Below are 277,877 nucleotides of genomic sequence, written 5' to 3' on the forward strand. Positions count from 1 at the left end.
CGATGACCTGGAGTCATGGACAGAGACCAAGTGCAGGCCTTCTTGCTGGGATATTTGTCAGGCCAGTTGGGGCTGCTGATTATGCCGGATACACTGTTTATGACATTATCACAGCCAGCTGAAAATAACAAAACAATGCTGAGAGATCACATAATTTCCTCTTCTACAATACAGGCCCATGTTGGGCCAACATTGTCTGGAGCAGGTTTCCAGAGAAAGACATGAAAAGAGCATCAAAATGAAAGTGAAAGTAAAGCTGTAAGTAACTTTAAGCAGTTCCTGTGAAGCCCTTGCACTTATTGTGGAATTACTTTATATACAATCTGTATATAAAAAAATAGATCTTGTGTGATAGGTGGCTACATGGGAGGGCTATACCAGCCCCAAATGGTTCCAAGAGGAGCTGATTCTCACAAGGTAACAAAGAACAATGTGAACTGCTTGAAGAGCCAGATTGCACATTTTATTCAGGTTTTTTTTTTTTTTTTTGTAACTTGGGTAAAGCCAAATGACATACTGGACATACTCTACCTTCCTTGCAGTCGTGCTTATTATCATGCAGCATGAAGCCGCTGCGACACTGACAACTGTAGCTTCCAAAGGTGTTCACACACTCATGCTGGCAGCCTCCGTTTTCTTTGGAGCATTCATTGATATCTGATGAGACAACTTTGATTCAAAATTTCTTTGCACAACACGTGAATGCGTCACAATAGGCTGCAGTAAAGCTGCAGAACATACTGAGGTAACATTTTAGGTGCAGATCTGCTGCAGACACAAAGGCTTTTGTATTCATCAGGAAGGAAGAATGTGCTGCATGATGCAACACCGGGTTATTTTTCAGCAGAACATCTGCTGAGGGGATACTTGCATTTATTCTTGGAGTTTGGTGATGGTTTTCCTTTTATATTGTGCTGGATATCGATTACATTACATGACACTCCCTTAATACATCCTAAATAGTTAAATATCTTACCAGAGAAGAAGTGAGCCTTGAAGCCTCTCTTGGAAACAGTGTTGTCCGACTTGAACTCAATCCTCATGTTGTTGTGTTGGGAGGTGATGACTTCAGGTTTCTCTGCACCACAGAACTTCCCATGAAGCTTTGAGTCTGAGCTGAACCCACTGCGCACCTCCACATAATCATATTTACACACCTGATAACAAACACTAGACAATTTTAGACAATTTTACTTAATGTCAAGGACAAAGAAGAACTGGCCTGTGAATCTGTCAACAACAGATTATATGATAGAACCTGTGCAGAAAGGCTACATTAACCATAACCTACATCATTGCCTTCGGTCTCGAAAACATCAAACACCAGAGTGATGCGGTACTGAATGGGTGCCACCAGCTGCCACACACAGTTCTTGTTGGGTGGGTATTCTTTGGGCCAGCCGGGGGTGGTGAGGGAACCATTCAACTTGGTGATGAATCCGCCACAGGCAGCTGCTAGGGGGACAAAACACTCATTTTAGTGGTATAGGTAGAAAAGAAAAACATATGCATTACATAAATTACATTTTTTTATTTGGGATTTTTAACATTTTCTTTAACCTTTTAACAGCAGAATAAAATGGCTCCTTAAGTAAAATTAATATAATACTAAATTGTAGTATTGGAATTAAATAAATCAGTGCTGTAATGAACTGTCAAGGCTCCAAAGTTGCAGCTAGGACATGCTGCCCTCTTGTGGTAGAAGCACAAACTAGCAGGGAATCAAGCTTCAGCAGGCCAAAAGCGATAAAAGCTCATTCTTAAAATACTTCATTCAAGACATTGTAGGATACAGGGTGAGTTTTTGCTGATGCCAAAAACATCATTCAGCAGATTCCTGGGACTAGTTTTTTTGTTAAACGGGCCTGAGGATAAATGAAGTCAACTGGGAACAAAGGTCAACTCCAAGTTGTGGCCCTTTCTGGCCTTGTCTTGGATTCAGTTTGCTGTTGGGGTTTCATTTATTTTACTGTATTTTTTTCCTTTGCGCATTTTTGCAAGTCATAAAGTGTCATGAGTGAGTGAGCAGAACAGATGACCATCATGCAAATGTTGTGAGGGATATTTTCTATGTTGCAGTGAGACAAGGATGCCATGTGAGGGTAGCAGCGGACTCCAGTTGATGCTTCACTTCACATCTTAAAGTAACAGAGCTCAAATGTTGGATATGAGCAGTTCAGTATGTCACTGTGTGGAGTTGTGCTCTACACTCACCATCACATTGGTGTTTATCAGCTGCTAGCTCATATCCTGGGTCACAGGCACATCTGTAGCTGCCCAGTGTGTTAAGACAGCGCTGATCGCAGTGACCGTTGTCAGGTCTGGAGCACTCGTCCACCTCTAGAATAAGAACATGTATTGGAATTTGTTTTCTAATGTTAAATAAATGCATTATCAGACAAATGGTAATAAAAAGTCATACTCATTGCTGGCCACTGAAATGATCTACTGACCTTTAAAAAAACTGGCCGCAAATCCAGCTTTGTTGACTGATCCGTCAGATCCAAACTTCAGCCAGAGCTGGTTGGAGCTGCTTTTGATGTCGTCTGGTTTGTCGTAGCCACAGAAGCGGCCGAGCAGCGGACTGCTCTCTGAACTGCCATCCCTCACTTCCACAAAGTCGTATGCACAGCTATCGTGTCTTTCAATCTGCAGTCAAAGCAAAGACAATAACGTTTATCAAGTTGACATTACAACAGATGATAGTAAGGCTCTTCTGGCCTTCCCAGGACAGAGCAGTGAAAACACAAATTAGAGTTGACAAAAATTCAAAACCCTCACAGGTTGTCTTCATGCAAAGTCTCAAACCATTTCATTTAATACAGGTGTAAATTAACACTAAAAGTGATTTTACCTCAAATGATTGAAATGATAGGCCAACATCGAAACCCTCTGCTACTGTGATTTTCCACACACACACTTTGTTGGACTGGTAGTCATCAGGATAATTAGGAGACTGGATCTGGCCACTGTCCCGCTGCACCTCTCCCCCACAGATGGCTGCTCAGGAGGTGAGAAATCAGATTTACTATCTAGCTTGTTTGTTTCATAGTGGTACCGTAGTGAAACCAAATGTGAAACCTGGAAATCCAACAGCAGTGGCTGATAATTCTCAAGAGGATGTGCGTGGCATACTATGAAAATCATTGTATTGTCAATGTTGTACCTTCATAAACAGCTGAAAAACCTTTGCCCACCCAGCTGCTGCTGCTTCTGAATTCCACCCACAGTCGACTGTCAGTGGAAATGATCGGATCAGGGAGGGCGTCCCCACAAAACCGGCCTAACAAAGTGCATGAATAAATAATGACAATGCCTGTCAGTAAGTACTTTATGGTGTTTATTACTAAACACAAGAAATCAAGTTAATGACATGTTTCTGGATGGTACGCAGTGGAGCAGAGGGGAGGTTTTATTTCAAATCAAACACCTTTGAGAGGAGCTTTTCTCCAGAGCCCATCTCGGACCTCCACGTGGTCGTACCAACACAAGTGACTCCTGAAGAGGTCCATGGAAGTAAAATTTAGAACAATCTGTGAAAAACACAGTGAGATGATGTGGCAGATGAAGCGACAACAGATTCATAAAATGTGTGAGATGTCCGGCACTAACAGAGTTAGGCCTTTAACTTTTTAACTTCTTTTTTTTTTTTTTTTTTTTTTTTTTTATTGCTAACCTTCTCTCCTGGAGTGACAGAAATCCTCCAGACACAGTGGGCGTATGCTGAGTACCCATTGGGGAAGCCGGGGGAGGAGAAGTTTCCAGCACTGTCCTGCAGGCTGTCCCCACACCCTGTTACAACCACACACCATAACATCAACATGCTTATACTGTGACAGACCAGAAATAAGATTATACTCTATACAATACTCAGAATAAAAAATATAAAAAATAAATGTTTTAAAATATCTTTCTTCCCATGTACTGAAGGTTTAGCTATATTAGGTGTACATTCAGAGAAAACCCTAAGCTTAAAATCAAGTATGGATTCATCTTATGGATGAAGCCATTAGGTGATTAGACTCTGTACACACCAAGTGAGTCTTACTTGCACATTTGTAGAGTTTGCGGGCTTGTGCGATGTCCCCTTTGCTAAGTCTAGTCCTCTGTCCAATCGGTGGCCTGACTCCATTGACATCATAACGGGGCAAGATTGTGTCTAAGAAGATTCCTCTGTTTCAGACAAACCACACATGTAAGCACTTCATCCTGAGAGAAGAGAAAGGCATCTACAAAAAGCCTGATAAGGGTGACATCTTCAAACTACACTGAAAACAACCAGAAAAACTGATTAGAGTGATTTTCTTTTCAGAGCTCACTCCTGTTCAAACCCTTGATACTTTATTGATTCTGATAATCTCTCACTGGGTTTGGAGCCTACGCTCGCTCAGTTCCCATGGCGATTCACACATGAATGACAGGCATGTGCAAACATGGCGGTTTGAATGGGAACTTTTGCTGGTGCCAGCCGGCTCAGTGGAGCCCGCTCCTGAATGCCAGAGAAAAAGGCCACTCCAGCTCAAATTGTTCAACAAAGCCTGAACTGGCAGGCCTTTATTTAGCTTGGCTTGCCTCCATGACCCAGACCAGCAAAGCAGCGATGGAGGTAAAAAAAAAAAAAAAAAAAAAAAAAACCACAGAGAAAAGCAACAGGGTAACAACATGCACGAGACAGAAAGAAAATGGTGTGAAGCTATTTCTGTGACAATAAAGGATCAAATCCCCTGAGGTTTCCTATGGCGCTTGTTTAGCAGAGCTGAATAAAGGGACAAACACTAGGTCAGTGTACCAGCATAGCTCATAATATAGTGCAATATTATTGGCCAGTAGGGAGGGTTTTTTTTCATTAAGTTTTTGCTGAACTGGATTCTGACTTGTAACTAACTGTAAACACTGCATTAAATATTGTACAACTAACAACATAACTCTTTTCAGTGAAATATATAGTAATTTCAAAACATCTACATATTTAAAAGAGTTTACTGATTGGTTGAGTATGTCAGGAGCAGTGCTGATGGAGAGGGAAGCACAGCCAGAAAACCCACATGTGAGAAACAAAAGTGATGTATTTTCTTAAAGTGATTTTAAAACAAAACTAACTTTAAGATAAAAAAAGCATCACACACCAACCTGGAAAAAGTATTTCTTGCATAATGCATGATGCTGCCAAAGTCGTATACCTCCCCGAGTGAGTCAACCTCATCTGGTTCCATCTTCAGGAAGTTATACTCCTGTCCTGTTCATATACACAGTCAGTGGGATAAATGCAAGGAGGAAGACCACACATCCATTAACGCTTATCAGTGTCAGTGCATGTACAGTACCTGCCTGGATGTTGTCCCTGATGATGCTTACGTGCTCGTCACGGTCTGGACGTGTGTGTTCATGCCAGAAGCCGATCACGTGACCGAGTTCATGTACCACGATGCCAAACTTGTCGCAGTTCTTCCCAATAGAGATGGCCTGAGGGCCACCGCCTCTCCTCCCCACATAGGAGCAACACCTGCAGGCAGTGACACTGTTCATTTTCGCATCCTGCATCCCTACAGAACAAATACTGACTGTGTGAAGGACCATACCAGGGTGTGCCAAAGTGTATTTGCAAGTTCTACAAAACATGTAACTCTTACATTTCTGCTGATCATCTTACTTTTTCCTTGGAGGTAATGTTCATGCAGCCTACAGTGCTTTCTATTCATTTCCCTATGTTTTGATAGTCATTTATCTGGCTCTTGAAACTTGCTTGTGTGCTTTTTCTATTGGCACCTTGTCAAAGCACAGAGAAATTGCTGAGTGGACTGATGTGTAAAACTGCATTAGGTATGGTTTTGGCCATTTCAGTGCAGCAGAAACAAGCTATAAACACAAACCTACATATTATTACCTAATGATGCTGTTAGCAAACAGTTGCCTGTTTACAGATCCAGCACACATGGAGTAACATTAGCATTCATTTGAAGTTGAATGTCGGTACGAAAAGCTCTGTTTTGGTCTCTACCAACCTGTAAAGGGAATAACTGGCTCTTTAGTTGCTAAATCAGCATATTCACCAGCTGGTTTCCAGCTGTCCCTCTGTATGCAACTGAAATTTTAAAGGTTTTTCACTAAGACAGCTGCCTACTGGCCTGAAGATTATGATGATCAGAGCAGCCAGAGATAACAAAACCTCTGGATCACATCTGTGTGGAGATGGGTAATAATTCTCCATTTGCTACCCAAAAAATACATACATGTATTCAAATGATTCACTGGTAATTCAAAACAGCAATGTAACTTGATGTGACATACTGAACCGATGTAACTTGAACTTTACTGTGATGCAACATAAAGTCTGTGCCAGCACATACTCCCTGCTAATCCAGTGTTACACCATAGAAAATTTAAAAACAATGGGGAGTGGAATAAATAGGAAAAAAAATGGAAATGTAAATTAAAAAATCTAAAACAAAGCAGCATAAATTGCAAAAAAGGTGGATGTTTTTCAAGAATATTTCATTGATATTACAACTAAAACTTGGAAAAGCACTTTATGTGTAGTCATTTTGAAAACCTGTAGGCTGAGACATTATCTGTGTGTACATCTGCTAAATTACTAAACTTTTTAAATTCAAAAATGGTTAATAAGCTCCCAACTGACCCACAAGGTCTGTAGGTGAAAACAATGTAGCTCTCTTCATTCGTCCTCTCAGTGAATGTTACACAAGTGTGTTTCTCCCAGTGCCGCATCGCCTGACGGAAAGTGGCTCGCTGACTGCCTGAAAGGAAACTGTGAGTTAGACTTTGACAGCTTCAGGATGTCAACCTCCACACAGCAATGAGCACATGCTGGCTGTACAGTACTGGCAAACTCCCCTGTAAGAAAAAAAAAAAAAACATTTATTGATTTCCTTCAGAACTCACCACTAAAATTCCCACTGATCACATATGGGATTATGCCATCTGGCCAAACTCGCTCAGGCCTGGAGGTGGCTGCTCTCCTCAGACGATGGAGACTCTGTCTGACTGCACCTCTCTTTCTCCTGACACTCTCACTAGAAGTGGAACTGTTGACTGTGACATTAATACACATCAGCACTGACCGTCATTCTTTTATTTGCTGTAACAAAAGTCAAAATTATATTTGAAAACCAAGATTCAGAACATTCACAAATTAAAAAAAATTCATTCCTGCTTTGATACCTGAGTCTGTCTGGTTGGTCTGGACAAACTCCTGGGCACCCACAGTCCTGTGGGCCTGTTTGAATATTTGGAGGTCATCTTCATCCAGTGCAATATCTCCCAAAAAGGCAGCTGAGACAGACAGATGAACACACAGATGTTAAATAGTCTGTTTCAGAGGAACTGGGGCAAGCAGCTTCCCCATTTCTAGTGTATATGCTAAGCTAAGCTACCCTGGCTCTAGTTTCATGTTTAATAGAAGTGTGGTAACGATCTTTTTCACTAACTCTTGGCAAAAAAATCATATAAGTTAAATAAACAGAAAAGTGTATTTTCAAATACAGACTGAGATCCAAGTGATTTTGAAGCTACAGTATTTTATATTTGTATTCCAGTGCCCTTTTCCTCTCCACTGTCTGTTTGATCAGCAAACACACCCCTTGAACAGTTTGTGCAGCACACAAAATGAAGCATGCTGGAGGACTGTCCAGCTACTGTGCCACTTTAAACAACAAAGGTGTGAACCGAATACTTTACATCGGACTGTGCAGGATTTGAAATGATGGATTATTGAATGTCTATTCAAACAACAACTTAATGAAAACTTTGTTAAGTCAGCATTTTCTTCCTGTTGAAGCTTCATATAATCAGACTTACAGATTGTGTCTGCATGAACCTTTTATTCCCCACATTTGCAAAACTCTATTGTAGTAGACTGCATTGGTCAACATGTAGGGATATGATTTCATAAAACACAAACATTTGTGCTAATAGTTAGGAGCAACATCAATTTTAGTCTAATTGTGTACAAACTGTATCAAAACTTAATTTTCCTAAAGTCCAGTAATGTCCTTAGTGCATTTTCTTCAGCGTTCAGCTTTTAAATCAGCAACTGATTAACACAGGAACGAAGTTATGTACATGGGAGCAAAGACCTTTACATACTGGATGAGGTGATGTAATAGCTCAGACATGAGACCCAAAGTTGTTCCTGACCATGTTTATCAAAGTGATTATGTCATACTTTTTCTGCAGGACCATGAAATGTCACGGTGTGGCTATCAATGTACAGAAAATCAACAAAATCTGATTTAAACTGAAGAACTGATTTAAAATATATATATTTTCAGCTCGTATTAAAGTGTAGAAATGCTTGTCAGATAATGGAATGATGTTTTTGTGACACGAGTTTTCAAATAAAAGTGGAATCAAAAATCACTTTAGGGTTTCCTGCTTCTTGGCTCGGGTTGCATTTAGTTTGGAAGCCTGATTCTCTCTCTGAGCCTTTCAACCATTTATCATTTCTGTTTTATCCTGCATGAGCTGCAAAATCTTCTGTGACTTCTATGCATTTATATCTAAAGTACAACTAAAGAGTGAATCAGCTCGTGTAATAAACAACTGAGTGCCTCGCAGTTATGGAAAGAGATGCTGTGCCTGCTGATTGACACTGACCGAGGGTAACATATGCACATTAAAAACTAAAGGTCCTGAAACAGGTAACCTCACAGTGTTTGGGTCATGTACCGATATGAACATTTTCTTCTTTCCACTTGGATATAAAGTGAACCGATTTTAAACACTCGCTCACTTTATTTAAAACAAACTAGTGATCTGTAAGGCAGCACCAGAAATGAAGGGTAGTGTGGTGTCTTTACTCTAATTCAACACTTTTTGCAGGGACAGAAACAATTTGCTTCAGTTTACTATTTCGACAGCTTCAACCAGGCTAAAACATTCCAGTCTGACATTACTCTGTGCTGGAGATACAGATAAAAGTGCTTTGTGCTTGTTCTGTTGGTCTATTGATTATTTTCTGCCTGGATATCCAGCAAACTCTGCACATTTAGAGCCAGGTAACTGTTTGTTGTGGGATTAACTACAAATGATTTTTTTTTTTTTTAAAAAGAGAAAACTTCATGTTGATTTTTGTCAAGTTGCAGGAATATGTCTTTATTTTTTGGCCACTCTACTAGATGTGAATGTTTTGAACTACAAAGTCAATACATTTTCCCACAACACATTAGATTCTTAATAGTTAACCTCTTTTGCCAGCAGAGACATCATGTAAGAAAGTATATTTTTATCACAAATGCTAAATCCTTCTTTCTATGCTATGAAAATGTTTTTTTCCATTATATGAAGCATACATCCTTCATAAATCAGGATTCTCACGTTGTACTAGCCAACCAAAACAGCTTCCTTGAGTCCTTCACATTAAATACCTCATTTAGCCATGTGATGTAACAACTTTTGAAAGTCCAAATGAAAAGACATAGTAGGCCCTGTGTCGGCCTTTGAAGTGAATTCAGTCATGCAAAGGGTGACTGTAAATGACTGTCACCCCTGCAGTGTGCACCACATGCCCTGAAGCCAGAGGGATTTCACCGGCATCCAGCCGAGGACGGCGCTGGCACGGCCCCAGTGACCTCTAGTCTCCAGGCAACTGCCTCAGAAGAAGAGTGGTGTGTTTTGGAGGTTTCTCAAGTGAAAAAAAGAACCCCAACCAGTCAGAGGCCCCCATAATAATCAAAGTAATTGTTTTACATGTTAGATGATGGGGAAAAAAATGTATTTATCACTGGAAGAAGCTCATTGCAAATGCATCAGTAAGATATACTCTGGAAACATCATGTCCACAATTTTTAAATAGAATTTTAATTTGTAATGCTTGTAATATTATTTAAAATGATCTTCCTCTCAAACAACTCAGCCATTAGAGTAGTAGAAGTCACCTGTATTAGTAATAATAATCTAATATTATAGTCTGATAAAAGGGGACATTCACAGAAATGTGGACAGAAAAGAGGCAGAGTGGTCCAAACATACACTAACATGTGATTACAAAGTTAAAGTCCAACTATGCAAACATTAGTGATTTTGCAGTAATATCTCATGCAGGGTCTCACTGCAGCTCATCATGTCTGTTAAAAGACAATCTGCTCTCTGGTCACTGATAACTGGACTGTTTGTCCTCAGGTTAGTGCTGATAATTTGCTGCAAGATGCCATTAAAAACATTAGTACCTTGCTTCAGTTTATCTGTTTTACCCTTAGAGAAAAACACTTTTCCATTTCCATAAACTACTTTTCATGTTTCAAGTTTTTTCCTTAAAACTATAAATACATGCCTTGTACTCATAATGAAAGGTTTTTATACTTTGACAATACTATTGTTACTTAAGGTAAACATCTCAGTGGTATACTATAAATTATTATTGCACATAACCTTTAATCTGAAATTCCCTGTTCATTTAGCTGGTCAAAGCCACATTTAACTTTTAAGGGTTTTCTCTGCCTTGCTCACTGTGAAATTAGGGCCTGAATATGGCTATTGGCCCCTGAAAAAAACATCATATATAGATATACACCACAGGAAAAGCAAAAAAAAAAAAAAAATCAATAAATTCACAGAGGAGGTAAAATACACTGTACCAGCTTTGCAGGGATCCTTGTAGTCGATTGCATCACCGAGGTAGGTAAAATTAAGGTCCACAAACTCCCAATCAGCCGCTAGAGAAACGCGCAGACCGCACAACAGGAGCAAAAACGCAGGACAGACAGCCATTACATATGATCAGATATCTGGCAGATGCAAAGGGAAAGGGGGGGGAGGGGGATGGAGGAAACAAAAAAAACAAAACAAAACAAAAAAAAGCACAGAAGTTCCTCGACTGCAGCGGTGTGATTTCAGAAACACAGCGCTGTTTTCTCAGGTCTCCATGCTGCAGCAGAAATTCACTGACATACAGGAGCGAGAGCAGAGCGCACAGAGTTCACAGCAAAGCACCAAGCCATGCACCAGAGAGCTACTTCACCTGCAGCCTATGCGGCGTAGGCATTAAACGACATTACATTACATCTGTTTTAATAAAGCGACTCAGCACTATTTCAGTTAGACCCTAAATAACGATGGTGCAGTATCGTCAGTAGAATCAGGAAAAGCTGCTGCCATGTTATCTTTACACCGTGCACCACGGAGCTGTTTCATTTTCAACAGTCACTTTAAATAAGTTTGGATGATTTTTTACAGCCTGATGCTCCAAAGACACATAGGTGAACTTATTCTTGACATGTGATGCCACATTCAAACCAAAACGTAACTTTTGTTTTCAGCTTGTCAGCTGAGCTAGTTTGCTGCTAAACGATGATGATAGAAAGAGGAAGCACATCTTCTATGAGCTGCGTTTTTTAAGTTTAGCACAGTCAGAGGACAGAGGGGAAATGTCCAACTACTGTCACTTCTGATTGGCTTGATCTCCCTATGGCAGCAGCCCTGTTGCTTAACAAACCCTGATGTGTCACAGTAAATGTGATAAAGGTCCTTAATGCCATGATCACTGGAACACTAAATAAATAGTCCAGCATTTTAGGGAAATATGTTTGTTTGTTTGTTTTCTTGGTGCGAAATAGACGAGGGGATCATTCTCATATCTGCATAGCATTTAGGCTGGAAGCAGAGGTAAACAGCAAGCCTGGTAAAGTCCACTTATCACCCCTAAAACTGTTTGACATATTTGATTTGCTCAGCTGTCCTCTAAAGCTCAACAAAAAAGTGTATTTTCTAAAATGTCAGACTATAGACTGATATGGAGGCTGAGCATCTTAGGTTTGTATTTTGGGGCTTGTTCTTGCTTGTACTTGTTCCCACAGATCATGTGCTTCTGCTCTGGTTTCCTCACATACACTTTGCAATTCATCTGCAAGTCTATTCATCTTCCCTTGTTGCATGAGTTTCTGAACAACATAAATCCCACATGCTGCAGACTTTGTGGTCTAATGAAGAACAAGAAACTAGTTAAGTCCACAGGCTGTTTTGTAAACAGGAAATAGAGAATGGCTTACAAACTATAGCAGCTAGTCAACATAAAATCTGGCAAACCCAACCTGAAAACTGTCCTTTTAATATACACATGATACTAACTGAACATGAGCGGTAGCCAGGAGGGCAGGCAGCACAGCGGAGCCACCTGGTGGGCAGGTGAGGAAAGACATACGCACAGAAAAACCAGAGCAAGCAGAGAGCAAGGAGAAACATCTGTATCCTCTATGCTTCCTTTCAAGTGTAGCGAATTGCATGGCAGCACATGTTTACCACTAAGTGGCAGTGAAGGGTAAGCTGTCGAACTGAGTAAACCTGCAGGAAAAGTGGAAAAAAAAAAAAAAAAAAAAAGTATGAGAAAGAGCAAATGTGTAATAAAAGCTGCAGGGTCATTCAGACAGACAGATCAAAGAAACAGTAAATCACATACTTAGACATATGTTTTGTTTTGTTGTGTGAACTTGTGGCCCCCGTGTGCTAAAATGATTAAGTGTGAGAGAGTGGGAGCAGACGACTGAGTCCCACCAGTTCACTCCTCCTCTGCCAGCACACATCTGCTGCTGAGGAAATGGGACACTGATCCAGAGAGGAGTGCTTCATGCCTTGGAGATCAGTCGTCACAGCATGGCTCACCGCATCACAGCGTTGTGAGGGAGGAGGTGAAAAGAAAAGTCCAACAGGAGAGTATTTATCTTTACCTTTTCCAAGCTTGAGATGATGCTTTCTTTTAATTTTGGAGTGATGTCCCATTGCCGGTGCAGGCAGGTCTTGCTCGGCGTGGAGCTGGGTGTGCTGGTGGCGGTCCTGGTAGCCGGCAGCTCAGGGCAGATCCATGACAGGAGGGAGGCAGGCTCTTCTTGCTATGGAGGATTTGACCTCTACTTTGTTTTGGACAAGTGAGTGCTTCCACGTTTACGCAATTACAGAAGAGGGCTTTTGATCCTTGATGCATGACTGACTGGGGAATGAAATTGTTTCTAAGTGAAGACACAGGTGCATCATTCATGGCATCATGGACTACTACTGTCTAGAAAAAAAAGTGCTACTGTTCCGCTTTAGCAATTTTATAATAAATGTTTATCCTGTTGTGCAAAATTAAAATAGAGCAGGTTTGGCAGGCACTGTAGAGAATCACATATTAGATGAATCTGTAACAAACCTATACAGCCCTAATGTGGATCTAAGTTTATTTGGAAATGCCACCTGTCTAACTCTTGTGTTGTGTAATGGTTAAATTCAGATAAGTAAACGCAGTAAGTTTAAAACAGAAGGATATTGAGTTTGTAGTGATATAAAACAGAAAAGCAGAAACTCGTCACACTGGAGAAAATGGAACTGGCATTTTTCTACTTTTGTTTGAAAATGGTGATAAGTGAGTGATTCATTGTTTACTTTAACAACTACAGAAGATTTATGGAAACTCAAATGCCATATGTGGACTGACACAAGGGTTAAATTACACTGTCCATTAATCTGTCATGAAGCTAATGTGAAACCTGTGAATGGGTCAAGTCACATGTCGATGTGTTGCTGATTTTTCTGCCAGGAATGTGTTTTTTCTGAATTTAAACTGCAGTTTCGTAATGTTTTTTTATTTTTTTTAATCCACTGAAACCTACAGCCACCACTAGCAAATTATGTAACACTGGTCAATGGCAGACTCCAAAGGGTTAATAGAGGAATTCAGTGGTTCTGAAAAATACACTGCAGATGTGTTTTTGTAGTTGCTTTTTGCAATCCACATAGTCAATATGAATGAGTCAGTGAGTCAAATCGACACCACCGTGTTTACACAATGACGTCTACATTTGCAGTGTGTTTATGCAGTCACTCGGATGATAAAGTACACTGCAGGGATTCCTGTTGTCAAACACACTTCACCGGCAGGAGCAGCACACATCTAGTCCCAACTTCAGGTCTCTGCTTCAGTCTGCAGAACCCTTTCTCCATCAGAGCCAGATGTTCCAGAGATCCCAAGCGTTGGCTGTGTCTGCACTGAGACTCACATCACAGGATAAATGAAAACATAAGGGAGGGAGAAGTAGAGGGGCAGTGCAGTCAGTGTGAGAAGAGGCTGTAAAAGTTGTGCGTATTTGCCTCACAATTTGCTCCAGTTACTTACTTTTGCTCCTCTGCTGCTTGTTTTGTTGAGTTAACACCTGTTTCAAAATAATAATAATTCAACATAAAGCTCATTCAGCAGAATGATGTGACACTTCAGCTTTTGTTTGTAACTCTCACTGGCCCTCTGTGTGTGTGAGCTCTCATCTCAGTTAATATACAGATGGACTCATACGTTATACTGTACACTAATATTTATCCATGAGTCAATCATCAGTAGATTATTATGCCTATAATAATAGGCAACAGTTCTGAAAATCAGTGACTCATTTGTCAAAGCAGAAATGTAAATAAAATGACCAGTTCCACCGTCTCATATGTGAAGAGTTGCTGCTGTTCTTTGACTAATATAATTGCAAGTCCCTTCACTATATGGAAATCAGTACTAAATGCATTGAAAACCTCCCTAGATGCAAAGATTTAGTAACAAATTGTGTAAAAATTTTAATTCATTGCTTGTATTCAACCATCTCCATTGGAAATCCTACTGTATGAAAGTATTTGCATGATGAACTGCATAAACTGGAGGAAAATTTTGGATTGTTACAGAATCAACATAGTGAATTACTGAATTGTCCTCTCAGATCTGGCAGTGTGCAACATTACTGGAATGAGATATACTACTTTGTCGACCACCTGGCTCACAAGTTTATCAGGTATGTCCTCACACAAAAAGTTGGGATTAAAAGATTAACGAGAAAGAAAAAAAAAAAGACTGTAAACCATGACAGGTGTCTCTTCCCCTCCTTCCCCCAGTCCTCAGCTGCGGATGTCTTTTATTGTATTTTCAACAGAAGGAAGGACTCTTATGGCACTAACAGAAGACAGGTGACTGACACAAAGACCCACTCAAGTGTCTTGACTTTGCCTGTCTTTTTGTATCTTATTGTATTTGCTGTGTCATTTTCTACTCATGTTTTTTTCCCCCGGGAAAACATCTATGATCAGGGAGCAGATTCGGGCTGGACTGGAGGAGCTACGCATGGTGCAGCCAGGTGGAGACACCTTCATGCACAGAGGTTTTCAAAGAGTAAGTCACCTGAGTCATCCAAACATTATGGCATCTAACCCCTTCAATTAGGCCTATTTAAATTTATAGCCACTGACACCTCCTAATGTTTCTCTCAGGCCAGTGAACAAATATACTATGGCACTGGAGACGGTGAGTTGAACATTTTTCTTTTTAGCACTTAATCATAGTCAGATATTTTTTTCCCCATCATCAAAGCACAATTCAAGCATATGGAAGAATCATTAAATAAAGAGACAAACAGAAACACTGTTGCTCTTCCCTCACATGAGAGTTTTGTCCAAAATTATTTGGAGCAGTCGGTTCACCTTTAGCCGTATTTGAAAAACATTATTCAATAAAAAAAAAAAAAAATCATCTGAGTGCACAGGAATTTCGTCGCTACTATTTATACCGTTTTTCTCCCACCTGACTGACTTTCAGGTTACCGAACAGCCAGTGTCATCATTGCTCTGACAGATGGTGAACTGAGAGAAAATCAGTTTGACCTGGCACAAAGAGAGGTGAGAGAGGATGTTTCTCCCCTTTATGATTTAGTGACCCTTCATCATTTTCCAGCAGCTAATTTGTTTTTTTAATGTCTTAAATCAGGCCAGCAGAGCTCGCCAACTGGGTGCAACCGTGTACTGTGTGGGAGTAAAGGACTTCAATGAAACACAGGTAAACCAACCAGTCAATCAATACGCTGGTAAACTGGTGACTGAATTAAGGAATCAATCAGTGAACCAATGCATCAGACAGATAATTAACCATTCAGTGCAATGCCTTTATAGCTTTCAACAATAGCTGACAGTAAGGAGCATGTCTTCCCCGTGAATGATGGATTTCAGGCACTACAAGGCGTCATTGACTCGGTACAAAAGACAAGCATGACTCATCACTTCATGGCTGATTAAATCCTGCATAGTAAAATTTTAAATCGACTGTACCTTCAGCTGAGTGTATTTTGTTTTCCCTCTCAGATCCTGAAAAGGTCATGCATTGAGATCCTGGCTGTAGAGCCCTCCAGCATCTGTGAAGGAGGTATACAACACAGAATAAAACAACCAACAAACACAGACATAATATACAAAAGTAACATACAGGCATATTTTTTCAGTCACTTTACATTTTTCTCAAGTTTCTTTAAATCCATACTAACTTTATTACATAATCGACTGCAAGGGAAAATGATCTAAATTGTCAATGTCAGAATCCTTCCAGGTTGTCGTCAAAGGAAATGGTTTCCTTCATGCTCGGGATGTACAGAAAGTTCTCTGCAGCTTCCGCATCAATGACACAGTGACTTTGAGTAAGTACCTGCAACAACGGTTTTGGCTGGGTGGTAGTTATATTTACATAAATCCAATATCTTTTTTTTAGTTTTTTGACTTTTAAGCTGCAATAATCCAGCATAAAGACTGGAAATGAGGAAACAGCTACACTGACTCTCACCATGGGTAATATTGTATATGGTTTATTGAAAGGAAGCAGGGTGCTTACCATAATGTGTTTACAGTAATAAATATATATACAGTATTATATCATTCATTAAGGAGGACATTTTAGACACTGTGTGTACAGGGCTAAAATTAGTGTTAAAAATGTTAATACTGAATGTGTGTGATTTTGAAATAAGATCCATGTATCGCTCATCGTCTGTCATCCATACTACACTGTGGAGTGATGGATGGAAGATATCAACACACTGCAGAGCTGAGCGTGAATCCAAAAGTTGCATAAAATTCATCCAACTATTAATAGACAGAATAGAAAAACAGCATTTTTTTTTTTTTTTTTTTATTCCATCCAGCAGCCATTTGCATGAAGTTTTTTTTGGCCATACAGATAAGACTTGGACAGGGAGAGCAGCTCACAATTGTGGCTCACAATGATTTAAATCCCTGTCCTCCTCAAAAACCATCAGCAACATCTCCCCCAGCTTTAAATCAGCTGGTATAACACTCAACACTTCTAAGATGTCTAAAGGAGAATGGAGATCTCATCAGGGACGAGCACTGTCTTTGGACACACTAGACACTCACTCCGCCAGGGTAAATAAACCACAGTCCTCCCTCATTTGCTTCGTTTTCCATAAGGAGAGGAAGTCCAGGAATTTAATAACAAAAAAGAGTATTTCGAGGCTTGAGGCTTGCTGGCATTTCAAAACTGGTAGAGAAACTTAAAAAGAAGCTTTCTCTTGTATCTTATGTCTATTTCATTGACTTATTTAGTTGTTTATTTCTCCACAGTGAAAAGACCTTTGGTAGTGAGAGACACCTACCTTTTGTGCCCAGCTCCCATTCTAGAAAAAGATGGAACGTAAGTGATTGCTTTTTACACAAATAAATTCATTTTTGAATTCATTCATTTTTAATTGAGTCATTAAAATTTCCTGATCCTGTGATGATACAAGTTTTGCTCTTTGTAAAGACACAGCAAATATTGTTTTTAGTGCTCACATTTACTCTTTTATTTCTACAGGTCTGCCACTCTCCATGTGAGCATGAATAATGGCCTGAGCTTCATATCGAGCTCTGTCACAATCACTGCAGTCACTTGTGTAAGTACAGTGTGAAACATCATATGAAATATATGATCATATGAAAAAGCTGAATTTACATGTCCTGTAATTGTAGTCAGTCAACTGTAGTTTTCTACTTGTCCATATACCCACAAAAAAAATGTTCTTAATTTCCAATAACAACTCAAATGATCCATTAGTGTACTGTTGGTCATAGACACATGATATTACAAAAACAGCTAAGAATTCTTCTTTCACTCATGGCATCGGCTGCTCGTTAAAGTGACAAACGTCTTCTCTGTGACTCTTTGCCTCAGTTTTCCACATTACAGCATTTTAGTGGATTTGACGCTGACAAAATGTCATAAAACCTAATCCAAAATGTTCTCAGCACATCCACCCAAGGTCTATTAATGTTTATAGGTGAGCTCTACTGACTGTTAAATGCAGTTGGTCCATTTCTGGTATAGCTCATGGTCATTTTCAAACAGTGTTCTTCACAATATCGCCAATAAAGTGGCTGACTGTAACTCACCCTGGCTGTGTCTGTTTTCTGTTTCTCCTTCTAGTCTGATGGGACCTTCGTGGCCATAGCCCTGCTCATCCTGTTGCTCCTGCTCATCATCGCTCTGCTCTGGTGGTTCTGGCCTCTCTGCTGCACCGTGGTACTGCATACCAGCCATCTTGGATTCTCTTAGAGTGAAGAACATACAGACAGAAAATATGTTCACTTATATATATATATATATTTCTCACACTACTGATCGCTTGAGACGTAAAGTACATCATCTTCTTGTTTGCAGGTCATTCATGAGCCTCCTCCTCCAGTAATAGAAGACATCTCTGCAAGTGGTTTTCTTTTCTTTTCTTTAACATACTCAGACTCTTTTGATTGAGTCCTTCTGCTTTTCTGTAGGAGTCATGAGTCTTTGTTTACACCTGCAAACATGAAGACACCTTTCTTTCTTCTTTAGGATGATGAGGATGGTTTTCCAAAGAAAAGGTGGCCCACAGTGGATGCCTCGTACTATGGAGGACGTGGTGTTGGAGGCATCAAGAGGATGGAGGTAACATGAACATAAAACATAACATAAAATCTTCATATGACGTAATTGTATTTATTTTGGTTTTGCGATTTACAATCTGCCCTGTATTTGCACTCGACTCGACTCCTGTGATATGTGTTATACCAGTAATCAATAATCTTTGCATTTTATTTGACAAACGGGTTATTTTGGTAGTTAAAACTGTTTTTTTGCTGCTTCTGACTAAGCTTAAATCTGCTGTTTCTGTTTCTGTCAGCTGGCTTTGGGTTCATGGATAAAACACATGGTGATCTTGAACTGACCACTCAGCTTGTTTAGATTTGATAGAAAATGGGAGAAGCAGGAAGCGACTCATTCCTTAGATGAGATGAGTGTGCAAATTCAGTCTGGAAGAGACTGAGTCACTTCATTGTTGTGACTTGTTCTAAGAGCCAGTGAGATTTAGGTTGAAGCCATCTGGCCAGCAAACTGTACAGACGACAGATGAGCCAAATGCATGGAGGAAGCAAACAGTTGGACTGTTTCACATCCCGAAAACCACGATGTGCATTTTTTAAGTAACAAATCATACAAGCTTGCATGATTTGTTATGCAACACAGATGAGTGTGTTCAATTTCCTGCATCATGCTTAGGAGGTAAAGGCTATTTTACTTCATTTGAATTTCAGTCTCAGAGGAGGAAAACGTAAAGTAAGCAGCAATACCTCAGAGCTGTGATTAGAATAAGAAGAGGCCGTCCGACATCTGGACGCTGTGAGACCTAAGATCAGTGAACAACCGAAATGCGAGTGACACGTCCTCAGGTTAAGAGGGACCAGATGTGTCTGTTGTTGAAGTGAATGAAGGCCAAGGAGACAGAAGTCACCCTCTCAGTGTGAAGTGCTTCAGTGCCTGGTTGTACAGTCTGAGCCATTTGTGCTGTGAACTTGCGTTAAAGTGGCAGCTCGTCCAAACAGAGCTATGGAAAACCACTTCATTTATGTAATTTCTCTGCCAAGTCAGAGTTTTTATAAGTTGTCCATGGCAGCTGCAAGGGAGAAAATTTGAATAGTGAACTTCCAAGGTTGGTTTGATGGTGCTCGTTTGACTATTAAAGTGCTGGATTGTTCCTGACATTTGCGTGAGCTTTTTTTGTGACAATGTAGATTATCTGTGTCACTGGGTCTCAGTGAATTTTTCAGCTTTCTTAGTTTTAAAAGGGTAAAGAGTAAACGTTTGCATTTGCAGATGTTTAGGAAACATCCGAAATCTGAAACTTTGAAACATAAATTGACACAATTAAATTTTGTGACCAGGGAACCAACTTCTTGTTCCCTTTGTTGATAATTTAGAACAGTAAGGGATCACCAATGGTATACTTACTATAGGAAATCATCCTCTCAGCACTGTACAAACAAGATTGCACAAAGCAATGAAGTAGCTTGAAGCAGATAGTGGAGCCAAGTGCAGGAGATGTGACTGGTGTATAATCAGATTAAAAAACCATGAGTAACAAGGATCACAGGTGACTGAATACTCGGCCTACATACAAACTGAATGATTACACAGATCATGAGCAGGTGAGTGTGGGTGGAACAGAAACAAGAGCAGGAAACTAAAACAAAGACCTGGGTGGAGACACAGAACAGAGCACCTGAACACAGGTGATGATGATGATGATGATGATAACAGTCAGGAACAAGGTGAAGCTGTAAACGTAAATCAATGACAGGAAATGGTAACAAACTAAAAGTCCAACAACATGAAACTCTGACACCAGAGAAATTTCTCTAAAATACAAAAATATCAAACAAAGGGAACTAAAATAAAACATCACCAAAATCAGTCCAATTTATCATTTGGGAACAGTGAATATTTGTACAAATTCCTTAACTATCCATCCAACAGCTGATACAGCAGATTCGTCAATCTGGCCCAAAACGGTGTATCAGCCAATCAACAAGTCAACATTTCCATTACTAGAGCCACACTGTACTGTACACATGGCTAAAAATAACCATTCACTGTCAATGGCGGCTTCTGGATCAGATGTAACCAAAGAAGCATTTGTACTCAGAATTATTTGTGACTGCAATGGTAAAAGTTTCTGTTTCTGCTCAGGTCCGCTGGGGCGATAAAGGGTCCACTGAAGAAGGAGCCAAACTGGAAAAAGCTAAAAATGCTCGAGTTGTGATGCCTGCACAGGAGTTTGATCCCCCTCCATCAAGGCCTTACTACATGAACAAACCTATCCGCCCCCAGAAGTGGTATTCTCCCATTAAGGTCATTCAGCTTTTACTTTCACTTCTGTCATTCACATGAACAACTTGTGTGCATGTTGATTTTTTTTTTCTTTTCTTAGCTCATGTTTGGTTCTGTCATTTGTGACAAGATCTGTACATAGAGTATTACGCGCAATTCACACAGAGATATTTTTCTTTCATTGAATGGATTTAAAGACATGGGTTACATAATGTCAGCACATGTAATATACAGCATGAACCCTTTTCCAGATGTTTTAAAACGAGTTTGACACTACAGGCTTATTCTTCATAATAGCTTCTATCTGCCACAACCTAAAAATACTTCAGTGAGTGCTTCTGGGAATGATATGTTACCAGGAAATAGTTAATAAAAATGTGTTTTCTCATATATTAGTCAGCTGGATGGATGATAATAAGAACCAGACATGAACTGAACTAAACCCTGAATAAGGAATCTGTTGAGCGGGTGTTATTTCTAACAAGACACATTCTGTATTTATCTGTCTCTCTACCATATAAATCTTTGAATGCAAAAATCAAAGAATGACATCTGGAATAAAAAGTTTAACAAATACAGTCATTCAGAGTAAAAAATGAATCTTTTCTTTAAGCAATCATTGTTGCTGCAGTGAATTTATTGGTTTAACATACTATGGTTTAACTGTATGGTCATCTATGACCATCTGTCTGCAGGGTAAACTGGACGCTCTGTGTGTATTCCTAAGAAAAGGCTATGACAGAGTGTCTGTGATGCGACCTCATCCAGGAGACAAGGTAAAATAATGCAAACTCAAGTTAAAAAATCTATTTAAAAAACAGCACCAGTGCTTTAAAACTGTCAGGTAAGCACACATGCATTCAAAACAGTGCAAATACTGACTGTCAACCAGCGGAGTCAACTTTTGGCAGGCAGATGTTCAAGAATTTTTCTGAGCTCTGGAAATGAGGAATAGGAAAAATGTGGAACTAAGGTCTCAGGCTCAGCATCAAAGAAGACAATCAGAAATCAAGCTGGAATCTTATCTGCATGACATTAACGTCAGTTATCTCGCAGACTAAAAATTTTAAGTCATAGTAACTTCCAATCATAGGAATAGTGGCTTCAAGGACCCCCTTAAATGGCATAGTGAGTAGACAAAGGTAAAAACAACTGCAGTATTGTCTGGCTGAAGGTTCTTGTCTGCAGGAGTCATTAAGTGTAGATGTAGCCTGCCTCCATCAGCTCTCAGCGTCAGCACGGCTGGGCTTGCAGGAGCGCTGCTTTTTTCCATGACATTCACTAACAGAAGAATTTCCTCTTTCCATCTGCTGAAAGCCGTACCTCTCTGAACCTGCCAAGTGCTGTGCCACAGTAGATTTGAAATTTTTACTGAATGCATTGCAGTTTCCTATGTTCCTAGATAAGCGTTACACAGTTACATTCATGAAAAACATCTGCAATGTGCAAGTTTCTCTTTCTTTATTACAGGGCAGATGCATAACATTCACCCGAAGCGAATCCTACCCTGCTCCTCGCTATCCTATCTACAACCATCCCTCCACACCCGTCTACACTTTGCCACACAGATACCAGCGTCGTCCATCAGAGGGCAGCCACCTCTTCAATTTGCCTCCGTCACCAACATCAACGCTCCCCCCTCTGCCATCCACTCCTCCCCCAGCCTGCACCAACCCTCCCATGTACACACCACCTCCAAACAGAGCCCTGCCTCCAGCCAACCCAAGCCACACCTCTGCACCCCCATCTCCAACTGGCTCACTGCCTCCGCCACCCCAGAGCCCACCACCTTGTAGAGCGCCTCCTCCGTCACGCCCTCCTCCACGCCCCAGTCACGACAACCTCTGATGATAATGAAGAATGAAGTTGAGGGGTAGGATCGGGAGGAAAACCTGAAAAAGACTCTTTCATGTGCGTCTGTAAATATTTTTAAACAGAGTAAGAAATACAGTGACTTTTGCCTTTTGAGGCAGCAGCTGGTGAAAACTTTCAAAAAATTAAGTTTGTTTTGTTCAACAAGTGGCTCATGCATGATGCTTCATGAACTATGACTTTTTCTAAGTCTGGAAAGTGATGAGTTAGTGTAGCAAGCAGAGCTTTGGCTATTACATGCTACTGGAGCTAAGCAATTTCTTCAATGTTTAAGAACATTTTTTCCTAATATCAAATCAGACAAATCAGTCAAATGTGCTTTGGAGTGGTATACACTTGCATTTCACCCTTTGCCTGGTGTGAATTAGGCAAACAATAATCTGCACAAATCCCACTGACTCAGCAACTGCATCATGTGTTTTAAACATGCAAGTCTCTGGCAAGTGCTGTCTTCAAACATGTGTATTTTTGTGAATAAATATTCATTAAATCACAAAAATGTATATATGCATGTTGCATTTGATGTCTGCTTCCCATGGACGATTAAAGTTTTAATGTTATAAATTGCTTTCAAATCACACGCTGATTATGTTGAAAACTGCCTGGCTGGTGGCTGGTTTCATGTCTTTGGCACAAGGACTAGAGGAGCGGAGCTGCAGTTGCAGTGGTTGTTAATCTGGCAAAGATGTCTCCATATGAAAAAGAGGCACAATTACATACTAATGGAAAAGCTGTAAGATGCAAATCTGGGTTGCCCTGCTTTCATAGGTGACTCTGCTAGAATGTGGACAGATGATCAGAGGGAGGGATAATGCCAAATCGTTCACTTCGTTTATTTTTTAACTTTATAACTATGCTTTGAAAACTTTAGGAGAAAATCGTTTCCATTTTGGGTAAGAATTTAAAAAATGTGTTTTGAGATTATGCAACAAGCCACAGAGCAGCCAGTCAGCTGAGTTTTATTCCACTCAGATCTACTAAAATAATTCGAAAAATATATTATCCGTGTGTTTCCTTAGTTTCAGTTGTTTCTTCATTTGAAAATGCTTTTGCAGACACACGCAGACGGACTTGCAGTCCTGTGGGCAGTGAGCTCATGGAGGTGTGTCTAAAAAAACTGCCAGAAGCAGCTGAATTAAAAGCAGACAATAAGTTTAATATCCAACTATGGTGCCTTGGAGATCTGGAAGAAGTATTTAGCTTAACACTTTCCACCAGAAAGCAGTGAACTTAATATTGAGTTAAGCATTATGGACACCTATACTTTTAATGGTCGTTTTCTAGGCTGTTTTCGTGTTTGTATTGGCAGAGTTTGGCTTTTTTCTTTCTCTCATGCTGAAATACAGCACCACATCAAATCCTACCATTCCCAACCATGGAAAAGATGGCTGAGCACAATATCCAGGCATATTTTTGCAGGATTTCTCCATATACTGTATAAATGTGTTTAAAATGTGTGTTCGAAACCTCTGAGCATAGTGCCATCTGCAAGAGCAGAAAATAACACTTAAGCACATATAAATGTTTTTTTCTTTTTAAATATGCTTTAAGGGTACATTAATGTGAATTCCTGTGGCCCAGGTTTGGCCAGTGGCACAGTGTGTGTCTTGGCTGCAAAAACAATGACGATTGCTGACATCATACAGCTAATCAGCTCCACAGTTATGCAAGTGGATGAACCAGTGTCGCTTCCACACAGCCTTGAACTAATTTATAGCACAGCCTCAGACTTATTTCCATTTATGTATACACATCGTGGTATGTTTACTGTGATGAAATCAGATCACAACCTGGCTCACTCTACTTTTTTTTCATGTGCTCTTTCTGCACCAAGATCAGGTAAATGAATCTCTAACCAAATCTAAGCTCACATGACATTTTGCACATTGCTGGTTAAAAACAAGCAGCTCATCTTTCTCAAGACAAAGCTTGAGCTGTAAATCACGTGTTTTTGTGCTGGTTTATTGGGCGACCTTGAAAAGTACTCGTGAAATAGCAGACAGTTTATGGTGTTTTTGGAGAAACACGTTTTTAGCTATTTTTCCATTCTACTTTTTTATGCTGTTTAATCCGGTGCCGATACAAACAAATAAAATAAAAAGACAACAGCCGTCAAAGACAATACCTCTGCTTTCTGCAGAAGCTGTATATCCTTAACATTCTGACGAAGTTAAAACAGAGAGAAAAAGGGCAAATGACTTATTACCCAGGATGCCATAATGTTCAGAAGCCTTTAATAAAAGTTTCCAAATGTCTAATATCATTATCCCACTAATATAAATGAAAATCCTATGCACGTACAAAACACTTTTAGCAGAGGCAGCATGGTTTACAAAAAGTCCTTCTCTCTGACGAAGTATAAAGGAAAATTATAATAAGCGGGTACAGATAATGGATGAATGAATGAATGAATAACATACTTAATGTTTGTTATTCATTTACAGTAGGTGTCTGCAAAAACACATCTGAGCTTTTTGATACGCTAAACTTTGTTTTAAGACCAGTCCACTGTAATTCAGCTTGAGGACGTCTCAGTGCACGTCCAGACCGTTTGTAAAATGCTGAAATGATGCACTGAAAGCAAACCAGATGACTGAGGTAGACTATTATCGTTAAACAAATATATAAATGGAATAAGGGTAATTTAGTTGTTTTAATACTGCAGTAATATGACTATAGTAAAGCTACGTTAGAAAAAAAACTACTGTGATTGACTTTGGTTTCTTCAATAGTTGCAAAAAAAAAAAGTTCTGACTTGGCATTTTTAAGAGATTACCTAGTCAAGGTTTGCCCTGAGAACATTTTGGCTGAAAAGGTGCAGCTGTGAATGGGTCCCTCAGAGCTCTTCCCCCTATAGTCCAGGAATACAAAGGCCCCACAGCCACAGAACCCACTGCGGCCTGTTGACCAATCCTGGACACAACCCGGTGCACCGCCAGCGGCTGCTGGAGCAGCGGCGTCTCCACGTGCCGAGACGGGGCCCGAATACTAAGAGGCTGAGGAGCAGGAGGAGATGAAGCCGGGACCAAGTGACACTGTTTTCTGGCTTGGATCTGCTGTGTACCAAAAGTAAATATGTTAGTGTATGCAGGAACAGCTTTTGTGGTTTCCTGCCTCTTTCCAAACGGTGCCAGAAGGAAAACATCAGATGTCTCATGAGGTTCATGAGATGCAGTGAAGGAGGAGCTACTGAATGCCATCTTGCTTTCTTGGCCTGGTGTTTTAAAAGGGGTCAGCTGGAAGACATCAGAGGTGAACTGGCTGACTGGGGGCTGGAATTGGGGTACTTGGCTGACAGGTATGAAATGAGATGGTATCATATGGTGCTCTACGCTCCTTTTAGCTGCTGGCAACATGTGTTTATTGTAGACAGATGCAGAAGTCCTCTGCTGGGTCCTTGACCATTGACTCTGCACAGAAGTGACAGTCCCAGGGACTTGCTGTACATTACTGATGAGCTCCCTCTGCAGGTCTGTATGTGGAAGAAATGGGAAGAGGGATTCCTTATTTAATACCATAAAACTGAGCATTTTTTATTTTTCAATAACAGAAAAAATGTTTATCTGGACAGAAACTTTACGTGCATTAACACCAAGTGACAGACACGGGTCAATGGACAATCATGTTGGCTTCTAGTGAGAAAATCATACTCAAGTGACATTTTCACACACTCTTTTTGTAAAGTGCCACGTCCTGCACATGATGTTCATCAGTGAGCTCAGATCAACAGTGTGAAATATAATATGATCAGTAATGGATCTTTGAGGCCATTAGCAAGAAAAGCACATTAAAGACAGCTCTATTCTCTTCAAGCGTCTTTTGTGAGTCATGACAGTGAGACAGTCAGCATGCTCAAATCCAGAACCCTGACACCAAATGACACCTGTGCTTTTCCTACAGTGAAATATCAAGATGTCTTCTCTGATAAAGGCCTTGAGGTGAGTTTATATTTGAAAGTTTAGACAAATCTGATAAGTTACTGGCTAATATTTCTTGCCCCACACATTAAGCAAGTTCTTTGATAAAGAACTCTTACATTAGATTATTAAAGACTTGTGACCAGGATGTGTACTGAGTGGGACAAATAATAAAATAAAAACTGGCAGTTTATTTTGTGGCTGTGTCAGGCTCCAGCGTAAAGAAATGTTCTTTTAGAAGGCGTAGACACAAAAATGTAAAACCCAAAAACAGGCGGACACTTTAATGGGGCGTGAAGGCTGGTGTTTGGTCTTACCTGGGTAGACTTAACCTGCTATTCAAGTAGAATAAGACATTGATTAGTGCATTCAACAAATTAAACTAACCTACTATCTTATAGTATGCTACAAATCAACAAATCATTTACTAGACTGCAGGCCTGATGAGAAATAATTTGAAGAATATGTCGTCGAACACGTTCTCCTTCCCTCTTAAAACCTAACGTCTGTATTACTGCCAGTGCAACCATAGGATCACCCTTTAGCAAAACAATTTAAAGACTGGACTCCTAAAACAAAGGAGTTTGATATATTGAATATATTTATTGATGCTAAATAAATCCTAAATAATAATCAAAACAAATATATATATAAGAAAACCTTCCAATCAATACTCCACACACTGACATTCACATTTGTATTTTATTTGCCATCCCTTTATAATTCTTTAATTATCTCACAAAAATAGAAGGAGCACACGATACCACAGCTCTGACGCAGGTTTGGGCCATAAAGACAAGAGGCGTCTCAAAAACACTCAATAGTATCAGATAACTGACAGTTTTCATTTTTGGCAAAACAACAGAGAGAACGAGGGGCTTCTGTTTCACATCAAGGATGAAGCTCACTGCCTGCTTGGCTTTACTGATTACAACAGCACACAGGCAGCTACAGGGGGAAAGCTCAGGAGTTGCATAGGTTCAAACAGTTCAGTGAAAGGACCAAATAGGATGATTAAAAAAAAAAAAAAATTATAATGAAAGTGCTCATATACATTTATATATAAGCCTTGAGTTGCACATGCAGTGCAGTAAATATACATAAAAGAGGCTCTTGATTTAGAATCAGCCACTCTAACTTACTTTTTTTTAGAGAATAAAATGATTAAATTTAGGTGAGTTCTACTCAAAATACTCTAAGTTGCAGGGTCATGGTGACTTTGAAATAGTGCAGGAACCATTTGAGCCATTATTAAACAAATGTATTTTTTTTCCAATCAAAGAGCATGTGAGTAGACCACTGTGCTCCACAGTTTTAGCACTATTTCCAAATTCTGGATTTTATGATTTAAAATGAATTCTTTTAAGATTTATTTTGTACTGCTGCAGTAAGTTCAGTCATTCAAAAGGCAAACTACATTTTATTCCATAATATATATACAGTTGAGATCCTGAATTTACATACATCATATGAGAAATATTGGCTATTACTTGGGAAATATAATTGAACATGCAGAACTGTCTGCCTTTTTTAAATCATAACGACAATTACTAACGATATTATCTGACCACTTTGTTTATAAAGAATGGTTTTCTGCATGATCATTTATATCTTTAAAAAACAGCTGGTATTTCTCAAACTGTTTCTGGGGTATGTAGATCTATGAGCACAACTGTATGTAAGTGTAATAATTAAAGTGTGAAAAGCTTAGATTTGTGCACTTTATCAGCATTGAAACACAGTATGACCGATGTGTCATTCATTCATAATCCTTGTTGAGCTTAAATCACATCCAACTATTGACCTTGATTATTATTTTATAGTATTATTTTTATAGTATTATCAGTAGATCTCACGAACCATACTGTAACATACAGTGAATGCTATTTATAAACATTTTCTAACATGACAACATGGAGAAAAAAAGAGGTGGAGGTAGTCTGCTTGTTATCATGCATGGGAAGCAAAATGATTTTGTTTGATCCTACAGAAACATTGATATTGCTGATTGGAGCTTATTTTGCAAACCCTGGGCAGCTGATTTAATGCTGTCTGATAATCCAACCACGTCTACAGCAACACTGTTGTATATCCACTGTAAGACCGGCACATTAACCTTCCTCACACTTCACAGAGCCCCTCACACATGACATATCAGACAAATTCTCTTAGCTGCAATAAGGAGTCGGGACTTTTTTTTTTGAGAGTGCAATGAGACTGGGGAGTTATAAGCCAATATATATTCACCTCTCAGATAGACCGGTGTAGCTCTGACAACCTGAGAGACTTTAGGAGGGTCTGTGCTTTCAGAAGAGTTTCTAATGACGACGGGGCCGTCGCCATATTTGCAGCAAACAACAACACAAGTAGGCTACTGGAAAACACATCCAACAATTCTGACTTCATACACACATACATACTTATCATAACACTGTCTATCAACACACATGAACATAACATTCAACAACACTGCCATGCGTTTTTTGATATGAATTCTGTGATCACTAAAACCAGTAAAGCAAAACCAAGCTTTACAAAGCACAATTTCAGAAAAAGTTCTAGTTTGGCAATGAAATGAAATAGGACTAAGATTAAAAGAGGTTAAGCTCCCACTCACCAGTTTGGAATAAAAATATAATCCTTCATCAATCCATGTAAACAAACATAACTCACGTTTTTTTCACAAAGATGGAATAAAACACGGCATTTAACCTAATCTTCCAGGGTAAACAAAGACTAGGGTTATCATTTATACATTTCAATGTACTGACAATTACTGAGTTGATATAACCAAGAAAAAACATTCTCAACACACAGTTCCACAAAGAGGAATGAATTTATATATATTTATATGTATATATATATAGAGTATTCTTCAATATTATTCAGTAATTATGGTGTTAAGAATTCTAGATATTTTTATTATAGACTAATATTTATTTCTTACATTCATTTTCTAACACTCTAATCATATTAACATTTATTAACAGGAAAACAAGGTCATATATCACAGGTAAAGCAACATGTTTTCCACAAGTAAAGCTTTATGACAATGACTCCTTATATACACGGGAAGAGTAACCAATTCTGTGACTTGGATGAAAAGCCTGCAGAGGTCGCAGTTATCTATTTACATAAATTAGGAGTAAACAAATGACAGGAATGTAGGATTGCAAGATGCAATGTTTGCGTTGATATTTTTAAAAAAAAGTGAGTGAATGCCACATTAGCTCATTTGTTAGTGCCAAAAAATGACCTGAATAATCTACTACTGTATTTCTATGTCCTATTATTGTTATTATTCAAAAATATTTTTATAATTTCATGCATTTTCTATTAGTATGGCACACTGCTGTAAAGTTAAATGACCCTGATTTGTCATTTAATTCCAAAGCAACCTGTTGCTGGCCTATAGGGCAAAAATAAGAGCATAAAGCAGATCAAAATAAAGAGTAAATGAAAACACATCTGCATTTCGGAAATACACTTTGTCCCGTTCACCTTCTACTGGATAAAGCTTGCAAGATGTTTTGTATTATAGTCATATTTAGAGTTTATCGGATACTGTACACTTCCAGGACTCCACCGGACAGTGGTTTGCATTACAGATTATTTTATGGCACTTCACTGTTTAGTCCGATCAGGGAAACGCTCCGTGTCCTGCTTTTCTCTTAATCACAATAATATTAGTGGTTTGTGCTACCAGAGGATCAGCAGACAGAGCAGCAGCAGAACATGCGGTTAGAGCTGTTTTGTTTCCTGACTGAAACTTGATTTGATGGTCATTTTTCTGTCTAATCTATAGAACTTTAAATTCTTTAAGATATTCTATCCAACAGCCCTGGGCTGACAGAGGTAACATTTATGCTACTGTACAAATCAGGCTACATGGTTTCAAATACGCTTCCCTTTCAGAGAGGAAACAAATGGGCCTTATTTAAACAAATGGTCACTAAACTTTTTCATGGTTTCACTTTAAAATGTGCAAATAATTCTGGGGAGGCAAACAACAACAAATTCACTTGTGCACGATAATAACTACAACCACTTATAACTATGCCTATTGTACATTACAACAATGATCTTCTATTGTTTGCTATTAGACATAATGCAATATTGTTCAAACAAACTGGATAGCAATATTATAACCTGACTGACAAAAAGAGAATGTCATGTTTATTGTTCAGAAAGGATGATGTTAGTGAACTGGCCACTCTTGAACCAATGGGCAATGCATGATGCATAGAGACCACAACAAACAGAAAATGTGAGCGAGAGGGTGAGAGGGTGAGAGGTGAAGAAAAGCCAGATAATGCAGTCTACACGGTGGACAGGGCAGCAGTGAAGAAGCACTGAAGGGCGAAGGATGTTTCTACTGTAAAGCTACGATGAAGATGACAGCCAGGGGGTGCAAGAAGCTAGCTATGACAACAGTGTTGATTGCTGTTATGCTATGCCAGTCTATAATCCAGTGTTACAGCTTCTACAGGGGAGAGGGGCCGCCTACAAGTCGATGAGCTGGTCCACCAGCAGCAGGGAGCGGGCCAAGCTGGGCAGGCTGGATTCAGAGCCGCCACTGTTACTGCGCGAGTGGCCTCCTGAAACTGGCCGGAGAGACAAGAGGAAGGCAGGGGGATAAAACAAATATAGGCAAAGAGAGGGAAGGAGAAGCAGAGGAGCAGGAGTCACAACAAGCAAAAGGAGCAGTTAAAGAGGAAGGGGAGAGAGGTCGAGAACCAGAGAGAGAAGAAGAAGAGAGAGAAACAGAGGGCAGAATTTACCCATTTACCTCTACTGGTTTGCAAAACAACTCTGAGGGTTTAAAAATTGTGCAGGTACCTAACTCTGTTATTATGTTTGACTGCCATTAAAATTTACCAAATTTGCATGCAACCAGGGACAACTCAAAAAAATCCTGGGGGTGTCTATAATCCTAAAAACACAATCTTAACCAACCTGTGTTTCCTTATGGAGACTACAGACTTACCTTGGGAATTCTTTCGACCAGTGACAGGAATAGGATCAAACTCATCCTCTGTGCCTGCATCTGCACTGGCTTGTTGGGGCTCAAAGTCTGAGATCAGGAGAGATGAGTCTGTTGAGGATAGAAGAAGGTGAGTTATTGATGTAGAAAAACCAAACTGTGCCAGAAAAAAAAACTGTCCAAAGTTTTAAGCAAAGAGGTAAGAAAAAAGGGGCATTGTGACCAAAAATGCTAATACTACCAACTGATTGCTTCGCCATAATAAAACTGTTCAGCAGCTACTGCAAAAACACATCTGCTGCTGTCCAGTGGTACAAATGCTATTTGATAAGACATTGTGAGGAGAAATCAGTAGTAATTAGGATCATTCAGCTGGTGCACAGAGTCAGGCTGTGATCCAGAGTTGGCACTGTCAACAACAGCCAAATGCCTGCATTCACCAGCCAAGAACGAACAAATAAACCACAGCTGTGGATCTTAAAATCTGGGACATTCAGTGCAGATTTACAGGTGATCCTATTCAGAAGGAACATTTTCATTTAATGCGAAATGTCCATGACATTATGATGACAAGTGTAACATAGGATGTAAATATGAATTTGGATTACATAGATTTGTTAGGTTTAAAGTTTAAATGCTTCTCCTGCCATCCAGCGGTTGAAATTTTCTGCTTGTTGGATGGAACGATACAATTGGTGTAGTTCATCAAGCATAAAGCAGTACATACAATGAATAAAAAATACCAGTGAAAAAACAAAACAAAAACAAAGTATGAGTATTGTTGCAAAATTTTAGTAACCACCAAAAACACTGGGGTCCTAAGAACTCCTGCATATGGTCAGCACAAAATGAATTAAGAAAGTATTGTTTATGTTATAGACCACCATAAGGTCTAGATGGTCATAGATCTTTGCAATATTGCTTTAAGTCTTTGTGCTTACTGCCTTCTTCTGCAATGTGGCTTACCTGCTGCAGGTTGTGCAGAATCACCAGACAACAGGCTGAAATCATCCAAAGCAGAGGCAGCGGAGGTTGGGGCAGAGGAGATGGAGGAGGTGGCGCTGCACGCTGCCGAAGGGGCAGGCGGTCCAGAGATCAGAGAGCAGCCCAAGAGAGAGTCGTCTGCAGTGAGGGGGTCTGTGACAGGTCAGCCGAGTCCAGAGGTCAAGAGGACAAGAACACAGATACATGCACTGATCTTTGGGTTAAAGTTCAATTATAGTTCCTTTGGGGTTCAGTTTGTAAGAATAACAAATCTACAAATGTCTACAACATCGAGTAGCTTTTGCTTTTGGTTTTAACCTTTACTGTGAAAAGGCAACTACAAAAATGAATAAAGTGAATTTTCCCAAGTTCTTCCTATGCATTTTGAAACCCACAAGCCAGCTTGTAAAGCAGCATGTACACACCTTTTGCAGACTCTTCCACAGAGCCACCGAAGGGATCAGACAATGACAGAAGGTCGGGAAGCATGAGTGCAGATGTGTCTGGAGATTTGAGTCCTTCAATCAGCTTCTCTAAAGCCCAGTGAAGAATCAGAGCAACACAAAGGAGAGAGGTGAGCGAAGTACAAAACAAAATCAGCTGTGTACAGAGAAAAAAAAATTAAAAGTTAAGAACAAAAGTGACATTAAACACACAGACAGAGAAATAAAGGATAAAAAAGAAACAAAACTACAAGTTATTTTTTCTGAAGAGTTTTTTTTTTTTTTTGCAATTTAAGAAAAAATGCAAGACAAAGGAAATTTTAATTTTAATCAGCAACACTAGAAGAGAAAGTTGGATGATGCACTTGTCCCCACATAGTTACAGTTTGCAGCCAGACTGAAGATTATATGGCTTATGTTCAGATCATCTTGGTATGTATCAGTATGACTTATTCATTTTATTAAGGATATATTACAAAAATCAACCCATTGTTTAAGTATTTAAGATAGAAAGTTTTGTGTTTGTGGATTTATCTGACTTCAATGGTTCTGTGTTTGTGGTTTAATCCAATGGTCAGTATGGATAGCATGGATCCATAGACAGAAATATCATCGGTACCTGGTGCATCTGACAGCTCGAGGGTACGGAAAGGATCTGGGACAGCCAACAGCGAGGCTCCTGAATCCACATCAAGAAGGGCCAATGGTCTTTCAACTGGGAAAAAAACAATGTCATACAGCAAAGATGTTTACATGAAAATGCATTAATTGAAGAATCTTGTTATTCCATTTGGTGTGCTTTAAAACAATTCAAACGTATGGGTGTCTTAAATCCACTGATTATAACAATATATCCAATTTATTCAAATCTACATAAATAGAGCAATTTTTTATGTGCATTTTTTAATCCACACAACAAACGAGTCTCTATATGGCATGTTTTTGGATCACATGACACAATATTACCCGACTGAGTTTATTAGCAAATCAATTCCCAAACCTTTCTAGCTTGTCAATGCAGCCCATGCACTCCTGTCAGAGCTGTTTACAACACAAATCATTTAAATGTCACCATTTCCTTGATTCTGACCAAGCACCTCATTTTATTTATGTGATCCACATAGGCAGCCATGGTTTTAAAAAGCCACTTAAAGCTATTCGATTAATGGATCAGGTGCATTAAAAGGCTTACTACCTGGTTTCAAATTCCATGACACTCCTTCAGACTCATAAAGTACAATGCATTATATGGCATCAGAGCAGTGACGTATTAAAGTTGGGAACAACTTGAGACATTTTACTGTAAACCCTCTTGTTGCCAAATAGAGAAATCAATCTTCTTATTAGCTTGGTTTTGATCTAGCATTTTCATTGTACCAGCCCTTCACAACCATTATCCCATGTATTGTGCAATGCATTAATGGATTACTGAATGCATAGAAAGTAAAGAAGAACACATTTCGATACTTACCAGTTTCTGGGGGTGTATTATCAACAGATGAGGCCTGCAGACCTGGTATCAACTCTTCAGGAGATGTCTCAGTTTCTGAAAGTAGGTCTGGTATAAACACGAAACACAGTCATTTATTGCATATATTACACATTGAAAATAATATCCACACACAAACATACACACACACACACACACACACTTTACCATTAGACTTTTTGTCATCACTTTTGATTTCCTCCACAGTGAGGCTGGAAAAGTTGTCATCATCAAAGGGGTTCCATGCAGGCTGTGTGGGGGTGCTGCTGGCACCGCTGGAGGCGGGAGCAGTGGCTCCAGATGTGTTTTGGTCCTGGACTGCATCACCAACACTGAGCTGAACAGGCTGACTGGTGCTTGTCTGAGATGATCTACAGGTTAACAAAACAATATAAATCAAACAGACTTGAATTTGAGCTGTTTTTCAGGTTTATTCCAGTATATGTGCTTACTCGCTGGGAGCAGCCTCTCTGTTTGCTCCTTGTGGCTGCTGTGAGTCACTAGCTGGAGCTGCAGCAACAGCGCTCACTGTGCCGTCACTCGGGATGCGTTGGTGGCCACCTACTTCAGTCGTCTTTGGTGAGGCAGGTGGAGTCTGATCAAAAGAGGCAAAATGCACAAATAAAAAAAAAAAAAAAAAAAAAATTTTAAAAACCAAAAAAAAAAGAAATATGACAAGTCTATTGTATTATAATGATAATCTGGATGGTGAGTAGCAGCCCCCTGACCGTCTCAGCAGATTTTTGGCAGATCTCAGAGGAGGTGGGCTGAACCTGGGCAGCTGATGGCTGCTGAGATGCAGACGGCTGACCAGAGGCCGGTTTGCTGGGCGAAGGCTGAGCTGCTGGCTGCTGAGCCTGGCTAGCCTGCTTGCGTCGAGCTGGGCGTTGGGGTGGCGCCGGGCTGGATGGAGTCGTTGCTGCCTGACCCGAGGTGGAGCTGACCGCAGAAGGAGGTGTGGTCTGTTGCTGGATTGCTGGCTGTGCTTGTGGCTGGACATCAGCCTTTGTCACTGGTGACACCAGTACTGCTGCTGTGGTCTCTGCTCCTGCAGCAGCGACTGGCTGCACAGCCTGAAACACAAAGGCAGATAACTGCATCTGTTGACATTTGAAAGATTACATCACACACAAACCATTGTTCTATGACAAGAATATTGGCAACAATATGCTTTCAAATTAATAGACTACAATATATCAGAATAAAGTGAAAATGCAAATAACTGTTTCCAAGGTTATGACTTTAAATTGTTTTATTATTTGTTATGTATGTGCTAATACAGAAAGCTATTTTGTGTGCTCAGTGGAAGCAGTCAGTATATACCTGTTTCTGCTGAGCCGCAGCCTGACTGGAGTTGTTCTGTGACTGGATGAGTGGCAGAGGTGAAGTCTGTGCCTTCTGTGACTGCAGAGCTGCAGCTGGCTGAGAGAGGTCTAAACTGACTCCTGTGGGATGTTAAAAAGAACACAGACTGCACACTACTCTTGGGAGAGCACAAAAATATTTCACTCTTGATGCAGATGCAAAACAATGTGAAAATCAAGCAACGTAAAAATGTTTAGAGGAGCATCTGAGATAATGTTCGTGACAAACTTATTACATTAAAAAGCATTATATAACCTCTTAAATGCTGATAAAAACACCACAGTGATTTGTAACAGGTACCAATCTGACATTAACTGAAGCATCATTTCAAAGAGCAGAGTTAAGACAATCATTTCATAATCACTCTGGGCCTGTGGTTACATTGCATGAGTCTTAATCTGCATACTTGATCTATTCCTGTTGAGAATTGCAGGATTGAGTGTGTTCACAAAGGATTAAAGCTTTTTTACCTACAGCTAAATTCAAAAGCTTGGTTTCTTTTCACTGTGACAAACAAGAGAATAAGCATGGAGATGAAACACTGTACGTACCCACAGGCTGAGCCGCACCACCAGGGAGATTAGCCCGCTTACGAGGGGTGAGAGCAGCAGGCTGGATGGGTAAGATGCCAGCAGGGGGCTGGGTATGGGCAGCTTTGGGCCTCTGGCGTGGGGTGATGGAGGTTTCAGTGGTGGGAATTGGATCTGTCAGTCTGGCAACAAAGGGGAGGATGTCGTTGTTCTTGTTAATGACACAGTGTTCACGTAATGAGTATCAGAATACTGACTGCACCCAAATTCACAAAACGTAGTGCCACTACAGCTTTAATTGTAATACAGTGTAAGCAGGTCATGCTTGCCTGGGTTTATTCTGGCTCTTCTTTGCTGCGGCAGCCTCACTCGCTTTGATCGGCTCAGGAAGTTTAGAAGGAATTGGAGAATTCTGTTTTATGGAAGAACATGCAAAAACTTAAAAGATATTCCACAAATCAAGCATCAGTGACATAAACACAGACACACAATTTTCTAATGAAAATTTCCCTGATCCTTAAAGTTGGCAGTTCTATTACTCATAAATACTATCATAATGGGAAATAAGTATTTTCTTGCAGATGACATAGTGCATGTTTTCGTCCAAAAGTGTGAATGCTGACATGTCTGTCCACTGAATACAAGAAAATCAATCCCTGCAGAAAAAAGCTAAGCCAATCAAAACCCACAGCTGACCCTAGTGCTGAGGGAGACCGACCTTCACATTCTGAACCGGGCAGGTCCGCTGAGCTAGTTTAAAAGCAAAGTAGGACACCTGGTAGATATCTGGTCTTTTGTCTGGATCTGGCTCCAGCATGTACCCTGAAAAGACACCGTACAGAATCAGGAATGACACCCAAAAAAACACCCAAAAAAAACAGAGAGTCAATGAGTAGACAGATTTACACCTGAATCACAAGTGCATGCCTTCGTGAAAACTGAATTTGATGTTGAATTAACATTTAAGAGGGACTAACGAATGAGGCAGTGAAGATCGTAAGAGTAGCGCGAGTTATCTGGAATGGTGAAACTGCCATCACAGATTGCCACCTGGCTTTCACCAAAGGGCAGAGTGAAGAAGCACAACTTGTACAGCAAACAACCCAGTGCCTGGAGAAGACAATCATATGCATGCCCCACCACACCAAACACAAACAGAGACAGAAGAGGAGAGGAGAGGAGATAAATCACACAAACATCATTATTTTTCCCTCTGAACACCAGCAGGAAAAGGCTTATAGAAGTATTCAGTCACATCACAAATACAAATTTTTCTGCCTTTTAAATTGTACAAATACATATTTACCAATTTTAGCTTCATTTTAAAGCACAAACAATCCCTAAAACTTATATATGTACTGCTTAATAAGCCTAAATGTTTCATATGCTAATTAATACTACTGTAAAACATCCAGTAACTGCACAATAGATATTAGTTTCTCAAAATATACTATAATACTGTATGTTTTGCTTGAAGTACTGTGGGACTGTTCCCTGTACACTTAAGTACCACTGTCATGATTATCACAGAAGTCTTCCCTCACCCAGATATCTGCTTTTGTCGTGATAAGTTTGTTGTTGTAAAGGTTCACCATCTCAGGGGCGCGATATGATAAAGTGGTGTACCTGAAAGAAGACAGGAATGAATCAGAACAGAACAAAAGACAGAAATACAGTACATTAGTGAGGAAAATTCAGTTAGTCCATATAAACCAACAAAACGTTACCTAAACTAAGTACTGATGAATGAAAACTACAATTATCATCAAAGCAGATGTAAAGAGGCACAAACTTTTTGATCTCTTCCTCCACAGCAGCCACTCCTTCAGTCTGTGGACTCTGGAACTTGTTAGTGGCGCTGCCAAAGTCACACAGCACATAATGACCCTTGTCATGCAGGAGGATGTTCTCTACCTGCAGATATACAAGAGATGAGATGACCACAGACACATAGAGCTGCTTTAGTTGAGGACAACATGGGGTTACACATGATAAGACCCAGTTAGGACTTTATGTCTAATTGAAACAATGGAAGTACTCTGACTAACCAATCCATGATGAAACACAGCTTCAACTTAAGCAACCATGTATCTCATGAGTCTGCAAAAACTGTCACATTTGTGGGAATATGTGTCACCTTAAGGTCTCTGTGGATGATAGGTGTCTTTCGCTGGTGCAGGCGAGAAACAGCGTCACAGGTGTCACAGAAGATCTGCAACACCTCAGCTTCAGTGAAGCCAGTCTGTAGCCTCTGATTCATCAAATTAACTACCTGCCCTCCTGCAATGCAGTATCCAGTTATACAACAGGACAAACAACATAGGAAACTGACTTATTGTATGACTGTATGTTAACTTCTGTATAGTTATTCTAGCACTGACATGGTTTGGACGTATTGTGCAATAACCAAATAATTCAACAGCCCAGCATGTTATGAGACAAATTCCTTCTGAAACAGTGCTGTCCAAACTAACACTTTCAATAAACAAAGCATGTGGTTACAGCCACACCCTGTCTCCCTTTCAGCACTCACCCTTGCAGTAGTCCATCAGTATGAGAACCTCCCAAACATCCCTTGATCCCATAGCTGTGATACTGGAATCCAGATAACCAACAATATTCTTATGACCGACAAGGTCTTTCTGCAAAAGCACAAACACACAATCAAGAGCATTACCACACATAGTGTACTTCTACTATGTGACAAGTGAACTAAACGGCTGAACTTTTGAGTCTTCTGCTTTGAATGAATAAGAAAAGACGCCATAGAAATGATAAAATGGTTGGCAACACAAAGAAAATATTTCTATAGTAGAGGCGTTAAGTGTTAATTCCATTAATTTTATTTAGTCAGTCTGAGATTAGGTGTAGTTTGAGGCCATCACCTACAGAGGGAGCTGCAATGGAGAACTCAAATCTGGAAACTATTAGATAATGAAAAGGTGTCCAGTACTGCAGCTGGTGTGAAGCACTGTCTATCTCTGTGTGTGAGAGTGAGTTTATACATCCTGGGCTGTAAAATGAATTTCAAGACTGCAGACAAAGATTACGTGGTAGGATTCCATGGCATACATTTCTATTTATAGACTAGCTCAATTCCAGTTGTGCTCTTGTATTTTACCAGGTCAAGAGGTGTGACAGTACCTGAACAGTGTATCCTTTCACCAACATGTGATCCTTATGTACAATGAATGTTTACCATTAGCAATCAGCAAATATTTATTATACATTCTTCTAAGGCCTATGGGGGAACATCTACAAACTCAGGACTAAAACAACGTAAAATGTTGAAAAAATAAAAGTCCAGAACTAGACAGAATTGACATCCATACGAATAACCTCCACCACACATCTCAGGGGAGGAGAGCAGAACATGCAAGACAATACTATAAAAACAAAAACACACCCCGCCAAGAACCAGATGAATAAATACAAAACAACGCTGCTGCAGGCTGAGCGCGTACTGAAGTCAGTATTTGTTCTTACTTATTCTGGACAGAAGAAGACATCTGTGGATTTCTTGGAAATGTGTACATACAACTATTGTTTCGCAAGACATTTGCTTTTCTTTTGCCTTCTGGGTTTACCAGCTCAGAGTGAGAGCAAGCAGAGAAATGTTTAATGTCAACTACTCACCATTATTTGAATTTCACATTTGCACACCTGTAGATCATGTTCATTATTGACATACATCCTCTTCAGGGCACAACGAACCCCTTGATTTGTTCGCACAAGGAACACTATTGCAAAACCACCTGCAGGATTGAAAAACAAACCAAACAAAACTGTTATTTCTCAAAGAGATGACAGACAGAAGGAATCTTACAGTGAACAGTTGGGCAAAAACATAAAAACAGACCATGCATCTCGATGTGCACTTCAATACAAAATGTAACACCCTACCAATTGCTATTTTCTTACTCTATCTTTTTTTTTAAAATTTACCTCACGTTTCACATTTATTTATTTCCACAACTGTTGGATTTTGCACCCATGTAGCCTCACGTCAATACAAACAACCAGGACCAAATGGTACAGCCTTATAGCATTATGTATTAGTCATGATATTGCTGCAGGGTTTACACAGAGAGGCCTACATTGAGGCCTAACCATCTGGTACAGCTCAGACCACAAAACTGACGAGTTCAGTTATGACAGAGTCATCAGTTCCAAGCAGACGTTGCGGCTTATATCGTATGTGACGTGGTAATGCGTGGCACTGTGACAATATGAATATGTATGAGCGAGATACATGGGTGCAGGGTGCAGGGTGAGGGTACGTGTTTGCATCCATTTCTGGACACTGGCTTTGAAAATCGAGCTGACACACAGTCCAATACTGCAAGACAGATAAAATTACAAACAATCTGCAGGTAAGAGAAAAGGAAGAGAATTCAAAGGACAGCAGCTTATGTTCAATCAATAGTTGAGTTAGGGAATGTCTGAGTCCGACAGCAGCTATTAAGCATACATTACAGACAGGTATACAGTCTGTTAAAAGGGCTCCAGGTTATGATCGCTCACATGACGTTCTCTATACTGTTAAAACAAACAGAAATAGAAGTGTAACAAAGACTTTATTCCCCTGTTTTAAAAAGTTGGATAAAAGGACTTTGTTTGGTCCAGTACAGGCCTCTACGTCAGCAGCTGTAATTTTATCCTGATGTATGTAACAGTCTTAGTAAGCATCTACCACTGGTATCTACAAAGACAGCTTGTAATGTGCACTGGCCCTTCATTAATTCATTTCAAAGGATCAAATAACTGCTCTGGCCAGCGCCAGGAAACTGTAGGTCTTCACCTCCTTGAATCCCATTTCTGAATCCTAAAGCAACAGGAAACTGCTGTGTTACTCAAGAGTACAGCTGAGACAAACAGTGGGCCTCTGTTTTGGATTTGTGCATCCAAGATACACACTGTGAAGCTCCATCATTCCTGTGGGGATGGCGTGAGGTTACATCCCTGTGCTGCCGTGACACTCGTGCATCTGGCTTGAGCAGGCAGGACGCACGTCGCAGCCTCACTACAACAACATGCATCAAAATAAAAGGAGGAAAAATAAAAATAAAAACAACAGCAAGTTGCATCATCTGGCCCGTGCAGCCTCCTCTCACCTTCAGCGATAATCTCCTCCACGGTGACTTGGTGTCGCCCGACGGTGAAGGCTCGTCCAATGAAATTTCCTCCTGCGTGACTGGACCCCGAGCTGCCTCCTCCTCCTCCAGAACCAGGCCCAGAGCTGACCAACTCTCGACGAGAATCAAAGAACTTCCTCATGCTGTCGAAATGACAGGAAGAGTATCTGCGGCTTCAAATCACTGACACGCAGATGATGTGCTTGTTTCCCGTGCGCTGAATTCACTGCGCCGATAAATAACGCAGGTCAGACTGTAGCCCTGACAAATCTGACGCTTTAAGCGAGTCTATTTACAGCCTCGGACATGCACTGATGCTTTTGTCACTTGTGATGATGTTGAGTCAACCCAGATTTTTGGTGGCAATTTTCCCATCTGTCGGAGGCAGCTAGAGCGGCTGCGAGTAGCTGTTATGTAAGTGAATTACACCACCCAGGAGGCTAAAGCATCTCGGAGAAAGTATTTATTTAGCTATCTGTCCAGCTGTTCTGCTGCTGATGATAACATGAGGTCCTTCTCCATCTCGTCCAGCCATTACGAAGCTAGCTAAGTGCTAGCTACTTACGCGCTATGACATTTCGTGTAAGGTTATCCAGGTTATCCTCTGAAGATAACGTCTCCAAACGCGCTGGGTCCGACGTGTAACTTGCGTGATAGCGTTGCCCGAAAAAATCTTTCCATCCTCATTCAAGTGACGCGCCCGTTCGGTGCCTCATAGCTGCCCGTCAGGCTATTTAATTGCTTCCATCTTCAGTAAAACTGTAATTTCAGTGGGCTAACGCCTTAGCACGATGCAGCCTTTCATCGGCACAAACAAACGCCGAGCCGACAGGAAACGTCCCGCTGTTGCAGCTGCAGATGCGACTGAGCAACCACAGGATCTGACATCTACCAGAACATTAGACAGGGGGTTCTACCTCGCAGACTAATCTCTGCAACCACAGCAATCTTTGGCTGCCAGCGATATCGCAACATCCTAGCTGTCGCTGTTGACGCGCGGACGAATACTGGGTATTGTAGTTCAGAGCGCAGCTGCAGCCTCATCTCTCCTCCCCTCATGTGGTCATATGTCGCGTTCACGCCCTTTTCTCTCGTGTACGAGCAATGACGAAAATCGTAGTTTCAGTTCCGATTTACACGTGTCAGGGTTTCCCCGAGGCTTAAAATGTCTCACTTGGTTTAAGGACTACAAAATATAAGCAAAGCAGTGGCAACATGGCTGCAAAGCCACCATCGCTGTCTTCTACATCAAAATAATGTATAATTAAAAGGAAACTATACACGGCTTAATTATATATGGCTGCATTTATCTTTCCACACATTTGCAACACAATACAAATAATTCTTAATATTTATTTATCAGGTAAACAATAATCCGTTACATACGGGTTTCCTTATTCCCCATTATGCCGAGATTCCCTGAATGCAGCAGTAGCTCGTGTGCGTGCTCCAGCGTGCACGAGATTTGAGACATGTAAAAAAAAATTGCATCTCTGTAGGAGGGACGTGGAACAGCTGTGAGTTAGATATAAGCTTCAGTTTTCTGTTACCGCGACGCTTTTCTCCTCCTGTCGGACTCCAGACCGAGGAAATCGTCTTCAGGGCAGGTACAGTGCGGGTCGGTGTGCGGATCGCGATGTTTTTGAGGTGTTTCATTTGGATCAGTGCTCAGACAGAGGCGGTTTGTTCTGCAGGGTGTGCCCAACAACTTTATGTCACGTTAAGTGTTAAGGAGCTCAGTGCTCTGCTTCCTTATGAGCTTTACAAACTTTATTATTGCATCTCCAGATGTTTATGGGTTTGGGGACTAAAGCTCAGTTTTGATAAGGTCAATAACTTTGGAGCTGTAATCGCAGTGGAAAGTTTTAAAGTGTTTGCTTTCAGCGCACAGCAGAGGGTACTGCTCACTTCACAGACACATCAGCTTGGAAAAAAATAAAGCAGTAGAAATAAATATTATGTAATGCAATCTTTAACATCTGTTTCCAGGAAATATATGTTTTGCAAGTTTGATAAGTTCATGTGAATGGCAGCTGTAATCAATGAAAGGTAACATTTACACCACTGTGAGTTTGTTGCTTCTCCATTGTTTAGTATTTGAAGTTTTCAACCTGAGGAGTTACAAGCTGCTTTGTTTGTTCAGAAGAGGATTACAAAGTAATTGCACCATTTAGGCTTCATAAGTCCTCTGCATGAGAGCCACCTGCCCCATATTTACATTACAGCCCACTAAGGTGTGGCTGTGTCCTTACACAGACCACTGGGTTTTCACTAGCTAGTGTCTCCACTGTGAAATTCCCAAACACTAGTCTGTTTTTGTCTTAGTAGTACAAGATTTCATTGTGCTTGAGTGTAAAAGGTCCTGTTGACTAACACCTGGCCTTTGGACTTTGATAATATGGCTTGTAATCATAGTGTAGTAGAATAATTGACTGTGGATTTGACAGCTATATGATGACTGTGTCAATGGGTAAGTTGATCCCTAGAGGCAGGAAAACAGGCCGGAGTGAAACCTCCACTACCTTTTTGCCCTCGGTGGAGTAGTTACAGGTGTGTCCAAGCAAACACTACCTTAATGAGATTAGCTCCTGGGATACCAGAGCAGACGTGGGAGAAAAGAGAGCCCATATCCAAATGTGTGTGACGGAACCCCTCTGTCAGATGTTAAACTGCATGCAATATTGATCAGAGGTTAATGAGGGTCACACTCAGAACTGTGCAAGAAAAAGGGCATTGTGCAGTTGAAATACTATCATTATTTCTTTGTTCTTTCATAGCTGTTTCTCTGCACCCCGTGTTTAGAAACCTACACTCCTCCAACGATGGCAGCGGTAAGTCTCGCCAATAGTTGCTGTTCTACCTGTGCACAGTGACAATAAGTGACAGGCATGTAATCAGCAAATTTACATTAATTTGCCTGACCAGACTCCGCTGGGCAGTGGCATTGTACCTGGTTTTGAATATCACCAGGTAATTATATATCATTTCACTTTTAATTTGCATTTTGTCTTAGTAGTGCTCATAATTCTACTTTGCAGTTCAGTGCAATAACCAGCAGTTTATCCGATATAACGTGAGCACTCACCATTCAGTATTTTGATAGTGTGACAAATCTCTAGTTGTGGAAGTGATTCTCCTAATGCATGTATAAAGGTTCAGTGAATTGCTCACAGTTCTCAGTGATTTAACTTTGTCCTACAGTTTGACATGATGAGATGCATTTCTATCTGTCACATGGTAGATGATTCACTGCACTGGTCAGCAAACTTGTTTCACCCTAATTGTTATTTAACCTTTAACCGTCGCTTATAAATATGTTTTAAAAAATGTTAAAATTTTAATAGTAGTTTATCTGATAATGATTTTGTGATTATCAATCTTGTTATTCATTGAAAAATTCAGAATCTGTGAAGATGCAAATGTTTTTGGTGTCTTATAAGTTTAACTGCTGGATAAATCATCTCTTTTACTTACTGAACAGTCCATAATGCAGATGAATGTAAGAAGAGCTTTCTACTGTCTGCACATAGTTTATAATGCACAGTGAAGCTGAAGCATCCAAAACACCTTCACTCTACTCAAATACCTCGTGTCTATTTATTTCTGCTTACTGTTAAATGGTTGTAATAATGTTGTTTTAAATAATTGATGACCAGCTCGGAAACCGTGGAGCAGTGACTGAGGCGGCTGGTTTCAACCCAGACGCAGATGCCCAGAGGCTTCGAGAGGCCATGAAAGGAACTGGTGAGTGATCCAGCCACTGTCAAGCAGAAACCATCAGTAGCTAAATATATATTTGACTGTGCCATTAAAACTAGACCTCCATGGAAAAAAATATTTATTTTCTTCTTTCAGTCTCTCTCCTCCTCTCTGAAAAGTTTAAAAATAAAATTCTCGAGTTGGTCAGTGTTTGTGTTGTTTCATGAAGTTGCAATCTTGACAATCTTCTAGTTCCTCTGAGTGCAACCTTGTGTAGTATCAACACATTTTGATATAAAGCTTCCTCTTCACTCCCAGTATGGATGGGAAATTAATATTGATTTAGCTGATCATGCAGTCGTAGTCAGCTAATATCATTATGGGTCATAATGTACCCTTACAAACATTTAGGAGTGTTAACAATCACATTTTTCTCAGCAAATCTCATGCAGCGTTGAGGTGGTTAAGGTTTTCTAGCATAACCATCTTCCCCTGACTCTAGTTTGAGCTCTGTTGCAAACAGATGGTTTCTATGCTGATGACAGTCAACACATGACTGAACAAACAGTCGTGTGTTAGTTCATCTGTAGTGGTAGTTAGTTGTAGTGGTGAGTCCCGAATCTTCTGTCCTACACATTGTTCTTAAGCTCCAAAAACAGAAACATGTGATCATTACAATTTTAGAAATTAATGATTCATAACAGTCGAGGTCATGAGATACAATATTATGACTTTTTTTTTTTTTTTTTTTTTTTTGCAGGCACTAATGAGGCAACTATCATCGAGATCCTAGCGCACCGTACTATTGCCCAGAGGCAGCGCATCAAACAGGCCTTCAAGCAAACAATTGGGAAGGTGAGAGATTTAAATGAGCTGTTCTCAAAGTAGAATTTGACAATTATTCTCAATGGAAGCTTTTGGCACCAACTCTGATGTGTCTTCACTTAGTCTCTTATCCCATTGTATACTCTCATCTTTTTTTTTTTAAATTTAGGTGTGCTTTTTTAGGTGAGCCCTAACATAGTGCTGATAATGTAAGTTAACCATTAACTAAAAAGCAGAAATGAGTAACAAAGGAGAGGACAGAGAGAGTACTATAAAGTGTAGGAAAGAGGAATGTTTTCTTTTATTAAAAACATACACTGAACCCACAGAGGTATGTTGCACACTGACCGTTTCTTTGTTCCATGGTTATGTGGATCAATATATTAACTAAAAGGGAAGTCTGGGATGTTTATTGTATTGACATAAAGAGATAATGACCAGCTCATGATGCGCAGTAAGAGTTCGTTAAAGTTATCTAAAAGTTGCACTGAGGGAAGTGCAGAAAAAAGGAAAGATTGTGTGTCTGCACAGGCAGAAAGAGTGAGTCATGTTAGACATGGCGACGCCCACATGTGGTCACCCAGGCGAGTTGTATGAGGGAAGAGCTCCTCTGCAAACAAAAACTGCGTTCAGAAACCAAACCCTCTAGCGGAGACACAAGTCCTGCTACTGGAATGTGTGATGTCATGGTTCATGTCCACGCTGGCTGCACATAACCTGAATAAAAATCCAATATCATAGATGTCTTTCCTGATTCATTTATGGAAGTACTGCAAATGACATTCAGTGTTTTCCTATGAATCCATCTGTGCCCTTCCTCCCTCCCTGCAGGAGCTGGCTGATGAGCTGTCCTCTGAGCTGAGTGGGAACTTCAGGTGTGTCGTTCTAGGTTTGCTGATGCTGGCACCTGTGTATGATGCCTACGAGCTGAGAAATGCAATAAAGGTAAAACTGGATTGAAGGATGGTCAAGTCTGGTAATATTTTAAATCACTAACATCAAACCCCATGGAAACACCAAAATCAGACATGAACGGATTAGTATTATGAGGTATTATCTGTGATATGTCTTTAGTACATGTAAGAAGGAATGTGCTTAAAGCCACAGAAATTCTGAGGCATTGGGAAGTATTGAGAGCTAGACTACCACATTGGTTTGAGGGGATTTGTTCGCAAACACACAAAAATGAAGGGTGTGGACAGCCGTGTTTAAGCTACATGTATTATGTGTATTCACTAAAAAGCATCACATTGTCTTTGTGTCTTCATACGTTGTTTTAACTGATGTCCTTATTCATTGATCACAGGGGGCTGGAACAGAGGAGGCTTGTCTCGTCGATATTCTCGCCTCAAGGTCAAACGCTGAAATTAGAGCCATCAGTGCCATCTACAAGCAAGGTAGGTGTGTCACTTCTGCACAGAATTTCTGACGTCGGGCCACAGTACTTCTCAGTGTCTGTCTGTACCTATGGCTCGTGTTTGATATTCAATATTGTGTACCAGTCAATAAGTTCTTTATTGGGAGATGCAATGACACCAGTATTAGTGGGTGGCATAAATAATTCATCAAAGCTGTGGTTATTCTCTATGTGGCAGTTTATTGTTTGCTTATAACTTATTCTGTGGTTGCAATGACAGTAGTTGGCAATAAGCTTATGATGAATTATGTTTTGTACAAAGGAAACCATAGTTGGAGAATGTGCTGAATGTGACTGTATATCACAGTCCAGTCAATATTAATGAGACAGTGTTTGAACATATGCTTTATAAGTGTTATTATTTTAACAGTATAATAGAAAGTGTGGCTTATAACATCTCAGTGCTGCAACAGAAACTATTTTTGGCATTAATTGTAAAATACATGATGTGAAAGTAGTTGCTCATAGTGAAGAAATTGAGAATTTTGTCATGGAGTGAGCTGAAACAACTTCCTGCAGAGTGTGTGAGAAACAAAACAGCTAAAAGGACTGACTGGTAGTGTGTAGGAAATTTGTTTACATGCTTTATTTTAATCGTGTAGTTTTTTTGAAATTTCAGAATATGGAAAAGACCTGGAGGACGATGTGTGTGGAGACACATCTGGAATGTTTCAAAGAGTTTTGGTTTCTTTACTCACGGTGAGCACAACACTGAAGCTTGGCCCAATATAAATATCTTAATGACACATTATTACAGATAATTTAAAAATGGATGGTACAAAATGTAAACAGTAACCCTTCAAAAAGTTAAGTGTTCATTTTCATTGTGTGTTTCTGTGTTGCAGGCTGGACGGGATGAAGGCGACACCATGGACGAAGCCCAGGCTGTTCAAGATGCTAAGGTAAAGGGTTAGCTCTGTTAATGAAAGGGTGTGTTTAAATTATGACTCTCAGTATCATTTTTTTTTTTAAATCTCTGTGATTGTAGGAAATATATGAGGCTGGTGAGGCTCGATGGGGCACAGACGAGGTTAAATTTCTCACCGTGCTTTGTGTGAGGAATCGAAACCACCTGTTGCGAGGTATACCTGCTGTATGTTCACAAACATCATGCTAAAAACTGCAGACCTCATATCCTGGTGTTTGTTAGTGTAACATGTCATGTGATTAAATTTCCTTTTACTTAAACTGGTTGCAGATGTTATGTAGACGACTCCAGGGGTTTTACTGACCCCTTTTGGCAGTTTTAGTACTAAACACTCAACCTTTGTTAAATCACTATCGTCTTTATACATTGTTGTGTATCTCTGCATCCATGTGTGGTGTCATGACTGTGTTGGATGGATTTATTTTTCACTTTCACATTGCTTTTATTTTTTTCTTACTTCAGTGTTCCAGGAGTATCAGAAGATTTCTGGAAGAGACATTGAGGAGAGCATTAAGAGGGAGATGTCTGGTTGTCTGGAGAGTGTCTTCCTGGCCATAGGTTTGTCTTGTCTGTGACTTCTATCTAATTGCATATCTGTGTCCAGTTCATAGAGATATATCTCTGCAATTGAAAAGAAAAAGCAAAAAAGCTAGAACCTATAGTTCATAACCCATAACTTGATCTAAATCTAGTTTGAGGAACACTTAACAATTCAGCCACAGGAGGAAACAAATATTTTTGGCCTTGTGCACATTAAACATATCACATCTGAATTTATTGTGTTCATAATGTAAAAACATTGCATCTTGTGCTGGGATTTGTTTTTGCTTTGCAGTAAAATGCATGAGGAACAAGCCAGCTTTCTTCGCTGAGCGTTTGTACAAATCAATGAAGGTAAATGTTTTATGATTGCAATGGAGCTACTTTACTGTAATGTGTAGCCACTATGCACCAAATCGTTAATGCACACAAAATGGTACATATATTATGTACCATTTTCTTAGTTTGTTTGTTTTCTTGTAAAATGTTATTGTGTGCTATGGGCATAAGAAAACCAGTCTGACATTGCCAAACACAGTCTCTCTATCTTGTCAGGGGCTGGGCACCACAGACAGTGTCCTCATCAGAATAATGGTTGCCAGGGCTGAGATTGATATGTTGGACATTAAGGCTGAGTTCCTGAAGATGTATGGCAAGACTCTCTACTCCTTCATCAAGGTGAGGCATTAAAAAGGGTGGGGAAATACTCCAGTCAGCAAAAGCTATGCAATACATCAGCTGTGATATATTGATAATTGCAATTCTAACTTTACATGCTGAATTAATGTGACTTTGAACTGTGATGAGACTTTTTTCATTTTATTTGATGTGCCACAGTTTTACCCTTAGATAACAATGTTTAGTAATATAACTGTTTTTTTAAGTTGAGTAATCTGAATCCAAATCAGTTTTCTTGGCACTGTCACTTAATTAGACTGATTGCAGTAATTTCCAACACCAGTCCTTTGAAGTCTTACAGCTCTTTCTCTCACTGCATAGGGAGACACATCTGGCGACTATCGCAAAATCCTGCTGGAGCTGTGTGGAGGAGAGTAAAAAAAACACCACATGCTTTTGTCTTCATTCTGCAGACTATATTACTAGCTACGTTCTTTTGATTACTATACTGCATCTTACCTTTCTTCTTTCCCCCATGTTTCTCCAGTGCCTTGTTTTACTGTTTGTAATACCAATAAAACCAAAGACGAGTGACCTTTTACACATCTGTGTTTTTGTGATTAAACCAAGGTTTCAAATTAATTAATTTTATTAGTTAGAAAGAAAGATACAAAAAGGTAAATGCCATTGGCCTTCACCTAACAGTCTTGTTGCAGCTGAACCTTTTTCGAGTCCATTTCTTTAATTGGTAGCGGTTCCTCGTTTGCTGAGTCAGCAATACATCATTTGACTCAATTACATTAATGGGAAGCCACCGTTCTCGTTAAGAGAAGTATTCTTTGATGACATAGCCTATTTTACACCTCGAACACAAGGTAATAACAAAATCTAAAATAACATTTGAAGACGACAAGTCTGACAAATTATTTTCCATGTTAATGGAAAAATGATCATGTGAAAAATGGAGTGTCTTAATGCAAAGTACCTTAAGTCTGAAACTGTAGCTCCGGTTCAGCCACCGAAAATCTCTTCTTCAGAAGTTAATGAAACTGACCTGTTGCGCTAAAAATTAAATGAGGCTTCTTACTGTAAATGTCATCTAAGAAAACATCAAACTAGTAAAATGTAGGAACGCAGCACTGTTTCTGATATCTAGTGCTGTGGATTATAACATAATTTGGATAGATTATAATGTTTTCAGAAGCAATTCCTAAATTCCATATGGGCAGTCAACCATCTTTTTCTAGATGTTTGCTATATGTAGCTTCTCATGAGAAATCTGTGGACAGGATTTCAGTCAAATTGTGAGTAATTGTGGCTTCTGACTCATTCCTGCTCTGCACAGCAAAGTCACAACACCTGTAACCATGGTAACCGTACACAACAAAGATGACGAAAATCGCAGCCTTGAAATGCTTACATATTAAAAACACATCACAAATGTGACAGTGCCACAAACTAAAGCAAGGCTAAAGGATTTAATTTTTTATTAAAACTAGACTAAAAAATCAAATGACCAACATTTTACTGAAATAAATGCATTTTTTAAAAATAAAGATTCACACTAGTTTCGTAGTTAATACAAATTACAGCTGTGGTCGTACTCAAGATGACCACATGGTGGAACCAAAATAACTATAATGTTTGTTGCTGTCAGCTGGGAGCCCAGCACTGCAGGAGAATCTAGCAGCACTCTTCATGAATAGTCATGTCATGTTTTTTTTGTTTTTTTTTACTGAGGTCCAGGTGTGACTCTTGCACTTGGTTCTTAGTAAAAATCCCTATCACAAGTTCTACTGTCCTTGGACAATATAATATACTCTAATAATATACTCTAATATAAAACTTATTAGTTCTTTTCAGACTTTTTGTGGTGTAAACAAGAAATAAAACAAAATCACTGAAGCTTCATTATACTGATTGTCCTCCAGTTTCCATATTAGACAAAGAACTCCAACCATTTATGTATCTCTGTGAGGGGCTGCCACCCTCTGTGACCATCTGTTGAAACCCTCATTTAGACTCAAGGCAACGAAGGAGTTTAAGGCTCAGAAAGGCTGAGGTGTTGTATCAGGGGTATGTATGTTTTCTGCAAGATTATTGTGTCTCTCTTAATTTGCAATAACTGTAGTAAATAGTATACATTATACACTATATTGGAAATATAGTATTTGTATACTATATTTCGAATTCTGACATTATAACAGGATGATACAATATATATGATATGATATGATATATATATATATATATGAAAAAACATTATATATATATATATATACATATATATACACAGTATATATCATATATATCATATGTTTTTTCATTGTGTACAATAAAACACAATGTAAGCAAAGTAAACACCATTTAAGAAGACTGTTTGAATAGGACTAATATGAATCATGTTGATGAACCAAGCCTTCTCACTCCCTGAGAAAGCACTTTCACTTTTAACCAATTTTGACTAGTGTCACAGCCAAGATTGGAAATGCCAAGCTTACAGCCTGGTCATATCCATTTTCACTGCTTTATGACTATAGGGTCACATTTGTTTCTTGAAGAAAAAATCCTTTTAGATTCACTGATGCTTTAAAAATATATGGTCGCTATCACAAAATAAAGCAGAGAATGCAAAGACTGTCCCACTTTTTAATATTTCTTACAAAGCAGCAACACAAGTAGTGTTATTTATTCTCTCTTATTTAACCCCCTGTTTAACTGCTGAGGGAAGATATGTCACAATATAGTAACAGGTTGGATGACAACCATCGATCAAGGCAGGGGGCAGAGTATGTGCAAAGTAGCCATTGATGTAATCACCAGGGACAGAGGAGAACAAGGTGGTGAGAGTCATTTGAAGCCTGTGGTGATGTCATAGAGAGTTGAGACTATTTTAAGACATAAAAAAAAAATCATCATTCATTTGCATTGTCACATTTGATTGTTTCAATCAAGTCCAAAATCATTACTCAGGCAAACCATCACTTGTTCTAATATAACAGTGACTGCTGCTAGATGCAGAGAATTCAAACACAAGCTCAGTGCCACTGAAAATGAAGTCTTATTCTTAACCAATCAAAGCAGAATCGCTGGTAACAGTGAATGTGAAAACCAAGAGCAACAAATAGTAGACAGTGATTATGAAGACCATGCAGAGGATGATAAGCAGCACCAAAACATGCAGAGCTGAATGAATATGTCATCATTTCTCAGTAAGAGGTGAGCCTGGCTGTTTCTGTTGTGCTAGGTTCAAGATGTAACTCTAAGACAAACTAAAGGAAATGTGTGACGGATGCCCAAGTGGTGTAAAAAAAAAAAAAAAAAAATCATATTGTGACTATACAGTGTTTTCACTATGGATGCAATGTTCAGTAGAGATAGTTTAGCTTTTTTGCTCAACCAAGTTGTACTGGAGAGGGTTCACCAAATACGTTGCAAACAGCAGCACAAATTACATCCATTATCCATTAAACTGAAACCCTTGTCTCAGCTTCACTTCAAAGAACATCTTAATCGCTTAAAGTATTTAGTTAGTTTGGGATTTTGGTGTTGACAAACAAACTTGTTTATGTTGTTTTAAATATTATGCAGAAATTTGCATATTGCAATAACAAGGTTTCTACACACAGAAAACTGAAATGACAGATGGGATTTGAAAATTAAGATTTAAAATACAGAATCTTTTGACAACCATTACTGGTTAACAACAACTGTCTGTAATTTAAAATTTCAGCTCTGTCTATACAAATGAAGTCGCATCAGCAGCTCAGATCTGGTTATCCTCTAAAATAATAATTTCCTATTATCCTTCACTTTTCCACAGACACCGATTGCAATGTAGACACTTTAATTGAATTCTGTTATTCAGTTCCCTTAACTTCACGTGCAATACATGTAATGTTTTAGAGGACATTTGATAATTAATTCAAGCTGCCAGTTCTTTTGTGGATATCAACTGGAGGCTATTGGCACAGGTGTCATGTAAATCAGAAAATAAATAAGAAAATGAAAATTCTCACAGAGGAGTATAAAGTTGAAGAGATTAAGTTGATTGGAGATTCTAAGCGTGAAAGAGACATGCCAAGGTGAGAGCAAAGCCTTACCCCCCAGATGGACGCTCAGTTCCTGGCTGACTGTCTGACAGGCAGAGAGCTACTGATAAAACATTCATTAAAATGGAACAGGCTCTGGAAACGTTAAGACCAAAGCTGTTGCTGCAAAGTTGAATACAATAAAGTAACTTGATCCGTTTGCACATGCAGCTGCAACTATAATGAACTGGAATACAAATATTGTACTATTTGGAGACATGACATTCAAAGCAACATCTGACACACATGCTGACCGGACGTCAGTACACACACTATGTACATCACTATGTACAAAGGGCGTAAACATACATACAAAAATACTATCAAAGAAATAGGCCCAGTGAAAACAGTCCATAGTAAACTCCATAGGGTAATGGGACTGTTGAAATTTTAAAATATTTTTCTCCAGCATACACCAATGTTGGATTGTGGCAGAAATCTCTGACATGTATGTCTCAAAACCCACTAAATAAAACCTGTCTATATGGGTGGATATTCTGCAGACTCAAAGTTTGTATTCTGAAATATATCATCACTGCGCTGTACATGATTGGCAGCTGTTTCAGTCTGAATGGTTGAACACGGAGCCTTGAAATGAAAAAAGCCATTATACAATATGACAATTATTGAGAAAAACTGCATTGTGAAACAAATCAATAAAAACTGACACAGGAAAAGAATAAAAGAACAAAAAAGGACAAAAGAATAAATGAAAAGAGGGAAAACTGAAGGCACTAAACAAAATATCCTCCAGTAACCTCTGTTACTGTAAAGAGAAGCAGGGGCTTTCAGGGTAATACCTGTGTATCATCAATTGGCACATAAGTCAAAATAGCACTGATTTGTTCACCTAAAGAGTGCCTCAGTATTTGTCATTGTGCCGGAATAGGTGACGATGACCTCAAGCGTTATATCAGACTCTTCTCATATCCGACCCTGTGTGAGTGTAAGTGTTGTGTGCTCTTATAGAATAGACGTCATTATATAATGCTTTTATAGTTTTCCTCCAAGGCTTTCATGCAGAATCATGAGTCACTGAAACTGCTTTGGATTTTGGATTTTTTTAAACATCAACACACCAAAAAATATAGTCTGATAGTATATATAGTAATGACTTTATTTTGTAAACATTACTATAATGAATTACAGGTTTTGTGTTTTAATATTTATTTTTCCAAGACATAATTATCAGCTTGTTTACTTGAGAAGTACTCCTGCATTTTACTCTGAGGTTTATGTAATTAATGATTCTCATTTGTGAAAACTCTTTGAGACAGACTTGCATGAAATGAGTTTTTAAAATACACTTTAATATTGATAGTAAACCCTCGTGAGGACCCGATAACAGGTGGTCCAGCGCTCTGACTAATGATCGCTCGACTTTGGACATATTTGCATCAAGAACACATCAACATATTTTTCACCTTTTTTTCTTTTTTTTTTTTTTTTTTTTTTAAATACTCCTACTTATGCAAATAAGTTCTTCTGGTTTGTGCATTTTGTGATCTCTGCAGCCATAGACATACTTTTCTGAATTAAAGCACTCTCAGTTAAACACATTACTTCCTACATCATTGCTAAGGCTGTGAAAATGATGTTGCTGTGGTGCCTTTGGGAATTAATTGATTTTCCATCTTTTTCTCTTTCTGGTGTCTTACTGATAGACAACCTTGGCAATACTGCAATTACAACATATCGTGAATCTAATGTACACATACAGTGTAACATAAACAAAGTGTGGATGTGTCTTTCTTGCTGGTTTTATTTGTGGTCTTCACACAGTTACAGCGTGGCTGTGGCTCAGGAGGTTGTGGTTGAGGAGGCAGTGGCTCATGTCAGTGTCCTTGAGCAAAACGCTAAAGCCCAAATTGGTCACAGTGGGCCTTGCATGGCCGCTCAAAATGTGTGTGTGTGAATGTTTGAAGCACCTTTTCTGTTAAGGAAGAAAAGTGTTATATAAATGTCTATTTGTCAGTTCTAGTTATGTTTCCTGCTTCCAGAAAGCCTTTTTAATATCCTTTATCCCTTAAAGGGACCATAATGGGTCCCACTGTGCCTAAAAAGGTTTACCTTTTTCATCTGTGGCTTTTTCTGAACGAATTTCCAACTTGTGCTCATTGCTATAAAACAAAAAACGATAGCCTTTTTTTGTATTTACCTTAAGTCCATGTCAATTAATCAGAAGAAGGAAAAACCACGGAGGCACAACTTCAGCCTGACTTCCATCATTTATCATCTAGTTAGAAAAGGTCATTTTGCTATTAATTTCAGCAAATAAATAAATTACTTAACCGTACTTTGCCATTTGGAACCGAAGAACACGTAACTGCACTTTAAAAGCTTAAAGGTTTGTAGATAAAGTGAATTAGTGTAAGCACTCACTTGTCTAAGTTTGGGTTAAAGGCATGATGTTCTAAATGGAGACATTTTTTAAAAATCTATTTTTTAAAGCAAGAAACTGCACTGTCTTTGTCACTTGTCATTAGTATAGGTACTGTTGGACAGACACGTCTACAAATTCTGCAAATTCTACTGAAAACTGGAATTTAAGAGAAGCTTGTTTTCATGTTGTGAATGTTTTAGGGTGCACAGGGTTTTAGGGAATGTTCTTTTAAATCATGAAATGTTCTTAAATCATCAAATAGCAAGTATAAACATCAAAAGACATATTGAAAAAATGGACAATTATGAAATAATTTCTATAATTACCTGTAGTCCATTTCACTCTGTCCCTACAAGATCAACAGTTCTGCCAAATGACAAATTTTTATGTGGCAAAGTTGTTTTTTTTTAACAATTAAAATTCCCACTATCAACAGATCCATCCATAATTAATGATTAATGCACAAATTCTGAAAACAGTGTACCTAGAGTATTTTCACAGTGTTAAAGCAGAAGGCTACTGGCACTGAATGCATCAACTATCAACCAAGTAAAAAAAAAAAGAGAGACAGACAGACAGACAGGGTGCTGCAACCTGCCTGTGATCAGATCAGTAATTACAGTTTCTGATCTGTCAGTTCTGATCAGACCAGGACTGGATCAGATCAAGCTCAGACGTCATCGTCAAGTCCAACATAATGGTTTTTTTAGGGTCTCTGCTGTCTTATTGGTTTACTGTCATTTCAAGACATCTCGTTCTCTATCTCCTCTCCCCCCTCGCTCGCTCTCTTTCTCAAACAGCAGCAGTTTCAGCTCACTCACTGTAGAGAAGCTCATAAGGGAGGACCACACATCATACTCTTGACACACTCAACGTGTTTTTGCCCTGGGAAACACCAACACAGGTAAGTTACTTGAATTGAATCTTTTATCTGTATTTGTTTTTTAGTTCATTCATTTATTATTTACATTCCTCTTGTCATAGTAGTAGCAGCATCTCTTCTTGTGGAATAAAGAACAAAAAATGATTAATTGGTTAGTCTAAATTTTCTCTTAAAAGCCCTAAAAATATTCTTAACACAAAATTTTTATCTTGCCCTCTTCTTCATGTGTAGTGAGTTGAATTTTCACACCAGAAAGAGTGCAATGGTTATGGATTTTGTGATTTTCCATTGGCATGTAATGTAATATAAAAATTATTGTTTGTGCTCATATTATGTAATATGAGAATTTATATTCACACCCATCATATGTATATCGATTTTAAAAAATAGCTTTATAAATAAATGTGTGTAAAGGCATGAATAGGTCGGTTATCTGTCAAGAGATTTATAATCCACAGGCTTAGATTGGGACGTTTATAATAAAGCTGAGCTATGCAGATAATAGCGCAGGGGGATAAATGTGTGGAAAAAAAGCTTCAAATATGGACTTGAAGACAGGGCAGAATCTGTGGATGTGAAAAGATCTATTCAATATGTTATTTCTAATATGTCATATTTATTACTCCATTTTTATTATTATTATTGCTTTTGTTGTTCTGCTCTGCTCTGAATTATGATACTGCTCTGCTTGTTTAAGCTCACAAGTGTGGTCATGGTCAAGGAACACCACTGACCATTAAATTACAGTTTTAAAATGAAATCACTTATTTTGCTTATAAAATTGAATATCTGAACATTTCTGCAAATATAATGTTTTGAACCACATTTAAAAAACTGTTTAATATCAATGCAATAAAATTTATATTTTACATATAAGTACAAGACTTTTAATGAATTGGAGGTAATACATCATTACTTTCCTTTGACATTATAGTCTTATACAGTTAATACATCTGAGTGTGCTGCAGATGGATTTTGCACTGCATATTGGGTATATTAATTTGAAGAAAAAACTGAATACTTTTCAAGTCAATCCTCTTTTCCACAACTATTTTCATGATTACTATGATTAGCTGTCAGAGATCTTGTCTTTGCATCAGCTATTTATTAAAATGTAGGAAAATGGTCTCTTTTTACATTTGCACTGTAGATGTAAATGACATTAAGTCACACTAATTTGCAGTGTTTATGTCACTGACAAAATTGGCAGCAACACTACTGACTTAACTAATCTTACAGGACATTTAAAACTGTATGTAATCAACAGTAAAAAAGATGGTCTTTATTGATCAATCCTAAAAGACATCACTTATTCAACAGTCACTCAACATACAGTTAATAGAAATGTGCTGATAGCCTGGATTCATAAAAATGGAGAATCCTAAGCTCAATAACCAGCAAATCCTTTGTTTCACATAAAGAATCATGGGAAAGCGTCCTTATGCCTTCAACTCACCGACGAGACTCATTTTAGTTTAACAGCTTTCCATATTGTGTGATATAGTCAAATTCCAGACATTGCATCAGCAAGCTGGTTTGAAAAACAACCCAATGCTTGATGAAGTGATTTTGCACAAGAGATTTAATATGTAGAAATCCCATTCCAAAGGAAATGCTCTGTTGCGGTTTGATGTTAATTTTCTCTTACTTCCAACCAAATAACAAAACAGTTTTACCATTTTTACCATTAAATGGTAAAAAATCAAACACCTCAGTCATGCTGAATTATTGCAGTCAGCTGTTCTGTAATCACACTAAGACAGTAAAGTGCTGCATGTCCTCTAAATGCCAACACATTGGTGATTTGACATTTTCCATAAGCCTTCACTGGAGGGTTTATGATGTTGTGTTGTTCATCTTAGCTATTTACATTCAAATGCCTTAATAGAGCCATTAATAATGTGCTCTTTGCCTTTACTGTGGGATTGTGTTGGTGTTGATAAAAGCATGGTTTGCTCAATAATGATCATCCATTTTGTAAATGTCATGACCTGTTTTCATTAGAACGTTGTTTAAGTTTTGCATGCATGCATGGACTGAATACATTAACGTGATAGAGGTTTGACTTTTTGAAAAGTTGTTAATGTTAGGTTGTAAAAGCTGCTGTATTGTATTTTGAACAATGTAGGCATGGAGGGTAACCACAGTGGCTTGGCTGGAAGCACCCAGACGTCTGAGTCAGGAGAACAGACAGATGGACACATTTATGAGGTTGCAGTACAGAGCAACTCCACCAACCGCAGCTCCCAGTTTGCAGATGTGGTCCTGCTGCAGACATTTAAGCCTCTCATCATCCCCTGTTATGTTCTTGTGGTGGTTGTGGGGGTCTTTGGGAATTATCTGCTCCTGTATGTCATCTGCAGAACCCGCAAGATGCAAAATGTCACCAACTTCTTCATTGGAAACCTGGCCTTTTCAGACATGCTAATGTGTGTGACTTGCATCCCTTTTACTCTTGCCTACGCCTTCAACCCACATGGTTGGATTTTTGGCCGCTCTATGTGCTATCTCGTGTTCCTCATCCAGCCTGTCACAGTCTATGTTTCAGTCTTCACGCTCACCGCTATTGCTGTGGACAGGTGGGTGGATCTCCCAGCTCTTAAGAGATTAAGCCATTAACATTACAAATGTTGTTTTGAACTCTTTTTCAAATTCTTTTACCTCTTTGTCTTACTTCCCTTTAATGCTTTTCACAGTTTAACATCTGAGCTGCTTTGTGTATAATAACTGTGCTTCCATTTAGCCAAGAATGGTCTGAAAAACAGAGTTAGATCTCAAGAGACCATGCTTAATTAGATAAAGGTCAAAAAACACAAAGTAAATTTCCTCTCTATATAATTTACTTCACATTCTACACTCAATTCTAAGTATGAAAGACATGTAATTTTACAGCCAGAAATTATACGACTACCAACCATTACCTGTCATCATTTGTACTTGCTTAGAAATTATGAAGATGAATTGATGAGATGAATGCTTTAACAATAAGGAATCATTAGCCGTGCCGAATAAGTGCATAACTATAACGTGATTCAGCAGAAACATCCTGTGGCTTAATATTAATAGATAACACAGTCTTTTATTAGCTCATGTGATGAATCAATATACAGTTCAATCATAAATGAATCACTAATTGTTTGCAAGTTAGTGATGGATTCACATTTAGTGATTCCCTTTCTGTTTTCTGTGTTTGCAAGCTTGTAAGTGTATCTGTAAAGGGTCCAAATGCTACCTGATGGGACCAGACCAAAATCCAATTATTTAGCTCTATAATTTGTCCACAAAAAGAAGAGTGAAAGACATGTCCCCTGGTAGACCTCTGAGATGGAGACAGTCTCTATGCTGCTCATTGCATTAAAATTCAAGCATCTACAGTAAAGTTTCCTTCTGCAGTGTCGCATGTGTACTGTTTATTTCTCTCCCTCTGGAGCTGAGGACAGCAACATCAACTGAGGCTCCGAGGCACTGCCTGAAACTCACCTTGACTTTACTTTCACTGACACCTATTACTATTGCTCTGCTGACATGTCATGATGCATCACTCTGCTTAAAGCAATTTAAATGACTTCTCTCCTTTTTTTTTCTTGGCTTGTTTGAGTCTGCACCGTTGTTCTCTTGTTTTTTTGGTTTGCTTATTGTTAAACTATGTTAATAATTATGTAACTATTTTAAGCATTTATACATGAAGTAACTACAAGAGCTAGCAGTGACTTGAACTTTTATTAAATTTGTACTGTAGCCCGTGATAAATAGTGCATTAACCTAATTCATACATTCGATGATGATTAGTGATGTATTAGTCATGTGTTAATTAAGCAGTGCTTTTGTAACTTAAATCAAAAGTGCTACTTTCTCTTTTATTTTTATTGCAGATATTATGCAACGGTTCATCCCCTAAAGAAGCGGACCACTGTGCCTACCTGTGCTTCTGTCCTCACTGGAATCTGGCTGCTGTCCTGTGGGCTGGTAGCTCCGGCAGTGACCCACACCTACCATGTTGAGTTCAAGGAGGAAGGTTTCACCATCTGTGAGGAGTTCTGGTTGGGCCAAGAGAAAGAAAGACGTGCTTATGCGTACAGCACCCTGCTGATCACGTATGTCCTGCCACTGTCAGCTGTCTTTGTCTCTTATCTCTGCATTACTGTCAAACTGAAGAAGTGTGTTGCACCAGGCCACAGGACACAAGACCAGGCAGGTGCTCAACAAGCTCGTAAAAGAAAGGTCTTTCGCTTGGTTGCACTTTTGGTGTCTGCCTTTGCAGTGTGCTGGCTACCTATTCATGTATTCAATGTGCTGCGAGACATAGACATTCACCTCATTAACAAGCGCTACTTTTTACTTATCCAACTGCTGTGCCACCTGTGTGCCATGAGCTCATCTTGCTGCAACCCTTTCCTCTATGCATGGCTACATGACCGCTTCCGCAGTGAGTTAAGGAAGATGTTCAAGTGCCATCATCGCATTGGGGTGCCTGCTAATCACTGTGCTGCCAGTGTGGTCTTGTGATTACCTGCAGAAGAGGATCCTTTTTTTTTGTTATTGTATTTTAAGTTGCTGATTCATGGTGAGAACAAGTGTTAACATGCACATTAACATAGCAATTCAGCCATTAAAGTAGATGTACTGTGTACAAAGGTGATCTAGTGTCAATAGGTGGCCCTTTGTAAGAGGTCAATCTATGCACCATGAACACAGTGTTATTATTGTTATTGCAAACTACACAGTAAATTAGTTATGTATAAAGTTGACAATTTGACCTGATGTCAGTGCTAGGCAGCACTCATACAATCATGGGTGCACAGGTAATTGTCATGACAATCTATCACATAGATTTTGATATTTCTTTGGGCTTCTAGTTAAAACTCATCATCACCAGAATCCCAAGAGGAGTCATCCAAAAAAGGAGTCTAGAAATGTAGAGGACATTGTGTCTTTGGTTTCGTCCTCTGAAAACCATGACTATCCATACCAGTCTTCAAGGCAATCAGGGTAGCAGCAGAATTATTTCTCTGCAACATAGTGTTGGATGAACAGATTGACCAATATTGCCTTTTTTGGGGCCATCACTGCTACTACAGCAAGAAGCAGCAGACTAAAACAAATTTCACTCTCGTTGCTTATTGATAAAAATATCAATATAATGGGAGCTGCAAGATAAACTGTGGTTATGTTAGAAAGTAAATGTTAGATCTAAAACAGCGTTTTACTGTTTCATGTAACAGATTGTATATATTGTAATCTGACATATATGGGACCTTAAAAATGTATACTTGACTGATAAGGGCTGTGCATGGTGAACAATGCGTAACCATGCTGAATATGAAGAGAAGGTAAAACAATCACTTCAGATTGTGTTTGGAAATAATGACTGCAGATGTTTCCAACAAGGCACTGATGTCAGACCTAATCCTGGTGTTCTCTCTTTTCAGCCCTGTGGAACAAATTAAATTTATTAACTTGCTCCCCTTGGGCTTTAATTTTCTTAAGCCTGCTGTCAGTGAATACGCACCTTACCATATAATTTATCAAATTATTTCTGCTAGCATTCTATACTGAAACCATTATTGTGTGGTGGTTGGTTTTCTGCTTTCTCTTGTTTCTATTGTCTTACAATGTTGTACAAAATGTGTTAGCCTGACACCAGCAGACTGTTGAGTCGTGCTGAAACTGCCAATATGCTGTGCAGTATTGATAGCAGCTGCTTAATTGTTCCACTGTCTTAATTTTAGTTTCATTGTTTAGTTTGCATGTTGCCATGTTAACTGTTCTGTATTCTCTCTATGCATATCAGCATCTTTCCTACAGGTGGAAAGGAGAGATTTATCTTTGGAGCAGTTCATTTTAAAATGCTATTGTCACTAAAACGTTTACATCGTTGTTTAACTAGGGCTGCACCTATCGATCATTTTTTGAGTCGAGTATTCTACCGAATGTTTCAGCGATTACTCGAGTAATCGGATAAAATAGACTTTTGCATTTTTAAACAATAATATTGTGTAAACGAGGTTACCTTGTGTCGGTGGGTGAGCCGGTGTCCAACCGGATGCTTTGTGTTCAGATGTTGCAGCATTGACGAAGTGCTGTTGTGGTTCTCCAGTTGTACTTTACAGTACACACATTGTACATCTGTGTTGTCATCTTTTTGAAGCTTGAAATGATCCCAAACTTCAGACATTTTCTGCCTTTTACAGACGGTTTCCCTCTCTGCCACAGCAACAACTTTTGATACGGAAATGCGTTGTGCAACAGTGATTACGGTCCGTGTGAAACAACGATACAATCCGATAACGCAAGTGATAGTAAATAAACAAATACTATACATGAATGTAGTGCTTAACAATAAGCAAACAAAAAAGAGAACACTGCAGACTCAAACAAGCCAAAAAAAGGGGGGGGGGGGATCATTTAAAAACTCTTTGCCTCAACGATTTTTTGTAATCGAATTAATTGATTTAGTGGAGTATTTGGTGCAGCCCTATTGTTATTGCTCTTTTGTCATCACAGTTTCCTTGTATGAAAAGACTTGGTGACTGAAAAGCTTCAGGTGTATATGTAGTGCACTCACGATAACCATGAAATTGTTAGTAAATTATGTATATGGTTTGTGGTGTTACATGCAAAAAAAAAAGTATGCTTTGATGTGCAGTCTGTGCTTTTACACTGTTCAAAATTGTGAATAAAAATGGAGAAAACAACCTCTGTGCTTCAGATCAGTGCAACTGCATGATGGCATGATGGCATGATGGAATGAAATTACAAGCCACATGGTCAGAGTGCAGCTTCCACCATACAATTTACTAATTAAATAATGCAGAGGATAGAAGTGTTTTCTGCATATCAAGCAGGTATATTAACGTGAACATTTATTGATCTTCTTTATCATGTCAGGATATCCAATGCTCCTACAGTTTCACAAACCACACCAATTTAGCACAGCGCTATTTCTGTCAATTACCTCTGCTTTCCTAGATCACAGTGAAAAAACCCACAGTGAAAAAAATAATTTATTAAATGTGACTATTAAATGTGGAGTTGATGTGACTAGTACAGGTTGTTCTTTTCTCTGAAGAAATTATGTCATGTTGCCAATGTGACACTGCAACGCTAACTGAGTTTTAATACTATAATTAAACATAGCATGCTGACATGGCCTAATAATGGAGAAGCACTATCCTGTGAACTTTTTTGGGGTGTCGTGAAAGCACCCCTTTACTAAGCAGGTGCTCAATCAGTACAATGATGGTTTATACCAGAGACATGTAATAATAGGCCTTTTTTTGCAGCAGAACTTTTTGACTTATTGTAGAAAAGGCACCGCTGTTAGTAATAGCATTATTATTCATTTTTCCCACTAAGCCGTGACAATTTGACAGTATGATTGTACTTTTCCTGCTGTTACAAGTCAGAATGTCTCCTGTGAAAAGAGACTCTAGGCTGTTTTAAAAGAAATAGTTGGTCTACATGTGCAAACATAAAATGGACATCACACTTAGTAAACGTAAACTTAACGTAAACTTGGACAATGTAACGTAAACTTCATACTTTTATCTCCATTGAAAGTTAAAGTTACTTAACTGCTTCAACTCACCTTTATTTCAATGTAAGCCAGTTATAAGAAGCCAACCAATAAACAACCTGTTACTTAGACTGGATTCAACTACATACAAAAAAGGATGTCGCATCTCATCGTCAACCAAGTCTTAATTGGGTTGTCGGCAGGATATGGAACCTGTGCGATGAGTCGTAGGACTCTCAGATGCAGACAACATCTTCTGCATCAAGGCAAAGTCTCTAGCTTCCTGCGGAGTGCGGATGTATGAGTCAATTTCACTGTCAGAGATTTCCTCCTTACCAGTTACATCTTGGAGCTCTGGCTGCTCCACTCTCCTTTTCTTAGCATGAATCACACACGGGGGAGCAAACAAGACACTCTTCCCCCAGTTGGGTGCTGTATTTTGGCGCTCCAGAGTGTCACTGTGTGCCTCAGACACTGTGCATGGATCATGATCTCCATCTCCTGGTTGTGCAGCCTCTCCAGCCTCTCCAGCATTTGGTTCACGTTGTTGTACAGAGGATGAATTTGGAGTCTGTTCCACGGGTTCAGATGTTTGTGCTTTATCAGTCTGCTTAGTCAGAGAGTCATCACAGCTGGCCTTACACTCCTCCAACAGAGCATCCTCATGGGTTCTAAGAGCCCTCCTTAGCAGAGCGTACCTGTATTGCAGAATATCCTCCACCTGCCGAAAAACATTATCTGTTGTCACTGCTTCCCTCAGCCATGGAATCTCTTTGCCCAGCTTGCAAAGCACCTTCTTTATCTCAGCTATTCTCTTCAGAGCAGCCTTACTCTTATTCACTTGGGCAAGCTGACAGAATTTGTCCAGGGAAAATTTGAGCCGTTGTTTGGTGGGTTTCAAGGACTGCCAAGCCAAATAGATCGCTGCCATCATGATGGGGATGGGCTTACGGCCAGTCACAATCCAGGAATCCGCTGCCAGCTCCACCAGAGCTATAGCACGTTTGGTTAAGTCTTTGGAGTCCTCAGCGAATTCTTCAGGAACATGAAGAGAGCTAATTTTGTACCTGACAGAAAGAAAAACATTCAGTGTTAGTTTTATCTAAAGGCTCACCAGGGCGTTATATCAAGCACATAAAATTAAAGCACTTCGCCACTCTGCTTGGAACCTCTCCAGACACATGATCTCCAGAGAGACATTTAAGTTTAAACTACTCCAGTGAGGCCAATTGGCATTTGAAATTTTGATTCGTTCAGCTCAGGTACACGCAGCTCCACCAAAACCAGGCCAAGCTAGAGAGATTTCTACCTTTTAGATTAATTACAAAAAAAAAAAAAAAAAAGAAAAAAGACTATACCAAAGCGACCAACAACTGAGAATGATTGCCATCCAATAATGAGCATTTCTAATACCCCTAAGAGCTAAAGAGCTGTTAAAATAATTAAGGAGAATTTATTATTGAATGACTGAGCCATTTAAAAAAAAAAAAAAAAAAAAAAGCTACAACCAGCTGTAAAGTAAAAAAACTTCTGACCGGTAGTTAAAAGTGTAACAAGAGAAAAATAAGAATTGATGATGACGGAAGATTTATCTGATGCTACGCAGGTTTTTAACAGTTTTATATTGTTGATAACTCCAAACATTCAGACCAATGTCCTTCACTTACTCCTGAGCATGGGTCTCTATTACATCAGTGATGTTGACGATTGGAGCCTCAATGTTGAGGATCTTGACCATTTCTTTATAAATTGATCCCAGCAACATTGGGTCGACGTCCAGCAGATAGCTGATGGTTCCCATGGTAATGGGCCAGTTGAGCTGTCTGCAGCTTACAAGCACACAGCAGCCAGTGAGAATTTCTTTCTTCTGGAGGCTCACTTTGATGAAGCTCACATGCTGATAGGCCTGATTGTAATAAGTCTCTGAGAGATTCTCGATTTCATTTCGAACCCTGAGGATCCGACATATAGCTTTCACACGCTGCAGGCCTATAGGGATTGAACAAAATCTGTCAACTACATATAGCTGATACTATACAAAATTACATATAGGTATATAATGTCTCTAACAAGCAAAAGCTGCCCTTAGAGAAACATCTCACCTTTTTTCAGGTTCATACACTCCGTTTTTGCAGCTGTGGTTCTGCTGTAGCTGACATCTGTAAAAAGCACACAGTCAAGGAAAAGATAAAATGTGATAACATGGAAGTGTCTCAGCGTTAAGTTAATAGAACACCAACATTAAGGAAATATGCCCTATTATCGTGCCATAGACTAATACACTGTTTTCCTATTTTTCTATAGAAAAGAATACAAGGAGTATTATCATTGTCATTTTAATGCTGCAAAATTCTAATAATTGAAATGCAACATAAAGTAGAAAAATTGAATAATTTAATTCACTGAAAATAAATTTCTGTTATTTTGACATTGTTTTCATGTAAAAATACCAATCTTTTGTTTCCAGGTTCTCAGAGGTAAGAACATGCTGCTGGTTACATTTGAGTAGACTGAATAATTCTGGATTTGTGGTTGGACAAAACAAAACACAGAAATGTCAGCTCAGTTTGTAGGATATTTGACTGTTTTCACAAGTAGACTCTTAACCCCAAAACACACCACATTACATATAATACATAAACCTGGGCTGTGACACTACAATCACTGAAAATACACAAAACTGCAGTGTGACTATACTGCAGCCTAAACTTTGTACTGCACAGCTGTTAATTTCAACTACAAGCATCAACACTCACCCCATTCATTATCATGCATCCCAAAACAGAACAGAGTTTCTATTTGAGCCAGGGTTAGATTACAAATTACCTTTAGAACTTCCTTGAATGCCTCATATTTATGGTGAGTCAGTTCCCTCATTGCTTTTTTCCCCCTTATTCATGGTGATCCTGATGCAGGGACGGAGTACATATGTTTCTAAAATGTCTACCTTCACCCCAACAAAATAGAGGTGAATGCTACATTGTCAATGTAACATTGTCACTGTTACTTAGCACAACGAACAAGCTTTTAACCATTTACACAATATTCCCAGAAACAGTGAGATCTGTGGGCCATGCTGTAGACACTCCTTCTGCTAAGACATTCCTAATTTGTCCATCTAATTTTATTGTGGTGTTATGTATTTCTATTAAAGATCTGTTACTATTCCTAAGGGACCATATGCATCAGTTTCATCGAAAATAAGACCAATGCGACAGAACACAGAACATGATAAACCCATAAATACATAGTGAACACAATGAAGAGTTTTCAACCAATATAAGACACATAAACTCATGGGATGAAACCCAGTAGCCACTCTAGACCAAACCTCTAACAGATTACTGATGAAAAGTGAGGGTTACCTTTAAATGAACTTATTGAAAAGCAGTGAAGGTGGGTCAGTGTCCTAAAATCCTGGAGTTTAAAATGAATTGTATCAAGTACAAATTGCATGATTTAAAATGCTAACAGTCACCACTTACATTTATTATTGATAGATGTTATAACACGCGTGAATTATGAGTTATGAAGTCAGTCTAAGTTATTAGTTAACTGTTTCAGTGACTTTAAATAAAACTAAAATACAGACCAGAGCTGGATATATCTAACTGTTCAGAAGACTGTGGTGGACCAGGAGCTTATTCATCTCTTCGGGACTTTTAACCAAGCAGCAGACAGACAGACGACTCTGAGGCCTCCGTGTCATCACTATACCTGAACCTCCGACTGGGTCATCGGCCAAAGCCCCCTCGGACACGACGGTCCCGCAGTCCACGCACACAAGCTGCGGTTGAGAGTACAGGTCATCGTCCACAATGTTTGACGACCCGCAGCCCGGGCAGCTCAACCCCGAACGAGACATCTTCCACACAGCGGAGACACGACTGGTTAAAGAAAAATGATGAAAAGACTAAAGAATAAAACTTTTCTTAAATTTAGTCTGGACCAAAAACGCCAGTCAACTCCTGACTAAAACTGTAAAACGACCAATGAACGTCAAATGAATGGGGCAAGTAAAATATGTCCGGGCAGACACAAAGCTCGGAATTGCAATGGTTCCACAAGGCGCTAGCCGGAAGTGTTCCGAAAAGACGTTATACTGCAGTGTTATTAACGTAATGTTGTTAAAAGGAAAAATAGACTTGCATTTCTAACATTTTTCATTCTACGATTGTACATTGAACAGAAATTGTTAAAATGACATTAACAAAGGAAAAAAAGAACGAAATAATGCTCTGAGCATGTGCAATGAATACGTCACCAAACGTGGGGGCATTTAAAATTTTTAATCTCTAGATTGGATTTCAACCCGAGTGAGAAGTCATAATTAAAGGTAACAAGCAAAGTGATCGTAATGATCACAGTATATTTAAAAATATATATCTGATGTAGATAAATTCATATGATAGTTATTTATTAACTTCTAAGATATATTCGTTAAATCTGTGCTGCAGTTACAACCGAAACTCCCCCACATTATCTTACAACAGACTCTACACTGGCCCCAGTAGACAGTATCTACGTCAGAGGAGGAGAAAAGATCAGTTCTAATGAAGTGCCACAATAACCCTGGTACTGGGAATCATAATGGAAAGAGGGTCATCACAGACATTGAAGCGTCAAATACGCATATTACACAATACAACTGCTGATTAAAACAAATGACAACATGAGGCACTTGTTACTTTAGATACTTTAATTTTATTGGTTTTATTGTTTGCATCCAATCCTGCCCGCTAGACGTTTAGTTCCAGTCCACTGGTGATGTTGAAGAACCAGAGGACCAGGGGCAGTCTTGTACAGTCATCTTGCAGGCATTCAGAGGCCGGATAATGACCACTGGACGTCCCGGTCCTCTGGTGGTAGTGAAGAACCAGGGCCACTGTGGTAGTGCTCAGACCTCGGCTAATGGCCGCCAGACATCCCGGTCACCTGGTGGTGGTAGTAGAAGGAAGAGCGAGAGAATCAAGGTGCATTGTGGTACAGCTGATTCCCAGCGAAGGTGCTCAGAGGTGGTGTAATGGCCACAGGATACCCCCGTCCACTGGTGATGCTGAAGAACCAGAGAACCGAGGTCAGTCTGGTACAGTCCATGCCCAACGAAGGCGTTCAGAGGCCGGCTAATGGCCGCTGGAGGTCCCGGTCCTCTGGTGGCAGTGAAGAACCAGCGCCACTGTGGTATAGTCCCTACACGATAAAAGTGCTCAGACCTCGGCTAATGGCCGCTGTACGTCCCGGTTCCCTGGTGGTGGTGGTGGTGGTGGTAGTAGTAAGAAGAGCCAGAGAACCAAGGCGCACTGCGTCACAGCTGATTCCCGGTGAAGGTGCTCAGAGGTGGGTTAATGGCCACAGGACGTCCCGGTCCACTGGTGATACTGAAGAACCAGAGAACCGGGGCAATCTGGTACAGTCCATGCCCAACGAAGGCGTTCAGAGGCTGGCTAATGGCCGCTGGACGTCCCGGTCCTCTGGTGGTAGTGAAAATCCAGGGCCACTGTGGTATAGTGCCTACTGGATGAAAGTGTTCAGTCCTCGTCTAATGGCCGCCAGACATCCCGGTCACCTGGTGGTGGTGGTGGTGGTGGTGGTAGAAAGAACCAGAGAACCAAGGCGCACTGCGGCACAGCTGATTCCCGGTGAAGGTGCTCAGAGGTGGGTTAATGGCCACTGGACGTCCCGGTCCACTGGTGATGTTGAAGAACCAGAGAACCAAGGGCAGTCTGGTACAGTCCATGCCCAACGAAGGCGTTCAGAGGCCGGCTAATGGCCGTTGGACGTCCCGGTCCTCTGGTGGTAGTGAAGAATCAGGGCCACTGTGGTATAGGGCCTACTGGATGAAAGTGCTCAGACCTCGGCTAATGGCCGCTGTACGTCCCGGTTCCCTGGTGGTGGTGGTAGGAAGAGCCAGAGAACCAAGGCGCTCTGCGGCACAGCTGATGCCCAACGAAGGCATTCAGAGCCCGGCTAATGGCCGCTGGACGTCTCGGTCCAGTCCCCTGGTGGTACGAAGAACCAGAAAACCAAAAACCAAAGGGTACTGTAGCACAGCGTATGACCAGAGAAGTGTGGTTATTTTACACAGCATGGAACAGGGGGGTCAAAGGGTCACTTAAATGTATTGGGCTAAAGAATGCATGGTATTTGGTTTTTGGGGGTTTAGTGTTTATTGGTGTAGTGTTCTAGAGGTTTTTAGAGGCCTGTAAATAACTGCCAGCAATTGCTTTAGTGCTGGTAAAGGCCTGAATATAGAGGACACCTGAACAAACATGTGGGGTCTGTTCAAGATTTGTCCACACCTTTTGACAAGCTATATAAACTGAAATTAAGGGGAAGACAGAACGCTGTTAGAAGTCTTCTCTCCATGCTGCATGAAATTAAACCTGAGATGATTCATCACACTTGTGTTTGTTTCTGAGAATTAGCAGCTGTCAAACATAAAGAAATTTCCACAACAGAAGGTGCTCACAGAGCGGCTAATGACCACTGGATGACCCGGTCCCCTGGTGGTGTGGAAGTACGAGAGGGATATGTGAATTTGATTTTGAAGGTAAACTGTTCATAAGCAAAAAAAAAGGGAACAACTCTTTAGTTTAATATGTTTTATTCGGCATATTTTAATACTATTTAGCAGTAACCTTAGTATAATGCAGTGATTCAGTGTATATCATGTTAGTAGTGCAAGCAAATTAAAGTGCTCTTTGGGGTTAGTAGAATCATGTAAACTTTTGACATTCAGGAGAGAAGATATCTTTATCTATGCAACTAGTGCATAACAGTGGAATAAGGCTCTTCTTTAAACTAGAGACATCACCAGTGAACAGCAAATAACAGTCTGCTGAAAAAAGAACAGTATGAAGTTTGTTTTGCCATGAAACATTAATATAGTAATATGACTGGCATTGTGGCAATGTTAGACCTTTGTCAAGTAATTTCTACATTATAATGTGTAGTAAAGTTATTACTACACATTATAATGTAGAAATTCATCATTACAAAGACAAGAGTGTTTCAACATGTACATATTGCAGCAAAGTGTCAGCAAATGTTACACATGTTGTAGAACAATCATATTTTTGTACTCCAACATATTTGATTGCAACTTGAAATTATCAATTTAGAAGAAGTTTTTTTTTTTTTTTACAAATATATATAGAATTATTCATTTGCTGAACTCTTTGCTGATTTTTTTTTTAACCTTGTAACCTTTCACTCCAGTTATCGCCCATTATATAATCCAAAAGTATGTGAAGATCAGGTTTCTGTGGTGGAGCTGTCCCATTCTAATTGGGTTTGAATTGATCAGCTAGTGTACAGTCAGCTGAGCAGCCACCTAGAGAGTTTTCTTTGCAGAGCTCATACACATGAGAATACTTGGTTTCTCTTCCATGATGCGCACCAGTAAGTTGTCAATGTACTTCTCCAGTTCTGATATCTTTTTATCTCTCTCTGAAAGCTGATTCTCCTGTTTCAGCACCAGAGAGATGAGTTCTTCCTGACTCAGCTGGGAGTATGGCCCTGTCAGCCCAGTGTCATTTACCTGGTAGAGGACATAAAACATGGTGTGTGTATGTATTAAATAGAAATATTTAAATATTTAGATGTTGACAGCATCTACTAAACCAACATAGAAACGTTTATATAAAATCACAGGTATTTGTATTTATCAGGTTAATTTCTATTTTTAACTGTGGCGGAAAATCTTTAAACCATGACAGAAGTTTAGATAAATAAATAGAGATACCTTTGCTTTACTCTGAACTTTACTAAGGATTCCTTGAGGCTTGTTATCTCGTTCACCTTGAATGACTGAGACAGACTGCTGTTCCAGAGGATTAAGGGGCTTTACAGGTTGAAGCCTAAAAAGAGAAGAAAGAAAGATGAAGGCAGTGGCATAACAGGGTGGAAGAAAATTAATTATTGATGTGTATAAGTATGACTGTGTAAGTATACTTTGTTATATGTAGATCTGTTAGTGACAAAGTATCATTTGTCTGCAAAATCGAAGAGTATCTCATTTAGTGATCACAAGTCAAACAGGATATGGTTTGTGTTAACGCTGCAAGGTACTTCATCCACCCTGACCTTTTCCGATACAACGCTATTAATAATACAATGAAAAATGAATGAAAGATAAATGGTAAAAAAAAAAAAAATCCATGATAAAAGATAAATGAGGATGAATCATGAAAAATGTGAAAGATGAATCATTCTGAAAGACATAAGGGCATGATATTGGCAGCTAGTGGTGTGTGATCTATAATTTAGGAAGTAATGAAAGAGCTGCATAACAGGTTTTTTTTTTTTGCCTTTTTCCTCACCTGCGTGAAGTTACAGGAGGCACTTCTTTCACTGTCACAGGCAGAGACTCCAGTGGACTTTCCTGGATGTGCACAGAAATCACAGCCTTTGACTCGGGGTCACATGCTTGGGTTACACAGTTATCAGGTAGAGTTACACCTGTGTAATCTGTAAGGGGGTCCCCACTGGTGTTTGGGTGGATTAAAGTGCTCGAAGTTGCAGCTTTACTTGCAGGAGCTGGAGGAGCATGAGCCATCTTTGAGGATTTGATTTTTGTTTGAGGGTTGACATTTTCAGCAGCGGTTTGTGACGCAGCTGGAGGCCAGTGTATTGAACCAGGATTACCAGTAGTTGTTTTATCATTTTGGTCTGTGAACTCATCTTCATCTTCATCATCAAATGGATTTAAGCCATAAACAACCTGAATTTGGGTTCCTGAGCCACCTCCAGAAGATAGGGTAGTTTTGGGTTCTGATGACGACCCATCATCCACAGAAGGTCTAGATGGTGCAGGACGTTTGCTTTGTTTTGTTACATTTTCTCCTATGGAGGTGCTATTTTGCATCTTTGTATCTGTGGGAGCCCGATTCAGAGGAGCTATCATTTGCACGGAGCGCTGATGGAGAACACTGACAGTTCTGACGTCTTTGTCATTGCTCTGCATGTTAATTTGTGCCAGATGTCGTGCAGCTACATCTTTCTCGCTTTGAGTCCGTCTCTCAGCTTGACTCCATCCTGGAGGCTCAGGAGCTGGTCGCTTCTCCCGTTGAGCGCTAATCAGGTTCTTTACATCAGTCTTGCTTCCCTCCAATGACGCAGTGGTTTGACATCTGGAAGTGAGACATAGACTCCATGATGTTTCAGCATTGTTAAAGTGTGATATTAAAAAGTCTTTCAGGGAAGCCAAATTACACTAAAAGGTCTGAGATAATTATCTAAAACATGAAGGATATTCAAAAGAAGATTACAGATATTAAAACTCTGAGTTGCAAATAATAGAACACACCATAAAAGAAGCAAAGTCGAGCTTTCTCGTATGAAAAAGCAGTATAAAGGCAATGTGATGTGGTAAGATGTATCGATTTAATAAAAGAAAATATTTGTTAAGCAAATCTCATCCTGAGATCTCTGTGGAATTGCAATTCACCTCCACTGGCAAACTGTTCATATGATACAGGATCTAATGAGGGAAGGCAATGAACCCTCAAGCTGAGCTGACAAAAGAAAGACACGCACGCACACACACGTCTTAACACAGACACACAAGCACAGGGCTAATTCAATTTTCATGATCATGTCGGCTTTAGGTTGCTTTTAAACAACAAGTGCCTGTTGCTGTAGCATCAGTGACTGGAGAACAGAAGATAACTTGGACATTCAGATTACACCTGTCACCTGCATAACATTTTGTTATTGCCTCTTAAGGCATTCTGCTCCTTAACCTTCTATGAAGGCAACCAAACCAGAAACTACTACCTTCGTCATAAACAGCCAAAAAGTGGGGAAATGAATAATTTAATACTTATAATAGATTTTTATGTAGTTTCTTATATGGGTCCACAGTGCTCGTGATCTGTGAAGGGTGTGATGGCCTGAACTAACCTTTGTTGGGCATTGGACACTTTGGTTGTGCTGCTGTCTGGTGCAGCAGGTGAGTTGGGATCCTCCTCAAACAGATTATACGAATAGTTTTCATCAAATGGATTATTAGAGGTGATTTCTCTAGGCCTCGCCACGGCCACTTCAGATTTCTTCCATGTAACTTTGTGTCCATCTTTTCTTTCATTTTCTCTTTTCTTCTGTTCTTCTGCATCTCTTAACTTCTTTTTCTCCTGCTTTCTAGCCTCCTCTTCCTTCCTCTCTCTTTCAGCTTTCTCCTCCCTCCTAATCCTCTCCTCTTCCTCCCTTCCAATTCTTTCTTCTTCTTCAAGCCTCTTCTTTTCTTCTTCCTCTTGTCTCCTCTGTTTCTCTGCCACTCTCTTCATTTCTTCCTTTTCTTTCCTCACCCTCTCTTCTTCCTCCATCCTAATCCTTTCCTTTCTAATTTTCTCCTCTTCCTCAATTTGTCTTTCTTCTTCCTCTCGTCTCTTCTCCTCCTCTTTCCTTATCCTTTCCTCTTCTGCCCTTTGCCTTTCTTTGTCTTCCTCAGTTTTTTTCCTTTCTTGTTCCTCTAGTCTTCTCTTTTGCTCACGCTCTTCCTCCCTCCTAACCCTCTCTGCTTCCTCTTTGTTCCTCCTTCTCCTCTCTTCCTCCACCCTAAGCCTCTGCTCTTCCTCCCTTCTAATTTTTTCTTCTGCTTCAATCCTTCTCTGTTCTTCTTCTAGTTTCCTCTTATCCTCTACAACTCTTTCATATTCCTCCTTTTCCTTCCTAGCTCTCTCTTCTTCCTGTCTTCTCTCCTCTTCTTTCCTAATCCTTTCCTCTTCTTCCCTTTGCCTCTCTTGTTCCTCTAGTCTCCTTTTTGTCTCACGCTCCTCTTCCTGTCGCCTAACCTTCTCCTCTTCTCTCTTTCTCTCTTCCTCAACCCTCGCCTCCTCCTTCCTTATCTTCTCCTCTTCCTCCTTTCTAGCATTCTCTTCTTCAAGCCTTCTTTTTTCTTCCATCAGCCTCTTTTCCTCTGCTATTTTACACTCTTCTTCTTGTCTCCTAAGCTTCTCTGCTTGCTCTTGTCTCCTCCTCTCTTCCTGAGCCCTTTCCTCCTCCATCCTAATCCTCTCCTCTTCCTCCCTTTGCATTTTTTCTTCCTCCTCAATTCTTTTTCTTTCTTGTTGCTCTAGTCTCCTCTTTTCCTCTGCTAATCTTTGATATTCTTCTTCTCTCCTAACCCTCTCCTCTTCCTCTCGTCTCTTATGCTCTTTCTCCTTCCGGATCCTTTCCTCTTCCTCCCATTTAACTTTCTCCTCTTCAATCCTTTTTCTTTCTTCTTGCTCCTGTCTCCTTCTCTCCTCCTGAGCCCTTTCCTCCTCCATCCTGATCCTTTCCTCTTCCTCCCTTTGCCTTTTTTCTTTCTCCACAATTCTTCTTCTTTCTGCTTGCTCTAGTTTCCTCTTTTCCTCTGCTAATCTTTGACGTTCTTCTTCTTCTCTCCTAACCCTCTCCTCTTCCTCCCTTTGAACTTTCTCTTCTTCTATCTTTTTTCTTTCTTCTTGCTCTTGTCTCCTCTTCTTCTCTGCTAGTCTCTCAAGCTCTTCTTCTTGCCTCCTCACCCTCTCCTGTTCCACTCTACTCCTCTCCTCCTCCATCTTAATCCTTTCCTCTTCCTCCCCTCTCAGATCATCTGTGTCCTCCTTTACATTCTCTTCTTCAGCCAACCCTTCCTCCTCCTCTGTCCAGGGTGAATATTGCCTCATCGTACTCAGTGAATCAAGAGATGGGAGAGAGCTTGCGGGGACATCTTCCATGGAGCCAAGGCCTGAACTGGCCAGACTGAAGTTTGAGCCAATGCGAGAGGTCCGAGGCTGTGGCTCCTCACAGTATACATGACTGCCATTGATGCACAAGTTGCTCTGTTCTGTAGCGCCATGTTTTTGGTGGCCAGAGGTGGAATCTTTGCTGTCTGAGTGTTTATGCATCGTAAACTTGAATTTCTTTTTACCTGGAGGGACATTTGACATTCAATTAATCACAAACAAGACAAGAATAACTGTGACAGAGAAAATTAGAAACTGTTGTTAACGTTCTGCACCCGACCTTCAGAGGACTCCACGTTCAGACCAGACGACTGGCTGCCACTCAGTGAGGAGTTCTTTTCAGGCAGAACAGACATGGACTGAGACATGTTCTTCTGCAGGTTAGACTTAGGAGAAAATAAAGACTTCATTTTATTTTTCTTCTTTTTCTTCTCATCTTTCCCTGCAGCTACCTCCTCATCCCCATTTGCCTCCCCCTCGCTGTCTGTCAGAACCTGAGTGAAGGATGGCACCACACTAGACACAGTGTCTGATTCCTTTTTCTTGCCCCGAACTTTGTCTTTGAATTTGCTCAATCGAGAGCGGGATTTGCCGGCAGCTGAGAGGTCGAACATGCTGGCGGTCATGTTGTTTCTCATGAACTGGATGTCCAGAAGCACCTCTCCTCTGTCTTTGTCTGCCTTGCCAGTCTTGTCCAGCAACTTAAACCATCTGTTAAAGAGAGGCAAACTATTAGAAGGCAAATTTTCTGGATGTTAAAATAAAAGATAATCCCCAAAGGTGTAATAAGTTCTATAAATATTATTTCAAGAGAAACAATAAAGATACATGGTGGCTCTATTAATGGTGAGGGGAGCTGCAGATCCAGCCTTTAAAATGTCTAAAAGTAGATTTACAGTTTAATAAGACCTTTGAGAAACGAAGAGACAAGCAGACATTACTTATTCAGTATCTCTGGGGCTGAGCTATATTCTTTCATTATAATAGAAAGAAAGCAATATGAAAGATATGACAATAACACATGACACTATAGTATCAACTTATCTTATTGAAATTGTTAATAAAATAGATGACAGAATACTTGGGGAAAATTAATGGGGGGTAGATGACAAGAAAGTTAATTTATTCTGTGATTGAGTTTTTATTTTTCAGTACAGTTTTGTGCTTACTTTTATGTTTGAACAAGTCACTCCATCAGCTGTAAATCCCACTGCTTCTACTATTAAAAAAAAGTATATTAATTGTATCCCCCCCCTCCAATAAATGAATAATAATCATAATGTAATGTACTAAACTGTTTAAAGGAATCATAGTCACTGGCACTTATATTCATATACACTGTGTTGATGTTTGGTCTATTTCAGCTTTTTTTGTGGAAACTATGATCCATCCCAAAGCAAACGGAAAGTGACTCAGCCATGACTTGAATGTTTTTGGAAAGTCTGCAGCGATCTAAGCACCAACCTAACCATGAAGGAAAGTTTTGTTTTTTTTTTTTTCTTAAATGAATACTACTGTACTGTCTGATGCAGCCTGAATGCTCGCACTGTGTAAAGCCCACACGTCAGGATTCTGTTATATACTGCAGAAAACTAAATCTTTTCCATCCTAACCTTTAGTGTAGATTTATAATTAGCAGGCTTGTTGATCGCTGTCACCCATGGCACTGACCATGTGTCACTTGTATGTCTCTAAGCAGCTAAACCTGCAGACAGTGAGTTGCCCCCTGGAGGAGTTTCTATCTAAGAAGATTAGTGTTCCTCATATAACTTGATTTAACCCTGCTATTATCCTCGTAATCACAGCAGGTAACACATAAAGAATCATTTCCAACAAACTTCCTTGCATGACCGTGTGTCTGCTGTTCTGTTATCATGCTTGAACCATATGTAGATTTAGGTTAACAGTAAAATACCAAGATGGCCATGATGATAAACACCGGTTTCAACCCCAAATTCTAAACTTAAAATCAAAGTGTCAAAGTGAAATATAAGAAAATGGGTTTGGTAGCACATCCAACAAGATTAGACTGTCAATGTTGTTTTGGCACAGTACTGACAGAAGGGTCTCAGAATGAGCAGAATAATTTAACACAACAATGAAAAGGAGCAGTCAGCATAAAAAGTGCCTATCGGGCAGAAATCTGAGGCCAGCTCACCACTGAGCAAACAACTTCAACTGAAATTTGGATTCCTGAGGAAATGAGGAAGGGGCCGGGTGTGTGTAGTTCTGCGTTTTGTACGTGCAAAAAAAAAAACAAAAAAAAAAAACATATTCCTGTGTTGTGACTACTGTTTGTCATCCTTCCTATAATGTGAAACACAAATTAACTCAAAAAATAAAAAAAGTTGACAGGCAAATGTGGTTTTAAAAATAAAACATGGAAGTGTTACACATTGCATGTATCTGAAATAATAATGTCTTCTGTATGTTTGTGTGCCATGAATAGTATTTTTACCTTCAGTTTACATAGTGCTACCTCTCCTCACAAAATTATATAAAGCGTTACAAAAACCTGTATACAGTGCCTTCCCCTCAGTGAAGCCAGATCAGATATGTTGTTCAGATTCACCCTGCTCCTCCTTCTCCCTCAAGAATGCTTCAGATGTGTAGAACAAACTAATTAAGGAGGGAAACGCCTCTTCCCCTGTAAATTTCCAAATGGATAAGTCTGTCACAGTGCTCCTGCCTCCTACTGCTGATGAGTAATGGAGTTTGCAAATTTAATATTACACTGTGAAGCTTCATTATGATTTGCCTGATGAATGTCCTTCAACAAAACAGCTAGATAGAAAAACAATGTATCATGGAAATGTAGACAGTTTTCTGTAGCTCCACAGTGGCATATTATGGTATGGTATCATAGCAGTAGTATAGCAGTTTGTTTTATATGAGAATGTGCCTAGATTTGCTAGGATGTATATCAATAGCAGAAAAAAAAATTAAGATATTTAATTATTTTGTTATTGTTTTAGCCATACCACCCAGCGTCTGATTATATTACAGTATAGCAATACAATTCATAGAGTAAATAGTATAGAAAAGTATACCATTAGTATAGCACAACATGATATAGAAGGTATTGACATTAGTATAGTATAGCATTAATATTGTGTTAGTATTGAATGGAAATGGCACTCGCATGGCTCTAGTTGGTACAGGTTTAATCTCCACCCTAATCTTTGACATTTCACTGATTCCTACACAATACATCCAAATGTTAAAAAAAAAAAAAAAAAAAAAAAAAGAAGTAAGCTACTTCAGTTAAGTCATAAGGGAAGTTGCAAAAGTGTTTGGGTGTTAGCTGGCTGGGCTGGTAAGCAGAATGCAGGAGGAATTTGGCATTGACTGAACAGACTGGTTAATAATGATGCTGCTGTCCTTAAACACAAGTAATCTCAACCATCGGTGAATAGACTGAAGTGTGCTACTCTACTGTACAGACAGACCCAGAAGAGGATAATGCATGACTTCACATTTTGTACATTTATTTTAGTTTCTGCACACACACACACACACACACACACATCCTTCCTGGTGAAGCCTATTGATAAGACAAGGTCCTCAGTGGTTCAAGCTTTTCTTATCACAGAGCACAGCTGTGTAAGTGTGAGAAAAGCTGAGAGAGTAAAACAGCTCAATGGTGATAATATCCAAAGACCAAAACTGTTCGGGGCTTATCGCATCAGTCCACATTCATGAGTCAAAGAAGCCAAAATAAAGGCCTGTACAAAACAACCAGAGAGAAACTGAAATGAAATGACTGTTCCCATGTGTGTGACAAACCGTGTTGAACATTGTGTTACTAAATAAAAAAATAATAATCACACTGCATGCTAGAGCAAACACTGTGCCAAGAAAAGAAGAACTTAAAGTGAATTCAGTTACTGCAGGTCCCTTAATTCCCTCACACTACAAGCCCTCTGAACGGTACTATATACTGTTGTATTTTTCTATTTTGTAACAAACACATGCAAAAAAAAAAAAAAAAAAAAAAGTATAACTTATTTCAATAATTACTTAGTATTTTGAAAAAACATTATACACTTTAAACAGTAGTACTTTTGTCCTGGCAGATCATGGCACATATAAAGCTGTTTGTCCAGAGCCAGTACAGCTACAGTGATCCACTGCAGTAAAACCATTTATTCATTGACAAATCACTCAGGAACCTGAGGCTACTGTAAGATATAAACCTCAGAGGGAAGGTGGGTTCATCGAGCTCAGAGAAAGATCACCAGAGAGCACCGAGCAGAACATTCACTCACACCAGCTCCAATTTAATTCCCCGAAGGTTATGACAAACTCTGCATGTGTCAACATGTGGCAGTACTCAAAGCAAACCGATATCTGATTTTAGTGTGAGTTCCCAGAAGGACAGAGATGCACACGCTGTGAAATCAACAACCAGGTGACGTTCAGCTTAACATTCTTCTCCAGATCAGAAGTAGAGAGCTGAGCACTAGCCAAAAGAAAGAAGCAGGCTGAATGCCATCAAATATTACTTGTGACCAAATACATTTGAATCACAATACACTTCACACCCTCAAATCTAATTTTACTAAAGAGTTTTGACCGTGACATTCAGAAAATTCTTTCACCAAGGTTCATGGTTTGCCATTAAATGAACAGACACTGTAGCAAATCCATATAGTTTTATGATGAACAAAAAATAATAATAATAAAACGAGCTGAAAGAAACCATGACAACACATTTAGCCTCGATATGAATGCTATTACAATTCATGCAATTACCCAAGACATCAAGCAGAGCAGGCAGATCCAAACAACAACAAACAAACCTTGAGAATGTGGGAGAAAAAGCTTGTGTGTGTACACATTTAGATTAACAGGCTGGTATGCAATCTGTTGTGTATAATACTAGTCACATGGCAGTGGACTAAAGTATTTAACAGCACATTTTCCATTGTGACTGAACTACAGATGTCTGTCTGTGATGGGGTGATGAATTAATCCTGCATTTCAAATTCTAACCAGGAAATATTTGATTGAAGTATTAAACCTGTTAGTGCCAAGCGAAGAACATATTTTCTTCTCAAAGGCACAGGTATAATAATAATAATAGTAGGCCATTACTGAAATTATACATCTCTACCAGCAATGCCTGTAAAACCTGAAAACCTGTCCACTGCCACAGTTAGCACATACACAGGACAGATAAGTGGGTGTTTTTTTCCACAACAAAAGTAATCATTACATCAGTCAATTACTGAATGAAAAAGTGGATCTCTTCCTTCCCCTGAGTGACCCTTGAAGGCAGCAACCAAGGGAACAAATCCCCTCAGTTGCACTGAGAGAGTGGCCAACATTTATAAGTCAAACCCACTGGTGCAGATCTTGGTAGTGATGGATGGATGGATGGATGGATGGATGGGTGGATGGGTGGATGTGCATGCATGCTCCAACTCACATCGTCAAAAAACTGAAATGCAGTGATGATGAAGCAGTGCATGGAGTTTTTCCTTTTTTTTTTTGGACAGGGCAAACGGTCACAGGGTGTTATCTGCAGTGTGATCGATTTATCAGATTTCTCAAAGAAAAGATTAATCAAGTAACAAGTTAATCTGGAACTAATGCAGATGAAACTGGAATTGGTCCAATTTAAACAAACAAATTCCAGTTTCTTCCTGCACATGTGATGAACTCAACTTGTTTGGGTTTTTTAATGCTGGTTGGACAAATCTCACATTTCTGGGATCTGCGAATTCAACCAAAATCAGGCGGGTGCGTCAGACCAGTAACAAAACACAGCTCCATTATTATGAATGCATGACTTTTTTACTTTTGATAAAATATTTCACAATATGAAAGATTTCAATACTCTTCACTTCCTGCTGCTTGCACTTACTCGGTCTTGTTGCGGGTTTTGTCCTCACTGAGCTGCAGCAGGTTGATGACGGCCTGTCCCAGCAGTTTGTCTGGACCCACCAGGGCCCGGTGCATGACGTGCACATGCAGCGTGCCTCGCTCCCCTCCTCCCCCACCGCCCTCAGGCAGCGGCGGCAGGTCGAAAGCGGCCTCCTCCTTCCACACCGGAGCCACGCTCTTCTCCGCCACCGAGGTCTGGTACTTCTCCTTACCCACTTGCATGACCGCGTACGCATCGTTGGTGCCATGTTTTCCCTTTATTCTGAGGCCCCTGGCTTGGAGTACCGTTACCTGGGCGCTTGAGGGACACCACTGCTGCTCCTCCAGGGACATGCTGACAGTACTTTCTGCTGAACAATCGCAGTTAAGAAATTAAAGTCAACACTTCAACGCGGTGGTGTGACCCATCGGTTCACCGTCAAACTGGACAGAAGCGACGCAAAGTTTTCCAGTGAGGCGAAGTTGAGGAAACAGCTGATTGGGCGTGGTTACACCGAGATCCTCCCACAGATTAACGGACTACTTGACTTCTGTGTTCATCCACAACACAATAATTTATTGCAGCCTATTAACCACACCTGAATTTTCATTGACACCTGCCAGAGTGCATCAGCATCATCCCTCATCAGCTACACTCAAACAAACGCATGATTGACGCTGATAATACAAATACTGATAAGGCTTATTTTGTGCTCACTTCTAGTCTCGGTGCCACCTGCACCTTATTCAGTGCAACTCTACTGCTAATTTGCCTGTTTTGTACATTGTCTGCATTGTTTGCACATGTGCACGTGCCCACTTGTATGTAGTTTAGGGCTCTTTGTCTAAATTGTTAAGATATGTGTAGTCTTTACAATATGTGTAGTCTTTATAATATGGGTAGTCTTTATTATATGGGTAGTCTTTATCATATGGGTAGGTTTTATTATATAGGTAGTCTTTATCATATGGGTAGTCTTTATCATATGGGTAGGCTTTATCATATGGGTAGTCTTTATCATATGGGTAGACTTTATTATATGGGTAGTCTTTATCATATGGGTAGACTTTGTTATATGGGTAGTCTTTATAATTTGGGTAGTCTTTATTATATGGGTAGACTTTATTATATGGGTAGTCTTTATCATATGGGTAGACTTTGTTATATGGGTAGTCTTTATAATTTGGGTAGTCTTTATTATATGGGTAGACATTATATGGGTAGTCTTTATAATTTGGGTAGTCTTTATTATATGGGTAGACTTTATTATATGGGTAGTCTATAATTTGGGTAGTCTTTATTTTATGGGTAGACTATTATATGGGTAGTCTTTATAATTTGGGTAGTCTTTATTATATGGGTAAACTTGATTATATGGGTAGTCTTTATTATATGGGTAGACTTTATTATATGGGTAGTCTTTATTTTATGGGTAGTCTTGTGTTGTATTGATTTTTGTTCCTTGGAAGAACATTGTTTTGTTTCCTTATGAATTGTATTGATTGTACATGGCTGAACAATAAAAAGCTACTCGACTTCAACATTTACGTCATCCAAGTCTGAAAACATGAGACCTTTGCTTTAATAATTAACTGTAATTGTCACTAGTAAAAAAAAAAAAAAAACAGGGCACCTGAGAAGGTTTAAGGCTTTGGCATATTTAGAAGATATATTATCTGTTTTAGCTAATTAACAGACTGACAGATGCTACTGTGTAAATCAGTCTGAATATTGATTTGTATTGTCTGCTGTTCACTAAAATGTTACCATGCCTCAGTAGAGAGGATGGTTCATGTTTGAACACTGACTCCTACTGTTTAAAAGGGGAACATAAACAATACAAACATATGGTCGAGTTATTTCATTGCTGTAAACCTCAGATATTTCTAAGACCTTCCTATGCAACATTATTTGTGTTCACGATGTCCAGTAGAGATTTAAGTTGCCAACAGGTTTGAGCCAATTAGGATGGTGACGCACAAGTGCTGGCACTGCCAAAGCACCTGAGTGTGATGTAACAGCTAAAACCGTAGACACTTGAAACAGTTGCACCTGCTACAGTTAAATTATTCCCCAAAAGAAAAGCATCTTTCACCTTTGTTCATATCAGCCCTTCATCCCTCAGAGCAGACGGGTACCAAAGGGTCAAAAAAAAAGTCACACACAGACACAACAGTGTCATCAGTTATTTTTTCATCAGTTATTTTTGTGGTGACATGGTCTCACCTCTCTGCATTGGTGACATACCAACATTGCAGACAGTGGCCCAGCTGAACTTACCACTGCTCCAGAAAGCACACCCAAACAAGCACGCTGGAAATAAAGTCAAATCAAGCGTAGATAAGAACAAAATAAGCAGAGGAAGACGGGGAAAAAAAGGCAAAGGCAAAATGCAAAAATAGCAGCTGGGTAGGCAGTGCAGCCAATTTCAAAGCAGCCAATATGCATTACAATACACACCATCAGGAAAGAAGTCTGGTTCTATCAACCACATGATCACTAAGCATGAAATGACATGAGTGTTAATTACATGAAAAGTGGTATATACTGTATTTGAAATGCTTTTAAATGCAAGTCTGCCACAGTGAGACTTAGTTCTGCAAACTAACTAACATAAGCTGCTTTATGTTGGACTATGCCCACTATCAAGTTAATTGTTTACTAGTGGAACATTGCTGGGATATTTGTTAGTGCACTGTTGACAGAAGCACGTCATTTTCATCTTTAAGTGATAGACGTGAGAAAACATTATAGAGAAACATAAGAGAAAACAACTAAAAAAGACACACCTTCCTAAAGCCAGTACACAGACACCTGTGACAGTTTCAGGTCCTTTACTCACAGTGTTGCTGTCACAGTGAGTAGAATATTATTTAGGCGAGACTTTATGTAGACAAACCAAGAAACTATTGTGCACTATGTACTGTATGACCTGCATGGTATAAGTTAGCAGTAACTATAAGATATGTCAAAATAAAAACATTAAATTCAATTCTGTTAACCAATTTTTAATAATACTTCACTCTTAACCATGTGAACCTAATTAAATAGAACTAATATCACAATAAAATGGGGTAAATTAGTCTATGAAATGTCCACACAATGAAGGAATCCTTTAATTATAAGTACCTGACCATCCCCTTTGCAACACCCATCATATTACTTATCCTTAATGACTATTGGCTGATCAGCAGTGGTACTGATCATAATGTAACACTGAGATGGTGCAGTGTTACCTTCTGGCCACCAGGTGTCTGTCTTTGACTTCTGATCATTCAAACCCATATCTGAGGTGAGAATTTCACTATGGTTCTTTGGATCATTTCCATCAGCCCTCCATGCACCTTGTCAACCAGGAAGAGTTCAACTCAAGTTTAGCTCAACAACATGTCAACATCTATAAACTTATCAATGTGTCATAACCATCCACATAATCCACTTTTATGAAAACTAAACAGACATTCATGGAACAACATGTACAGACGCAAACACAAAGCTTTTATATCATAGAAGAGCAGCCATCGTTGGCAGAGATGATGACAGATCAGTAGGTGTTGGAGATACCACCATTCTGTGGCTTGTTTTCTCTGCATTTAAACAGCTTTAAATTTCACAAACAATTTGCTTTTAATCAACTTGAAGACATGCAGCAATATGTCACAACATTTTTTTTAAAGTAGCAGAATCACTACTCATAAAAAGCATTTTTTTAAAACCTTGCTAAAATATTTGTGGCATAGTCTAAATGTGATTACATTAGTCAGCTGTGCAGCCTAATTTCACATACATGCTTGAGCTGTTATTAGCTCAGGAGTTTATTCTGCTGATGGTTGGAGAAACTTACTCCCTATTTGGCAAAAAATCAAGGTAGTCAGGATCAAACTAATGGCAGTAATTACTAGAGTCACCCGCAGGACAACATAACATGTAGTCGACTAAAGAGTGAGGCAGTTTTTCACCCATTCGGAGCTGTTGCTCTGTGAGATGAAGCTGTCTGTATCCTGCTCTGACCTGAGAGGCAGTAAGAGGCAGATGAAGACTCTCAAACTCACACTTATGTGGTGGAAGTTGTAGTTCAATCTCACACTTATGTGGTGGAAGTTGTAGTTGCTTCAGGTCAGCAGGTTCCAGCTCTCCACCTCTTGGATTGAAAAGTGCGTGGTTAGCTCATTACTCATCATCATCTACTGCTCTCCACACCTCTCCAGCAGAAGCAGAAGATGTTAGACATATCAAACTCTGAGTGCAGACAGTTAAAGAACCTTCTCTGGTTATCATAGTGAAATAAAAGAGAAATAAAATATTGTTTACCATTCCTACTATATATGGGCTATAAAGTTCCATTTTCTTTTCATTTGTTCCCATGTCCATTCATAACATTGCCCACTAAGTTAACAGAAAAAAATAAGATAAATAGAAAACAACATTTTCTCTTTGACATACAGCAACATAAGAGTCAGAACACATAGAGAATACAGAAAGAACACACTGAAACACTGACAAGCAAATGTGAACTTGAATCATGCACTTGAACACATGGCAGGTGTCCAAATGACATTCTGATGGTAGGTGGATACAGGAAACACAGTGTGATATGATCAAAGTGATAACATTAGGCAGCATTACCCTGGAGAATACAGCTCTGCAGCTCAGAACATTGCAACTGAGAAAACAATGAACATAAATTACAATCACTTTTGGAGCACAATTCTGGCTCAGCTTCAGTTTCAAGTCCTGTTTGATTTACTCAAACATAAGTAGGGCACAATCTTGAAGGTTCAGGCCTTGAAAAGAGGATGTAATCCAAATAAAACACCACACTTTCACTACTGGGAGTCTAACAATACGTATATTCTCATAATCTTCACTACTATTAGCCTTAGTGTAGAAGATAAGGTCAGAAATGTGCAACTCTTACAGAAACTGTGAGACCACAGGGACTCACCCTGTGAGGAGAATTGCTTTATGTTCTCTGGACCACATTTAAAAACATTTTATTGAGTTGTCCATTGGCCAAGTGGTTAAGAGGCATACGGTGTAACTGCAGCATCTGAGGAAAGATGTTTGCCCATGTTTCCCTGTCTCTCTCTCTCTGTCAAAATATCTAGTGGACTTACTCCCAGGAGTCTAAGATCCGTACCACCTCAGATAGAAGTCCCATGGCTACGAGCTTGTTCATCCCTGAGGAAAAGGATGCTGCAACACGCTCTGTGCTTCTAACAGTTCCTTTGAGCTTGGAGATCCCAGGGGTCCCATCCAGCAAGGGATGGATTTTTTTTTTCCAAAAAAAAAAAGTAAGAATAACACTGTAGAAAAACAAATTTGTCCCAGATTTACCAATAACTAAGGATATATTAGTATAAATATTGTAGCAATTTAGAACATTACTGTATGATATTTATTCCAAAATGTTTTCCATAATGTATAATGACTAAATAAAATAATGTTTTCTGTTGAAACTGATAAGTTTCAACAATACAAGTGTACGTCCCCATGAGGGAGCTGAGTCTCCATAATGTGTCTGTCTGTGCATATTCATGTATCAGTACATTGTAAATAAAAGAAGAAATACACACATGCACATGCTATTCTCAAGTTACTGTAAAAACCTTTATTTTTTTATATATATATCCTGCTACAAATTGCATGCATAGTTTTACACAGTTAAGACACATAAAAACACAAAGTAATATTCCCCTTTATAAGAATATCTTAACTTCATAGCATGCATATATCCCCATGTCCACTCAAAAACAGTCAGTCAGTAAATTAGCTGCCCCATGCATGAACCAAAGTGCATTTCAATCAGCCATTTTGAAAATATAATCCAATGGATCACATTTTTAAAAACATACTGGATACACCTACTACACTGAATGAGACTCAGATAATATTTTGTGCATTTTCTTTGGCTTTTTTCATAAAGAAGCTAGAACTGCTTCTTTATAGATATTGATAATGACGGTAAAGGGTAAAGAAATTGCAATTAAGGGGCAGTTTATGGATGAGGCTGACTGTTTGATTGAGATTGAGGTATTAAAGTTAAAAGCTAAATTGTTGGACCAAAGTGAAAACCACTTGAGGACTTTAGATTCAGAAACCTCAAAAAACAAGTCAATTATCAAAGCTCTCTAGTAAAAACCAAAGCATTAACAGACGCCATCTTTCATTTATAGCTGTGCTCGTTCTTGACTGCTCACCACTGTGAGTTAGCTGTAGACGACCTTGTTAAATTAAAAATGTTTTTATGTATTCTGAGTATTCACACAGAGTAATATAATTATCCAAAATTCAAAAGGCCTATCACAGTAGAAAAATTAGCGACTCCCTGTGCCTAGAGAGATATGTTGAAGATGAGGGAGTTTGTTACGCACACTGATAATGACAATATATATCACAGTAAGATAGGCATAATGATATTAAAGCCAGAACAACAATGAGTGTTACATTACACATAATTACATAACAAACAATGCCTTGCTTCAGCCAGACAGTAGTCTTAAGGTAAATAATAATGCTACAGTATAGGGTGAAGAGAAACAACCGTATGCACAAAACACAAACAAACAGCTTTGACAAGATCACATGAAATATTTCCATATTGCCATTGTTGTATTTGTGCTCTATGTCCTCGCCATTAGAAATGAATATGCTGTATTTGTGTGGTGTTTGTTGACATACTGCTTTAGTTGACAATATGTCTTCTTAATTGCTACAGTTGTTAAGAACAATAGTATAAATAACATACCCAATACCCATTGGGCCAACATCCATCCATCCAAATCTGCATTACAAATGTCGTCGTCACTAAAGGAAAACATGCTTTTTAAAATATACTGTGTAAAAGTCACAAAATGCAGCTGTTGGTTCTGTTTATGTGCTAAAAAAACAGCAGCAGCATATAATCAACAGTGTTGCTCCTGGCTGTAGTCATCAGCCTCTGTGCTTCAGTGTGGCAGTTTCAGGGCAGGATTGATATGTTTTTCTTCTCTGATTCAGTGACATTTCAATGAACCACTCTGTGCTGGTCTTTCCCTTCTTCCTTCCATACCAACAGAGAATCCATGTTCTGGTTTAACATTTTTCCAACAAATTCATCGAGACATCATCCGAACAAATTCTGTGAGTTTAAGAAAAGGACAGATTGGTTTTCAGAGCTCAGTGACCTGCTTTAGTAAAGAAAAAATATGATAGTGAACTGGTGAGAATTAGACTATTCCTTTATATTTGTACTATACATCATCATGTTTGTGGCTTTGTCCCTCTGCCCATAAGTTATTGCTGGATGAGTGGAGATTACTGCTGTACACTGCTCTTACCTGCAATTAATTGTTGCACAGAATTTTACCAGTGTTCAGATCACTGTTTTAGTTTTTCAGCCTGTTTACTGCCTTGATTTATTCTTAATATTCTCATAATTGATTTGAACTATTAGTACAGACAAGTTAGCAACTAGCTGGTGAACATAGTGGAACACTTAGCAGCCACATATTTCCCTCAGGGGTTAATGGGGAGCAATCCAGAGCTGGAAGGAGAGTAAATACTGTATACATTAATGTTGGTACATTTAAGTACATGTGTTCTCCATTGGATTACATTATTCAGCTACAAACTGCGTGTATTTGAGAACTCCACAAGTATAGTTCTTTTTTGATCAGAGGTTTTTGGAGTTGCAGTGCTGAGAAAACAGGAATTTTCTGATGTTTTCATCCCCGACAGCCCATATGCATCTTTTCCTCCATGAGGTGACATAATCCCTCGGTCTGAAAATAATCTGACAGACAGACCTACTGCCTTCATCCCCTCAATTCACTATCAGCCAGACACATGTTGGGATTTGAAATGTGTATGAGTGTGTGCATATTTTATGCTTAAGAGAGAGCAAGAATGATGAGAAAGGATGAGAATGACATTAACAGTAAAATGTTGCAAATTATGTTGTGACATGCTGCAACAGAACCTTTACCTTCGAAGTCTACATGTCCATCTCCGTTGAGGTCGATGTCTCGCAGGATGTCTTCCAAATCTCTATGTCCAACCTGAAAAAGTCAGATTGTGTCAAGTCAAGCTCTGAACTTCTGGGACACAAACCAAGAAACTTAGATTTAGACAGACACTGTGACTGACAGAGAGCACAGTGAGGAGAACAGACTCTCCAGTAGCTATGTACCTGTTGCCCTAAAAGTTTTTTCATTGCTTCTCGAAGTTCTGCTGTGCTAATCTGGCCATCACCGTTGGTATCAAACTGAAAATGAGATAAAAGAAGGACATTACTAAAACATTAATGAGCACTGAACCAGAGTCTACAATTACCTAAAGTCTGTTTTTCATCCATTTGTCCCTAAACTTACTTCAGCCCCTGCCAGCATCACTAAATTACCAAAAATACCAGGGAAACATTTTATAAAAGACTTTTAACTAACCTACAGTCTTTTGTCTTGTTTTCAAGGTGGTCCAGTTGCTATTCTCATAATTTCTTCTGAAGATATTATATATAGAGCTAAAACTCTAGATAAGTATAGAAGATAAAATCAGTCATATATATTCATCAGATTTAATCTCGATTGCAGCTGAATCTGAAATAGTTTTACCATAATGCTGTCATCTCACTCGGTTATTTTATGACTTTCCTCACCTCCTTGAACGCATCCCTCAGCTCTTTCACCCCAATCATGTCTGCCGTTTCAGCCAGAAGCTTGGGCCCCATAAGTTCAACAAAGTCCTCAAAGTCAACATGTCCTCCCACTGTTGGACAGTGAGAAAAGAGAAAGCTGGGTCAACCTTTAACTATGCCTAAGAAGCACAATAGCTCATTTATTTGTACTCTATCTGATAAATGCTGTAGCATAAATACTGTCAAAGGGAATACAAAGCTGGACACGTAGATTCACAGTTTTACTCACAGTTCATGTTGATCTGTTGGCTCAGTTCTATTAGCTCCATTTCTGTGGGCATGTAGCCCATAGTTCTCATGCAGTTCCCCAGGTCTTTACAGCTGATAAACCCATCTTTGTCTTTGTCAAACTCCTTGAATGCCTCACGCAACTCTAAGAGCAGAGGACACATGAATTGAATGTAAGAGAGATGTGACAAATTCATTGAAAAATGCTTGAACAGTCTTTGCTTTTCTGGAATGTAACTTACCATCCATTTCCTCTGGTCTTAACTCTCGGTCCTGTGAAGAACCAAAGTGCAAGGTTAGCATCCAGACACAGCTGATACTTAAAAAAAATCATGCCAATACGCAGCCTTACTCATATGACAAGGCACTGTGGAAAAAAAACAGGTAATTATATAAAGTACCACAGAGGTGCCAAGGGCCTGCAGGTTTCCTTTGAGCCAGAGAGGAAGAGCTTATCAGTGTGATCACCTGCCGAAGTGTTTAGATGGAAGGAATACATGCAGACTTTTGGCACTCTGTGGTGTTCTGTCAAAAATAATATATATCTAGGATTCAGGATGAAAGTAAAATTGTCAAAATGAGATCAAACGTAAAATCTTAAAGCTTTTGTTATAATAGAAAAGTATCAGAATGGTTTATTGTGCTTATAGTGTAGGTCTGTGTTGAATTACTTTCTTTTTTTAATGATCAGTTGAAAGTCCTGGAAGTGTGGCAATACAATGGAAAAACAAAAAGTATGCAATAGTTCCTTTGCCAGTCCATTAAGAACAACCTCCTGGGAGCTTGTCATCAGAGCAGTCAGTAAAACAGCGGTCGGCTATACTGAGGATTTCAACGTCACTGCTTTCATTAGTAACAAGACTTTGACTCATTTTGTTGCTGCTGGAAAAAGGCGAAGAGAAATAATCACCATGCGAAGAGCATCTCTGCTATCATGCTGATTTAATAATCCTCCGTTGTGCTATAAATGTCCACCATGTTTATGGGTATTGCAGCCTTGTTGCATAAATATGCACACAGACACACAGACACACACACACACACACACACATAGCGTTGTATTTGGTATTTTACCAACAAGGCACCACGCTATAACAATTTTATGTTGTCGTACTGTTAAAATACCATCTCCCCAGTTCCACCTTGCTTTTTTCCAAGCTGTAAGTACTGACATTACAGTAAGAGGTGATTACTACACATATCCATGATGAGTTTTGCGTATTTTACATGTACTGTGTTGTTGAGCTAATCTCTTAGCATGCACATGATATTTTCTGGACTTACGTACAGCCTGCCGGCTCTCAGCGAAGCCCTTGCGAAGAAAGATGCATGCAGGCCCCAGTACGTTGTGCATGTTGGCTCCGTTCTGGGCCAGAGCCACTAGCGGCTCAAGATAGGCCCCCCCAGAACCCCCCTCCTCACAGGACTTCACTGCTTTGTACCTCTTCTTTTGGTCCTGGAGCACCATCCATTGTGGGGGGCCAGGAATAGGAGTAGGGGCAAAGATAAGGGTAGAGACTGTGACTCAGACTGTGGCAGTACTGAATAAACAAGGAGCCAAGGTGGAAGTGACAGGCACATGCCTGTCGGTCATAGAGATGTGTGAAGTCAGGTCAGTCATGGAGGAAAGCACTTCAGTCAGACAGAAGAGGGTGTAATTTATCATGACTCAAGCAAATGATGCCATCTGTTAAATCTGTCACCATCATGTACAACATAATACTACAAAACACTGTGTATTACCAGACTGTATTGTAAAAAAATGCAATCCCCTTTTCAACACATGTGATCTCATCAGGTAACTGCTCTTTAATCAGTTACGGTGTTTGCCTGTGCATGTCTAAAGTTTATTACAGCATTAGATCATATATTTGTATTTTTTCCCACCCTTGCCAGCTGCCATAACACTTACTCACCCAAATTACTAAGCTAAACATATTATGACAAAAACTATATGGTGTGAACATTTTTTAGTGCATCCCAGTTCAAACATGCAGCAATGATTTTGGTGAGTACAATGATATCGTAATAATAATAATTATGGTGAGATCTCACAATACAAACAATAAAGTTATAATAAAGATATAATAAATCATACAATAAAGTTATAATAAACCAAAATAATCCTTTGATAGTTTATCAGTGGTGAGAAACTACAGAATCCACATGAAAATATGTGCTAAAGCTGTGGTGGCATGTTATGAAATCATTGTGTTTTCCAGAAGGCTAAAATTCAGCCAGCCATTACATTATAATCACCTAATGAGCCAATCAACCAGGGGGCAACAGTCATCCCAATTAGACAGAGAGCTACAGGTTAATTAAAAAAGAGAGTGGACAAAAACACTTGCTCTAAATAAAGTCAGATGAGGTTAACCATGTGCTAATATATGAATTAGAGAGAGTAGTAGCCTAATCTGAGGCTAAGTGCGAAAGACATGCACATATTTAGACAAAGGACCACTTTTTTGTGCTGTGTGATTGCTATATGTTTTTTAGTCAAGCAGAGATAAATGCATTTAAAACAGTAATATAATAATAATTTTGTTCGTGTCTTAAATTACCACATTCTAACACCCAACTCAGTGGAGAAAAATCCTTCTAAAAGCAAAAGGAGCAGTCTCACTGTCACAGCGAATTACCACTGCTGCTGCTGCTGCTGCTGCTGCCTTAAATCTCCCCTGAGCTAGTATCTGACTTCAGATGCTTTTTACAGTAAACATCCACATGCATACACGATGAAACATGAATATGCATATATATACTACCTGCAGATAAACACAGTACCATGTGCTCTACAAATGACCTTCACACTCCATCTGTTACCATGCCAGTGCTAATGCCAGTTTGTGCTCTTCTACAGTCCCCACCACAGGAGCGGATGCCTGCTGGGTAATGTGACCAAGTGATGCATGGAACAGGGCTGTCTGCGGGTATATCGTGCCAGAAAAAGTACTATGAAGCTGTGCGTTATATAACAAAACAAAAAACTGTGTCAGAGAAAGGCTAAAGTCAAGAAAGAACTTCTGTAGCACTCTAACTCCATTTTGCACAGATGGCATCAACAGTTGCTTGTCATATTGTGCTTTCTCAGGGATGTGCAGATGCTGATTTGAATGAGGCTGCCTGCCTGCTACACTGACTTCTGTTCAAGCATAAAAAGAGGACAGCAGACTTAAGAGGTGTATTGTACAACTGAATGTTTTTGTTTTGATCTTGAACTAAAAATGATTGTTCCTCAACCCTGTATTTATGTTGTCATCTAAAATGTGTGATGCCAGTCATACATCTGGACTAACAAATCTGATGTCGTTGAAACAGTACATGTGTTTGTAGCATTTCCCCTGACTGGTCCCCTGCTGCATGTGTAGATTCAACAGGGCAGCATCTTCCACTAGCCGGTTAGGTGGCATCACTCTGTGATCTGACTGATTATAAGTTTGGTGACTTATTTCCAAGGAACGAAGCCATGGACTTATAAGCACAGTAGGAAATTATATCACAAAAAGCCATTGTGATAGATGCAAATGTCACATTAATAATGCTCAGTGAAATACGGGAGGTGCATGCAGAATGAGCTTTGAAGGAAGACAATTAAGTCCTAGATAAAAATCAGGACTGTAATTTCCCATGCTGACAAAGACTTCAAAGTACACAACCTTTACCTTGAAATATCCTACAATTATCATGCTGTGTGTTTGAACTCCAGCAACACAAAATACAGGCAAACAGTAGAACAGAGTGAAAACTCACTCAGATAGTACATAGTGGTCAGTCAGTATAGGTCAAGTCAAACAGCCTCGGGTCAGGTTGGGGACACACCATGAGACAAACATGCAGGGGATTCAAGGAGACCACAACCAAACGAAAAACCTCAGAGCGGACCTTACCTTCTTGGTGAAAATTTTAAGCGACTTTACAGAGTTGCCCATTGCAAGAAAATAATCCTTCTTGTTTTATGTTTTCTCTTTAACTGTGTCTGTGCTAATGTGCTTGTATGTAAGTGCGCGTGTATGCATGTGTGTTTGCATATGTTTCCAGGCATGCATAGGAAGAGTGTCTAAGAGTGATTAGAAAGGCAAAGAGGGTTCAGTGGGTCATTGACTAATATAAAAGGACATTTGGGAAAAGGTAGGAGCAGACACATCAGAGGAGGTAGACAGAAAAAAGAAAGGAGAAGACAAAGGAGTGTATCAAGAAGACCTAGAGGCAAGGACACTGGGAGGTACAAGGAAAGGGACAGTGAGACAAAAGAGAAAATATGTAAACAAAAACAAAGGACAGGTCAGAGCAACACAAAGATAAGAAAGGAAAAGGAAGCATGCATGTGCGAGATGCAAGCGCCATGAGTAGAAAAACAAGATTGCTTATTCATTCCATCCTCTCTCCAACAGTGTCTTTCCTCCCTCCCTCCCCTATACCCTCTCTCTCTCGTCCCCTATCTCTCTGTCCGTCTCTTGCTCTTTCTCCCTCACACTCTCCCCCACTCTCACTCACCGCACAGTTTTAAATCATCTATGCGAATGTGACAGAAGAACCTCATTCGGACAAGCATATTACCTTCCCCTGAGCAAGATGCTGGAGACACTAATCCAAAGACGCACGCACGCGCACACGCAACCACTCGATTAACCGCAAACACACACACACACATGGATGTGGGGCTGTGGAGCTAAAAATATAACAGGCGCTCTCTCTTCCCCCACATCTTTCCCCACTCTATCCCCAGCATCCATCCCTCGGTCTCTCTCATACACACACACAAACGTGAGAGCATCACAAAGTCACGTTAAGCTTGAAGAGCTTGGATTCAGATCAAAGAAAGAAGGTGCAAGAAATGATACACGGGCTTTAAACCGCTGAGGTTGCAAACCAACACACAGACAGGCAAATAAATGCTCTTCTCAGCCCGTCTCACACACACACACACACACACACACACAGCTTTATTGTCAAGTGAGATACAGATAAAATTACCTTTTTTCAAATTACCACAGGTTTTTTCATGCTACATCTCAGAAAGAACCACTGTAGCTTTTACTTCACTACCATCCACATCCATCCATCATCTATACCTGCTTATTCCTAACCAGGGCTACAGGGATCTGCTGGAGCCTATCCCAGCTCTCTTTGGGTGAAAGGCAGGTCACCAGTCCATCACGGGGCCACATAGAGACAAAGAACCTCACACTCTCTCTTTAGAGTCAATTTAGAGTCATCAATCAACCTGACATACATGTTTTTGGACTGTAGGAAGAAACCAGAGTACCTGGAGAAAACCCACACAAACACAGGGAGAACGTGCAAACACCACACAGTGCCAACCACCGAGCCACCTTTCTTCACTAGAGTTATATTACACTTAATATTGTCTAGTTAGTAATAACAAATCCTTAACACCCCAGTTACTCAGTTTCTGTGTTGTTGAAAGAAGTGACACCTTCACTGTATCATCAGGTCTTTAGCCCTGGGCACAAAAGGTGTGAAAACAAATCAGACATGTCTGGTCTCATACAGGCAATTTAACTTATGCTTAAATGTTTAACATTTAGTTGCTTCAGTTTGTTTAAACATACATTTTTACCTCATGCTTTAAAGACTCATAACATTCTCACTACCGCTGGCTACTAATCAGTAAAACTTTTATTTCAATCCACAAGCAGAATAGAGCCCACCTACTAAGCATGTTAACTCTGTAATAATATAACTCTACATACAAGTTGTTCTACATGATCAGCATTTTCCCTGTAAAACTAGTTTTCTCATGATACTGGTGAACTTTTCAAAATTTTGAATGCAGAACTTCTACTTATAATGCAACATTTTTACTTGTTAGAGATCACATTGAGTCATATTTTAGACATGCAAGAAGTCCATCCTTTAATTAATAATTTGTATCTAATGTGGTTTTTATGTTTTTACACTTAAATTTCTTCTGCAAATCTAAAATTACAGACACATTCATTGTTGTTCATTGAAAACTCTAGAATGGATGATAGAGCAGATATTAAAAAAAAGTTGGGATGTCATCAATCATCCTCACACTTTCACATCTTGAGATTTAAGATGAAGATTTCTTTCTCCAGCAGATAGATGTAAAACAGCTCTCTGCCCAGTAACAATAGGCAGAACCCAGTTAAAATAGACAGAGATTTTTAGAATCTCAATGCTTCATTCGCCTCTGTCTAAAATGACAAAACACAACACCCACTAAAAACCCTCATTTTATTTTTTTACCTCTCCTGAGGTAGCTTTAATGACACCCATTGCACCTCCAATCTGTACATCCTCCTTTCCCTCACCTCGACCTTGTCTATCTATTCTCTGTTATTTTAACAAACACATTCTCGCCAAAGTCGTTTCAGCTCTGGCTCCCATTCAGCATCTCTGTGGCTGCTCTGTGTTGTTCTGCGGATGATTCATCCAGCCTCACACCGGAGGCTCATTGTGAACTTCAGAACACATCAGACGTCAGACACGAGAGCCGTCAGCTCTCATAATGTCAGATCGTAGTGTGTACGGACATGAGATCCATCTCTCCTCGCTCTCGCTGTATCTTCGTCTTTCTCCCTCATTCTCTCTCATCACTCAGATGCCCACAACTTCCACATTTACATAACTGGTTCCATGCTATACTGACAACACCTCAGCATCATCTCAGGACTGTTTGAATGTTGTGGTATCATTTCATAGAGTCATAAGCTGAGGCCACTTATGATTTGCAATGATACATTTGGGTTTTTGCATCATTTGGGTTTGTGGAAGCAAAATAAAATATTCAACATGTATGCTGTAGGTTTAAAGTGCATTTAAAGAGAAAATATTAATATTTACTTTTGCTTTTTAATGAAGATTTTGAGGTCACATATAATCCTGTTTCATCCACTGCCATCGAGTGTGTTATATGAGCTGGGATGACGTAGGAGGGGGAAGGCAAGGATTGATGTAATAACAAGCTCTCATGCATTCATCAGCAACCTTTTTATTTTTGGCCTGGGAGCTGTTTAAGACAGAGAAAGAACAGTATGTTTTTGTGTATTTCCAAAGTGAAATGAAAAGTAAGTATTTAATGGTCATTTTTCCATAGTGGAGTTCAAATCTCAGTGTACCCGGATGTGGAGACAAAGGGATAAATACAGCGGCCACTGTTTTCACCAGAGCACATGAGAGAACATACAATGCACACTTGCGTCATCATCTTGTGTTTGGGCTGAGACGTCACAGTTTAATCCTCCAGCTGATTAATTCATTCAAATCACTGTAGCAAAACCCTTCAATTTTCATGCAGGTTATTCTTCTATGTCATAATTATTTTAGTTTTTAACCACATATACAAACAGATTTTGGTCTAGGTACATTTCTAGTGCATGAGCAGGACAAAAATACTGATGTCTTCTTTCAGTCAATTAAACCTCTTCTCTTTTTCTTTTCTCTCTGACTCATTTCTCTCACAGTGCCTCTTGCAGATTTTCCCTTTCAGCCCCAGGTGTCCATAAATATTTAGTATTATAACACACATGCATGTACTGTACCTAACACTGCAGCGTGTGCACGAGAGCGCTGCCTAATCCCCGTCTCAAAAAGGGATTTAACTAAAGAGTGAATTTTCTACCTCCTCCTTTTTCAGCACTGATGTAAAAATATCCATGTGTCTAAAAATAGCCTGTTACACTCTAGATATACTGGAGGCATATGCTGTGGTGATTACAGTGAAGCTGCTCTCTTTTCTCTCAGTTCCACCCAGATTTTTGTCCCTATTTTGCGCGTCTTTTTCCTGTCTTTTTGTCTTTCCCTCTCAGAGATCATCTAGTACAGTGTGACCCCAGGAGAGGAAAGGGGGAGAAGAGGATGACAGGTTTAATAAAATCTGTCATCAAATAAAAAAGGATAAAAGAAGGGGAGAATGGAAATGTTATTGGCAGCGAGTGCGCGATGGTAACAGGAAAACCAGTCAAGGAAGTCCCAAGCTAAGCTGTGTTGTGAGACCCTTTCCTCACATTGTCTCCAGAGCTGACAGGCGAGTGCATGAAAATGAGAGTTGATGATTCTTTGCCTTATACAGGAATCAACAAAGTCTTACTCTTTCTTTTTTTAGTCTGTGTCCTTTTCCTGATATGTCTGATTCCCTCACTTCCTTCATTTTGTTCCCCTGAATTTTCACTTTTCCTGGATCACTGATGTGACAAGAAGACAGTTAATCTCTCCCTCCCTCTCATTCATTCGCACACACACACACACACACACACACACACACACACACACACACACACACATACACACACACTCTAAGTTCAAACCCTGTGCAAACGGTGCTTGCTCCCTCTACTGGTTGACACAAATATCCTTTCATCAACATTTTGTTTGGAAAGAAAATTGTCTTCTCCTCAATAACAACTCCTCAGCAGTAGATAACACACATCCTACATGGATCTCAGGTTTCCTGTGGGTTTGTGACACAAGGTCATTAAAGGTTACAAAATCGGAGGGATGTGGTGACTGTTCAGAATCTCTTAAAATATAAACGAAATTTCTAAAGGACCTAAAAACTGCTCTTGCTGATGGTGTCTGATGTAACCTGCCTGAACATGCAGAAATGATGTGAGATCTGGTGCATGCCTGCTTATATGTTTTGGTGCTCGTGATTCATCTTATGAATGTAAAATTCTGGATTATAAACTGGTGCCTTGGAGAAACATGCCTGCTCATGCTGGAAACCAATTCTGTTGTTCGTCCATTTCTTAAATTTGCTCTGTCAGATAGCACGTTTGCCAGAACATCTAAATAGACAAAAACAACAACAAAGAAAAAATAAAACCGCCTTCCTCCAGCGTCTCCTAATCAGGTCTTGATGAGCTATATTTAGCTTCTTCCACTAGCAGTGAATGAGTTCTGTTGGGATGCATATCTTGGTGTTACATAAGAAACTGAAATGAAAGAATTTGTGGTGAGTAATATCTGACCTTGCACTCTGCGTTGTTCTGTCACATCTATTTAAGTAGCGTTAAAGGCAGAGTAGTACAACTGTGTGGTCACTAAAACGAAAGAGATGGTAAGATGCTGAGCAGGTGTGAAAACGTGCATTCATAAACTGTCTCAGCTTCATTCACTTCTCTGTCATTTTCATTCTTCTCATTTTCACACACACGTCATTCACTCACTCACTCCTTCTTGCTCCCTGGTGTACACAGATGCACAATTAAGTCACGTCCACTCATAAATTCATTTTGACTATTGACATGACTTCACAGCCACAGCACCTAAGAAAACAAACTTGCCTGCACTTTGAAAATGATTATGACTCAATTACAAAATGCAGATTCATAATAACTAAGTGTGTAAACTCACGTCGTGTTTTTGATGTGAGTGGAAAACTGAGTGATCTTGTACTTTGTTTCAGATGAGTATTATATATTCACATATAGGAATTTTTCTCTTATCACTTATAGATGCGATGAAAATCGCAAACCATCTGCTATTTCCAGACACGTCAGCAGCTCTGGAGACTTTATATAGCACACCGCTGCACGGAGCTTGCCTCGCTGGAACCCCTCAGACTGATTGAAGCGCTGGCCTGGATTGAAGGGAGTTATTTCTGGAACTCGCGAAGGGAGGTAATTGTCTCCTCTTGAGCTTTTTATCATCAACACAGAGAGAGGGATTTCAATGAAGCAAGAAAAAGGGGATACTATACAGCTGCATGATCTGTCTGAGAAGAAATGTGGCATCTTTTAGAAAACTGATTTGTTAGTACTTGTAGGTGAACAGGTGAACAGGTCTCACTCATCACAGTATCAGTACACATTTTTGAGGAGAATATTACTTATATTTTATCAGAAGGTCAGTGTGTGTCAGTATAACTATTCACTTACCTGTGTGTCCATGTTTGTGTGTTTGCATGAATGACAAGCTGTCATCGTTAAAAAGTTTTCCACACACTGGGAAACTTGATCCCCACCCGATGTTCAGGTGACACAATGAAAGTGGTTGTATTCATATTGGGATGCATGACAGACTGCAGCCCCCACCCGCTCATGAAAGTGACCAGATACCAGATACATGCAGGAGTCAGATTTGGACTGAAAACATCCATTCATTTTTAATCTCCTCAACTCCAGTGCCTGGAGGTCTGGTCACACATGGCTAATAGTCTCCAGCTTCATTTGCATGTCACCTGTAAACCTATTATTCAGCTCTGCACCTGTCATACAGTTTTAATCAGCAGTGAATGTGGCAAACTGCAATAAAGGAGCAGAATAAATAGAAACTAACTTGGTTCAAAATACAAAATGGACGTAGTGTAAACTGAGAATAAGCCACCAAATCTAATAATGCCCATACTAACACCACTATACTCTGCCTCTCTTATACTGGGATTAGTGTGAAGATCAAATACTGGACTGGATTGTTTTTTAAATCTTATTAAATTGATACTGGGCTTACATGGTCATTTAGCTCATATTTTTGTTGTATTTTTCCTTTGAATCCCTTATGTGTTTTCCACCTGTGTTCATGTTTCCTCGTCTTCTTACAGAAAAACTGGGTGTGGAATCATTGTTCAGATGTTTTATATGAAATAAATGTGAATGAACTATAAAAAATACTGAAACACTGCATTAAATCAAAAGTCTCTGCATTGGCATAACGTCATTTCTTATTCTTGAAGCCAGTTGAACCTAAAATATTTGTTACAGTGTTCCCACCAAAGGCTCTGAGACTGGGTTTTCATACTTCATACTTCTGCTGCTGATTATTTTAGTTTACAGCCTGAAATCTTGCCCTTTGCACAGTGTAACACGACACAACACCCACACATTTATCTGAGCATTGGTGAGGTTTCAGCAGTACCATGCTGAAACAGTTTAAATCGACTTTTTCCTGCATTTAATGAAGAAGCCAAAAAGAGAGAATATCTAAAATGTTAAGTTGATGAGTTAAAAAATAAAAGAAGTGATGTTCAACTGTGTAACAGCGTTTTTGTTGACTTGTGCTTTAAATCTACTTTTGAAACCGTTTCAAAGTTTCATCTTCTTCTGTGCCTCCTTACCTGCCCAAAAACTGACTTCACGATGGGATGAAGACTAGAGTCAGAATCACACGAGGTCGCGCTCTGTCTTTTGGAAGTCCTGGTGGATGCGGGCTGGACAGGTGCGCTGGTCGCAGGTGGGTCAGAGCTGAGACTGGAAGATGAGCCTGTGGTGACTCTCTCCCTGGGTTCGAAAAAGAAAGCCGCGTCGTCCGGATGTTTTGGATAAGATGGAACTGGGGAGGTCCCTCTGTCCTGCCGGGACCCGGCTTGGTGATGCGCTGCAGGAGGCAGCTCCCTTCGCGAGGACTCGTGGTGGTGATGGGAGTGTTTGGACCTGGAGGACTTGCTGCGCTCTTTCTGGTGCCGACTCGTCCTGTGTCTCACATCGTCCTGTGCATAACCATCATCCATCAAGCCGGGATGCCTCTGAGAGCGGCTTTTGTGCACCTGGTGATGCTCACCTACGTTTCGAGAGTCGGCGTGCCTCGGTTGGCAGAGAGGTCTCCGGGCACTCGGCTCGCAGTCCTCAGTCCAGCCTGCATCACCGCTTCCTCCAGCTCCTGTGGGGTGATGGTGAGTGCGGTGACTCCGGTGACCGTGTGGACCATGATCCGTGTGCGCAGACCTGCGGTTGAGCCCCGATGGTCTCAGCAGAGAAGTGGTCGAGTCGCTTTTGGGGATAGAAGAGCTCATTGTTCCCCTTCTCTCGTTTGACAGGCGAAGTGAAGACGCTGGAGGCTGGAGGTCGAGCACAGGAAAAGAAGGCAGTCCTCCGCCACGTGCAGGTGTTCAGCATCAGCCAGTGTGATCCCCCCTCTAAACCTCACCCACACACTCTGCCATCACTGCACAGTCCGCGGTGATGAAGTTGGAGGTCAGTCTGACGCTTCACAGGCGGCTCTGTTTTAACTTTGCTCTGCTGCTGCTGCATGTCACACGCAGTCCACGTCACTACAAATCATTTCCTGCATGTGCAGCTTGGTGAAGTGATGTGATGATGGTACAAATGTCTTATTGATACGTATCACAAGCACCAGTGGACAAATGTCAAACAGTCAAAACTCAACAAGTGGCTGCTGAGACATTAACACCAGTGGACAACGTCAGACAGTAGAGATCTGCAGGGTAACTTTTTCACATCATTTAAAATTGAAATACTTTTAATATTCTGAAGCACTGTCAGATAGAAACAAATGAACAAAAAGCTGAAAATAAAAGAGCACATCATTAAAATGGATAGATTGGGAATTAATACTTAGGCACCATTTATTCATTTGTCAACAAACTAGTCAAGTCAGATATAATAGAAAATCAAATCAACAATAATTCACAGATTCGCCCTCAATCAAATACTAATTTATCTCCTTTATCTCAAACAGCTTAATTGTTTGTAAAATATAAGGGTCCTTATTTCTCATTTGGATAAAATTAGATCTTTCTTGAGAATATTAAAAAAAAAACCACCAGCCTCTGGTTTATTTTTGTACTACAGGCTTTTTAAATGTGGGTATTAGCTGTAATGAATGTGTCCTTTTCTCTTCTCCTGCACATTGATTTTCATTTTTATTTCAAGTTTTTCATTGATTTTCGCTTGTGTGAGTAAATTAAGTTCCCACTCAAACAAACAAACAGTTACAAACCAGTAACTTAATTGGCTAATTTGGGAATACTTATGGTGCCAAGGTGTGAACATAATGGAACAATTAACTGTGTTCAAAATAATAACAACAAAAAGTTTAATAGGAAAATCACTGAAAATAAAAGCATGACAATCCTTCAGTCTCCTCCCATCTGCACACTGAGGGTCACGATTGAGGGTCTGCTCACTGCAGATGCCCATGGATGCAGGAGGACGTACATAATGATGTTAATATATGGAGCCAATGAGATAGTGAGGCTCTCAGAAACTGTTTCACAGTGCAAAGCTGAGAAATGAGCAGATTTTGCTCTCCTCTCTCTGGGGAATATTTGTTCTCTGACATCTGTGTCTCTGTCTCCTCTGCTCCAGGGAGAAGCAAAGTATCTTCACTCCATTGCTCCCATCGCCCTCATTCAACATCAGCCTGTTTTAACTCCTCTGTTACCTTATCATCAAGTGCAGGCAAGTGTCACCAATGCTGACTCTTTGTTACTCTGCAGTCATCGTCAGGTGTGATCAGTTACACTACTGGTCTCATTGTCCATATCAACAACCTCTCCTTTTTTATTTTAATCTGAAAGTCTGATGTTTTCATCTTAGGAACAAGTCATTCAAATAGGGGATGTGAATATAGTTTGTTAATCAAATTTGAATATCTGTCACTTTCTTTATATGAATCTCTTCATGGCCCTCCCTCTTTTTTTGGCTCTTTCCTGGCGTAGACTTTGAGCTGCAGCAGAGGCTTTATAAGCCTCAGGGTGCAATATGGCCCATTTAATGTCCGCAGAGACAGAGTGAAAAAAACAAACAAACACAAAAATATGGTGTGCAGTAATAAACAAACACAAACTTAAAAAATTATCACAGCACAGATTAAATCAGGAAAAGACAGAACAAAAAGAGGTGAAACTGAAATTTAATTGCTTAAAAAACTAAACAAAAACATTACTTTTTTAAAAACTCTATTATATTTTATTTTTGCATTTATCCCACAGTTCCTCCGACTCAGCAGGATCAGATGGCCAAGCTAACTTTCAAGGCAAGTGCTGCAAAATTGACAGCTGCTGTTCTGCATACACAAACTATTGGGGACCCCCTTCTGCATATTTTTCAATGTATGCTTTATATCCTGGATGAAAAATAAAGGTCATTTGACAAAACAATTACAATGATTCTGCAGCTTCATGGTGAGGATGGAAGTGGACCATGAGTCAAGCTTGTTCCATCAGGTGCTGTTTCAGGTCAAGAAGCTCAAGGGCAATAAAAATATTTATGTTATAATAAATTATTCAAATCTAATTTTGGGAGTGACATTCAATCTGTCATGGACAGAATGGTGCCAAATATTTGGGCCCAGCTGAGGGAGGGACCGTTAACTATCTGAACTGATAGACAGGATATAGATAGAGATTGAATATGTTCCTTGACTCATATCATAATTGTATTGGTTAATGCAATTTGAGCACATTTAAAGTAGGAATGCAGATGAAGCTGATTTATATACGCCGCATTGTACTTTTTCCAGTGACATGGGGCAGTTTTTGTCATCCTGAATCTGACTCTCACTGTATCTCTGATCACATCTTGCATCCCCATTACCTTATTCTCTGGCACAATTTGATATTACTGAAAGATTAATCAGTTGGGTAAATAATTAACCACATAGCAGCTTGGGGACTACACGGTGGAGGAGGAGTTCAGTCATCTGAATCATCAAAACATTTTGCCTATTCATCCGGTGAGCAGCTTCTGTGATACTAACATAATAAAACAAGGATCACATGGAGCTGAGCAGAAATTGATACTTTGGCACAAGTTTCAAGTTCAGATGAAAGACTGATATGGTAATAAAGTGAACCACATCACTGATACAATAATCAATCATTAATTTCTTCTCTCCCTTTTAATCATAACTTTCAATAAAATTTCATCCTAAGACCTAAAGAATTTTTAATCACGCTCACATGCATCTTGCAGTTTTGCAAGGTACTGTACTGGTGCAGATTGTCACATGATAGATAGTTAAACTATCCAAAGTAATAGATCACTGCTGTCAGCAGAAGAAACAGAACTGCCCCCGAGCTTCCTGTTTGTTTTATTTTGTTTGGCCAGCACAAAGGAAAGAGGATGTAAGTGTACTGAGAGAGAGGAAGAGAGAGTGAGATCTCATCATCATCATCTTAACATGAACTCAATAAAGGTCATGGCCATAGGTCATTGGCTAAAATGGCACTAACAATTAAGATGTGATGGCTTCTGCAGGCACAAAGGTCCCACGAATATCCACAGGCTCAGGTTTTGTCAGTCATGTTGTTGAGCAGCAGTGCATTCAACCTCCTCCCATGTTTCCTGATAACATCCTTTCCAACATTTCACTTTTCCATTCCATGTAATTATAATAAGAAAAGGAGCACAAAGTCACAAATGCCTTGTTTATACAGACATTGGCTCATCGTAAAAGGTTCTGTCGCCTTTAAACAACAAAATATCAGCAATGACTGAATTTCCATTTTGTGATCTTATCTATCTTATCTAAGACAAAAATGATTAATACCACCACTGTATTTCATCAATTCAGGTTTTTAATGGTAGTCTAAATACTGTAGTTCTTTTTCACAGCAGACATTTTGGAACATCATTGCAGAAAAAGCACTGGTGTCATTAATAACATATGGGAACAATAAGAACAAGAGCAAACCAAAAACATACAGAGGTAGAATATGGTAGCTCAATTGGCAGAAATAGGCCTGACAGCTGTCCAGATGCCTGTAAAAGTAGAGCACACTGTAAGTGATGAAACAACACAACAAAGTCAAGTTGTGTCTATATATATTTGTTGCATTTGCTGTATATTTGTCGCATAGATAAAAAAAAAAAATCATTTTTTAAAAACTCTTATTAATTGAAAGTTTTGTAAGAGCTACTTAGAACAGAGCAGATGTACCCAAGATTCAGAGGCAAGAACTGGATGCAAATTGTGCAATACCAGTCTCTCATGCAAAGCAGGGCCAGCATATGATGTGGGAAAAAGACGAAAAGAAGAAACCTAGCCTGAAATGAGAAGTGTGGGACAGGCAGGATTAGTCAAGTTGTCAAGTTGTGTCTCTATATTTGTTGCATTTGCTGTATATTTGTTGCATAGATAAAAAAAAAATCATTTTGTTAAAAACTCTTATTAATTGAAAGTTTTGTAAGAGCTACTTAGAACAGAGCAGCTGTACCCAAGATTCAGAGGCAAGAACTGGATGCAAATTGTGCAATACCAGTCTCTCATGCAAAGCAGGGCCAGCATATGATGTGGGAAAAAGACGAAAAGAAGAAACCTAGCCTGAAATGAGAAGTGTGGGACAGGCAGGATTAGTCAAGTTGTCAAGTTGTGTCTCTATATTTGTTGCATTTGCTGTATATTTGTTGCATAGATAAAAAAAAAAATCATTTTTTAAAAACTCTTATTAATTGAAAGTTTTGTAAGAGCTACTTAGAACAGAGCAGCTGTACCCAAGATTCAGAGGCAAGAACTGGATGCAAATTGTGCAATACCAGTCTCTCAGGCAAAGCAGGGCCAGCATATGATGTGGGAAAAAGATGAAAAGAAGAAACCTAGCCTGAAATGAGAAGTGTGGGACAGGCAGGATTAGATTTATGCCTGGAGCAATTTATGATAAGCTTCCAACTTCTCAGAATCTTAGCAAATGGATAGGAGGGGATCCAACATCTTCTTTGTGTTCAAGTGTAGCTTCACGTCAGCACATTCAGTTGTTCTAAATGTGTATGAATGCCACTGGCTGCAAATGAATCCAAACAGCACTTGTGACTTTGTTTGTCCTAATCTCCTAAATGATGCAAGTCTAAACTTTGTATACTTTATACTGAGAATAGGTTTAAGTGTGTACACACCTATCTGGATATGTGTGTTTTTTCAGTTCTATACACAAACTGACATCTGCTTTAATAGTAACTGTAACCCCAACAATAAATAATAAAATATTACACAACAGTGTTCTCGCCTGACAGTCCAAAAAACAAAGCGTCCACTTTTTTAAAATGACTCTTTCGAAGGCTGGGTATAAAGATATGGTGATGTGTTTATGTGCTTATTTCCCATCAGCAAAAGCTGTTTGAGCGAGGTGTTAATTCCTTTTGAGCTTAAACTACTTAATTTCCGCCCACTCCAATAATGGTTTCATCACAGTAAATGGGAGGTTGGTGCAGTCCAATCAGTGTTACTGTTACCGGGCACAGCAGGAGCATTTCACTTTGAATGTGCTGGATACAAGGAGGAAAATAAAGGCTTTTCCAGCTTACAATTGTTTTTAAAGACCAGATTTTGATATTTGTGATAAGAAATCATACATAGCTTTTTTCAGTATTTTCACTTCCTTTCTTGTTTTATGGAATAACTGCAATAAATTGCATGAAAATATTATCCATAATATTGTTTATATATGTAAACAGTACTTACAGCAAAAACAAAGGTGCATAAATGTACTACATGGACTTGGTAGGAAGATATGTTTTTGGTGCATTATCTATGAAATCAGTGTGAAATGCAAATTATCCTGAACACACTTTTCCATCAGTCAGTCCTCTGCTTCCCTGTTCCCTGTTCTGTTGTTTCTCTTAAGGGGTGACTCAGTCGGATGAAAATTGTTTTGGAACTATTTACGCCTGAGAGGAGAAAAAAATCGGTCACTCATCTGTCCATCAGCTACCGAGTGAAAGTAATGTGTGTTATAAATTATATAATAAAAACTGATAAAGAAAAGACAAGTGACAGCTCGGGTTCATGAGTCATTCTCCTAAAGAAAAGGTTACATGCTGCAAAAACAAGTAATAAATGGCTGTGACCGAAAGATCCCATGGACTGAGAGCTGTAAAGGTGGAGTGCTGTCACAGGATAGTGGATTTGAGTGTATAGTGGCTGGCATGGGTGGGTTGGGGGTTGGTATGACGCAGTGAGTGTAGAATAATAACTATGCACTATTTATAGGAACTCGGTGACCTACTGCATGGTATACTTGCAGAATATGTTCCAGCACTATATCTGTTTACTTGTCAAAAATAAATGCATTACAACATACTAACTATTTTATTGAGATAAACTGTCTGCATGTTTGAAAATACCTGCTGTAAGCATTTCTTATAATACCTTATATATACTTTTGTATAAATGCTTTTTATGTTATCTAATAACAATTAATCTGTTTAATTGACTCTCTCTTTCACTAAACTAATGTCTGAAGAATCTTTTTTCATTGCGGTCCACAGCAGAGACATTTATCACTGAAAATGTAACCACCATCTCCCCCTTGTGTTGAAATTTCAACTGGCTATAGGCAGCACTGTTTATGTCTTATCAGTGTTATTCATTCAGCATTCAAATTAAATCTCTGTATCCTTGATTTATATTATATCCTGGGGGATTATATCCTCCGCTAAACTATAGTCTCCACCAAATCAAGAAAAGTTTTATATGTATACCCCAAAATAACCAATTTTGCTTCCAAGGGCTATAAAAGCTGTATCCATAAACACTTGATTCAGGATGATTTCCCAAAATAAAACCATTTAACAAGGAACACCTACAAAAAACTAAGGTTAACTAAGGTGAACTAGAACAGCCTCCTATAACTACGGTTTGATTAAAGATTGCGTTTGAGATTGTTATAAATAGCAGCAGCAGGGACAGGGCAGTTTGACACTGGACTCCAATGGCTCTACAGAGTGATGTCACAGCAAAGGGTCAGGACCCTGGACAGCAACAGCCAGTGGCAACTTTGCCAGCGCACATTCATGCGCTGTCTCTTGCCCCTGTGGTACTTAATATAAATAAATATGATGGGATTTTACAGTACAACAGCATGCATTTCTCTGACTTTGTCATTGCTTTAAAGCTGATGGAGACACAGCAGGGTTAGTCAGTCACGGCTGACCACAAGCAGTGGGTTTAAGAGTGACATAGTCATGATTGTAAGTTGCATGGAGAGACTTTGAGCACAAACACACATTGTTGGTCAAAATATTTCAGATACGCTCAACCACCGTGCAAACACAGGCTAATTCTGTGTGATCATGTGCAATTAGCTGAAGGATTATCAGATTGGCTTTCCTCTTTCTTGGCAGGCAAACCTGGTAATCTAACAGCCCACATGCTCGGGTCTTGTTTCTTACTGCCAGGTGTTTGGGTGGAGCTTTTTAGGGTTTTTTTATTAACTTCCTGCACAGTTTGGGTAATCTTCTATCTGAGGTAAAATGAGATTTAAAGTTTTAAGATGTAGGCAACAGCATTGTCCAAATGTACATTTCCAGTCTGGGCTTGTGCCATGTTGTTGGAATTACGAGAAACTTCAATATTCTGAAATGAAACTGAGACCCAAGTCTATAATTTTTTGTTCTGCAAATGAATGTTCTTTTACTTTCAGTGTGTACTGCATCCATGTAGACACAGGTGTCTACTGCTTTGCACACTTCATATGCCCCAATCTCATGAAAACACCTTTCTCTAAGTGGTATTATCCTTCACTTGTAGCCAAAATGATGTTGCCCTGTGGTTTTGTTGTGGTTCGACAGGTTCATACTTAATATTTTATGCTGACATAAATTACACATAATAGAAATTAACTGAATAATAATATGTAGATTTGCTTTATTTAATGGTATTTATGTGGACCCTGTGATGGACTGGTGACCTGTCCAGGGTGTACCCCTGCCTTTCACCCAAAGAGAGCTGGGATAGACTCCAGCAGATCCCTGTGACCCTCAGTGTGAATAAGTGTGTATACAGTGGGTACGGAAAGTATTCAGACCCCTTTAAATTTTTCACTCTTTGTGTCATTGCAGCCATTTGCCAAAATCAAAAAAGTTCATTTTATTTCTCATTAATGTACACTCAGCACCCCATCTTGACAGGAAAAAACAGAAATGTAGAAATTTTTGCAAATTTATTAAAAAAGAAAAACTGAAATATCACATGGTCATAAATATTCAGACCCTTTGCAGTGACACTCATATTTAACTCACATGCTGTCCATTTCTTCTGATCCTCCTTGAGATGGTTCTGCTCCTTCATTGGAGTCCAGCTGTGTTTAATTAAACTGATTGGACTTGATTAGGAAAGGCACACACCTGTCTATATAAGACCTTACAGCTCACAGTGCATGTCAGAGCAAATGAGAATCATGAGGTCGAAGGAACTGCCCAAGGAGCTCAGAGACAGAATTGTGGCAAGGCACAGATCTGGCCAAGGTTACAAAAGAATTTCTGCAGCACTCAAGGTTCCTAAGAGCACAGTGGCCTCCATAATCCTCAAATGGAAAAAGTTTGGGACGACCGGAACTCTTCCTAGACCTGGCCGTCCAGCCAAACTGAGCAATCGTGGGAGAAGAGCCTTGGTGAGAGAGGTAAAGAAGAACCCAAAGATCACTGTGGCTGAGCTCCAGAGATGCAGTAGGGAGATGGGAGAAAGTTCCACAAAGTCAACTATCACTGCAGCCCTCCACCAGTCGGGGCTTTATGGCAGAGTGGCCCGACGGAAGCCTCTCCTCAGTGAAAGACACATGAAAGCCCACCTTTCAACAGGACAATGACCCTAAGCACACAGCTAAAATAATAAAGCAGAGGCTTCGGAACAACTCTGTGACCGTTCTTGACTGGCCCAGCCAGAGCCCTGACCTAAAGCCAATTGAGCATCTCTGGAGAGACCTGAAAATGGCTGTCCACCAACGTTCACCATCCACCCTGACAGAACTGGAGAGGATCTACAAGGAAGAATGGCAGAGGATCCCCAAATCCAGGTGTGAAAAACTTGTTGCATCATTCCCAAGAAGACTCATGGCTGTACTAGCTCAAAAGGGTGCTTCTACTCAATACTGAGCACAGGGTCTGAATACTTATGACCATGTGATATTTCAGTTTTTCTTTTTTAATAAATTTGCAAAAATTTCTACATTTGTTTTTTTCTGTCAAGATGGGGTGCTGAGTGTACATTAATGAGAAATAAAATGAACTTTTTTGATTTTGGCAAATGGCTGCAATGACACAAAGAGTGAAAAATTTAAAGGGGTCTGAATACTTTCCGTACCCACTGTAGATAATGGATGTTATTTATGTAATGTGATCGATAGTGTAGTTTACTGCTTTGCATGATCCAATTTTAATCCAATTGATTCAATCAGTGTCGAATGACTGTGACGTGTGGAGGGAAAATGGGGGGCAGACTAAGAATTGGACTATTCAAATTGTCTGCTGCTGATTGATAAACGTGAGGTCTGCAAGGTTGTTTGGTTAGTTTCTATCAAAATCCATCTTGTAACAACCAGAGGCCCCAGTAGAGTTAAAGCTTTAAGATTTTTGTGAAGATACTTAAGATTTATAGCAGGTCCCTGTTTGGAGGTTTCCCATGAGGCCTCAGTTTAAGGGCTGTTGTTTCCAGTGTCACTGACACAGAGGACACACACAGAGAGGCTGGTTGATGCAGTCGGATGGAGTGAAAGTAAAAGCTTTCTCAAAGCTGTAAGTGATAAATTGTGAATTCCCGTTCATATCTGAGAAAGATTAACACGTTTCCTCGAAGTCATAAACAGATGAACCATTTAACGCACAGCTGATAAATTCAGATGCTCATAGCGATGACTATTGATGGCGTAATGGTTATTTCCCAGTGCGGGTCCTGTGTCTGGCCTGTAGTCTTCATCCTGTTTACTTTCACTCTGTCGTATCCAGTAAGGGCAGGGAGGAGGGATAAACCCGCAGCCAGGATTAGACAGTGGGTTCATTGAGCGTGTGCGGACTCTGAGCGGCAGCAACAGTTTCTTCATCCCGAAGTTGCCAGAACAAAAAGTTAATGGCTAAATATAAGCCCCGGGTAGTGTGCTGCTGTATCCTGGCAGGTGTGATTTGCGCTGTTGCGATCGTCTGTTTGTGCATCGCTTCTCTGTTGGACAGACGCTGTTCCCACGGCAGCTTCAAACATGCGGCTGTTTCTGCAGATTCCCAGCTCTGTTCAGAGGTTGGCAGGTAAGTCTCTTTCTGTTTCATGGGGGGAAATCTGTGATACATTTGGCTTCAGTTCGACTTAACCCACTGGTTCTAAAACCCTACAAATAAAAAAGCTTATTTTTGAACTTAAGTTAAAGTCAATTGAGATTCTGTATATGACAATTAGAGGTTTTATATAGTATATACAGTAGTTTCATAACATGCGCCTTTATTCACATTACTCTGTAGGCTCTCAGTCTATACTGTCTCTGTATGTGAGATGACAAGCTGAACTGAGCAATGGGATTAGAGTTGATGAGATTTAATATGTGATAATACCTCAGGAACTGTGCAGACATGCTGCTCATCCCGCTGGATGTGACAAGCGGGAAAAAACCCAGTTCCCAAAACTGATGTCAGTCTTTCTAATGGGGGGTGAAGAGACTTGGCTTGGTCTCTGATGTACTTTTTAATGCAGTTCTTTATTTAGTTGTGAACCACAATGGAAACTCGACCAATATGTCATAACTCTGTATGTTTAATAAGTATGTTTAATGCCCCCCCCACACACACACGCTAAAACAGAAAAGTGCTCTATTGGCTTTTGCTTCCAGTTTTCTTTCCTCCTGCCAAAATTCACAGAGGAGTTCATTCCCCAGCTCTTAGCAGAGGCAGTGACCATAGCTCCACCAGATTTCACATTGACTGAGATGCACTGAGGCAATGAGCAACATGCCCATGCAATGAAGGAGCCTTTTAAAAACATGCACAAAATAAAAGACTCCTATGTCTTTTCTTAGGTAAGAATAAAAGCTACTCTAACCAGAAATCAGAACTGAGCTCCACTATTATTTTAAAGTCTATTGTTGACACCAGCATAAATTAGTGTTTTCTCTGGAACGACTGTATTTCATTTGAATAACTGCTGCAGATGTTTGGAGTATTCAAGCTCACTTGTTACTTTATTTCAAAGTTTTGGCAGCTACGATCATGTCTGCAGATAATTTCTCTGGTCTGTATAAACATATGCTATGTGCAGATTGTTGGTTCAGTGTATTTCAACCTATAATTGATCCTGTTCCTGAGTAAGCATTATTCTGCTCAAAACATAATGAACTCATGACATCCATAGTGTAAGGACATAAACCAGCTGTCAATCACTGAATTTGCTGCACTGATTATAGGTGACTCCTTTAATTAGAGGCTGTATCCTGAGACTTTTTTCCTTTGTTAAATCACTCAGACAAAAAGGCTAAGTCGAGCTCTCTTCAAAGTGCCAAAACACTGCCTTCTATTGTGACTTAGTGAAGACATCTGATCCCATGCCAATCTTTCATTGAAAAGACCCATTCTTGGGTGTCTGAGAGTGTTGGACTTCTATTTTTTAGCCCTGTTGTGCACTATTATTAAGCCTACTTAAAACAAGTGAGTTGTAACTTTAAGAAAAAGTTTACCTCCCTGAGTCAAGATTAAGAAAGAAAAAGTACCGCTCGCATCTTTCTGGTATTTCTCCTGAAGTCAAACTCATGCATCAGCACATGGTTTGAACTTGTCTCTTGGCAGCATTTACATAGTTTAATAGCCCGAAACAGTGAACTCTAGGGGTCTATGATGATGTCATGCAACTATTAAAAAATGTTCATGTGTGTGTCTGTGCTTGGCCAAAGAGGTGGCAAACACTCAGAGCTAGTGACTCAGATTATTCAGACATTTACCCTAAATCGGGTGAACATGTTTTACAGGGAAATGCTGCAGCAGGGGGGCTCGGCAGTAGATGGCGCCATTGCTGCTCTTCTGTGCACTTCTGTGGTCAACCCTCAGAGTATGGGGATTGGAGGAGGGTCGATAATCACCATAAGGAATAAAAGTGGTAGATGTTCTCATTATTTTTTTGGTAACTTGAATTTTACTTTATTCTCAAATGATAATTGATTAATTGCTGTTTTTGTCCCAGGCAATGTTAAAGTCTACAACTGCAGAGAGACTGTCCCACGGTCGTTCAAGGTCAACCTGTTAAATGACTGTCCCACCAAATTCCAGTTTTCCACAGGTACATATTGGTTGTATACCTGCTGATATTACATATAGATATTTTAAGCATTTATTAAATTACAGTTAATTACAGACATTAATAATATTATTGTTTGCCTCCTATGGATGCACAGGTGTCAGTAAATTCATAGAGTTTTATTCCCATTTATGTAGAGCTTATTTAGCCTGGAGCTGCTAATTGGATTGGATGGATCAGCAATCTGACTTAAAATAAGTTTTTACTTTAATTACTATTGGACATGCAATCAGTCCACCTTAGGTTTTCATCATTGGTTTCCAACATGTGTACTATTTTTCATGTTTATACCATAGGCAGCCAGTGGATTGGTGTTCCTGGAGAGCTGCGGGGCTATGAGAAGATTCACAATCAGTACGGGAAGCTGCCCTGGAGAAATCTGTTTCAGCCAGCAATCAGACTGGCCAGGGAAGGCATCCCTGTGCCACCGTATTTGGGAAAGCTCCTGAACTTCAATATAGTGAAAGTCCATGTGGAAAAGTCATCTCTCTGGTATATCTTCTCACTTAAAAACATTTATCATTATTACTTAATATAATACTTAAAAGCTTTCTGCTTTGTAGGCACATCAATATGAAATGTTTGAGAGTACTGAAAAACTCTGCTGAAATGTTTTTTAATCAGTATGTTACTGCACAAAACCTCCCAAAAACACCTGGTTTCAGTCTTTTCAATGACACTGTTCAGGAGCAGGTTTTACTGACACAGAGATGAAAGTAGTACTTTCTTTCAGAAATGTTTGTGTGAGGGGGTTAGCTGGTAAGCTAGACATTAAGCATGTGGAAAGAAGAAGCTGCAAGAAGTACATTTGCCTTTTCAATCTGCTTTTGCAAAAGTGCACATAAAGGTGCAGAAAGGTAATAGGAGACAGTTGTATTATATATTGTGAATTGCATGATATAAATAACACTATTTGTTAACATGGTGGCCCAGAGAATTCACTATTTACCCAGCCGGTACTGTAGGGAAGCCAACTTCTCACAATGAAGGGTTTTCAACAAGTATCTCTTTGCAATGCATTTTTTAATAACAGGTTCTAAAGTGATAACACTGATATGTTTTTCCAGTGAAATCTTATGCAACAAGAACAAAACTGTTCTGAGGCATGGAGACACCCTCAAGTTTCCTAGACTTGCTGATACCTTGGATATCATTGCAAATAAAGGAGCAGATGCCTTCTACACTGGCGAGATCGGACATGAATTAATCCAAGACATAAAAGCTGCAGGTTGGTGCAGTGAGAGAAACTGAGAAAGCTGGGGGTGTATACATGAACAGACAGAAAAAGGAAAACATACTTGTGTCTGATGTGGACTAGAGACAGTAAAAAGTCAGTGCAGTCAGTATAACTGAAGTCAAATAAACTGTCTGTAAATTTGACATGTTTTCGTTTAGGTGGGACGCTGCAAATGGACGATCTAAAGTCCTTCCAGGTGCGGGTGGAAGACGCATGGACAGTCCCTCTAGGAAATGCTAAAATACACATCCCTCCACCACCTGCCGGGGGCGCCCTGCTTGCCTTCATCCTCAGTCTAATGAAAGGTTTCATGTACTGACTAGTATAACTATTTCATGATCCCCTGAACTGATCTACCACAGCAACTCTGTGAAATATGTTCATCTTATGATCTGAATTATAAGAAAGAAAAAAACTCACAAAAACGCAAATACCTACAGAGCAAAAAGGTTTAAATTTGTGTTGTTGCTTTCTTTTTCTGCAGGTTTCTCCTTGACACCAGCCTGTATGAATGGTGACCAAAATATACAGATGTACCATCACTTCATAGAGGCAGTTAAATTTGCCAATGGACAAAAAAGGAGCATTAGGGACCCTCTCTTTAACAAGAGGAAGGTTAGGATCTGCTTTTTATTATTATTAGGATAAAAAGATTTGAAGAAGATGATACATAATTAGATTTCAGGCTCCGAAATATATACTGTATATATCATGATGAGCTCACTCATCATGATCTTCTTCTTTCAGGGTGCAGATCATTTGATTGATCCAGAGTTCATCAGTCATATCAGGAAGAAGATCTCTTCAAACCGCACCCATGAGAACTCCTACTACTCCAATGTCGAGCCTTCCCCTGATCACTTTGGGACGACGCATGTGTCTGTCCTGGATGCAGATGGACTGGCTGTCGCTGCCACCAGCACTATAAATGAATTGTGAGCAGGAAGCTTCTTCAGTCAAATGATTTGTACATCCACTGTTCTATAATAATGATGATATAATGACATAGCGTCCATCCCCTTAGCCTGCTGTGTTGTGTTCTGTCTGTAGATTTGGAGGAGCAGTTTATTCTCCACGAACAGGCATCATCCTCAACAATGAGTTGTCTGATTTTTGCCATAGAGCCGACACAGTGATGGCAGGTAAAGTCACGGAGCCTTTTAACTCAAACCCAATAACTTAAAGACATTAGTGTAATCATTTAGTCTTATCTGGAGTGTAATTGTTGTCGCAGGTGAACAGCCTCCCTCCTCAATGACTCCACTAATACTGGAGTCAGAGTCTGGGGGAATCCTTGTGATTGGTGGATCTGGGGGAAGCATGATCACCACAGCAGTGGCCTTGGTAACTCAGATAAAATGTGGTCCTATATGTTTGTCTGGTGTCTTATTTGTTTCCTTACATGATCTTTTCTTTTTCTTATAGTCTATAATAAATCACCTGTGGCTGGGGATGAATCTTAAAGATGCCGTTGGTGCCCCTGTAATTTTCATTGACTCCATAAACAATTTGAATTTTGAGCCTGGTTTTAACAAGGTGAGGTGCTCACATTTTTATCATCACTGCTTGTTAATGGCATTTAAATTCACTAGACTGTGACCATCTTTCTAATGAGTAATATTTCTATTTATGTTAATGGTTTCTGATGGAGATTACCAGTGTGTGTGTGTGTGTGTGTGTGTGTGTGTGTGCGTGTCTTGTGTGCCCCAGTCTGTGATAGATGGCCTGAAATTACTTGGACACAAAGTTGGTAAGTGGGAATACTTCTTAAATGTAGTCAATGCTGTGGAGAAGCAGAGTGGCTGCATCGTGGCCGTATCAGACAGACGAAAGATGGGTGTGTCAGCTGGATACTGACCACACAGAACACAAGGGCTCAACAGTATCGAGCTAAAAGACTGACTGAACCTTTGGACTTACAAACAATGAATGTGCCACATCCCTGACAACAAAATGTGACCTGATAGATGATGTTTTTAAATGTAGTGCCACTCAAATTATGCAGAACATGTGATGGAAGCAATGGCATTTATGTTTGTCTCGAGTCACAGCCTCCTCACCACTGCACTTAAATCTTATGTTTTCGTCTTCTTCATGACTTATGTCCTAAATCAGTTTCTGTCATACTTTGTCACATTTTGATATTAATGATACATCAACTTTTTTACCTCTGCCAAGCATAAAAACTTTTCCACTCGTTTTGTACACACGGTATAAAAATGCACAAATAAAACGCATTTGTTTTATTTTATTATTTGTTTTTTACTATACCTCCTGGATCCACTGAAAATATTGGTGAAAATGACTCACACAACTGTGAACAAGTTGTAAGAAACTTCGAGCTAGCTGGACCAATCCATATTATACCCAGCCAGTCGCCATGCACACACATACAGATGATGCAGAATAGTGTACAATTAGCACAAAGCCAGGCTGCTTCTCTTATAGCTGTGTTTATGTAGTGGAAGGTCAGACATTCCTGAACCAAGTTTAATGTGTGCTGACATAAAAGCAAATTAGCTGTTATCCAATATAGTTTTTACTGTCTATTACTATGCATGCTAATATCGATGAGTGTTTTGTTTTCTCACTGTAACTATGTAATTCAATGCAAAAACGCCTGTAGATGAGCCATGTAACCCTTTGACAGGGACATCCTGACTTATGGCAGAGTTACAGTTGTAGGTTGTTGACTGCCACAAAGGGAACTTTTACTGTGACCTTAAAAAATCAGTATGTGAACCAGCATTATTAGGTCTACTGTGATCTTTTTTTTTTGAAAGACTAAAAATGTAGATTTACAATGAACAAAACTTTCTTAAAACGTGTATGTGGAGATTATTTTTTAAAAACTAAAATGTATTTTTTAACTTTTAATATGTTAAAATGTTTTGTAAAACATTTAGACCCTTTTACAATAGTTTACTTGTCAATATAAGTGTTACCAGAATAAAACCAAGTTCAAAACAAAACCATTTTCTCATCTTCTCAGCCAAAGAGTCTGACCGTTGGCTGTGGTTCTTCACACGTGTTCCTTGTTAGTACAGTTTGATCAGCAATAATCTACTCCATGCTTTCCCGTTTGCCTTATTTCAGAGCAGTGAGACAAAGAACGCAGTAATGAGATACATTTCAGCAGAGCGACTTCTGAATTAGTAATGATTTTTTAAGTGGATTCTGCTCCGTTTTCCTTTGAGGCATTAGCTCTGAGTTATGAGAACATGCAAATTTTAGTCTGTGTGAAGCACCACTGTCTTTGTTGTATGACAAATGAGTTAATGAGGATAAGTTGTGAGTTCGTGGCCTTAGTGACATGGTATTACCCTCTGTGTGTAAATAACTATTAAAAGTACATATCAATTTAAAGTATGTCAAAAAAGTCTTTCACTCAAAGCAGAAGCAGATGAATAATCCTGTAATGAGCAGTAGCTGTTTGACATACATGAATTTGGAAGTTTGATTCATTATTTAAAATTCATGTCATTAAAGGCAGTGGTTTAAATTATAATTATGTCGACTCTGATACAGAGAGAATTATGAGATTTTTCATGCTGAATGGAAAATAAATGGGCCTGTATGAGTTGCCAACTCTGAAGGTCATTATTACCATGTAGAAGTGAGACTGTGCTTAATTGAGCCTAAAAGGAAAATTTCAGGGTGACTACTCATTTCTGGACTCTTCATCTACTGACCAATAAATGTAACCACACCAGGTAACAAAACCAAAGATATTTGCATGTTATCTTGTCTCTCGCCACACATTTCCTCTTCTAGATGCTGTCAACCAATGTTCTAATTGTTTACATGTTCCTTCAGAAACACAACAAAAGCAGAGGCCTCATATCTGTTTCCAAATATTGTTTATCTCCTCAAGAATATCTTAGCCATGCTAGTAGCTTTAGAGATTACAATGTCCGAATGTTACTATGATAGACTAAGTGTATGTCATAAATATTACATTCACATTACCTGCTTAGCTTCACATTTTGAGCATGTCAGCATGCTGATGTTAGCATTTAGCACAGAGCATAGCATGGCTGTGGGCTCTTGATAACCATTATCTTCAGTGTGGATGATAAATAAATAATCCGTTCACACTGGGAAAATTCATTTAATTTGAAATACGCATATGTTCACTAATGCAAATGTCTGATTATAACACTGTTTCTGTCACATATGTACAAGCCATTTGTAGGAAAAGACAGTAAAGACATTTTAATTTTACACTTACTTTACACATTTCGGTAATTATGTGAAACACTGAGAGTCCAGCTAAGAGAAGAGGGTTCCCTGTGAATCCCAGTGGTGACAAAGACCAGCAACAGCCACAACATTTTTATGAGGCCGTTGAAAGCCTTTGCACTCTGTAAGTCGTAAGTGTTAGTTTTAATTGAGTTTTTTATGTGTATATTTTATAGGATTGTAACACTTTACTTTAAAATAACATGGAACGTCATGGGCACTTCCTAAATAAATAAACAGATGAGGTGACAACTAGAGACAGTAGCCATCAAACCAATATTTAAAATGAACGTCAAACTACTACTGTTTTGTAGCTCATAATAAGCAGTAAGTCCACATTCTGTTATCTGAGTTAAGTGTCATTAAGTACGTGAAGGACATTTAACTTACAGAACAATTGACGATGGTTCCTGGTTCTTTATTGAGTCACTAATCTCTCATCTCACACTACCAGAGCTCAAGGTTCACACAGTGACAGCCTCTCTGCACAATCAGAGGTGTGTGTGTGACCTCAGTACCCTGCGGCATACGCCCACTTACGAGGATCTGACTGAGCCTCGAGTCCATCATCATGATGTAGTATGGCCTGCACCACAGCTCCTGTTGATTTGAGGACCTCCATCTCATGGTTTTTTAACACTAAACCATCCATGACATTCTGTGAAGAGGAGCATATATGTATATATATATATATATATATATATATATATGTGTGTGTGTGTGTGTGAAGGCACACAGACCTAATGTAAAACAACAAATCTCAAAATATACTTATTCTGAAAAAAAAAGTACTTTCTGTCTTTGAGCAAGAAGTTGTGACGTGCTGCTCGACCTGATGCATGGCTGGAAGTTTAAACTTGCTAAAAGGTATAAACAAGGATTCTGTATTTAATCCTTTGTTTCGTGGAAACAATGCTTAGATTGTATTCATTATCTTTGGAGGAGCAATTGACTTCTTCATCCCAGTGCAATGACAAAATTAGATTTATTTCTCCATTTTCTCAATTTAACCTTTAGCTTCATGCATATTTAAAAGTATATACTGATCTGTCGGTGTAGGTGGAGTTTGATCTTTGCAGTATCTTTTATCTCTATTAGTCACATATATCAGCATTGTTTGCTGTTTGTGACACTTACTTTGTCAAAGCCAGGCTCCACTACTGTTCTGTTAGGGCTCAGCTGGTTGTGGAACCTGGGCTCTAACACCGCATTTTTCAGATCGTAGTTGAAGAACAGTGCCTTCAGAATAACCTAAAAAACAGCAAAGATTTCAAACCATGTTAAACAGTAAAGAAGTTGCTAACTACATACTCTATGTAATAAGAGTATACCTCATTAATTTATACAACATTAATTTAACATCATTTAACTTATTAAATCAGTTGCGTCACTTTATGATGGTGGTTTATGTCTTACCAGAGTAACAGAGGTAGTAATTTGTGTTCCTCCTGAGCCCCCGACCACCATCTTAACTTTGTTGTTTTTATCAAGTAGGATGGTTGGACACATAGATGACATTGGCCTTTTTCCTTTTAAGAGAATTTAATGGTAATAAAAGTTAACAAGGACAAGGACAAGCAAAAAAAAAAGAAAATATCACCTGTACTGCCTTCTAAAAGATAATCGCCCCCTCTTGGAACGTCTCATGTATCATTGTCCCACAGCATTGAATCAAATCAATGACTATTTAATATGAGAAGCCAAAAAAGCCGATTGTTCACTTTGTCACACTAACAATGAATACTGAAAGCCTTAAAGTATCAGATGGCTCAGATAAAGAACTTCTCACAGAAAAGATGGTGCTTTTCTGGCACTCTGAGCCAGAGCAATGATGTTTTAAAAGCCTTTAATCGTTCAGGGATACTAACACACAGACAGGTTTGACCTCACCAAGTTATTGTCGGGGTGATAAAATATTAGAACCATATAGTTTGTACCTTTGATTTTTACTACAGCAAAGTAACAATATTGTAAAAATAATGAAATATTATACGTTATAAATGTGTTTGGTCTAACCTGGTCTGATGAAGTTGCTTGGGGAAGGAGGCACCCCAAAGCTGTTTGTGATGAGTGGGGAGCTGAAATCATCCATCTCATTGTTGAGAAGTATCCCTGTTGAGCCTGACATGACTTTGGAGCCCAAACTGCAGGAAAGAAATAACCTTTAAGATACCACAGGAGTTACAAGCAAATATCAACTAATATTGGTAATTATATTTATTCGGAACAACCAGGGGGTCTTACTATTGGTTGATGGTGCTGGTGGCTGCCACGGCACTTCCATCCTCTGCTACTACAGAGATGTGTGAGGTCCCGTGGTTTTCGGGCAGGTAAAACTCTGGTTCGTAATAGTTCATGTGATGTGTGGTTTCATCAGTAATCTTTTCACGGAGGATGTTCGCATAGTAAGTTGAAGTCATATTGTGGATGAGCTTTGGGCAAGAACGTTGGACATAAAAATAATCAACATCATAAATGTTTACGGGGAAGGTATTGTTTATTGCTGTTTTTACTGATATGAGGTTTTGTGTGCTTTTACATTACTTTTGCACTAAAATGTGTAAAAATGTCAAGCAACTACACTGCTACTATATTGTTGCTATGCAGTTTCACCAGAGACTGAAACCATGCCTTTAATTGTTTAATGAGTATAAAGCCATGACCCTACATCTGTGATGTTGAGAAACCTTGGATCTCCAAGTAAAGTCCTCTTTGCATAAGCGAAACGAAAGGCCTCTGTGATACGATGGTAGGTCAGGATCTTTTTCTCAGTGCTTGCCATACTATCTGAGGTAAAGTTGTACCCTGTAAAAATGTAACAGTCATTACTAACCCAATCTAAACAACAGTCTCATTCATTCAGCTAACTGGCGAGAGCTACAACGGACTTGACCCAGCGTGTTCCTGTGTTTGTATTTAGTCTAAAAGCTTCTGTGACTAGACTAAGGGTATTAGGCTGAGATGACAGCCTCAGAGGAAAACTGGAGGAAAGGCTGCAGAAAACAGAAGGTTTTGGTTTGATGGGTTTCAGCTGTCAGGCAGAGGCAGGAGTCACGCTAAATCAGCAGGAGAAAAGTTTTTTGCCTGTCACTGAAATGTTTGTGTGAGGTTTCCATCCCTCAGCTGTGTCCAATTAGAAGAAAATTTGGAAGATTAGGGTTAGTGTATGAGGCACGGGCCACGCTGGTCAGTTACAGGAAAGAAAAGGTTCAGGGAGATGAATTACTTTAAAAGGAGGTTTTTCAATTAGTCCTTAAGAGCAGCTGCTGTCACTGTACTGAGAAGTAGCAGAAGAGCATAGAGACAGTCGCCAAAATGAGAGTTTGTTATGGAATGGAAGAAAGTCCAGTCAGACACAAAATAGTGTGCAAAGATGAGATATGTAATTACGATGACAATGACCATACACCAAGGCAGCACTGATTTCATTAGCAACGTGTTCATGAGCTCTGCCGATCAGAATGTGAGACTCTCGGGCAGCAATTATCTTTGAATCTTAATTATTTCAATCAAACAAAAGCCCTTCTGCCAAGGTTACAGTGTGCTTTCCTCAGGGGTTTTAAGTTCATCCTCTAAAATGGAAGAAATTACTTTTAAATTTAATATTGGTTGTGTATCTTATTACATAACCAGTGTTGCCATGAGCAATCCAAAACATTATCCTACCTCAATAACAAAACAGTTTGTCAGTGTTTTCCCAATTACCCCATACAACAGCGACAAAAGCACTAAAATATTCACTTTTTGGTGTGAGTTTATAGTCACGCCAGAGGTTCTGTGCAGCCATATTTCAGTTGAAGGCTAACATCAGCAACCTAACATGCTCACAATGACAAAATTAATATGTTGACATAAAGAAGTTAATGTTTACTATCGTCACCTAATCCCTAACCCCATCCTAACCCTGACCCTACCCCCAGCTCCCAACCCCTAACCCTTAATTATTCACACATTCATTATTCATCAACCCAGAAGAGGTCACTGAGTAATAAAAAAAACAACCAATATTGTTTTTTTTTCCATTTAACATACTAAATCATATATGTTGAACATCAGATATACATGAATCAAGGCCATTGTTTCTCAGTGTAGGTAAAGTTACTCTGAGCTAACGTCCCGTCACCAAACCTTTTTTTAATTTTAAAAGAAGATTTATTGTTCAGTGGATCAGCCAATAACAATGTAGTCCTTTTCTGTGAGAGTGACGGCAGCTCACATTAAAGCACAAGCTCTCCCACTCGGGGTGTTTTTGGACAAACCATCAAAGCTTACCTTTCAAGATGTTTAATATCAGTGAGAGCACAGGGCCGCTAGCAGGGGCATTGGGAACAGCCATGGTGTACTCCCCCACATTTACTCTTAAAGGGTTCTCATCCAAGACTGGCACATAATCCTCCAGATCCTCCATTGTGATGATTCCGCCTAAACATGGATTGACAAACACTGTGAATGCACATTTGGACAGAGCTGGAAATAAAAATAGTCCTTGCCATGAAAAGTAGATGTGTAGAGAGAGAAGCATGTCATATATTTTGCTATATGTCCTCAAGTCCTTTTAGCAAATCACCTTTAGTGCTAATGGTAGTTTCAGTAATGATAATGATAATGTCCTTTTGATGTGGGTATACAAACATGATCTAATCTGCACAAATGATCCAAAGATGACACAATATTTTACTGTAAATCACCGAAATGAAAATAGAAATTGGAAACTGATAAGTGATTTATTATGTCGTCTTTATTTGCTGATTTTCCTAATTTGAATGAAAGTAAGAGTAAGAGGATCGGATTATATGGAGATTTAATGCAGCCTCACCCCAGTGTATACAAATAACAGAGTTTGAAAATGTTCACTAAACTCTGGGAGATGGTTAGGATTAGTTTAAGGGAGTGAGTGAATCTCACTATCCATTGCATGTAAAATCTCACTTTCCCATACACATTCTATGCTTCTTCCAAACCATTGCATCTGTATGTTTTACTCTGAGATCGCACCGGAAGACTTATATCTTATATGAACAAATTTTCAAAGGACAATATCACCTGCTGCCCGAATATCTGTCACAAGTTTCTGAGCCAGATCTCCCTTGTAGAAAGCATCAGGGCCCTCCTCAGCGATTTTCTTATAGGTTTCTGCAAGCTTGGTAAATTTTATAGTTTCATTTTCTTTTAGAACGTCACCATTTTTCCCACAAAACACTTCACTGAAACAGAGAAAGGGATCATTTAGGATGGTTTGAGTCACTGAACTTAATAATACAATATTGATTTAGTAGTCCAAGCTCTCAGCAGATGCCTCTGGTTGATATTGCTCACCATAGATCTTGGTCCTCGATGATGGTTTCCTTGTTTTTGGAAAGTGCAGAGGCAAGTGCTCTGCCTAAAGGAAAGCCTTGTTCTGCAAGATCAATGCTTGGCTGGAACAAGTCTTTCCAAGGCAGTTTACCATGTCGCCTGTGTGCCAACTCAAAACCTCGAATTTCTCCTGGAACAGCAATAGCCAGCCCTCCTACCAACCACAGAAACCAAGGAAACACACTTGTTCAGATTCAAATATTATTTTAATGCAGATGTTATTTTAAAAATGGGTACACTTTCTACCCAGAAGGTGTTTTTTTTTTTCTACTTTTCCTGAGTTTTGAGTTTGGTCTAGACATTTGACAATATAACTTTACATTTGATCTTCTTAGCTTTCATAATTACATTATCTAAAGCAACCCTCTGCTCATTGGTTAAACATTACCTTTCTGGGATAAAGCTGTACTGTTCCCAAACATGTTCTCTGTTGCATTGCGTGGTGCCGTCTCCCTGGCATCAATGATCTCAACTTTCCCTGTGTATAGGTCACATGTCAGGCTTTTTTATGTTGGTGGGAAAGTAAACAACAGAAGAATTTGTGGTGGAGATGTACTGCATATAAAGCTGTACCAGTTGTTGCATTGTAGATGGTAAAGAAAATTCCTCCTCCGATTCCCATGCTGTGAGCATTCATAAGTCCAACACAGAGTAAAGCTGCTATAGAGGCATCTACTGCAGACCCCCCTTTCACCAGTATGTCCCTGTGGTAATGTAAGGAGGAGATTATTAGTTTTTACATTAAATATCTTAAGAGCCTCTGCAGACAGATAATAAAGTAAATAAATTTGTGTGTGAGCATGTCTCTGTTTGCATGCATACATGCATACATCTGTTTACAGTGTCTTAAGCTGTAGAAATGAGCACTCACCTGCCGACCTCTGAACACGGCCCAGCATCTGCTGCTACAGCTGCTTTGAAGTAGACTTGTTCGCTTGTGCCTTTCCTTCTCTCCACACCGAAGAAAACACCCACAAAAGTGGCAACTGATACCAACAGCAGCATCACCAGTGCCACACATATTGTCTTCTTGACCATTTTTAGAACTGAGGAACAATAAATAACTTGATACCTGTAAAAAAAGATATTCTATATATATATATATATTTATATATATATAGCAGTCAAAAAAAATCTTAAAAAAATCTGACCACATATATATTTTCTGACTCTGTTTTAGCCCTGTAACTGGCTGGACTTAGACCTAACTCCAGCTGGTTACTAGGAAGCTGTATCACAGTGTGTTCAGTACAACTTGTGCTGACAGCTACATCGTGTTTAACATATGTAATAACTGCATGCTTAACAGTCTGAGTAAAGTAAAACTTGCTAGGCAACTTCTTAGTTTGCACTGCACTTATCGCTCACTATTTGTTTCTCAGCATACAGTTGACTGAGATAATGATTATGTTTTTATCTGACATTAAATAAATTTAAATAATCAGCAGTGTGAATTGTTAATGATAATAAATAAAGTGCCAGAACAGCAAATGTATGGTCACCTTTGGTTGCAGGATAAAAAGGGCTTATTTTGCTGACCTGGCCTACACTCTTGTACATTGGCAAAACCAGAGATCTAGAGCTGATTCATCCAGCCATCCATTATCTATACCCGCTTATTCCTTAACCAGGGACACAGGGATCTGCTGGAGCCTATCCCATAGAGCTGATTCAGTTTATGCTTTTATATGTTATTAATTGAATTTTGAATTTTATTACCAGTGAGTGGGCTCCAGCAGATCCCCGTGACCCTAAACAGGAATAATCAGTTATAGATACTGGATGGATGAATAGATTACCAATGAGTTGGTAACAGCTCAAAGTTATATAGTCATTTATTAGTAAATTATTCTGTCAAACCTCGGAAAACAGATTATATAACAGGCAGATCAACTGTTGTAGCTGCAGCACAAGCATTACTGTTAAGCATTACACAACAAACAAACAACAAACTGTTTACAAGACTGTTGCCAGTCTGCAAACAGTAAAATATCATGTGGTAAAACTGGAATTGAAATCCTCAGACATTGTACTGCCTGAATGATTAAAATGGATTTTTTATGAAAAGTGAAGCAGTTTTCTGTCTTACCTTGATTTGTCTCAGGGCTGCAGGAACTGACTGTTCACTGTGTGCGTTTGTCACAATCTACAGGAGTTCACAGGTAATAGGGTTACAGTGGTTCTCAGTATGTAACTATCACAAAGTCATTAAACTTTAACCCACCTCACCATAAAACATCACTTCCACTGATTTCCCCGATGAGGGGAAAATTGTAGACAGAGACAGAAGAAACAACTTGAGATAACATTCAAGCTATTACTGAAATGAACAGTCATGATTATTAACATTAGAACTTTATAAAACACCAAGAAGCAATTGTACTACCCTGAAACTGACCGGTGACAATAAGCCATTGGCTGAATGACTCGCTATCTGCACGTCATGCTCATAACTGACAAAGATTAACCTGCCTCAGTTTGCTGGTGGTTCATTTCAAAGAGATGACATGTGACTTTACAGTAGCTTAGCTTTTTTTAAAAAAATAATAAGGCAGATCCCCATCTCACAGTTTTAATGAAACACAGATTTAACTCTAATATTGGTTTTTGCATAACAGCTCCTCACCAGGAAAATGAAGGTTTTCAGGACTACAGGGAGAATTTCACATCTGCCATGGGGGAGGAAAGAAGAACAGACTGTAGAAGAATAATGTGCATAGGTGCAGGGCTGGCTGAGGAGAGTTGGTTAAATAAGCAGCCTGATCAGTTTTTGGAGGGCAACAGGGACAGGACAGATGACTTTCTGCACTCCCCAGGCTACCTACTCTCACATATTAAAGCTCCAACAGATTTTTTTTTTTTTATGCACGAAACAATAGAACTGCAACATCATATTGGACTGCATCAAAGTCTTTACATTTTTTCATTCATGTCCTTGTATAGGACACTTCTTTCCAGCTGTGAGAGCAACAAGAGCTAAGGTTTGTGTTTTCACAGCTGTAGCCCTTTAGAGCAGCTTCAGAAAGTATTTTATCTATTTATAATTAAATCTATGACATAATTAAATGTGCAAAATGGGAATTTTGAATCCTCCACTGTAGTTGCACTAAATGCTCATAGTCACTTTAGTTACATAGCTCAATTTGAAGAGATGTATGCTGGAGTGTGGTATGTAGGAAAAATAGTGCTGTTATGTGCAGCTCGAGCCTGAAAGACATGACTGACCGTCACTATACTGTTTTATTTAAATTACAAATTACAGGCTCATTTCTGTGAATGATCATTAGCCCAATGCAATGACTGACTGCCTCTGACCAAAATTTGATTAAATACTTTAATGATATGCTGATAATGATATATACATATATGTGATATATTTATTAGACCACACATGATTTAGTACTTTGATAAGCCCATGAAATTGATTACATGTGCTGAACCAGTTGCTGCACTGTGCATTATTCTTATTTCATCCCTTATTGACTAGATGCATTTCCTCTGGCTCTATTTTTTGTGCGTAATGCGTCAATGCAGAAAGGTCCACTGGTACCACTGAGAAAACAAATTTTGTGCTGTCATGTTTGTGTTATTCTTCCTCTCTTTTATTTTCTTGCCCTGTAAGCACAATTATGTTTGGTATATAAAGACTATAGTCCAAAGCTTGATGATATATGGCACATCGGTCTGTGCCGTGGCTATGATTTGGCTTGAATTGAAATAGCTGTAAAGTCATAAACCACGCGTGACCCCGGTGTCCCTTGTACACTGAGAAACAGAGTAGAGGAAGAATGAGCAGCTGAGACAATCATTCATAAAGCTCATAAAACATTCCTCCTCCCCCACACTGCACATCTGCTCCTGCAGTGTGCCAACCTTGACACTTCCTGCCTCAAAAAAAACAAATGTTTTTTAAAAACTAATGTCCTGCATCAAAAAAACTAATGTTCAATTTATCTGTCTGAAGACAAAAAGTGAGATAAAGTGTCAGGTGTATAGTACACAGTGACATAGAGAAGTGGTGCATCCTTATGGTGATGAGAAAGCTGTTCCTGTTTTTCCTGAAACCCTAAAATCCTGCTCAAATCCAGAGCTAAAGAAAAGAAGCAAAAACCTAGACAATCCAAGAGATCATTGACCCTGGGAATAATGTGGGAGATGAGATCCTAAAATCCAGGCAGAGTCAATGAGAGCAATTAGACTTTCATAGCAGCATGATGGGAATGCACCAGGCAATCGGGGACAATCAATTACTCTGTTTTCCAACATAGTTCACTATTGCTTCCATAGATTTGCAATTAGTCTGGGAGGTGATGCAACATATTAAAGTCATCGACACAGCCTCTCTTTGACTCTTTGACTGTTATATATTATAGGACTGCCAGTGAATTAGGTGTTGACAGCCCCATCTCACTTCTCGCTTCTCAAGAGTGATGTAGTTTAGTGCTTGAAAAAAGGGTAGAAACGTCATTTCACTGGGAAGATTGTCTCACTGAAGCCCCCTGCTGTCAGTGTCCTTTGCCTGGAGCAGAGTTTTACAGTTCTGCCTTTTTGTTTTGGTTTCATAACTTCATAACTGTCATAGATGCTGTACAAAAGGCAGCTTCCAGTCTAAAGCTGGAGTTAGCCGAGTGGTAAATAAGAGTAACATATGAGGAAATATTGCAATCCAGTAGAATAGTGTGTCACATTAGGGCACAGAATAACAACAGAAGGGATGTAAATAATAGACTCTCAGTGAGGCTGCTGATATAGCTGAGAGACACCTCACTCTGTTCCGTTCTGGGTTTTTAATGGGTTTGGTTATTTCAGCGTTATTATTCATCAGCAAACTGGACATCCCATGGGTGTGTTGTCTGCTCTCCCCAAATCTGCAAATCAGCACCTATAAAACATGCATGATATAAATTACCTATGGGCTTTCACACATTTCACACAAACACATATCCCCATGCATCCATCAAAGCTGTCTATTGATTGAGACTGTAGTCCATAATAACCCAGGATTAAACCGGTCTACTTTTACTGAGTGTCCTGGGGTCCAGTGAGAAAACTAAATTGAGGACACGTTCCTGCGTGTCTCTCACTCGGACTGTGCTGAGAATCACGATCTGATTGGCTGAGGAGCGCACAGCTCTGAGTAAAGCAAAGGATGCCAGTGTGTTCCGCCAGTGCATGGACGGATACAGGCAGAAGACGACGGCTCATTATTAGGCTGATGCTTTCCAGTTCGGAGTAGCCTTGAAACTTTGCCACCCCGTTTTCCTCAGGGCAGGTATATTTCTGCACACCTCGCTGTAAGTTAAGTGTGATGTTTTGGCTGCATGTTGTAAAATCCCTCTCACCAGCACCATCACCGCCTCCACCGACACATCCTCTCAGGAGTGATGGGTTCTAAGTTGACCAGACAGAGAAGTCTCGATTTTGAAAGCAAATTGCCCAAGAGAAGACGGCAGAGACATGACATCCCCGGAGAGAGCGAGAGAAGTGGCGGCAGAAGTGGTGGAGGCTTCTTGTTTACCTCCTTGATGCTCAAGTCCGACAAGCTCCCAGGGATGCTGCGCAAAACCAACCACAGCCCATATGTAAGACGGGTGGCTTGGATCCGGGAAATCCAGAGGCTTCTCCGGGAGCAGAAGATGGAGCAAGCGATCGAAGTGCTCAAAGTGCTCAGAAAGGTAAAGGACATGCCTTATTATTGGATCATCAGTGGTTTGTACTTGATTGTTTCCATCCTGAAAACTTTATTATTGAGGGACAAAACGTGATTTAATTGGGATTTGTTTATCAACAAGTGAGCAAAAAGTTTGCTTACATCCATGAGTTAAAAGCCATATAGAGAATTTTATAATTATTGAGACACTATAAAAGTGAATGCATTAATGTAAGTCTGCAAATATGTGTATAATAGCACCACAGTCTTTGTCTTGGCAAAAGCCCAGAGCCATAATGTTCACAGTCATTAGAGGAAATACCATCAGTAACAGGCACATGCATCTGCAGGGCTCAGTCATTTGTACGAGGTAAAGCGATTAAATCATCTTCTATTTGCACCTTCACCTACATGTTTGCAATAAAATGAAGCCCAGCTGACATTAAGGACGTACCAAAGATGCTGTACTGAGCTGATAATGAGGGTGAGACACTGGTCTAAATCACCCACCTGTTTTGTCTGAAAGGCAGTGGTTCTGCAGTCAGCTAATTCATGTTGTGAATATTCAATCTGCTCCAAAAGACACAAAACACTGGGTGCATTTTATGTTGTTTTATTTTTCTATTCTGTTCTTTCAATATTTTCAACTGTTTTAAATATACATCAGAGAGAATATTAGTTATACAAATCCACATTTAAAGGAGAAGTTTATTCAGACTCAAGTGTCATATTGTTAAATAGCTTGAATCAGGCCCTGTTGCACAGCATCGTGCAGACATCATAGATCCACGTTATAGCTAAGGTTTATCTTTTTTGTCTTATCTGTTCCACATTCCCATATCACACATCCTTTGGACTAGCCCTCACCTTCTGAAGTCTTATCCAAATGCGAGAGTAGAGGGGAAAAGTAGTTTTTGAGCTCAGCTTGAGCTTTATACTGCCTTCTGGTGCATTTGCATTGATCAAAGGAGAACAGTTTGGAAGTTCAGACAAAAGCGGTTCGGATCAAGTGGGGCCCCCTGTCATGAAAACTCCCTGCCCATCTGTACGGTGCAGCTGAATAAATTATACAGATGTGTGCAGATTAAAGCAGGAAACAATGCCGATGAGAAGCCTGATTTGTAGATATACTTTCTAGTCTGCTCTAAAACCATTAACCGAGGATCTAGTAATGAGGTGTGGATGAATTTACACTTCTGTGCAAGAGTTATTTTCATATTTACGTGCAGCAGGTCTATGACTCATGCACAGCTTTCTTTAGGGCTTCAGTGTGTCTGTCCATATTTATGACAGCAGGCTTGCAGTCAGTTGTAACATATAAAATAAAAGATTTTAAAGATCAGCATGTTGATTTGTTAGTCATGAGCAGTGGCAGCTTTCTCCGTAGCTCGACGTTTAAACTGCTCGTGAAGTACGACCGCTCTCTCCATCACTAGCTGAGGTGAACACAGAGCACCTCTGCCAATGTATGTTGTCGGGGACCAAAGCCAAGTGTCTTACTAATAATACATCAAAACTGAGAAGAGCTGGCAGTAGATCTTCTGATGTTGTTCAGCTGTTCCTATCAGGGACGGATGGGTTTGGCAATAATCACCTTGAGATGATGGATGCTGGAACATGTTCCTTTCACATAGAGGAAGTCATTACAAAGGGGAACCAATAACACCAGCCCCCACAGTGTATCTCCCTTGCAGATCTTCCTTCTGGGCCATTAAGTTAATTAGTTTGGGATCTTCTAGATATTCATTAGTAAATGAGTAATCAGCAAATACTCATATCAATTATGCACTAAAACATGCACACAGTTGCTAATATGCAGCGACGAATAAGACACTCATTAAAGTGCTCTCTGGTGTGTATGCAGTCTAAAGTTAGCTGTTATGGCACATTGATGTTATTCAACTTCAAATAGAGTTTTGAAAAACTACTTGTCAAATTTTGGTACCTTTGTGATTACATGTTCATCCATTAGATCTAGGGCAAGGGATTGGGGTTTGGAAACAAAAGAATGAAGTTTTTGTGTATGTGTGATTTTGTGACATTATAGAAATAAAAAACCAAAATGTCTATATGTGCCCTGATATTGTTATTGATGATGTTAACATATTAATTAAGGGCACATTGCGGCCCTTTCTCTTTTCCCACGTTTCCTATTGGTCTTTCTGTGTCGAATAAAGATAGAATGCCCAATAAAAAATAAATGCTTGACACAGACTCACACTAATGAAACAGCTTGACATTTGGGAAATACACCTAGTTTTCTTGCAGACTTAGATGAGAAAATCAATACCACTCTCGTGTCTGTATGCTAAATAGGCTTCAGTCAGCAGCTTGTTATCTTAGTTTAGCACGAAGACAAGAAACAGCCAGGCTGTGTCCACAAATGTGCCTACTAGCACTTTTAAAGCTCACTAGTTTGCAGGTTATGTTTTATATTTGTGAGCGTGGTATCAATCTTGTTATCTGACTTGCAGCAAGAAAAGCCAGTTTCTCTAAAAACAGTCCTCACAAACTGATGATTTAAAAATGTGAGAACGTATACACAAACTATAAATATATAACATTTTGGGGACTAAGTGCATGTGGCCTGTAGCTACAGCAGAAATATCAGATAAATATGATAAAAAATTCATGAACTGGAGTTAAAGTGTTCATTTGAAAGTCAATGAGTGAACACTGGAGACTTACTTTGATTTATTTCAAATTGAAAATTGAATCAAATATAGAAAGTTCTCCTTTATCCGAGGGACAGATTACACACTGCAGTAATATTAATGGAAATGTGAGCAAAATGCCCTTTTCAAGTACGGTATACTCAGTGTACATTAGGGCGTACAGGAAGAAGCTATTCGTCATATGTCCTGTCTCATCTGATTATGTTGAAATATTGACCTTGTCCTACTTGTCAAAGCACGGATGCCACTGGCTGAGCATTTGTGGCTCTGAAACCTCACAAATGCAGTTTTAGCGCTTCATACTTCACACTCTCATACCTTGGGTTTTGATATGATTACGTAAGGGTCACAACATTTTGTCAATCCACTAACAACTATTTAATCCTTCAAACCAAGTAAACAAAAAGAAGTAAAAACATGTGGAATTGGAAAGTCCCTCACCTGACAGCCGTGAAACATTTCATGCACTGAAGCAGAAAGCTGTGGGACTGGATTTGTCGCACTCTGCAATATACTTAATTGGATTCTAATAAACTGCATGCGTGGGATGATCTTCTGCGATTTGAAGCTCATCGCTTTATTCAGACTTTTTGTGAGGAGGCATCAGATTGGATATGCAGCTTTCACGAGGACATTTGTAGTGGGATCCGAAGTCACGCAGGCATCCTGTCAGTAACAAATAGGAAAACATTTCATGCTGAGGAGTCAGTCAAATTAATCCATGGGATCAGATCTCTGGGTGCATATAAAAATGTGGTTCATTTCAGCTTTGAATCCCCCACAAAGCTGCACAAAAACAGTCATATCTGTACATGCTGCAGCTGTGCTACATGGTTAAAACACATCATCATCATAAAATAATCCTCAATTTCCTGTGTGTTTCCATTTTTGGACACATATGCTGTCCGCAGTTTGCACTAAATGAGGTTTATGGAAGGGAGAGATGGTCCTGAGGATGGCCCAGCGTCAGGGAATCCCACATAGCCCTGCTGTAATAAATCAACTCAAAAGCTGGAGGAGGAGAAAATGCTGATGGGAGTTTTCCTCTTTGCTTCCACTGTGCCCTGAAGTGTTAGAGCTGTCAGCACATATAGAGCATATTTTACACAGCTACAACCACCAGCCAGCGATTTGAAAAGCTTTTTCATCTCACATAGAGCCGACAGTATTTACTGTTCAGGTCCAGCAGCTTTCGTAGAGTTTTACACGACACGTAACACTCACGGTGGTAAACAAGCGAACGGCGGCACATTGAAACACAAAGAATTTTTCTTCTCGTCATACACACTGATACGACAGCACGTACAAGCAGAGGAAATCATACTTTAACATTTGATATGAATTATTTAAAAATCATGAAGTTTCGTGTTCTAAAAAGAGGAGCTGTCTTTGGACTACTTTTATCTTCTTATCATTTTATTTCATCTGCTCAGTTTTATATCCTCCCTGCTGTTTGTTGCTTTTGGACCTTGTTAGATTTCTGTGTGTGTGTGTGTGTGTGCGCGCGCGCGCGTGTGCACGCGCGTGTGTGTCTGTGTGTGGATGCCACATGCTGGTGGGGTCATTTGATGTGTTAGAGAGTTCCATGTCAAACACTGGCTGAACAGGGCTGCCCTACATGAAAATGCGACTTCAATATATTTACATTGCAAATGGGAACAGCCTGATACAAATATCATCAACCCCTGGGGATGTGTCCTGGTTCCTGGTTTTATTAAACAGCATTACAACTAACACAACATTGTGCATATTTACTCCTGGTGACTAAAAGTAGAACATGGAAGGATATTTAAGTATTTCCCTCATATGGTTTAGAGTTGTGCTTTGTGAAAATGATAGAAAGTCTCGGGAGAAATGGTACAAGTGAAACCTGCAAATGAGAAAAGTGGAACCAGATGGCGTTTGAGTCTCTTCGCTAGATATTTAAACTGTAATATCAGAAAAACGACTTCATCGCTTTTGTCTTAACTTCGTCTTATCTTTAATCCCAGCATTCCTCACACATGAGTACACACGTATAAATATATAAATATATATAATCCTGTGTGGTTTAGCCATGGGTACTTTAATCAAATGGATTTCAGAATTTTTAAAGTATACATAGATTTAGTAAGAGATGGATCACTTTCCTTTGTCTCCTCTTCATTCAGGATTTGGGGCTCCAAGGAACGTCACTCAATGACATTTTATACAAGAACGCAGCTTTTCTCAACCTGGTGGACCCCATTTCTCATGAGCTGCTGCTCAGCCTGGCCCGAGACCTGCAGTGTCCAAAAAGGGTATGAATCCAGAATGATCCCATTTGTTTTACTCTCACGTTCATTCACAGGAACTACAAAACAACAGCTCCTTGTTCACAACATATTTCACACCAATTAATGGAACAACTGTAGATCAAAACAGAGGCGAGCTGCAACATGTCCACATTTATTAGCCACACATAAGAGCATGTGTCATATTTGTTGTCATGCACAACCACAATAAATTGTCAGATTGCTTTGTACAAGCACAACTGCAGAAGCTGACAAGCCTGAAAAATGATGTTTTAGGTGTGTAGCCATAAACAGAATGGATCACTATGGGTGTCTTTAATTTGAATGTGTTCAGTATTAGATGACATAATGACTTTTATTGTGAAAGGATCCTACAGGGGCCAATGAAGATTAATAACAAACTAAAATATTCCAGTTGATTTTACATTTTGTGGATTGATCATATAGCTTTTGAAAAGAAGTATTTCAGTTTGAGAATATCTTTTACAGATAATAGAGATTTTCAGACTGTTGTAGCCATATTAGGCTTTATTTTTTAAAATGTACAATTATCATTCACATTTAAAAACCTGCAGATCAAAATGACAACAATTCCTAATTCCCAGCTGTGTAGATAGATACCTGCATATTGTATGTTGGAGGTAGAGAGGGATGACTGTAATGGCACTGTGTGGTGAACCATCCCTCTGCTCTTTCAGCACAGTGGTAAATGGGCAGCACCTGTCCTCAGGGTCCTACAGGTGTGTAGGCTTATCTGCCTTTGGTTGCTTGTTGTCAGGTGTGGGCTGGAGCTCAGTGGTCATTGTGCTGAGGGAAGCAATTCAAATATAGGTTTGTTGTGTTCCAGACTATAGACACTGATTACTGTTTAAAAGGGAGTCTGTGAAAATAATTAAGGGAGAAGAACGGGTGTCAGAAAAACATTTTTGTTTGTCACAGGTAGTCTGACTATTTTGGAAGAGAGGAGGTGGGGCTTACTAAAAAACGCTTATTTTTCATAGTTTAAACAAATAGTTTATTTATTAATGCATATGACTCAGAAATGTTTAAAATCAGATTTATTAAGGACTGGTCCATAAAGCTATACATTTTGAATCATCTAGCAGTCAGCTCATCCATTTGTTGCATGGCATACAAATCAGACATATTAAAATTCAAATTACATTTCAAACTCAGGTATGAGGGGGAAGATGTTACAGAGGTACTTCAGAGTGGCTGTAAAACAGAGACCCAGCAGACATCACAGTTATCTGCAGTCTGCAGTTATGGGTTTTAGGAAAAAATGGGTTGCCTTAGGGTAAAGTCACTCTGGTCTATTTGTTTTTACCTTCAAAGTTCAGGTGATAATCACCTGTATGACAGTCTAACCTCACCTCTGTTTGTTTAGTGGAGGAAAGCCTGAGAGGACTGGAGGGAAAGTGAGGAGCTGGCAGCGATGCTCTCCTGACTGGCTGGCGACCCATGGCAGGATACTGTGTCTGACGTGACAAGGGTGCAAATAGGCATTGTGCTGGATTTAAGGCCTGGCAGCTGCTTCTGTGGCCACAATTTTCCAGCACACTGACATTTACTTAGATGATATATTCAAGGACATATTCAGGTCTATATAAATACATCATTTGTGAGCACTTTGGATCTCATAGTCATCAGTTTCAGACAGTTAATTTGATGTTTGCCTTGTTTCGATGCACTCAAGTTTACAGACACAATGATAAATCTCTAACTGGATGCTTACTGGGTCACAGTACAGCACATTTAGGGACTTTGTTGATTCCTCCAGACCACAGAGTGACATATTTTGTGCATGATTGTTAATCAGTATGCACTGCTGCAACATGTTCAGTCATCCAAGCGGCTGAAACAGCAGCACCGAATGTATAAGGCATGTTTGTTTGCCGACCAAGAAAAGAAGTGGCAGCAGGAATGGTTAATCGCCTTAAGGTAAATTGCCCCTGTCTTTTTTTTCTCTCTCGCCACATTGCCTCTTTGTTGTTGTCGTGTTGTACCATTAATTAGATTTAGCCTGCTCAGCACAACCCATTCCATTTAAAGTCTTCGACGGAGGAGGGAGAGAGGAAAGAGGAGGAGGAGACACGGAGGAAGGGAAACTAAATTAATGAAGCAGCTGAGGACAACAAAGAAACATTTTGTTACCAAGTGAAACTCAGTGTATCTGTAGTTTGCAGGAATAAATATATGAAGCCCAAATTTATGCATGACTTTTACTTATATTTAACCCTTTGAAGGTGTTTTGTCATATTTGTTGCCCATCATTCCTTCTGTGTGCATCTTAGGAGACCGACTCCCTGAAGTCCACCAACAAGATCTGCCGCCAGCTGATTTACCACCTGACCCCTCACTCCAAGTGGACAAGACAGAGCGTTCCCAGGAGGAAGTCTCAGGCCTGGTGAGTGTGTCCTCACTATTGTGCTATCACTCTTCAGATAAACAGTCCCCATCACAGCAAACCAGTCCTCACCACAAGGATGAGGAGAAAACTGTTTTAAAGATTTTTAAAGGTTAAAACTGTTAAATTAATCACAAAATGACATTTAGTCAGGTTTTCTGATGTTTTATTCTACGGTAACTATTTCTTTTTCTTAAGAGTAAGATATCTTTGAAGTGGAAAACAACTCAATGCCAACAATTCAGAATAATTTCCTTTTTGTTTTTCAACATATCACTAATTCCATGTATTTACAATAATATTTGAGCATCATAATAGTGAAGTGTAGTGAATACCTGAGGTTATTACTGCTCAAAAACAACTTAGTTAGGGTTAGGGACAGATTGTATGGGTTAGGGAAATATTTCATTAGGGTTGGAAGACCTCAATTGTAATAATTACAATAATAAATTTTGGTTGGAAAGAGTCAAATGCAGTGTTTTGGTGTTTCATGTAGCCTCGACCTCTAAAGTCCTTGTCAATATAATACCATCACCTGCCTTCCTCCAGTGAGCCAGTCATTATTCCTATGTTTGCTAAAGGGCCTTTGAAACATGAATGTCATTTCGAGGCACTGACTTGAATAATTCTGTTGTTGTTTTTTCAAAGAATGGGATCTGAATTCAACCTTTCTGCAAGTAGAAACACATCATAAGCTCAGTCATATTTATATCCACCATTTGTTAATTATTGGTGAAATAAATCATGTTTTAAAAAAATAGCTTTGGTTTTTGTCCTTTATATTTGAGAACCAGTTCAGGTTTGATATCAAGTCTTAGTAGGATCTCACACTTACATCTCAGCAGCAACAGCCATTTCCCACCTGTTATTATTGTGGCAAAAAACTCTCAAACCAGATTCAGAAACGGGTACATTTGTGGAGACAATATAAAAGAAACATCAGTAATGATAATCATGAGGCTCCCTCTCCCTGAGCAATTAACCCAGACTGAAAGATTTTTTGACAGCTCGAGTTGACTCCCGTGCCCAGTCTCTTGGTTCTAATGTTTCCAAATAACACTCAACAAAACAACAAGGCAGACTCTCCCAGTGTGCTCATTAGCCAGCTCTGTCTCTCTCACAGCCTCCACTGCAACCATCCAGACAGCAGCGCTTCACTGTGGGATTCAAACCAGCCTGTTCCTTTCCTCTGTGACTACTACACTCACTAAACGTGTAGAAATGAATGTCTTTGGATCAAATGAAGGATTAGAATACAGTTTACATCGTTTCAAATGCTTCACTATTATTGATTTTTTTCAGTGTAACCCAGTCTTCCCTTTCTCCAAGTCTCCTCCTCCCCTCACCTCACCTTTTTTCCCAGCCCTTAGATTTCTCCTATTTTAAAATCCCTTCCTTGCATTGATTTTCTTCCTCTCCTCCTTTCCTGTGGGATCTTTCTCTCCTTCTTGTGAGAGTCCATTTTGTTCAACTGTTGCCACACAGAGCGGTTCCGCAGTTTGAGCTGAGGCTCTGGGGAAACGCTCTGTCAGATGTAGAGAAAAGAGGGGGAGGCAGAATCTCTACAACGATGCAGATTTCAAGTCATGTATTTTCCTCTTTCTCTACGCGTGGCTCCAAATTGATCGAGAATTTGATCTCTTCATATTTAGGAACGAGAAAGCATTAGCTACGATATAACCTCTATTGCATCCTTCCATTCTCATTTCTCCATGAACTGATATGGAAAAGTCTGTTTGATAATTTCAGAAATGTGCTGCAGCCTGCTCTGCAGCCACCCCTCAGATTGGATTTTTTTTTTTTCAAGGAATATATACAATTGGTCACAAATCTCTCAGAGATAACAAATCAAAACTGAAGCTCTATTACTCCAGTCTACTTTGGTTTTATAACACTATAGCTGCAAAACGAGTTACAGTGCATATTATCAAAGTAATCTCATTTTTTCTCTGCAGCCGTGTGCCACTTCTGAAAGTACAGTACTGAGTCCCCACAGGGGTTTTTAATGGTATTGTAATTGGTATTGAATTTCAGATTAATCAAACTCACATTTTTTATTACACTAAAATTGCCCTTCCAGCACATTGCAGTTCTATTTCACTGCTAGGCCTTACAGCAAGGCAATAATTGATGCAGGGCTCTTACAGCAGGTATTACAGGCATCTTCAGTATATTTGAAGAAATAATTCTTTAAGAAGAAGATTTTATGACTTTGGAAGGAAATCTATGTGCAGCATTTTTTGTCAGGGTTTAGTGAAGTGCTAATATTCAGTCGTGTCGGCTGATGTTAAAACTGGCTCATGGCAGCTGTTTAGGCAGGTGTCATCAGCTGTGGGTGAGCACTGAAAATTTAACCCCTGCTCAGACTGAAGTCCATTTCCTCAGCTGGCACAGTAAAGACTGTTCAAAAGTCACTGCACCACTTTTAGGATGATCAGGATGATTATGAACACTTTTTCATCTTTATTTCAACAGCTATATTTCTAGCCCTGATTCCTCAGTGGCTTTTTGGTGGCTAATCACCAGAGAAGAGCTCACTGGGATTCTCTCTCCGCTTTCTCCCTGCTCTGCTTCAGCTAATTTGTTCTAATCTTTAACGAAATCCCTTCTACCTTCCTACCCCGCTGTTATCATGAGCCCTTCTCCCTTACACGACTCTTCCAGGGCTATTGCAGTATTGTTAAAGCACTATATCTCTAACCTTGGCAGTCCATACCATTGTATTTGGTGGTGATCAGTGAATTTAAGCTTTTTACTCATACAAGGCCATTTTTCCAGCAATGTAATTTAATGTTTGTTTGAAAATTTGTATTTGTTATTATTATTATGGGTTTTCTCCAGGTAACTCCTTTTCTTCTCACAGTCCAAAGACATGCAGTTTAGGTTAATTGATGACTATTGATTTATGCAGTGTGAGTATTGCACTGCCACAGTAAAGGGTTAACTTTACCCAGTATCAGTGTTGTTTTGACCTGTTGTTATGTTTTATATCACCAATGGGTTACTGGGTTACCCCCTCTGCCTTTTATCCACAGGCACTGGGTAAAGTTACACTATTATTGTTTCTCTGAATCAATTTTTAACCCAGTGAGTTTTCCTGGCTCAAGGTATTTACTGTGGTTCAGTTTGTTCTTAGCTTGAGGCAGTGGGCCCCATAACACTAAGTCTCCACCCTTTATCTGATTACATGTCACGCAGCTGCTGTGCCGTGCCTGGAAACATGAGCTAGCTAATTTTCAATGTATTCACTGTACATGTGGCATCAGTATACCAGGTCATGTGTCGTCTGTTGTCTTTAACACAAACTATTTATGGAGCCAAGTCACTGCCCCCCCACCCTCCTACACTGGGTGCTGGAAGGCAGACAGGCTCTGACTCAGCGCGCATGACCTCAGACTAACCTACAAGGTCAGTCCCTACAAGGAAGGGTAAGAATCTGGCAACACAGGGGAAAAAATACACACTGACAGATATTCGAGTTGCTCCGGTCATATTTCCATTCAGAGATTGAATAATCCACAGGACTACACTCTGCACTCAGTCTATTCAATTCGCTTTAAAGTTGACCTCTACTTTTAATAGAGACTTAAAGATCCAGCCACCACCCTCGTCCATGAATAATTGAGGGCATCCCGCAGTAGAGAGTTAGATCCTGGAAGATGAGAGGGAGGAGGAAGAGATGCTCAGTATCCAGTGCTCCAGTTTTCAGGGCACAGGGCCAGAATGAAATAATTAGAGAGATTAAATATGTTGATCGGCAAACACAAGGTTGGAGATGTTTTTAATTTAATAGAAATTTTGAAGCATGAGGCACAGTGCCTTAAATAACATTTCAAGGCTTTTGTCGGTTCATTTTTTGTTTTGTTTTGGTTTATTTTTTAAGGAGTGAACTTTTCATTGAGTGTATTTTAACAGTAAATATAAGACAGGGCTACTGCTGCTGCTCGAGAGTAACAGAAACAAGGATTGTTGTGCTTTCGATGCTCTGTGCGTCTTGTTCCTTTGAGGCTGATGCATGATCAAGCCCCTCACTCTGTTCAGAGCCCTGCATTTTAATACTGGTTTCATAACTGTGCCTTGACATGGTGTAGCAGACACAGGCGCACTCCTCCATGATATCTAGTTATGTAATGCAAACTGTTTTCAATGTGTTTTGTCTCAGTATTCTTAAGCATCCAGTTTGTCACATCAAACGAAAGGGGAATTTATAGCACATCCATGGAGTACATTTTGCATTGTACATACTGCACAATTGCATTATGGTACATCCTCTACCAAGAGGCTTTATCATCATTGGCACAACAGTGCAAATCTAGTTTTATCTTTGGTTGGAAATCACATATTATTAATCAGTAATCAGTGTCATATCCATGTTTGGATGGTATTTTTGATGTTAACTGAGAGTAGTAGAGTTGTTGCCATGCAAAAAAGGATATTTTCTTGATTATGTTTAAGTTTATGTCATTGCTCTACCACTCACTTTAGTGTAAATTCTATTTTGCATTAAGAAAAATGTTGCTCCCGGTCCTGGTTGTGCTGTTGTCTCCCTCATCTATGCCTAAAGAGTTGTATAAATAACTGATTGTGTTCAGCGGACCACCCTGCTTCTGTTTAATGTCAGCATAGCTACTTTCAGGCAAAACTTCAACAGCTTCCAAGAACCAGCAGACTGATCTGAGATGTCAAAACAGTTCCCAACTCGAAGCATCTCCATTGACGACACAGTGGAGGAAGCCTTAATCAGCCCTTCCGCTAAATGTTTCACTGAAATTTAATCCAAATCCAAACGAGCTTTGAAGCTATTTTTTCCTTCCCAGAAAATCCATTTCCCCATGAAACTAGAGGACACTGGATAGTATATGCTATCACCACTTTCATGTTGTCTGGTACATTTTTTACAGAACCGTAGGATCAGTGTGACAGTTGCATAGTGGAGGAAACAGCAAATTTTACTAAATAAGGCCAAACTATCCTCAGCATTGAGTCACATATTTGATGCTATAGAAAACATTCAGCACCAAACACATAAATAAATTTGCAGTCTTTTACCAGATCACTTTTCAAGAATATGTTTGTACATTATACTTTTGTAGTTTCCTCCAAAGCAGAGCCAGATTTCCATATTGTCGTATAGATGCTTGGAGGCCAAAAAGCTCAGATCAGTGGAATAAATCAAGACCAACACATTGATGAAGCAGACATTGATCTGACTGATCCCAAGGCTCTGTGGAACAACATCCACAGTGTTTATATTTCATTTCCCCAAAATGAGGCAAGCGTCTCTTTGCATGCTCAGGAAATACATTTGAATGTGTATTAAAGATTTTTTCCTTGCTCCTGAGATAAACTGCCATTTCATAATGTTTCAGGGTCACACTTTGTAGTTTTTACATATGAACTACCAAACCAGCAAGAAAAATAATGCAAAATATAAGTAGAAAATATTAAGATATGAATATTTTATCACTCATTACTATCACTACATTGCACTATTACTGCATGTGAGACAATCACTGGTACTGCTTTCTAATAAGGTGTATTTTATAAATTATTAATAAGTTCTAAATATTTTAGTAATTGTTAATAAATGATTTGGTCATACTTTAATATTTTAACATTTAGCAATAGGCCAATCCATTAATATGAGCCTCTATTATGTTGCCATATAAATTTTCCTCTTGCTTTGACATAAACATTTTTTTCTGTTTTATAAATGGAGAAAAAGATTTTTTTTTTTTTTCAAATTAACTGATAATGAAGGTAAAAATATATATTAATATATCTGACACTCCAACCGTCTCTTAATGTTTATAAGAGTAAATTAATGGGAACATTTATTCTATGTGGGACAACAGACTACAAGTCTCTCCTGACATTTGATTTTACCTCTCTGTCTTGTCTGGGGCACTTATAGTAAAGCACAAAAAGACAAAGATGAAACAATCCAATATTATAGGTGGTAAATAATGATGTAAAAAAAACATGTATATATTTTTGTAAAAAGTTATTGCTGCTGCAGATGTGTAGTGTGTGCAGTTACGGCAGTGCCTCTGCAGCAGCGTCTGAGTGTGAGAAAATCTCTGGATCAACAGTAGCAATCTGAGAGCTAGATCAAGCCACTGTGGGTGTATTCAGTATCAACTCTGCAGTTTAAGTACAGATTGAAGTACAGTTTCTAACATTTCTAACATCATTAAAAAAAAACGCATCCTCTGCTTCTGATCTGACCTTTTCTGTAAGCTTGATGTCTCTGCCTGCACTCCTTTTCACCATCACAAACCCCAGATGGTTTATTTCCTACCAGTGGGGTTTACATAACTGTATATCAGCAAGGACCCTTGTTCAGTATGTAAAAGTTAACAACATCCCAGAGGAAAGACAGGCTATGAAAAGCAATTAGACAGTCTGCCTGAACCCACATTTAGACAGCCAATAGTTTGACACATGAGAGTCAGCTCTTATTAGATGCCTGTGCTGTTGTATCAGTTGCTCCTGAGGATGTCAATAAATGGATTTCCCTCCATTGTTTGCTTTACAATGAGTCCCGGTACAGGCAAGCTCTTGTTTCGGATCATGTTTATACGAAAAGACTACGCTTTGAAGTTGTTTGTGCCGGAGCTGGTTCATGAGGATATGTACCAGTGCCTACGAGTGTAGCAGCCACATCAGAGCGAGTGAGATCAGGCATTTTGTTGTTTATGGTGTTATCATTTCATGGTGATGGACTATAGTAGTGTACACTGTGGCTTTAGAAGTGCTAGCTGTGCCCCTGGGCCTGCGGCCAGCCGAGCTGGCTGTGGGTGAAGTCTGAAATTGCCTTTAGTCTGTCTCATTAAAAGCTCATTGGAGCCCACCCTCCCCCTGCACCACCCACTCAGCTACAGGATCTACTCTTACTGACATAGCTCTTCCCACACAATCCCAAGCATATTGGTGAGAGGGCAGAGCTCCAGCATAAGTAGGAAAACCCTACTATGATAAGTCCAAGAGAATAAAAGTTGATGCTCATAATCGTTTCATTACAGATAAGTGCACAATGGAACAATAAACCTTCACAGAAGTGACTGAGTGTGCCAAGAAGCTGCAGATGCAATCAGACCTTCCTGACATCTTAAGAAACTGCAGTTTAAAATTAAAAATCAAGCAAATAGACTAAATATTCACGGGGTTCAGCTTCTGTGTATGATGATTTGCTGCACTGTAAACTGAATATCTTTGGATTTTGGACAGTAAAGAGAAGAAAAAAATGAAAATAAACAAAATAAACATTATTTGTGTACCTGCTCTTTGACTAAACGATTCATTGATTCATTAAAAAGCAATGGACTGATTAACCATCAAACATAAATGTTACTTGCAGCTCTGTAATGTTAAACCAAAAAAGAATCAGGCACAGTAGCATTTTAACATGTAAGCTGATCTCAGTCCTTTAATCTTTGAAGAGTTATTGGAGGCTTCTTAATTTCATAATGTATGATACTCAAAAAAGAAAAATGAAAGGTGCTTGAGCAGATGAAATTCAGAACAAGTGAGACAGTGAAATTGCACAAAAGTTAAAAAAAAAGCAAGACCAAGAAATCGAAAGAGCAAAAAAGTGAGAGGCAGTGAGGATATGAAGGAGGGAGAGCTGAATTATAGCCTACTCCTGGAATCAATAATCCTGCGAATCACAGCCTCAGTGTGCTACACGTCTTTTTTTAACTGAGCAGAGAGAATGACAGATGTAAAGAGCACAGTCTGCCGATTTATGAGACTCCAGGGCAGACCAGAGAGCAGAAAGATGCAGGTGTGGTACTTGCTGTGTCTGAGAAAGCAGAGGGCCGGACCAACAGGACCAAGAGAGGATTAGCCTTAGGCCAGTTAAACAGAGCATTTCTTCCCCTTTTTGGCTGCTCTATTAAACAGTCTCCCATGGTTGCACCACATATTCATTTTTTTTGGCAGATGTCTTCATTTTTCAGCATTTGGAAATCTGAATGCTTGGAAAATGAACTGCAACAGGCTCTAACATTTCAGCATGTGGCTGCCTTATATTATTTACCCACATTCTGGTATAGAGAGAGCATTTTGTTTTGGCTTGCCCAGCAGTGGCAGAGTCAGTGAGAGATAGTTGTAGCAGTCCTTTCCCTTGGATTCACCTCAAACATAAAAGAGATGATTCTTTTCCTTTATTGCTGTTGTTTCTCACCTGTTTTTGTCTCCTTATAATGTGTTCATCCATCCACCATCTGCTGTTTTATCTCGCACAGTATTTCTACAAAACTTTGTCACCTTTGACATTTTGAGAATTTTATTTGCTTTCTTGAGCTGAGAGTCAGACGTGGAGAAGACTACGACTCTGACTTGTTTATGCTAAATATAAAGCTCCTGGCAGCAGTTGGCGAACATAGCATGAACATCTGGTATATGAGAAGGAATCAATCAGTCCAATACATTCTGGGGTTCCCTCATAAATTTACTGAAGTCCAAACACAGAAATTCTTGAATCCCACAAACTATCTCTACTCCCCCTGCACATTTCTGCCAAGGATGTTTGATGCTGCCAGTTTTTCCCAATACCCACTCGCATTATTGCAGCAAAATCTCCCTGCAGCCCAGGGACTGACGATCAAGTAAGTTCTATGCCCTGAGGACAAGTGCACATGAAATATATGAAAGGTTGTTTTTGCCTGAGAGGGTCCAAATGTATCAAACACCAACAATATCACATTTCACCAGCTTTTAGCGCTGTCATATGGCATAACCACACCTTCCTGATAGCATTAGGCTCGAATAGATTTGATAGTTCAGGCAGGGAATGAAACCCCAACTCTCTAGCTTGAAACTTGTCCCAGGAGTGAAACTACAAGGTGACACATTTGTAATTTGGCTGGACAGGTGTTTGTTCTGCTCGGTCTGTACTCCAATCATTAACTTATTAATTTATTGTCTTTAATGGTTGTTTTTGGAGAGATGTTTTTGGGGATGGTAAAAAAAATGACTCCGAAAACAGCTGGAGCCTTTAAGTGGACGACATTCAGCCCAGCACATAGACTTTGTTCAGAATGAGACACATTTAAATGCAAATTTTCTTCTTTACATTATTGATTGCTACACTCCCTACACTCTACTGGTGGATGCTGTTTCTTTTTTTGCGTGCTTTGCACTTCCCTCTGTGTTTGTGGGCAGTGTGGAACCCCATTACAGAGCATTTTAAATCAAATAAACTCAATATCATTATGCAAAGATCGTTTGTCTTTACACCCATTTGGAAAACGAACTGGCAGTGCTGAAGAATTAGCACGATTTTAATATTGCCTGCAACAGATGGCCATTTTGATCCACCTTGAAAACAAATGATAAAATTTGTTTTGTCTTTTCTCTCCAACAGTCTGAAGACCACCCTGAAGAAGAAACTGTCGGGTGATGTGATCAACCTGTCAGGCATCCCGCTGTCCGGCCGAGATGTCCACCGTGTGGCCTTCTACCTGCAGAGCAGCAGTGACGCGGTGTCGGCTGTGGACCTGAGCTTCACCGAGCTGCAGGACGAGAGTTTTCGGCTGCTGCTGCCCTACCTCAGCTGCATGCCAAAACTCAGCATATTAGCAGTCAATGGCAACCGCCTGACAGTATCCATCCTGAAAGACCTGACAGACACAGTAAAAGACCCTAGGAAGTTTCCCAGCCTGGCCTGGATAGACCTGGGCAATAATGCTGATATCTTTACCGTGCCGCAGCCACTCCTTGTGGCCCTGAGGCGCCGCTTCGGCTTACGCAGCAGCCTTCCTACCATTTATGAGTACAGTGAGGCTCAAGCATTTAGTAGCTACAACCCAAACATGGAGACCTCTGTGGAGGAACCCAGTCTGTACGAGGAAGGAGATGTAGAAGAAGATGATAGAGAGGAGGAGGAGGAGGAGGAGGAGGACAGGCTGGAGCTTCAAGCCTGGGGCTTTAGAGGAGAACACATGTCAAAAAATGTTCCACTGCACTTCTGTGGGAGGTGATCACCTAGAGCTGCTTTCTTGTGTTTCTTTGAGTGGCAGCCCCTTATATCTCTCTGTGTCAACTCACCCTAAGTCTAGCCTCCTGTGTTAGAAGGTGTCATTGTGGCATCAGTGCTTACAGTGACCCATACTTTTCTGAAAATAACTGTTGTGGGTCCCTGTGGATGCCCTGACCGCTGAAAGTCAGACAGCTCCGTGGATGTACAGAGTATATTTATATAGATTGATTTAACCTTTATTTATCTGGGAGAAGTTGAACTGTGCTGAGCAGCTTTGTCATTTTACATTGCTTCATGTTAAAATAGTTCTGTGCTTTCAGACCTTGAAGCTTCTCATCACTGCCCACTGGAGCAGCCTGGGGGTTAAGTGCCTTGCACACAGGCACCTCAGCAGCAGCTGACAGGGAAGGGGGGGGTGGGTCACTAATTTACACATTTATCAATCTGGCCTCTCTGATGACTTTGCCCTTGCTGCCCGATTTCTGTGAAAAATCTAAATAAGTGAAAGTAACAAAACACCCTATAGTTTATTTTCCTATTATGTCTTTGCTATGTGTTTTAGTCAGAACTCTGCAGGGAGATCATGTTCACAGAAAATATGCTTCCAGGTTTTCATTTACTGAGGAATAATTTTTAAATAAATGGCGAAGTGGTAAACAAACGGAGCATATTGAAACTGTGAGGACTGATGCTGATTCTCTTTGTATTGTACTGATGCTGCACCCGTATGGAGAAACGCCTCAACCTGATACTCACACACACACAACACGTACAGTGTTTGGGCGTGAGCTGCTGATGAACTGATTACTGCCTCAACGGGGCCTCATTAAGCCCCCTCAGTCACAGATGGCGAGCAGAGGATCTATTTTTTCTCACCAAATAGGACTAGCCCCAGATAATTTCGTCCACTGGTGGTTCATGAACGATTCTCTTTATGAATTAGATCAATAGCAACTCTGTTTTTCAAAGACGTACACAGAAATGACAATAAAACCAGTACAAACAGCTCTGCTTTTATCTTCTCCTCTGTGGTGCTACAGCGTGCACATAAATCCTTGTTGTGGTGTGGATTAACTGCAACAGTTTTGTTTTGATTGGTCTTTTTTATGTATGTAGGTGTCATCTTTTTGTAATGTTTTTAAAAGATGTTTACTGTAGCTCCACATCAGGTCACCCAGACAGAGGCATACTGTATACAGAAATATTCATTTTTCGATTCTACAGATTTGAACACTACATTACAAAAGCCCACACTTTATCCTGCCAACAGATGTTAATGTGGTCTGCTCTGTTTCCATGCTATTATTCAGGAAAATCTGTTTATTTGTGTTTACAGGGATATTAAAATAAAGGATGCTTGTTACATGTGTGTGTGGGTGTGTGTGTGTGTGTGTGTGTGTGTCTTTGAGGGCGTAATTAGAGAGTGTGTGCTTGTGTGTTGTGGACACGCAGAGGAAATTGCTACCTTTGATCGCTGAAATGAAATGTTTACTCATTTGCACTTTAAGTAAGATTGAATACCCAGGTTTTGTTTTGTTGTTGCTATAAAAACAACTCAGAGTCATCCACATTCTGAAATAAATATTTTAGTTCTTATATCTAATTATCTTGTCAGTTTGATAGATAAACCATCAACCTTCTTACAAATCACAATGATAATTAAACTAATTTGTAAATGTATTGAATTTCATCTTCATGGTTCATGAAATCAAGGCTAGCTTTTGAAGTAAAAGTGATGTTTGCTTGCTGTTGCTTCAAAAATAAACTGGATTTGAATCAAATTTGCCTTTTTGTGGATTTTCTTGGTTGGCAAGTATTAAGTAAAGGAGCATTTTAATTGGAAAAATCTGTTGTGTGACACTATCATTGATACAGAAATAGAAATACAGAAACACGGATGAGTTTACTGAAGGGAAATGCCCAATCATGTTTAATTGCTGCCCATTATGAAACTTTAAACAGAGGCTGAATCTGTTCTGTGGGACTGTGACTTATAAAGACAGTTTGGACTTGGTTTTACATTTTAAATCAACAAAGATGAGACTTGGGTTTACATTTTATATGAACAAAGATTATTTTGTTCTATATGTTCATTAGAGAGGGTCAGATAACACTGGGGTTGTTCAGCTGCTGGTTTCCATGTCAGCAGTATGGTGTGTGGAGGGAAACGATACCGTGTACGGACCTGTCAGAGATACAACAATACTTGTGCTGGCTCTGCCAGCAAGGCATTTTCAGGTTTGCAGGGAAAGAGCCTGAGGCCATCTTTCTTCCCTGTCCCGACTAAACGCAAGAGTGTCAGGTAACATAGGATCATGTTTTGGTTTGAACCTGATGCTGAACAACTGGCAGACATTTAGCTGTTCAAGTCTATCATGTCTGAACAGTTCGTCACACAGAAACAGCATCAGTGAGGAGTAACAACGCATAAATGGTCTTACAGTACAGCTAAGTACAGCTTTGAGGCACTTATTTGTAGTTTTATATTTGCATACTTTATTGTTTATATCTTGTTTCTCTAAATTATTTTTACAGATGAATAAAAACAACCATGTTTTAGCTTAATGACATAATTTCTATAAACAATATTTTCTATCCTCTAGGTGAAGTACAATAAAAACACAAAAAGCCCTAAAAGCTGAGAAACAAGGTCACCTATTAGAACTGAATGCATTACTAAAGTTTAAACATTAATGATGAGCTCTACATGGTCCTGCACCAGCAACAACATTAAAATGCTGCTTGCATGTTAACGACTTTGAAACTTTGAATGCACATTTTTACATGTACTGCATTATGTTATCATTGCTGAATTGTAATCTTGACATAACAAATTGTACATATATCATTATGAAATATAGTAAAGAGAATATGGTTGTCATTATTTCAAAGTGTTTGGTTTTCAGACGCAGTGCAAACCTTCGATTACTAAAGCAGAGTCATTATTCATTGCTCCTATTCCAAACCAGGGGATGTGAGCAGGAACAGGCCAGTGGTTAGTGCACACTGTGCTACAGTCGTGTAGGAGGCAGAGAGAATGTTTTTCATCCGTTTGTTATTGACCTCAGTCTGAAAAAAATTCTTGCAACATCCTTTCTTTAACGACCACAGCTCATTTGTTTATTATGCGGTCTATGCTGGCTTGTGATGCGAATGAGGTTCCTCACATATTTTAGTCACTGTTAGTGAAAGCACCTGCACCTCTGTATTTCGCTCTGAACTGTATATTTGTTCATTTTTTTGCAATGTGAAAATAAAAGTATCAAAAAATGTTTGATTTGTACACAAAGACACTATGCTAACACATTTTTATGGATATAATCATAAATACATGAGTAAACAAGAGCTAAGACTTACTAGATAGAATTAGGCTGCATTAATAAAAATTAAAAATGATAATGGAGGGAAAGAGCTCTAGAAAATTTTTTTTTTTTTTTTTTTTCCCTAAATTGAAACACTCAATAGTGTGCAAATTCTGATGACAAATTTCCCGTTTCCACAAATATGAATCCTATTGCAAACATACAATGGCCAGCAGATTGCTCTCTCTTGGAAAGCATACATGCTCCATCTAGTGGCTCTTCTTGGCTGCACAGAGCAGCTCTAGATACCAACTTCAAGCCAGACGTGTTGGTACAAAGAAGCAGCTGAATATTTTTGTAAAACTGATATTAAAGCTGTGATTCATCTGCCTAACAAAATATCTCTTGCCAGGTTTGATATTACTTGGGGGATAACATAAAAGAGACTGAGCTTTTCCAAAAAGATTGTTTCAGGAGTAAGTTATTTCAGATAAAGATAAATGCATAAAATGTTTTAGTGGGAGAATTTAAATTGTTCAAAATCTGGAGTGTGTGTGGGGGTGTATGTGTGTGTTCAGGGGGTACTTTTGAGGGGGTAATCTTTGAGCCTTAGTGTATATTCATTGCTCATGTTTCACAATACTAGTGACAGATGTGTGCTGGATTCTTGCCCAGTTTCAGAAGCCAAAAATCCTTTTATGGAGTTTTAACTTGTCATCTGCTTCTTGTCTGGACTTAGTTTTTAAAGTCCATGAACCAGTGTGGAGGATCCAAAACCACCCCAAAGAACAGAGTATCAGACTTACATTCCCCAAAGACAACAGGGTTTCTGGTAAATATGTGAAATCTTGAACAAATTTCCACCGTCATTGTAAACTGCAGAATGCTGAGTGAAGGATTAGATCATATTCCAGCAGAGTTGTGCAACTGGGGACAAATGGCAGGCAGCTGTTAGTGATCAAAGTGTGGGAAAAAAAAGAGTGACTTAATTCTCTGATCTGCTTGGAAACATTAAGTAGAGGCTTAGTTAGAAAATAAATCAATAGCAACTTTGAGTATTAAGTGTGCGAGTAATAGATTAAGCAGAGCTATAGAGAGATTCTCTGGAGTCCTCTTTATCAGAGGAAAAGATTTGCTGCTTTCTGCTGTTTTGGGAAATTTCACTATTTTGTCTTATTTTATAGACTACAAGATTCAAGTTTATTCTTTATACAACTTGTTACAAACATAACAAACATTGTTTCATTCCCCTTTGTTGTATAAGGATTCAGGCAGAAATCTCCTGTGTGAAAACCTGGTCGAGCAAGTAAAAGGAAAAGTATGTGCTTTGCTTGACACTAAAGTCAGGGGAAAAATTTGATCTACTTTACAAGTACCAACTCTTTAAGGTCACATTGATCTCAATGGTATTTTGGACTGTATTTTTCACAGCCTGCACATTTCCAGTCTCCACCACAACTTTGATGTTTGATCACCGTGGGGAAATATTCAGGGCAAATCTAAAACTCTAAAGTATGTCACTGTTGGCCTGAAGGCTTCTACAGATTTTCTTAAATGTGGTTGTGTGAAGTAAAATCACCATAAGGTCACTGTTTGATGTAGTGGAAATGGTAGAACATTTAATGAGACTCAGGCTGTATTTGCATAATAGTGTATTTTGCTTAATTAGGAGTCCTCAGACAGACACCTTAAATGCACTTTTGTCTTCTGCCCCACTGCCACCACAGCTGCATAACTTAATAATACAGCAAGAACAGCATGTACAACCTCCTCCTCCTGAGGCTCAGTTATGACTGAATACTGATAATAAAGATGGGGTAGCGCTATCTGCTGCCCCCTGCGGGCTCACAGCGGGTACTGGCGTTGTAACACAAGAAACCCCTTTTGAGCTCCTTAACTGCACACAGCATAAAGTGTATTCATAACACGCGCTGGCACATGCATGCACACATCCGCAAACATAGGCTGATTTCGAGCTGTAAACAAGATTGTATACGCATTGACTTTTGCTGCAAACAGATCCTGCACTGGGTACAGAGGATAAGCTTGGTTTGCCTGCTGTGAGCTTATGATTGAAATAAGGCCAAAATATACAGTATGTGTGTGCGTGCGTGCGTGCGTGCGTGTGTGTAATAAAAGTAGTAAAAATGAAATATACCAAATTTGAATCGGGGCTGCTGGAGATCAGCGCATTATTTGGCACACTTACTGTCAGTGCAAAAATAGCTAATTCATTATAATAAACCGAAGCTGTGGAAATAGCATGATGCGTCTGTCAGGCTCACATGCGTCCTGACGCACAGCGCCGAACGCCCACTCCGCTGATTTGTTAAGCTGGATTGGCTGCTAAAGATACCAGCGCCTGTGTGCGCTCTGTGGTTGGCCCAGCATCTCTGTGCCATTACGTTATGCTTACTCCACACACACAGGCAGCTCGAGAGAGGGAAGACGTAATGGTTTGATTCCCCGTGTATTTGCAATGGTCGTCGTTCTGACATTACTCGGCAGATTCCTCAGACGGGAGGTGCAATGAAGGTATGTGGTTCCCATCGGCAGATCTTTTATGATTTGGCTTCATTTCAGCGGCGGATTTCTTGTGTTTTGCGCAGAATGCTGCACCGACACGCAGGGAATACCTCCATCCTGATGCCAATTAATTGTGTTTGTATGCACTTAGTTGTAATAATATCAACAGGCGTGCATGTTAAAGCACTATTGAGTTTTTAATTCCAAGTTGGCATCATTTATCTACTTACCGCTGCCCTGTCAGCCGGATTTTTATTTGCCTGGCGAGCGTGCAAACCTGGAAATGCTTTCCCTGATTCTCCAGACGTCCCGATAAACAGTAGGAACAATGTGTAGCCTGTCAATGAGCCTGACTTGACCCCAGGGTGGTAGTTTAGTGGACTGAAACCGCCAGGGCGACGTCCATTCATCGTGAGGCTCTAATCCGCTTTAATAATGAGATAGAGACTGCGGTCAGTGAGCGAGTGAGTGATGTTGGGGAGACGTCTCGGTGTGCAGAGAGGATTACCTCTCAGGTCTGCGGACGTTCACCGGAGTCTCCTTCCTCTCAGTGATCTCTGTCTGTGTGTGTGTGTGTGTGTGTGTGAGTGTGTGTGTTTACTGTGGACACAAGGAGGAAAGGTGATGATGTGTGGCAGCTCGAGCTCCGGACTCATCATGATGGCGATGATGTCATTGGTGCTGTAGCGGCGGCAGGTTTGTGGTGAAAGGTGAGGTGGTGGTGGTGCCACTGTCACAGCACCCACCATCATCAGGGTCATTAGCGCTGTGTACACACTATATGAAGAATAATGTGCTTCAGTGTGAGGTGTCTGGCAGTTATACCGTCTGGGACTGGGTGCATCCTGTTTCAAGGTGTCTCCATGTGTCACTGAGGACTTTAAAATTAAACCTCCTATTGCCAGAGCTGGAAAGTACATATTGCATGTACTCACATTCACTGCATTGTTTTGAAATACAGCACTGTACTCCAACATTTATCCTGCACATTGTTTCATAGTGAAATAGTGTAATTAGTGTAGTAGGATGAAGAGTTTTCCATAAGGAGCTACTGCAGAAAATACCTAGGAAACTCTGGTCTGGCTGGTTGGGAGCTTTCATATCTATTTATGGAACTAATGGAGGAGAACATTTTATTTTGTGCAAATTAGTTGCTTCCAAATCCTGTTTCAAATGTAGATCACATTTTCTGCTCTTTTTTTTGGGGGGTCTTAATTCCACATTGGGTGTTTTAGCCCATTGCTTCCAAAGAGTTACTGGAAAAATGTCTGTTGCTCAATCAAAATAGTTTTTACAGCTGTGGTTACTGGCTTCTTTTAAATAATACAGTTTCCATGTATTTCATACTGTTCCCAAAACATGCTGCAGTATACAGCAATGTACAGAGCCCTGAGAGTCACTACAGTGTTAAAGGCAGCGATCACATAAAGACATGACTTTATCCTTCATTCACATACAACGCAACAATAGTGTAACACTGAAAAGATCCATTCTTCACTATGAATAATTCACTTCTGATGAATAAGTGTATTTTCTGCCAATACCTTTGTAGAATTCTTCATGCAGCAGTGGATCATTTGAATATTATTTGTCACACCATTGCAGAAGACAAGAGACCAGAGGTGCTTAAGTTGTGGCAGACTGCAGTTAATTTACCTCAGGCACATCATCATCACTGTGTCCCAGGAAAACAAAATGGACATGGTGTTTTATTGAATAAGCTGGTTTAAATAGAAAAGCAGCTTTTCTGCCCCTCTGGAACAGACCGTGTTATCCAAAATGTCAAAATGGGAAATCCTGCCATAAGGCATATGTTATCAGTTCTACTGTAATCGGGGGTAGACCAGCTATGACTTGGCCTGTTGCATTTAATATGTGGCATAGATGTAAATACTCACCAATCTCTGCTGAACTTCTAAGATGTAAGACTTATGTAGCACATTGGATCATACTTCACCCTAAATGAGGCCGAGCTCATCCAGGGGCTGATTTCTAAAGTGGATGAAAAAGTCTGAAGCTATAAAAAGAGTCTAGGGGGCATAGCAGGTTTCTGGTGGTGGTTGTAAAACAGTCTAGTCATGTTTTGATATTGCAAGACAGTCTGCAGCAGTCAATATCTGTTTGTACTGCTGCTCCAAAAATATTCTCTAGGCTAAATCCGCCCCAAGTCCTGCTCTGCCTTCAGACTAAACTCTGTAAATCTGTTATTTTGCAGACATAAATCCAAACTTAGCTGGTAGCAGTTTTATCTGCATATCTCTCCAGAATGAAAACTTCTGCAGACACGAGCAGACACCATTAAATCAAGTACAACAATTTTGAATAAGTGTAATTTAAATGAAATATTAGATTTTAGACAAACGAGGAAAGGCATTAATGTTTTCTCTGACAGTATTACCCTCCAGTCTAAACATCCAGGGAGCTGAGTTCACTTTTCACAGTGTGACTGACATTTCCAGTTGATGCCAGAAAACAACATGAGCAGGATTCAGCAGCAGACAGAAAGAGGAAATGAAAAGTGTGAGGGAGACAGTGGCTGATGGAAAGATACTGAATGATGGCCTTCTGTATAAATTGTAAGATAGTGCACAGTGATTTATACTAAAAAACCATCATAACGCTCGGATGTATGTGTGATGATGCTGTGCTATTATTGCAAATGCATGGAACAACAATAAGGCAATATGAGATGATACAGATATAGCTATCATCTTAAAAGTACTCAATTCAGTGTTGCACTTAGAGCATTGTTGGATTCACAGTGGATGGCTAAAAAAAATGATGCAGCAGGACCAGAGATATAATTTCTTATTCCATGCATTTTTCTCCTCTGTCAAAACCTGGTGCCCACATTACCCACAACGCAAGTTGAGCCCTACTTGTTCTGCCAGCAATTAGGGTGCCCATCATGTTCGCTAACTGCAGCTAATGTGGCCCAAGCTTCAGAGCAGAGTTGGAGAACAGGCCATAGAGATCTGGTTAGTTCATTTCTTTCTTTCACCACACACCCAGAGTTTCCTTTTCCAAACGTAGAATCTTAAAAAAGACTCAGGTGACATTTTTCAGACTTAGGCAGCTTCCTTTGCAGCTACAGAGGCTTTATAAAACTTTTTCTAATGTCAAAACTTCCTCCAGAGCCAAAGAGGACAACTGTTTTCATGGGAGGTGTAGTTCACCGAATAACAAAAAAACTTACATTTTGCATACAATCAGTAGAGTGTCTGTTGAAGGACAGTGTAGTGCAATAATATGTAGAATATAGTGTGTTTTTATGTGTCTGCCACATGGGGACTGTTTTTTTTGCTTTGATGTTTTTTTGTTTTGTTTTTTTACTACATATATTTTTTATTAAACTGTATAAATAAAATTCTGTGCCCAGGCTGCAAACCAGTTTCCCCTGGGTATAATAAAGTTAAATAGGTCAAGTTAGATTTAAAATGGCATCAATGCATTGTATCAGTCAGCTTTATCTGGTTATGTTTGGAATTGTATTTGGTATTCCTCTTAGTGTCAGACTCCAGACTCCAGTCTCCACATGACTTATATAGTCCCCATCTGGAGCCTTGTCTCATATGTTTACACTTGTCTGTGCAGTTTTTGAGATCTGATCCTCCAAAACTGATTTTATGAGGTCAAATCACTGTTCATTCACACAGAGCCATAGTATTGCTCATTTCTGAAATGGGTCTGTCTGTTTAAATCTGCGCTTCAGTTATTTCTCCTTCATGTTTGTTATGCGCACACCGGGGATTGTTTGCTGATGAAATTCCAGCAGCATTGTGAGATATAATCATTTGGCCAGCACCTGACATCCTAGGTGTCCAAAGATGACTGAGGTGCTGTATAGCTTTAACCGGTCAGACAGTAGAGAAACTGTAGCTGATACAGCCAAAAATAACACAGTGTACTTCCATGTGATGTTTGCTCTTGTCACTTGTTTGTTCGGGACTCCCTGCCTGCAGAGCTTACAGCGCGCTAATTGGAGTGACAGAGGGAACTCGTGCTGCTGGCTCGAAGCCAGAAAAGACTGATTTTTATTTATTTTTTTGATTTTTTTTTATGAGCAGACTGCAGCAGCTCCACGTTCCTGGAGAATGCAGTAAATATTTCTTTGAGTGACGTCTGTCCCTTCTGAGGACGGATGTATCTAACCTCAGCCGAGCATCAGGTCTAGTTTAAGCCTCAGGCTGATAATTCAAGTTAGTTACACAATGCATCATGGTTTTATTGTCCACATTAAACTAAGGGAGTATGTCGTGATCAAGCAAGCTGATTACAGTAGATTAAAGTGGTTAATTGAGGACAAGACATTTAACAGCAGTTCGTAAAATATTAGTGCTGAAACATTTAGTTTAACATTTAGCTGATTAGCTGAAATGATCAGTTGAACTGTTTTGAAAAGTGGTGAAACATTTTTAGGCATATAAAAACTGCCAAACAATTACCGCTTTTTAAATTTGACAAAACACTGTGGTATCACTGTAAATTGAACATTTTTTGTTTGTCAGATAAAACAATTTAAAAAGGCCTCCTTGGGTTTTGGGAAATGGTGATGAAAGACATTTTATTTGTTTATATTCTGTAGAGCAAAAGTTCAATTGCTTAATTGGAATTTAATATCAGTGATAGCTGAACAGAAAAACCGTTAAATGAATGAAATGAGTTAATGTTTTGAGCTTAAGCCATTCTGTCTCACTGCACCTTCCTCCTCCCTTGCCATAACTACACCTATTACACCTCGTTCCAAAGATTACACAACGAATCCCTAAGCTGATGGGTGAGGTCAGATCACAGGGAGTTTGTGAGAAGTCAGAGCAGTCTGCTGCTTTAAGAAGAGATGTGGCAGGACCCTGTGAATTCCACTGTTTACCACGTCGAGCTGGGAACCACAGAGGGCTCACATTATGCATGTGTCAGCTATTGATTCTCCAGACTGGGCAACAACAGAAGACATATTCTCTCCTCGCTGTCCTCCCCTCCCTCCACCTCTCATCGCTATGCTCCAAGGAGCCCTGGCTCCCATCACGCCATTTTTACTCCCTGTCTCTGGACTGTCTTGTGGTCAACAAATGGATACAGCTCATTTCTTTCTGTGTGGGCACTTGCTGTAGCTTTACTTCTTCCCATTTGATCCTCACCAGGGTCTGTGCTAAACATCTATGGGACCCTCATCTGTTTGATGGCTCAGACTCTTCACACACTCTTCACCCTGCTTCTGCTTGCCTCATTTATCAAATTATAGAAAATAATGCAGTGGCTGTGATATTTATCCCGAGGTTGTCTTTGGAGAGCGACTTCTCTATAATTATCTCTAATCTCAAAGAGTCTTAAAGAGCACTCTCAATAATGTGCTGCCCAGCATCTTTCCCCCGCCTCTCTCTTTCTCATTCATTCTCATCCCTGTTTTTTTTCTCTGTCAACTCGTACCAAGGGATGACTGTCTCCTCAAGCCATTTTGGTTACGATAGAGCACAGAGCTGGAGGATAAAGCATAGTTCCCATTAACTGTTATATTAAGAACATTTTCTAATAGTTTCTTGATGTGCAGGTGATTAATGAAAAGGGAAATTTGACTTAACCTGGATCCAACAGGTAAATTGATGAATATGAAAATAATAGTTTGCTATGTTCTTCATATTCACCAGATCTCAGCCCACTTTATTAGATGGTACTCCAAGCAAGAACGTCCGCTGGGGATTTCCTGCTTACTTTTAAAAATTGAATTTTGATTCACTCGCTAAAACAAAAACACAGTGTCCTCTAAATGTCCAACCACCAAAATCCAGATGGGAGAGGCTCCGAGTTGATCAATATGTTAAAACCTGTGGTGTTTTTTTTTGTTTGTTTTTTTTTTTTTTCACACGCTCACAACTTTACAAGCAGGAGCAAGGATTTCTTTTGTCTAGCATCACATTTATAACGTAATAATATTCATCAAAAAGTATCAGGTCTCTGTCAAAGAATTTTTAAAATCTATTATTTGCTAGATGGCACAGTATAAATGTGTATAATTAAAAAAATATTACAAATATATACAAACCTTTTTTTGAACCCTCTGAACTTTAGTTTAGATTCTAGTGGAGAACCAAAGTTTCCAAATATACAAAATACATCAGACTCAGTGCTATGAATGAAATGATGCATGACATGCAGAACATTTCCATTGGATGGAACAATGCACCCATAAAAAATATGAAGTACAGTGTTTGCAGAAACATATGTCTTCAGTCAAGAGCTGTAATAGAATATATATGGTTCTGTCAGAGATTTTAGATTAAGACAAATTTATCTGTTTTTGAGTAAAAAGGGGATGATGGTGGTTTAACAGAAAAAAGGTTAAAAACATCTCACAGTTGATAGCACAGAGACATTTTAATTTTCTTTGTAATATTCTGTGTTTGATATTTCTGCATTTGTGTTTCTGTCTGTACTCCATAGGCAGGGGCATCGTCCATGTGGGCGTCATGCTGTGGGCTGCTGAACGAGGTGATGGGGACGGGCACGGTGCGGGCGCAGCAGCCGGGGTTCGGAGCAGGGGCGGGGCCCTTCCGCTTCGCCCCCAGCGCTGGGTACTCCACCTACCCACCCGCCAGCTCAGGGAGTGCTGGACAGTTGTGCAAGGCCTGTGGACTAGCCTTCTCTGTCTTCAGACGCAAGGTGAACAAGAGTTGTGTGAGCGGTGCTTGTTCACATTTAGTCAGCTTTTTTTTTTTTCCTTTTATGTAATCATTGCGTGCAGTTGTGAGCAGGGACTCTTCCTTCATGGTGCATTCAAGGAAACATCCATAATTACTGAGTTACTTGTTGAAAAGGGCCATTTTTAATCCAACATTATATGGATTCAGTTCACAGTGAAATTGCATTGCCTGCATTTCAGTCAGAACTAAATCCATATTATATCATCCATCAATCATACACCCAATTCACATTACACCAAAGACGATTCTTTTCACATTTTTACAGGTTGCACATTGATTTTTTTTTTTTTTCTATCTGCTAAATCACTTACAAGACATAACTTATGAATGTGCTTCTCTTGGGGAGGTTTAAGCTCTAAAATGTCAATATCTCAACACATGACATTTTTATGTATATTCCACCAGTTTGAATAGACCTAAAAACATAGAGTTTGTTTTGGAAAATAAAAAAAGCTAAACTGCTGGTCTGATCCTTTAGAACATGCACCATACATATTCATTCTGGCATTTTGAGGCTCTCTGCACGGCTGAATGTGTCAGAGTTTAATGGAAGGATGTATCTGTCTGCCAGTCAGACACGCTGACACACTGATGAAAACACTGCAGTGTCTGCCTCCATCTCTGGTCGCTACTTCACATTGCTCTATCATCATCCACACACCCGTTGCCTTTTTGACTGTGGGTCAATTCCCTGGATACGCACATTTGTACATCGGTGTGGTATTTTCATAGTATGAAAAAAATAAGACATGCTGGGGGGGATTAACAAAAAATGACTGAAGTATCTATTGCAGTGGGAACGTGCTTCTGGACCAGAACACGTTTGTGCATTAGTGATAAGGAAATGTTTACAGCCGTGGTCGACCTGTTTTCCTGTCCATTAAAGTGTCAATCTACTCTGCAGCTGTGTGTCAGGAGACACTGTAAAGCCTGTAAAATGTCAAACTTTGCCAGGAGCTGCAGGTTATTATTTCTTTCTTTACTCTTTACTAGAAAATGAATGAGCATACAGGATGTGAGCAGCTCTTTAGCATAGAACTTGTTGATTTATGGTTTCTGTTTGTCACAAAAATACATTCAGAGCCAGTTGACTTAATGAAAAAGTCAGTATTAATAACAATATCTTCTCCCAAGGTATTTTCCAAAGTGTTTAATGTGCTCACAGAAATCAGACTCTTCTTCTCAGTCTCTTCTTCTGCTTTTCCCCCTAAAGCACATCTGCTGTGATTGTAAGAAGAGTTTCTGCGCCCTGTGCTCAGTACTGCAGGAGAACCTGCGCTGCTGCACGACCTGCCACCTGCTGCGCGCCACGGCCTTCCAGAGGCCACGGCTCATGCAGCTCCGAGTGAAGGACCTGCGCCAGTACCTGCTGCTGCGCAACATCCCCACTGACACCTGCAGGGAGAAAGAAGACCTGGTGGACCTGGTGCTCTGTCATCAGGGGGCAAGGGAGACCACCAGACCTGTGGTAGTGGTGGAGGAGGAGGAGGAGGAAGAGGAGGAAGAGGAAGAAGAGGAAGAGGAAGAGGAGGAAGAAGAAACACACGAAGTGGTGGAAGAGGTGGAAGAGGTGGAAGAGGAGGAGGAGGAGGAAGAGGAGGATGAAGATGAAGGAGGAGATGACACAGACAGTCTGCACTCGCTTCCCCAATCGCACGCCGCCTCGCCCCCCTCAGCCACACGCTCCACTTCTGAGCAGTCGGTCCTCTCCGCCACTCAGGGAGACGTGCTCAGCCCCAGTGACAGCTCAGGGACCACCAGCCAGGTCTGATAGCGTTTTGAAAACACTGCTAACACCAAGTATTGTTCAGCCACACACATACACACACACACACACACACACACACACACACACAGCTTTCACTCATTCACAAATTTACATATGCCATACTTCTTTCACATCTGCCCTCATTCTATCTAAGATAATTAATTTCAAAGGTGAAGTCAGCTTCTTTACAAGTTTCAGTGCAACTGTTTTACGTCAAGAGAAGACATCTTCCTTTCATCTCCCTGACACAAACAAACGTCCTCTTGAGCATATCTTTAGCTGTCACTTAGTTTATTTAAATCATTTCATTGCATGGATTTATGCATATTTTAACTTTTGTGGTCTCATGCTTTTGTGCTTTTATTCTGAAGAAACAATCTACTACATTCTTGGAGTTGTTGTCCATGCACTGACGCTAAAAGAGCTTAGCACTACGGTGCTGGTCCGGGGTTCATGTGACAGCTGGAAACAGCTGTGTTAGCTCTGTGTGCACAGACCAGTCAGTGACGTAGCTTAAGCCCCAAGGCTGAGCCGGTTATGTAACAGGAAAACAAAGTGAGAACTACCCCACAGCGTCACAGCTGCAGTGACACAACAGAAACACTACAGTACATCCCACTCCCGTCCCCCCCATACATAATCTTTTTTTAAAAGATTTTTTTTCCTCCTCTTTGCTTCAAGATTCATGGGGGGGGTTGATAATCTAATGGAAAAAGTAACTGACAAAACGCCATTTAATCATCTTAAAATAAACATGTTCAGTCCAACGTTTATGGCACTACTCGCATAATAAATATGTATTTTTTAGCAGCCTTGACAGAAGCACATGCTCTCTGAGTGCTTTCTTGTACCTTCATATGTTTGAAGTGGTTGAATAAAATTTAACATCACATCAGAGAAACTCTGGAGGGGCACTTCGCTTTGTGTTGGGGCTGCTGTTCATGTTAGAGTCTCTGAGGAATCTGGTCTGAGCGAAAGCGTGATGTCTTGAGTGAGGGCAGGCATCTAGCACCACGGCGCTGATGGATACATTATTAACACATCTATGTGCTGAAGCAGGAGAGCTTGACGGAAAACAGATGGCAGGAGAGACAGAGTATTTTTACTTTTTATAGTACGGCAGCAGAGATTCTGCAATCCAGAGTGATATCATAGAGTTACAGCGTATTTCGGCTCTTCACAGGCCGTCTCTTGACATGAAGACAAAAGAATCAAGATGATCTGTTCTTTTCAAAGCACAGAAATGGCTGAGATAATAAGAAGCTGTGCACTCATACCAGTCTTTTCAAGAACTCTTCTGTAGCTCGATTTATTCTTCTTTCATTCAGCAAATGCCTGACCTCCACCTTCAATGAGAAACATTAACTGCAACTGATACTGTTTCTCTGTTTGACATCTAAACAGTTGCAATTTAAAGAATTGATTCATAGCTGTGTTGTGATTTTAATCCATTTACATATTTTTCTCAACACATTGAGTCATGACCATCCTGTTACTGAGACAAGAAGATTTGGTGTATTTATTCCCAGCATCAGATGTGCTGTTTCATGTACTATCAGTTCAGTGTCGTATTTTTTTTTTACACAATATTTGACTTTGACACTTGTGCTGTTTAACCATCATGTGCTTTGGATAAGGGGACTTATTTGTTATTCCCTGATGAAATGGTGCATGTGCATGTGTTTCAATAGTGCATGTGTTCCAATGGTGCATGTGCATGTGTTTCAATAGTGATGTTTGAAGTGAATAGTGTTTGACTTCACTGTGTGGATTTATACTCACACAGGAGCAGGAGGATACTCCGACACCATCCCTCTTGAACCTCGAGCCCACTGAAAATATCATAGAGGTGTGAGACTTGTTTTTTTTTTTTTCTTTTATGCACATCTACGGAACTGAACCATCTTTGTGCTAAAGGTCAAAAGAGAGAGCGCGTTCCTACTGCTGAATTGGTGACTCCGCTCTGTTTGCTGTGTGGACTGTAGGTCAGTCCGGCGACACAGAGGAGGATCAGGGCCTCGCTGTCTGATCTGGACAATGAAGAGGCGATAGAAAACCTCTCCGTCCGCCAGCTCAAAGAGATTCTCGCCAGGAACTTTGTCAATTACTCTGGCTGCTGCGAGAAGTGGGAGCTGCTGGAGCGAGTGCATCGGCTCTACAGAGAGAATGAGCAGAACAGGAAATCCAGTAAGCGTTTCTGACTTCACTTTTCTTTTTCCATCTCCGTTTTATCTTGTCACCTCTATTTTGTGTTCTTTATGATACATTTTTTTTCTCCCTTTCTTTTAGTGGAAAATGTGAGCATAACTGCAGGTAATTGTGCTTTTTGATCATCCTATTTGCACCTGTAAAATATAACATTACTTTTAATGCTTTTACTAATGTAGTTAACTCCCAGGAACTAATAGAATTAATACATAAAAACTTAGAGTTTCCTAAACTAATAGTTTTTCTTTATTACCCCCAATTCTTATTTATAAAGTGGTTACATATCCTCCACCTCTCTGCAACAGTGGAGTTGGAGGTAAGATGTTTTTATTAAAAGCCATTTCACAGCACCCTTTGCATCTTCTCCATGCACGTTTAACATGCATTGCACTGATCATGTGAAAGCAACAAGCAGTACATGTGATCTTTTATTGCATCCTGTATATTAGCACATTTTCTTCACCTAAGCCATTTACGTCCTGCCTGATTCAGTGTCTCGACGTTTTGTCACTCATGTTTGCATCATTCCCAGTGTGCATCATCTCATCTCAATCAGAAGGACAGTCATTAATGCACTCTCTAAGAGCTTTTACCTCTTAATCAGCCATCATATTACTTCAGTGGCAGCATGTTTCCATCAGGTGTAATTACATTGTCGAAGCTTCCTGGAGGCTTTCTTGTTGACATAAAGGGCTTGAGGGTCACATTAGCCCACTTAACAGTCAGACATGCAGGGAGAGCAGATAGGCTGCAGCTCTATTAGCTTTTTAAAGATGTGAGCACAAGAGCCAGATTTATGCCAGTGAGCTGATTAGTCAGCTGTCAGACATTTAGCTCTTATGGACCAGTGCATTGACTGATATGTGGCATATGAGAACATCATCTGCCGTTTTGTGGTTAGATTTTACTGGTTTATGTGTTAACATAATTATTAATTTTTAAACTTGATTTTTTTTTTTTAATTAAACATGCTTTATTTTTATGTAGGAATAAATGGCACAGACCTACCTCACATTTGCAACTGCTCTGACTCATTTGTGTTTTGGGTTTTTTTTTGCAATGCAGTTTTGCATGACTGACATAGAATTTATTAGGTTTGGGCAATGATTACAAAACAAATATGGACACCTAACCTGCTATAACCCACTGTAGAGGTTTAGTACTCATGTCCAAACAGAAAAGTGATATGTGTCACATTGTTATTTTCCAGGATGTCAGGTTTTATGCAGAAGGACTGTTGAACATTTGTACAACATCACTGAACTCCATACAGTTGGTTAATCAGCCTCACAACCTTAACGTAACATAAATTCACATTTCCATCCACAGATGGTGTCAGAGCTCAGCTGGCGGCTGATGAAAACCTCTGTCGCATCTGCATGGACGCCATCATCGACTGCGTGCTGCTGGAATGTGGTCACATGGTAACCTGCACCAAATGTGGAAAGAGGATGAATGAGTGCCCCATCTGCAGGCAGTATGTAGTGCGGGCCGTGCACGTCTTCAAATCTTAAAACTCTTGTGTGTGTGCGCATCAGAGCGACCCTCAGGGGTGCACACAGCCCGAGCCCTGAATTTATCACTGAGGATGAACTGCTGTGCATAATGTCTCACAGGGTGTAATGCTGCAGCACGCGTGAGCAACTTCCCAGTCTTTGAAGCAGACTGTTGCCTCTGGCCTATCACGGTTTGTCCCCCTCGGCCCTTACTAACTTACTGTTCCAGTCTCACATCGCCTCCCTGATGGACCGTCATCAGAGCACCGGGATACTAAAAACACACGGCAGAACCCCCTACCCTCACTTTCCACCCTCAATTCTCTGTTTAAGTTTTACTCACAGTAGAGGAGAGGAGTTGTGGATACCTGGAAGTGTTGTCAGGATGTTCTGTGGGGCGCAGAGAAGCAGTGATGAAAAATATAAGATCCCAGGGTTAGAGTCAATATGGTTTACAGAGTCATGCCACATGACGCCGCGTTATGTCCCTCAGTGTTCTTTAGGATGTGCAATATCAGACGAAAAGAGACTTACATGTGTTTTTAGAAGATATTTATTCATTAATCTGACCACGACATGCACAGAGTCATCTCGTCTCACACACAGGAGGGTGTGAGGTGCCAAATGTCATGCCTCATGATTGATATTTGGGTTAGGATTTAACAGTATGATGCATCTCATTACCAGCAAGCTTGGTGTGATAGTTTACTCTTTTTTCTGCTTTCTTTAATGAACTTTAGGAAATAAAAGTGTGTAGATGTGAACCTTTGAACACTCACTGTGTGGAGAATGTGATCGTTTCGCTGTTTCCTTTAAATTTAGCGCTCAGATGTGATATTCTGCTGATGACACAAACAGTAAAAACGCTGTTTGGTTGCATTACATGCTGCACGAAGACGTTACTGAACGTGAAAATTCTTTGAAACAGCAGCAAAACAAACAAACAAACAAAACCCTGTCAACTCAAGGTCCATTTAATAGCTTGTTTTGGTGCTTTCATCCATAGTTCGTGGTCTTCATCAGCTGACGTCACATGACCTACTGTGTTCATATTTGATGGGGAGAGTAAGTGAATGGTCTCATCCCAGCACTGAGGATGACCATGAGATGCAGCTGAAAGATTCAGTAAAAGCTAATAAGTGGACTTGGAGTTGAAAGACATTTTAAAGACTCATTCCTCCTTTAATTTTAAGATAACTTCCACCAAGCAATATTAGTTCTTTTACAAGTCTACCAAGGATCTTTGTTTCATTGTGCTGTCTGTTAATGTCGATTCTTAGGTAGGTAACAGGTGCTACTTCCTCTTTTCTGGGTGTACGATCAAAACACCTTTTGACATGTAACCAAGCCGTCCTTCCAGCTTATCCATCCCACAGCGAGAGGCACAGGAAGCCTGGTTGACTTTAACCTGTTATGCAAATGAAACACTTAGTTTTCTTGTGATGAGATCCAGCTAACTGAGATGTCACTAAACTATCAGTGTGTACAGTATGCCTGTTGTATGTTTAAAAAAAAAAAAAAAAAAAAAAAGATGAGTTGCTGTTATGTAAGTCACATAGATTGCATATATTGTTGTTTACTGACAAGTTACTAAATGTATATTTTTCCATTTTCTTGGGAGACGATATAATTTAAATTTCTAATTAGTACAAAGGTTTAAAAACAACAATATACAGTTTTTTCAGAATGTATTTCTGCCGTTTTGGTCGGATGAGCTCCTCAGTCTTCGGATCATGTCTCTCACCATTAAAGTTGCATCACGGTCTTGCTCTCTAGCACATTTTGTCATCATCTGCTTTAGATCCAACACTGACACTCGCACCACGCGCTGTAACGAACACTGTTGCTCTGTAAGTCTGTGTGTTGATGCTGCTGTTTCTCACAGATGTCATTCATGGGCAGCTACAGTATTATCAGAGGTGGAGGCTATCATGGGCACTCATAATCCTGGATCTCTATATTTTGGAATGTTGATTCTTTTTATTTTGGTAATCAAGAAAAAAAAATATTTATTAGATTCAATAAAATGCAGTAATCCAAATCATAAAGTAAAACCTTGCTCTTCCTTTTGTAACTGTTTCCTTTTAACCAACACAGCAGATGAGAAATCTACTAACAGAAATATACTGTTTCTTTACACAAAAGCATTAATGTTATAGGGGATTTTCATGTAACCAAATCCTGCAGTGTTAGCTCATATTGCTGTTACCATGGTAACCATCGGCATCATTAAAATCAGACTGGTCCAAAATTTTAAGGACTGTGACTTAAAAGTCAAAGGACCAAATTCACGTACAACATAGTATTTAAAATGAATTTTATATCTCAAAGGTTCACTTAACTTTTTCTAGAGGCTTTACATGTACATTATGTACAGACAGAACATTTACAGTAACATACTAAAATATTTTATGGAGACATATTTAACGAAAACAAAATATTAAAATGTAAACCCATCCACTGAACTGTATCAACCACTATATAACAGTTACACAAAACTTTTAAAGGCTATTTTTAAAAAGTTTAGTTTAAACTTGCAAAATAAACATAAAAAATGCAAACCTATTGAATCATTACATTACATAGTGTGAAATTCTTTTGATAAGTTCCAATAACAAAAATCTGTCATTTCTGTATGATGTTAAATATCATGATGACAAATCCAGGCACACAGTGAGGGCAAAACACTACTGAAATATGCCATAGGTTGCAATGTCTTCTAACGCAAAAGTTATAAAAAAATAAAACTTTTATGAAATATTTTTTAAAAGAAAACAACCAGTGTTAATAAATGTCTATTCCAGTTCAATCTCTAATAATGCACAACATCCCTTTCCACTTTTACATTTGCACAAATCTTTCAGGAAAAATGTTTTCTAGGCTCGTCACATACTGTATAACATATGCTGCATGGACGTATATATGGACTATGAACCTCTCATATTAATACAACTCTATATATATTGTCTTTGGCCCTAAAACAGAATTTTTAAACTTTGCGATCGGGACCCCCCTGGACTGTGTTAATATGCTTTAAATAAAAGACGTTCATTCCCTGCCATTAGGAACAAAATACATCCTCGTGCTATTCTCACATTTCTGTGGCCATGAGAATGTCGGGATACTACAAACAAAGTCAAACTACAAACAAATAGAGAAACAGTCTCTTCGACTGATTACAAGTGACTGTCACTTATGGCTCTCGAAAGAAAACTGTCTCATCTAAAAGATTTATGCAAATTTAATATCTTATTAAACAATTTCCTGCAAGGGATTAATAAAGTATTTCTGATTCTGATTCTATGTCTGGCCTTTGTGTATTCTTACTTTCTTGCATCATTCAGCACCATGGCTCATTCTTTGTCATATGGATTTTAGATAAGGAGAGGAATAAACAAGTGGTTATATTGTTAAACAGTAACTAGATCTACTGACTGGTGTGTAAACATATTTCTTTGCTGCATGCAGAGCTAAAACGCTTCCTTTCACAAAGCACCATTAATACTAAAAAGTGACGGAGACGGGCAAAGACACCTTTGTATGCGGGTATGTCTTAATATAAACCAGCGGCTACAAGCTGTTAGTACGATTAGCAGAACATTTTAGTGTTGATAAAAATATGATTTATACACTGTACACTGTTTAGTGTATGTGTGAATACATTCACGTATTCATATTTACTGTATCAGTGCAAATAACTTTTTAAACTTTTCTTCTCCATAGCTCTTCCACAAGGACAAAGCAACATTGTGTAACCTTATGAAAAAACAAAATGCACAGTACCTTTGTCTGATCAGAAACGGCACTGAGACATAATATAAAAACACCCACACAAACACAAGCTACCGTCCTACAGTTTGGCAACAAATCAATAGACCTTCTGCCTCTTGATAATAAAGAGCTTAACAGTAATGCCGAGTGATTATCGTTTTCAACAGTATGATACTGTACACTAGTGCATTCAATCCTGCACATAAATGTATGAAACACTTTCTGATACAAAAATATTACTCTATAATGCAATAAATCTTGCATTGGAACAAAAATATTCTATGAACACTGAAAGATAATCATGATACAGTACATACCCAACATAAAGAAATAAATAACTTATAAACAGGTGCAAAAAAAAAAAAAAAAGTTTTTGCAATATTGCCTTTGTTGGGCAAAATCTCCATTTTTACATTCTGGCTTAGCAGCGCAGATTCCTTTTACATCGCTTTTACAGAAACAGACACTGTTCGTGTTCAGTAGTCTGCAGATGTTTATGAAACAGTGTCTTACTACAAGCACGCAGTCATGTGCTGCCTCCATGTGGACAGTAGCTTTACCACTTGTAAATGTCACACAGTGTTCCATGTACCTCTGCCTAACTGATCTTCTGCAGTAGTTTTTCTTCTATCAGTTCGAACTGCACGCTGACTGACATTTCTGCAATGAACTGGTCGCACCCTTCCTTGGTCACCTGTTTGCAGTATCGAAGGTCGATGTGACATATGCTTCCACAGCGCTTGAAATAGGTCAGCGACTGGTCTGTGACCCTGTTACAGACTGCAGGAGGAGAAACTGGGTTAAAAAAAAAGGAACAAATGATGCTTTATGGGTCACCTGTTGTGACATAAGATATGATACACATGGACTGGTCAACCCTGTGGAATATTTCAAGTCATGAAATCCAAAGACTTCATTAGTGTGAGCAGTGTTTTTGGAATAAAAATGAAGACCAGAATATATTGGCCTTTCATTTGTTTCCATAATAGCCCTTTGATTCAAGGCTTTTAACATCTGTTGACATCAAGTATACGATCTGATTAGTTTCAGGATTACTGCACTTTGCAATAAATGATGAAATCACTTCTTATGCAATTTATTGCCTCAGAATAACAAGTAACACAAATGTCAGTGAAGTTCAATCATCACCTTTGGAAGCCAGTTTCAACAACAGCTCAATGTTAATACCACTGAGGAAGACTTTATTGAAGGACTGTTGCATTAAATGAGATTAGTTCTACTAAGGTGTACTAAATTTTATGTTTCAAATCATTCATCGTGTACTCAGAATGTTCTGCATTAGTACAAGCTCTGGTTAATGAGATATAGTGAAATATGCAACACCACCAATGTGTATAAATTCACTGAAAGTATAATCCACTGATGCTGATCCAACAGTGAGAGACAGGCCCATACCTGACAGGTTGATGTCGGTGAGCGAGTCTCTAGTGGTCGTCCCCGCAGCAGTCAGGATGTTGACAGACTGGTCAGTGACATGGTTGCAGTAGCTGAGGTCCAGCTTGGACAACAAAGGCATGTAACGGATGATGAGGCGCAGAGACGTGTCTGTGATGTCCAACCCTGACAGGCGCAGGTCCTCCACGTTACGCAGCTTACTCCTGTTGTCTAACTGACCTACAGTTTTATGTTTTTGTTTTTTTTAACAAAGAGGTGAAGAAAACAACAAAAAACAAATATATAACTTTATATAGGCAATGTTGTAATATATCTGACCACATTAATTTTGGTAACTCTATTTGTAACTAAATAAATCTGGTGGTATCTTATATTTTTCTTATGGTCAACAAATTCCTGCTTATAAGTGTTTTTATCCCAAAGCTGATATTTATTAATCCTCTGCCACAGAGCTTCCCTCGCTCCACAAACAATGTGTTACGATCTTTTTTTAATCATGAAACTCTATTTTATTGAGCAATCCCACATTCACCTCCGACAGGCTGGGGAGGGTGTAAAATGTTAAGGCAGATTAATGTATTGCTGGTTTTGGTCTTTTCATGTGATTGTCAACAGAAAAAGAAATATAGATAATGAAAATCCGTATTGTTTAAGGGTATGTGCTCATCAGCTGAAGAACTGACGATTCATAATCGATATCCTACCACTGTGGAATTCCTCACTTTAAACACGTTTAGATTTGACAGCAATTCTGCCTCAGAACCACAACCCATCAATAGAAATGCACACTGTATTACTGCTCACTCATTCATCCGATAAAATCTTTTCAACAGAGCATGTATTTTAATAGCAGGTTGCTACCTGGCCTGTTATCTGTTGGAGGTGACAACAGATCCCTCATCTGGGCATCTTTCAGTCCCTCAACCCACTGAACATCCAGAGTTCGCAGAAGGGGACAGCTAGAGGTGCAAAGAGCAGATACTGCCACCCAGGAGCATCCCGACAACAGCAGCACACGCAGACCTGCAGGGACATACAGGACCTCGTGTTATACCTCTTTAAATCAAGCTACAGCTTCTAATGGTTGCTGTGTTTAACTTTTATAATACAGAGGCAGATTTTTATGTTATATAATTACCATAAGAGTCCCCTATGTGGCCGCAAGCAGCAAAATGTTAAGCTAAATATACACGACATGACAAGCTAAATATACAATGGTAAGCATAGTGAACAAATGTGGCCTATTTTTCTGTTTTCTGTCTCAAGGGTTTTAGTTAATTGGTGGTCACAAATAAACAAAGACAGATGCAGTGAGTATTCTTACCTACCGTAATTAATTAAATGGTCCAGCAAAGAGATTTCTAAGTAACAAAGAAAAGCATCTAAAATAAACCTTAGAGGAGGAGGAGCCTCTGGGGATACAATTACCCATATGGAGGAACCATAGGGGAGCATGTTGCTCAAGCATTGAATATGTGGCTCATGTTCATAAAGTTTCACAAAGACTTCAGCTGCACTTCTTTACAACTGTAACATTACCTGGACATATTTTTTTTTATCAACACTAGACAAAAAGCTGCTGTTATTTACACCAAGTCAAATATTTTTGACTGAAAAAAACAAAGATAATTCATGTCACCACATATATAAATATTTGTCAAGTATTTTTCTCCTAACCACAGGGAATGAAGTTCTAAAATATTTACAAACAATATGAAACTGGAATTTTCCAATAAAACCATCAGCTCATTTCATGTTGTGACAAGACTTTTAGTTTTTGCTTGGGGTATTTAAAACAGTCAGCAAGAGCACTGCAACTTCCCTCCAAACATGTACTTTATCTCTTTTATTGCCTATTTCAATAAAACACAAATGCAGTGCCGTGTCTTTGTGGCTCAATTTATTTACCTGGCAGTCTGTTAATGAGCCAGCTGAGTTGTTTCTTGGAGATGTTGGTCCAGCTGAGGTCCAGGGCTACTGGCTGCCTCCGGATGATGCCGCTCAGCATTAGAGGCGTGATGGACTTGCAGCGGTTCAGATTGATGTGCTTCCAAAGCCTCTTGTCACAGCACCTGGTGAGAGACACAGTAGATACTTTCAAAGGGCTGCTGTGTGATGAAGTGTGCACGGGCATGTTCTTCACTCCACAGTACATCTTGTACTCACCATCTGTTCCAGGCCCTGCACACACGCATGCAGACACAAAGATCTCTGTGAGTCAGGTGACTGAATACAGTCATCCACATCTCTCGTCGCATCACGTGAGATTCGTCATCATTCAGCGGCAGTCTGTCAGGCGGGGGACTGATCGGAGGGGGTCGGATCACATGGCGCTCCATTTGGAGTGATTTTGGTGGAGATCGACAGGGAAGTGGTCGGGGGCATATCGGTGTTATCGGCGTGCTTCTGTTCCAGCTCAGCGGCAAGTAGCCACGTGGTGTGCCGTTCAACTCCCGCCCCCTGTGTCGCAGCCAGTCACCCAGGTCACTGTTGCCATTATTTAGAGGCCATCTGGGCTTCTGGTCGTCTACTTCGTTCTCAGGCTCAGATCTTACTGGCCTGTGGTTCTGGTTGGCCAGGCTGTCCTCAGTTTTTAGTGGTCGTCTGTTTTGATTGACACCTTCTTCCATTTTAAGGGTCCTGCGGCTCTGATTAGTGGTTGTTTCCTCTGTTTTTAGTGGTTTACGGCTCTGATTGGTCACAGAGTCTTCATTTTTTAGTGGTCGTCTATTGTGACTGGTGGGACTCTCCTCTGACTTAACTGAACTGTGGTTCTGGCTGATCAGACAGTCTTCTGTCTTGGGAACCTCCTGGTTAAACTCTTTGCTCAGCTCTTTGTTGGGGAGGCGCCTGCGCTGATGGCAAGGCTTAATCTGGGCAGAGCTCCTCTCCTGGGCATCTCCTGATTCACTGCTCGGTCCAGCTCTGGGAGAGTTAGACGACAGCTGATCACTTTCTCTCACCGCAGATGTTCTCAGCAGTGGACTTAACATGACCTTCGCTTTGTCCTCTGCACTGCTGTCTCTCTCTTTTGTAGTCTCCTCTTCCTCTTCCTCCTCATCTTCCTCTTGTTCCTCATCATCATACTCCTGTTTCTCCTTTAAATGAATCCTATCCAGGGAGAATCCATCTTCCTCATGATCCTCCCGGTCGTCATCTTCATCACCGTGATCATTCTCTGTCTTGATTTGCCGCAACAGTTTTGGAGTCAAGGGATCATCCAGTCTTGAAAGCTTCTTCTATGAAAGAGTAGTGGAAACATAATTATTTTGGGGAGCTTTTTATTTGACAGTTATTATGTATTAGGTTAGTGTTAGAAAGGTCCACAGCCAGAATCAAACCATCTACGATTCTACGCTGCAGTTACATGGCGTGCACTGCAACTGTTCCGCTACCAGGGCACTGATTACTTTATTTTTAAAGCAGTTTTAGGGCATTTTTAATAATTTTTCTTTGCCTAATATACTTTACAGTGTTATGTCATCTACCTTACTAAATATTCTCCTTTGTAATATTCACAATAATCATTGAGATACAAGCCTTACAGCAAAATTACTCACAATGCTCTAAAACAGTTATTTTTCATATATTAATGTGTGTTTTTAAACCTCGAAAACAGTATTCAGATTATAAAAGCCTTTTGTACCTCCTTTTAATTCAATGCAACCGAGAACTTTACAAAAGAAATGAGTGTCTCACCTTCTTTTTCACAATGACAGGTTCATCATTGGTGTCAAAAAGTTTCCTTTTTTTCCTCAGTGGGTTATCCTCAAGCCTTGGTCGAGGCGTCCCATCCAGGGACAGCAAGGGGGGACGTTTTTTTGGGGGCTCTTCATCTTTCCTCTTTGGGATTTCATCCCGCTCCGCCTTTCTTTTCACCGCAGATGTGTTAGTCAAAGTAGTACCAGCTGTTGTTGCCACCATGGGTGGGTCCGGCTCGTCTTTCGAATCCCGGTTTAACCGTGGTTCTTTCAGCAGAGAGCCAGGAAGATTTGATGCGTACTTAAACCCTGGCCCCCTTTTTTGCTTTGAGGCCAAAAGGTTAGAAAAAAAAGCACAACTTTATTTCTCTGGTTCTGACATCCTGAGATACAGTCAACTGTTTAATCATGTCTTGTTGTGGACACACACAGAATAAAGTCCATACAGATGCTTACTTTCCCTGTTTTTCCAGCATGGTTGCACTTCGGGCACTCCCAGCAGTTTGGCAACTCATCATTCACTACTCCATTTGAATCTTTCACCTGAACAAAAAGTGCACATAGACACTGCTGAACTGTGAAAAGAATCAAACAACAGTTCAACTAATCCAAAAACATAGTTTATAGTTACATATTGATCAAGTCATTTACCTTAAGACAGTTAGGATGAACAATTTCATTGCAGATGGAGCACTCCATGAGCATAAGATTAAACTTCTCCTCCTCATCCTCCACGGTGTCCTCTTTCCCTGCCTCACCACACACAAGACACACTGCTGTGTGGGGCAGGACAGGCTGGAGGAAAAAAAAAATAAGACACACAGACACAGAATAGAAAGTTGGGCGGCTGTGTGAAATTAATTAATTTACAGTGTAGCTATTGATAGATTTTGGTGTATGATACCTGTCAATTTCACAGTAAACAAACTACTGCTGTTGATTTGCGATGCAAAGCATATTACCATAAAGCTTGAAGCCACCTACACACATGACACGGCTAAGAAGCCAGAAAATGAAAAATCATGTCTGGCTGATGTAACGCTAATGTGACATGGAGCCAAAATATCTGTGGATTGATTTCATTCTGCTCCTACATTTTACATCAAGATAACTGATTGTCTATACAGTAGATTAAGCAATATTTTTGTCACACTTATCTTTTGGTTAAAACAATTAGTTTAGACCACAATTTACAGCATACTGAATATCAGATCTGATCTGTATTTGATTGTAATTACTAAATCCAATGTGAACTCCCAGCTCTTATCAGCAAACAAACTAGATGCATTTCTGCCAACAAATGAGCAATGGCAGAGCAGGCAATGACAAACTGTGGGTTATACATAGCTCTGGGTAGTGCTCTGAGGCAGTATCACAGTCAGTGAACATCAAGAGTGGGTTACGCACATTAGCATATCTTAAAACACAGTGGCTAAAGAGCTTAACACTGCAAGCTCATAGTGATCATTCATTCAGAGTCAAACATTTTCATAGTATCAATAATAATGTATGTTACAACAAATAACATGTCTCTGTCCATGGTGCTGAAACATTTAAACACAGCCTGTCTCTCCCTCCATGGCCCTGTGCAACTGCTATGATAGCAACACTTACAGTGGTATCATTAAATGAGTAGTTAGAGATTTGGGGAAATATAGAAACCAAAACATATAAACAACCAGTTATTTTACAAAGGTTGTATTATTCCTTTGTGACTAGACTGACAAGGCTCCATGAAATAGGTTTTGGTCATATCAAACAAACAAGATACACAATGTAAATGAGTAAGTTCGTGCATTTTTCCCAAAATGTTATTTAACTGTGTGTATGTGAAATGAACAGAAAACAATATGAACAGTGTACTTACTGCAATGCACTGCCTCATGATGCAGGACTGTTTCATACGGCCTGGGCCACCGAACTTCTTCATGTCTTTACAAAAGTGGCACTCTCCGCACTCTGTCCGCAGGCATGCCTCACACTTCCGACAGCGCGTTCTTCTCCTCCTGGCACCAGATGTTCCCCGACTAGCCGACAGCTTGACTGCTGATGCAGGTGAAGCTGCCATCTTAGGTTTCGGCCGGTTGGGAGGCCGGGGCTACAAGGAGCAAGAGGACAAATTGTCAAGATCCTAAAACCATAAGTCAACAAATATTTCACAACTACACATTTAAATCTCAGATAAATAGTAGCAATTTTATACAGCTACATATTAAGTATAAAATGTGAAATATACATACATATATAATTCTAATAAGGAAACTAATACAAGTACATACATAATGTAAAATTATGAAACATATTTGCACAGTAGTATGTTCATGTTAGTATGTACAGCAACAATACATCAATCTTTTTTCCCCCACAATGGAGACGCTTAGGTCTAAGCAACTCCATCTATAATTAATTTGACAATTCTGTTTTTTTTTTATCCAATTTTTAGATTTATGAATAAAAGGAAGGCGTGAATGTCTCAAGAGCACCTCAATCTAATGTGTGCAATTCATGTAATAATAGTGCAATGGCCAAATAAGAAGCACTTATAATCATGTTATGTAATAAGAAAAAAAATAAAACATCCTTTTCATTTAAGCTGGGGTTAGAGTTAAGGTGTACGTAGGCGGCACTGACAGATCCTTTCTTTGCTCGTTGACTCTGGGTTAATAGTTCCAGCATGCAAAAACAAGAGGCAGCAGCATCTCCATCCATATATGCATGTACTTATAATGCATATCCTTAAACATGGACCTGCTAAAAGCATGCTGTGTATAAACACATTATTCATAGCTGCTAAAATGCAAGAACTAGGAGAAAACAAACACACCAAGAAAGTCCCCAGAGGCATCTTCCAAATTTAGCACTTCACTTGCTTGCATGTTTCTACTTCAAAGAAAAACAGCATTTATTGCTACGTTTTACAAATGGATCACTAAGATCTATCTTTCTGTGCGGAGACAGATTTATAACAGCACGCATTAAATGCGCTCTACTTGATAGAAGTGGGTAATGGAGATGAGATACCACTGATCTGCATCATTATTGTTCTTATGTTGTTTTGATCCTTTTCAAGCATTAAACACAATCACGATTTTTATCATAAAAGGCAATGATAATGTCAAAATATTACCAACCATGTCACGAGAGAAAATATATGGCAATGTTTGAGATGAAAAAGATGCAAAAGACTGCAGCTCTTGGAAAGGAAGATCAGATTTCTTTAGTTACATCGCCAGTGCACATTTTCCTAGCGTCAGCATAGCAACAGCCACGTCCCGTTCCCTAACAGAACAGTCTGTGACACACAGACTTGTAACCAATAAGAACTGTAATGAGACCCTCTACCAGAAAAAGAAAGCAGGCTCAATCTTAGGCATATTACAGTAATTTTTTCTAACAATAGCCATGAAATAGACTGACATATGCAGGCAGATATATGGTTACCAGACAGGATTAGAGTGAAATATTGGAGGGGGGTTGGGCTGTGCAGCCTCCACTGGACTGTTCTGGGGGTATGCATGGGGATTATATACAGGAGGAACACTGAAATGAGACCAGATATCCCACGAAAAAAAAACAACAAAAAAAAAAAAACAACCCACAAGAACAGCCCTGTAGCTAAAGCTAACCCAGCCAGGTTCAAGTTGACCTGAGAGCAGTTACAAGTTATGATCAATCTGCTAATGTCAGATCATGTATACTGTCTTTATTATCATCTAACTGCACCTGTTACTTAAACAACTGAAAATGATATAAGGAAAAAGATTTCAGATAGCTGTCCATATTGTCCCTTAAATCCCCTGTAAAACCCCCACGGCTAAGTGGGTGATCTCTAAAGCAGATATGCCCGAGTCCAGTGACAGGAGAGGCTGGCAACAACACTATCAAATAAATCAACTGCCTCTCAGTCTAAGTAACTACCCTCTATCTCAGATACAGGTCATTGTGCAAGAATATTTAAGATACTTGACCAGAAAACATATCACTGGTAGCAGTTCAGCTATTAGTGGCTCCACCATGAACACCTCTTTACAGTACATTTATCCCCTTTGTACAGTAAAAGGTACAGTACAAGTGACCAACAAGTAATTTCTTTGGTACTTAAAATCTCATTTAGCTGGTAATCATTATGAGAACCAGACTCATATTGCCTGACAGAGCTTTAATACCTCTCGAGCTACTGTGGAGAACAGTGGAAATAGATTACCGGGGATATGCTTAACATCACCCTGAACACACACTGAAGACAGCACATTCTGAGCACAGATTGCAGAAAGAACAGAACAAATTGTTTTTTGCGAAGCAGAGGGAACAGAAATAAACACAGAACAGAAATATATACACACACACATATATATATATATATATATATATATATATATATAATATATTATATTATATATAAATTTATATTAATATTCTAATATTTTGAACAAAATGAGTTTTTTTCCATTGTGTTTCCTAGGAATATGTAAGGAAACAACTTGGCAACAAATCTGGTTCACAAGTTCCTGGAGGGATTATGTTCCTGTTAAACTTTAAGTTGATTGTAATAACACTCTGTCTGTAATATTTAGCTCACACTTTACATATGAATAAAGCCTCAGAAGTAACTCAGAAGCAGTGAGGGCTGGTCTGAAAAACAGCAACTGCTTCAGTCACTTTAAAACAACAACAAGAGGTCATAGAGCATGCTTTGGAGATGCTGAGAATACACTGTACAGACTGGCCAGTACAGTAATTCACAAGATGTTCAAATTAGCTGAGAACAGGTGCATTTATATGACTGGAAAAACAGCACTGAAAATGTCTATCATATTTGTCAAAAGACAGACTGCAGTCAGTGTTTTTCATATCCAAATGTGACCACAGCATTAATGGAAGGGGGTGTGGCTTGGAGTTAAGTAAGTGAATTATTTAAATTAAACACATTTCTTGCTGTGTAAGCAAGTCAACCAACCTGACATTTACACTGAAAATATCCAGAAATCATTTCATAATGCTCTCGCATGAACACATACTGGCACAATAACCTTTTTTGTCTTTTACTTTTCTTTTTCACACATATTCTAACATGCGCATCTTATGCTTTTACAATGAATGCGCATCTGATGCTTTCACACCATGAAAGATTCATCTTCTGTATCGACATGAATTCCCATTCCTCTGCTTCTGTCCTTTGAAACAACCAACAGCAGTCCTGAAGCACTGAGCTATATAAGCACAGCCTCCTTCTATTGTTGAATTCACCTGAACACACAAGCATGCAACCACAAAAAGAAACCCCATTTAAAAAAAAAATAAAGGTCAAAAATCAAGCACAGAAGACAGATTGAATCAGTGCATTTCAATCCAGGTAGCTCCATTTCCTCGCTCCCCTGTGATGCTGCACACTGCTCTGTCTGGCACAAGCATTCCTCTGGTGGCCTCACTATGTCTGCCTGCAGGGTTTGATGTGCTAACCTGCTCGGTGTCTGAGTCGTAGTCCTCATCATCAGCGCTCAGCGACATGGCCATGGCTGGTGTTCACACACTGTCCAGCTCACAGCAAACTGACATGGCTGCAGTCTCCTCCTCCTTCTACTCCTGCTACTGCTGTCTGGCCTACAGCCCTCCCTCCTTCAAAGCTCCACAATACCACAAGCAGATGTAGAAAATACAGACAAGCCTGCCTCATTAATATGGATCCACTCCCTGAAAAAGAGGAGGGCTGCTGGAAAGCACAGGGCCAATAGGAGGCCGCTTTGGATAAGAATATGCACTGGGGGTGTCTGTGTGTATCCAATGAGGACAGAAAATGCAGAAATGGTGTTGTCATATTCATGAAGAGTATCACAGGGAGAGGAAAGCAGCCTCTGCACAGCCAATAGAGCCAGATGGCATCTCATTACAAAAGGCAAACACAAAGAGGCCCCACAGCCAGCAGCTGGCCTTTAGAGGGATGAGTGGAGGTGATCCAGAGGGTCCATGGGACCAGCAGAAATCACTCCTATACATTCATATACAACACATGCCATCTTCCCACTTCCTCTTACATAGTTCATGTATTTGTTTGTGTTTTTTTAATTAAAACATACACAATATATAAAACAACACATATATCTCTTTACTTAAGATCATAATGTAGCTCATGTAGCTTCACTTATTAGAATTCACATTTTACCTCATTTTAGGAGACACAATGGAGCACACAGTGTTTTTCACTGTTACATTAATTTTTCCACATTGTTAAAAATTGGTAACCATTGCCACGAGTTAATATGCATTTTGACACCAATATGAGCTCCAGTTAGCCTGAAGTGTAACAACCAGTGAAATGGTAAATTTTCCTATGTGCCATATATTTACTGTTATTGAACTTGACCATTGTTACATGACTTTTAATCTACAAGGTGAGAAAATAATGGGCAACCATTCTGTTAAGAAACTAAACTGTGTTAAGGCAACAAAGTACATTACACTATCTATATTTACAGGCATGTGTATGAATGATGATTAAAAACATTAAAAAAAAACTTCCCTGCTTATTATACTGCAGCCTATGAAGTCAGAATTATGCAAATAAGTACATCCACTGCTCTAAGGAAGGAATGTAATGAGAGTGAAAAAGAGCGAGGGGAACTAAAATTGATGAGATGACAAGAGGACAATTAGAAAGAAGTTAAGAGAATATAAATGTACATAGTGCCTGTTTCTCTGTGATGATCAAAGAGTACAAATGCTAATCAGTGAGAAATAAAAATGGGTCCACCAGTTACAAACTGCTTTATTCTAACAACTTTTAATATTATTAGCAGTATTAGACTGTCTAATAAACCTAATTCAATTAAACCTCTATAATATTAAAAACAAGACCTTTGTCTTAATAAGATAACATTAAGATACAATAAGATACATTTTTTCAGGAGCTGATTACTGCTGATTTGATTTGAATTTGATTTAACAATAGAACAAAAATCATGATTTCATTTAAAACCACTATTGCTTATAAGCTGTCACTGAGATTAATCTGTGGGTTGTAGCTGCACCAACCACTAATGACTCATGCTAACTCCTTTGGAACTGAACTGAAAAGACGGTCTCTTTAATATATGTCCATATAAGTAAAAAAAAATTTAATTGTTTCAAACAATACAAAGAATTTTTAGCTCATCTTACAAAAATGTTCTTGCACCATGAAGTCAAGCAACAGGTATACACAACCAAAACTCTTCCAATCTCTTGTGCTCACTTTATCCAAACACTGACTTTTTTTGATTAAATGTTCAAGCCCCATTGAACTGTGTATAAGTGGTCCATGAATTTAATTTGAAAGCTGAAAAATAAGTATAAAGGACATTGTTTTGTTTGAAAAAACAAGTCTTAAAAAGTGTTCCACTGCAGCTGAAATATTCCTACCTTTATAGTTTTCTTAGGCCAGAACACCACAGGAACTCCAGTGATTGCTAATTTAGGATCATCCTCAGCATGTTCTTTTAACAAAACCTAGACAGACAGAGGACAACATTACTGTCACTCAAACAAACTGGTATGTTTGTCATCTTGCTGTTTCTTACCTTAATGTCTTCCAGCAGGGCCTGTGGATTCTCTAATCCCTCTGGGAAAGACTTCTTACTGTCAGGAAGTGACTCCAGCTTCTCAACTAGTGTCCTGAGTCCGTTCAGCTCAAACTCTGTCAAATGAGTCCATTTATTGTGACACTCTGAGGCTGGAGAGTCAGAGGGGGTTTTGATGAAATCTAAAGAGGTGGAACCAGGATAATAGCTGTCCTCAGAGTCCACAGATAAAACAGCTTTGAGGGCTTGGGCCTTCCCGTCAGATGAGCAGCAGCCATCCTGAGCAACTCTCTCTGGTTTTTCACCCTGGTCCTCCCTGACTTGAGTCTCACACGAGTCCTCGTTCATGTCGTGGCTCCTTGAATCAGAGGAGGGGCTCTCTGTATTTGCCTTTGTCTCATAGTCTGAAGAAACAAAATGAGAGAAAATGTGCTAAATCTAATCACATATGTGCCATCAGCTGCAGAAAGAGCAAAGAATGACTTGTATAATTAGGCAAGACACTGAAACAGCGTGTGTTACGTATGATTGATTCAGTTTATTCACCCATTAGTACAGGCTCTTTACGGATCTCCTGAGAAAGGTAGGACCGTTTGGTCAGGCAGTACAGGTATCTCTCCAGGACATACCAGCACATCTCGTAGTAAAAAGGGAAACGAAATTTGGATTGAACCTGAAAACAGGACAAATAAACATGTTTTTACATGCACTTAGGAAATCTAGTTATTGTTGCCTTTTTGTAGTAACCCGATTCCTAAATGCCCTGTAGTGAAAAGCTGCAGAGACAAACCCCTTAGCACCTTAGCACAGCTAGACTTCTGCACACTAAATCAGATTTTTTAGACATATATGTGCTTAACCAGATTACTGTCTGTGTTTTTACGCAACTGTGTAGGGAATACAGAAACTTCAAGCAGCAAACATGTTGCTCACACCAACAGCAGCAAAAAGAGATGAAAGGGATAAAAAAAAAAAGAATCATTGCTTCATGCAGTATAACACTCCAGACACTGTCCTCTCATGCACATGGATATGCATTCAACTGCATTCTCAACAGGTGGGCTTACGTTCTATGAGATGTATTTATAAATATTTTTAAATGATATAGCTTCAAAATAACAATGAAGATTTCTAGATTTTTAGAATGTTATTTTTTTTAAATAGTACTGTGTTCCAATTTTAAGTAAAATTTTAAAAAACTAATCAGGTTTCCCTGCATATCAGAGTCCAGCTACACATCAATGTAGGCTCCTACCTTTGTCCTGTTCTCGATCTCATGGATGGTAAGCTGCATAGGGATATTAAAACTGTGGAGAATATTTCCTCCGAACACGAGTGTGTCCTCAGGAGTGTAGACAGCGTGAATCCATCCTTAATTGCAAAAACAGAAATATATAAAGAGATAAGGAAACTACAAGGATTTGTGTAGACTGACAGACGTAGATATGTTGTATAATGATAAAGCTAAGCATTTCTGTTCATTCAAGTGCAGTTAATATATTCCTGCTGGCAACCATGCCAACAGACCAGATGGGATGAAAAAGGTGAATCCTTGCTTAAGCTCCACTCTCTGGCATCCATCAGCTCGGTCTCCTAGGAAGATATCACTCTGCTTGCCTGACAGGACCCAGTCCTCATACAGAGTGAGGTTATGAGTGGTTGGAGGCACCAGCCAGAACACCTGAGGAGAAGGAGAAATTGTATTTAGAGGTTGTACTGAAGTTGTACTGCGGTCATGGCCAGATTAGGTGAAATACCACGTTCAAAACTGTTAGCAACACTCAAGGTTTTCAGAACTATTACCAGATATACATTTTCTTACTTTATCTCCAATATTCAATGAAATTAATACTAAACATAAAGGTTTACAGTACAAAAAAAAAATCACATATAGATATTAGAATGAACCTACTTTCTGTCCCTTGAATACGTGATACCAAACTGAAGTTCCCCCAAAATCAATGTGGAAGTCTGTGTAGCAGCCCTTCACACTCATCAAACAATACCTATAGAAGAAAATGAAACAACAAAATGATTTACAATATGCATATTGTACAAAGCAGATAGTGGGTAGGTAGTACATAGATAGTAAGAGTCTATAGGTTTAACAGACAGACATCACTAAAAATGTCTATGAAACAACCAATTACAAGGCTGCAGTGATCTCAGTGGTGTCTTACTCCAAGTAAAGGAAAACACCATTAGAAATTACTCAGAAGAAAACAGCAGCAGAGAAAACTGTTCACAATAGGATACTGATTTTCTAGAAATTAGTTGGGGAACAATTAACACCCTGAGACATAAATGAGAAACTAATTTAGCTAGACGCGAGAAGCTCTGTTTATTTGATAAACATCTAAGCATTGTAAAGTAAATCCTCACACACTGACATGTGTACATATTTCCTCCATATCAATATATATATATATATATATATGATAGAAACTAACCAAATATAATTTTTTTCTTAACATAAAAACATTATATAATAAAAAGAATTAGAACTAAAATATAACAGAGCAGGGGAGAGAGGGGAAAAAGTATGGTCAGTAAAAAAAGTATGGTCAGTAAAGACCATACGATGAGAGGAAATACAAACAACTGAGCATAAGAAGAAGGTGCAACTGGTTTTGAGTCTGAGTTATGTGCAAATGTTGGCAGCTGATTGGCTGAGAGGTGCCATAGCTGTTGTAAACCATCCTCCACCATGGAAAACTCTGCTGCCTAGCAACAATCAGGAGCACTTACTGGAGGTGGATAACACTGACAGTATGCAGCACTCTACTGTGATGGAGTGATAGATTACATATTCAGATGGGACGAGTATTTGTACTTACAGCCAAGGAAACAGAATGTATTTTCTATGTCTTGCTGTACAAATCTAATTTTTTTTTTTAGATGTAGATTTAGATTGCTATCCAACTCAAGTGAGATTTTTCAGAAAACAGAAACATAATTCAATGAAATCAAACCTTTGCACTTTGGGATATTTCATCTCTGAGATCACGTTGGTGGCTTCTGTCTGGCTTAGTTTTAGATCACGGGGCCACATGTTGTCCACCCAGTCGACTTGATCCACCTGTGACAATGATCAAAACTGCACTTTTAGCCATCTTGGTAATTATTCTTTCCAAGAATACGACTCCACATCTGTGACCTTCATTATACAGAGAATGTCACGTTATGTTACCACTGTGGGTCGTTTGATGAGGTTCTCCAGCTTAGTGTGGCTGAACTCTAAGCTGATGACATTGAAGAGTTTGTCCCGCTCCCCCTCTGGTGTCTCATAATAACGGACAAACTGACCCATGCTCATTTCAGTGCCTTTCTGAGTGCTCACATCCATGACATCCACAGGCCGACGACTGCCTGCAAGCAACAATGAGGACAAGGTTCAATTAAGCTATGAGCGCTTCATTGATGTGTAATACAATCTGCCTGTAACATGGCATGAATGGAACTAGTTAGATAGATAGATAAACTTTATTAATCCCCAAAGGGAAATTCAAGAAGTGCAAAAGTTCAAAATGAAAAGTACATCACTGTGAGATTTACACACAAAAAAAACTATTCTCTCATGAGTAACTGCAGTATCTTGTGAATACTGTAAAGTAATTCTCCATCTTCCCACCAGATGGAGCAACTTCACCCTGATAGTCTTGTTGACTTATTTCTTTAATGCTTCACTTTACACAGCTGTATTTTAATACAATAGAAATTAACCGTAACTGGAAAAATGTCTAATCACAGTTTTCTAAAATAATAGTTGATAAAACATCAACGGATGAAACAATACAAGTTTAAGATGCATATAATAAACAGACAGATGCGTATATATTCACTAACAATAAGATATAATAAATATGAAATTTAAATATGCTGTGACTATGACTTTGTAGCTTTTGATGAAGTTTTTAAACCAACTATCAAAATGACACTGAGGAATCAGTCATAGTAAGAGCGGTTTGAACATTTCCTTCAGTAAAGTGTGCTGTGATTGTAAATATGGACATTGAAGAAACTATATGACACTTTTAGGATCCCTTGAATCATTTGATGAAAGATGTCTCCCCCTCACACCTTTCTTACTGCAGATGTTTTTTTTACCTGGCCTCCTGTGAGTATTTTGAATAGCTCTCTCACTCACTGACCTCCCCAGCTGTCACTCAAACATCACTTGCTGTTCTATGTATTGGCAGCTGGGATACTTTCCCCTTTCTATATAGCATACAAGTCTAATTGCTCCATCAGGGTTAGTTAAAACACAGTAAAACAGTAGCATGTGTCAGCTCCAGGGCTGGTGTTAGTGTCTCTAGCGTGCTACTTACCAACTAAACCTTTAATTTCACTAACTGTAAATTCAGGATCAGGCATTCTGTGTAAACCAAAGGGACACAGATGACATTCACTTAATCAGTTACTTTATTTGCCAAAATATAAACACACAAGAAATACTGTCAAATAATATACTTAATAACTATCTTTAAACTGTAAAAAAAAATCACAGAAGTGGCCTCTTACCTGATCCCTAGTCCATCTTTCTCTTTAAAAATCAGTGGGATCCTGAGACCCTCCTTTTGCACATATTCATAAGTGAAGTCTGCAAGACAGCATGTATGTGTGTTTTAATCCAAAGTATTTACAGAAAAAACATTTAAGTTACCAATCAAAGCGGCAGGGTCTACAATATATATAACCACGCATTGCAGAAAATGTAATATAGTGTAAATACATGACAATAGTAGGTTATAAAAAGAAAATATGCTTTATTTGATACTGTACCTTTGCCCTCCATGAATTGGACAAAGTTTACACTGTAGCTGTTACTGACAAGCTTTTCCTCCACACTGAAACCTCTGATGTTTGCAATTTCTTCAACATCTGACAAATCCTCGTTTTCGTCGTACATCCTTCGGCAGATGGAGCGCTGCCATGGAAATAGGAGGATTAATTATATGACCAGACGGAAACACGCGTGGAAATCAGACTATTTCTATCAAAAAATACCCTTCCTCTCTCCATAACCAGCCCGGGTGACTGATTTCAAAACGCATCTTCTTCCTAACTTTAAAACTGAGCGAAGGGTCATTTCCAGCTTTTCTACAGTGGCGTTACGTTGCTACAGTAAAGTCCATTAACCATCAAACCGCACTTGTCCTGGGGAAATACAGCTGCTGGTGCGTTATCCCATAAAGATGAACGTAAAATGTTTGCTGATTTATCTGGTTGTAAACACCGTACCATCGACGAACTAGCACGGATATAAAATAAGTCATAACATGTAAAATGCCGCTGTTATCGTTTTTCCTCGAGGGCTCTAAGTTGACAAACATCCTGTTCAACGTTTACAGTCGCAAACATTAGCTTTAGCTAACTAATTAGCTCGCTGCCACTGTCGCTGCATAAACTAACGCCAACACGGCAGATAGTACACACCAGCCTGCGTCCAGACTCAGCACATGTTTCCGAGGCCTGAGCCATCGTCTCTGGCGGATGTTTTCCAGTCACTCAGTTTCGCAAAAGCATCTTGATGCGTAGTGAAGTTGCAGGAGCACTTAGCACGCTTTTCAGGTTCAAAACAAGGAAACCATGTTTTTGTGTATTACGTCACCGCCAGGAACCAAAACATTGTTGCGCGACGTCACAGCGTGTTTTACAAAGGAGCATTAATCACGCCAGACGTAGCGTTTATATGCTCGAACCGACAACATTGTGTCTTAACCGACTGTTATCGAGCAGCTCAACCCAGGGTGCTAAACCAGAGCAGGCGATAATATATGGCGCATACAAAAATCAGCTCTTTATTCACTTTCATTCATTTTGATCGCAATAATACTGCCTGCACGCTCGACGTAACGTGCATCACGTGGACGTAATAGTCCGTTCAATCACCGACGTTACTAAATCGCTTTTCTACGTGTTTGTACATATTTTGGTTGTAGTAGTATTACTAGTACACTAGTATTAACTCAGGGCTGAGTAACCCCAATGCAAAGTGAGAACGGGCTACCGACAGTTTACTCAGCAGCGGATGTTCCCCTTAGAGCGCACAGGCTTCTGGGTAATGTAAGGTGCAGGCGGTACAACACGCCGGAGACTGGTGTTTGGAAAAATAGCTCCTGAGTTCGGTTAGTTGGAGAGGTTCAATGTTTTATAAGCGCACACTGTCCCATCGTGTCCGGCAACACTAGCAAGGTAACTACGTCCGCGCTGCTCGTCCAGTCCTCTGAGAATCGGTGCAACATGAGTCTGAACGAGCATTCACTGCAAGCACTGTCCTGGAGAAAACTGTACCTGAGTCGAGCTAAACTCAAGGCGTCTAGCCGGACATCAGCTCTGCTTTCTGGATTTGCTATGGTAACACTGTCTCTAAATCCTTCTTCACTCTTCTATATTTGGTTTGATCAGCTTTCACAGTAGTGTGTATTAAGTTGTTTCCTGGTCTCTCCCTTTTCATTCTTCACAGGTGGCTATGGTAGAAGTGCAGCTGGACAACAGCTATCCTTACCCACCTGCTCTGCTTATTGCCTTCAGTGCCTGCACCACAGTCCTTGTGGCGGTCCACCTGTTTGCTCTGATGGTTAGCACCTGCATTTTGCCCAATATAGAGGCTGTCAGCAATGTCCACAACCTCAACTCTGTGAAGGAGTCTCCACATGAGAGAATGCATCGACACATTGAACTGGCCTGGGCTTTTTCCACAGTTATCGGCACTTTGCTCTTCCTAGCCGAGGTGGTTCTGCTCTGCTGGGTGAAGTTTTTGCCTGTTAAGCCCAACAAGTCCAACAATAACACAGTGTCGTCTGGTGTGGCTGCTGCTATTACCTCCACCTCTATCATGGTCCCCTTTGGTTTAGTCTTCATAGTCTTTGCCGTGCATTTCTACCGTTCACTGGTTAGCCACAAGACTGACAGACAGTTTCAGGAGCTGGAAGAGCTATCTAACCTCACTAGGCTTCAAAATGAACTGGATAACAGAGGGGAATCTTCAATCTTGCAGTCTCCAGGCTCACATTTCCCATAGACAATTATGGCAGATACAAATCTATGGTGACTGACTGTTTGGGATTTCTCCATGCTAGAAGCCACATTTCTGGCTTCTATTTCTTTTTACAGAAATGAAGGTATATCTCACCTCTTTGTTGTGAAATTTACTTTTGTGAAGAGTTGTATTTTTAGAAGATATGTTTGTTTAGCTTTGAACTCACCACAATGCATGTAACTTGAAATTGGAAGTCTTAACTGTGACAGCTGCTTCATTTATATTTTTCATTATGGCAGAAATATTGGAATCCTTTGTTGGCTGCTGCATTTATTTACCTGTTTGTCAGATAAAACTGCAGTTGTTACTATATAACCATGTTGTGTTTTGTGAATGATTATTTAACTCTGTTTCTTACAGAAGTGAGGCCACTTCTGTACATAATTCACTGTAATGTTCACGATTTGCATCTGTAATGCCTGCTGTTTGCATAGACTGACTCAGAACAGCTGCCCAAACTACAGTATTACTAGAGTTTATGTGTTGACATCTGTAGCGCTGGCTGTGGTGTAAAAATAAACTTTTTTTTTTTTACCATGTGGCATTCAAAGTAATTTGGACATACTATTTGAAAATCGGTAAAACCTCTAGTTTTACTACAGGTTACAAGAGGTAAAACCTCTAGTTTTACTTATGCAATTTACATGCAATCATTGATGTGGGTTAAACAAGTCCCATCTAGAATGTTTTGCAAATGCACCACTGAAAGATCATAAGTAGCCTTAATACATAACTGTCCTCATATGTTGTATAACAAAGTGAGTTGATCTGATGGTTGTTTTATATTCAGCATTTTTTAACTGATTCATTGCACATATTGCATAATTGCATCTTTATCTCTATTTTTTATATAAGACTCCTTTTTGATTCATTTTGTGCGTCCTCTGCACTCCACATGTCTCACATATTCTGAAATCACATTCTGCCTGCATTGTTTACTTCCAGGTTACCCAGTGGATTGCTTTTTCAGTCACTGATGATGTGATAAGGTATTTTTCTGAACTATTAGATGAACTGCTTGAGTATGAACAAAATGCAGAAAAAATCCTTCATTCAGGGTTTTAATAGCCTTTGGATATGTGTTTGCATTATTGTAAATTTGGTCTAATGTAGTGAATTCTGTATGTATGCATCATTAGAAATTTTTATTAGCAACAGTAATTATGTGGCATTCATGTAATTATTTGTGGTGGTAATAGATGTGTAACATCAAAATGGTAAAAAAAATTTCTTGGGTGTAAATATTCTGACAAAAGTGCCACTATGCCTTTATTTTCTTTTTTACTTTTTGTTGTGATGTGCAGTAGAGTGGAAACTTCCTGTTAACCTTTTCGCCTTTTCATCAGCACAGATCAATGCAGGCTGCCTGGGCTTCCCTTAAAACCAAGGGCATGTCCACCAGGTGTATCTTGAAAAGAAGGTAATGTTCATGATTTAATCCACACTATTGCATTAAAAACGTGCTTTATTGTCTATGACTATTTGATTGTGTCATGGAAGTACTGACAGAGGTGAAAAAATCTGCTCATTACATTAGATCTGCAGCTGCAATTATAGCTACAATATTGTACCTGTGGAATTGGATATTTAGGTGGTGCTGGTGCTTCATCCCTCCCAAAATCAGACAGGGTCCCACATTTTGCTATTCCATCCAACCAAAAGCCTTCATAAAGCTGGCCTTTGTCAATATAGTAGAACTTTCCATTGCCATTCTTCTTGCCATGTTGCCAGGCACCTTCATACCAGTTTCCATTTGCTTAGACAGTTGGAAGTTGGAAAATCACTATCTTTATACACTTAATTACAGTCTATTTTGGATTTACAAAAATGTATGTAAAACAAATTGCTCTTACCAAATCGAATGATGCCCTGTCCATGATTCAGATCCTTTATCCACTCTCCCTCATAGATATCTCCATTCTCGTAGTACATTCTTCCCCAGCCACTCCGTTGGTCCTCACTCCACTCCCCCTCATATATTGCTGAGTTATTGTAGACGTATGTCCCATATCCCTGAAACGATAGTGGTGCAAAACATATCACAGTGCAATAACATTTAAAGACCATCTGCATATATAGAAATATACCAAAGACATACCTGTTTCTTTCCATCTTTCCATCCACCAGTGTACTTCCTAAGATACTCTTTAGTTTCTGGGAGTTGTACACTGTAGGAACCATATCCATCACGTTTTCCAAATTTCCAGTCTCCATTATAAATTGCGCCAGACTTCTTCCAAATCTGAGTTCCCTTCCCTGGAAAAAATTAGTATCAAAACAAAGCATCTCAGCCATGGGGGAACCCAAACTATGTTTTGTGATCAGACATTCACAAATGTCTCAGCAGAAGCTAACACTACACAGTATCTCACCATGCTTTTTGTTGTCCTGCCACTCTCCTTTATACTCATTTCCACTGACTGAGAAAACTGCGTGTCGCAGGCCGCATTTCTGCGACTTAAGGTCCAACAATGTTGAGAATGGCAGAGTTTTTTTTGATGTTTTAATGTATGGCATGGCTCAGGTTAGCTTGGTGAAAACCCTGTAAAATTTATAAGTTAACATATTAGCTATAATAAAGCTGTACAAGATAGCTGGTGTCCCCATATATTATCAATAACAGTTTTTTTGATCTATGAAGAAAATAGTAACTAAGTTTCTCATTTTAAAAGTCCTGCACAAACAAAATATGATGAAAATCAACGTACACAGACCCACATAAAGAACAAAAAAAAATTTTAATTACCACCTTAGCTTTAAACCCATTAAATATTCGTTATTCGCTAGCTAGCTTCTTGACGTAACTAGGTTAGCTAATTATGTTAGCCACACTGCAACTTAAAACCAACCTAATTACCAGGTAATTACACTAATTCAAAGTGAAGTACTTGTACCTTAGTGATGTGTCCAAGCGGATGATTTACTTAAACTCAATCCGCTTGTAAACTCTGGCCGTGTAGCCACCAAATAAATTATGAAAACATGTTATAAGCTCGCTAGCAGTATCAACTTTATAAGCGTTAGCTGGTGTCCACGGTCGACAGAGTATTTGTTGTATCCTAGCAACAGCAATGTGTACTGTGGTAAAAATATAATGAATTCATTCAATTTAAAGTAAATTTAGAAATAGAGTTAACGTGTCTTAGACATCCAGATGATACCAAAGTGGTTTTTATTTATTGTGTCATACACGTTTAACGTTATTTTATTTCTGCCCTCAGATCCGATTTAACCAACCAGCTACTTGTCTGGAGTGGGCAGTCTGATGTGCGCATGCGCTGTGTAGCGGAGTTAAAGCAGACTCAGGGTTGAAACCGTGTCGAGCCGTCCTCTTCGCTACATCGGCTACTCCACTACAATGTCCAAACCGAAGTTTCAGACGGAGTGGGAGGAAATTGACGAGGAATACCAACAATTACAGGTGATAGTAAACACTAAAATGAGTCCACCGTGGTCTCTGTTAGATTGTAGTCTGCAGCGTGTCGTGGGTAGCGCTGATCCCAGGCACTGTAGTAGCTAGCTATGTTAGGCTCTTTCCTATTCGCCATTCATTCACTGCACAGCCACAAACACAGCACTGAGCCAGTAACTGTGCTGCTGGTCGTAATATCTAAGGGATGAACTATGTTTCACTAGATATTTATATTTTCGACTCCGTGTGTTATAACATCTAATGCTAGCAGCAGGTTACTTGTTTCTTAAGCGGCTAATAAGCAGCTACATTAACTAAACACACACTGCAAATACTGCTCGATTGATAATGTTTAACAATTGCTACGAAAGTTAATAAAAGGTCGTAAACTTTGCTTGTTTGTTACTATGGATTTGTCTGTGTAATTCATTCTGTGGTCCTTGAATGCAACACCATGCATCATTACCTCGCTAGCTCATGATAGCTTTCTGGCTAAGTCAAAACAACAATATAGTGTAAGCAGGCGGTAACAGAAACGGATGGGGTTTACTTTAGGGGGTACAAGGAATCATGTGGTCAGTGGGGTCCTCATGCTGGCATCAAACAGCAGAGACATTGATCTGTGTGATGCCATCAAAATGTAAAATCTGGAGCTCCTCCACAGTGAAGGATGATGAAGGTGACTGCCAGCCTGCCAGGGATTTTCTTAAACCAAGCTTACATGTTCAATAATGAGTAACTGATGTCTGGTACTTTACCTGAGCAGAAATGATCTTCCCTTCATACTCCTTCCCGAGACCTGGCTATGTAAACACTTGTTTATGGACCTGAACATTTTTCATGATCCCTTTAATCAGCTGTGTGTATGTCATTGAGCAACGTACATACATTGAGAACATATTGACTAGTGTAATGAGATGTCAGATCAGGCTCTCTACTGCTAATTATCTAGTGATCTAATAGGCTCTATCAAACATTTCACTTGTTTAGTTTAGTGCATGAGTAAGTGTTTAGTTTTTGTTTAACATGTGGTATCTGCAAAGCACCTAAAATGGAGTTTGTTCTTCTAGGATGGTGTAGTTTTTGTTCTTTTAAACTACACAGTCAGGGGGGAGGGGGGCTAATGTGTCCCTAACCTAACCTCAAGCCATGGGGTTATCTCCACTTACTCTGTCCATCACCCTCACCCACTCAGTGTAGTCATATAAACTGATGCTGATGGATAAAGTGAGAAGCTGTGGTATATTTCACCACATCATACTGGGGCGATATTCATGGGGCTGATTTGTGTTCAGACAGAAACAAAATTTCACAGCACGCAGCCTTTCCATCTCTGCTTAATAGAGACTGTTTACTAAGAGCTTTTCACTGTTGTCCATTGAGAATTTTTTGAACTGGGGAAAAGGTTTTGTTGAGAGTATTTTCAGTACTATATGACAAAAATTGAATGTGTTTATTTATTGTGTTTATTATTTCTGCCTTCATTTCTCTTTATTTGCAGAAAGCTTCATATACACATCTCATTGCCCATTTTTCAGAGGCAGGCCATCTTTCCACTATTGCAAATGTTCCTGACTAATTTTGTGTATTTGTGTGATCCCCAGGAAACTCACAAAATATACAGACAGAAACTTGATGAGCTCACCAGTCTTCAGGCAACATGCAGCAGTGCCATCGGTAAACAAAGAAAATGCCTAAAGGACCTAAGGCACAGCTTGAATAAGTAAGTATTGTCTGATCGGAACAAAACGCTCTGTGTTTCTTTACGGATTGTTTGCCTACACTGCTGGAAGTGCACTCATATATCACACAAGTTATCAGCCAATGCGAGTCAATATTTACAAGTTACCCATGATGTACTTATTTCCCACTTAAGGGCATTTTGTTTTTCACAGGTGTGCAAAAACATGTGACGAGAAAGAAGTGAAACTAATAACGGACATCAAAACACAAATTAAAGATAAAGAAAATGTGTTCTTTGATATGGAAGCCTATTTGCCAAAGAAGAATGGGTCAGTGCTTTTCTTACGTTGACAAGTCATCACAGATTTAAAAAAAAATTCTGTTGTATTTATTTGTGCATTTTTGGGTTTTTTTCCCAGACTTTACCTGAATTTGGTCCTAGGCAATGTGAACGTAACCCTTCTCAGCAACCAGGCAAAGTATGCAAAGTATTTTGCCTTGAGGATAGCTTGAAAAGACACGTTTAGTAAATGGGGGTGTTTGCTTATCAGCTCCTCATCTTCTTTTTGTCTTCTTTTTATTCACACAGATTTGCCTACAAAGATGAATACGAGAAGTTTAAGCTTTACATGACAATAATTTTGATGTTTGGAGCCATAACCTGCCTCTTCTTTCTCAACTGTCGGTGAGATGATGTTTTCCCTTCAGACAATATTGTTGTGGATGTTTGCACTTACTAAGGAGTGGATCACTAGTTTATTTTCTCTATTCATTCAGTGTCACAGATGAGATCTTCAACTTTTTGCTGGTGTGGTATTACTGCACACTGACCATAAGGGAAAGCATCCTCATGAGCAATGGATCCAGGTGTGTAGTGACATCAATCTAGGCAGATAAAACCGTGCAGTCAAACATGTTTGTTTTTCACTTCCACTCTCTAAACAGGATTTATTATTGCTCTATACTAGGGGTTGTGTCTTGAATATTACTGGGGTACACAGCTGGAACTTGAACTTGAACTCATCTTTTCTCACTTTTTCATATTCCCCTGTTTTTAGGATTAAAGGTTGGTGGGTGTCTCATCATTACGTGTCCACCTTTCTGTCAGGTGTTATGTTGACCTGGTGAGTTTTGGTTTTCATGTGACTTTTTTTTTTTAATAAACACACTTGAAACTTTTTTGACAAACTTGTATGAGTTAGTGGCTTCTAAGGAAATAAAGGCTGCAGTCTAAGCATAAGTGCTTTATTTAGTTTTTTCTTAACCTTGTGTCTTCTCACAGGCCAGAGGGACCCATGTATCAGATGTTCAGAAGCCAGTTTCTTGCTTTCTCCATCTATCAGAGTAAGTATTTTGAATGTGTTTGCTAGACTTAGAAAAAAAATGAGTGCATATTTTTAACATTGTTGTGCTTGTATGTGGGCTTTCAGAGGTTTAGGTTTAAAGTTGAGGTAATGTTGATTTTGTTAAGATTTGAGCTGCTTGATTTAATTTTATAAAATCTATATCCAGTGTTGAATCTGTCTGGGTGGGAGATATTACATTGGAAATAGTACGCTGATGTGAATTTGTAATACTTTTAAAAGCAGCAGTAATTTTTTTTGACATGATGATCACTCATTTAAACAAGGGACATAGGCCGTTCCCCTTGTGTTGTGTGTAATTTATTGACTTTGGTGAAACACTCTTAACATTTTAGGTGCCAGGTTCAGGTGGTCTAGAGAATCAAGAGTAAGAGACACATCATATGTTCCAGACACAGCTGTAGAGGATAGAAGATGTAATCTTACATTTCTGTTGTTATGATGCTGTTTTGGCTTTTTGGCTAAATGAATACCTGAATGTAGGGCTGCAAACTAATGATTATTTACATTATTGAATAACCTGGTGTTGTTTTCTTTCTTAACTGACAGTGAAACAAATGATCCAAGTCTAAGTAAACTATCAAAGGACTGAGTCAGTCACATACATAGAAAAGAGAGACCACATTTTAAAATGCACTAATGCATTTTCTGCACCTTTTCACAGTTCTCACACAGAGATGAAAAAAAAAAAAAGCACTAACTGTTTACCTCGACATTTGCAATCGATTGTTCTTGTGCCACAGTGATGTGGTAGTACACCAAGGCCAGAGCAGGTCAAAGGCATGCTCATCTGCAGCACATTTATTACGCAACTGTAAAATGTCCTTGACAATCACTTTTTTATGTATTTAAACTGGTGGGAAGAAGACACAGACAAACTCATGCTAAAAGCCAAAACTCTTAGATGGTTCAGTAGATGTAAATACACTTTTAAGAATCATGGAAGCTGTTTATTAGCTAATAGTATAATATTTGCACAAAAAATACTGTGCTTCTGCAGATAAACAATGCCAGGTTAGCTTGTGATTAACAGCTGCATTTTAATACAAACGTCCCCATGTGAAAATAGAGAAGTGTCACATACTGGTGGTTATGGTTATTGCTTAGTATATCACATGTAGACATGATGTGACAACTAATGTGATGGGGCTGTGGTTGGGAATGTGGTGTGATAAGTCATATGTATAAACAGACTGTTTATTTATGAAAACCTTACCTTACATATTTAGCTGTAACTGAAACGGTGTGGCTTTGTGCAAAGTTTCACACAGCAGACTGCTGTTCAGTTTTTGTTTTCTATTCCATCTTCGTGGTTGGTCTCTGGTCTTAAGCGAATCCGAGTCCTCACATTGCTTTTCTTACTCAAACTGTGATTTGATCACTATCTAAATCACACTGATCTTACACTGCTGACTTTCTGTAATCAGTCAATTTTGCAATCTGTTTTGTCCTCCAGGCTTTGTTCAATTCCTCCAGTATTACTACCAGAGCGGCTGTTTATACCGGCTGAGAGCTTTGGGAGAGAGGAATCAGCTGGATCTCACAGTGGGTAAGTTGTAAGCTATTTTCAGTGGTAGTCACTTCAGTCGTTTGAACCCATGAGCCATCTGCAACAGCATGTTTAGACGGGGAGAAATAGGCTAAAGGTGAGAGATGGAGGCAGCTGTTAACATCCCTGTGCTGCCGTGCAGATGTCAGAGTAACTTGAGTAAGGCCACAGTGACTATAACAGCTGAGTGACAGCACAGCAGTCATCTGTGTAGCGTTGAGTGTCGTGTTGTCTCAAGGACACCGTTACAGTTTTCTGTGTCTACAGAGGGATTTCAGTCCTGGATGTGGAGAGGCCTCACTTTCCTTTTGCCTTTTCTCTTTTTTGGCCATGTAAGTCAACACCTAACATCTTTATTTTCTGCTTTTAATTTAGGACTACAGCATCATCACCTACTCTGCACGTTGTTCTTTATGTACAGATGTATCGTGCAACCCGAGTGCAACGACATTATGAAAGATAATGCCTCCTCTTCTTTTGCAGTTTTGGCAGCTTTACAATGCAGTGACCCTGTTTCGCTTGGCAGGACATGAGGACTGTAAGGAGTGGCAGGTAAGGATCGTGTTGGCAAGTTCATGCTGCTTCTATTTAAAATCACTGGTGCATTTTGCCTACCTGTGTCTAAGCAGTGTCTTCAAAAGCACGTTTGGGGCCATATACATTTGGCCACCATATAAGTTCAAAAGATGTGTTAGTCTGTATCAGGCCAAGCTACACACATCTACTTAGAAAAGAATTTTATCCCCTCCTCTTTCAACAAGTTCTAGCCCATCAACATTTCGAAATACAGCTATATTAAAACGCATGTCACAACCTATCTTGAAATAAAATCTTTTTTCTTTCAGGTATTCATGCTCGCACTTACATTCCTCGTCCTATTCTTGGGAAATTTTCTCACCACGTTAAAAGTTGTCCATCAAAAAATTCAGAAAAACCAGGGAAAGGTGCAAAAGAACGACTGAGACCAAAACCCTATGGGACACCTCAGATTCCTCAAACGGCCAGTATTTGTGAAGCAACACGCACAATCACTCGATAGACTGACCACAGAACAATCAGGCCAGGAGAAGACAACACTGAAGCTACAGTATCTCTCAGGCTTTCACGACCACAAAACGGAGCATCTGGCCAACGGGCTTTTGCTTTCTAATGACTTGTTGCTTGTTGATGCTCCATCAGTCTCAGAGTGGAGTTTGTCTGATAGCTAATACGTCTGTCACTTTATCATGTACATAAAAAGGGAGTGGAAAGAATGTGTTTTATTTGGGTGTTTGTGTTTGTGCATGAATCTGTCTGAGAGCCTTTGTTTAAATCATATGCAACTAAAAGAGGACAGGTAGCGTCGGAATAGTTTGCCTTTGAAGACCCAACGTCTGTCATGTACATACTTCGTACTTCTGTGAAGTAATAGTGGTCACACTGTCTGTGGCTTGAACAAAAGTGGACATATTCAATTTGGCACTGCACATAATTTTTGTGTGTGTGTGTGTGTGTTGTTTTTTTTTTTTTTTTATTACTAGTTTTGTTTTCGAATGATAAATGTAGGTCCAGAGCTTTGACTTCTCAGTGGTTGCTCTGCTTTTCTTTGTGCAAAATTGTTTTGTTTTTTTCCCCTTCACGTAGCTGTTACAAAGGCCAAACCTGTTAATGTACAATTCAGATGCATAAAATTCTCTGGTCACAAGATCACGCATTTAAAAACTGTCTGCAAAAGCTGCTGAGCGAGGTTTAAAGGTCATTTTGATTTGAACTCTTTTCTAACAGTTTCAATTTTATACTGTCATTAACAGAGTGTACATCAATGCCATAAATTATAATATGTTTTTTAATGTGTGCAGGCTAATCCAACATTTCAATACAAAGCCCTAAATTTAGATTGCAGCTCAACGTTTTGGAATTGGCTGTGCTGCTAGTTCCCATTTGTTCTGTAATGTTGCAGGAACATATTATGATCACACACTACTACTGGTACTGTAAGACTGTGATACCAAATGATAAATGAATGATGTGCTGGATTATTCAAATCAGCTAAATTAAATCTTTGTATAAACTAATTTAAATCTAGACCATTTGCTCGAGTTCACTGTGGCTTTGTCTGGTTCATGTTTCACATTTGTTTTTGTCAGTGACGGTTCAGACGGGTTCAAATGAACAGCTTTTTTGGTGCGTGGTCTCTATTGCCTTATTCTTCTTCAGCTTGTCACAGCAACACAAATGTCCCACTCCTTTAATTTTGGAAGTCCAAAGGCTGTGTTGTTATACTTCTGCCATTTCCCCACAAAGTAGTCCTGCTTCTAAAGAATACCACAGTGTTTGTATCACTTTTATTAAGGGAAAATAGAAGCATGTCGAGTTACAGACCAAAATGTTACATTTGATGCAAGAGCTGCCAGGATGCACAGAACAAGTAGATGATCCTATTTTTTATGATGTAGCCGATGTGGAACAATCATTCATTTTAATACTGTAACCGGTGCCTGAATATGATCAGTAATGAGCTACAGATGACAATTTCTGTGTACATTTACATTGACAAAATATTAATAAAAACTAATGAATATTTTTAGCTGTTTCTTGTGCACAAAAGTAAAATTGACTGTAACTCATGGCCAAATAAACAGAGAAGACACATTCAGGGTTTCCAACACTAGTGGGCACTGCTGGTAAAGCTAAGAGCTCTACTTCAAGTTGCCACAACAACAACAAATCCCAGTTCAGTGTTGTGTTTTACTGGAAATGAACTAACCCTGTTGAGTGAGACAATACAGTACCATTATATATTGAATTTCAACAGTGGAAGTATTTAAATTGATACTATGAAAATTTGTTATAACAAGAACTGACTACATTCCTCAAATAAGAATTTTTAGATAAAGCACATTAATAAACAGTATAAGATTATACATTAAAAATAATATAAAAAATACTAAGTTACATGTTATACAAAGTAGAAAAAAACAGTAACAGGAGGTTTTCAAGTTGTAGAAAATTTCCACACCACAACTTCTTGCAAAATTGTCTTTCCTGTTGCATGAAGTCATTTTCTTTTGACGGTAAAGGGAGACGCTGATTCAGTGGGGCCAATAACTTCCAGTGACAGATGAGTACTTTCTGAACCAGCTGTTTCCACATCTGTCTAAACCACCAGACATATTTGGTATCTGCATGTCCAACCACTCTAAATAAAAAAAAATTAGGCCATCACTAATGGCGTGTCCCTTTGGGAGAATGGGGTCTCTCAGACCTGTGTCCTTTTGAATTTACAGAACAACACATTTCTTCTTCCTCTTATAATTCTTCTGTTTTCGTTTGAAGGCCAAAGCTTTTAAAGTGGCCTCTTTAAAAATGTCCTCCACGTTTTCTTGGTACTTTGCCGAACACTCGAGGTAGAGCTCTGCATTCATCTGCTGCTGGGTCTCTTCACCCTACATCCAAAACCAGCTCAACATTAACACAGAAATAACTCAAACACAACATTAGACTGTATGAATGTGATACTGAGAAGACAGACGGAGAAAAATTTACATTTTGAAGTGATCAGTTGTGTTACAGTTCAGTGTGGTTATAGGTTCTGGTAAGGATGCTTCCTCTTGCACGTTGCAGTTTGCATCTTGTAACCTCAAGACTGGCTGAACTTTTTTTTTTCATAGAACAGTAAATGTCTGCACGCTACCTTACCTGTGTGTAGGTGATGGGAGCCAGATTCATGGCCTTCAGCTTCCTTGAACACTCTTTATCCTTCCTGAGGTCAGTTTTGCAACCAATTAGGATGATTGGCGTGTCCCGGCAGAAGTGCTTCACCTCTGGGTACCACTGTGTAAAGAAACATAAAGAATTTAAAGGCCTCATAAACTGGTTTATGATAATATATCTGTTCTTTAAAATCAGGAGTACATGTTGCATATTTACACTGAAAGCAGCACTGGAAGGAAAAAAAGCACAGTATTGAGTCCAACCTGCATGCATGGGGTCAATGTCCACATGCAGGCAGAGCTACATGAGTTAATCATGGTTAAAAGAATGCCGCCAATATCATCACACCAGACTGACAATCATTTACAAACTGAACCTGAAACTCCAGTTTATGCAAAGGCCTCCATGCTTTGATATGTTGCTAATACACTGGAGATATTACCTTTATGAGGACATTTTCAAAGCTGTTAGGGTTGGTCACGTCGAAGCAGAGTAGAATCAGATTAGCTTCTTGGTATGACAGAGGCCGCAGTCTGTCATAATCATCCTGACCTAAATGAATGAAGGCCAAAAATTATATATTAGCCGATAAATGTATGTCCTGCAACTGTAAAAATATTAGTGAACAACAGTGTGTGTGAATGACCAGCAGCATGTTAAAATAGGAGTGGTCTACTTTCAGAGCAAAAGCCTGAACATCAAGCTCTCACATATGTTCAAATAGTTTTATAAAACCACATCCTGGCTCTAGCTTCCTTCTCTGCTGATGTAAGGCAGCCTATAAAAGATAAGCTGCCAGCACAGGCTGTCACTGGTTTTCCTGAAATGACTTTAAACTGTTCATTTCACTGAAGTATTTGTGTTTGTGAAATACATGTCAGCGTGTAGGTGAGTCTGGTATTGTGTAAACTGAGACCAATGTCAAATCAACACCTCAATTAAGATACTACTAATACAAAACAGTACAGTTTTTCATACCCTTATAATAAATTAATAAATGCATTTTCTGCAACATTTTGTTTAAATCCAAATAACGGTGTAAGAAATTAAATAAATTGTACTAAAAATCAACCTATAATAGATAGATCAGACACCTTTACAGCTGATTCCACATTCAGCATGACATTAAATGAGGAGGTATAAGGAGATTTTTTTATGAAATAAAAAGGTTTATTTACCAGATCTGCCTCTAATTTTGTATCTCTGACAGCTTGTTAGTAGTTAACCCACTAGAATGCAATCATTTGGTCAGTTCCTGAAAGATGTTGCTGATGCTCTGACGTTAACATCGACCTTTATAACTTCCTATGTGTTTCTCATAGTAAGTAAAAAGAGATAACGACTGAACAATGTGATAAGACTTCTATATCCTATAATATGTAACACTGTAAAATTCCCCCCAATGCTGACAACACACTCAAAACACTGATCTCTTTTCAAAAAACATGAAATGTACTGTACCGAAACTTAAAACTGATGCATGAAAGATCAACATGAGGGTAGTCTTACCGGCTGTGTCATAAAGGTTGAGCTTTATCTCTTTTCCTCCGAGAGAAATTGTGGTCACATATTTTTCAAACACTGATGGAGCATATTTCTGTTTTTGGCACACAAGACAAAGATGACAGTTTAATGATACAGCTTTTCAAATGGCATATTCCTGATCTATTTATAAGTTACATTATTTTGTTACAGAGCTTTAAATAAATGTAAAGTCAGCTCTCAATTCAAGTTTACTAAATTAGGATTTAAAAAAACTGAGATCAGATCAAATTTCAACATTATTAGTGCTTTACAATTAAAAATCGAATAATTAATATAAAATATTAGGTCACTATGTACTTTATGACATTAAAGCTTCTCTTACCTCTGGAAAATCACCTTTAGCATAAACCATCAGAAGAGATGTTTTTCCACAGCCTCCATCTCCAACTATCACAATTTTCAGTTCATCTCCCTTTTTGGCAGTACCATTACCAGTCTTAGCACCGTTTTGTGTCATTTCGCCTCCAAATCGTCAAACAGGTGCCAGAGAGGACAGGGCTGAAGATACTCCCTCCCGATTTAATTTAAACACATGGCAAAGTCTGATGAATCTATATTTGGAAAGGCTGAGATGACATGTAGGCAGTGTCGAGAGAAAGGAACATACAAGCCTCATGTTTTACCAGGTAATTCACTCTGTTCACCACTTCCTGTTCCTGTCACATTGTAGCTGCTCCCAGTTGACCACCTACACTTCTCTCAGGCCCTGTTATGAGTCTGCTCACTGAAAGCATCGCTGGCTATGAATAATGCAGCAGCTGAGTTGCGCATGTAAAGTCGTTGAGTCTGACTGCTCCTACTTCCTCTATTGCATGTGCCGGCCTTTTTCATTTTCTGGGTGGGTACTCGGTCTTAACTGCATCCACAGCAGTGTGAGATAACACTAAAATATTTATCCCCTAATGATGAAGATAAGCTTTTTAACACAGTAATCCCTACAGTCCCTAGATTATAACCTCATTAATGCTTGACTTTGAGATGTTATGATGACACTGAATGGGATGATACCTCCTTTAGAGCGTTTTACTTTTGTAAAGTTGTTTCCTCAGAAAACAAATACAGGTAAAACGCATACTGGTAGAAGACCAGCCCCTCTTCCTCCTCTCAGGGTAGGATGATATGTGATAATCAAGCTGCCTCATTTCTCTCAGGTCCTCCAAATATACAATACTTACATGCATTTTGTTTTGGATTGACAACCCTTTTATTGTTCTGTGAGGACGTTTGACAGAAAACTCCTTTAAAGGTAATTTATGATATCAGTATAATATAGTAAAGACTGCAAGTACAATACTGTAATTTATTGGGTTTTGGTATCTGACCCTGGATGTTTTGAGATTGTCTACTAATGATGTTATACATTATGTAGGTATTTCCTTGTCCTGTGATCATTTTGATCCTCAGGGGTAGCTACGAGCAGGATGTCCATCATATTTCTCTGTTCGGTCTGTGTGGCTGAAAATGACAGTGACATCACAGATTGGGCGTCAGGATAAACTATTCTCTCTCTTCTCAGGGTGTGATGTACAGACATTTTATCCAGCCAAAAACTCATAATGAACTCAAAAGAATGTGATTCTGTTAGTGATAACATCCAGAGGTGTTGCATGTCACTTATTGCACTACTGTAATCACAGTGTGCATATTTTTCAAATGCAAGACTGAAAAAGACAAGCTGGTTCACAGCAGTGATTACATTAAATGAGGTTTCCCCGTCAACGCTGTCTCTGCTCTCCAGTCAGGAGCTAATATTACAGACAAGCAGTGTAGTCTTTAAATGTCAGTCCTCTGCTATTGAGTTACTACTGCATGGCCGGTGACCTGGATTAGACATAATATACAATAAAATGATTCTAAATATTAGGGGAACATGGGAATATGCTTCAGGCATGTCGACGATGGTTAATAATTACAAATATATAGGTTACAGTCGTGAAAGGGTAGATGGTGCATAATCATAATACACAAAAATGTTTTGGAGATTATTCTTGATTCAGTTTCAGGTCTGGAACATTTTCCTCTCAAGACCGATAAATTTAAGGCTCAATTTGAGTGGCCACTGGTGAGAAATGATGCAATTAAGTTGGTGGGCATGGGTGCAGAATAATGGAGCAAGCTGCCTGTCTCTAAGACCATAAGCAGAAACTGCCCTTTACCTTCCTCATTAAAAAAAAATCATTGCACACTTGCTGTAGCAATTAGATTTTACCTCTAAAACAAATTGCAGCTTGCTCATACAACCCTTGCATTCTACACTATGAATTATGTTGATTATGTGTTTTAGTGTAGCATTTATCCAATATGTCATTACAGGCTATTTTTGTTTTAAGTATGGGCCTGAAAATCGTTTTAAAGTGAAGAAAAATTGCAGTGTAACACCATCAAAAAATGTAATAATCTGCTTCAGTTTCCACAGCAATAAAACAAAACACTCTGTGTATAATCTATTTATTTTAACATCTCAAAAAACAAAACATAGGGTGATAATATTGCCAAGTAAACGAGACTAAATCACAAATCTTACTGTGGAATATTACACTAGACATGCAAAGAAGAGGCAGAAAGAAAACAAATGCTCAAACCCACCAATCTGCATGGAAAATCCTGGAAAAGGCGAATGTAATCATAAATAATAATTTAAAAAAGCGCAGGCTTGATCTGATTCAATCAGTAATCCGTTAGAATAAAAGGCTGATCATACAAAGAAAGTGGAGAAAGTGCATCTAGCAGTTTGCCTGGCTGCCTGGTTATTCTGACACCACAGAAATAGCTATTACGCCGTTCTCATTTGCCCCATATGCTTTTACATTACAGTAGCCTATGGTGTAGCACAATCTATGAAAAACTACCATAATAATTAAAAAAAGAGTGCTTGCTCGACTTACAGATTGAAAGTGGCAGTGTAACATTTAAATAGCGTAGCCTCTAAAGGATATTGAATTGTCCTGTAGGTGTACAAAATATCCATACGTGTACAGACCCTTTTCATCAACTAATAAACAAAGAACAATTTTCAAGTGGGATTTTTTGCGCCATGAAGAGAGGCATCTGTCTTGCAGAGGAGAGGCCAGTCCTCTGTGTGGAATCTTCCAGTCTGTCAGCAGCGCGCAAAGCTGCATGGCTCAACCCACAGGGGAGGGTGTTTTTTTTTTTTTTGGCGGCCTATAAATAACCTCATTGACGGATCTGAGCAATATCCTAAGTAATATCAAATTTCGATCTTTGTTAAGCACACATAACATTCACAATTTGTCCCCATTTGGTGTGTGGGTCTTGTTTGAGGGAGATGAATGGTATTTGTGACCTCCAAATGGAGGAATGTGCGCACTTGGCACCCGGAGCTATTAGTGGATACCAAGAAAAACAGGCCTTTGGCACACTGACTAGTATTCTGTGTCCTCAAACGCACTAACCAGGCTCTCACACACACACAAACACAAAAAGGAGTGCGCAAAAAGGTGCCATGTAGTGGCGCACCTGGAGATCGTTTTTACGCACGCGAATAAAAAGAGTAACCCTCCTCAGTGGTCAACTTCATCGAACAAAAAGTAGAATCGCATCTTGTTTGTCTGCCACACTGAAACCACTCGATCACGGGTATCCATCGGTCTTTGTCTCGACCCAGAAAGAGCAGGCGCGGAAGCCCGAAGCGCGCACCGCCCGTGTTATTTTCACCCAGTTACACAACAGCAGGGCTGCTGCAGAGGATTCCTGTTGACCTTATATGGCAGTGTGGGGGTTGCTGTCATGGCAACCGTCCAGAGCTCTCGTATTACTGCCGTTGTCAGGGCGAGGCAGCCCAGCAACCGACAGTCTGAGCACACTGCCTTAGAAACGCTCCCTTCCTTACGCTAATGCTCGATTGCGCTTTCTTCTCTTTTTTTACTTCTTATAAAACAAACCCTTTCGAATAAAATCGCCCGCGTGTTGGTCGGGGCAAAGACTTCCTGTTGAGTTTCTGAGAATCACAGAGATGAAATGTCCTCGGGAAAAAAAAAACAAAAACAGGGCTCTCTCTCCGAGTGAACGAGCCTCACCCAGTTATGGCGCAGCTACATTTAACAGCACAGTGCTCGCCTTTGTCTGTAAAGAAGCCATTTTGAGACAGAAAACAGCAGAGAAACCATTGATCAAGTGTAGCCTATATAGCACCTAAAGGTCTCTTTGGACAAAGGGAAGCAGTGAAATATACAAGATTTTCCCTATAAGATTCCTTTTGCTCGTTTAAGACCTGGATTACATGTTTTGAATACTAACTGTAAGTTTACAATATTAATCCAAAACAATTGGTTACAGTTTTTTTTAAGTTTACAAATCAATATAGTTTTGTTGATAACGCTATAGTCACACTTGTTTGTTGTCTCCCCTCTATGAGAATACTTGCATGTACAAACTGGCAAATTAAGTGAAATAGCTAAAAAAAAAAAAAAAACATTACCTTTCAAAATAACATTTCCTTGAAGTTTTATAAGTTGTAGTTCAGTTAGAAATGTCGAAATGGAAGAGGTTATGCTTGACTGCAATCCTGTCTTCAAGGAGAGAGAGGATGGTTTGCATATTGCCCACATAAGATGATGCTTGAAGATGCATATTCGCTGGCAGAGATGCAATACCTACCACTGATCAAAAAAAAAAAAAGTTTTCAAAAGAGCTTTATCTTTCGTGCTAATGGATTCCTTCCTTTTCAGGAGACGCATTCCCACCCCTTATTAATGCCATTAATAGAAGATCCGAAGATGGAGCTGAAAACATTCCTCCTGCCCCTGCGTTTAGGCCTGTTAACTGCATTTCACCAAAGTGCTGAGGTAAATATTTTCACCATGACAGTTTTCCCTCCATGTGTTCTCTCCTGTGTTTGACAGTCTGATTTTTAAACGTTGTAAAAAAGAAAAAGAAAAAAAAAAAGAGTGCTACATGGCTGGGCTTCTTTAGAAACTTAAATCTACCCTTGAAGGAAGGTCAAACCGACGTTTACACTTTGGACGCGTTTTGATTCTGAAGTGGCAAATGGACGGCACAAACCTAATCGTGCTTGAAGTTGCCTCCACAGTTGTAGGTAGCCAGGGTGTTAACCTTTGCTGTTGTGAGAGGAAAGTGTTTAAAGTCATTAATCAAAGCAAATCAACTGTTAAAAATTTGCAGGCAGCCACAATATATTATTCCACAGAAGGGCCATTAATTATCCATGGCCTGCTTTCTGTCATTTGAGGAGCAGTGGTATAAAAGCTTTTATATAAGTTATATGTCAGCATGCCTGTGAACATATTGAATAACTTTGGCTGTTACAAATGCTACAATTTCTATGTGATCAATAGATAAGCAGAAATACTTTTAATAACAGTAACAGCATGCCTCACAGTTCACATTACTGAATTATCAAAACTGTTAAATTGTTATAAAAGAGAATGAACTTACTCATTGCTACTCATATCCTAAAAGGCCATAAAGTGCAATGCCATTACAATCAGCCATTACACATTTTGTCACTTTAACTGTGTTTACCCCCCTCCCTCTAATTTTAACATCTCTAAAACCATAAAGCTGTTTATTCACAACATTTGGTTTCTTTTCACTTTAGAAATACAAATACTCTTATATGGGTGTGCCATGACCTAGTTAAGACAAAGATGGATTCCAGGCAGAGGAAAAAAGGCTCAAAATGTCACAGGGTATTACATCCAGTACATTTTCTTCCTTCTTCTCAATCCCTTAAAAGGAGGAATCATAGTTTTATCATAGTCCGTGAGAGATGAGGAAATCAAGTGTAAGATCCCTTTAGGAACAAAGGAAACCCATATAGGCCATTGAGTCCTGTTTTTAGGAAAATGGCTGCCGAGCGCGCTCGGCCCCCTCTCTCTGCTCTGTGTTGAAGGACTCCTGAGCTGTGCCTCTAATAGCAGACGGCTCCTCTGCTGCTGCGCTCTGATTGGCCCGCCGCGCTGCCGCTGTTAACCAGCCAATTGCCCGAGCACTGCAAAACACCAGGCAATGTCAAACAAAACCCAGTTTGTTCGACACTACGCGCTTGGCAGAAAATATTAAACAAAACAAACAAAAAAAAGAGAGGTAGTGGAAATCTATACGAGTTCAAAGCGATAGTTAAAACCTCTGCAGTTGTAGCTTGTGAAAAGAGGAGCGACGCGACGAGCTGGCACTAGTTTGTTGGCGTGGATGAGTCGGACTGACCCGCCGCGTGCCGACGGTTAGAAACGTTGAAGTCCAGCTAACCGTCGGAGTTTGGTCTCATTAAAAATCCTACTCCTTGTTTTTACCTTTTGCATTAACACACAGCTGTCAACAACTAGCTCCGACAGCGGAGGGGCCCCGGTCTGCTTGTTTTCTATTTCACGTGTCCGCGGACAGTGTGAATTAACACATGTCTCGGCAGAAAAACCAGCGAGCAAATGATTTTTATTACACTTTTTATCACCCCCCGTGTCTAGCTTGTGTTTGCCATTTAGGTAAATGCAATCGGCAGATTCCACACACACACACACACACACACACACAAATTAGAGGTTTAGCCCACAGCTATTGACGGACACGCGATAATCTGATATACACACAGAGGCTGTGTTATTGTTGTGGTTTATCCCGTTAGAATTAAACACAAATCGATAACACAATGAAACGACAAGCGGAGAGGGAGAGAAGTTTGTAGCGAAAGTGCTGCTAGCATCGGAGGTGGGCAAGCCTAGCGGTGTATTGTGGGAGAGACAGAAGCTCCAGAGCAGAGGCACACAATATGTGTTGGCTCTCGTCGAAAAGGAGGCAGTATTCTTCAAGCTAAATCATGTAATGTAAGCGGCGAAAGGAAAGCGATTTCGTCTGTTCATCAATTAAAGGAAAAATCACTCGATCGGACGAACCATGTCCAAGCCAGGGGAGAGGTACAGATTGAACGAAGACCATGGCAGAAAGCAGAGTTCAAGTAAGCTTGTTCTTTTTTTCCTCTTTCTCCAGCTCTCCTAATGCCTCTATTCCGTAACTGGGATATACGCTAGATCCCGTTTTCGCTCCCACTCGTGCTACCCCTACCACCAAAGTCATGCATCTGTGCCGTTTGGTTGTTTTAAAGTGTTGGGGGTTGGTAATGGGACCGTATTTAGCGTTGCCTCACGGCAGCTCTCCTCTCCTTGTCGCTGCCTGTCGTTTCAGGTTTGGCGAACGGCATGGACAGTCATCCCGTCTGCGGCTCGGCGGAGAAACGGAGTCACCACTGGAGAAGTTACAAGTTGATTATCGACCCGGCGCTGAAGAAGGGATCCCACAAACTGTATCGCTACGATGGACAGACTTTCAGCATGCCTGTAAGTGGACCGCCTTCGAAGCGACGCGACGGCTACAATAGTAACCGAGTAGCCGACCTCCATGATAGGTTACAGTGCGGCTGTGTTGCCGTGGCCGGCCGCGGGCATGCTCCAGCATCTTTATCGGTGTGTCGGAGTTTGCTCTGCTGAATCAAACCACGCGTCCGCTTTGCTCAGGACTACTTTGCAACAAGTTAGTGCCGTGTGAAGTTGTGATGGGATGGATAACAGCATTGTGTTTGCCCCCCTCTTCTCCCACAGAACCCCGGGATTCCACCGGTGGACATCGTCCGAGACCCGAGGATCGGTCGTCTCTGGACCAAGTACAAAGAGACGGACCTGCCGGTGCCCAAATTCAAGGTATCCACTCTGACAGAAAGCACGGTGCCAGCTTTTTCCATGCGGACAAGGGGTGCTGTCAAAAGTTGCAGACACACCCCCCTCAGTCATCTATGGGATGTGGAGTGAAAGTCCGGTTGTCGGGGGGCGATGAAGCACCAAAATAACACACACTGCACTGGTGCATGCTTATGTTTTGGACTTTTGTTTTTAACAGGGTTGACTGGATATGCATATTCCTCGGCACCGTCGCTCTGGTCTCCGCTGTCAGAAATAACCCCACATGTTGCAACGTCAACCCGACGACGCTCGGTGACATTAACCCGTCTCCTTCTTCTTCCAGATCGATGAGTGTTATATCGGCCCCGTTCCTCCAAAGGAGGTGACATTCGCCCGGTTGAACGACAACATCAGAGAAGGATTTCTTACCGACATGTGCAAAAAATTTGGAGAAATCGAGGAGGTCCAGATCCTTTACAATCCGAAGAATAAAAAGCACCTGGGGATTGCCAAAGTTGTTTTCGAGACCGTGAAAGCCGCCAAGGTGGCCGTGCAGTCCCTTCACAACACGTCTGTTATGGGAAACATCATCCACGTGGAGCTGGACCCGAAAGGTAAACAGTGAATCATTCATTCAAAGAAAAGACGTGTAACCTACATTTGCGCACGATCCACAGTAATTTAAAGTGAAATGTCGCTTTGTTCTGAATTATTAGGACAGCAGTCACGTGTGTAACTTCACTTGCGCTGCCTGGTAACGTGGGATAATTGAATTTCATTGAAAGTAAGCCTGCTCCCACAAGCCCAGGGCTGAGGGTGATGTGTACTCCCACTGTGCCTAATTTCAGATCTGTAAACAAACAGTAACCGGTCAGAGCCTTTTTTTTTTGTCTAATAGAAAATACTGACATTTCAGCCAGTAACACTGTTGTTATTGTGTCTGCTTTTTTTTTTTTTTTTTTGGACTGATGGAAAGTAGCAACTTTAGGATGATGCAAACTATTTAGTATTTGACTGACAACAGTTTTACATCTGTGCTTGTTTAATCACAATAATGCTTAGTGCTATTTTAATATCAGCATATACCGTTTTAATGGCCACACATGTGCTATTGTTATGAATTGCCACAAATAGATTTTTTCTTCTTTGCATAAAGTGTTAATGTTTATGTGGGAAGAGTTGAGTGCTTGTGTAGGATCTGCAAAATCTATTAGGACATGATTTGGTGTTGTTATTACAGCATCTGTGTGTCATATATAAACTGAGGCCATATGTGAGTTAACAGCATTGATTGCATGACATAATGGGGGTTTTCTGTTCACAAATCGTACATAGGCAGACAGAAGCAATAGGCCTATGTGATTTTAGTTTAAAAGGCTCACTGAGGCTTACTCAGGAAAATGTGCACATTGCATTTGGAAATATTAAGTTTCAAGTTCAGCTTCCATTGAATAATCACTGTTATTTAAATCATGCCAGGTGAGTTTTAACAAAGCCTACAGGCATTAAGACTGCTTTATGTGCTTGGCGTCGGATCTCTTCATGTTTACCGTTTTGCAGGTGAGAATCGCCTGAGGTACTATCAGCTCCTAATGAATGGCAGCTACACTCCGCTGACCCTGCCTGTTGGTGGAGAGGAGGCCAGAGAAGTTTCCCCTCGTAGCCTGGCAGAAGCTTTACTGGTAAAAACCATTTATTAATATGCAGTAAATCTTTTTTTACATTTTTTTTATGAACATTATTATATAGATTTGAATTGTTGTGATACTTTGTAGAAATAGTCCAGCTTGCCAGTCTAAGCTGACATCCTTATCTGTAGTCCTCTTTATCAGTGCAGCAGGTGGTGAAGTAAAAGAGAGATGTTATCCTGACCCCATGGATTGAAATCACAAAGTCAATGAAATGTGTACTTTGGCCTTGTAGCATGAGGTTCCCAAAGCATTGTACCTACAAACTCTTATCTACTAGTTTGGCCTTTTAAATGGTCCTTACAGGTGTAAGCTATGAAACGTAACTTTTGGCCATTTGGGAATTCATGACTGCATTTACACGTGGTAGCTTCTAAGAGCCAACCTGAAGACCTTTTAAACAAAATGTCAGTTTTTTGTTGCTGTCAAAGTAGAGGTTTGTCTTGGCCATGACCTCTTCTCTTCTTCCTGTTGTCTGCTCTAAGGCCTGCGAGCCCATCCGTAGGTTATCAGAGAGCAGCTTGTCTGCTGTGGGGGCAGCACTGCCCCCCAGCAGCTCCACTACTCCTCTGTCCCTGGAGACGGGCTACTCCAGCTTAAGGCAGGACACACCCCAGTCCCAGGGAACCCCTCATACTCCACGACAGACAGGTACGCCTTTCTCACAAGACTCCAGTTTCTCCAGTCGGCAGTCCACGCCTGCATACCAGACCACTCGGCCGGAGAGCTCCGGAGGATACAAATCCCGGAGACATGAGAGTAAGTTCCAGGATGCGTACAACCGCAGACCAGAGAGGCCCCAGTACCACATGTACCGAAGCACGACGTCTGAACAGGCCCCCTTCAAACAGCACCAGCTCACCCCACCTGAACCTCCACCATCCACCTCTTCCTTCAGCTACACAGCACCTCCTCCTGCTACACCCAATTTCAAGTCCACCTTCTCGCCCTACCAGACCCCTTTGCCCCCTGCATTCCCACCATCAGAGCCAGCTTTTCATCACGCAGCCCAAAGGGAGGGTGAGTACCTCCGGCCACCACAGCCGCCTCTGGCAGTTGCTACTGACTTTCTACCCATCAAGGAGAGACCAGAAACTCCACCGATCCCCGAACCCCCGCCAGAGCCTTTGCCTCATCCGACCACCCCTCCTCCTCAAACGCCAGAGCACTGTCCCTCACCTGGCTCCCCCACACCAGATCCTGAGCGCAACAGCTTGGATTCTCGCATTGAAATGCTCCTCAAAGAGAAAAGGACTAAACTGCCTTTCTTGGAGGAGCGAGACTCGGACACTGAGGTACGAATGGAGGGAAGTCCGATTTCCTCCTCTTCTTCTCAGTTATCCCCAATTCCCCCTTACACAAGTGGCTCTCAAGGCGGTCAGCAAAATTCACGTCCCCCTAGCACAGGCCTGGAGGATATCAGTCCAACCCCACTACCAGACTCGGAAGACGAGGAGCCAATTCCTGGAACTGCCTCTCTGGTCAAGAGAATCAGCTCGCCTGTTCATGAGAAGATGAGCAACAGTGACTTAAAGGATGGACATTTTCGAGGCCACACTCCCACAGATAAAATGGAAACGGTAAGATACACATTTTATCTGATATATGAAAATAGCTTCATTTTTACATAGAAAAATAATGCATGTTTCAATATGTCACACTTGTCACGTTTTACAGAAAAGAGCTGGAACAATCAAATGTGTGAAAACGAGCTTGTATTATTAGTCTTGATTGGTTGATAGTAGCGTGCTGCTGATATTTACACAGCGCTGTGAATGACAGTTACACAGAGGACACAGGAAGTGAGGTCTGATTTCAGTGTGAGATGGTAGTAGTAAACTTTCTCTTTTGTTTCAGTCTTTTTGTTCTGCTTTGCAAAGGAAATTCCGGTTTCACTGCATACCGTATACAAAGGTGCCACAAAAACGTGCTGGCGCTTTCAGTTGATTCCTTTTGTGTTGTTTATTTTTGTGCAAAGAATGAAAACGATCCTACCTATAAGAAACAAGTAGTATTTGTCTATAAGGAGTCTTTAGAATATCATATTTATGAGCAAAATAGTCTGTGAGCATGCGTTTAAAAGATGTTCACTTTCCTTGTCAGCACAGTTAAGAGTTGAAGTTATGAATGAACAGGTTTAGATGCATAGCTTACAGCCTTACAAATACCTTCACATTCATATGAAGTTGATCTCATTGTTTATAGTTCAGTTACACCATCTGGCCCGTGATGCTGTATTCCTACACTTACTGCTGTGCTTTGAACGGAGAAATAAGAGCCGTTTGCTGTTGGGGAAATGAAGACTCTTGTTTCCTCTTTCTAGCATTAACCACATGTGCTCACTCTGAAGAAAACACAGTTTGACTGTTGGCCCTATCCAGCGCCACACTTCCTGGTTTTGCTGTAGCTGACAGTCAGGATTGGCTACAGCGTCTCTGGTCTCACATTTCAAGTTATCACAAAGCAAACAGTGCTAACAGGTCATTTGGGTAACGACACCACTCCCATGCTGAGTTTACTCTTCTTAGTTTCGTTTCTCTCGCACTTATGACAGATTCTTTTAAAATATTAAACAGCAGGGAAGAGAGCTGCATGGTGTTATGTTTGATCACACAAGTCCTGCATGGTTTTAGAAATCCACAGTTTGAAGCGAACTGTTTGGGAGCATAACATGCCTACTAAAGACATGGGTCAGTCGTGTTTGTGCTAATGCTAAATACTAAACTTTGAACTTGGCTTCGAAATCATCTGTTGCTCTTATGTGGATGAAAAACAATCCTCAATACAGAAATGTGTCTTCAGTATGAAAAACCGTCAAGCACTGGAAGTGGGAGTCATATGCCTGGATTGAGAATCATAATTGTTTAATTGTTCTCTCCTCATATAGTTTTTGGATTTTTAAATAAACTCTACTGGTTTTAAATTCCTGTTCAGTCAGAGGCATTGCATCACTGCTTGTGAACTTCATGTTCTTTAAAAAGAAGTGTTCTGCAGGTGTAAATATGTTTATTTTCTCAACTTAATGTGTTACCAAAAAAAAAAAAAGAAGATAGATGTAAGATATAGATGTAAGTAAACAATCTTAAGTCACAGTCTAATTACTAGCTTTTGCCTGAACTTTTGACCTCATATCAGGCTCTTCCTAAGTAAGTCATAGAGATGAAATGAGTAGCTGATTGTAATCTATAACTAGATGTTCAACTTGTCTCCCTTTGCGTCCAGGGCCATCAGTCGTCAGGTGAAGACATGGAAATCTCTGATGATGAGATGCCCGGGACTCCAATCACCAGTGGAGACTGTGGGAAGGGCATTGTTGTCAACTCTGCAGTGTCCCCGATGCAGACCATTCCCATCCCTCCCCCTGGCTTCCCCCCTCTACCACACCAAGCCGGCTTCACGATCCCGCATCACCACTTGGCCCCACACTCTGCTGTCCCAGGACATCCTCCTCACTTGGCCGGTCATCCTGGAGTGCCTCACCATATGCTTCCACCCATGGGTCACTACGCTCCTAGCATGATGCCAGTAGTGCAAATGGAGCTAATGAACTGCTTGCGGTGGGAGCAGTGGAGCACGGTTCCAATGTCATTCCAGATGCAGCAGCAGATGCTGAGCCGCATGACTCAGACGAGAGGGCCGTATCCTTATCCACATTTTATGGATGGTGCATCTGGGCTGTTTGGTGGGCATTATCCACCTCTACCTATGGGTGCTGCACCTGCTAATGGTGGTGCAGGGGCACCTGGACAACAATGGCAGCATCCCAGCATACCAAAGTTTAACCCTACTGTTCCTCCTCCTGGATATGAGACTAAAAAGGAGGACCCCCACAAGGCCACTGTTGATGGTGTGCTGCTGGTCATTGTCAAAGAGCTGAAGGCCATCATGAAGAGGGATCTCAACCGCAAAATGGTGGAGGTGGTGGCTTTTAGAGCCTTTGATGACTGGTGGGATAAGAAGGAACGTTCTGCAAAGGTAAGTCTTTCAAGATACAAATACCACGTTACCTCCAGAAACATACATGTGGGGAAAAATAATATTAAATTAAAAAAAAGAAAGAAAACATATATATATATATATATATATAAAATGGAAGGCATGAATTGCAATATAGCACAAATGTTCATTATAAATGTCTGTTCATAGTTGGATAGCAGTAGAAATTATTATAAAGAATCATTTTTAATGAACTGTCTGTGTAGTTTTAGTCAATTTGCTTCTCAGTTTAATACAGTAACTTCCCAACAGTAAAAGTCTTATTGTCTTTCCCAGGCATCTTTGACTCCAGTGAAAGGTGCGGAGGGGAAAGACGAAGAAAGACCCAAATCCAAAGAGATGATGGGTTCAAGTCTGCTGGAAAACTGGAACAAGGGTGAGGGACTGGGCTACGAGGGAATGGGTCTAGGTATTGGTTTGAGAGGAGTCATCCGCCTTCCCTCCTTCAAGGTAAACCTTGAAATTGGTCATTTTGTAAACACTGATAAAGATATGGTCTCTTCATTCTCAACCACTTGCATTGCCTGTTGGTGTTTAATGGTTGCATATTGTGCTCAGGTGAAAAGAAAAGACCCACCTGAAGCTGCAGCAGCAGGCGACAACAAACGAGCCCGACCTTCCACTCCAGTGGATGATGAGCTGGATGATGAAGGTAACGCCTACTATCAATGCAGCAGACCAAATTCTCCCTTACCACTGTTATAAAATGGCCAAAGTTAATTTGCCTTGTGGTTTATTTCTGTCAGACCGGGATCGAGACCCAGCTAAGCTCTCCCTAGACGATTCCAAAATGGACACCGACAGCATGTCCGCAAAGCGACGGCACTCGCGGCCGCTTGAACTGGATAGTGAGGGAGAGGAGGAGGTGGACACCTCAGGGAAGGAGGAGGAGTCTTTGTCTGACAGGGAGGAGGAACCTGATGAAACAGAGGCTACTGACAGGCTGTCATCAGGCAAAGTAAGCTCTCTAAATAATTGTACATACTGTTTCGTACAATTTGTATACATTTTTATAACAACATCTGATCATCTCTTAGGAGAGTGGTGATGAGGAGGGTGATGATGAAGATGATGGGGACTTATCCAGCGAGAGCACTTCTTCAGATTCGTCTGATGGAGGTACTACAACTGACAACGCTGCTTGGTTAGGTCCTTTTCTTATGTATGTTTCCTGTAGTTTAATTCTTTGCCTCATTTTATGCAGAAGCAGAGAGTTCAGACTCCTCTAAAGCCAGCTCAGACTCCTTAGCAGAAAGCGAAGACTCCTCTGATTATGAGACGAGCTCAGAGGAGGATGTGGACGAGGAGGAAGAAGAAAAAGAGGTAGAAGAAGATGCGGTCCATGTAGGCAAAGAGGCTGAGACGTCCTCGTCCTCTTCATCTTCGTCTTCGTCATCTTCATCTTCTGATGAAGAGGAGGGAGAGATAGAGGCCAAGTCACTGAGCCCACCTGCAGGACTAGAGGATAAGGAGGACAAGAGTTGGCAGGAGGAGCTAAGCAAGACCAAAGGTAGACCTCCAAGTCCCAGGGAGGAGGTCGTGGAGGACCGGAAGCCACCATCACCTAAAGGCACCCCAGGTGAATTTCTGCTACTATGTCTGTGTCGCTCATGTAAACCGTTCATCAAAGGTATTTATTATTTTTTAAATATTGATATTGGTTTAAATAAAATTCGTGTTATGTTGTCTTGCAGTCAAAGATCGAGACATCAGTGTAAACAGCAGCATTCCTGTAGTGAAGTCTGAACCTCCTGAGCATGTAGCAAACCTTCGGCCACCCACTCCCACGGGAGTCCTGCCTAGCACTGACCAGAAAGCCAAAGGTAAAGCCGAGCCTGAGGAAATAGCCTGCACCCCTGCTCAAATAGCTCCACCCCACTTGGATTCAGACACACCTGTTCCCAAATCCACACCTTTCATGCACCTCCCTCTTCCTCCTCACCCGACAGTAGAAAGTCGCTCCCTCCTTCATCCACCCCCTGGTCCCCTACCTGACCTCCCTCAGCGGGCCAGGCTTCCTACAGATGAGGACATACCCCGCACGCCAGGCAGGGACCTGATGGAGCGTGCCCGGAGTTTAGGCAAGTCCCAGAGCACAGACACTGTCCCCATCACACCTGGTAGCGACGCCCCACTTTCGGGCAGCAGCCTGTTGCTTAGTTCACCCCACATCCCTGGTAGCCCCTTTTCCTATCCTTCTCAGTCCCCTGTCCTTAGTGCTGGAATCCCCCGCACTCCAGGAAGAGACTTAACCTTCACCCCTGTCTTCCCTGACCCCACAGCACTGACTCTTAACAGGAAAATATCCTCTGAGAGCCTGGACGATAGACCTGTTTTTAAGGAGCCACCCATCAGTGCCCTGTCTAATCAAAGTCTGTCAGCTGGCACTGAGCACCCACCCAGTGTCCCTGAAGATCTGCCTGCTGATCTCACTGTAGACGTCCCTGTGCCATCAGACACTGCTCCATCAAAGAAGAAACCAGGACGACCCAGAGGCAAAAAGATGCCTGCTGGCTCTGCGGCTGATGAGTCTTTAGAGCTGTCTTCTGAGTCCATCTTCCTCCCTCACGACGCACATCCGGATGATCTGTCCATGGAAATGATGTCTGCCAAGTCCCCCGACCACCCGAGCCTGGACTTCCGGGAAGGAGAGGTGGAGCCCCAGACGATGCTGCCCTCTGAAGACGGCTTCCTATCCTACGAAGAAGAGGCGCCTGTGACTGTGAAACCTCGGAGGCCGCGGCGAGGTTGGGAGGAGATACTGCTGGGCAGTCTGTCCCCTGTTACCACACCTCCTCGGTCGTACTTCAGCCGACGCACCGATTTTGAGGAGATGACCATTCTGTATGACATCTGGAACGAGGGCATAGATGAGGAGGACATTCGCCTTCTGCAGATCACTTATGACAAGATGCTCCAGCAGGACAATGGCAACGACTGGCTGAACGACACACTCTGGGTCAACCATCCTCATATCCTTCACTGCTTAACAAAGGCGGGTTTACACCACATCTTGTCATCACTAACATTAAAGTTTATGTATATGTCACTTTTCAAAGGCATATAACAAATTGTTTTATAGTATGAGACCGCTAATTTTAAGAAGTGGCTTTGTAGTTTGTGTATTAAAAAGCACTCCCTCTGGTGGTGAAAATGAGGAACTGTTTAACTGGTATTACACATCTAGGCAACTTGGTGTGAATGGATTTGGCATCCCAGTCGTGGTCTAAGGCCTTTTGTGTTTTCTAAGTTTCTTCCTTGACTTCCTTGCACCTACCAACATCCCTGGAGTGAAGAAAAAGAGGAGAGACGATGGCATGAGGGATCACATGACCGGCTGTGCCAGAAGCGAGGGATACTACAAGATTGACAAGAAGGACAAGATCAAATACCTTCAGAGCACACGGCTGCAGTCGGAGGAGCCACCGGTCGACACACAGGTGGGCAGAGATGGCAAATTGTGATGCATGAGTTGTTTATAGGGTAAAGAGAAAATGTGCATTGTGTGGTGAGCAGATCTAACTCCATCTTCTCTGTGCAGGGTATGAGTATTCCTGCGCAGGTCCACGCCTCTACCAGGGCTGGCTCAGAGCGGCGGTCAGAGCAGCGACGTTTGCTGTCCTCGTTTGCATGTGACAGTGACCTGCTGAAGTTCAACCAGCTGAAGGTGAACAAACTCAAACTCAAAAGAACAGTAAACAGAAAGGCGTAACAAAAAGACATGGTGTCTACTGGGATTATTTCCGTTTTTTTGTTATATTTTGCAAAATGGCAATGGTATTGTCTTTGGAGGAGCTGTTTTTTTACTTGTGTACTGTATATCTCTATTGTGTCTACATGTAATCAGTTTTCCTGATAATTAAAAAACAATGACATTTTTCTCCCTCCCTCTTTTCAGTTCCGTAAGAAGAAGATCAGGTTCTGCAAGTCACACATCCACGACTGGGGTTTGTTTGCTATGGAGCCCATTGCTGCTGACGAAATGGTGATAGAGTACGTGGGACAGAACATCAGACAGGTAAGAGACAGGTGGCTTGTTTCAAGTGGGTTTTCTCAGAACCAAGAATGATAAATAGCAATATATTGACAGAGGCACCTTGGACTTTCATAACAGTCAACAAATGATAATCTTCGTTTCCAGGTGATTGCGGACATGCGGGAGAAACGTTACGAGGAGGAGGGCATCGGTAGCAGCTACATGTTCCGCGTTGACCACGACACCATCATCGATGCTACAAAGTGCGGCAACTTCGCCCGTTTCATCAACCACAGCTGCAATGTAAGACAACATGAAAGCTCAGTACACAAATCATTCTGGACTGTTTTGTGATACTTGTACTCGCGTATTTCAGTTTTCTTCTGCTTTATACTCGTACACCAACACAGTTTAGAGGCAAATATTCTTTTTACTTCACTACGTTTATCTGAAGGCGATAGTTGCTCTCCATCATTTCATACAAAAACTATGCACACAGGCAGCTTAAAATGTCCACATGGTGGGTTTTTTTTTTTTTTTTTTTTTCAGCCCAACTGTTATGCAAAGGTCATCACAGTGGAGTCTCAGAAGAAGATCGTGATCTACTCCCGACAACCCATTAACGTCAACGAGGAGATCACTTACGACTACAAGTTCCCTATCGAGGACGAGAAGATCCCCTGTTTGTGTGGGGCAGAGAACTGTAGGGGAACACTGAATTAACATCCGGTGGAGGTCAGAACAATCTCTTACAGGGCTTAAATGCGTGTTCTCTAACATTTCAAGTTTCCCCAGACGCTCTCAGTCTCCACACCCGATGAGGAGGAACTGAAGAGCGAAGGTTTGATTAAGGAACCAGGAGAGGCCACTCTCAAGTTGTCTGGATAGAGTTGGGCTATACCTGTGCCGCACTCTTCGTATACTCAACTCGAGATTGTTTACGATTTTTGGTGCTCTGGAAATGAAAATTGCATAGTTTTTTTTATGTATGCCAGTGACCCAGAATTTACACAACACTTGACTTGCTGTTGCAGCATATCTTCCCCTCCTCTCACCATTGGACAGTATTTCAGCATGGCCCCTCCCACATCCTGTCCTGGTTTGTACAGTTTTACACACTTTTTTTTTTTCTTTTTTTTTTTCTCATTTGTCTCATAAGCTTTACGTACACCACACATGGTACAAAAAAAGTAACACAAACACATGTTAAGGCTGCTTACTAATACTGTTGAGACGCACAAGCCCACAAGGAAAACACCTGTCGTTGGAAGAAGACGTGGTCAGCAACTGAGCAGATAGCAGATGACGCTGTTTCTATCCAGCAGCATCCGGTGGAGCATCGCAGCCCGCCATGGACTGAAAACCCTGCTTTCTCGCTCCTACCTCCACTGCACCAGTTTTCTTGGAAATAAATCAAACTGATAAAAAATAAATCAAGTAACAGAAATGGTTTAATCCTGCCGCAGAATCTGGAAAATTGGATATCATACCTGCTTTCACCAGCCAATAATTGATCAAGCTGCTTCCTATTTGTTTATGCAAACGTTAAAGCTGATGGGCAAAATTTGTATTAATGATATTCCAGTGTTTTCCAGTTTTATTGGGGTAGTTCTCTTCATGCTCGTTTCTTCAAAGACACTATATTTGTGTGTGTCCCCTGTGTGAATGTGTGTGTCAGGCTTCTGGTTAAGAGTATTTATCATCATGTCTCGGTTTGTGTAGCAATGCGCGTGCACCGCCCCTTGTAGGTCACAGCTCATAAGGCCGGCCAATCCGTACAAGAAATTTCCAATTGAATCAGTTTCTGCCAGTCAGCTAGAGCTGAGGGTTGATTCTTGTTGTAAGTGCCATATGACCGTGCAGCTGTCTTTGTTTAATCTGAGCAGACAGGTGACGTGAAAGTCTTTTCAGAGAGTTGTGACCTGCAGTTGTGTTAACATGCATGTCAAGAATTGCTTCCCATGTTTTTTTAATTTTTTTTTTTTTCCACCAGTGTGGGTGTTTGATGATGATGATGATGATGATGATGATGATGTGTCAGCTTCCTTCACCAGGAATAACCGTCTCATGTTTGTCTACTCTCCTTTTCAACTGCAACACTCGCTCTACCAGTGTTTAACATTTGCTGCGAGGCGGAAGTGTTTCTGCGACCCTGCAGGCCTCCTCATAGCAGTCAGCGAGGGCTGTTTTTTTTTTTTTTTTTTTCTCATAAACTATATAAAGATAAAAAAATATTTGTGAATGCACTCGAGGCTTGCACTTACGCTTTACACCCTGTCTTAGCCAATCAGCCCCCTTCCCCTTACCCCCTAAGACCAAGTCAGTCATTGCTTTTCATTCAGTTGTATTGATAATGGAGATTTCCTCGTTTTCACCATTGATGTTTATATTGTATATGATTACTTGTACAGAAGATCTAAAAGGTTTTTTTTTTTTTATCTTCACAGGGGTAACACTTTTAAGCATTTGTCTCTTTTTTTAACAAAAGACTGAGTATTTAAAACTATTTTCAGGGATCTGTAAAAGGAATCTTGAGGGTTTCAAAGGTTGTTTATTTAAAGAAAAAGGTCCACTGTGTACAGGAAAAGTTTCTGCCTCCCTTTTTGAAAGATTGTTTCTTGTAGAAACGTCTTCATTTTCTGCCCATTTTTGCTTTGTAATCCTAAAATGTGTAAATACTGTAACTGTGAATACTATATAAATATATATATTTTTGTTCCCTGGGATTTGCTACGTGAACTCAGCTAAAAAAACAACTATGTAACATAAGAGGTGAGTGTTGAGCTGGTAGCAGGAATTTCAGCTTGTGTCAAGCTTTTTTTTTTTTTCTTTTTGTTTTTTAATTTTCTGTTGTAAATTCTATGAAAAGTTGTTTGCGGTGTGGAGAAAAAAAGCTGCAGAATCGGCATGGGAAGAGGATTGGAGCATCAGCCTGTTTCTCATGTCTATTTATTACACAAATGTATGAAAAAAGCAAAATGGAAATAAAGCAGTTTTGCATACATCCATAAACAGTGTTTGTTTTTGTGAAATATGTAGCAAACAAGATTAAATGAATAAAAACTTGCTATACATGATGTCAGATCTTCATGTGTCATGTGATCCAGGGTTGATGACAGTTTTACCCCCCGCCAGACTCTACTAATTAAAGTCCACTCTCAAGCCGAAGTCCAATTCGGTTCATAGATATACATAAGCAAATATGAAGTCAAGGTGCAAGTAGGTGGAAGTGGCAGCTTTAAGGGCAAAGAGGAGCAGGGCCTGGTGCTGGATAAATCTGGGTCTGAGTGGGAGAGAGTTTCAGTTCTCCCCCTCTGGAAGCTTTTTTCTGCCTTACTGTGAGTCTGCTGTTTACAGTCATCATTTCCTCCTCTGGTTGAAGGTTATTAATCAGAGCTTTCAGCTGCTGTTTGGGTGCAGTGAAAATCTGCAGCCTGACGTCACTGTTGTCCAACACTGTACTCACATTCGCATAGCAGCATCTATGTGTGTGTGTGTGCTGCCCCAAGGCCGTGACAGGAGGAGGATGGTGTGACCACAAGCGGAGAGGGTGGGATGGGAGGGTGAGCTTAGACAACATGGGAGCCCAGTTCACACTCATGTCCATCTGCTGAACGACATCAAACACACCAACAGAGGGAGACGAGCGTGCACACGGAGTGATCTGATTGGTCAGGCGTTACCGTTCCAACTGTGCTCTCTTGTTTTATTGGTCGTCTTTCCAGCTCTTTTAATAACCACAAATACTACTATTTATTTTTTTTGTTTCTTTCATTAGGCCTCATAGAACTGGAAACAATGCAGAGAGAAACATCTATTTTCTAACACTATTCATAAACGATAACAGATAATGTGACAGAGTAATGTGTTTTTATTGTGAAAACAGGAAATGTTAGAGTCATTAAAAACAAAACTGTGAATTGTGACATGCAAGTGTCAGTCTCATATCTGATATTTGTCCTCACAGGTGTTTAGTTGGATGTCATTTCTACACTTGAAACCCTTCTGCGTATGCTGCTAGTTAACACTGATCCTGCTGGGTCCTGACAAATATACAAATTAAATGCACACAGAGCTTTTTGCATGTTGAACGCAGGAGACTCGGCTCATTAGCAAACATTTACCAGGACTATTATCTTTGTTTTAGGTCCTTTCTGAATGGACCCTGTGGTTTTCAGCAGACCTTTGTTGCAGTAGGTAACACCTGCACACCAACAGTTAGAAACATGCAGGTGTTACTAATAACAATAATGATGCCATAACAATAATGATGCCATTATTGCTACGATGTAGATGTCATCACTAACTTTAATGTTAGTGATGACAAGATGTGGTGTAAACCCGCCTTTGTTAAGCAGTGAAGGATATGAGGATGGTTGACCCAGAGTGTGTCGTTCAGCCAGTCGTTGCCTTTCAGGTGCAACATGGGGCCATGTCACCGAGCCAACCACAGACTAGAAATACAGAGTCTAACGAGCCAGCATGCAAAATATCATATTTAGTTTCTCTCCCATAGATTAACAAGACACTCTGAGGTGACTTGCTGCTTTTGTGTACTGTGTTTGTTTTCAAATAAGGCTCTGAAATTTGTAGTATGTAAATGCTTGATGTGAAACTGAAATCACCAAAACAAAGAATAACCATGATTGTGATTAAGATTTACTTTTTTTTAATCTGCCTTCTCCTTTATCAGTTCAAAACTTTAATTTGTTTCCTACAATGTTTTATGGCCAAATACCTGCAAAACACGACGTTGCATTTCCACCAGCTTCAGTAATGCTCGTCATGTTACTCTGCTACTGTGATCGGTCGGCATGCTGAGGGCTGCATCCTATTTGTCTTGGTCTTAAGTTGAACTATGATCTCACTAAATTTTAATAATTGTGAAGTCACAAAGTCGAACGAATCGACCAACAAGCTATAATGCAAAAGGCCAACAGTCATAATAGCAAATACATGGCTGCCATCAAAAGACACAGTTCAGTTGCACCTGTGCACAATTCACATTCTTTAGTGTTAGTAATGTGCTAATGGAGTTAAATATTCCTGCAGAAACAGCAGGGCACAATCATGACACGTTTCACTGTTTTACAGTACTCTTCTTCACAGTTTGTTTTTTTGTTTTTTTTTTGTCTTTGCTGGAGTATTTTCTACAGATGGGGAAACTCTACATTGTACCTCAGGTTCAAAAAGGAAATAAAATGAGGGGCGACAACATGAATTCATTTTCATTTGGCATTGCAGTGTTTTATGGTTCGGAGTTACCATGGCGCTAAAGTCTGGAGATGAAGGTTCCCAGCAAAATGATTTGAAACAGATGCACCGCCACAGCTGACCTGAGGGGACGACCGGCCGTCCCTCTGAGCAGTTTGGCATCTCTGGATGCAGAAACAGAGCAGCTGAAGGTGGGGTGGATGTGTCTGAAGTTGTTGTGCAGAGGTGTCACCTGCTGTGCATCCTCCTTTGTGGAGAAGATCTGTGAGGTAAACTGAGCGAGCTGTGGAGAAAACATATAAACAATATCATTTACAGCACACAGCAAGTTGTTTTAACCTTGTTTCATAATAAGTGTGGTTTGAAATGAGAATTAGCCCTACTTGAGACCATGAGATGTAGATGGGGACTTCATACAAAGTCCATACAACCACTTGAGAGCATGGAGGAGTGGTGAGGCTGCCCAAATAACGGTAATACTGACTCATGTTGTGCTTCGGCAGAAGGCTCATCAGCGGGAATGGCTTGATTTTAGTTGTTTGGCCTTGGGGGTGGATGCACATTTGTAATGAGACCAGTTACAGACAGCACAGTCACCAAACAGTCAAGATTTGTTGTGTGTGTGTGTGTGTGTGTGTGTGTGTGTGTGTGTGTGTGTGTGTGTGTGTGTGTGTGTGTTTGTGTTTTCTCACACCTCTGTAAGCTACGGAGGACAGTTTTTGTGATATGTGCCCGAAGTGAACATTTTCTCCGTACACAACCTGTAAGAAAAGACAAAATCAGGGTGTATTTTTATGAAATAACTACAAACGTTTCAATAAATATAATAGATCTGACAAACTAACATCAATGAAAAATCCAAGCACAGCAAGTCCTGTTGGATCATCTAAGGCCGCTGTCAAGTTGGGATGGATGGACTTCATGTTCACTATGTGCATCTGGACATAAACAAAAAGCACAGCGACATCAAGGGGAGGCTGCACTGTACCAGTTTGCTGCAGCAGTTGGTTTGTGACAGTGTAGAGCTGTCTACTGACCATACTGTACCTCCATTGGGTATCTGCGTCCGTCCACCGTGTGCTCTGAGCCGTTAGTGGCCGGGCCTCCCCAGTGGAAGTGCAGCTGGACGGTGTGGTACACACCTGGAAGACCTCCACCGCTCACTGACATGCCACTGCCAACCTGCAGCAGGACTGAAAGCAAGCAGAAAGTGCCTCATCACCAGAACAAATGCGCACAAGAGACAATAATGTTCATATTCTGCACACCATCTGCAGTATATTCACCAGAGTGGCCATCATTTTCAAGCGTCCAGTAGCCCATTTGGATTGTATCAAAGCCCTCCAGATGTAAAGAGCCCAGAGAGTTGTTACTGGTCATCTGGAGGTCCAGATTGATGGGAGAGTGGGTCTTTTCCAGTAATGGGTGACAGGACGGGAACATGTCTCCCCATGCATAAGGATCTGAGGGTGAAAAAGAGGCCACAGGTGCAGCAAACACATCAGTGAAGACAGGAGAGAGAATGTTTCTACGTTTGTGGTTCAAATGGACAAAAGAAATCCAGTAGCTTTTACTACATCATGAAAGGAGAAAAATGTTGAATGTGAAACTGGTCAAACAATTCCACAAGGTCTGTTTAGTTAGATTCCTTCTCAGCATACGTTCACGACTTTGTCATTCATGTCGCTTCAGGATTTGACACAGAAATGTCATTTTGACCTTGAAAATACCAGTAAATAATTGTACAGAACATGTTTAAATGTTTAATACGTCTCCATTTTCTTTGTTGTTTGTCAGGTACTGACTCATTCATTTGCATCTGCTGAGAAAGATCAAAAGCTCCAGGACAGAGGAGAGATTGTTCTCTCAAAGACAAGTGGTATTCATTCAAGGAAATTTCACATCTTTTGTTTGCACTATTATTGAATCTGTGCTCTGTTGTTAGTCCAGATATTTTAACTTCTCAAGGCCTCTAGCAGTTATTTTAAATGACTCAGCCTGAGGCATTTAAAATGAGAGGAAAGTCACTGAATCATTCATTCACAGACATTTTGCCTCTGACCACAGGTTGCAAGGAGACACCGATTTATTTTGAAGGGTCACCAACCAGAAACGAGCTCTTCAAAAATAAATCTAGAAACAAAACCTTAATTGTGTAAAATCATAATCTATTTCAGCTGAAAATGTATCAATTTAGCCGAGTAAATGCTTTGCCATCCCATTTTAATTAAAGACCACACTCTGTAAGCTACAGGTTCAAATTTAAAGTAGTCATAGGTTACTTACTGCAGGGTGGATCGTTGTAGCAATAGTCTTCTGGAATATGAAAAACAGATTTTAGACAATCATGTGGAATTCCTCGGATTTTATTTTTGTGACCTGAATAGAAATAGCAAAATTGTATATATATATATATATATATATATATAAATAAATATATAATAAAATATATTTATGTATATACATAAATATATTTTTTGTTTTATTAGTCTAAAGCAGAGCCCTCACGCGAATCAGTATATGAAACGACAATCATCAGAAGAGCCACAGTCCAAATCATCGTCGGATCCCGCAGACAGGTGTCAGTATCGGAGGTAGACTGAAAATCTGCACTAGCGTCCTCCTTAAATAGGAACTGAGGTGAAAGCTGACTTTTATTTTCTCCTGGGTTTGATCACTGAACCCTGTCATCGCCAATCTAGTGAGTCTAGTGTTCTTTTCTGATCAACAGGCTCATTGATGCAAACACAGCTTCACTCCCCCCATCCAACCCCCCACCAGCAATGCCCAGTGACTAGTAACAAGACCCATTCATGTGTTGGGAAAGTGACAGGATGTGTAGCTCACTGAATTAGAAGGGAACTCAGCTCAGAACCACCAATAACTGCAAAAATGTGGAAAGATGAAATTCAATTTGTAAAATAAATGAAGGTCCTTGATGATGACAGTATATCTTCCTTTATTTGGCCTTTTCTTGGTTTGATCCATTGAGTACCTGGATCTCTTGTTAAAAATTTATGATTTCACCCTACAGTAAAAAAAAGCAAAACAAAAAAAAAAAAAAAAAAACTTTCCATAAATTTAAATCACAAACATGAAATTTTGATAATCCTGCCAGCCAAGACGAAACAAAAACTGGTATCTTTTATTTCCAGACAGTAGCACGCCTTTGCTGTTGTTACACTTCTCCAGTCATAAATTCAATCATGTTGACTTGCACTGCTCAGTGTTAAGTGTAATGTCTCTCCCATCCAGGAATAGATTGTGATTCTGTCACTACTTGTCCGGTGTTAACAAAGCCTCTTTTCTTCAGCAACAATGTATCACCATCTCTGCCCTGCCTGCCGCCTTATGAGTCACTGTGATTCGCACTATATCCGCTTTCTTTAAATAATTTGAATCTTTTGGCTGCTGTGGATTAGACTGTTGGGGGTTTTCCCAGCATCCCACCTTAATCCTCTGACATTTGGTTCCTGCAGATGGAGGAATTTCCTCAAGTCTCACAGATCAGCTAAAATGTCATGATTGGGGTTTAACATAAAAACTACGTGTTCGCACCCACTGACGCAAATTGTCCTTCATGGTGCAATTTATTTGGCATTTGATTAGATGTACATCTATCTCAGAAAAACACAAGCTCTTCCTGCAAATGAAGCATTTTGCAAAATTGAAAGGCTATGAAATAAAAGACTGTAGTGTAGCTTTTGTTGCGTAGTACATAAAACAATTCAAATCCAATACAATTAGTTCTCACACCACCATAGCCTAGTACAGAAACTTCAGTGTAAATGCAGCTGTTCGGGTCACGGGGCAGGTTTCTGATGGATACAGAGATATTAAACTATATGCAGGAGTCTTTGAACCTACTGTACAGAACACTGTTTAACTAAAAATACTTCCAAAAGAAAGAAAAAAAATCTCAACATGCCAGAAGATAAAAACATGCACTGCAGGCCCAAAAAAAAAAAAAAAAAAAATCTTGGAGGGGGAAAAAAAAAAAAAAAAAAAAAACAACAAACAAACCAGGACACCATCTCCTTTACACAAGCACATTACTTTAACATTACAGTTTATGAGATTTCATAAATAATCCACCTTGGATTGTCAATATGCCCAAAAAAGACGGGGAAATAAGCTTTGCACAAAAAAAAAAAAACATTTTTTTTTTTTTTTTTTACATATAGTACATTCAGACATGAAATACACAACCATGTCATTCAGACACACTTTCTGCATTTCGAGGCAAATCAAAAACATGGTGATGATGGTGGTAATGGGTCCGCTCTGACTCTTCCTGTCTGAGTGAATCTAACGATTGTCAACACTGCAGGGGTCTAACTTGTTCCAAATATACACTTTAATTATATGTTTTATTTTACTGTGATCCTGCTGAGCACTCAACGCTAACAGACCCATCAACACCAACAATTAAACAGAAAAGCCTCGCAGCTACAATCGGTGACATCATCTTCGTTAGTGGCTGAAAACAACCTTGTTACCCAAGACAACGGTCACATTGCATGAAGAATCACACATACAAACAGATCAGAAGAAAGGATCAGCATCTAAATGTGGCCACTTTACTTAAAAAAAAACAAAAAAAAAAATCTGACTTAACCGAGGGATGAGTGTTCAAAACTGTGCTTTGAGTCATTAAACAAAGTTTAATTAGCAAATACGAAACTACTCTGCAAAGTAACAACGGGACTGTCTACATGATTAAATAATTTCATGATTAGATCTACTGCTTTAAATAACTTGCATTTTGTCAGATGTAATGAGGAGATACCATCACTGATCTTCACACACATACACACTTCAAGAGCTTCATCGCTTTCGCTCACTGATCAGGCTGTGGCATCCCACAATAAAACAATCAAGATTACAGCCTGCAGTGATAAATTATCTTCAAAAAAGAACATAAAACCAAACTCGGAAATTTATCAGTACCACAACATTCGTTGATACAAGCCTTGCACCAGCATTACCCATTAAAAATCCTATAGCAGGAAACTAAACTGTTGCTTCTTCACGATTAAACTACAAACATCTTTTGCTGCAAAAATGTGCTCTAAACCTGGAAGACGCATTCATGTATCAGACCAACAAAAGTGAGTGAGCAGTAGGGTTGTAGGAGCGAGTAGAAATCTGGGACATGCTGCAACAGAAAGATGAGAACTCAGGGCCAACAAGAATGTTATTGTAACCTGGAGACCGAGATCAATACAGATACGTTCGATGAACGATAGTATGATGTAAATGAAAAGACACGAAGAACAAAAGCTGGCTTCACTCAGTCTGTCAGTCACTATTTGCCTTGTGCTGGACATAGACACACAAGTATTACAAATTTGATGGGCACAGGCCTGAGGCGATATTTACATCAGGGCTTCTCGACCAACCAGGTTAACGCAAAGAATTTTCAAAACTTTTATCCGGCTAACAACTTAAGAAAAAGCGCAGCCTTTCAGTCCAAATGTGTTTTTCTTCTCTGTACAGTCTTGTCCTTAAAAAAAAAAAAAAAAAAACTGCACTCAGAAGTCCAACTGTACAGTCTTCAGAATGAGAGCATCCTCCCAACAATATAAAAGCTCAACATGCTCTACAAACAGTCTGCTGCATCATCTCCCAGTGCAGATCACACTCATAACCTTGCTCCACCAGTGGGTAATGTCCAGGTCTGTCCACAGTTCTATACCATGGTGCTGAGGGAGGCGCAGTCGGCAGGCATTGGACCGGGGCAGTGACCATCTGTTGGGGTGTCAGGCCCCACCAGGAGGGTGCTGCTGTCTATCGAGTCCTCCCTCTCCTGAGAGGATGGTGCCGAATCTGGCATAGAAACAGAAGCATTGGGAATATCGGCCTGGAGCCCTTCTCCCATGGTGTTTATCTGGCTTGGCACCATGGAAATCCCACTGTGTCCTGAAGGTAATGACAGAGAGACAAAATGAGGACTGGACTCCATTCTCAGAACAAGATGAGATGCATGGATAATAGGACTAAGGACCTACCGAGGTCAACATAGAGGAGGCTGTCTGGGTTGATGGAGGCCTCATATGGAGGAGGGGGGTCATCGGGGTGCTGGATGTCTGGGTATTTATAGGCGGCGTAGGGAGGAGGCGGCTCTTGGAAATGAAAAGCACCTCCCTCTCCATCATCAGAGAGATGCAAAGGAGTAAGGCCAGTGCCAAAAGCATCCGGGCCATAGTCAAAGCCTGGGACACGTCTCCCAAGGTTAAAGTGGTGCACTGAGGAAACAGACAGATACAGATCACTGCTACAATAAACTCAAAATATACAATATTAGCTACATCATTTGATTTAAAATCTCATTTACTGCAGTTAAATGAACATGGACCAATTATGACAAGAATGCCTTATTACACAACCTCATTATCAACCAGAGAGGGGTGTGTGTGAATATCCAACAAGTTTAATGCTCACAGTTTCCTCCAATCAGTGTTTCGATGCGTTCGCGTCTCCGCTGCCGCAGTCTGTGCACCATGAAGAGCAGCAGTGAGAGGATGAGGAAGGACGAGATACAGCTGACGATCAGTCTCATCCCGCTGGCCATTGAGTCAAACAGACTGTTTCCATCTTAGGGGGGAGGAGGAAAATTGACAAAAGTTGGATATCTCTTAAACTCTATAATAAATATCTTGTGGTTGACAAAGATCAAGTTCTCTGCACCAACTACCATAAACCAGTGACTAAAAGTTCTTAAACTCTCACTGTATTGATGGAAAATCATTCCAGTGAACTGAAATACCCTTCATTCAGTGAGGCAGCAGTACCTGGGTCCAGGCAGGTGAACTTGCAGCACTCTTTGGGATCCTTGCGGAAGTGCTGGCATCCCTGAGGTCGCTCACACAGTGCGGCCACACACATCTCAGGCTCGCCGTCATGACAGGTGCAGCTCAGACATGGGTCGTCCCCCTTAGGGGTGAAGTAGTAGCCCTCGTTCACAACATTGTCTTTTATATCCACACATGTTTGCCCTGTGGGGAAAATGTAACGTCAAGAGATAAAGAAAATAGTTAAAACTGCTATCTGACAAATCTGGAGGAAAGTGCAGAGTGAGCACTTACTCCTCTTGCACAGAAATGGAAACTTCTTGTAGCAGTTCTCAGCGTGCCAGCTGTGCAGGCCTCGTTCATTCATGGTTTTGATCTGAAACCGCTGCAACTGGGCACAGAAGACGTTGTCCTGTGTGGGAGATGCCTCTCCAAAATTGGTCAGACCTTCAGGTGGCAGAAACACCTGCATGGACCCTGTTGTGAGAAAGACAAACATTTTATGTGTTACAACAATAAATTAGAGAAGGAATAAGCTTTTATTTATTTTAAATAAGCAAAGAGAACCTAATCTTTAATACCTTTGTATGCTACCTCCCAGCGGCCCTCTAGGGAGTGGTTCTGATTAGTGATCACATATTGGTAGCCCACCCAAAACCTTGAAAACGAATACATGTAAAATAAGTCACATTTATAGCATCAAATGGACTATTTATGCACAGGCCAATATTAACTTCCATCATTTGCCACTAGATGGCCTACAGATAATGATAGAGCATTATGAGTCCTGCTCCGATGCTAGAATATGCTGATATAAACTGAAGAAGTTGGAGAGTTCCCTCTTCAGTAGCTGGATGGAAGCAGGACAGGAGAAATTTCAACCACTCATGTCCAGCCACATATTTACTGTGACAACTGTGACCAAATGAAGAGGAAAAGAACAAACAAATTTCATCAGTAAAAACTCACTTGCACTGGTCTCTGTGCTCACACACTTTGTCATCAAAGTCCACCTCAATCTTCAGTATAAACTGCAGCTCCTCATTGGTCACAAACGTAGCCAATGAGCCGTTGACTTTCTGACAAGTATCCACAGCCTGCCAGTAGTTCTCGTTCCTCTGGTACACTTTGTAGCAGCTGGCTGTCTTCTCGTAGTGATGCCAGCCACTGGGGCATTTCTCTGTAGATGGAGTACAGACCTTAGCACTGTGGCTGATAAAGGCTGGGCAGACTATCATAACAAATTAACAAAACCACACAATCAATTAAAATACGGGAAGAGCAAAGTGGGAAACTTACTGTTGAAGCGCACTGGCTGAGCCACTCCAATGACATCTTCTACCTGGTCATAGCCCTTGCCAAAATGAAACCTTTCCTCTTTAATAGCTGCAAAACAATGACTCCAGGTAAGTAACTGTGGGAACATGTTATTTGTAAACCTAGGGGTTTTTAGTGCACATATTGGTTTATGGTGTGCATCTGTTTAAGGCCTTGAGATGCAGTGAACCACTGTTAAGACTGCTCCTGGCTTCACAAGCAAAATAAACCTTGTTTTAGTCTGATAACTCTGCACCAGCTCCGCCCAGTGATTTATGTTGCTGCAAAACTCAAGTGTTCACACAGAAATTCTAGGTGCCTTTAAACAAAATGTCTCCCTATGTTGAGGTTCATTATTTATTACAGAAATATCATGAATTACATGATACATTACATTACATGAACATCAACTTTGTGTCCTAAATATCTGTACCTAAAGAATGCACAAGGAAGTAAATACAGATTTGAGGAAGATAAAAGCAGAACCAAAGCTTTGCAGAGTGTGCAGACTGTATCATTTTGTAAATATATTAAGAGGTTTCCAGTTTGTTAAAATCTGGTTCAGGGGGAAAAACACAGCATTGTTTACACCCAGCACAATCTAAACTTATTTTTAAGGAGACTTAAATTATGTTAAGATGAATCTCTTCCTAATATTTTACTCATGTATTATACCAATTGTTAGAAAGCAGCTCAGTTAGCAGTGCCAACAGACAGTTTAGTTGAGCTGTTAACTAGTTTTAGAACAGGAAGAAAAGCTGTTTTTAAAAAGGGGAAGGACTGGAATGAGAATATTTTTTTCCATCAAACACAAATAGGAGCACAACTGGGCTGATAATATATCTCCGGTACTGAATGAAGAATGTCTATGATACATTCAGAGGAGATGTCACAGAAAACACAAGGCCACTGAACTATAATAAACCTACTGTTCCTCTGTTACACTTAATTCAGTGAAATTATAGCCATGAACTGAACAACATATTACACAGAAATATCTGAAAACTAGTCAGGAAATAGTCAGGAAACCTAAGTCTGAACATACAAAATGCACTGCTTATGAATTTCTGGTAAAACAAGAGGATGTTTCTGCTTAAGTGCTGTTGGTAAACCTTTATTAAATAACCCCTACCTTTTTTGCCTGTTCTATTATTGGCATTACTTCAAAGAATGAATACAATCCAGTGTAAAACCTCCATCAGTATACAGTATCATTGGCAGGGACACAGCATTAATTCAAAGCATGCACAACTACTGCTATATGGAGGTCATATGCTAGACCCAATCCTTTCAATAATTCCTATTATGTGGTCAGAGATCTGGGGATAAGGTCTCTCAGGATTTAAGAGGGAGAAAACAATGGGATTTCAGTCAAAGGCTTAGCACTGCAACATAAATCTATGTGTTGAGGAGATCAACAAACACTAAGCAAAAACCAACACATGTGCATCCAATCACAATCACAGTGTCTTTGTTTTATTGTGCTACACATACACTAAGAGATATTGACTACTGTGGGTTATAGTTCAGTGGGGGATGCATTTGCACTTGTAGTGGCTTTCTGTTCATTTCTGGTAAACATGCATCTCTGAACATCTCTGAATACGGCTTGATTAGATACCAGTGTGTCCCTAAGGCTCTCAGGGTGCATCTACGTCTGTCCAATCATCTTAGTGTGAAAAGGTCCTGGTTGTTGCTATTCTTTCCAGAAATCAATCATACTATGGGTGTTGGGTAACAGAGTAGGTGTAACAGGGCTCAAGTGAGCTATACTCACGTGGACAGTCCATCTCGTCACTCTTGTCTTCACATGCTGTCCAGCCGTCACACTGCCAGGACATTGGGATACACTGCATCTTCCCACTGCGGCAGGCAAACTGCCCAGGACTGCAGCGCTGCTCTGAAATACAACAAGAGGGTTCATGTGGTGAAACAGGCATATTTAAAAAAAACAACAAAAAAAAAAAAAACGAGAGAACCATCTTAAATCCGAGTCTGACAGAGAGGCACATGAGCTTTTATAGAAGCTGATAAAATAAGGACTTAGAGGGTGATGGGGTGAAAACCTGTGATATGTCATAGTCAGACAATGTTCTTCCTGATAGTGACAGGGTGCAAATTGATGAAATAGCAGTCAGTTTAGACCACCACTACCACAGCACCTGGTAGTGGAATTCAACTAGCAGCTACTGGATGCTTCCTGACAGTCAGCTCACTCACCAATTCAGCAAAGACGGCAAAAAAGAAAAAAAAAAAAAAAGGAACCTAGAGACCCTGTTAAAAAAGAAAATCCACAGTATTTGGTAACCGAAATACTTTGCCAGTCGAGTTTGATCTTAAAACCACACAACTTCCAACAAAAAAAATACCTCTAAGTGCAAGATGTGCAAACAAAACAAACTCCAGGCTTTGACATTTTTGAGGGGATACTTCTCATTTCCACCTGAGAAACCTGAAGAACAAATAAAGCTTCAAAATGAAAGAGCTGCTAGTATAGTCTAACAAACAGCCTCTACACTAGGAGATATACTGCTTGCTTACCTGACAATAATCTTGCCCGAGCTAGCCGCGGACCTGAAACAAATAGAAACAGTAGAGTGACTATCCTTTATGTCAATGCATTGGCTTTTGCACTGCTGAAAACAATATTCTCTATAATTGAACCTATCATGCCATCTATAAGAAAACTGAGGCCAATTAGTTTTGCTGTCAATGATTCTCTGAGTTATGTGGCAGTGGGCATGTTACACCATCTGCTCTTAGATACAGATGGTTATGCATACCTACAATGAAGCTGGACCACCCACTCACCTAGTGAATACTGCTGAACTATTTTTACTTAAGAAAAAAAAAAGAAGCTCTGAGCTATTTCAAGACTGACAGTTGTTTCATGTGTGAACCAACCACCTTAGCTGACCTGGAGGAGACCTCCAGCTTTAATGACCTACGCAGTGTAAGACCACAACCTACAAGGATTACAACTAGTCTATTTATACTAGAGACTGGTCCACAAAGTAATGCATTGCAAAGAGTGCATTATCATTGATCCCTCTGAGCCTGAATGTTGTGTCAGGTTAGATGAATAATATTACACATGCATCAGAGGAGATGTGAGATATGTTAATAATTTCAGAATAGACCAGGTTAACAAATGATGATGGCTTTCAAAGATGATATGCCAAACGAACAAATGCTATGACATTCAAGGATCGTTTAAATAGCTTTTCTTTTCTTTTACTGCTTATTTAAAATGTGGCTAACTCCTGTTAAGACTTATCTACATGTGTTTAGTAGTAAAAATTACACAGCTCGTGCACTCAGATGCACCTGTGCGCCGGCTAAATAAAGACTTGCTCTTTGCATATATCAGTATCCACGCTTTCTGTGTTTTTCTGATAACTGCTGCTGCTGGAAATGTACTCAGATATCACAAGCCAACTGCTTCATGTTATCGGATATTCTAAATTGAAGGCACAACTCGGGCATCTCAGATTACAACCGCCTCTATCTGTAATAGCTTCAAGTTGAAGTACACGTCCCTGGGCATTATCTGAACATCCTTGAGATGTGGGATGTAGTATCTGAAACAGCCCTTCTTCCGCTCCCTGTTTGGTGGGGATTCAATCGGAGAGAGATTTCACTGCACACATTTAATAATGTTTTGTTTGTGTTTTGAGACAGGTCCCTAATGGCACATAAGTAACCACAAGTTCAAAATGGTGTTGGAGGTGTTGCACATGCTGCACACAGACTATCCTAGCAAACATTACACATCTGTATATACTGCAATACTTTTGCCTGGAAATCACTGCGTTAATGTTTCACAAAAAGAACAGTTCCGCATTTCTGTGATAGATTGAGGTTAATGAGGAGCAAAAATGATAAGATCATCTCTTACTGAGGCTAGTTTTCATACAAACCTTGGATTTTCTGATGTCCTAATGTACAACTGAGTGAACACTTGCTACCTTGAGAAAAGTGAGCTTCTGCATCTCTTACGTAACCAACAGCAAAACACAATAAAGACTAAAAACTGCCCCATCTCAGTTTTATAAAAGTATAATGACACATAGCATTGGCCTTGTACATCAGGTCTGATGATTCACTTCAACAGCAGGGTTCAGTATTAAAAACGGTGAGTGGGTACAGGCTTTCATTTATTTTCCTTTGTACCACCTCATTTTTAAAACAGCTCTGTTCTGTGTGGATAAAAGCACTGCAGGTCAAATCCCTTTAAAACTGAGCGCTTTGGCTTGCTAATCATTAGGGGTTCCAAATCCTTTAGAAATGTAATTTTCACTATATTAAACTGCATTTCAACCACTTAATATTCAAATATTGCTATTGCACTGAAAGTCACAGTTGTTTCAGGTCTTATTAGTAGTATAGAAATACTAAAAAATGGTGAACAGAGGCTGATTTTAAAATGAAGAGCTGTCCCACTCAGGCTTACAGTATGAGGATAAGTTGACAGATTTACATCATGAATCAAAGATGTAATGTGTTGCAGGGGAAATGAGGATGATCTTTATTGACCCATTTTCCTTTGCAAATGCACTTTAAGCTGCTCAACAAGACAGCACATCAGCTAGAACAAGATCGTGCAAAACACTTGAGATCTGAAAGTTAAAAAGTCCTGTCTGGAGACAGAAATCGGTTCAGAGCCATCTCACAGACTCCTGTAGAAGGAAATAAGTAATCTCTGGTCTTGTAATGCCTAATTGCTGACAACAGGACAAGAAAGCTGGCAAACCACTTCTCATAAAGGACTCAACAGAATAAGGCAGAACACCATTGTGTTACCAAATGTTTTGTTATTTTTGTCATCAAAAACAAAATACTTAACACATACTGATCACTTCCATCAGATATATCAGTTGCATGTAGTAAAATAAATTAAGTGTGCTTCGCTGAGCCAAGGAGCACTTTTTTAACTGCTTTAAATCTGACAGCAAATGATCAGCAGCCAGCTGCTTACTGCCCTGTCCTCTGCAAAATTACTGCCCCCACTTGGCAGCTATTACAAGAACCAATGAACCTTCTGACTTTATACAGAAATCAAACATAAATGTCAAAGTCTGAAAACTATGAATGTGCACGATGATAATGAGATACAAAAACCCACTAATTCACCCCACAGATCTCTGAGAAACCATGATCTAGACTGGTATCACCTCACTTCTTGTCATATCAAGAATGTGCTTCCATAAGTGATTTTTCAATTAGTTACTTAAATTGTCTTTAAAAATATAAACTTAAAGACATCACTAAGAATATGTAGCTGTATTAAAGGTCTTCTTTGTGTGGGTCATTGCAAGTTAACGGTCAGCTGCAACTATAGTCTCATGAGCAACAAGGTGAACAAAACATCTGACTGGTTGCTGATGGATGACGCCTGCCAAAGTGAAGCTGCAGCCAACTTTTCAGTGCAGAACAAAGTGATAAAGAAGCCGCCAGTGTACACACACTACACCACAGACAAAGACCAAAGTTCAGCTGACGATTGTTTGAACAAAAGGGAAGATTTCTGTCTTTAGAACTGTTGGGGATGTTTCCAGTATAGGATCCCAGCCAGGCTCTGCCAACTTTGCGTGGTTCGATGGTTAATTTTCTCAAATATGTTTGCTATTGTTAATGGTGTTGAGCCTCTTCACATTTATTTAGAACCCTCACTGAAGCTCTTTAGACTAACCCAGGCTGGGAGAGTGGCCGGCGCATCTACAGTTTAAGGTTAACAATTCATGTGATCTGTATCATGGGAGTAAACTGAAGCCAACCACCAAAACACTAACCTGTCATGTGTATATGATCATAACCATTTTTGTTTTGTTCCATTGTGCAAGTTATGAACCTTACATGCCTGAGTCACATTATTTGCATGTTAACCTGACTTGTTCATTAAAGCGATTCTCATCCTTTTTTTGAATTAAAAACACCTCCAGCATTTCTCATTCTGGAGAGTGCGTATACCCAAACTACACTAGAAAATGTTGACATTTTAATGTCTGACTCACTGGCAAGAACTCAGACTTGATTGTGTAAGACTGAAGGCTTTTTACCAGTCTTTAAAACGAAGAGAAATGTGACAATTATGATCATCATCAAGCAAAAAGTCTTTAAAGAGAGGCACCTCACGAAAATCAGGTAAATCAAGTGTATGCAGGTGATGCAATGCCAACTATATGACTAGACCTGACCTTTATGATGCATGTACTTGTCCTAAACTGTCAGACACTGGCTCCAGCCTACCTGTATGACAGAAGTGTTTCATGCTCACAATGGCTCAAACATTCTTGTTGAATTATATTCCAACACACCCCATCTGACAAAGCCTGTGCAAGAAAACAGGTAGTGGTAGACCCTGCAAGAGCTCTGGTATGAAGGCCACAGCATCACAGCAGTGGTTCAACAACATACGCTCAGACAAATAGTGAAGCCCACGCAACACAAGCTTCAGAAATATTTGACAAGACTGAAATGTGAAAGACATAACTTTCTCTTTTACAAAAACTAAGGCGGTGCTCCTTCCTAAATGTTAGAACAAACAATGACCTTACCTTTGAGACGACAGGTAATTACAGCTGATTAGACATAATTGAGTGCAAATTAACCATAAAGAGCCTATGAACATGAACTTAATATCTGTCCACGAAACAAACCTCTACTGAAGTAAACGTGCCTGCTGAGTTGTGTATAACCCGTTTTGTGCAGAATAAGGTTAATAGGTTAGTAAATTTATCCATGAGCTGAACAGTTGCTCAAAGCCACACAATCATCAAGATCACAAGACCAGGCCTGAAGGACACCAACAAGACATGTGTCTTTCTGCTCTGTGCAGAACAGTCTATGCAAGTGTTTGCATTTAAAGCTAAACAACAGAGAAATGACCTCAAATTATTTGTCTCTGTTACATAATCCATTGGCAGTTTGGGACAAACATGTCTACATTGCAAAGTAGTAGTGAATGTGCCTATATTGGACATGGTTAGACGATCTGAAGGGTTAGGGTTAGGTACGTCATGCATTGTGTCTTCAGTATGTGTTGGACCTGTGACTTACAGTTTTTATACTGGGTTACAAAAAGTACATTTCAGTCTTAGAAAACACATAAATATAACACAAACATCTTCAGAGCGGTGTCGTGACAGGTGCATGACTTTGTAGTTTTCCATCTGTGTAGTTTATGTGATGTGTTTAAGTGTAGATAAAGGTTTGCTGGTGTAGGAGCATGAATCTCTAAGGGGCCAACAACTATGGGATGTAAGCGAAGGTACACGCACCTCCACTGCTTTTAAACCTTTTTATTTAGACCACTTGTGACACGCACCTTTTTAAATCAGGCTACGAAAGTCTAGACACCACTATTTCCCAAACAAATTAAGCTAAATAGCAAAAGTAGCTAATTGTTAAACAAAAGCAGCGTTTTTGTGTTTGGAAAAAAAAAACCTTTAACAGGTTTGGTTGATATTAATCTGGCTGCGTGTTTCGTTAAATTATTAATGGTAGTTTTACTTTTTTATTTACTGCTCTCGGAGCCGGGAGCTAATCGGTCCTCCACACTGCCCAACAGAGCCACGACGGCCGTTTAAAAAACCACCGGAGTCCGTGGTTTGGAGCAGGCCTCTCCGCCTGACCCCCCGCTTCCTGCCACGGCTCTAATCTCTGTTTCCTCCGCTCCTACACCGAGCCTACCGGGAGGTTAACAAATAAAAACAGTCTGGATTTATTTACCTGTCCGTGGCGGGTCCGTTACCGTGAGGACGAAGAGAAGAGAGAAGAGGACGAAACTGCTGCTGTCAGCCTTTGGCAACATTTATCCTCCATTCATAGTAACTCCTCTATCCAGAAATGTGTCAAATATACCGAGGATCTCGTCTTAGCAATTACAGCGATAAACGAAAAACACAAGTTACGTCCATTTCAGAGCGACAGCTGAAGACAAAACCAGCCTGTGTGAAGCATATTGGCGGCGCACAGCGACTCAGAGCTCCGTGTCCGAGCGGCTAACGTTAGCTGACTCCGCCGTTAACGTCGCTCGTCCTCTCCCGCTGCTCGGTCCAAGATGGCTGCGGCCTCCCATCACAACAATCCCAAACATGCAGCGCACAGGCCGTGAGCCGGAGCAGCCGCCGGGGCGGAGTTCACTCTAGAGTTTATACCCGGTGTGGCCACACGGTCACCAGCGTGCGTTGTGTGTGGTCCAGTCCAGGTCATTGAAAACAACCCGAAATATTATCGCTGGTCGAGGCAGACGGAGGGGATCGACACGCGCACACACACACACACACGTGGACTGTGAGTTTCGATGTCGCCTGATAACACCCACATATTGTACTAATGGAAATATAATTAGACGTAACGTCATTAACTCCAAGGTAAACCACTTGATCAAAACCTAATTAGTAAAAAAAAAAACATACATATGCAGTTCTACCCAGAATGATTGTCTGAGTTGTTTGACCCATGGGTCAAAAGTTGCATAAATCCAAAATATGTAGACTACTGAAGTCTACTCCACTCATATTTGAAGCCCACCAATTCAAAATCAGAGGTGTGGAGTATGTAGGTAAATACAGCAGCAAATCTCTGGTAAACATCTTAATGGTGTTTTATATGAGCGATGACACCTATAGTCACCCACACCATTTACCAGCTAAAGATAAGAAACCTTTATTTGTCCCACAATGGAGAAAATTGCATTGTTGCAACAGCAAAGTACAAGGACACAGCAGAGAGCCAGAAGCAGCAAAGACATGAGATAAATAAGAAACTAAAAATATAAAAAAATTCTAAGTGGAATAAAACTATAAAGTATAGTGTAAGTGTGTACAGCATATGGACATCAATGGATAAATAAATACCAGGTGAAGTGACTACAGTATATTGCACTGATGTGATTTACCTTATACTACAGTATTGTACATGATTACATGAGATGGATGACAAATGTACAGTTAGTAGTGATCATTGTAGAGTCTGAGAGCAGCAGGAAGGAAAGACCTGTGGAATCTCTCCTTCACACTGCGAGGGTGGATCAGTCTGTCACTGAAGCTGCTCTCCAGAGCAGACAGGGCGTCGTCCTGCAGGGGGTGAGACTCATGGTCCAGCATAGATGTTAGTTTAAAGAACTTGCTTTGAGTATCAAAACCTTATCTTTTTAGGATAAGTTCACATTTTCCCCTCATGTATCAATAGGCTCTATAAGCAAAAACCATGCACTCTAAACTCAACTGAATTAATTCATTTGCAGCTTTAGCTGCCTGAGTCAGACATAAGTCTTTTTGGTCCCTCTTTGTTAACACAGCTCAGCGAGAACACACTGTCTGGGCAAAGCGAGGACTAAAAAGCCTGTATTATTAGATGATATCCACTTGACTGAGACTACTGAAGTCTTGTATTTGCTTTGGCTGAAAATGCATTTTTGCATAGGAGGCATTGAGATTTTGTCCCTCTCTCTTTACACTGATGTTGCACTAGGCCTGATGGTCACTACGGACCAGATGAATAATTTGAAGGGCCATATTGTCACACGAGTAACCTATTTAATTGCTTTCGCGAGGAGACTTAAATTATTTACATGAGATAAATATGCATATTAATCAACATAAAAGCTCAACTTAATGCTATGTTTAATGTAATGCACTCAAAATAATGTTTGAGCTGGATGACATTGCTGTTTATGAAAACATCCATTTATGAACAATGGCTCCCTTGAGAATGCTGTGAACCAAGCTGAATGCTGACTTCCCCATACAACGAACCTCATTGATCAATAAATAAATAAATAAATACAATAAACTCTGGTCTTAAGTTACCCTCTAACGTTGCAGAAAACAGACTGCAGGCATGTTTTTCGCTGTAGTTCTAAGCAGAGAGCTACCAAGTTATTATTCCCAGTTCTGTTACTCCAACAGGAGGTTGAACTACTTACAAGGATGTTGTCTGGTGATACATGGTACTACATATTTTTGCAGACAACTTTTAATCAAAAGTTGAAGTTGGAAACCTGCTACAAGGTTACAAAGTCAGTCAGTCATGCAGACAATGAAATCTCTCATTGCATGTAAAAAGACCAGAATAATAGGCTATTGGTTGCTGTGTACTGGAAAAGTATTTGTATGTACAATTGTCAGAAACAACTATTATAAATAAATTATAATTATATAATAATATGTGCTGATGGGTATAAGTCTGATATAGCCAGAGTTTAAGTGAAAAAAAACAGTACAGAAAAAAAAAGAACATATTTGGAACAAATAATGACAGTATGTATCAGTAGGATTTACACTGAGTCATTTACACAAACGTAACAAATCTTCAAAAAATTATTCAGTCCACTGTACATTTCTTTAAAGATGCACCTTTTAATCTGAGAAATCTGGGTCTGAAGAGTTTATGATAGTTTTCCATATTAGCACAGTGAATGTGTTCTGTACAATCCCAGCAGAGAACAATTTCTCTTAGAAAAAGTCTGAGGCTTTCCGTCTCTTGGGAAGCTGCAGCAAATTGTCCGTTAGTGATGTCAGGTCCTGAGAGCTTGGTGTCTTGGCTTTGTTTGGCGTTGGTGTTCCAGAAGGAGTGGATGGGCCACCAAAGGGAGACTTGCAGCCAATGACTCTGTGTGAGGGAGATGGTGTGTAACTTGCTCGTAGCGCTTTGTCTGTGTACTTGCTAGATGTCCGATTTACAAGTCTTTGCAGGGCAGGGGTGAGGGCTGGGCTCAGACCTTTAGGAGTAAGACTGCAACACAAAAGTTGACGTGTTTAATTAGATCATGAAAACAATTTTTCTGTGAGTGAACTAACAAATATTGCATAAATCTAGAGGTGTAGAAGTTTTGAATATCTGTTCAATATTATTATTTTTTTCCCATGATTGTACAGAGTCAAATATCTTTACCTTGCAAGGTTCTCTGTAACCTTTCGCAATGCCTCTTGTTTCTTTGCACGGTTTTTAGCAGCAGCTTCATTGGCCATCTTTAAACCCAGCCTCTCTCGTCTTCCTGGCTCTGGAATCTTACAGAAACAACATATACTTAATGTCTACATTTTACAACTCGGCAGATAATAAAAAATAACAACTAAGAAATGCTTAAAGCTACTACTGAGTATCAAGTACCTTAAATGATGGACCGTGGTTCCTCTCAACATATGGAGTATCTGATCCATCCAGACGAAATGGGGTGCTCTCAATCTCGCCCCAGGTCATCAGAGGTGATTCAGATACACCTGTGAGGACAAAAGACAAAAACATTGAGAAATCTATTCAAAATATACCATAGGTAAAGTTAGAGTTGTCATTTGTCTGAGATGACATTGGTATGGAGAATTTTAGGACATGCTTACCAGGTGCAGGAGAAGGTGTTCTTTCAAAACCATATCCATTCACTCTTGGGGAGTCATGTGGGATGAGTTCTTTGCCATCAGGACCTACTTTCCCTTGTTTGAACTGAACACAAAACATGATACCTCAGCTGTCGAACAGACCACGATGCAGAAACACGTCATTCACAAGTATGGGACACATTTAGGTCAAACCAAAACCAACCCAATGCAACATTGTGCCCTATTTCTGGTTTTAATGTTTGAAATTCTTAAAAATGTTACCTGTGCATTAAGAGCTGCAGCCTGTTGAATCTGGCTTTTATTGAGAGCTTTGCTGAATGGGTCTCCAACAAAGCGTGTATTCTTGTGAACGACCTCCCGTGGTTTCTTAAAGACAGCATCATCATCTTTAACACCTGAATAGAAAATGTGAAAAGCACATTACATTTGTTTTTTTTCCCCCCATAAAGCTAAATGAGCCAATTTAATTTACCTTTAATGAGGACTTGTGTAATAAAAAAAAACCATTCGTACCCTCAGGATAGTACATCAAGGCATTCTTCGCTTTGTATTCCCATGTCTCCAGTCCAGCTTTGACACATTCGAGTGCTGCCTTCTCAGCTGGTGGCAAAGCAAGGTTCTCCTCATGTCGCTGAAAAACAGTGTTTTTGAAGGTTTTTAATGTAGCATACTGGTATGCAAAATGATACTCTGGTGATCAAGCACAAAAATATAATCAAGCATTACTCAGAGTTATCTATATGTAGGACCAGATTCCAACCTTTTCAGAGCCACATTTAAAGCACACAGGTAGTGAATGTTTGATACTCAGAACTGCAGTGCCAATTTATTTTTAATCTAATCTATGATCAGAACACCTATAATGCAAGCATTCAATTGGTTTTTATGTAAGTAAAATGTCTGTAAATACTCACCTGTTTGAATTCAGCCTCAGCCTCATACAACCAGGCGTGTTTCAGCTTCTCCTTGTCTTTTGCCAGATCCATTATCTGTTCAAATGATGCATTATCCTCACTGGTATTTTTAGCAAGGAAACGATCCAAACAGGGCAGCTCTTTCTCTTCCTTGTCATCATCCCTGCTCTCTATAAATACAACATTGACAGACATAAATTACTCTTAATCTTCTGAAAGGCCATTTGCTATTGTATTACCTCCAAATATATCAATTCATGGGTCCAAATTGGGTCCAAGAGAATATATAGTATGTGGAATGATTTAGGTAAGTTGCAAACAAAGAGGGTTACAGTTCTGTGAGTTAATGTAAACAAAACTCAGCATTGTGTTATCTGTTCGGCAAAAAAAAAAAAAAAAAAAAAAAAAATACTTACCCCCTTCTAAACTTTTATTGCCATGAGTGGAGGAGGGAGACCCTGAGCGGCCAACTGGTGTCTCAAAGCTAGCTGGAGTCACATCTTACATTTAAGAGAAAGAACAGAAAAATAAATATAATGCACATTCATAGGTGCTGAGTAAAATATCACAATTTTTATTTGTCAGGGTACCATATATTGTAACTAGCTTGCAGAATCAACCATTTACATGGAGCAGCAAAACAAACACAAGATGTTCTTTCCTTATGCAAGTAAAACATAAAAATAGAGCACGTAATTTCACATATATTACTCACAGGGTGCAGAAGATTGTGGCGTTGCTTTTGTTAAAGATGATCCATATCGGATCGATATCTCTCTCATTCTCTCAAGGTCTCCAGTTTCCTCTGCTTCCAGATAATCTTTCTGCGCTTGCAGTTTTGTCACATCTGGGAAGAAATCCCTCTGAATGATCTTCTCTAAGCTCTGTTAAAATACACACATTGAATGAGAGAGAATAATGACATGTTCTAGAAAGGCACAAATAAAAACACAAATTATACAATCAGTACACAAAAAAATATGTCGGATATGCTAGTGAATAATACAAAACAGAGCTGTAATGCTATAACTATTAATTTATCTGCAGATTAGTCTCAATGACTACTTTAATATAATAATTTATAATTTATCACATACCAACAGTCCTAATGATATTAAAGTGGAAAAAAAATGCAACTTCTTACATATGAGAAGCTGAAATCTATATAAATTTATATTAGTTTGTCAATATTATTGCCTATTATCCTTACGTCAGTCAATTTATTGATTATCACGAGAGTCAGCTCTACGGTCTAGTATCATGTTATCACTGGTATCATGTTAAGCAGGGAAAGGGATAGTTCCAAACCCTATACTTTAATGTTATTAATGCGACAATCAAAATCTTGCATTTGCCAAAATCCTAGATCTTCCCTACAGTAGTCTCATCTCATAATGTGACCATCACATGGCCAACACACCAACTTAATGTGCCAACCTAAATTAGCTAAAGATAGCCATGTAACGTCATGGGACGGCTGTTTTGAAACGCCACAGTATCTGATTGCCACACACATACTGTCCAGCACTAAAACCAGTGTTTGATGCACAAACATTACATATTATTCCCGTTAAACCGGCTCTTCGCCAGCGCTAACCTTGCTAACAACAACATCGCAGTCACTTTCCCTGATCACAAGCTACCAGCACGTATCATAAGCCAGAAACAGTTTGCTATTATTTAACTACCTCAATGTACTCCTCTTCATCGAGAACCTTTTTCATCGGCTTCCCTTTCTCCTCTGGTTGTTGTCGGAGAGCCACCGTCGTGATCGCCGAAGGGACGAGAGTCCCGGACAGGGCTTTCCTCACACTAGCGCTGCCCTCCATGGTCGAATCTGTTAGCCTCTCTGGCTAACGGATATCCCCGAACCACAAACACCGACTGAAGTAAAACGAAAAGAGAATTTTCTGCCTGGCAAATACAAATAAAAAATGTAAACAATAAACAGTAATCGTACGCAACTACAACACTCTAACTAGCTAACTTTCAGCCCCCACTACGTACAAACAACGGCGTCACGTTCAGTCTTGAACACTTACGTCACCGGAAGTTTATGGATGTTTTCTTCCTAGCTTTTTATATTGGCGGTCGCCACCGGCTTATGAAGGTGCATACCGCCACCTACAGTACCGGAGTGTGTATCTTTTAGGGTGAGTCCTTCAGGGTACAGTCTATGTATGATAACAGTAATATGGGAGAAAAAAAAAAAGCAAAACAAAACAAAAAGAAAAAAAAACTACACTATGTATTAACCCTGTGATGATACAGTATTCAAGAATTACCTAACTTTTATTATATCTTATTCAAGAATTATTTAAACTTTATTATATCTTAAAGATAAGACATTGTGTTGTATTACTGACGTATTTTTATCTGTGAGATGAAACACAAACCTCTATAGATACGTTTTTATAATGAAAAATGAAGATGCCTAAATACATTGAACTATATCAAATTTAATTGGAAGTGTCATTTTTCTACTTCCTGACACATTTTTTTTCACCAGCTTTAGTTACACTTAGGTATGTGCATGTTTTAACTTACATGTATTATTAATGACACAAAAATAATAAACTTCTCCATCTGAGAAAAAAAATCTTTATTTTATATTTACACTTTTTTCAGTGGTGCAAATTAGAACAATTCGTATACAGATGTCATATGTACTGTTTAGGATTATTATAAGCATAGGTAGGTTACTTTGTCATATAAAGCTCCCCGTTTGTTTATGAAGAATAGCAGCCTATTTGATTTGACAACAATGGCAAGAAATAAATCACACATAACACTGCTGTCTTCTTTTTTAATGCTGTCGTCCATAGTCCAAAATTTAATTGTCTGCATTTCCCACACCAAATGATAGTCTTTTCTGACGCCTCCATTTTGCTCTTCTGTTTTTAAACCAAACCTAGAAGAAAGGATAGGTGTAATTTCATGTTTTCATCTTTAAATAAATTTAATGTAATATTAGACAATATTATCAAACATCAATATCAACACAGATATTTAGTTAAACCAACACATTCACCAAGTCTCATTCATATCATTAAAAATGAAGTATTTACACTTGTAAACATCTTTATTAATGGTCAAGAGTTTGTTGTTCACACACTTATTAAACTCTGTTGTTACTGTGTAAGAGTTGTGATTTGTGAAACAGCTGTGAGACAGTAGTCTTACCTCCACTCTTTCTTCTCTTAAGTGAGTGCGCTGTGCTAGTTTCTCCCTTGTGTTCACATCTGGATATTGGTTCTGCAGGAAGAGCTCTTCCAGGGCATCCAGCTGCTCCTCTGTGAAAATCGTGCGATGACGTCTGGTCCTCCTCTGCACCTGACTGGGTGAGTGCTCCTCTCTCTGGGTCTCTCCCAGCCTGCACGGATCTGACAGCATCACCGGGGGCCATCCGTACTGACAGGTTGCTGGGACAAGATCTAATTTGAGGTTAGTGAGCAAAATAAGTGATCTTGATGGTAATGACAGTTTGAAATATGTGCTTATCATTTGGTCTTACCTTCATGAATGAAATCAGTCTGGAATATGTCTCCACAGTGGGAGCAGTAGCAGCAGCACAGGCAGGTATGATGAACCGTCTCTGTCTTTCCTCCAACAGGACTCACAGCTTTATCTTTTAGTACAGCACTACACGACCGTCTGTCTCCATTACTGTTTGGATATTTGCTCAGTATGTTTTCAATAGTGAAAGGAAACTTTTGCCTCTCCATCCTGATCAGCCCGTCCATCACCAAAGAAATTCCAGTAAAACACAAAATTGCAATATCACGGGATATTGACACACACCACTTTTTGAGAGTTCAGGCTTCGCTGCTCTTCTCCTTCTCCTCTCTCTACAACACCGTGTCAAGCCCTTATAGTGAAATTGGGAGGCAAAAAAAAAAAAAAAGTAAAACTATAATCCCCCCTATGGACCAGACACATAAAACGGTTGAAACTTAATTCCTAGCTAATCTGGGCAGTTTTGTGAAGAGGTTAGGGAGGACGGCAGATTCAGTTAATCTTGCCTTATTCCTTTCTCCGAAAGAAATCAGATTTCACTGCATAAAATGAGAAGTGGAGCGCTCCTAAGATCCTTATTGTTGAGGTTTTAGAGAAAAGGGGATTGCCCGGTATTAGAAACCTGGATTTAAAGATGAACATTTTTTGGTGTAGCCAGACTTGTATATGCTGAACTTGAGGATTAGCTTCTAAATTTATTTCATAATGTCACTTTTCTATTTAGCTTTATCAACAAATGATCTTGTGCAAATTAGTAGATATAGTCTATAATCTATAGTATACTACCATGGTGCAGCAGTCACACTGTAATTAGGGAGCTGCAGATGAGTGAATGGTTCATCTTGTCAGGGCCATTGATGTGTGTGGTGACACTGATAGATTTGTATATATTACTCAATACAGATAAACATGAATGGCAAGGGCAAATTCAGAAAAGGGGTCCCTCCCTGTGGTTTGTATTCGCAATCATGCATCATGTGTCTTATCTATGTGGTGCAGTCTTTTCAGTCTGACTCCTGTGACAATGTGCACAGCTGAGGTAAAGCTATTACAGGTTAAATTCATCCCCTGAACAAATCCTGTGATATCATACAAGGCAATACACCTTTTTTCAGAGAATTAATGGATTTCCACAATCTTTCTTAAGCTCCTCTTATAAGGGCTTTTGAAAACAGATAACAATAAACACCACCCCATCCTTTTCACTTGGTTTTAATAGCATCCAGATTGTTGATGTATAGTTTGCAGTGCATGTGAGATTACTATCTGCAGTTATTGTGGATCTCAATAGAAGGAATTGTACCACATCCACATTGGTTCAAACAGTTCAAAATTCATTACAGGGGATTACAATGATAAAGGTTCATTTGTTGTTGTGAGAGCAATATTTGGTACAAAGTGTACAACTTGAAGAAAACAACAGTTGTGTCATCATATTATATTATATTATGGATTTTCAGAAGCTGCTTGTATGGAACGTTTCGATTTAAATAGATTTTAATTTGAGAACATTAATAACAGCAAAACATAATATTTCCAGCAAACATGATGTTGCATCAGAAATAGTTTTATCTGGTGCGACATGATTTTACGAGGTCTGCTACTATCCTTCAAAAACACAACCACTACCCAAGTGGTATAAAGAGGAAAACAGGCAATACTCGTCAGCCAAACACCAGGACAGAAATGGTGATGAAAGAGAAAGTCCACATCAGGCTGTGGGGGGATGTTGCTTTTTGAAGACAGTGATCACGCAGAATGAAAATTGTTTCAATGGTGCTGAATATTGAGATTGTTTTCAGTGTCATTATCATTTACAAATATTCCCTTTAAATGATGTGTTAGGGTCAGGCATAATAACAGGTTAGTGGGAGGAAAAAAATGTAAAAACATGAATAACAAAGGACACATCAAATTACTAGAATTCCAATAGGAGGAACAGGATTACAAATACACCCACACATTGACTGATAGATGAGTGGTGAGCCCCGTGAGATTATTGATGTGTGAAAAACCTCTGCATACTGCTGGACCAGGGCCTAAAACCTCCTGGGGGATTGGATATTGCAGCTGTGTGACCAGGAAATGCAGAGGATCAACCTTCCTTGCAGTGTTTTCTCCGGACTTGTGCTACGAAACATAATAACTCTTGAAGGTTCAAAAACCACTTGTCAGATAGCAGAACCATGGGGAACAGGGAGGAATCAAGAAAACCACTCTGTGGGAGCAGAATCTCCATAGCTGTGTAAAAACAAATGTTAGGTTTTTTTCTCATATCTTTTCTATTGACTCTGAAAAATAGATCTGTGGTTTGATGCATAGTTTGTCTGGTTTAAATTTTATCTTGCATGTTTTCTGAACTACAATAAGGAAATCACTGTGACTTAAGCAGGTTTTATGTTTTTGAAATTGATACGCAGTAGTTAGGCTGAGTTGCAACGTATTCATACCCTAAGCACTGATCTTTCCAAAGTGCCAAAATGTTCATTTTTCACATTTTTACACCAGCTTTAGTTACACTTAGGTATGAGTCATTTATATTACTTTGAAACTTTTACTTTATTTTAAATGAATTTAAATCAGTTTTACTAAGCAAGCCTTCCATTGCAACATGTATTGATTTAAAATGTGCATTTTGAACACAGTATTTTATTGCCTATATGACAAAGGCCAGTGGTTAACACAGGCCTTTTTTGGCTTTTGACCCTTTGAAATAAAGTGTTTTTGTGAGAATTCATCACAGCTTAACCAGTAAAAGGCACAGTGTGGATATGACTTGTTCAGCTATGAATCATCCCTTATTGCCATCATTGGATTTAAGGAAATATACACACCTGAAGAGGTAAGTGTTTATAAAATTACACTCTAACAAATGCATCATTTTGAGAAAAGCCGGAATAAGGCAAATGTCATGTTTATTACAGAAAGGCGGTCTGTCGATGCAGGGCGCTGCGCCCCCTTGTGACAGAGGACAGAACGGCGGAGCGAAACAGCGCGGCAGACTGGCCGCCACTCGCGATAACTCGCGTTGAGGCAGCAGCGGAAAAGGCGGGAGAAGACTGCCGCTTCCGCGTCCGCGCAGCACAGACGCAACATTAGGGCAAAATGGACGAAAAGTTAATATTGGCTGTATTTAATTATCCAGAGCTGTACAATGTCACTTTACCGAATTACCGCTGCACGGAAAGTCGCGCAAACGCGTGGAGAAACATCAGTTCCGTACTGGGTCTGTCATGTAAGTGTTTGATTGTGTTTTTTTGTTTATCACAACTTTACTGCTAGTTATTATTTGCTCTTCCGATGCTGCTGTGGGCGGCCAAACATGCGGAAAATAGAAAACATTTGGGAGCTTCTGGCAGATGCAAGTATTTCACGCGTCTCTTGCAGGTAATTTGTGGCTTTTAGTTTTTCCTTTCGTCTGCGCGAGTACATCCCGTTGGTGTGGCTGCAGCCGCGCGCACCGTGCTAGCGGTAGCAGGCGCAGCTCGCACGCCGTAGGCCGCGCTGCATTGAACGGCACGGTCCGGTCCTCCCACTGCGCCGCCAGCCGCTCGCCCAGCACGGCAGCGAAAGACACATGCTCAGCATCACCGTCTCGTTGTGTTTACCGTGTTTATCGTGCTTGTGGTCTCGCTCGTTAACGCCGCGAAAAGCTTCTCGAAGTCTCGTGGAAGCTTCGGCGGCGGCAGCTCCACGAGCGCGGAGGCAGAGGCCCCCAGCCTGAAATAAAACCAGGTGCACGGAGTCACGGTCGGTAACAGCTGGAGCAACCGTGACCTCCAGACGTGGCGCGGCAACAATAAAAAGAAAACAACAAAGAAGAAACACCTTAGTCTTTCTCTGTGCAACTTTATAAACACCTTAAACTGACGCCAGATAATTTATTGAATTATTACAAGGTTATAAAAAGGTTTGTGCAACATTTGAAAAGGCCACAGTTGATACTGTACATGCCTATACACCCCGTGGCAGCTTTATTAGGCTGAATTATACCATTTAAAGTAAGCCAGTACAAGATATCTGCCACAAATTCAACATTTACGACTGTTCAGCTTCTGTCAATGATTTCAGAAGTAAATGTATTGTCTCCGCTATAAAGCCAAATATCACTGGGTACAATCAGCACCAGAGCTGAAATAATTAGTTAATTAATCATTCAACAGAAAATTAATCAATATATTCTTATTGTAATTACATAATTTAAGTAGTATTCAAGGCAAATACAAATCACTCTTGTTTCAGTTTCAAGAGAATTTAAATAGGAATTTATAGCTCAAACAAATGATACAGTAATTAAGAAGGTAACTGATAATTCAGTCACTAATTAACATCATTGGCAGTGCAATTATCTTAGGCTGCTTTATCTCTGTTGCTATCATAACTTCCCTCATTCCTATAACCTTGTAAGACAGGTTTTCCATGTGATTTTCTCTCCTGTTTTAACTTTTCCAGCTGAGGAGTGCAAAAGAAAATGGAAGAACATGAGAGACCGTTATTTAAAGGAAGTCCGAATGGAGATCAAAAGCAAGAAGCAAGGAGAGATGGTACAGAGCAGATGGAAATATAGACAGCTTATGAATTTTATTGCTCCTTTCACGGGATCAAGAAGTGGAGTGGCAGATATCTGCGGCAATGATGATGACAATGACAATCCTGACAATGAATCTGGTAGCGCAGAAGGAGTAAACACATCATCTGAGGCAGTCAAAACACCACAGCCCACCATGAAGGTTCCTGTGAGTCAACCTGACCTGAAGCCCCAGGTAGTATTTGGGACACAGGTCCCATCCATGTCTCAGGACACACAGATGGGTCCACTGGCTATCACAGCCAAGTTGCCATCAAACCCACAGACCACCCCCATCACCAAAACTGGAAAGAAACGGCGCCTGATGCAGGAGTCACTTTCACCGCCTTCTTCTCAAAGCACACCTTCCCCAACAAAATGGCTGGTTAAAGACAATGGCACTTCATTTCCCACCAGGCCACGAGATGAGGATGAACTATTTCTGCTGAGCTTTGTCCCCGCTCTGAAGCGGCTCGCTCCACAGAAAAGGTGCGAGACAAAAATAAAGATCCAGCAGATTATGTACGAAGCAGAGTTCAGTGGTACACAACCAGAGTCTAAAGAGAAACAGACAGGACCAGAAACTTTGGACTAAGTCGAACTGACTTTTTTGTACTTTATTCTGTGTAATAGTCTTATTCACAAAAATGAAAAAATGTATATTTTTCTTTTATTACAGCACATAGTGGTTGAGATTGAAGCACATCATTTTTCAGGTGAAATAATTAACCATGAGAGGCAACAAAACTTTACTTTTCAGCAGATCTTAGTATCCCAGCCAGTCATCTTATTTTTTTCGCACCACTTTGATGTATCTTGATTTGCATATTTATTGAACAATTAAGGATAATGTGAAAATAAAGCCCTATAGATTTTCATAGAAAAACAGGCAGATAATGATTAATATCTTTATTTACAGCAATTTAATGTCAATAGATTAAATTCACATTTAGAGAATTGGTTTCATGTTCAACCAGTCTCTATTTTAACTCTGTAATAATACAGTATTTTACATTTAATTACAGTGAACAACAATAAATGGAGAAAAAAACTGTTACAATTTGGAGAGTAACACTGTTTTATAAATTAACCTTTCAGCTGCTTACATGCATTAATACCCTTCTTTTAACGCTCATTTAAAATAAAGTGACTAATGTCAGACTTCATTTTGATTTCACAGAGCAAGTCAGGGGTGTATTCCAGAGTAGGTTTAGTAAAAACCATGACTTTGTTCACCCTGACTTAAAGGAAATTGAGTTTTTATTTCCAGGAACAGAGATCACTTTAATTTTGACACAGCTACAATGAACTTAAGACAAACCCTGAGATTCTTTTTGTCTCCTCCCCTCCTGCCGTGTCTGATGAAGGGTCTTGACACAATTTCCCCTTAGTCACAATGAAATGAGCCTTACAAAACTCTTGAGTTTCCCAGCTCAGGGTGGGTTAATTGAGACTTTGTGGTTTGAGTTTAAACCTTTTTCAGGAACAGGCCCCAAGTACATTATTGTACATTAGTGACAAGAAAGACAACATGGAGTAGTCCATGCTTATAATTCAGGTGGTCTTACTTTCCTGTTTTGTTTAGCAGAGAATGTCTTTCAGTACAGTAACATTACCAAAACAATACTCAAAAGAAAAACCATTGCAAAACGCAAATTATGATGAAAGCGCAGTGAGAATGACCCCTTCACTCTCTCTCACCTTAACAAACCTGCTGTGTATGGCTGTTTAAACAAAATATCCAAGAACTGAGAGAGACATGCAGTAACACAGCATAATGTTTAGCTGAAGGAAATAATGAGGAAGAATACAGGTGGGTTATTATGAAGCACATTACAAAATTGTTAATGACATGATTGTGTTGTACACCTTTAAAACTTTTTTTAAAGAACTGCACAAATGTCTATATCGGAAGAGTCTGCATTAGTCTCACGTGACTTGGTGAGGAAAAACAAGAAATCAAGGAACTAAAAAAAAAAATGCTTGGAGGCAGAATCACCTTAAGTTTTCATCTTTGTTACAAATCTTAACATACAATGTGGTTTTTGAATGCGTTTATGCAATTAGCAGCCAAAACATGATCACCAGGGCGACGAACAGGAAGAGGCGAGACAGAAACTGTTCATCAGTGTGCTGTGGTGTCCCAGGTGCTGCTGTTTAGAAAAGTTTTTCACTGGTTATTTGATATGTCGTTGACTGTAAAACAGTCAGAGTGGTCATGGTGAAGTGTGTAAAGCATACATACCTGGAGGAGGTCTTCCATCATTGATGTTAAATGCTGTAGCAAAAATACCAAATGGAAAGGCACCAATTCCAAATGACATTTGGAAACCCCCATCTCCAAATCCAAATCCTTGAAATCCCTGTAATGTTTTGTCATTACGATAAAGTCATGTGGAGAATCTCTTAGTGTTCAGCCACGTCATTACAATATCTGAGGTACAGTTTAACATACAGTAAGTATGATGTGATGCAAGCGGCAGTGAAATTTGTGGTCATTCTCAAGAGATAAGTCAGTGCTTAGCATCTAATAGATCCCAGTGGGAGATGTCTTTTTCCTAATGAATTAAGCACAGCTTTGCACTACATCACCTACATCATTCTATGTAAAGGTTTCATCACATATGCACAATGTTACTCAAAAGCTGACAGGGGTCCTTAAAAGTACATACACCTGCTTAACCTGTTTGGAATCAAGAAAACCTATGGTCACTGATCGAGGAGAAAATCATGAAATCATATGTTTTATTACCATAAACTGTGCCTGTGTATAGTACTTACCCCACGGTTTTCTGGCTCAGGCCTTTGTCCTTGTGGTCGAGGGGGTGTTCTTTCTCTAGGAAAGAAAATCAGTGAAAGTGATCATTACACTGTTTGTTTATTTGCCACCTTTTAGGAAAATGCTATGAATTCAAAGCTATTACTATAAGTGTTGCATTCCAAAAGGTGAAGAACATATCTAGCACTGAAGTATCATGAGGAGGCTTATGATTCAATAATACATCAAGTTTAGAATGAGTTTGGCCTGCTAATCCTACACAAAATACCCACCTGGGGTCCTGTTGACCTGTACTTCCCCGACCATATAAGGGGATGACTTTATCTCGGCTGATGCCAGCTTTACACACTGGACACACTTGCCTGTTGGGTCTGGTCTCCAACCACTGTATAAAGACAAAGAGATATTAAAGAACTAACTTCCTCCATAGTAAAACATTAATAACAATGAGATGGGAAACAAAGAGATTCAGCTTACCTGGTGCAAACAAGGCCAGCTGACCAATGGAAGAGGTGACAAGACCGAGAAGAGGTTTGATTAGTTAAATATTATTTGTTTTACTAGAACAACTTGACAATGCAGTGAACAACATTTACCAAATAAGCAACATCCATATATCATTAGTAATAGTAGTAAGCTCAGTAAGATGAGGGGAAACAAAATTGCTTCCTGCAATTTTATCAAGATGATAAAATCAAAACATATTTACTTATATATATACAGTTATTTAGAGATATAGCATTAAACTTTGCAAACACTAAACCAGAAACTATTATTATGGAAATTCAAAAATAGTAATCTACTTTATTTATTATAGAAACCAATCAATTAACCATTATCCAGTATCTATCTATCTATCTATCTATCTATCTATCTATCTATCACATGAACCTTTCACAATGCCTTGATATCAGTAACACATGATATTTGCAACACCCAGTCAATAAACCTCTGTAGCTCTTGGTGAGCGCTTGCTAAATAAAAAAGTAAACATGAGGGCCACACAGAGACAGTTATTACCAAAAGAGGTGTCCACACAGGCTGATCACTGCATCCTTGGCGGTGTCCAGACATATGTTGCACTCGAAAGTGCTGTCCTGGTTGGTGCCACTGTCCGTCGCAGTCGAGCTGCTGGATCCGGGACTCGTGTTTTCGGTGGCAGGAGTAGAGCCAGGGGCTGGAGTGGGGGCAGCGGTGGCCATTTAAAGACAGATCCGCTATACGACAAGGTACAGGTGGGGTGACTCCGCTAGCACCCGGTTCGTTAAAACAAACACATAAGGAACTGCCCAGTGGATCAGGTTTGTAGCTAATAAACAGGAAAAGACCAAAGACTGAATCTGAACCGAAAAGTGAAATCACACCAAACCCGCTGGCTGTTAGCTCCAAATGGAAAAGGTGTCGTTACGGAGTTGCTAACGTTAGCACGCGAAGAAGACTGAGCGAAACGGCATTTTAACCCAACACAAAGGGGAAAATAACAAACGCGAAGGCGTCAGTCTCAGTTTTGGTTCAGAACCAGACTTTCCGCCTGAAAATCGAAACTTATTGAGGAAAGTTTGGAGATTTTCCTTACAGCTGATTGCATCACACGTCCACAGAGCCACTAACCGGTAGTGGATCCGGAGGGGGGCGGGGCGGGACAATGTAGGCGGTGTTGCCACTGGGCGGGGCTATAGCTTGCGTGGGATTAGGTTTCCCTCAGTTTGGTCTGCGAGGAGCCACAACGAGCTCCACTACCCAAACATGCTTAGATTTGGGAGGGTTGTGATAGATTCTGGTGGAAGTTAATTTTGTCTCAACTTAACCCTACCAGCAGTCCGGTCTTATATGATTCCTAACCTATATTAGCCATTCAGGCTTTCTTTTTTAAATTACTGACAAAGAAATATTGATGTGTTTATTAACTTTGTTTAATTTTGTTCACTTTGGAAATTCCAACCATGTATCAAAACAAGATTAACAGTAAGGAAATGTATAGAAAATGCATAATAAGATAAAGTACCTGCCAGTATAATGAAATTCAAGAACACTGCAAACTACAAAATGCTCATAAAGGTGAACCAATACTTCTCTAAAACAGTTAAAAAAACAAAACCCAACCTGGGTATACTTCGCCTATTCAACTGCCAACAGAGCTCACACACACAATCTAAAAATGCTAAATATCTGAGAGTAAATTTTTTTTAACAACTTTAAAGAAACAAAAATAATCAGAGTGGCCAGTCCAAAGCTCACAAACAAATGACAAAACGTAATCATGCAAATTTCACAAACATTATCATAATGATAAATAAATCATCAGTATATACATATAACCCACAGTATACTGTATAACCAACTTTATACATTTGAGGTCAAACATGTATGATTTTGTCAATATCACCCAGCTCAATAATCATGAGCTCAACTGCTTGTCATTGGTGGCAAATGTTTCAGTCCAATTTTACATAATTTCAATTGACCTAGACCTTGATTGATTGAGACCACCTGTACGAAAATCATCCTCCATTGCCTCCTTAATCTTCGATGTCAAAGACCGCTTTAGGATTTGTTTAAAGTCATTGCCAATGAACACATAGAGAACTGGGGATATAAAGCTGTTTGCCGCAGCCATGGTGGCCCCAACTTTCAGACCAGTTTGAAGTACTTCAAGGCTGTGGTTCATTAAATCTAACTCCAAAAGAACAAAGGTATGGTATGGGACCCAGCAGAAGAAAAATGACAGGATGAGTGCCACCATGACTTTATAAGGCTTTTTTGACTTGATGGTCAAATTTCTCATCTTCACACCAAGCACGGAGCAGCACAACACAATCATTAGGAAAGGAATCAGGAACCCGCAGATGAATCGAGTTAGTGCCACTGCCTTGTGTTTGGAATGGCTCATGTAGTCTGTGTAACACTGGGTGACTGAACCATGGACTGTGATTTGTCTGAAAAGCAATGAGGGCAATGTCAGGAGTGCAGAACAGACCCACATGAGGACAACAGCTCCAAGTGCTTTCTCCACTGTACGGTGATTATGTGACCAAACAGGAAATAAAATCATCACACAGCGGTCAGCGCTGATGAGGACCAACAGAAATACACTGCTGTACATGTTGAGAAACAGAGCAGAGGAGGTGAGCTTGCACAAGATTAGTCCAAAAGGCCAGTGAGAGGTTACCATGTAGAAAATATCCAGGGGCAGAAAGACACAGAACAAAAAATCTGAAATGGCTAGGCTGATGTACCAGGTGGTGATGACCGTTCTTTTCATTTTCCATCCACAGATCCAGATCACTAATGAATTTCCTCCAAGGCCAAAAACAGATATAAGGATATTGACTGCCACCAAAACAGGAGTTAAAGAAGACTGAGAACTACTGAAATTCAGTAATCCAGCTGTGGTAGTGTTGCTCTCAGTTTCATTATCCAGAACATAATCCCCAAATTCAACATAGTCCACAGCCATGTTTTTACTTCTCCTGTAATATTAAGCAAGGTGCCTTTTGTTATACTCATATATACATAGAAACAAATACACACTTTTATCAAGAAAATACAATTCACGTCATTTTAGAAAATAGATGCGTGTGTTTAAATACTCACGTTATGTCTCGATGTGGACACAATCACTTCAGCCTCTCTTATAACTAAGTCTCTTTGTTGCCTGTTACTTCTCACTTCTGTTTCCTGGGTGGTGCTATAGAGAAAACAATTGTAATATACATATACACAACAAATGAGGACCTACCATCCTACTTAAAACAAATCTTGTGATTTGAATGAGAGTTTCATGAGGTTTTTTGAATGTTCACTTGAACACAGAGTTTATAATTCATATAAATAGCTGGAATATTGCCATTTTTCTACTGCTTTTAAATTGGGGTTTCAAATCTTACAACAAAAACACTTTAGTAGTTTCACAAAGAAAATCCCCACACAACCATACACAGAAAACCACTAGTTCACATGTAGTAACCAAAGGTGCGCCGGTAAACCTCACTAAAGAAAAAAATAAACTGTATGGGTTGTTGTAACAGAAAAACCATGTAATTAGTTTATTTGAAGCTATAGATCTGTAAAAACATTCTACATTATTAAACAATGCCTATTTTATTTTGAATTGACAGTGCTGAATCATATTCTTGAAAAATAAAGTGAGGAAATGTCAGGAGGAAGTTTTTTTGCTTGCATTCAGCATATTCAGCATGTTATCATTATTGTGTTTCAAAGTGTGGAAGCTTCTGCAGTAAATCCACAACTACATCCACAATACATCTTTTGATTCGTTCCTATATTCCTGCATATGTGACACGTTACATATATGCCTGCATCGTCACATTAGTCAGATCCTGCTCATCTACTTACCAAATCAACATTTCATTTTCCACTGACGATGCTGCTGTAAGTAAACATTTCCTCATACTTTGGTTACTACATGCTTCCTCACACTTCTCCAAAAATCATATGAGCTTGTCATATAACAGAAACAAGCTGAGTAAATAATTTTAAAACAATCATCACGAGACAACTAAACAAATCTGTTTGATTAAGCATTCTGTGCCCTTGACTTAAAGGAAAAAATAATTATAAATAAAAGCATTCATTAGGCATAAAAGGCATAATATCCTCATACTGTACTACTTAAATAATAGCAGCCTGGTTGAGGTGGAGCTAATTTAAAGTCCTTTAAATTTACATTGTGTGAAAGTCACTAAGTACCTTTGCTGAAGTACTATTCTTAAGTACAATATTTATTACTTTAAGGGCACATTTCCATTTTATGTCACTTAATATATATTCTGTACTTTTCACTCTGCTGTGAGACAGCTGTGGCTTGGTAAAGTTTCAGTTTGCTCCATTTAGTCTGATTCACCAAGAAGGTGAATTTTTACTGACTTTCAGGTTTTTGGTTCATGAAAGTCAGTAAGCAGAAGCTTCAGGATTTATTACTTCAGCTAAAGTCAGTGTTTCTTATGCAGTCACCCAACTCCATTCAAAAACGTAGTAGTTTAAATTTTTTTGAGATCAAGCACAATATAACGGCGTTTCCTAAATGCTAACCTCTTGTGGTAAATTCAGTGTTTGTATCATTAAAATGATATAAATTAAATATCAAATTTTACAGTTAGTTTCACATCTCACAGCTTGTTCTGTCCATCTACAACAGTTTCCTATGTATGTCGATCATGCAGAAAGACAGTCACCACATATTCAAATGTTTTGGTAGATTATGTCTCATTGATAAAAAATGAAGTGAATCGTCAAACTGGCTCTTAGAGTTCTGAAATGTTATGTTTTGGTAAATTTGCTTTTTACAGTAAAAAAATATATTAGAATTAAACTTCTGGTGTTTATTACCTATAAACAAGTACCTGTGTCTGTGAATTTAAAATTCTTACAGTGTAATTTTTTTTTACATTACCTGAATTATTTGTTTTCTTTAATACTCTGGTCATCTGGGTTGTTTACCTGTTTACCATCTTTACCTGCAGTTGTCACCTTCCTAAAGTTGTTGTTGCTCAGTAGTGTCACTGGATAATTCTCAAGTCGAAACTGTGACACAAACTGAAAAGTCCCGAGTCAACCAGCAGGTGGCATCATAAAGTCCTGTCAGACTCCAGTGAATTTACACACTCTAATGCTACATAATACAATTTATACCTTTTTATCTGTGAAACTGGCAAAAAGAGTATATGTGACTGACAAACGAGGCCTAGATTTAAATATAATTGGATCACATTAATTTAAGTCTAACTGGGCCCATCTTATCTGCTTAAACTGTTAAAATGATTAAGTTAAGTTAATTCCATGTATGTTTTCCATGTCTAAGTCAATGGACAAACAACAATCTTTAAATGAAATACCTAAAAATCAACTGTCAACAATAATTCAACAATTACAGCTCTGAAAACAATTAACTAGCTCGTTAAAATGCAGGGTTAGGGTTGAGGTTGGGGTTAGAGTTCAGGGTACCCCATTAGGCCTTATGGCACAGGCCTATAGAGTATCACTATATAATAAATAAATGCAATAAATTCAATTCACCAGTCTCCCTACCACACTCCATCGATATATAAATTGAGCATGCGCAGACTTGGATAGTTTAGCCCCTCCTTCACAGTGGCGTCACCACGAGGGAGGGGCTAAACTCGAGTTGCTGCTGTCCTTGCAAACTGCGCCATTCAGACTGTCAACATGGCGGGTACGGTGGTAAACAAGTGTCTCAGTCCTCTGGCTTTTCTCTCCAGGAGGGTCTCTGCTCCGGAGTTCATTACTCAGTGCTGTTACCACAAGAAGGTAAAATATCTAGCCCGTATAGTTTGACTAAAGCAGTCTGGCGCTCCGTGTGCTGGTTGTTGTTTGACTGTAGTTACATCTCAGTATTGTTTACGTGGTTCAGGTAGTTAGATAACGTACAGGTAACCTTAGGTTAACTAACCTATTAGGGCATCTGCTGGTCCTGTAAAACCATAAAAAAAAACACTGCATTAGGTTCTGTTAGGTTTTTTTAGGTTTTGTGTTGCATCTTAAAAGAAATGCGTAAATAAAAGTTATTACCTCTTGCTTCGAGTTAAATGAATTAAATCATTTTAATTGGTTTAATCTATATATCCAGTTTAAGACAAATGAGACGCATTTGTATGTAGGTTGTATTATTTACATAACCAGGAATTACTGTTAAATACGGCTCAGAAGGACAGAATAAAATATACCAATTAATAATAAATCTATTTAGGCCACTTGACTCAACATAATGTCTTCCATTGTATATAAAAGTCTGAACTTTAACCCAGCAGACATCTTGTTAATGACTGCCTTTATAAATGTCCTAAAATACATCAGCCTGCTTCCATGTGGATTACATATCATGTCAAGGGGGAGTGACAGACAGACACACTTATGAAACACCAGCACATTAACTGAAATCATTTGTTGTTAATTGTTTCGAGTAATAACTAGTTTGGAAGTTGGAGGCTAGAATAACATCAGTAATCTGGCCTCCAGCTGGCCACTGCATCAGGGTTAATGCTTGAATCGCGTCTGATTAATAAGCTTTAAAAGCTGTAATGCTGTTTGGTGAAGGAGCACAGTGTGCTGGAAATCTGGGTTTGTTGATCCTCTCAACAAATGATCGGTTAGGTTTGAGATTCATTGTGTGATACAACATGGAGGATCTAGGTTGTGGTAATCATGGTAATAATGAAAGATATTAGATTTAAGTATATTTGATTTATATACGTAAGCAAAGAGGGCATCTAAATTTTGTTTTATTAAAGGTTGTACTTTTTAGGACATGCATTGTGACATGAGCTCAGCCGGTTCATGATGTCGAGGCCAGAATGACTCAGCAGAACCATGAGGAAGAGGCAGGATGCAGGAGTTGGTAGCGGACAATGAAATCTGGTCTAATCTGTTTATTTCAAGGTCCCTTACGTAATGGAGGAGACTTTTAGTTGTATAACAGTGATACATGCAATTTCTAGCCACATTATTATTTATTATATTAGAATATAGAAAGAATTCCAGGATGCTGTGGTCAAACAGCTCTGTCTCATTTATTTATGGCATTGTGGTGTATTTTTAACACCCATTGTGACACATTTCACACACAGACACATGACACAGTTTTCTTTCTCTGTTGTCTGAAGGTGGTGGACCATTATGAGAACCCAAGAAACGTGGGCTCACTTGATAAAAAGTCCAAGAATGTTGGTACTGGCTTAGTGGGCGCCCCAGCCTGTGGCGATGTAATGAAGCTCCAGGTATGTTTGCCAGTAAGCAAGGATGGATTACATCCTTTTGTGCACACACAGAGACATCACGGCTGAATTATAATAAATACTTGGAAGAAGCACACAGAGAGCAGTGATACATTACATTATTGTTTTACAAAACAATTGGCAGAGTTGTACATTGTTTAGTTTAGCTATGCTATACAGTATTTCCTCAGGTATTTTTTTTGTATAAACACATGAATTCTGCTTGAACTGTAAAAATGCAATTATTTAAATCCACTGGTTCGAAATAAAATGATCACTTGTAGTTTCTTTCCCCTCCTTGGCACTTCTCTGAAACCTAAATTTTGAAAGATTGAGGTGGATGACCAAGGGAAGATTGTGGATGCCAGGTTTAAGACCTTTGGCTGTGGCTCTGCAATCGCCTCCAGCTCTCTGGCCACCGAGTGGGTGAAGGGCAAATCAGTGAGTGAACACCATATTGACACAAAACTTTGTCAGCCGTTTTGGAGTGTGCTATTACTTTCCATCCCTCTTCCAGTGTCCTATTAATGGCTGAAGAGGTTTTTTGTGGTTAGTACAGACACAGTACTATATGTGCATTTCTTTTCAGGTGGATGAAGCTTTGATGATAAAGAACACTGACATTGCCAAAGAGCTCAGTCTTCCACCAGTCAAACTTCACTGCTCCAGTAAGCTTTCACTAAATTCTTTTAATTATTTTCTTCTTTTCTAAAATGCTACAGACATGTTTGTATTTTCAACCTCTAATTGCTTCTTTTAACAGTGCTTGCTGAGGACGCTATCAAAGCTGCCCTGGCTGACTATCGCCTCAAGCAACAGGACGACCAGCAGGAGGCAGTCAGGGCCAGCAATTAAACAGAGCACTAACTCTGAGCTGGACGCCACCTCTTGTTTACTGTTGCCAGAAAGAGAAGTAGCAGTAGTCTGGTGTCACCATCTCACCCTCCCACAGCATTGATGAGACACACCTAATACCTTGTTGACAAGTGCAGCAGTGTTACACCAGGCTTAGTCTCTGGTCCTCTAACCTCATTACTGTATCTTTTAGCCTGTCACATAAACGCACAATATAACTCCTGTTTGAGTTGTTGGTACAGAGTTGAGCCTTATTTTTGAGACTGTGTTATATTTTAAGATTTATCTCCTGAGGGGTGAATATTTTGAATGGTGGGATGGAGATATTGATTAAAGCTAAGTGCTGTTTAACCATCCTGTCTACACCCTAAGCACTGACCTTTTGATATGCAATTAAGCAAAGTGGCTTGACACAATAAAAGTGTCCATTGGGTTTAAGTGTAATTTATAGGTATGCTTCTTTGAAAGTCTGCATTAAAAATATCCTGAACCATACTTTGTTTCAGGTACAGTTTATTCATTCTGAGCATTTAGAAGGCAGTTTTCTCTCCTGCAATCAGCTGAAGTGTTGCAGAGTCATTGTGAATATGCAGAGAGGAGGGTCGGAGACCAGTGTCAATCAAAGGCTCCTGTGATTCGTCTTCCTCCGGATGAAGCTGCTCTGCAGGACTCTGCTCTGGGCTGCCTCCCACCGCAACTGGTTCACTCTCAGAAGGCTCACGCTGCTCTTTTTCCTCAGGGAGACTTGGTAGCGGCTGGTCCACAATGCTGCCATCTGGTTTTGAGCAGTCCTCAGGACTGTGGTCTGCTACTTTGTGGCTGGGATCACTTCCATCTGCAGTATCTACAGATTTATTTGGAGTGCGCAGGCTCTTGGCAGCCCTCATGATGTCTACCTGGAGCTGCTTGTGAGAGTCCACTGGCTCACTTTCCTGCTCAGGAGCAGGTTTTTCTGGCACTTCATTAAAGAGTTTAGTGCCTCCGGTCTTGTCCCTGTGGTCCACGTACATTTTTGAGGGGAAAGAGGAAGGGTAGTAAGCGTTGACCTTTCGTCTGCGACTCATGAAAATTGCTCCAGAGATGATAAGGAAGACAAGAAGGGTAAAAGTAGCTGAGACAAAGATGAGGAGCTTGTTCTCCTCCAGAAACTTTACAACCTGACCCAAAAAGTCAGTTTTCCTATGTGTGGGGATGACAGGCGTGGTTTGGTACTCAGGGGAAAGCTTGTGTGTTGGCAGAGGGGAAGACAAGTTACCAAATTCTTCCTCATCTGTACTTCCCTCCAGAATAGTGTACAGCGATAGAGGTGTGGTCAAACAGCTGCTGATGCAAAACACCACGCACAGACTGATCTGATGAAGGGCCATCGTTCCCCCTCAGGGTCTGTAAATGACACTAAATGTCAGTACCTGAAATTCAGTATGTGATAACAGTTTGTGTCTCTCATATACAGCCATAACATTCAAGTCACAGAGCTATGTATCTGTTTTTCTGAAAAACCTAGGAGTCTCATTATATATCTCAATTTTACATAGGAACAATACAGGCACAGTAAGAAACAAACAGCATATCATTTTGCATGTTAAATGGGAACTCAACTGAAATGAGCAGTTCCAAGAGATTATAGTTTTGTAAATGGTATGAAAGAAAGTGACATACAGTATTAATACAGCAGATTGTACCAAAACAATCAGCCATTGGTCTTTTGTGAGTTAAAGTTAAATGCAGTGTTTTTGTGCTGTTCAGTTGAAACAAGTCTAATATATATGTTGCACAGCAGCAGCAACTTTCTTTTTTTTGTTTTGTTTGTTTTGTAGATTGGGTGAACCAACCCTTCAAACACTGTTTTAGTCTGATTCAGTGTCTGGTTTGGATCACAGTCAGCTTTCTACTGTCTGTCTGTGTGTCAACTGCCAGCAGCGCCCACACTTATCCTAAATTCTGCTGCATCTGTGTGCAAGCTGGAGCCTCATCTGGAAAAAAGAGGGGGGGTGGTAAGTTTTTCTTCTTTTTAGTCACCCACTCACCCCAAGATCAACTACACAGGCCACACATGCCTGTGCGATCAGATGCATAAACATATGCACACACACGGTACACCTCCTCACTCATAAAATTTCTGTTCACTTTTTTTGTCCACAACTAACACAAAATATTGTCTCTCACTTTTGTTGACATGTTCTTTCCTCCCGAGGATGCCGTCACGTCCCCCACCTCTAACCTGATATTGAAAACTCTCCAATGCTTCTTGGGTGTGCAACGTTCTGACAGAAAAACCAAAACATTTTACTCACCACCCACTGCAGCAGAAGATGTGTCTCTGTTGGAGTTGTCTCTGATGGTGGATGAGTGAAACCAGTCTGGAAAAAGTGAACTGACAGACAGAGAGAGAGAGAGCACAGTAAAGAGCTGCGAATGCCTGGTGAACCACGCCACTTCTGCAGTTTCAGATTACAGGCTGGGGGTTTGCCTGGATAGTGGAAAAAAAAAAGATGTTGTTAACCAAAAGGACTAATCCCTCTTTCTGCTTCTCCACTGTTCTCCTCCCCCTCCAGCTTTCCCAAGAGTGTCTGAGCTCTTTGGCCTGCACACAGATTGTTCTTGTTAGGTAGGAGTTGATAGTGTGCTGTGGGGGCAGGGACCTCTCCTGCACTCTCCTACATGCCTAAACTGAATGTAAAAGCCCAAAACAAGAAAAATAAATACTTCATGGCTACAAAGACTAACCCTAAAACACAATCATCAGCTACTTATCCTCTGAAGTTCTGCTTCTTTACATAGAGAATCTCTGTTTGGCATCTTGACCTTCCCTTTAACCCCTCAGCTTTTGCCACTGATGACTAACAGCACACAGGTTAAAAAAAGAGTCAGAGAGCAGTGTGGGCAAGTGACCAGCTAATGCAGGAAGAGGTTAACGTTTCCTGTATGGACACAACAGCAGTAACAGGCAGGAGAAGGGGGCAGGGACAAGTCACACGCTGGAGACTCGTAGAAACAATGTGTGCGTGTGTGTTTTTTTTCTTTCTACAGTCAAGCAACTAAACTCACACAGTGTGTGTGACCACTTTAGGGAGTGAGTGTGACTGCATATGACTGAGTGCACCAGTGACTGTGTCTGTGTGAATGCATTTTTGGCAGGTCTATTGTGTTTGTGATCAGGCAAGACAAGTCTAGCTTTATATGGTCATCAGCAGCATGAGGTGACGTCCGGCATCGTCCAGGTTTACATTTGTCTCAGCTCTGTTGATAGTCACCGGTGTCTATTTCAGCTGCTAAACCTGAAAAGAAAAAAGGAAGAAGAAAAAAAAAATGGCTCCATGGCCTAAATAAGCATGCAGGCTTCTGTTTTCTTTTGAAGTGAATTTGAAATCAATTCTTGGGTAGAGTAAAAGCCTTTTATAAAGCCTGTCAAAAATACAGGAAGTGACTGAGCACACAGAGCACTCAGTTTTATTGTGACTGTTCACCATTTAGAGAGAGAAGGACATGGACCAAAAGAAAAAAAAACAAACTTTTGGTAAACTTTTTCATGCATGTTAAGTCTAATAATTATTTTCTAGTAACTTCCTGAGAAGACCCATTCAAGGATAATCCAGCACAACTAACTAACTTAACTCAAAGTCTCTGAATATTACCTTTGTGGCATGACTTGTTCTAGGAGCCAATAAATAGACCTGTAAATAAAAGGTGTCACCAGTGTTAAATAAAACATTTATTCAATAAATTATCCCAATACAGAAACTTCATCTCTACACAAACATCCACAAAAGCAGAGTTAACGTTTATCATCAAGCAAAAATACTCCATTCATATGAATATCTACCAGAATAGCGCCTGAAAGCTGAGCAGTGCCTGAACAGTAATCCCTTGACAAAACAAACCTTCCTGTCTCCCGTTGCTAAGTGAAAGACCATCAGAGCTCAACTCAGGATGTTAAAAAAAAAAAAATCTTTGATCGTGTTCCTCGACCTGATTGAAGTCCTCAGTGGAGAGTAAGTGTAAAATTATTCAAAGTATCTTTATTATGGTACATGAACATGAAACTTTTTGTCTGCATGTCTGTGGTTTGTGTCTCTTCCTGCACAGGAATTGAATGTGCACTGAAACTAAACCACCAACGTCAAAGAGGAAGCTTTAGTTTATTCAAACAGCAACCGTTTCCACACCACTGACATCAGGCAGATCAGTCCAGTCTGATGTCTAATAACATCATGACGATATTAATAATAAACCCATCTAAACAACACGCTCGCCTTCTGGAAGGAAGCTGCTGAGCGTGATGTTATCTCCTCCCTCGTCATCGCTGTCTGCACCAATGGGGAACACCAAGACTCCGTTACTGATTGGATTGCGTTGCCTTGTGTAGGTGTGAGTCCTCTCAGGTAGCAGGGCTGAGATGCACATCATCTCAGTCTCTTTTTGAGCTTTCTTTCCCCTGTTGACCTTCCTTGCTGACAGCTTGGCGCAGAGGACAATGGTAGAAACCATAAAGATGGTGGCTACAACAGCCAGGGAGGCGAGGGCAATGAGGCAGGGCTTCACCACACCCCGGGTGGAGCAGGGTTGGGCCTCAGTGCTGGCTGGGCTCTTTATCACTTCACAGGGTGCTGCAGTAGTTGCTCTAGTTGACTCGGTTGTTGAAATTGACATCCTCTTGGGAACACGAGGAATCAGTACTGCTGCCTCACTGGTGGAGACAGAAGAATCAGTTGAGGGAGATTCAGTGCTGGAGCTGGACCCTGTTGTGTCAGGAAACTGTGATGTGGAGATGTGGTCGTTTGTGTTAGAATGGGACTGAAACGTAGATGAATGCTCAGTGCTGTTGGTGGTCACTTTGACAGATACTGGAAAAGAAGTTGAATCAACCACAGGTGAGGCAGGGTTTGTTGCGACTGAGGTCATAGCATTAACTGAGGGACTACTGAGGTTCTGGGTATAATGTGGAGCCTGTGTCAGAATTTCAGAAGATGTGGTGGAAGATAACTCTGATGTATGCTTAGTGATGGATATGGGCTGTGGCATAGAAACAGACGCTGTTCCAGAAGATGCTGCAGAAGCTGTTTCAAAACTTGTTGCAGGAGCTGTTACGCCAGCAGGGGTGATGGGTGACTGCTGATCCTCTGCAGCTTTTGATGTTTCTGACAGCACTGTATTGTGGGAAGGCTGTGCTTCAGCCGAAGCAGTGGAGATAGGAAGCATCTGTAGGTTCGAGCTCCTGGTAATTGCTGCTAAACTGCTCACCGCAACGGAACTGGCCGTGCTCCTGTATGAGCTGTCACTTCTGCTGCTCTCAACCAGGGTCTGTTGTGTTTCCACTGTGGGTAACATGGTGGTCTGCACTGTGGATGCACCAACACTAACTTTTGCAGCTTTCTGAGGTGGATTCCAGGTTGCAGCCTGCATCTCTGTCTCATTATGATGAAAGGTTGCCTTGCTTGGTTCATCAGCGGACTGACTGTTGTGGGTTTCTGAGATAGAAGCACCTCTGGCCTCCATAGAAAACAAAACAGACATTCCCCACAATAGAGCCACGGACATCTTCATGCTGAGGAGCATGATTATTGAATAAAAGATCTGAAATGATAGAAAAAAATAGATTCATGTGTACAGCTTCCACTGAATTTAATAAGATAAACTATTAAACAGCTGTAAATATAATAAGAACAGTAAAAAGAAGGCACAGGGAAGAATTGTCATGTGTCTGTTAGTGACGTCTTGTGATGAGTCATGCGTCTTTCCCCACACTGCTGCATTCGTAGAGTAAACGTCTTTAAAAGCAGCCTATACCCTAAGAAACTGCATTCAGTGTTTGTTTTTTTATTATTTTTTTACTAATCTAAAATGTTCTTTATCTTTCAAAATGTTGTCAAAATGCCAAAAAGACAACACCCTGGACAGGCCATTTACAAGAACATTATTTTTCAAAAAGTAACTTTATCCAGTACCATTACTAAAGAAAAGAGCTACACAAACAAGAGACATTCAATTAGAGCAAAGATTTTAAATGTGTCTGCAGAGACACCGGTCTTACCTTGCTGCTGTAGAAGCACAGGGATAAATGTGAAGAGAAAAACTGATAAAAAAATTGAGTTCAGCTCATTTCAGCCTGTGTGGAAGAACGTCCTCGGAGCACTGACATGCTGACAGTAGTGCTGCTTTAAAGAAGAAACAGGAAATGTTCACATTTAAGAACAAACACCCGCCCTTAGAAACCCAGTTTTCATTTACATCAAAAAAGAAATTAAATTTATCAGAAGACTTTTGTTTCTTTAAGACAAAATAAAGTTCAAAGCAGCTCAGCTACCATAATCCTGTTAAGACCTCGTATCTGTTCCTTTGCAGATAAAGTTCTTACCTTACTGATGGAGATGTTCAGTAGGGCTCAGGTGCTACTGTGTGGAGCATGTTTCTAGGTGTTCTGATTGCCGCTTTATATAAAACAGCAGGAAGTTCTCAGTTCTTTAAAATGCTCAGATGACTTGGCGCATGTCAACTTCTGATCACACTTCTGTCTAAGATTTAAAGCTATAGGCCGTGCATGTGAGAAGCTTAAGGACTCTGATTGTTAACCACAGTGATAGAATATTTCAACACAAGGACAATATGTTAAATTCTGCAGAGACATATGCAGAATAAACCTAGAATTGAGGTCAATTAGAAAGTCAGTTAAATTAATGAATTTGAAGTGTGGCACTTTGACACCTGATTTGATGCACTAGCTTTAAAGAAGCAGCCGTCAAAAATACATTCTATATCCTGTTAGGAAACAGAAATGTTCTTCTAATGTACAAATCATAGCTGTCACTTCCTGGCCTGATAAGTGTTTGAAGCATGATGTGTTGAAGGTGTTAAAAAATAAAAAAAAAGGAAACACTAAGATAAACTGTTTTCTCTGTTTTGAACGTTGCCATGCTCTGAAAAAAAAAACATACCACAAAAACACTCTAAGAGTGACTTTAGCAAAGGTGTTACTGCTCTTTTCTGTCTATATATACTGGTTTATGTTTTAACCTGATGATACAATTTATTTCTCATTTTAATTAAACCTTTTTTTTTAAAGAGACTAGAGTATGTTACACTGGGGCCACAGCTGTAAATGTTTCCATTATATTTATGTATATTTGGGATCCAGTGTGATCTTTTCAATTTACAAGTGATGTTTTTTAAGGAAAATATTATGTTCTTTTTGACTCATTCAACAATTTTCATTGATTTTTTTTTTTCCTGGCTGAGCTTCATGGTGAAGCTTTTTTTTCTTGAAAAATCCCTTTATTGTAAAAAAAAAAAAAAAAAAAAAAAAACGAAACAAAGAGCAGAGAAACCATTTGAATGATCTCAGCTTCTGCTGTAGCACCACCATGAGGCTGGAAAAGTAACAGCTAACTGGCTTGGTTGTGCAGGCTTTGGTGGCATTTGGGACTGTGCATACATAAATATGGATATATAAATAAAAAACTGAATCATTCAGTAGATCAACAGAAAACTTAAAAAAAATATCAGTCATTTAGCTCATTTTGGATGCAAATATGCCCCACATTTACTAGTTCCAGCTTTTCCAAAGTGAGGATTTGTTGGTTTCTATCAGTGGTTTGAATATCTCAACTTGGAAGATACCATCTGAGATGAGGGGTAAATTGGTATCTTCCAGCTTCTGATTGACTGAGCACACCTGATCCAGATACTCAGTAGTGGGTAGGGTAGGGATAGTTAAAAAACAAGCAGGATGGTGGCTCTCAAGGAACATGGGTTTGGCACCTCCTTTCCAGATACGTAAAAGTAACACAAGCTTAAAACCTTTCACTTTGATGGCTCTTCACTAGCTGGGACTTCAAATCCATATCAGATGTTCGACATAAAACTGATGCTCTCACTGCAACACGGGCACAGGTGTTTGAAGATAATTAGAAGAAAGGGAGGTAAAATACAGGTTTTCATGTGTAAAATCTTTATTTTGTGCACAGAACTGTTTGTCAGGGGTTCAATGAAACACAAGCTGGGCATGTGGTCCCCTTCCCAACACCAGAAATGCACTGGAGAGGGCGACTTTAGTTTGACCCTTAACAGTGACAAGAGGCACCACTACATTTGCACAACATTTACACCAGAGATGCAACCCACCCCTCCCCATTAAAACCCAATGTTAAATTTCCAGCCCAGAAGAACAGGAACAAAAATGTTTTTAGAGGAATTTTTCCACATTCATAAATCTGATGTTTGTCAATGAGCAAACTGGTGGGAGGGGAAAAGTTCAAACAGCTATTTGTTTAAAAAAAAAAATAAAAAATTCCAGTTCAACTAACTCAATCTACCAGGTTGTTACTGGAATGTACAACAGGCGAGAAAAATGTAAAAGCAGTGCATGAAACCGCACACAATTCATATTTGGCAACACAAAAAAGAGCAATGGAAATACTGATGCTACATACAGTTTTGGAGTAGTAAGTACAAACGTCACATAAGAATGTTTTACCACAATTTGAAAACAAAAAGGTTAAGACTTTTTGTTCAACAAAAATGTCTTTTCTTCAAATGTGCACATGAGCTGCAAAAGTTCTTCCTTTTCTCTGTGTGTCAGGGCGAAATGTGAAACTGAGCTTGATGAGGAAAAATAAAAGTTCACCTTGGAATGTAGACTTGGTCTCGTCGCAGGGACGACACCAAGCTGAATGAAGCCGAATCATGACAATTTGGCCGTGACTGACCCCGTCCATTCGATGCTCTCTAAAACAATGGCCGGCCCTGGGGAGGGGCCGTGTCTTACATGGCAACCTTGGCAACCTGCTCTTCCAGTCTGGCAATTCGACGGTCTTGAAGGATGACACGGTCCCTGAGTGACTTGAACTCTCGGAGTACTTCATCCAGTTTATCTTCCATTTTCTGGTCAGAAATGAAAAGAAAGTTAGCTCCACAAAGTACTCTCCACTTTTCATTTGACATTTAAGATGCTGCTAAAGATTAACTGAACTGTTTACAGAAGATTTTGTAGGCGGAAATGATTTACATATCAACTTCAAAACCAATTTTGTTGGCTAATCCTAACAAAATAAGCAGAGATTTTAGAGGCAATGAAGCTCTGTAGCTGTTAACATTTTCCATTGTTGTTCCACTGAATCATGACCCACATACCAAAATATGTGCTGATCTATAACTTTTGTGGCTTGTTCCAACCATAGCAATTACAGTGAATAGAGGAGTCCAGCTGTCAGCAAAGAACGCTGTGTGCAAGTCTGAAAAGTGCAACTTTGAAATATTATAGTAGGCTACAGTTTTACTAAGAGGTTACAGTTAATCATGATGTATTTTTATGGATCTACTGATAATATATACTTTGGGGCACAACACTGGGAATTTTTTTTGTGTACTCTGCAGGTGTTTTTCATTGTTCTTTCTATTCTATAACTCACTACTGATTGCTGGGGAGAAACATGCTTCTCCAGTCGAGAGATAGTCGAGATGTTCTCTGCTTTTGGAGCTGGCTTGGTCTCCAGGACGTTTGTTTTGACCACTTTCAGATCGCGGTTCTTCGTGGAGACGTAGCCGTCTTTGAGCGAGATCAGGATAGGGCCTCCGTTCTTCCCGGCAAACCACTCCTCTGCCTCCAGGGCGGGATCAGGGCCGGCTGTGTCTGGGTACAGGTCGTCCTGGAAAAGATCAGACTGGGGAGGTGGAGAAAGCAGAAAGGAAATGTTGTGAGGACAGGAGGTCAGTGTAAAACGTATAAAGGTATGGACGGAGGAAAAGATTATTAACTGTATAACATTATAGAGCATATTTATGGCCTGACATAAACGGACTTACCTTACGTGGGACTGTCATGATGATTGGTTCACATTTCCTCTCATGTAATTTGTAAAACCTACAGAGACCACAGTACAAGTAGTTACACTTCAATTTTATTATCATAAATACAATTCAGTCTATTACTTACATTATAAGAACCAGAAAAATCTGATGTGTATACTAATAGAAGTACATAAATATATATGTAATACCCAAATTACATCTGATACATAAATTTATGTCAAAGCTAGATTTTTAGAAGTTTAAAAACCAAAACATTTTTTCAACTTACATATAGACATTTTTCTCTTCCATTATGGTAAAAGGAACATGTTTACAGTAAACTATAGTAATGTCTACAGCTGAGACAATTAGCTGAATATTCATATCAATTTGATGATATGATGCTCAGTACCTTGCAATTTCACATTTGTTGACATCCAGGCCTCTTTTGGGCATGTATCCCATGCCTCTCTGGGGCTCCTTGGTGGAAAAGGTGTTGAGGTAGTGAACAAAAGGTGCCTCATCTGTGATCTCAAAGTACCGAATGCTGCTGTCACCCTGAAAACACACTGTGACTGGTTAAACAGAGTTTTTTAATCTTAAGATAAAATATGAAAAGAAAACAATAATGTCTTCTGTCTATTCTCACCTTTCCACACAGGTAGACTATATTGGTGTCAGGGTCATAGAAGGGCAGCAGAACTCCATTACTGGTGTCCATCTCCTGAACACATATTGGTTCATCCATGTTGTCCTGGAAGCACAGAAGTCAGCACTTGAATTAACAGTACAGTCTGGAGGGACCTGGAGTTGTATAATTTATTACCCATGGTCATTGGTTAGTAATCATGTAGATGAAATCCAGTAGTTGCTGAGTGTAAATCAAATGATCTACACCTTTGTTCAATGCATGTCAACCTCTAATTTATAGAACACAATCAATGGGAATAAATCACATTCTGCTAATTTTTCTGTTCTCACAGGTCATTTTCTTCTCTCACAACCCTGGAGTTGAGATTTAACTGACACAGACAGCTCAGAGAAAGAAGCAAAAAGTGAAACAATGTTTGCCACATAGAAGAAACTGATGAAGTGTCTTCTGGTACTTGTATAGAGAGTAGTGTTTGTGATGTAGCAAAGTGTGAGGTTGGAATGAAATTCACCACAGTGACATACACTTTTCCACAGGGCTAGCTGGCGCTCACTCATGCGGCTGAATCCAGTGGTGAAAATGTTTCCATCTGCTAAAAAGATTGCTCTCATTGGTCGAGCTCCCTCATGGGCTTTGTCCTTCTCCTGAAAATAGACAAAAATACCTGTCAGATTGGGCAGCCGTGTTCATGGGCTTTGAGTCAACAGCTGGTGGGTCATTCTAGGAAACATTATTCCACATGTCAAGCATCCCATCCCCAAATCCCCTCAGCGTTTTCACTTACCGCAATAATCTTTTTCTTACGGGGGTCGATGACACGGACCTTCTTGTCCTTGCAGGCGGTGCAGAGTAGGCTGCCATTGCGGCTCCAGCTGACACTAAAGATAACATCGGGGTGCATATCCTCCAGATTGATCATGGTCTCTCCCGTGCCCACATTCCAGATGATGATCTGGTTGTCACACCCTAAAATGGACACACACACAGAGCAAAGCCTGACTGCACACACCTCTGTGTCCAAGGCTATTTTCAGGATTTTATGTCACACAAAGCAGCGCGACCCCTAAGACAACTGGTCAGATTTGAAATTCAGCTGTGCACGGTGGAGAAATGGCAGAACTGTTACTTTAGCAGACAGTATTATTTCAATTTGAGGGCACAGCGTGTACCGGAGGCTTCAGCTGAAGGTTACCTGCACTGAGGAGGACGTTGCGAGCGGTGGGATGCCAAGACACAATGCCGACTCTCTTAGAGTGACCTTCTAACACAACTACAGGCTCTGAAAGGGCTGTCTCCAGCCCATTCTCAGGGATCTGCCAAACCTGGAGAAAAAATACCACACAGAGAAAATCAAGAGCCACAGAAAATAAATAAATAAATCAGTTTTTCATATTAAAAACTGTGAACGTGAAGAAAAAAAAAAAAAGAACAATTAGAATCAGACATTTTCTTTACTTCAGTTAATAAAGCATGTCAAAACCAAAATGTATAAACAGATGATGAATAATTAAGACTGACTGGTAACCCAAACATTTATAACTAATACTCTTATAAATTACACAAACAAAATTAACTCTGATTAAAAAAAAACAAAGCAAAAAAATAAAAACAAGAAAAACTCAACTTTCATATGAACCTTTAGAGATGAACCGTATCCTTACCATGACTGTGCAGTCCTCCGAGCCGCTCGCAATGACGTGGTCATTGTGGGGACACCATTCGATGTCTAACACTGGGCCTGTGTGACCACATACTGTAGGGTAGACCTTGTCTATGCGGCCAGTCTACGAGACAGAGGAA

General features: G+C 39.8%; 29 protein-coding genes and 1 long non-coding RNA gene across 53 annotated transcripts in view; 12 read left to right on the forward strand and 18 right to left on the reverse strand.

The window, feature by feature from the left end:
• The window catches only part of LOC113124285 (bone morphogenetic protein 1-like), an 11,695-nt gene extending 970 nt beyond the window's left edge, over window positions 1-10,725 (reverse strand). The window contains exons 1-17 of the mRNA XM_026296904.1: window positions 10,593-10,725; window positions 7,180-7,290; window positions 6,901-7,050; window positions 6,638-6,755; window positions 5,325-5,503; window positions 5,131-5,236; window positions 4,049-4,173; window positions 3,677-3,792; window positions 3,431-3,533; window positions 3,167-3,283; window positions 2,855-3,000; window positions 2,454-2,649; window positions 2,215-2,340; window positions 1,292-1,455; window positions 977-1,157; window positions 532-657; window positions 1-118 (exon numbers count right to left, since the gene is read on the reverse strand). The exon at window positions 1-118 is cut by the window's left edge and continues 10 nt beyond it. Coding sequence (XP_026152689.1) covers window positions 1-118; window positions 532-657; window positions 977-1,157; window positions 1,292-1,455; window positions 2,215-2,340; window positions 2,454-2,649; window positions 2,855-3,000; window positions 3,167-3,283; window positions 3,431-3,533; window positions 3,677-3,792; window positions 4,049-4,173; window positions 5,131-5,236; window positions 5,325-5,503; window positions 6,638-6,755; window positions 6,901-7,050; window positions 7,180-7,290; window positions 10,593-10,725 — 2,315 coding nt within the window. The remainder of the gene's footprint in view (window positions 119-531; window positions 658-976; window positions 1,158-1,291; window positions 1,456-2,214; window positions 2,341-2,453; window positions 2,650-2,854; window positions 3,001-3,166; window positions 3,284-3,430; window positions 3,534-3,676; window positions 3,793-4,048; window positions 4,174-5,130; window positions 5,237-5,324; window positions 5,504-6,637; window positions 6,756-6,900; window positions 7,051-7,179; window positions 7,291-10,592) is intronic.
• A 1,853-nt stretch (window positions 10,726-12,578) lies between these two features.
• Window positions 12,579-22,846, forward strand: antxr1b (ANTXR cell adhesion molecule 1b). The gene is made up of 18 exons (XM_026296905.1): window positions 12,579-12,875; window positions 14,685-14,756; window positions 14,857-14,928; window positions 15,049-15,130; window positions 15,229-15,262; window positions 15,554-15,633; window positions 15,722-15,790; window positions 15,904-15,984; window positions 16,093-16,153; window positions 16,323-16,421; window positions 17,362-17,431; window positions 17,594-17,672; window positions 18,203-18,298; window positions 18,437-18,478; window positions 18,608-18,700; window positions 20,780-20,941; window positions 21,616-21,696; window positions 22,391-22,846. Exons 1-18 carry the CDS (start codon window positions 12,694-12,696, stop codon window positions 22,766-22,768), a joined length of 1,833 nt encoding a protein of 610 aa, XP_026152690.1. The 5' UTR covers window positions 12,579-12,693; the 3' UTR covers window positions 22,769-22,846.
• Window positions 22,847-25,009: 2,163 nt separating this feature from the next.
• Window positions 25,010-42,655, reverse strand: LOC113124284 (AP2-associated protein kinase 1-like). Of its 3 annotated transcripts, none has more exons than XM_026296900.2 (20): window positions 41,619-42,655; window positions 40,141-40,259; window positions 39,038-39,146; window positions 38,642-38,784; window positions 38,297-38,418; window positions 38,049-38,130; window positions 37,482-37,614; window positions 37,223-37,326; window positions 36,834-36,916; window positions 36,526-36,686; window positions 35,933-36,054; window positions 35,338-35,682; window positions 35,062-35,204; window positions 34,778-34,980; window positions 34,592-34,678; window positions 33,740-33,835; window positions 33,103-33,210; window positions 32,660-32,830; window positions 31,697-31,804; window positions 25,010-26,264 (listed from the first exon to the last, which is right to left on the reverse strand). In XM_026296900.2, the coding sequence occupies exons 1-20, from the start codon at window positions 41,779-41,781 to the stop codon at window positions 25,573-25,575; spliced, it is 3,294 nt and encodes a 1,097-aa protein (XP_026152685.1). In that variant the 5' UTR covers window positions 41,782-42,655; the 3' UTR covers window positions 25,010-25,572. The 3 variants fall into 3 exon arrangements, with proteins under 3 accessions (XP_026152685.1, XP_026152686.1, XP_026152687.1); XM_026296901.1 differs by lacking the exon at window positions 41,619-42,655 and adding an exon at window positions 41,306-41,478; XM_026296902.2 differs by lacking the exon at window positions 25,010-26,264 and adding an exon at window positions 27,408-31,313.
• Window positions 42,656-43,090: 435 nt separating this feature from the next.
• On the forward strand, window positions 43,091-50,267 carry anxa4 (annexin A4). Its single transcript, XM_026296910.1, has 13 exons — window positions 43,091-43,246; window positions 44,417-44,470; window positions 45,296-45,383; window positions 46,099-46,193; window positions 46,995-47,108; window positions 47,470-47,560; window positions 48,200-48,279; window positions 48,426-48,482; window positions 48,569-48,662; window positions 48,971-49,066; window positions 49,344-49,402; window positions 49,604-49,726; window positions 50,048-50,267. Exons 2-13 carry the CDS (start codon window positions 44,462-44,464, stop codon window positions 50,102-50,104), a joined length of 963 nt encoding a protein of 320 aa, XP_026152695.1. The 5' UTR covers window positions 43,091-43,246; window positions 44,417-44,461; the 3' UTR covers window positions 50,105-50,267.
• Window positions 50,268-58,773: 8,506 nt separating this feature from the next.
• On the forward strand, window positions 58,774-61,787 carry LOC113124977 (prolactin-releasing peptide receptor-like). Its single transcript, XM_026298194.1, has 2 exons — window positions 58,774-59,602; window positions 60,896-61,787. The coding sequence occupies exons 1-2, from the start codon at window positions 59,154-59,156 to the stop codon at window positions 61,527-61,529; spliced, it is 1,083 nt and encodes a 360-aa protein (XP_026153979.1). The 5' UTR covers window positions 58,774-59,153; the 3' UTR covers window positions 61,530-61,787.
• Window positions 59,363-68,581, reverse strand: brf2 (BRF2 general transcription factor IIIB subunit). Of its 3 annotated transcripts, none has more exons than XR_003295089.1 (5): window positions 68,257-68,404; window positions 66,642-66,698; window positions 66,207-66,528; window positions 64,612-65,606; window positions 59,363-59,380 (listed from the first exon to the last, which is right to left on the reverse strand). XR_003295089.1 is itself a non-coding variant. In XM_026298193.2 (4 exons), exons 1-4 carry the CDS (start codon window positions 68,402-68,404, stop codon window positions 64,724-64,726), a joined length of 1,410 nt encoding a protein of 469 aa, XP_026153978.1. In that variant the 5' UTR covers window positions 68,405-68,581; the 3' UTR covers window positions 63,759-64,723. The 3 variants fall into 3 exon arrangements, 1 of the variants encoding a protein (XP_026153978.1); XR_003295088.1 differs by lacking the exon at window positions 59,363-59,380 and adding an exon at window positions 60,937-61,060; XM_026298193.2 differs by lacking the exon at window positions 59,363-59,380 and having other exon boundaries at window positions 63,759-65,606; window positions 68,257-68,581.
• Window positions 68,582-71,126: 2,545 nt separating this feature from the next.
• On the reverse strand, window positions 71,127-82,612 carry rab11fip1b (RAB11 family interacting protein 1 (class I) b). The gene is made up of 6 exons (XM_026297468.2): window positions 82,120-82,612; window positions 76,531-76,961; window positions 74,443-76,435; window positions 72,861-73,670; window positions 72,284-72,398; window positions 71,127-72,079 (listed from the first exon to the last, which is right to left on the reverse strand). The coding sequence occupies exons 1-6, from the start codon at window positions 82,470-82,472 to the stop codon at window positions 71,873-71,875; spliced, it is 3,909 nt and encodes a 1,302-aa protein (XP_026153253.1). The 5' UTR covers window positions 82,473-82,612; the 3' UTR covers window positions 71,127-71,872.
• Window positions 82,613-87,820: 5,208 nt separating this feature from the next.
• Window positions 87,821-102,913, reverse strand: cabp1b (calcium binding protein 1b). Of its 2 annotated transcripts, XM_026297565.1 has the most exons (8): window positions 94,903-94,953; window positions 92,310-92,477; window positions 91,264-91,294; window positions 91,023-91,166; window positions 90,755-90,864; window positions 90,290-90,364; window positions 90,086-90,158; window positions 87,821-89,239 (listed from the first exon to the last, which is right to left on the reverse strand). In XM_026297565.1, exons 1-8 carry the CDS (start codon window positions 94,951-94,953, stop codon window positions 89,214-89,216), a joined length of 678 nt encoding a protein of 225 aa, XP_026153350.1. In that variant the 3' UTR covers window positions 87,821-89,213. The 2 variants fall into 2 exon arrangements, with proteins under 2 accessions (XP_026153350.1, XP_026153349.1); XM_026297564.2 differs by lacking the exons at window positions 92,310-92,477; window positions 94,903-94,953 and adding an exon at window positions 102,066-102,913.
• Window positions 102,914-112,438: 9,525 nt separating this feature from the next.
• On the forward strand, window positions 112,439-118,648 carry ggt5b (gamma-glutamyltransferase 5b). The gene is made up of 12 exons (XM_026297127.2): window positions 112,439-112,701; window positions 114,405-114,532; window positions 114,617-114,712; window positions 115,027-115,222; window positions 115,798-115,958; window positions 116,126-116,272; window positions 116,452-116,582; window positions 116,715-116,902; window positions 117,018-117,109; window positions 117,202-117,311; window positions 117,393-117,503; window positions 117,678-118,648. Exons 1-12 carry the CDS (start codon window positions 112,529-112,531, stop codon window positions 117,822-117,824), a joined length of 1,680 nt encoding a protein of 559 aa, XP_026152912.1. The 5' UTR covers window positions 112,439-112,528; the 3' UTR covers window positions 117,825-118,648.
• A 1,615-nt stretch (window positions 118,649-120,263) lies between these two features.
• Window positions 120,264-127,954, reverse strand: ggt1b (gamma-glutamyltransferase 1b). 4 transcript variants are annotated; one of them, XM_026297126.2, is made up of 14 exons: window positions 127,794-127,954; window positions 127,654-127,710; window positions 126,436-126,610; window positions 126,138-126,268; window positions 125,953-126,042; window positions 125,526-125,718; window positions 125,253-125,413; window positions 124,482-124,631; window positions 122,878-123,014; window positions 122,454-122,641; window positions 122,226-122,353; window positions 121,626-121,738; window positions 121,347-121,460; window positions 120,264-120,867 (listed from the first exon to the last, which is right to left on the reverse strand). In XM_026297126.2, the coding sequence occupies exons 3-14, from the start codon at window positions 126,600-126,602 to the stop codon at window positions 120,721-120,723; spliced, it is 1,719 nt and encodes a 572-aa protein (XP_026152911.1). In that variant the 5' UTR covers window positions 126,603-126,610; window positions 127,654-127,710; window positions 127,794-127,954; the 3' UTR covers window positions 120,264-120,720. The 4 variants fall into 4 exon arrangements, with proteins under 4 accessions (XP_026152911.1, XP_026152910.1, XP_026152909.1 ...); XM_026297125.2 differs by having other exon boundaries at window positions 127,789-127,954; XM_026297124.2 differs by having other exon boundaries at window positions 126,436-126,636; window positions 127,794-127,953.
• Window positions 127,955-130,604: 2,650 nt separating this feature from the next.
• On the forward strand, window positions 130,605-150,262 carry lrrc75bb (leucine rich repeat containing 75Bb). Of its 3 annotated transcripts, none has more exons than XM_026297130.1 (5): window positions 130,605-130,836; window positions 130,910-131,239; window positions 136,040-136,168; window positions 138,457-138,569; window positions 147,940-150,262. In XM_026297130.1, exons 2-5 carry the CDS (start codon window positions 130,949-130,951, stop codon window positions 148,553-148,555), a joined length of 1,149 nt encoding a protein of 382 aa, XP_026152915.1. In that variant the 5' UTR covers window positions 130,605-130,836; window positions 130,910-130,948; the 3' UTR covers window positions 148,556-150,262. The 3 variants fall into 3 exon arrangements, with proteins under 3 accessions (XP_026152915.1, XP_026152916.1, XP_026152913.1); XM_026297131.1 differs by having other exon boundaries at window positions 130,944-131,239; XM_026297128.1 differs by having other exon boundaries at window positions 130,605-131,239.
• A 4,016-nt stretch (window positions 150,263-154,278) lies between these two features.
• On the forward strand, window positions 154,279-168,063 carry rnf34b (ring finger protein 34b). Of its 2 annotated transcripts, XM_026297121.1 has the most exons (8): window positions 154,279-154,391; window positions 160,821-161,039; window positions 162,294-162,845; window positions 164,635-164,697; window positions 164,834-165,035; window positions 165,138-165,161; window positions 165,331-165,372; window positions 166,386-168,063. In XM_026297121.1, the coding sequence occupies exons 1-8, from the start codon at window positions 154,386-154,388 to the stop codon at window positions 166,568-166,570; spliced, it is 1,293 nt and encodes a 430-aa protein (XP_026152906.1). In that variant the 5' UTR covers window positions 154,279-154,385; the 3' UTR covers window positions 166,571-168,063. The 2 variants fall into 2 exon arrangements, with proteins under 2 accessions (XP_026152906.1, XP_026152907.1); XM_026297122.1 differs by lacking the exon at window positions 165,331-165,372.
• A 789-nt stretch (window positions 168,064-168,852) lies between these two features.
• Window positions 168,853-188,591, reverse strand: kdm2bb (lysine (K)-specific demethylase 2Bb). Of its 2 annotated transcripts, none has more exons than XM_026297119.1 (21): window positions 188,430-188,591; window positions 187,776-187,920; window positions 187,515-187,593; window positions 187,322-187,368; window positions 186,184-186,362; window positions 185,966-186,072; window positions 184,906-184,999; window positions 184,521-184,674; window positions 184,249-184,364; window positions 183,540-183,666; window positions 182,994-183,397; window positions 182,836-182,922; window positions 177,308-177,538; window positions 176,092-176,235; window positions 175,897-175,983; window positions 175,439-175,765; window positions 173,906-174,978; window positions 173,648-173,811; window positions 172,601-172,762; window positions 171,740-171,958; window positions 168,853-171,103 (listed from the first exon to the last, which is right to left on the reverse strand). In XM_026297119.1, exons 1-21 carry the CDS (start codon window positions 188,472-188,474, stop codon window positions 170,922-170,924), a joined length of 4,173 nt encoding a protein of 1,390 aa, XP_026152904.1. In that variant the 5' UTR covers window positions 188,475-188,591; the 3' UTR covers window positions 168,853-170,921. The 2 variants fall into 2 exon arrangements, with proteins under 2 accessions (XP_026152904.1, XP_026152903.1); XM_026297118.1 differs by having other exon boundaries at window positions 175,439-175,774.
• Window positions 188,592-188,876: 285 nt separating this feature from the next.
• orai1b (ORAI calcium release-activated calcium modulator 1b) lies at window positions 188,877-190,569 on the forward strand. Its single transcript, XM_026297642.1, has 2 exons — window positions 188,877-189,350; window positions 189,460-190,569. Exons 1-2 carry the CDS (start codon window positions 189,237-189,239, stop codon window positions 190,015-190,017), a joined length of 672 nt encoding a protein of 223 aa, XP_026153427.1. The 5' UTR covers window positions 188,877-189,236; the 3' UTR covers window positions 190,018-190,569.
• A 513-nt stretch (window positions 190,570-191,082) lies between these two features.
• morn3 (MORN repeat containing 3) lies at window positions 191,083-193,080 on the reverse strand. Its single transcript, XM_026297931.1, has 6 exons — window positions 192,930-193,080; window positions 192,408-192,577; window positions 192,134-192,291; window positions 191,889-192,048; window positions 191,607-191,791; window positions 191,083-191,443 (listed from the first exon to the last, which is right to left on the reverse strand). The coding sequence occupies exons 2-6, from the start codon at window positions 192,550-192,552 to the stop codon at window positions 191,378-191,380; spliced, it is 714 nt and encodes a 237-aa protein (XP_026153716.1). The 5' UTR covers window positions 192,553-192,577; window positions 192,930-193,080; the 3' UTR covers window positions 191,083-191,377.
• Window positions 193,081-193,321: 241 nt separating this feature from the next.
• Window positions 193,322-200,360, forward strand: tmem120b (transmembrane protein 120B). Of its 2 annotated transcripts, XM_026297384.2 has the most exons (12): window positions 193,322-193,456; window positions 195,052-195,170; window positions 195,343-195,459; window positions 195,550-195,609; window positions 195,720-195,815; window positions 195,908-195,997; window positions 196,189-196,254; window positions 196,413-196,474; window positions 197,951-198,043; window positions 198,311-198,375; window positions 198,527-198,595; window positions 198,889-200,360. In XM_026297384.2, exons 1-12 carry the CDS (start codon window positions 193,394-193,396, stop codon window positions 199,003-199,005), a joined length of 1,017 nt encoding a protein of 338 aa, XP_026153169.1. In that variant the 5' UTR covers window positions 193,322-193,393; the 3' UTR covers window positions 199,006-200,360. The 2 variants fall into 2 exon arrangements, with proteins under 2 accessions (XP_026153169.1, XP_026153170.1); XM_026297385.2 differs by lacking the exon at window positions 198,311-198,375.
• rhof (ras homolog family member F) lies at window positions 200,349-204,868 on the reverse strand. The gene is made up of 5 exons (XM_026297386.2): window positions 203,604-204,868; window positions 203,246-203,333; window positions 202,179-202,288; window positions 201,722-201,856; window positions 200,349-201,468 (listed from the first exon to the last, which is right to left on the reverse strand). The coding sequence occupies exons 1-5, from the start codon at window positions 203,736-203,738 to the stop codon at window positions 201,304-201,306; spliced, it is 633 nt and encodes a 210-aa protein (XP_026153171.1). The 5' UTR covers window positions 203,739-204,868; the 3' UTR covers window positions 200,349-201,303.
• On the forward strand, window positions 204,437-223,602 carry setd1ba (SET domain containing 1B, histone lysine methyltransferase a). Of its 3 annotated transcripts, none has more exons than XM_033325474.1 (19): window positions 204,437-204,527; window positions 207,970-208,086; window positions 210,440-210,591; window positions 210,853-210,951; window positions 211,274-211,544; window positions 212,491-212,612; window positions 213,104-214,198; window positions 215,841-216,593; window positions 216,891-217,064; window positions 217,173-217,266; window positions 217,361-217,572; window positions 217,652-217,733; window positions 217,819-218,193; window positions 218,309-219,586; window positions 219,888-220,054; window positions 220,156-220,281; window positions 220,513-220,632; window positions 220,756-220,893; window positions 221,140-221,313. In XM_033325474.1, exons 3-19 carry the CDS (start codon window positions 210,454-210,456, stop codon window positions 221,311-221,313), a joined length of 5,418 nt encoding a protein of 1,805 aa, XP_033181365.1. In that variant the 5' UTR covers window positions 204,437-204,527; window positions 207,970-208,086; window positions 210,440-210,453. The 3 variants fall into 3 exon arrangements, with proteins under 3 accessions (XP_033181365.1, XP_026153168.1, XP_026153166.1); XM_026297383.2 differs by lacking the exon at window positions 204,437-204,527 and adding an exon at window positions 207,120-207,539; XM_026297381.1 differs by lacking the exons at window positions 204,437-204,527; window positions 207,970-208,086 and adding an exon at window positions 210,152-210,212 and having other exon boundaries at window positions 221,140-223,602.
• A 1,324-nt stretch (window positions 223,603-224,926) lies between these two features.
• Window positions 224,927-228,368, reverse strand: car15 (carbonic anhydrase 15). Its single transcript, XM_026297946.1, has 8 exons — window positions 228,313-228,368; window positions 228,091-228,120; window positions 227,091-227,267; window positions 226,852-226,997; window positions 226,650-226,742; window positions 226,499-226,565; window positions 226,188-226,348; window positions 224,927-226,087 (listed from the first exon to the last, which is right to left on the reverse strand). Exons 1-8 carry the CDS (start codon window positions 228,362-228,364, stop codon window positions 225,863-225,865), a joined length of 951 nt encoding a protein of 316 aa, XP_026153731.1. The 5' UTR covers window positions 228,365-228,368; the 3' UTR covers window positions 224,927-225,862.
• A 1,613-nt stretch (window positions 228,369-229,981) lies between these two features.
• dgcr2 (DiGeorge syndrome critical region gene 2) lies at window positions 229,982-242,176 on the reverse strand. Of its 2 annotated transcripts, XM_026296777.1 has the most exons (11): window positions 241,647-242,176; window positions 236,457-236,489; window positions 235,693-235,815; window positions 233,898-233,984; window positions 233,568-233,778; window positions 233,180-233,256; window positions 232,893-233,075; window positions 232,599-232,802; window positions 232,249-232,401; window positions 231,816-232,052; window positions 229,982-231,726 (listed from the first exon to the last, which is right to left on the reverse strand). In XM_026296777.1, the coding sequence occupies exons 1-11, from the start codon at window positions 241,726-241,728 to the stop codon at window positions 231,497-231,499; spliced, it is 1,620 nt and encodes a 539-aa protein (XP_026152562.1). In that variant the 5' UTR covers window positions 241,729-242,176; the 3' UTR covers window positions 229,982-231,496. The 2 variants fall into 2 exon arrangements, with proteins under 2 accessions (XP_026152562.1, XP_026152563.1); XM_026296778.1 differs by lacking the exon at window positions 236,457-236,489 and having other exon boundaries at window positions 241,647-242,175.
• Window positions 242,177-243,589: 1,413 nt separating this feature from the next.
• On the reverse strand, window positions 243,590-248,222 carry ess2 (ess-2 splicing factor homolog). 2 transcript variants are annotated; one of them, XM_026296779.1, is made up of 11 exons: window positions 248,182-248,222; window positions 247,863-248,058; window positions 246,890-247,058; window positions 246,591-246,674; window positions 246,175-246,344; window positions 245,774-245,891; window positions 245,522-245,655; window positions 245,261-245,363; window positions 245,034-245,143; window positions 244,815-244,930; window positions 243,590-244,655 (listed from the first exon to the last, which is right to left on the reverse strand). In XM_026296779.1, the coding sequence occupies exons 2-11, from the start codon at window positions 248,001-248,003 to the stop codon at window positions 244,376-244,378; spliced, it is 1,425 nt and encodes a 474-aa protein (XP_026152564.1). In that variant the 5' UTR covers window positions 248,004-248,058; window positions 248,182-248,222; the 3' UTR covers window positions 243,590-244,375. The 2 variants fall into 2 exon arrangements, with proteins under 2 accessions (XP_026152564.1, XP_026152566.1); XM_026296781.1 differs by having other exon boundaries at window positions 247,863-248,088; window positions 248,182-248,200.
• A 777-nt stretch (window positions 248,223-248,999) lies between these two features.
• LOC113124242 (homeobox protein goosecoid-2) lies at window positions 249,000-250,089 on the reverse strand. Its single transcript, XM_026296786.1, has 3 exons — window positions 249,689-250,089; window positions 249,358-249,608; window positions 249,000-249,085 (listed from the first exon to the last, which is right to left on the reverse strand). The coding sequence occupies exons 1-3, from the start codon at window positions 249,915-249,917 to the stop codon at window positions 249,008-249,010; spliced, it is 558 nt and encodes a 185-aa protein (XP_026152571.1). The 5' UTR covers window positions 249,918-250,089; the 3' UTR covers window positions 249,000-249,007.
• Window positions 249,486-255,306, forward strand: LOC113124239 (uncharacterized). 2 transcript variants are annotated; one of them, XM_026296783.1, is made up of 3 exons: window positions 249,486-249,618; window positions 249,727-249,753; window positions 254,143-255,306. In XM_026296783.1, exon 3 carries the CDS (start codon window positions 254,172-254,174, stop codon window positions 254,850-254,852), a length of 681 nt encoding a protein of 226 aa, XP_026152568.1. In that variant the 5' UTR covers window positions 249,486-249,618; window positions 249,727-249,753; window positions 254,143-254,171; the 3' UTR covers window positions 254,853-255,306. The 2 variants fall into 2 exon arrangements, with proteins under 2 accessions (XP_026152568.1, XP_026152567.1); XM_026296782.2 differs by lacking the exons at window positions 249,486-249,618; window positions 249,727-249,753 and adding an exon at window positions 252,718-252,925.
• Window positions 255,152-258,667, reverse strand: rnf185 (ring finger protein 185). 2 transcript variants are annotated; one of them, XM_026296785.2, is made up of 6 exons: window positions 258,057-258,667; window positions 257,514-257,532; window positions 257,309-257,421; window positions 257,039-257,093; window positions 256,503-256,620; window positions 255,152-256,407 (listed from the first exon to the last, which is right to left on the reverse strand). In XM_026296785.2, exons 1-6 carry the CDS (start codon window positions 258,236-258,238, stop codon window positions 256,313-256,315), a joined length of 582 nt encoding a protein of 193 aa, XP_026152570.1. In that variant the 5' UTR covers window positions 258,239-258,667; the 3' UTR covers window positions 255,152-256,312. The 2 variants fall into 2 exon arrangements, with proteins under 2 accessions (XP_026152570.1, XP_026152569.1); XM_026296784.2 differs by having other exon boundaries at window positions 255,152-256,410.
• Window positions 258,668-258,927: 260 nt separating this feature from the next.
• On the reverse strand, window positions 258,928-261,453 carry LOC113124547 (chemokine-like receptor 1). The gene is made up of 3 exons (XM_026297511.1): window positions 261,393-261,453; window positions 260,631-260,724; window positions 258,928-260,506 (listed from the first exon to the last, which is right to left on the reverse strand). Exon 3 carries the CDS (start codon window positions 260,491-260,493, stop codon window positions 259,483-259,485), a length of 1,011 nt encoding a protein of 336 aa, XP_026153296.1. The 5' UTR covers window positions 260,494-260,506; window positions 260,631-260,724; window positions 261,393-261,453; the 3' UTR covers window positions 258,928-259,482.
• Window positions 261,454-263,173: 1,720 nt separating this feature from the next.
• Window positions 263,174-266,137, forward strand: LOC117152708 (iron-sulfur cluster assembly scaffold protein IscU-like). The gene is made up of 5 exons (XM_033325471.1): window positions 263,174-263,324; window positions 264,677-264,790; window positions 265,118-265,228; window positions 265,377-265,455; window positions 265,551-266,137. Exons 1-5 carry the CDS (start codon window positions 263,223-263,225, stop codon window positions 265,640-265,642), a joined length of 498 nt encoding a protein of 165 aa, XP_033181362.1. The 5' UTR covers window positions 263,174-263,222; the 3' UTR covers window positions 265,643-266,137.
• tmem119b (transmembrane protein 119b) lies at window positions 264,570-268,524 on the reverse strand. The gene is made up of 2 exons (XM_026297299.2): window positions 267,937-268,524; window positions 264,570-267,025 (listed from the first exon to the last, which is right to left on the reverse strand). Exon 2 carries the CDS (start codon window positions 267,007-267,009, stop codon window positions 266,173-266,175), a length of 837 nt encoding a protein of 278 aa, XP_026153084.1. The 5' UTR covers window positions 267,010-267,025; window positions 267,937-268,524; the 3' UTR covers window positions 264,570-266,172.
• LOC113124442 (uncharacterized) lies at window positions 267,320-268,114 on the forward strand. The gene is made up of 2 exons (XR_003295050.1): window positions 267,320-267,636; window positions 267,837-268,114. It is a non-coding gene; the product is annotated as an uncharacterized LOC113124442 (long non-coding RNA).
• An 817-nt stretch (window positions 268,525-269,341) lies between the features above and the next one.
• Window positions 269,342-272,447, reverse strand: selplg (selectin P ligand). 2 transcript variants are annotated; one of them, XM_026297298.1, is made up of 3 exons: window positions 271,998-272,447; window positions 271,674-271,794; window positions 269,342-271,216 (listed from the first exon to the last, which is right to left on the reverse strand). In XM_026297298.1, the coding sequence occupies exon 3, from the start codon at window positions 271,196-271,198 to the stop codon at window positions 269,879-269,881; it is 1,320 nt and encodes a 439-aa protein (XP_026153083.1). In that variant the 5' UTR covers window positions 271,199-271,216; window positions 271,674-271,794; window positions 271,998-272,447; the 3' UTR covers window positions 269,342-269,878. The 2 variants fall into 2 exon arrangements, with proteins under 2 accessions (XP_026153083.1, XP_026153082.1); XM_026297297.1 differs by having other exon boundaries at window positions 271,674-271,797.
• A 1,140-nt stretch (window positions 272,448-273,587) lies between these two features.
• LOC113124345 (coronin-1C-A-like) overlaps window positions 273,588-277,877 on the reverse strand; it is a 12,631-nt gene continuing 8,341 nt past the window's right edge. For 2 of the 4 annotated variants that reach the window (XM_026297046.2, XM_026297048.2), the window contains 9 exons: window positions 277,739-277,861; window positions 277,270-277,399; window positions 276,862-277,043; window positions 276,602-276,721; window positions 276,075-276,179; window positions 275,838-275,983; window positions 275,441-275,498; window positions 275,047-275,298; window positions 274,400-274,519 (listed from right to left, as the gene is read on the reverse strand). In XM_026297046.2, the coding sequence (XP_026152831.1) occupies window positions 274,400-274,519; window positions 275,047-275,298; window positions 275,441-275,498; window positions 275,838-275,983; window positions 276,075-276,179; window positions 276,602-276,721; window positions 276,862-277,043; window positions 277,270-277,399; window positions 277,739-277,861 (1,236 nt within the window). Of the gene's footprint in view, window positions 274,520-275,046; window positions 275,299-275,440; window positions 275,499-275,837; window positions 275,984-276,074; window positions 276,180-276,601; window positions 276,722-276,861; window positions 277,044-277,269; window positions 277,400-277,738; window positions 277,862-277,877 lie in introns of those variants that run through there. The other 2 variants (XM_026297047.2, XR_003295036.2) reach the window with 2 other exon arrangements.

This window comes from Mastacembelus armatus, chromosome 12 (genome assembly GCF_900324485.2).
Source record: "Mastacembelus armatus chromosome 12, fMasArm1.2, whole genome shotgun sequence".
Lineage (NCBI taxonomy): Eukaryota > Metazoa > Chordata > Actinopteri > Synbranchiformes > Mastacembelidae > Mastacembelus > Mastacembelus armatus.

Coding starts and splice junctions, on each gene's coding strand:
- antxr1b (XM_026296905.1), top strand. CDS start 12,694: ATGATGCTTTCTTTTAATTTTGGAGTGATGTCCCATTGCCGGTGCAGG. Junction 15,791..15,903: donor AGGACTTCAATGAAACACAG/GTAAACCAACCA, acceptor ATGCCTTTATAG/CTTTCAACAATAGCTGACAG. Junction 20,942..21,615: donor AGTGGTATTCTCCCATTAAG/GTCATTCAGCTT, acceptor ATCTGTCTGCAG/GGTAAACTGGACGCTCTGTG.
- LOC113124284 (XM_026296900.2), bottom strand. CDS start 41,781: ATGAGGAAGTTCTTTGATTCTCGTCGAGAGTTGGTCAGCTCTGGGCCT. Junction 40,260..41,618: donor GGAGGAGATTATCGCTGAAG/GTGAGAGGAGGC, acceptor TCAATCCTGCAG/GTGGTTTTGCAATAGTGTTC. Junction 26,265..31,696: donor TGGTCGAAAGAATTCCCAAG/GTAAGTCTGTAG, acceptor TTCCACATACAG/ACCTGCAGAGGGAGCTCATC.
- anxa4 (XM_026296910.1), top strand. Junction 45,384..46,098: donor AGAGGCCATGAAAGGAACTG/GTGAGTGATCCA, acceptor TTTTTTTTGCAG/GCACTAATGAGGCAACTATC. Junction 46,194..46,994: donor TCAAGCAAACAATTGGGAAG/GTGAGAGATTTA, acceptor CCCTCCCTGCAG/GAGCTGGCTGATGAGCTGTC.
- LOC113124977 (XM_026298194.1), top strand. CDS start 59,154: ATGGAGGGTAACCACAGTGGCTTGGCTGGAAGCACCCAGACGTCTGAG. Junction 59,603..60,895: donor ACCGCTATTGCTGTGGACAG/GTGGGTGGATCT, acceptor TTTTTATTGCAG/ATATTATGCAACGGTTCATC.
- brf2 (XM_026298193.2), bottom strand. CDS start 68,404: ATGTCTCGTTCGGGGTTGAGCTGCCCGGGCTGCGGGTCGTCAAACATT. Junction 66,699..68,256: donor TGACCCAGTCGGAGGTTCAG/GTATAGTGATGA, acceptor TGCTTTTTACAG/ATGTCAGCTACAGCAGAACC. Junction 66,529..66,641: donor GTGTATGAACCTGAAAAAAG/GTGAGATGTTTC, acceptor CAATCCCTATAG/GCCTGCAGCGTGTGAAAGCT.
- rab11fip1b (XM_026297468.2), bottom strand. CDS start 82,472: ATGTCCCTGGAGGAGCAGCAGTGGTGTCCCTCAAGCGCCCAGGTAACG. Junction 73,671..74,442: donor GTGTCCAATGCCCAACAAAG/GTTAGTTCAGGC, acceptor TCTCACTTCCAG/ATGTCAAACCACTGCGTCAT. Junction 72,399..72,860: donor CCTCCTGTAACTTCACGCAG/GTGAGGAAAAAG, acceptor TTCTCTTTTTAG/GCTTCAACCTGTAAAGCCCC.
- cabp1b (XM_026297564.2), bottom strand. CDS start 102,740: ATGAGCTCTTCTATCCCCAAAAGCGACTCGACCACTTCTCTGCTGAGA. Junction 90,865..91,022: donor CCAACAGATCAACATGAACT/GTGAGTAAAACT, acceptor ACTGTCCAACAG/TGGGAGGACATGTTGACTTT. Junction 90,365..90,754: donor TGAGGGATGCGTTCAAGGAG/GTGAGGAAAGTC, acceptor TCTCATTTTCAG/TTTGATACCAACGGTGATGG.
- ggt5b (XM_026297127.2), top strand. CDS start 112,529: ATGGCTAAATATAAGCCCCGGGTAGTGTGCTGCTGTATCCTGGCAGGT. Junction 112,702..114,404: donor CTCTGTTCAGAGGTTGGCAG/GTAAGTCTCTTT, acceptor CATGTTTTACAG/GGAAATGCTGCAGCAGGGGG. Junction 115,959..116,125: donor CCAAGACATAAAAGCTGCAG/GTTGGTGCAGTG, acceptor GTTTTCGTTTAG/GTGGGACGCTGCAAATGGAC.
- ggt1b (XM_026297126.2), bottom strand. CDS start 126,602: ATGGTCAAGAAGACAATATGTGTGGCACTGGTGATGCTGCTGTTGGTA. Junction 123,015..124,481: donor GATATTAAACATCTTGAAAG/GTAAGCTTTGAT, acceptor ACATTTTTACAG/GGTACAACTTTACCTCAGAT. Junction 122,354..122,453: donor ACCAGCACCATCAACCAATA/GTAAGACCCCCT, acceptor TCTTTCCTGCAG/TTTGGGCTCCAAAGTCATGT.
- lrrc75bb (XM_026297128.1), top strand. CDS start 130,949: ATGGGTTCTAAGTTGACCAGACAGAGAAGTCTCGATTTTGAAAGCAAA. Junction 131,240..136,039: donor TGCTCAAAGTGCTCAGAAAG/GTAAAGGACATG, acceptor CTCTTCATTCAG/GATTTGGGGCTCCAAGGAAC. Junction 136,169..138,456: donor ACCTGCAGTGTCCAAAAAGG/GTATGAATCCAG, acceptor TGTGCATCTTAG/GAGACCGACTCCCTGAAGTC.
- rnf34b (XM_026297121.1), top strand. Junction 165,036..165,137: donor TGAGCAGAACAGGAAATCCA/GTAAGCGTTTCT, acceptor CCTTTCTTTTAG/TGGAAAATGTGAGCATAACT. Junction 165,162..165,330: donor AAATGTGAGCATAACTGCAG/GTAATTGTGCTT, acceptor TTATTTATAAAG/TGGTTACATATCCTCCACCT.
- kdm2bb (XM_026297118.1), bottom strand. CDS start 188,474: ATGGCTCAGGCCTCGGAAACATGTGCTGAGTCTGGACGCAGGCTG. Junction 186,073..186,183: donor TCATCAAACGACCCACAGTG/GTAACATAACGT, acceptor TCATTGTCACAG/GTGGATCAAGTCGACTGGGT. Junction 176,236..177,307: donor TCATGAGGCAGTGCATTGCA/GTAAGTACACTG, acceptor TTTTTCCTCCAG/CCTGTCCTGCCCCACACAGC.
- orai1b (XM_026297642.1), top strand. CDS start 189,237: ATGAGTCTGAACGAGCATTCACTGCAAGCACTGTCCTGGAGAAAACTG. Junction 189,351..189,459: donor TGCTTTCTGGATTTGCTATG/GTAACACTGTCT, acceptor CATTCTTCACAG/GTGGCTATGGTAGAAGTGCA.
- morn3 (XM_026297931.1), bottom strand. CDS start 192,552: ATGCCATACATTAAAACATCAAAAAAAACTCTGCCATTCTCAACATTG. Junction 192,292..192,407: donor GCAGGACAACAAAAAGCATG/GTGAGATACTGT, acceptor AATTTTTTCCAG/GGAAGGGAACTCAGATTTGG. Junction 191,444..191,606: donor CTAAATATCCAATTCCACAG/GTACAATATTGT, acceptor CTTCTTTTCAAG/ATACACCTGGTGGACATGCC.
- tmem120b (XM_026297384.2), top strand. CDS start 193,394: ATGTCCAAACCGAAGTTTCAGACGGAGTGGGAGGAAATTGACGAGGAA. Junction 195,460..195,549: donor TATTTGCCAAAGAAGAATGG/GTCAGTGCTTTT, acceptor TTTTTTTCCCAG/ACTTTACCTGAATTTGGTCC. Junction 195,816..195,907: donor CTCTTCTTTCTCAACTGTCG/GTGAGATGATGT, acceptor CTATTCATTCAG/TGTCACAGATGAGATCTTCA.
- rhof (XM_026297386.2), bottom strand. CDS start 203,738: ATGACACAAAACGGTGCTAAGACTGGTAATGGTACTGCCAAAAAGGGA. Junction 203,334..203,603: donor CTAAAGGTGATTTTCCAGAG/GTAAGAGAAGCT, acceptor TGCCAAAAACAG/AAATATGCTCCATCAGTGTT. Junction 201,857..202,178: donor TTGAAAATGTCCTCATAAAG/GTAATATCTCCA, acceptor TTCTTTACACAG/TGGTACCCAGAGGTGAAGCA.
- setd1ba (XM_026297381.1), top strand. CDS start 210,152: ATGTCCAAGCCAGGGGAGAGGTACAGATTGAACGAAGACCATGGCAGA. Junction 218,194..218,308: donor ATCACCTAAAGGCACCCCAG/GTGAATTTCTGC, acceptor GTTGTCTTGCAG/TCAAAGATCGAGACATCAGT. Junction 220,282..220,512: donor TGAAGTTCAACCAGCTGAAG/GTGAACAAACTC, acceptor CCCTCTTTTCAG/TTCCGTAAGAAGAAGATCAG.
- car15 (XM_026297946.1), bottom strand. CDS start 228,364: ATGATTTGGACTGTGGCTCTTCTGATGATTGTCGTTTCATATACTGAT. Junction 227,268..228,090: donor CTACAACGATCCACCCTGCA/GTAAGTAACCTA, acceptor TTTCACCCTCAG/ATCCTTATGCATGGGGAGAC. Junction 226,088..226,187: donor TCTACATCTCATGGTCTCAA/GTAGGGCTAATT, acceptor TTTTCTCCACAG/CTCGCTCAGTTTACCTCACA.
- dgcr2 (XM_026296777.1), bottom strand. CDS start 241,728: ATGTTGCCAAAGGCTGACAGCAGCAGTTTCGTCCTCTTCTCTCTTCTC. Junction 232,803..232,892: donor TCCATTTCTGTGCAAGAGGA/GTAAGTGCTCAC, acceptor TTTTCCCCACAG/GGCAAACATGTGTGGATATA. Junction 232,053..232,248: donor AACACTGATTGGAGGAAACT/GTGAGCATTAAA, acceptor CTGTTTCCTCAG/TGCACCACTTTAACCTTGGG.
- ess2 (XM_026296779.1), bottom strand. CDS start 248,003: ATGGAGGGCAGCGCTAGTGTGAGGAAAGCCCTGTCCGGGACTCTCGTC. Junction 246,345..246,590: donor CAATAAAAGTTTAGAAGGGG/GTAAGTATTTTT, acceptor TTGTATTTATAG/AGAGCAGGGATGATGACAAG. Junction 245,656..245,773: donor CTTGATGTACTATCCTGAGG/GTACGAATGGTT, acceptor TTTTCTATTCAG/GTGTTAAAGATGATGATGCT.
- LOC113124242 (XM_026296786.1), bottom strand. CDS start 249,917: ATGGACGGGCTGATCAGGATGGAGAGGCAAAAGTTTCCTTTCACTATT. Junction 249,609..249,688: donor GACTGATTTCATTCATGAAG/GTAAGACCAAAT, acceptor ACCTCAAATTAG/ATCTTGTCCCAGCAACCTGT. Junction 249,086..249,357: donor TAAGAGAAGAAAGAGTGGAG/GTAAGACTACTG, acceptor CCTTTCTTCTAG/GTTTGGTTTAAAAACAGAAG.
- LOC113124239 (XM_026296782.2), top strand. CDS start 252,796: ATGGACGAAAAGTTAATATTGGCTGTATTTAATTATCCAGAGCTGTAC. Junction 252,926..254,142: donor TTCCGTACTGGGTCTGTCAT/GTAAGTGTTTGA, acceptor TAACTTTTCCAG/CTGAGGAGTGCAAAAGAAAA.
- rnf185 (XM_026296784.2), bottom strand. CDS start 258,238: ATGGCCACCGCTGCCCCCACTCCAGCCCCTGGCTCTACTCCTGCCACC. Junction 257,094..257,308: donor ACAGGTCAACAGGACCCCAG/GTGGGTATTTTG, acceptor TTTCTTTCCTAG/AGAAAGAACACCCCCTCGAC. Junction 256,621..257,038: donor CTGAGCCAGAAAACCGTGGG/GTAAGTACTATA, acceptor AAAACATTACAG/GGATTTCAAGGATTTGGATT.
- LOC113124547 (XM_026297511.1), bottom strand. CDS start 260,493: ATGGCTGTGGACTATGTTGAATTTGGGGATTATGTTCTGGATAATGAA.
- LOC117152708 (XM_033325471.1), top strand. CDS start 263,223: ATGGCGGGTACGGTGGTAAACAAGTGTCTCAGTCCTCTGGCTTTTCTC. Junction 264,791..265,117: donor GCGATGTAATGAAGCTCCAG/GTATGTTTGCCA, acceptor AAATTTTGAAAG/ATTGAGGTGGATGACCAAGG. Junction 265,456..265,550: donor AGTCAAACTTCACTGCTCCA/GTAAGCTTTCAC, acceptor TTCTTTTAACAG/TGCTTGCTGAGGACGCTATC.
- tmem119b (XM_026297299.2), bottom strand. CDS start 267,009: ATGGCCCTTCATCAGATCAGTCTGTGCGTGGTGTTTTGCATCAGCAGC.
- selplg (XM_026297298.1), bottom strand. CDS start 271,198: ATGCTCCTCAGCATGAAGATGTCCGTGGCTCTATTGTGGGGAATGTCT.